The sequence below is a fragment of the Cinclus cinclus genome, chromosome 22 (genome assembly GCF_963662255.1).
Source record: "Cinclus cinclus chromosome 22, bCinCin1.1, whole genome shotgun sequence".
NCBI lineage: Eukaryota > Metazoa > Chordata > Aves > Passeriformes > Cinclidae > Cinclus > Cinclus cinclus.
Window position 1 is genome coordinate 352,694 of NC_085067.1, and position 259,874 is coordinate 612,567.

The window sequence follows — 259,874 nt, forward strand, 5'->3', positions numbered from 1 at the left end:
AATGAATGTTTGGGTCACAGGACAGCACACAGGGAGCCTTAAATCCCACAGGAAATAAAAATGAAAGAGGCAGTGAGTATTGGGAACTTCCCCAGTGGCACATGATGTATCACAGTTGTTCCGTGTTACAAACACCACTTGGAGCTCTTGCATGTCCAGTAAAGAGAAAAGCAAAATGAAAATGCTGTAGTGGGTTAGGAAATGCTGAACAAGCCAGCTCCATTCAGTATGAGTCTGTGACAGGTCAGAACTGGCAGAATGTTTCACTGTGTGAGTTACTAAAAGCGAAGGAATTGTGTGATGGGGACTGGCTGTGTGTGCTCAGAGCCCCACGGGCTCAGCCCAGCCCGAGTGTTGAACTCGTGGTGACACGAGTCACAGTGATCACTAACACACTCAAAACTGTTTTCACTACTCTGCTAAAATAAACACCTCACTTCTGCCAAAACATATTAAAGGTAAAATGAGTCACCACTAAGGCGAACTGAAGGAAAATTCCCTTGAAGGATGTGAAAACAAACGTAACTAAAAGCAATAGAATAAAGATTGAAATATAAACTGCAGATGACAAACTTTTTCTTAGTGATTTTCCAGAGGAAAAGCATATATCAAGTCTTTTCCACTGTGCACCTTGCCTTCCCCTTGGAGCACCACCCACTGCCCTCTCAGCCTGAGCCCTGAGAGCTGAGTTCAAACCCCAGCCCCGTGTCCTGCTGGGTGTGGTTATACCATAACCATATAAAATGTGTGTATGCTTCTAGAACAGTTATATATTTTTATTTTATTTTATTTGTATTTGCTACAGCTATGCAGATTGCATTCAGTGGTCAGTTCACGGGCTGCCTGTCTGCAGTCAGAGAGGGGCAGGGTGTGCACACAGACCCTCTGCTCCCAGGGTCACTGGCAGTGGTGGCACTGTCCCTTCTCATCCAGGCTCATTAATGCCATCCTGCCAGAGGAGCTTGGGGTGCTGAGTCACTCCTTTCTGGGTAAATATCAGGGTAAAAAGACATGACATTTTCTGGGCTGTTCTTCTGTATTAATAAGATCCCAACTACAGGGTGACCTTTTCACAAAGGATTTGTAAATGCCAAAAGCTGCATTAAAAATCTCTCTTTCTCAGGCAAACAGAAGCATCATAACTTAGCATTTATTTCTTAAATGGTGTTTTCCTCTCTTTCCACCTTTGATCATCTCTTTCCCCTGAGTGAATGTAGTGACAGCTGTACTTCCAATAGCAGCTGTGAAAGGGTATGAGAGAAAATCAGTGATTGAATCATTGCCTGCTCAGGGGATCATTCTGCTCAAGGGGCTGGATGAATGAAAACAAACAGGACAGGGATGATGCCCCAGCAGGGAGGGATCAGCCTCTGCAGGAGAGGGACCACAGAGCCTGGGCTTGGACATGGCCATGGGGGGCACTGGGTGCTGCTCCCAGTTTGTGTAACAAGGGCTTGCACTGTTTCTGACCACTGAGCCACACACAGAGAGCAGGGAAATCAGCACCAATCAACCACCCGAGGCTTTTATGTTACATTGCATTTGGGGTGTTTGATTTATCACATAAATGCTGCCTTTGCAACAGGCTTTACACCCTCTTTGGGTTTATTTCCAGCCATAGGAAAAGGCCATAGGAAAATAGTAACAGCCAAAAAAAAACCCAACAGAGCAAAAGGCTTGGAACTTTACCAATGGAAAGCTGAGGCTTCATCCAAGAGCAGAGCTCTGGTATTCACCACCACCCTGCACTGAGTCAAAGGCTCCCAGGGCACTGACCTTGCCTGACCTCTTTGGTCAGGCTTTGAGTGAGCTTTGAGTCACCCTGAAAATCACTTCATTGCCTGAATTACCACATTGTGTAAGGAAACTCTTGCACCTTTTTGTTTCACCTCCATGGTTACCTTTTTCCTTTGTCCTCTTTCTGCATCTCTCATGTTTTTCATCACCAGCTAACATAATTTAATTCCTTCTCCCTTTTGCAAGAGTCCAGAGCCTGCACTTGTCCCTGGCAAGGGCTCAGCTTTTCCTAAACTGCAGCTCAAAAAGGAAAAATTGAGGCTGGATCTGAGTCAAATGCAAGTTTCATACTTTAAAGTTTTATCACCTCAAAATATCATCCTGCTTTTAATTTCCTGAGTGATTCTTATGCCCAGCTCAGCGAATGCTAATACACTCTCCCTGATTCCCACTCAGGTTCCTCCCAGGTTTTCTCCTTTTCCCTCCCATTTCTGTGAGGAGTGTAAGATCCAAAGGAGCAACAAACTGTAGGTGAGTTCCTAAGATGTCACCTCAAATACTGATGGTTGATACAAGAACAGGAAATGTGTCCATGATTGGATAGGAATATATACCAGGTAGACATGAAAACAGCAAAAGCTTATCCCTAATGTACTCGTGAATGACCTGGAAGTCTGCACGTCAGTTCCTGAACTCCAGACCAGGTTCTTCAGTCAAGGCCAGGACAAACCTTCCCCTGAGGACTCCTTCTGTGGTGTTACCCTTAAAACTTTTCCATCACAGCCCAGGTTTCCCTCAGCAGCACACAGCATTGCTTTTTGCTCTGCTCACACTGACTAATGGCAGTAATTGGTCTCTGTCCTCTTCATAATGTCCCTCTAAGTATTTGTAAAGAGTTATCGTGGCTCCCTCCAGTCCTCTTTTCTCTTCACATAAAGATTCTCGATTCATTTTAATTCATCCTCCCTGACCCTCCCTCCCACTCCCACTTTAGATATCGAATAATGGAGCACAATTACTTTGCACATTCGGAGGAGAGAACGAAGGAGGGCACAGCAGAGTGCCCTGCAAAGACAATTGTGAATTCCCAAGTGACCAGCAGCTTCCAGTGTGGGTGAGCCATGCTCAGGCTCAGCAGCGTTCGGGAGTGGGAGCTCTGCAGTAGCTCCAGACTGTCTCAGGTCCCACCACAGCAGCACCTGAAGCCTCGCTGGGCATTGCTGGGCACTGCTGGTCATTGCTGGTCATTGCTGGGCACTGTTGGGCACTGCTGGGCACTGTTGGGCACTGCTGGTCATTGCTGGGCACTGCTGGGCACTATTGGGCACTGCTGGGCATTACTGGGCACTGCTGGGCACTGCTGGGCACTATTGGGCACTGCTGGTCATTGCTGGGCACTGCTGGGCACTGCTGGGCACTGTTGGGCACTGCTGGTCATTGCTGGGCACTGCTGGGCACTATTGGGCACTGCTGGTCATTGCTGGTCATTGCTGGGCACTGCTGGTCATTGCTGGGCACTGCTGGGCACTATTGGGCACTGCTGGGCACTGCTGGTCATTGCTGGGCACTGTTGGGCACTGCTGGGCACTGCTGGGCACTGTTGGGCCACACCAGGACATGCAGCACCAGGGGATGCAGAAACACAAGCAGACACCCAGAATCTCCTCCTGCATTCTGTAATATTGAGGCGAGGGTTAATTTGGATTAGCAAAATGAAAATGTCAAGCTTCATTTATATTCTTGCACCCAGAGTTAATTACCTTTCCCTTTTTTTAGTAACCATTCTTGTGTTCTGTTTCCTCACTTAAGGCTGATAATAAGCTGTCCATCTATGTAACCATTCTGCTGACACAAATCATGATGGATATGGAAAGAAATAAAATGCAAATCTAATGAGACATTGCTCAGAATGATACAAAAAAAAAATAGAACCACATTCTTTAATCATCAATGTGCAAAGCCAACCAGAATGAATTTGTTTCAAGAATGCCTCATTTCTATTTAAATGGAAAATACACTGAAATTTTTTAAGACCCACAGAAAACGATGGATTTCTGATATAAGGTTAAGTATTAGCCTTGTAATCCCAGCCAAAAAAAGCCCCATACCAACCAACAAACAAATTCAACTCCCTGATGCTGCAAAGAGGCCAATGGCTTCTCTTGTTTAGACTTCCAAGAGGGAAAAGCAGAACTCCTTAGACATAAGGTCACTGAAAACTTTAATCACTCCTTTGCTCTGCAGGACAAAGACTCATCAAATTGCCAGCATCACCATAAATACTCGTAGAAAAAGCCTAATTCTGACCTGATGCTGCTATAAATAAGAATATCATTGCATAAAGTCAATAAGAGGTCATGAGCATTTGGAAAGTTTCAGTCCTCTAACCTTCTTCCTCCTTCCTTCTCCCTCCCTGCTACCATATTTTCCCCCATTTTGTTTGATTGAAGCTGCATTTCTAATCACATCCAGTGCAGTGTAAGACACACTGCCTGCCTGCAGCACCCACTTCACCGCTGCGATGCAAGCGTTCAGAGCACATTCCAAATGCTGTGATCCTGCAGGAATCCTGCATCAGGAAGAGCTAATGAATTTAGAGCAATAAAGCCAACCTTTGAGAACAATGAGGGTTTTGGTTTACCTTCTAAACTGAGGTTTCAGATCATACTCAGACCTCATCCCTCTTCTTGGGGCATATAAAAGAAGAAAAATTAAAAACTCATTAAGAAAAGGAAACCAGATTCCCAGTCCTGTGTGCTCAGAAAACGAGGCTTTAAAAAGCATCAGATGTTGTGGAAACCCGCAGTGAGATTTGTGTAAGTGCTGTGGAGGAGGTGAGACTCTGGATGTCTGTTCCTTATGCTTGGTGCAAGGGGAAGGGGCGCCCCTGAAGTCCCCAGGCACTGGATAATTAAATGGTGAGACGTGTGACAGCCAGAAGGATAAATGGGTTCAAAAAGAGATTCAATTAATTCAGAGGAGAAACCTATCTGTGGCTATTAAGCCCCTTGTTCCCAACACAACTCATGGCTCAGGAAGTCTGTAATCTGCTAATTACTAGAAACTGAGAGCTTGATTTTTAGGCACAGACCTGTCCAGTTTCTGCTGGAGACAGGGTACTGGCTTGGTGATTTTAGATGCTCCAAAGCAACAGGTCTTTTATTTGAGTCTTTTAAAATGGTCTTACCAGAGCCTCCGTGGTGCCCTCGCCGTCCCTGCTCCCCCAGGCTCTGAGCTGTGCCCCTGTGCTGCCTCAGCCCTGCCCTGCAGAGCCCCAGCACATCCCAGAGTTATCTTGTGTTTCCATTCCACGTTCATCTGCCCTTTGGGTGTTTGAGGGGTGTTTTCCCCTTCGTGTTTCTTCAAGTATTTGGATGGTATTTTATTACTGCAATAAAGCAATTGCACTGGCACAATACAAACATTCAACATTTGCAGTGTGGGTTGAGATAAAAGCACCATCTTTAAGCCTCCACAGCAAAAATGCTCCTCAGCAACAAATGAAGGTGCCACAGCCCAAGTTTTGCTGCAGCAGAAATCACTGCTTCTCCTCCAGGACTTTGAACTTGAACACCTCCACCACCAATAGCACCAGCAGCACTAACAGCCAAGCCAAACATTTTTTTCCTCAAACCTACACCCAGTCCTTGTGATTTCAGATGTGATTTTGTTTCCTGATTTTATCTGCATGAGCAGTTTGAATGGTTTTATAATTTGCCTGTGCTTCCATTTTATCACATCTGCCTCCCATCTGCTATTTTTATGTTTTTTATGGTTTACATTCCCATTCTCCTCTCCTCATGCCAGCAGTTTGACTGTAAAGCTGATGTCACATCCTAGAAACTTATCACCTCTCTCAAAAAAAGTGTCTTGTGCAGAATGGCCTGAGAACCACCTGGAGAAGGATGGGTGGATCTGTCATTAATGATTTTCTTTAGCAAGAGCCCACACAACCTTTGTACTTAGTGCAGGCGCATGTTCTCACTGCACCTTGCAAAAGTCCCACTGAATTAACAGAGACTAAATGTAAAAAAAAGCCTTGGTGATACGGCGGTGTTTATCTGTTATATCCCACTGCACCGGGAACAAATCAAGAGCAGAGTGAGCACTCCAGGGCTCCAAGCACCTCCCCAGGGCTTGTCCCAAAAGACAGGGATGTGCAGGAGCAGAGAGCCAGTCCCCAGGGATGCTCCATGAGCTGTCCAGGGCTGCAGAAGGGAGGGGAAAGGAAATGAAAGCCACCCTGTGGACCTTCAGGCAGAGCAGTTCCCTGTCACACTCAAAAGATAAAAAGGTAATTTGGTCACTGTATGATGGCAGCCATCCTCCTCACGAGCGCTGAAGTGCATCTCCAGCCAGGGAGTGGCCACAAAACCTCTTTGAATCAAAGTTAATTCACTGCAGATCTCACAAGGTGACCCGGGCCATGCTGGGCAGGCAGCTCTGGTCTGCAGAGCCCACACAAGGAACGTGGAAGGGGCTGCAGGACTCGTGCACTGATGCCAGCTTGGCACCAGGTGGAAGAATCCATAATGTGCAAAAAAAAAAAAACAAAACGGATTTCCCTAATGCTGTCTCCAATACTCAATGCTCAACCTCCATAAAGAGCAGATGAGTCCCACACGTGTCGCAGGTTTGGGCCAGATGAAATTTTCATTTATTTGTGGCAACACAGACTTTTTCTCCTTCTTTCATAATTTTCCAAGCACAAGTATAATTGGCCCTGGCCTGCTACCAAGAGGTTTATTAGAGTGGCAAGGGATGAAACTAATGATTGTTAAGAAGATCTAATTCCAAGGATACTGAGTTGCTGATTATACATTTATGGCTGCTAACCAGCAGCTCTCGAATAAGGGCCTGTGGATTTGTTTACCTTACCAAGGCACTAAGATGCAGCCAGTCACTAAAATTCAGATGTGGAGGCAGAAATCAGTACAGAGCTGCTGAACACCCTCCTGTGCAGCTGGGAGAGACTAATTGCTGATGAACCTAGGAGTCAGATAAAAATGTGCATAATTTAAATCATATTAAACCATAAGCTGCTAAAACATCAATATTTAAACTCCATCCCACCATCCCCTGCAGTGTCACCAGGGATCTTACAGGAAGAGCAGACATTGCTGAACATAAAAGCAACAAAGACGAAAGAATCGCCTGAAATATTTCTTTCACCAAGTTCCTGACATGGATTTGAATAAAAGTGTCTTATGGAAAAATTTTGCCCCAGATGTTCTTCTTCTTCTTGGTGCCAAATGGGTTCCCAGCCCCTGAGCAGGTAAAGCAGAGGTCAGAGGAATGCATGGAGTGGATTTTAAGTGGGAGTAGCTCCACAGGAGCGTGTGCCATGGCATGCACTCGCTCACCTGGTGTTCTCCGTGCAGCCCTGGGTGGCACTGAGACTGCCCCAAGGCAGGTCTCAGTCACCATCCATGAGCCTGGGCAGAGCTTTCTGGTCTCACTACAGTCAGGGAAACCAGGTTAAACTGTTTGCTGGGATGTGCCTTTTCCCATGGGATTTTTACAGCTTCAGCTGCTTCAAGCAACCAAGTCAACACGAACACAACTGGGACTGAGTCACGAGTGAGTCAGAAGCTCCCAGGCCCTGTGATGCTCAGCGAGTGCATCCAGCTCAAACACTGCTTGAGAGAATTGAGGGTGGCTCCAGAGAATGAATTTTCAGCTGCCAATCCTAAATCATTTATCATTGTCTCACGCCGGGTGCTTCAAACACCAAGATGTCTGGATGATGCAAAAGAAATCTGTGCCAGGAGCCAGGTGTTGTTGCTGAGAAGTGTTTGGGGACAGCACGGGCAGCACTCTCACCTGTGATTCTGGGTGAAGAAGACATGCTTGCTTCAGAGGGGGTTTGTTTGCAGAGACAGAGGCCTGTGACTGGCAGGGGACTGAAATAAAGGACTGCTTAGAACTGCCAGCTCCAAAATCCAGCCATGGACACCACCCACTGCACAGCTTCCACAACAGCGTGCCAGACAGCTCTTCCCTGTCCTGCCCCGAGTCCCTCCAGACCCAGTAAGAGCTGCTGGAGCTGCAGGGGGAAGCTCACTGAGGACTGACCCTTCCACAGCAAGGTCCCATTCCCAGTCTCTTCACCATCCTGGCCACAGCACCCAAAAATCTGCACTGTGCTGCTAATTTGCACATTAACTAGATGACTTTTAAGGAGACCTTTGCACTGCCCAATCCTGAGCTCACCTGCTGAGGATAATGCATTTATCACCAAGAATCTACCTGGCTGTGCTGTACAAGGGGCGCACGTGGCAAGCCTCCATCATTTTCTCAGACACTCTGGGATACATACCATGAAATTTAACAAGGTGTGTCGTATACAGGGCTATAACATCGCAGCTGTGTGCGCTAATTAGATAACACTCATTATTGTTCGTTCAATTTGCATTTGCAGAGGCGGTGCCAGCCCTGGCTGCCGGCCCTGATTGATTGCCCCCACTTTGCATTCATTAGGAAAGCGGCCTCAGCACAGTGGTTTTACAGCGTGTTTGCCACCACTTACCTGGAAATGCCAGTCAAACGCCTTGGACGGTGTCTCTTGATTAACAGTATTTTGCAAATACAGTGCAGGCTGTTTGAGCCACCTGGCAGGTGCTGGGCAAGCGCCGCTCCCACTCCCTGCAGAGCCCTCACCTTCCTGCAGGCCAGGTGGCACAAACACCACTGGGACACAAGGGCTGGTGGCAGCTCACCACTACATCAGGGTCACCAGTGACCGTGTCCACTACTCCTCTCCTCCCCTCAGATGGGATAACGGAGATAAACGGGCCTGGCAGAGGGTTGGACTGTGCCAGGCGATGCCACACCTGTGGAACTGGGGCACGTGCAGGTGACAGCGACCTCTGCGATTCTCCCTTCGTGTTCCCTCACAGCTGCAGAGCAGGGTTTGCTCTGGTCCATCTCATCTCCACTCCAGGCATCCCCTCTGGGGAGCAGTGGAACCAGGGACTCACCTCCTGCCCGGGTTGCAGTAGCAGCAAACAACAGCCCAGATTTCCCCTTGCCCCAGCCCAGGGCCCTCAACACCCCCTGGTGCCAGGGCTCCCCACCCTCCTGTCCTCCCCAGCCCAGCCCTTGGTCCCCAGGCACTCAGGCTGCCCAAAGGAGGATGCTGGGCTTGCAGGGCACCTCCTGCCAGCACATCCTGTGGCACAGACAGCTGCTTCCCCACCAGGGCAAGGGCACTGAGTGGCAAGGTGATGCCATTCAGTGCTGGACTGATTTCTGGGGCTTTTTCCCTCACTCCCAGTGTTGCTAGGCTGCTGACACACAGCAGCTCCACAGCCAGCGTGTTCAGCACATGAACTGTCTCTTCAGCTCATTGCAGGGTGAAACACTGTCACTTTTCCCTTTTGCATATGCAGCATGCACTGGGGAGTTCAGGTCTGTGCACAACAGATTTATTCAACAGTAATCGTTCCATTTCTGCAAAGGAAATATGTTCCACAGCTCCTGCAGCTGACAGGCTCTGGCAGCAGTTGGAGACTGAGGCTCCAAAAGGAGGGAGAATATGTTTATGGGATGAACCACAGCTGTTTGTGGCATTGCCCTGCCCTGGCAATTATTTTAATAGAAAGAATTCCTGGAGGGTTATTTGGCTTCACATGGTGAACATGTCGTGTTCACAGTCACTAGTTCAGGTACCAGGCGAGAGAACCTCTGAAGAGAGCTCTGCTTCTGTAAAACATTCTTTTAAAAGGCAGCAGGTTGAATGCTGAAGCCTGCTCACACACCAGAAAATACTTGCTCCCATGGGTAGCACAAGAAATGACAGGAAACCTGGTGCATTTACATAATCTGCATTATCATAAAGCTGTTTATCATCATCGCTGAGCTGCCCAGCTCTCCCAGGCTGGAAGAAGAGGTGCTGCCCAGTGCAGCCAATGCTGTCTAACTCAGAGACACAGAAAAGCTGAGCAAGCCCTTCCTGCAGGAGAGGTGAATCCCCTGGCTCCTTACAGTTTTCCCTGAGGGAGAAGAGGCAGGATGTCCCCAACTTGTTCACGGTGCTGTGGCTTCCACGGGTGCTTCTCTGCCCCTGCGGAGCAGCTCCTGGAGGGAGAGTCTCTGGCCAGGCTGGCTGCAGGAGTGCAAAAGGGAGTACTTGGTCCAGTGCTGCATTTCCATGATAAACTGGAGTCCATTTAAAGTTCAGCAGCATTGTGTAAATGTGTTGCTGCTTTGCCTCAGAAATAATCAGTCAAGACAGTCTCAGGCACTGTTGCTCATTAAATAAAACACCCAGATTCCTCCCTGAAGGGGAGGGTTCCTCAGGGACTGGCAATATTTTAGTCTGCTTGCCATCTGAGGGCTTTAAAATACTTCAGAAGCATTAATTAAGGCTCAGGACATGCCTGTAAGATGGAAGTTCAGCACTGACTCAGCAGTGAGCAGCAGGGGCTCAGGCTGGGGGTGCTCCAGGACTGGGGAAGTTTGGATCCGGTACTGGGAATCTCAGAGCGTGACTGGAACCAGCACAAGGCAGAGCAGAGTTCCCAACGTGCAGCTCCTGCCCTGACCCAGCTGTGGGTGCCAGCTCAGCCCTGCTGCTCAGCCACAGCTGCCAGCCTGGCATTCCCAAGCCTGCACTGTTCTGATTAGCCCTGGCAAACATCCGTGTCCTCCACTGAAAGCGTCTCACACAGACACTGGGATTTGGTTCAGGTGGCTTAATGAGAAAATGAGTAAATCCCTTCCTGGATTTTATGTTCAAACCAGCTGTCCAAAATATGAGAAATCTGAATTCCTTATAGCTTTAGGATGTTAGACTCTGTTTTCTCTCTGAAAATGCCCACCTTTCAGTGCACAGGAGGGCTCTAGATGTTCATCCCACCAACAGGACTTTAGTCACACACTCATGAATGTATAAATGGAAGTTAAATGCTTTAATACTTCTGCTGTGGAAATAGATATCAGAGAGGAAAGCAGGAGTAAATAAAATCTGCCAAGTAATGCATCAGAAAGTTGTCCAGAAAAAAACCCAAGCAAACAAAACAAACCAACAAACAAGCAAAAAACCCTGAACAAATATCCTGTAACAAAGGGAAGGGTTTGTGTCACCAAACAGTGCTATTCACATACAGAAATGCCATTTCTTAACTGGAGACTTAGATGAGAAGAGAAGCTCAGTGATTTTTGTCAGTGTCTTTAGTATCTCTGCAGAGAATATTAGCACACAGCTACTGACAGAATGTCAATAATGGGGGAGGTAAACACTTCCAAAGCATTAATTCTCTCAGCATTGTGAGATCCAACACATGCATCATCACTGTACGTCAGCAAGGGATAATGTGAGCAGGCACCACAGTCTGAAATACAGCACTGCAATCTGCTTCTGAAAGAGATTTCCATGTGGGAACAGACAATGTTTCAGCAGTTTCACATAACAACACCACACAGCTCCTGGCTGCTGGAATCTGCCCGTGCCACAAACAGCTTTGCAAGGGCTGCATGTGGTGTGGATGGGCACAGCCCTATGGGAGAGCACTCAGTAGCCATGGGGAGGGAAAAGGCAAAGGCAAATGGAAAAATCAATGTCGCTGAACTGTCACAAACCATGCAAACTCAGCTGGGCAGGGCTGCAGCAGCTTTCCCTGACTTCAGGGCACGCTTGGGTTTGACCTGCAGTCTGGGTGCCCTGGTCATTTAGGCCTTATGGATACTTAATTCCCCACTTAATTGCTTCAGTGCCAGGTATCTTTCCCTTACTGCACTTCCTTCACCCCAGAAGGAGGTTAAAGAAGGCAAAATGATGTCCTGGACCATCCTCTGGCCACAGAGCATAGGATCCTCTTTGGGACTGTACAGTGATCTCTGACTCTAACCAGACCTGGGTCAGAGATTGAACAATACATGTCTCTATCTGCCTTCCATGTGTTCATCCAGGACACTGCTAGATCTGGACAAATGATTATGCACAATTATTTCTTAGATTATTTCTTAAGTCTTGACCATTTTCTCACTCCTTTTACATGGGGTTTTCACTCCTGTGACTTTGTTCTACCAGCTCTGTTTAGTACCAAAGTATTCACTGAAGCAGCAAATTATACATGATTACTGGAGATTATTCACTGAGAGTGAAGTGGTAAATGAATAATTAATTCTCATTATTAGCACTGTTGCCTGGAGGCCTCTGTGAAATCAGGACCCCATTCTTAAGCTACTGTACCATCAAAGAGGGACAGGCAGTTGTAGGTCCCAAAGGGCTCAGCCGGGAGAGGTGAGAGAGCTCAGGGGAAAGGGTAAAGAGAGGTGGGTTGGGCTGAGGCAGCATTTCAATGGGTTCTGCACTGAAGAAATACCCAGAGGTTCCCTCATTTCCTTTGTGTGCTGGGTGGGAAGGATGCTGCCCCCTCCCCTAGTGAGCTCCCTCATTCACAATGTCCTTTCACAACACCACTGGTTTTTCTGTGGCCATGTTATTTCTATGGCCTGTTCTGATCTTTGGCTTAGAGGCTTTTTGAGCCTCAGCTCCAACTTCTAAGATAGGGAGGTGAAACACAGGTGCTGAAGCTGCTAGGGAGAAGGCAGGAGGGAGCAAAAACCCCACGGGGGAAGAATTTCCTCCCTCCTGCCAGGGCTGCCGTTTGCAGAAGGTGATCACTGTGATGTATAACCATGGAACTCCCCCAGAGCACACACAAATAAAACAGGGAACAGGCTGTAAAATATGTTGGAGCTGGGAAATGAATGATCTCTGTCAACTATTTAAAAGCAATCCAGTAATGTGAACAATCAGAAGTGAAGAAAAATCAATATGCTTTTCATGGTGCTAAAATGGAAAATAAGTGGGATTTTACTCTGGCAAAACCCATGCAAACAAAACCCAGCAAATTAATTCTGCTTGTCAATGAGTTTGGTCATGTCTTCTGCAGCAGAACCAGCTCCAGAGTGCTCTCTGCAGCCCCACACTGTGCCGTAGCACAGTGATGCAGCAGAAATCCCCACTGGTGTCAGTGGTACATGACAGGGAATTCTGAACCATTGTGTGCTATTCCCAATACATTCGATTTGTTTAACAAATAATTCCTCTAGGAAGGCTCCAAGGAAAGCAAACAGAAAATAGAGCACAACAGATTTAGCCCAGTCCCTACTTCCACACACAAAATTCAGACAAAGCACCAAAGCAAAGCATCACAGTCCCTGTCAGACAATTGGAGACACAATTAGAGCATCATGAAGTGGCCATTTCTACACTTCAAATTGCAGCCAGCTTCTGACTCCAGGTAACAGGGGGGAAGTGGCCTTGAGGGTAGAGGAAGAAGCTCCTGCAGCAGCCCAGGGGGTGTGGGGGCCCTTCCCAGAGAGAGTTTGATAGGAATTGGAAGGGGAAGGTGTCCTGTGGGGAGGAATCCAAGGGGACATTGATCAGTGGGTAGTGCACAGAGACAGATCTATCAGTTTTCCTTTCCAAACTTTCCTCTCCTACCGGACACAAGGAAGAGAGCCAGAAGCAGCATGGAAATTAAAGACCATGGCAGTGGCTGTACGAGAACTGCCAGATGTGCAGCCACATCTGGGCCTTGGCCAGAGTTGTGTTTGGCATTATTGAAGTTCACAACTATTCATTAACCTTCCCTCTGTATCCCAGCAGCAAAAGTTGTGACTGACTGTGCCCGAGATGGGACTTGAGGTAGCACGGGAGAAACTCCTGGCAAGCTGACTCATTTCTAATCATGGAGACAAACATTCTGTAGAAGTTGTAAAGGAAACATTAGTAACACTATGAGCACAAACACGCCTTTTGCAACTGAGCTCGCAGCAGCAGCTGCTCCATCCCTGAGCAGCAGCTACTGTGGGACACGGACTGGAGCTCTCCTGCAGCACCTCCAGCCCCGCAAAGAAAGAAATGTTTTTCCCATTGTGTCAGGCCTGTAAGCTCTAAGCTCCTACAGCTACAGTCGGTTATTTTTGGCTCCCTCTGAGTGATGCTCCCCAGCTCGGGTCTGGGGCGCTGCCGCCGCTCTGCGGTCCCGGGTGGCACTGACACATCCCGAGGCTCCACATCCCTGCATCCCTGTATCCCCTGCATCCCTGTATCCCTGTATCCCTGTATCCCTGCATCCCTGCATCCCTGTATCCCTGCATCCCTGTATCCCTGCATCCCTGCATCCCTGCATCCCTGTATCCCTGTATCCCTGCATTCCCTGCATCCCTGTATCCCTGCATCCCTGCATCCCCTGTATCCCCTGCATCCCTGTATCCCTGCATCCCTGCATCCCTGTATCCCTGTATCCCTGTATCCCTGTATCCCTGCATCCCTGCATCCCTGCATCCCTGTATCCCTGTATCCCTGTATCCCTGTATCCCTGTATCCCTGTATCCCTGTATCCCTGCATTCCCTGCATCCCTGTATCCCTGTATCCCTGCATCCCTGCATCCCTGCATCCCTGTATCCCTGTATCCCTGCATTCCCTGCATCCCTGTATCCCTGTATCCCTGCATTCCCTGCATTCCCTGCATCCCTGTATTCCTGCATCCCTGCATCCCTATATCCCTGTATCCCTGCATCCCTGCATCCCTGTATCCCCTGCATCCCCGAGGCATCGCTCCTGCTGCCCACAGAGCTCAGATCAACCTGGAGAGCCCTTCGTCCTGCTGATGGTGAGCTGGGCTCGGGTCCTGCACGGTGAGGAGATGGCTCCTGGTGGCCTGGCCAGGACAGGAGCCCAGCTCGGCCACCAGTGGCTCCTCCTTGGGCAGGAGAAGGGGCAGGAGAAGGGGCAGGGGCAGGAGAAGGGGCAGGGGCCAGCACTGCTCAGCTCTCAGGGGTAACCCTCACCATCCTCAGCGTTTGGGCTCTGACGATTCACACCAGAGCCAGTTCATCTGCGGGGCTCAGACATTTTCAGTGTGTTCTGTGTAAATTAAGCAGGCAAGAGCAGAGCGGGTTCTCCCTGAGAAAGAGAGAGAGAGAGAGAGAGAGAGAGAGAGAGAGAGAGAGAGGGAGCACCTCTGCTCCCAGGTGTTCCGGCAGGTGTTACACACACGAGCCCCTCGGTAAAGGCGAGAGGATGATCACACTTCATTCCTGTATTTCCAGTGCCACCTTCTGTACAGAAGAGGAAGTCTCTGAGTTCAGCAGCTCCGAGGAGTGAAACTGAAAAATTCTTCCCCCACCCACGTGGAAAAAACTCAGTCGCTCTTGAAATTAAACACTGGAGGATTTACATTTTCAGTAGCTCAACAGCACTCTGAGTTGTGTGCTAGAGACACCCACAAGTGACAAAACCTTCTAATTTTACAAAGAAAGTACATCAGCCTCACTTCGTGTTTGTCATAAATTCGTGCAGTTGCTGGGATGGGATGTAATGGGTGAGAGAAATAAACATCCACTATTATAAAGAAAAAGTAAAGCCTAAGTCTGGCTATAAATATCAAAACCTCATGTCAAATAAATTCATAGGGCCATGATTAAAGTTTGTGATGAGCAATAGCTGTTTTTCTTCTCTGTGCCATCCTTTCCCAGAGATTTTCAGCCTGTGGGGCTGCAGTGTCCTGGCTGTGCCATGGAACACACACTGCATCCTTGAAGACCACACAGCATCCAACCACACAGACAGAGAACTGCAGGAAATATTTGCCCTGAATAACTTGGTTATATTGTATCAAGAGTTTGCAGGCATAGTGAAAAACAAAACAAAACAAAAACAAGTTGGATTTTCTCATTCCTAATTTCAGTTTCAAATATTAAGAACAAACCTGATTTTATCAGTTGATGCCTTGCACGGCTGAGCCGCACAGAGCCATTGCCAAAGCTGGAGCCAGAGCAGGAACTTCGCAGAGCTGCATCTCTGGAAGTTTTCAAGGCCAGACTGGACAAGGCTTTGGGCACCTGAGCCTAGTGGATGTCCCTGCCCTTACCAGGAGTGAGTAGGTGATCTTTAAACTTCCCTCCTAACCCAAAGCATTCTGTGATTTCATTCGTCCCTCTGCTTTCCTACAGTGCCTAGAAAATTACTTGATTAATTACATTCAGAAGGCTTTCCACTAAGCACTATTCAACATGATTATCTGGTGCCTCCAGACTTTCATTAGAGAGACAGACAAGGTTTTATCTTCCCTGATAGCTGCCCTGCCAGATCAGATAAGCTCTGAAGATGACTTGGAGCAGCCTTAGAACATCCAAGCGCTTTTAATCGGGGTCAGTGTCTTCACGTCTGCAGATGCTCCTGTGACTGAACGATCGAATTGCTCTGCTCTGTGATCGGGACGAGCAGCCCGTGGCACAGTGAGCATCCCACAGGAGACAGAGATGGGCAGTGAAATCATCCTCCCGTGGCTCCAGACCTCGGGCAGGGCCACTCTGGGCAGCACCACTGGCCCCAGCTCTGGCTCTGCTCACACCTGCAGTTTGCTGGCCAGATCAGTCAGGGACTCTGCTCTCAGGGCTGTGGAAAGCTGGAACCCAGTGAATGAAAGACTCCAAGCAAACTCCTCTGAAACCTGGATTTGGGTTCTTGTTTCCCCAATACTCACAGTTTGTTTAAACTGTAAAAGTGAATGGAGCAATTCTGGCTGAGCAGCCTGTTTTGAGTTTGTTTTCCAGTTGTCTGCAGTATTTGAGTCTCCCTCCCACCAAACTTTAGAGTCCAGATTTTGTGGGAAATTTTCCAAATTCTGGCTGGAATACTCAACCATTAATTCCCAACTTGCCCATCTGCCAGGTCAAGAAAAGAGTTCTTTGAATCCTTTAAAACACATGTCTAAACTGTTTGTTTATCTGTCAACATTGTCTCACACTATTTAATGTTAAAGCTTAGCTTTTTAAACCTCTCGAGGCTGACCCTGCTCTGACCATGAAGAGCTGTCAGAAACTTTGCACCCTGTTAAAACTGCCTGTGGTACCAGACAGGCTGTGTGCCCACTGGTCACACTCTGAGCTGCTCAGATCCTCCCACAACAGCCTTTCCCCTAACCCCCGTTAAAATATTAAATATATCCATATATACATATATAGGGATTTGAAAGGAGGCTGAGGAGCTGACGAGAGAAAATGCAATTTCTGTGTTAGCTTCCCCGGGCTGTCCAGAGGCAAGCTGGAGCCTGGTGTCCTGAGGGGAGCTCCCAGACAGAATTGTCACCTCTTTAGGTGCTCTGCCACACTGGCTGGCCGCCGACAGGGACCGGTCCACACGGAGCCTTACGGGACACCAGCTGCAGCTCAGACACAAGAGTTCTCTTGGGCAAATGGCTGAGGGTTTGCAGAAGAGTCTCCGGCTCTGCCTCCACTGCTCCAGTCCCAGAGATTTCCCCGTTTGCACATCCCTGTGCTCCGATATTCCTCTGCTCCCACTGCCCCAGGGTCTGACTCCAGGGCAGCTCTCCCAGGCTCCCACTGCCACGGCTCAGCCCCGTGCCATGGCCTCGCCTGCTTTTCAAAGCAAAGCTCCCAAAAGGCTCCTCTAAAGCTGTCACTACATGGCCACACACACAGAGTACGTTTATGGACACAAAATATGTTATTTATTGTGAATTTTGCAAAGACACATTTAAGCAACAAAATATACATTTGTGAACCTTTAGTTTTATACATAACAATCTGCTACCATAGCAATAAATTAAATATACATTATTTACAACAGACATAAGTCACCAGGAACTACAAAGCACTGCCTCTCTACATCAAAAATAAACTTTGTCAGATACATTTCTTCAAGATTTCTTTTCACTCTATAAACTCTCTTCACATTCTCTGCTATAAATCCAGCGTTTCCCCTCGCAGGACACAGGCAGTGCTACATTCAGTGAAGGCGATGACAGCATGCTGGGGCGGGGGGCAGAGGTGGAGCGGCAGGAGCAGCGAGAGCGCAGCCGGGACCTGCCGAGGTGCCCGAGCTTCGGGGACCGGCACCGAGCATCTCCCGCAGCAGAGATCCCAGCCCCGGGCACGGCCCCTTACCTGCCTTTCCTGAAGAGCCTCAAAACTCTGCAAAGAAACTGAGTTTGTGCTTAGGATCCCCTGCTTCTCTCAGGGAAAAAAAAAAAAAAAAAAAAAAAAAAAAAAAAAAGCACTTCTGTGTTGTGCTTCGGCTCCGGGGGGTTTCAAGAAGATGCAAGTACGTGCCAAGTGCTCTCCTGAATGGAAGCGCAGCCGGAGCAGCAGCCCTCTGCCAGCTGCACACCAGCCCCGATGCGGGGATGCTGGTGAGGGGATGCTGGTGGAGGGAAAAGGGTCCCAGCCGGCTCTGCACAAGGACCCGGAGCCAGCGGTACCAAATGTGGAGCTGCAGCTGAGCTGCCACTGCCTGCCCCAGGCCAGGAACTGCTCCCGGCCCAGGGGCTGCAGCAGGAGCAAGCAGGACCGAGAGCCAGCAGGGAAGGAAGGGCAGCAGCCCCCAGCAGCAGAGCCCTCGCACACGGTGGGGGCTTCCCCATCACCCCTTAAGGCGTTTCTGAGCCCCCTCTGCTCCCCCTGCAATGTCACTCCTGAGGAGGGCACAACTTGTGTGCATGGAAACAGTGGACTCAGAAAGGAAAACGCACTGCCCAATAATTCTAGTGTCAGTTAAGGATCCTTTCCTTTATATATATATATATATTTTATACATACATATATATATATATATATATCTCCCTTTTATATATGTATAGATGTATAAGTGTCACTTATAAGCACAAAACATTCTGCAAAATATATACAGAAACACCTTCACCCACCGCTGGAAGTGCAGAAGTGGCCAGGATGTAGCACGGGCATTTCTCAGCCCAGAGCTGCCCCGGGACAATCCAGGACACGCCGGGCGGGACCAGCTCAGGCAGCGAACCCCAGCTGCTGGAAAGGGTTTCAGCAGGTTTTGGGCCTTTGGCGAGGAGTGCTGCTGGACTGTCCCGTGGGAGCCACAAACCTCGTGCCAGACCCCGGCCCCATCCTGCTCCAGCAAAGGAGAGACAAGTCCAGAGCACTGAACTCTCCCTGAGGCTTCACACTGTTCTGCCTGTTAGCCCCACTTGAATAATTCCCAAATCAATCTAGGTCAAAAAGGAAAGCCACAGTTTCAAGTGAAAAAGAAAAAAAGCAACAAAACAACCAAAAATGGCAAACCAGCTGACAGTAGCCACTGCATCATCTGCTGAAAGATCTCACGGAGATCAACACCCACAGGAATGATGACATCTACAGGACCAAGTGACTGCTCAGAGGAAAAGCAAACCCAGAGCACACCCTGGGAGCAAGTCATTGCACCAGTCAGTGTTTCACTGTGCAGCCTCAGGAAACCAGACCAAAGCTTCTAAGAGGAGAATTGGGGCTGGGTTTAGAAAGTGCTACGGAAGCATCATCAGACAAGTGCTGAACAGCAATTTGTGTGATCCTGAGGCACCTACAGCTACAGGCTGGACTGAGCACACTGCATGCTCCTCTTCCAAAGGAAACTCAAGGCTTAAACTCTATTGAAATGCAACTGGCTGGGAGCAGGAGGGAGCGTCCCCATGGGAGTTATTGATATTTACTCGTCCTACACAGCACTTAGGGCCTGTGAAACTGTTCCTTGCCTTTCCACAACTGTTCTCCTTCTTTAACCTGGTTCCCCTCCCACCACAGCTACAGCCTTCCCACATGGATTAATCACAGCACGAGCAGAGCACCTATGTGAACCGGGTCATAAGGCTCTCAGGGAGCACCTCCCTGCAGGACCAGGGTGAGCACAGCAGCTTCTGCTTGGCTTGGCTCATCTCTGGCCTGGGGAGATGACAGGGAGGAGGGAAGGTGATGGTTGAATCCTATAAGCACTTGCCCCAGAGAGAGGGGAGCAGGAGCAGCCACAGCCATGGCCGCTGCTCCAGGGGCACAGTTCTGCACCCACCTCCTGGACAGGCTGTCAGGTACTCTGTGCCCCTGGGAGCGCCCACTGGGGGAAGGTGACTTTGGCACTCAAAGTCCTGTTTTCAGCAGGAATCACAAACTCAAAGAACTGTGTTCACTTGAGACAGAGAACCTGATTTCATGAGGGTTTCCAAAGGTCACAGGCTGTGGGGACAGGGGGAGAATATCTCTGCAGCATCGTGGCCTGTCTCCCAGAAAATGGGTAAGGGAAATCTATGAGCAATGTGAAATCTATGGACAGGCTTCAGGAAACTTCACGTGAAGTTCCATAAAGGAGTAAAAGGATTTCTTGGCATGTTGAGAGAGGTATTTTCTGGGAAAGCACATTATGGGAAAGTTACCTTGCAGAATCTATAATCCTTTCAGAATAACAAGAGCTTGCTCAAAAGCAGCAGGACAGACTCTGCAAGGGCTAGAGCAGCCTAATGCCTCGCAAATCACTGGAGTTTTATGCATTTGCTTGCCTGGTGATCCAAGCCACAGGGCAAAGCAGAGCCCACCAGGTAAATCCCCTCTGGTTCCAGTTCTAGTACTTAGAAAAGCTAAAGCTGTGACAGACCACAGCTTTAGCTTTGGGTCACTGTTCCCAGGCCTGTGCTCAGTGTCAGGCAGGGACAAAGCAGGAAGGAAGAACCTGCCAAGGAGGATGAGCTGGCTGTGGCCCCCAGCTCCACTCCCTGGGCCAAGTCACTCACCTGCCTCTTGTGCAAGAAACGGAGCAAGTTTGGAGTGAGGGGCTGCCTCTGTCCCAAGGGTTTTGGGGTGTAGGTAGGAGCTGGGGGATGCCTGGAGAGACACTGCAGACCCCACTCCAGTGAGAACTGCCCAGGACTCCTCCAGGGAGGTTTTGCCCCATTGCCCCCAGAGAAGAGAACAGCAAACAATTGCAAATTGCCCCAGGGCCACTAACACTAACTTTGGCCTGACCCCTCCCCCCTTCAAAAAACAAACATAAGCCCCTGTTTCCCACTGATAACTGCAAATGAAGCGTGGAGGGACCTAAACTGTGTGGAGGTCTCTCCTGCTTCCCCTCTGCCCAAAAGGAGCCACCAGGCAACCCGGGGACAGGGGAATGGACGGTGCCCACCAGCTGCAGCACGTGTGGGCAAGCACAGGGTGACCCAGCACAGCACCAGAAGGGGACACGGCCCTGGCACACGCGTGTGCAGCACAGCCAGGGACACGTCCCCTCCTGCACGCAGGGCGTGTGCTGGACAGGGGGCACCAGGTGAGAAGGTGGCAGCTCCCTGCCAGGACAGGACTGTAGCAAGGTGAGAGCTCTTTTCTGGTGTAGCAGGCAGCCAGCAGGTGAGGGCACCCCGCTGCCCATGGCCGGGGCATGCGTGGTCCCATGGGGTGTTGAAGAGTTTTCCCTTTGCTGAAACATTCTGTGCAAAGAAGAAAAGGATAAAAGTGTCAGGAGTGTGGAAGAAGACTATTCCCACCCCTGAGGGACTGGCTGTGAAGCACCTGTCCCAGGGAGGGAGCTGAAGCCACAGCAGTGCCCTGACCCAAAGTGCCAGGCCACCCATCACTCCCAGGCTGTGGGAGAAGGAAACTCAGTGATGGGGGGAAAATCCCAGCTTTTTGAGACCCACGCTTTCAGGAATGTAAATTTCTCTCATTTCAAGCTCTATGGGCTCTCCTGCTCAGCTTGGGTCTTCCTAACAACACCCTTAATTCCATGGAATAGAAGGAGCCCAGGTAAATCCCACTGAGTTCCCTTTACCTTTGCCCATGAAATCCACTGCATGAATCTTCCATTTCCTCTTGGATTTTTGGAATGGGTAAGGACCTGCACTGCCCTTCCACCCCAGAGCCTAGGGCCCAGAGCACAGCACAGCAAACGTGGAGATGGGCCCCAGTGTTTGACAAAGGTTAACTGGGAAAATTCAACCTGCAGGGCTGGGGCACCTGGCCCTGGGAGCAGGTGCAGGTACACGGTGCCCCAGAGAGGAACAGGTAAAGCTGCACAGCAGCACTTGTGGGTGCAGACCTGTCATCAAGCCCTGCCCTTTCCCTCACTCACCTACAGCAGCATTTAAGGTGCTCCAAGGCACAGCATGGATCCCATAAACAACAACAAGCAGCGTGAGCAGCCGTGGCTGGCTGAACACAGCTGGCCCCCAAAGAGCCTTTTTGCACAAAACAAAACATATCAACACTCACCCACAAGTTCATTTCATGACTTCCTCCTGCTAGTGGCTCTACGTGAAAGAACAGAACATGGCAGGGGTTGCAAACAAAGAAGTCACAAAATCCCTTCTCTTTTCTCCCTCAGGGGCCCCAGAGCACGCCCAGAACCCAGGCTGGCCATGCCAGGCAGGGAGGACACGAGTGCACAGCATCCCACCAGGGAGAGCCCTGGCACCTACCATGCTGGAGCTGCCATGGCTGAGCTTGTCAAAGCGAAACTTCAGGTTGGACCTTGGAGAGTTTCTGTTCTTTGGATCTGCTGGAGGGAGAGGACAAAGAAAGAACAAAAATAATAAACTGCAAACAAAAATATTTGCTGTAGTACTGGCTGCACTCACCCAGATAGGCACTTTAATAGGCTGTCAGGAGTCCTACCAATATTTAGTCTGCCTTGGCTGAATGTTTGGCAAAAGCTGTACGTTAAGTGTTTGTGATGGAACAAATTGAGGCTTAATTACATTTCACAGTCTTTCTCCTGGAAATGCCACTGAAAAGGCTACAAGGAATGACTGATCCATATAATGTATGGGTGGATTTTCATGTTCTTGGCAGGAAAAGTACAAAATAAACACTTCAAGCATTAAAAGGGGCTGGTTTAAGAGTTCAGAAAATCACTAATAAATAAGGAGGAGGACCTGTGGGTGCTGAGACACACAAAGCCTGCCTGCACTCCATGGCCCCATTTTGCCTGCAATACTCCCAGTTTCAGAGCTGTTTGGGTCTATTTGTGCTTCCTGGCTGTTTCAGAAACAGCTCCTCAGCTGACAGAGTGTCTCACGTGGATGCTGGTGCCTTGTGGCTCTCTGGGGCTCGAGGAATCAGAGCCATGGGGATTTGTGGGTGAGGGGTGACCACAGCCACCCCCTGTCCCACTGCACTGTCACCCCAGGGTGGGCCAGCAAAGAGCTGTTCCTGCCCCTTCTCCCCTTTTGAGCTGCACCCCATTGTGGAAATCATCTGACTGAAATGGATGGAGCTGGTGAGCAGGCTGGGAGGACAGGAATGGAGCCAGGACCACGGGAAGCTGCTTGTTGATTAAATAATTGTGAGTCATGGCTCAGCCTCTGGAGACAGAGTTTCCACGACTACTGCACATGCTTGTCAGGGGAGACAGAGGGAACAAAGCCACAGCAAGAGCCACCTCTGCGCTCTAATTGAGAAAGGAAACAAATTCCCCTTGGAAGCACAGAATAGAGCACACGGGGCCATCTCTCCAGAACAGCCTGTCAGGATGGGGCTGCCCTGCGCCCCGTGGGTGCCTGTCCTGCCAGGGCGAGCACGGCTGCTGCTCCTCCATCCAGAGCCACAGACCCCATCCCAGCCCACCACTACAGGAGCCCAGGGGCTCTGGGTGGCTCCAGGAGCGAGGGCAGAGCCTCCTGGCAGTCTGCCTGTCACCCACCTGTGGGGCTCCTGCTCATGATGACAGGGGTGGCTGTGGCGCCCACGCCGGGGCTGTCGCTGCCGGGTGAAGCGCTGTACACAAACACGTCCTGCTTGAAGGGCGAGGCCGTGGAGGGCTGGCTCCCCTGCTCACAGACACAGCACATGGCTTTTCCTGCAGGCGGCTCTTCCTTCCCCCATACCTGCCTATGCCCCACTGCAACCTGCCCTGGGGCAGTTCCAAGGCTCACTGGGGTGTCACAGAATCACGGCATGGTTTGGGCTCTTGCTTTGGAAGGGACTTTAAAGAGCATCTAATCAGACCCTCCCTGCCATGGGCAGTGACACTTTCCACTAGACCAGGTTGTTCCCAGCCCTGTCCAACCTGGCCTTGGACACCTCCGGGGATGAGGCAGCCACATCTCCCCAGTGTCCCACCAGGCACACCCACCCTCCTCCCCACACCCAGAGGTGGGGCGAAGCCTCTCCATGCCAGCAGGAAGGAGGCACCTGGGGGCTGGCAGGCACTTGTCCTGCAGAGCCCGAGGGAGCCGAGGGGTGTGAGGGCTGTGCTGTGGGGAGGCTCTGGCACCTACCACGCTGTCGTACTCCTCCAGGGTCTCGCTCTCCCCCGCCGTGCTGCTGAAGCTGCTGGTGCTGGAGGAGGAACGGGAGATGTTCGAGCGCCCGTTCTCTTTCAGCTTGATAAAAGGCCTGGAGAGAGGCGGAACGGAAGGAAGGGCGCGTGGCTGGCACCAGGGAAGCGTGTCCCTGGGGCTGTGATGGGGTACAGACCCTCCGGCCCCTCCCCAGAGGAATGAACCTCTTGGGGTGCTTTGGCACACGACCACTTCCAAAGGTGTGGGATAAGGCACTGGGTGGGTGCCCAGCAGGCGGGCCCAGGTGGAGCTGACTTCACCTTGGCAGGCGGGGGCAGGCACAGCCTTCTGTGCCCTGGGGATTTGGGCAGCCTCGGGCAAATGCTGCTCTTTGCTCTTTTTTGTAAAGACCAAAAAGGAGCTGTGCTCACCAGAATGTTTTCTCCCTTAATATCAAACTTATTTACAGTAAAATTTAGATGTGGTTTTCTTTGGCAAATTCCTTGATGTCTGTTGAGCTGTGGTGGAAGGAGGGTGGGCTCCTCCTGGCTCACCTGTCTTTGTTGGGGCATATTTCAGGGGAGCTGGGGTTGGATGAGGTTTCAGATTTCATCTCTTGGGAAGAATGTCCTAAATCTGGTGTCTTCTGGGCTCCAGAAACACTGTCACTGAGGGCACAAAGGGACAGGTTGCACAAGTTTTGCAAGAGATTTAAAAAGGATGGTCAAATTGAACTACCTAATACCAATTATAGATGGTGAGAGATTATAGAGGATGCTCTATAGCTACCACCCCAAACTCACCACCTTGTCCTGCTCTCCGCCTGGCTCTCCGAAGTCGTGTGCAGGCGAGGGAACAGCCCTGAGCGGCGCTTGATGGGGCTCCTGGACTGGTTCTTGGCAGCAGCAGCTGGGACAGGAGGCTGAAAGCAGAGAACAGTCCGAGTTTGAGAGCACAGCTCTCTCCTGGGAGTTCAGACACCAAACATCCTGTGAGAAACTGAGCTGCCTGCGCATCTGAAAACTGCACAATGCTAGAACTTCTTTTCTCTCTCCCTTTACATTGGGACCAAAACCCCAGGAAGCATATATTTGGTTCTTCCACAGAATGAGCTCAGCTTGAACAAAGCATCCAAATTCACAGCCTGCTCAAGTCTCCCTCTCACCCTTACCCTTGCTGCCCATGCAGGCGACTGCCAGGCTGCTGCAGCAGGGACCCGTCAGGCTGCGGAGGGGTGGGAAGACGAAGGAACAGAGGGACAGAGGGACATGAGGACATGTGGACACGCTCACCGAGAAGGTGGTCTTGGTCACCTCACCGCTGTTGTGTGCAATGCCCCCGCTGAGGCTGCCCGGGATGCCACCCCCGTGGTGCTTCTTCTGGCTGCCCACCATCGTCTCCATGGAGTGGCTGCGCACCCGGATGGCTCTCTGTGACACAGGGGACAGCAGGTCAGCACCACCCAGCACGGTGCTGTCCCCACAGCTCCTCCCCACCCTCAGGTCTTCCCCAGGCTCAAGGGAGAGCCTGAGGAGACAAACCTGTCTATGCCTCCCCGAGAGCAAGCACACCCCAACAACAGCACACTCGTGACAGAGCCCTGGCAGGGGCAGCTGGGCACGGGCTGCCCTAGGGGAGCCCCACAGACACCACGGCATCAGATTTTCCCCCCACTGCTCTGTGATATCAAGGACTGCAGCTATAGCACAAGCCTCAAGCCCTGCCTCCTGCCTGGCCAACCTCACAGACCCCTTGGTAGGAATGGGGACCACAGCCAAGCCATAAGCCATGTGTGTGCACACTTTGCACAATTCTCCCTGCACTCAGAGAGGACAGATCCTCTCCTGCCTTTCTTGCACGTCTCCTGCACCTCTCCAGCATGCCCCCAAAACATCCCCTGAGCTGGAGGCTTTATAGCCACATAAAAGTGCTTCTGTTTTTCAGCAAGCTACTGCTTGAGAATACATTTAGCCTGAACCACTGCTGTGACTTCTGGTTTGTTCTATCCAGCTCTGGAAGCACTGGAGGTGAGCTGTGCAGCACTGGCCCTATGGCAGCCATGGGTTCTCTCTGCTCACTCTGATCTTCACTTCTCCCCTTCCTTCACTCTTCACATCAGCCATCTCCACCATTCTCCCATCAGCTATTCCATCAGCCATGGCTGCTGCTCCTCCAGCCCCTGAATCCCAGCCCAGCCTAAAGAGTAAATAAGCCATGGCAGGCCAAGCTCCTGCAGGTGCCAGCACTGCACCTGCAGCACGCAGGCTGTTTGCTGTGGCCCTGGAGGTCACAGAGCCACAGGATCCACACCAGGGTAACAGGAATCTGCAGCCCTGAGCTCTTACCAAGCCTCCAGTGCTGAAGAGCACAGCCCCAACAGCCCCTCCTGCCCATCCAATAATGAACATCAAGCAAGAGTCCATCAGACTGAATTTATTTGGGTCAGCAGCAATTCATACACAATTTGACATTTTCTCAGGTAAAAATGACCAGTTGCTTTGCTGCGGAGCAGCAGCCACAGGCACTCACACCCTGCAGGCTCCTGCCCAGGGCTGTGGAACTCTGCGGGCTTCCCCAACACCCCAACCCTGAGGAGTGGCTCCTTCCCCCACAGAAGAGGCAAAGGCACCTCAGTCACTCAGAGCCCAGCAGAACTGAGCTCTGCTCACCTCTGAGAACTGAACAAGCGTCCCCCAGTCACTTGGACAAGGGGATGGGTCTGGGAGCTGGGTCGTAGGTACAGGGCAGCAGGCAAGAAGATACAGTGGGGAGCAGGGGAGCAGGTCTCAGCCCCTGCAGCCCTCCTTCACCTTCTCCTGCCCCCATCACTCGGCCAGCACGCGGTGCAGGATGTAAGCCAGCAGGCAGCCCAGCAGCACGGGCCCCAGGTGCCCAACATGAACCACGGGGCTCACCTCCCACCCCAGCACTCCCTGCAATGCCAAGAGAGCACGGTCTGTCCCCACACACACACAGTGTGCCAGAACATGCCCGGTTAACCTCAGCCTGAGACCCTGGCTGTGATGTATGACTGACTGCACAGCAGCTCCATTCCTACACTATCACTGGAACAGGACACACCTGAGCCTCTGCAGTGGGATCTGGGGAGCTGGGCACCCTTCCTCCCCAGCCCCATCCTCCAAGGACAATGAGACTGCGCCAGCTTATGCTGCTCCCACTGGGACCAGCTTGGGCGCTTGGCAGGCTGCTCAGGTAGTGGTGGCAGCAGCCCCCACCTCCTCCTGCCACCCTACCCTCGGGGGACACCTCTTGTCCCCCAACACGTGCTTTGCCAACCCCAGGTGCATTGCAACTCTGCTGTTGGCAAGGGCAGGGCTTTACCTTGAAAGACTCCAGGAAGCCTCCATGACCCCCATTCTCCAGCTTGTCCTCCTCAGGCCCCAGCCCCAGCATGGTCTGTGTGTGCCCGTGGAGCTCGTCGTGGAGGTTGTCCAGCAAGGCAGCCCGTGTCCTGTCCTGCAGGAGAGACCAAGGGCTCAGCCAGGGCTCCAGGGAGGAGCGGTGGCACCGATCCACTGGCACCAGCTCCTGCCTCCCCATGGTCACCATGTCCTCGTGCCTGTGAGCACTGACCCAGTGCAACAGGGAAAGCTGGCTTTGAGGAGGAATGGGAGAACTCCCCAAGCCCTGCTCCAGCAGGGACACGAGGGCAGCGTTACCTCCAGCTTGGCAAACTTGTCAGACTTGCAGCAGGCGTTCTCAGCATTGATGAGCTTGGTCAGCAGGAACTCCCGGAACTCGGGGCTCTGCAGGGAGAGGACCAAGGTGGAGAACACACATCACTCTAAGACTCTCTGTATGTCTTGTACCACAGCTGCACCAACCCAAAACTCAAGCTCACAGCACCGGCAGTCCCTCCAGATGTGGAAGCACTGGTGGAAAACCCCAGATGGGTTTGAGGCACCAACACAGGTGCCTCAGCACCAGAGCCACTGCTGCCACCTTGCTCAAGTAATGCCATGCAGTGGTGCACGGCCACTCACCCTACCATAAACACCAGGGGCCTCAGTGGAAACCAAAATTAATGCAGATCAGTTCTGGAAGTCCTGTTTTCCCCAAGCCATGGAAACATCTCAGATATGCACATCTGCTTTTTCTTTAACAGCTTGAAACATGCTTCCCTCTCAGCTCCTACCTTCTGGAACACTGGTGGGCTTGGCAGGGGTGGACCAAAGGAGGGAACGTCTTCCCGGGCTGTGACTGACACCTGAGGAGTCAAGAGACATGTTTGTCCCAGGGGTGCAGCAGGATAACAGGGTTTATGCCACCTACACCCAGGTGATATGTCAGACTGCTCCAGGGCACATTCAAACACTGAGGACCATCAAAACTCTTTAACAAATGAGCTGTTTTACAAACGTGTATTCTATGCACTGATGTCTGTATACACACACATCATGTAACAGCGCACACATATCACACCTCTGTGCACATGTGTGTATGTTCAGCACACAGGTACAAGTCCCCACCAGGCCTAACACTGCCTGCATCCCTGAGCACAATGTAAGTACCCTGGGCAACCTGTGCCAGAGCCTCACCACCCTCACAGAGAAGAATCTCCTCCTAATCTCTAATCTAACCCTACCTTTTGCCATTCCCCCTTTTCCTGTCACTCCATGCCCTCGTCAAAAGATGCTGAAGCAAAACTGGTAAGTGACATGGGGACTGCCCTCACCTTGTACACCGTGTTATCTGCCTCAGGGTTTTCCACCTGCACCACAATGTAGGCGTGCAGGAAGTTGGAGGCAATCATGTCTGGGACAAATGGTGTGTTCTCCTCTTGGAAGATAATTGCCACGATGTCATTGCCAATGTGCCTCTTCCTCTGGAGCTAAAGCAACAGGGAGAACATTGGGTCAGTAAAAGCAGGCAGTTGTGCTCCTGCAGGAGCAAGTGCCAGTGCTGGCCTGGGGAGCCAAGGAGCCACTTCCCACAGTGCCAGGGCATTGGGCAGGGCAGTGTCAGTGCATCCCCACCCAGACCCTTCTGTGCAAGCAGCCTCATCTCTCTTACTTGTTGTGTGTCTCCTTCAGTAAAAGGCAGCTTTGTAGAGACATGAAACATTATCTCCCTGTCCCTGAACACCGTGTACACAGACTCCACTCCCGTCTGCCCATGGCTGACATCCAGGCCTCCTCGAAAACTGGAGATCAAGGGAAAGGCGGAGAGAAACGAAGAGATATTAATTGAAAGCTTCACAGAGAGCAGCAGTGCTGTCAGGGGACAGGCTGAGGGAACAGCCCAGCTCATTTATCTTTATCTAGCAGCACGCAAATGGCAAAGAACAAGCCGTGCGTCATGTGTTGTAACCAGCCATTGCTGTCAGCAGCCTGAAATACAGGGTGCACATGGAGCAGGGCTGACCACAGCCATGGGCACCAGCCGTGGCCTCACCATCCCTCCCCAGCAGTGGGGGTCTCTGCCCACTCTGTGGCCGCTGCAGTGACCACCCCAGAGGCACCCGTGACTGAGCCGCGATACCGGGCACGGCACATTTCCACAGACTTCCTTCCACTCGTGGCTGAATATAGCCAGATTTTATCACAACCTCAAAGCTGCAGGAAAAGAAGTTTTTCTCTCTTGGCAGCTCAATTTTTTTTTTTAACTCCCCCAGCTTTGAAAAACAAGCCAAAGCTATATTTGCTTCTGCTCCGCACATCCCGCTCATAAGCAAGATGACTTCTGTTCTCACACGTAGATATTTTTACATATGACATGGTCTCTTGTTAATGTATTTGTAAAATCATCCTTTTCATCTAACTTACCCTTTGAAGTCTTGGAGAGTTATGGTGTCTCCCAGAAAACTTAGGAAGTTCTTGAAGGCAGTGCTCTCTTCATTATTACCGAACAGCTCCTCCTCTTGGGTCTACAAAACACAGGCTGCATCTGCTGACAGCCCCAGTTTCTCTGCCTGTCCAATCCCCTGCCACCTCCAGCTCCATCCATGGGCTCCCTGGTGTCTGACTAGCACCTTGCCCCACGATGTCCTGCACAGCCACAGGCTGTTCCCCACCTCTGCTCCCCAACTGGCCACCACACTCATCAGCAGCTACCAGCACCATCCCTGGGCTGTCACAGCCCACTCAGCAACCCAGGACAGCCCAGGGTAAAGCTGCTGAGAGCCTCTCCTGAGCACCAGCAAGGACCTTAGGATAATATCCGGGAAACACCAAACCAGAAGTGAATCCTCTGTTGAAAAATTCCTAATCATCTCACACTTGCTGTACTTCAAAACAATGAGACCCTAATTATGGTCTTGCATATGCACTCAATCAATCCCAAAATGCAGTATGTAACATATTTAGCCTGTCAGAGTAATTCTTGGTGAGTTCTGAGCCTGAGCTCTGCACTCCCATCCAGAGTCCCCCTGCTAATGACAGCATTTTCAGCAAGCCCACAGTCCTTCCAGACAAACATAGCTGTTTATCTGTCTAAACATATATCTGATTAAAATACCACGCCTGCTAAAATCCATTTTCACATCCGCTTTTCCCTACAGCAATTTGTGGGCTGATTTCCATACTAAGACTTTTCAATCATGTAATTTTTTAATGAGCAGGGAAAACATCCGAGCAATGGGAAGCACAGTCAGTGAGGACAGCCAGTGACACGAGGTGCTGCACATGGCAGAACTAACATCAGAGTTGAGTCTGTGCTTGTGAAACGTGGATCTCTGGTGCACAGGGACATGCTCCACAAAACAGCATGGGGACAACTCACCTGCCTGAACTTCTGATAGATCACACCAAACTTGAATGTGTTGTTGACCTCATGCTCATCATAAGACACTATCATTTGGGATGCCTGCAGAAAAGCAAAATGCCAGTTGTTTCACCTGGTGATTCAAAATGTGGTGGCCAAAAGATCCATGGTGAGGGGTGAGGAGAGCCCACCAGAGCTGCAGCAGGGCACAACAAGAGCTGGGCAGCACCAGGGGAGTGGAAGGGAGAAAGAAGTCCAATTCCCACATAATTAGGCTAAAAAGTTTTCAACAGTGGGCCTAGGCGTGGTTCTCAGTGTCCCTGTAGAACACACGAACAACTTGGGCAGGTTGTCTCACCTTGGGGTAGAGAACCGGGCTGAACTTCAGCCCAGAGGCATCGTCACAGAAGGCCTGTGGGCAAGGGGAAAGAGCAGTCAGTGCCAGGTCCTTGGTCAAAATTTCAGGCCATGAATGTCTCATAAAGAACCCAAATACAGCCTCCAATAGCCAGAGTCCCCCACTTCACATCCTCTCATTGGGATGCCCCATGGCCTGGCTGAGGATGCAGCAAGCCAAGTCCCAGGTCTCTCCATGTCAAATGAGAGCCACTTCTTCTCCTTGCCTGGGATCAGCAGGAAACCAACAGCAGGGCCAGCACACAGCACCACCCAAGTGCCCCTTGACCTGAGAGCCCAGTCACTGCTGCCCAACACACCCCAACACTGCCCAACACATCCCAGTGCTGCTCAACACATCCCAGTGCTGCCCAACACATCCCAACACTGCCTGATGTGCACTGGCACAGGCTTTGCCTCATGTTCCAGCCAAGCCAGGCAATTCACCTTTGCAATCTGGGGGATACTTGGGAGTTTGCTGAATCCTGCCAGTGGAATTCTTTCATGCAATGTCTTCACTTTGGACCTAGCAAAGAAACAACAATGAGCAGATGTCAGTGTCTACAGCAAAGCAACACCCACTGTTGGGAAACACTGTTGTGCTGGGTTTGTTGGGCCTGGTTAGTGAGCAAAGGCTCGATTTGTCTTCTCATCTCTGCAGCTCTTAAAATATTCATATTTTAAGAAATGGATGGAAATGACACAATGGTTCAGACATGCTGGGTCCTGTCAGCTTATGGAGGGATGTGTCTGGTGTTATCCCAGGGAGGATTAGACCCACAGAGGTTTACATTCAGTTCCAGCAGGTTTAGCAACAGATCAAAGTCTCACATTCATTATCAGGTTTAGGCAGTCGCAGCACAGAAACACAGGGATGCTGCCACTGCCTCCCATCCCAGCTGGACCCCTCCACACGCTGCCAGTCCAGCTCAAGCACTTGCTGTACGAACAGAAACAGGAATATTTTGTTAAACAAAGCTTTTTTTCCCCATACCTGAGTATAACCCTTAAATATTCTGTGCCATCTGTCTCCTCACACTTAACAGAAAGGATCAGATTTCCGAGGCTGCTGGCTGTACAGTAGAAATTCAAATGATCCTAAAAATAGAAAACAGCACGTTAGCAGCCAGGAAGCAACTCGTCCATGGCAAGGACACTGTCTGGACACTCACCTGCTACCCCAACACCCTCCCAGCACTCACACACTTGCACCCCCTGACCAGCACCAGGGCTGTGAGCAAGAGGACAGGGGCTGCCATACAGGACCCAGGGACAGAAGACTCAGAGGCAATGTCCCCACTGGTGTCACAGGAGACCTGTGGCTGTGGGGCCAGGGGGAAGGCCATGTGTGTGGCCATCGCTGCCGTGCTGGGAATCCACCAGTGCCTCGATTCCTTGCAAAGAGGGAAATCGTAAAACTTGCCCATTTTGCTCACAAACTGAGAGTTTTCTTAGTCAAAGGTGTGCAACTTTGAGCCCCTTGGGTGGAGGAACCCACCTTCCCCAGGAAATGCTTGCGGTAGGCTCTGGCCTCTCCCTTGCACTCCAGCTTGTAGCCATAGGTGCTGGGGCTGAGGTTTTCCTCCTCCTCCTCACAGATGCTGCTGTCAGATGAGGTGGGTGTGCCAAGGTTTTCTGGGTCTTCTATCCAGTATCCCCCAAACTGGGGTAGGATGATCAGTGGGTATGGGCTGCCCTTCTCTAGGATCTGCAGAGACATGAGGGGTCAGGCAGGACAGGGGGGTGGATGTGGGATCCAGGGCTCATTGCCCCGTGTTTTGCCCCTCTAGTGCAGCAGACCCCAGCCCTGGCACCAGCAGGGACATGTCCAGCCCCTTTCTGAAACCTCTTCTCTGTCACGGAAGAGGGCACATGCTACTGAGGAAAAGCCAAAATCCACAAAGACAGAGAGGAGGGAACATGCTTTATGCAGCTCCTCTCAGAAACAGAATCTCCACCAATTCCTCTGCCATCAGCAGTTTTGGAAAACCATTCACCAGAAGGTGTCCAGGGGGTTCAGGGCACCCACCTCATCGATGCTGGGGTATGGGATGTAGTCTTCCTGGAAAAAGGAACCAAAACACCATCTGTGACCATCTGTTCCCCAGCAGCTGTCCCTTAAAGCCCCAGCCCTGCCCACCCAACCCAGGGAGTGCCTCCAGCACCTGCTGGTCCCTCACAGGAAGGTGTCCATGCAGGCAAAGTCCTGCCTAGAGGGAGTTCCTCTACTGGTGTAGAAGTTCCTCTACTTCTCAGTGCAGCAGCAAGCCCCCACCCTTCTGCACAGCTGGAAGCTGAAATGCACTGCTCTGGACATAAGGCTGGATTAGGGATTTACAGGCACCATGCTCCCAGCTCTGCCATTCAACCAGTGCCTTCTTTTTAGATTACATTTAAATCTTTTCCAGCCCTTTGAGTGACTGTCTCTGGCAAAGAGACAAAATTAAACCTCTGAGATGAGGGGGGGGACACTTGAAGAGATCCCTTCAAGAAACAAAAATCAACCAACCTTGTGTTTTTGGCTTCCAGACTTCTGTTCTTCCAGTTTTGGTGCCTGTTTGGGACAAAATGAATGCATCAAATAATGTAGATGCTTTCAGCAACACAGGGGGTCGGTCCACCAACACGAGGGTATTTTGCTACATGGAGATGACTCCGATCCCAGCAGCTGGGAGCTGGGGTCTGTTCCTGGGACAGACCTCCCAGCACTGCTGTTGGGCCTCTGCCCTCAGGGGCTCTGCTGGGGCAAGCATCCCGTGTTACTGGCATGCACACTGCTGCTCACCTGCATTTTTTCCAGCATTTCGAAGAATTCTGCCGACTGCAAAGAAAAGAAGGAAATCTACTTTTCGATAAAAGCAGACACAAGGCAAGCCAGCAGGGACACAGGACCCCCGCCCCGAGCACTTGTCCTGCTCCCTGAATGTGGCACCAGGATCTCCCATCCAGCCCAGCTTGGAGCTCAGCACCATTGCTGCAGGTGCCCTTGCCAGAAGGCCTCAACCCCCCAAATGCTGACCTTTGTGCATGGTTTGATCAGGGGCCTTGAATAATTTCTTTTCTTAGTCACAGCAGCATTGGTGAAACTGCTGCCAGTGGTGCTGGGCTGCCCAGGGCAGGGTTAATCCCCGTGTGCCAGAGGAACTGAAGAGATTACTGAGCTGCTCCAATTAGAAACCCTTGCTTCTGCTGCCTGGCTCCAGAGCCAGGGCCCAGGGACAGGAGCTGCAGCCACCACACACACGGGGTGAGTGGTCCTGCACCTCTGGAGAGAGGGGCTCAGGGAGAAGGACCCAACCAGAGCAGGCACAGCCCACCATCACCTCTCTGGGACAGCTGCCAGGACCACGCTGCTGGGCTCTCCCTCAGCCACGGGAACTCCAGGTAACCCAGTTCCCACCCTGATCTACCTGTGCTGCCCAGCGGGACCAGTCCTGGTGGTGGCCTGTGCTCTGTGGAGCTGCTCTGAGGAGCAGCACCCCTTTAGTGCAGAAGCTGGACTTGCTGGACAGTCTTGATCCCTCTCCCAGCTCTTCCTGCTGCCAGGTACACACCAATAAATTTCCCAGCCAAACTAAGGCTGTAAATGTGGCACTCCCAGTGAACCCTAAGTGGTTTTTCTGGAGGCGTGGAGCACCCGCCCCCATCCCTTCTCTCAGCCCTCCTTCCACCCAGCCTGGCTTTGCTCCCAGCCCAGCTCCACTGCAGCGCTGCCAGCCCGAGGGGAGAGGGACAAGGGGGGTCAGCAGCTCCCATCCTCCATCCATCCCGGCTGTCAGAAACTGCCCGTGGAAGAGATGGGCGTGATTTGGGGCAAAAAAAAGGGGTCATGGTAACAAGGGGAAAGGCACAGGAGATGACTTCTAGTGAGCTCTTAGAATAGACTGAATTTCTTAAAAGGCAAAAAAAATAGAGGAAAAAACAAAGGAGGGGATGAAGAAATGAAAATCAAAGGAAAAGTATGAGAGAGATGTTTTTTCCTTCAGTATTTGTAGTGAGCAAAGGTCGGATTTACAGCACAAGCAGCCTGTGGCTGCCAGCACAGGTGGGGCAGCTGTGGCTTGGACACAGCCCTGCCTGTTTCCAGCTTTAGACCATGCCCGTCCTCACCTACAACCTCTGCAGGAGTCAAAAAGAAAAACCCCAGGCTCAGACAGCTCTGTGCCCACAGCTGGGTGCTCTTTAAAAAGTATTTTCCTTAGTTTGAGCCTGGTTTATCTCCAGGTACAAATGTTCTTGGATAGTCACTGGTCCTGCTCTACCAGTAGCCAGAGCTGACCCCATGGTGGCCCCAGACCCTCCTGCTACAGCGAGTCCCACAGAAAATGCCCCAGGTGCTGATCAAAGCATGCAGCAGTCTGTGTCCTTCAGAGAGCTGTGCACACGTAGACACAGATTTCCTGGGCCACAAAGGAAAGGACCAGAAAGAAAACCCTGCACCAGGTGGGAGTTGACACGAACGGAGGGCAGCGACCAGAGCTGTGCCAGCACCCCTCCCCAGCGCTCTCCATTCGCGTCGGAGCATTCACCAGCAAGCCCTGGAAGAAATCTATTGCCTTCCTGGCATCACCCCCACCTGCATCAGCCACACAGCCAGACGTCCTCAGGGGCACCCAGCAAGAGCGGCTGAGCACAGCCCGGCCATCCCTGCCCCGCCCCGCACCTCCCTTTGTTAATGTTTCCTCAAGGCAGAGGCACAGCAGGACAGCTGTCTTGTTATTTCAGAGGGTGGCTCGCCTGGGAGGCCAAGTGCCCGGAACAGGTTGGGCAGGAAGCAGGTGAGGGTTTGCGGGGCAGGTGCCCGCTGGGATGCACAGCTCAGGATGGGAAGGCTCAGACGGGATGCCCGGCCCCGTGGCGGGGACACGGTGCGTGCCTCACGCGGGCACGGAGCCGGCCAGCACGGGGCAGGGAAGGGGTCTGGAAGGAAAGCAGCACCGGGACTGAGCCCCGCCGCTCGCGGTTCTGTAACGGGAGCGCCAGCGGGGATGGACCGGCACCGGCGGAGAGGAGAGGGGACGGACGGGCTGAGCTCCGGACAACACCCGCTGCTCCTGCAGGAACAGCCGCAGCCCGTGCAGCCGCTGCCTTGGGAGTGCTGCTCCCACCAAGCCGCCTTTCCAAACCCAGCGCTCTCACCTTCATGGTCGGCGGGGCCGTGAGCGGCGGTGACAGCGGCCGCTCCGGGACGGGCGCATCCGTGCTGTTCAGCAGCTCCTGTTTCCTGGAAAACCAAACACGGGCATGTCAGCTCCCCCCGGCCCGAGGCAGCACACGAGGCAGGAGATAAGAGGAGATAAGGGTTATCTCCCTCGGTAAAGCCGCGGTGCGCAGCTGCCCGTACAGCAACATCTGGGATCTGAGAAAAAACCCAGCAGACAGTGTGAGGAAGGTGAGACAAGTGGTCAGAAGAGCCCGTGCCCAGGGCGGGCTGCTGGCGGTGCAGGGACAGCAGGGCTGGGTTTCTATGACAGCCCCATCCCCACCAGGGCAGGACCTGCAGCCCAGCAGCCTTCTGGCAGCAAAGGGGGCTCAGGGACACCCAAGGACACCCAGGAACACCTCAGCACGGGTTTGCAGCGACCCAGCTGAGGGATCCTTTGCCAAGACAGCACCTGGCACTGGATTTGGAAGTACCAAGAGCCATCATGAAGATGGAAGACCCCAGGAAAGCAGAAAGCAGCCCCTGCGCCACGAAGCTGTCGAGACAGGCCCCCCAAAAGTCCCCTAAGCTTTGGAAAAGTACGGCCTCAGCCCTCCCTGAAGAAAATTCCCATCGCTCTCTCCCGGCGGCTCCCGGGCAGGCAGCCACGCCATCACACAGCGGTACTGCCAGATGCTCCTCCGGGAGTCAGAAAATCTGAGATTTAATTTAGTTTCCTCTTGTCCCTGCCAGGTTAGTCCTGCAGAAACCGGGCCAAAATGTCCAACTGTTTATCTCTCGGTAACGAGGTTTGGTTCCCATGGCAGCGCGCCCCGGGATGGCTCCGCTCAGCTCACACAGCACCGATGCCCGCCGGGGCCTCTCCAGAACACACAGCTCCTGCCACGGGCTGCACCCCGAGCTCTGCCAACACCTGCCCCCGCCGCCGCCCCAGCACCGCGGGCCCTGCCCTCCCCTCCCGTCCTGCCAAGCCCCGGCGCTGGTGACAGCAGGTGACAATCACCAGCCGGTCTCAGGCACCTGCAGCCCTTCCTCAGCAGCGCCCTGCACCGTGGGGACGCTCAGGGGATGAAGTGGGAAGGCAGAAAGGAGGCAGCAGGGGTGCTGGGAAGGCAAAGTGGGACCAGCAGCATCGTCCTCCTCACAGCCAGGGGAGTCACGGCACCACCTGGGCTGTGCCAGCAACGTGGACTGGGGGGAAACACCCATGGCGTTGTGTCCAAACGTGAGTCCACGCCAAGAACTGATGTTTCACACTACATTAAACCAAAATAAATCTTATTTCTCTCTTTTTGATATCAGAGTGGGTTAAATTTACATTGTTACCCCTCATCTGAGCTCCTGGCATCTTCCAGTTTTTCAATGCAAGAAATTAATTGGAGCAATGTGGGGCAATAGTGGAATTCCTGTCCTGCCCACCCATATTGTTTATCAAGTTCCTTCCCTTTCTGTTCTCCACCGTGTCTCTACTGCTGAAAAATGCCAAGGATGACAGATTTTCCTTGTTTGCTCTTTGACTTTCTAGGACACTACAGCACAGCCTGATCTGGAGCAAAACACTCATCCTCTGCTCTCCTTGCTTTGAACCCTGAGCTCTGCCTGATTGCACTCAGCTGCACAGTGGCCTCAAAGGCATAAAACAGACACGACTTTGAAAAGATTAAAGTTACAGGGATGCGCACAAATAATTTGATTTTATTTGATTGGGAACTTGTAGTGGGTTGCCATAGCATCATATTCTAAGTATTATAAAATCACCCAACTTAACAACATGTTCCTCTGTCACATGCTGGCTGCTTCTTTGGGGCCAAACTGCTGGAACTGCTCCTGCAGTTCCGGGAGAGCAAAACAAGCCCATCCCCAACGCCTGCTCGGAAGAGGCCTCTGCTGTGAATCTGTTATGTTAAAGTCCAGCCACAGACGCCAACGATTCAGCCCGCCATCAGCCATCAGTTCAAGGGCTGGCCCGTTTCCCAAACCGATTGCCCCGATTGGGATGATAAATGAACCAGGAGGAAGATTGGTATGTCTTTGTGCACCGGGGCGCAGCCCTCAGGGATGCCCCCGAAGTGACCGCGGAGCCAGCGGGGGCTCACAGCAGCCCCGCAGTGACCCAGTCCCCAGCTGACACCGAGGCTGCCAGTGTCTGCAAAGCCTGAAGCACAGCAGAGGTGGCAGGTGCCCAGCACAGCCAGGACTCCCCAGGCACTCGCCTCTCCCTGGCACCACGGCAGACACGCAGCCCCAGCACTGACCACGTAGCCAAAGGTCCCAGCGCTGTGCTCTCACCCTAAGGGGGCACGTGGCAGGTACCGGGGGCTCCTCCTGCCCCTAATGCCCCTAATGCCCCTGGTGCACCCTGGCCACAGCCAAGCACCAGCACAGGATGGGCCCGAGCATCCTCCGGAGCTGGACACCAGCCTCCCCAGAAGGAAACGTGGGCATCACTTTCGTAATTTCATTTCTTTGTTTTTCTCATTAGGCAAATTAAGAGAGAAGGAAAAGAGAGAAATAGAATCCTGCATACTTAGTAAATCTAATTAAGGAAATACCTTAATGCGTTTATGGCAGGGCCGACTGCAGGGTTTCCGAACAGAGACTGAGATCACCCTGGCCATCCCAGCCTCCTCCTGGGACTTTTCCTCGGGAGGGACCTGTTGCCAGCATTCAGGGAGGCAAATCCCACCTGCCAAGGGCTCCTGTCACCTTCCAAAGGGGGAGAAAATGGGGATTTTTCCCCCATTTTTGGGGGAAAGTATGGGCACCGGTGAGCTCCCAACACAGCAAGGGCAGGTGAGATGTTTCTCATTAAAGCATCCCTGATCACAGTCCTAAAGCACCTTCAAATTAATAACCTGTATTTGGTAAACCCCATGGCCATACTGAAATTCTGATTTAAAAGTCCTGTTCAGCACAGAACCAAGGCTGCCTGGACCCTTGCAGTGCTCCCATCCAGACCCTGACTCTGAGTGCACACTTCTCTCATGTTCTCTGAAGCCAAAGCCTACTGAAAAACCCCTAATGCATCCCACCTCCTCATTTTGTCCATCTGATTTATTTCCCAGACAGGCTCTAAATCGGCACAGTGCATTTAGATAAATCACTGGTGGGCAGGGGAGGTATCAACATATTACCTGACATGGTGAAATGCTCCACAACTTGTGGCTGGTTCTACCTCTGTCAAGATGTGCAAATGAGATGGGAGCATCCCAGGTTACCCCTATGCCTGTGCTTAATTCCACAGATCAAACCTGGCCTAAGGAGGTACCAAACTCCTGCAGCAACAAGTTCAGCCTGTCAGATGCTTCATCCTTGAGAAGGTCAGCAATGGCTCTCCTATAAATTAACAGCCTCTATTTTTGGACTCATCATTTTTTATCCTTGATGGGCATCACCTTGCCAGCTGCTTCCTTTTTGGTTTGTTTAATATTCCATGCCCAGTCTCATAAGTTTTCAGAGGGGACTGTGCTTCCATATCACTTTCCATCCTCCCCCTGCCTGGGCTTAGCTCTGTCGACAGTGAGCAGTGGGAGTGGGGCACAGGCTGCTCGTCCTCCCTCTGGGGGTCCCCTCTCCACCCCCCACACAACTGGGACCGACCCCTGGCTCCTGGGACTCAAGCACCTGCTGACACCAGGCACAGCAGCAGTGGCCAGGAGCCCTTGCCAGCTGCTCACAAATTGCAAAAAAATAACTCAACCAAAACTGTGGATTTTTGCAACACAGACAAGGGCACCTTGCTGTGAGTTTACACCTGGAAATCTGCAGTGAGTGCCTGAATGAAGAACCTTGCCCTGACTTTGAGCAGCTCTCCACCCAATCCCAGGATGCCAGGCAGGCAAGATCTCGCTGCATCATCACTCATCCCAGGGAGGACATCAGCAGAGGACATGCACTGCTGCAGGCTCCCACTGATGTCAGGCAGTCGTGGGGCTCCAGAAACCCCCCAGACTTGGGGTCCAGCCCAGGCACTCAGTGCCGCAGAGCGGCTGGACCCTCGGGCAGAGCCCCTGCCATGGAACATCTTACCTAAAAACTGATTTACCTTGTTACATCCTGGCTCAGCCTAGCCCTATTCAGCAGGGCTGCCTTCTCACATCAAAACCTGAGAGTCAGCAAAAAAAAAAAAAAAAAAAAGTGCAGCATTTTCTCATCTACCTTTCTTGCAATAAATTCCGTATTTGCAAACTGTCAGCCTGCACCTACACATGCTCTCCCCTCGGAGCAGGACTGCAGCCCTCCTCAGAGAAAGGTGACATTTAACTACCAGTGGGCTTGGCTTTAATTGCCCCTCGGAACAGTGAATAAACATTGTTGAACAGTTCAGAGCGTCCCACATGAAGCAGGCAGGAAGGATCCCTGCTGCCTGCCCTGGCCATGGGGCTCCTGCTGCACCACCCAGCTGGGGAGGGGGCCAGTGAGGAGCTGACTCCTGCTTTGCCTGCACCTCTACAGACACTGGAATCCTTCCCACTGGCCAAGGGCTTCCCACTGGGCCAGGCCAGGACAGGACAGCAAAGCTCCATATGCAAGTAATGGTGAAAAGAAGTTTTAATCTTTTACAGAACATGCTGCCTACTCTCCCTTGCAGGAACAGAGAAAGTGGCAATTTCCTGCAGATCTGGGTAAATCAGCCAAGGCACTTGCAGACATTTTCAGACCAGAAGGCTCGTCTGATCCTATTCCTGCCAAACCCGAGCCAGGAGCCTCGGGCAGCCGTTTCTGAGCTGATTCAATAATTTGCAAATTGCAGAGAACAGCTCCCAGAAACCTGCGTCTCCAAACGCCATGGGACTGATGCCAAAGGGCAGAGGGAGGCTGTGAGTGGAGAAGTGCCCCACACCAGGGCACCCAGCCACCAGCTCTCCTCTGTGAGAGCACAGCCACCAGAGCAACACCTCACCTTGTGGGACAGTCAGGAAAATTCATTTAGAAAGAAATACAGTTCCAAATCTCAGGCTTCCAGAGCAAAACAGGAGCAAAGAGGAGCCCCCAGCAGCAACTGTCCCACTCACACTTCCCTGCTCCTCTCTTCCAGCTCAGGTGTGCAGGGGAGGCACAGGTGAGAAGGCTGCAGGAGGAGGGGCAGGTAAGCATCACCCAGCTCTGCCAGGGGAGTCTGGTGTGTTGTGCTGCACTTTGCTGGGTTGCTAACAAGGAAGGGACATGGGCCACCACAGACTCTGCAGCTGCCACTGATCCTGCCAGGCTTGCATATGGCTCATGGAAAGCAAAATTCAATTGCAAATGCAGAACAAAGACTGAATGTAGGAGGGGAAAAAAGCAAATAGGAGCAGGTGGAGGAACAGAGTCCCTTTTGACGATGCCGCTAGCAGTCCCTTCCTTTTCCTGCAGATTATGTCACTTTGATGGCCCTGGCAGCTTGCATAAGATGAAACAACCACGGTAAAGCACTGCTTGAATTCTTGCAATCACTCCCATGGAGGCTCCTCAGTCCACGGCAGACAGAAAAAAACCTCCTCAGGGTCTTGTTCTCCCCTTGAGATGTCTGTGTGATTCTTGTACTCAGTAAACCCCACAGCAAGAGGCGCACTGAGATGTTTTGTGCACAACATGATGCTGGGGGGAAAAAAAAAGGAAAACCAGATTCACACATAACGGGGCAGATTCCTGTGCAAGTTCAGAGCCAGGTTTTTTTCTAAGCACTCCAAGGTCATGCTAAGCTCATTCACTGAAATCTTGTACCTGGGGGAAAGACAACTCTTCGGAGAGGTGTGACTAGTAAAGCACTCCCTGCCCCTGAGGCAAATGCAGGATTGGTGAACGAGTTTCAGTGGGTACAATACCCAGAGGATCATTTGGGCCCCCAACAGCATCACTCTGCACTCGGACAGTCCCCGCACACGGGGGGCTCTCTACCACACACGAAAGGAGAAGAGACTTCAGCTCACAGCCTCTCCAACACTTGCTAGCTGGTAGCTGGAGCTCATGGTCCAAGGGCAGAGCTATGGTTAGAACTGGCCAGGGCTAAACAGGACAAAACCCAAGCAGCAACAGCAGGGCCAGGAACAGCCAAGCCTTCCAGGGAGCCCCAGTCCAGCCCCCACACCCTAAATTCCAGCCAGGGCTCAGCTCAGGTGAGCATCCATTACTGCTGCTCATCCAGGACCTGCAGGTTGTTTTTTTTCCAACTGTTCCGCTTTGATGATCTACCTAATACCCCAGCAAGGGAGAGGAAAATATCACAAACCAGTGACACAGGAACTCCCCAGGAATAGCAACGTTCAGTCTTTAGTGCATCACTGAAATCCTGCTCTCCATGGCACTAGCTGTCCAAGGCAAAGTCCCTACGCCAGCAGCACTGAAAAACGGGGTACGAACCCTGCAATCCACAACTGATGGCAGACAAAACCCTCCATCCTCAGTCACCTCACTCTGATTTTTCACACTTATAGATTAGGGAGTGGGAGAATATTTTACAATAATGATTCCAAATAATCAATTCTTCATTCGAGTTTGGTACAAAGTCACAAATTGAACCAAGAGAAAGGAAAGAAACAGAAAAGCCCTCAGCCTGCAGCAGTGCCCATATTGGTTCCACCCTGAAGCAGAGGTACACACACTGTGAGGTTCGGGTGCATATTTCTGACTATTTTTAACACCGAAGTTGCCAGAGCAGCAGAGTCCTGGAGGAGAAAACTCCCTGCCCGGGGCAGCCCGCATAGATCAGCGCGGGGTCAATCTCTGAGGCCAGCAGCGACTCCAGCGCGGAGCAGATGCCAGCTCGCACAGCCCTGCGAACAGGCCGTTTCCTACGGCACAAAGTTGGACACCAAGTACAGCCCGTGGTTTCGGCAATGAAAGACGAAACCATTTGTCAGCTGCTCCCGGCGCAGACAAAGCTGCGGAGCCGAGTTACAGCAGATCAGCGGGCACGGGAGCCCGAGGGGGCCCGGAGGATCGCGCCGCTCCTGCCGGGTGCGCAGCGGCAGTGCCGGGGCTCACCCGGCCCGGGAGCGCGGACCCCGCACAGGCGGCACCGGGCGCTCACGGTACCGCCGGTGCCCGGCTCCGGGCCCGCTGCCAGCGCAGCGCGAGCGGGTCGCGCTCGTGCCGGTACCGGCTGCCCGGTCCCCGGCACCGCTCCGGCACGCAGCGCGCACCGCCGGGGGCTCACGGTTATCCCCGGTGCCTGTTTTTCAGCTCCCGGTACCGCCGCCGGCACCCCCCACCCCCCCCCCCCGCCCGGTAATTCCATCCACCGCTCCCGCCGCCGGCCCCGCGTCCTCCCGCAGCCCCCGGGCTCTGCCCGGCCGACGGTACCGAGCGCTCCCCGGCTGCCCGCGGCGTCACCTTCTCTCGCTGCTCTGCCGGGAGCGGTGCAGGAGCCCGATCAGCACCACGGCCGCCCGCACCCCCGCCCGCCGGGACCGCGTCCTGCCGCCCGCCCGGGACATCCTCGCTGCCGCCGCCGCCGACCGAGCGCCGGCACCGGCGGGGGAGGCAGCGCGTCCACGGCCGCGACCGCCCCCGCCCCGCGCGCGCCCCGCGCCGCCGGTAACGAGCGCGGGGCCGGTAACGAACGGAGCCGGTAACGGAGCCCCGCGGGAGCGGCTGCGGAATGGCGGCAGCTCTGCCCCGCTCCGCTCCGCTCAGGCCGGGGGCCGTGGGTGTGTCCGCGGACCCCCGGACACCCCCGGGCCGGCTCCGCGGGCGGGCGGGGCTCTGAGCGCGTCACGGGCCCGGGGACCCGACCGTGCGCGGCGCAGCCTCCGGGACACCCGGTACCGAGGGAGGCTTTCCCGCAGCCACAGCCCGGGCTCCTGAAGGGGCGAAGAGCCGGCACAGCCCCTCCAATCCCCACACAGGGAGGACTCGCTGCGAGCCCCGCAGGACCCCTCAGCTGGTCCTGCCCTCCCTCCGCCGGGGCCGAGCATCCCTCCCCCCGAGCCCAGGCTGCAGCAGCGGGGCAGCACGGGGCCCCGAGCCCGGCCCTCACGCCGGGAGCTGACACACAGCTCCCTCAGGAAATGAATTCTTTTTTTATTAAGTAAACTGTAATTTATCTACTTCTCACCTCAGCACCTTTCCCTGGAAGTCTTTGTTGCCGTGGTGATAAAACACTCAGGTCCCTCTGCCCCCTTTATCTCACCTCTCTTCTGTGCCAGTTTAATTTTCACAGGAGCTAGACACAGGACAAGCTACAGCACTTTGAGCAACTTCCTAGTCTGAGGGACGAAAGCCCCATCCCTGCTGCCAGCAGGTGTGAGACCATACACGAGAACATCCACCCAGCTCAGGATACTGGCACCAGTGTACACAGTGTGAACGAGCACAGCATACTGGTTCTCCATATCCTTGCAGCCATTGGGAACAGTCAAAAACGATCCTCCTGTCTCTGGTCCAGCCCACCGCCCTGGGTGGGTTTAACCAGCCCGGCCTCAGAGCAGGGAGGGCAGAACCTGTCTGGCAGTGGCACACGGGTGCACGGCCCCTGGGACAGCTGCTCCGAGTGTCACAGCCAGGCCAGGGGTTTGGGTTTGTTCCTGCCACAAACAGCAATCTGTTGTGGGGCACACACAGGCTGCAGGCAACCACTTCCACCATCCATTCAAGCAGGACCCGAGCAACTCCTGGGGAAAGATGGTGAGAAAGGGCCCCTGCTCCCCACCCACAGAGCAAGAGCCCAGCACGGAGCAGGAGCTGCCTGGAAACCCCCAGCTGGGGCAGTCAATCATTAACAATGCATGGGGCTCCCCTGGCAAAGTCTGTAATAAATGTGTTTGCTCAGGAGAAACAGCTTGCAGAGGCCACAGACCACATCTGGCAGGGAACAGCCGCTCCTGCTGCCTCGTTCTGCCTGCCACACTCCTGCTTCACCCACCTCCCCTGCCTGTCACCCTCTTGTCTACCACCCTTAAGGAGATCGACATAACCTCAGTTCTGGCCTTCTCTATCTAAACGTTTCAGCAGAATTTCTAATCAGACGGATTCTTCAAATGCAACAACAACAAAATCCCTATCATCACCGTAATCTCTTTCTGTAAATCAGATAAAAACAGGCGTGATGTAATTTTTGTCAACACACCACATGAATTCACCCCAGATGAACCAGACAGCATTTCAGTGTCACCACAGCACCCATCCTGACCTACACTGTGCACATGGAGCACTCCAGAGAGTCAAGACCCAAACTTAAACCCAAGATCAATATTTTCGTTTTTCACCTCATCTCGAGGTGTCTGGGGAGATTGAGGCAACAGCAATTCCAGCAAACAAGTGTTGAGGTACCACTTCCTCCGAGGAGAAACTTCAACCCATTCTCCAAAAAAATCTGGAATGCATTTCTATCTCCTCAGAACAACATCAGATGATGCCAAACTCTGAATGGTGGTGAGAGAATTTAAGTGGGTGAGAGGAATGAATCTTGCTAAACCTGAGTGCTACCTGCATTGCCAAGCTTTTCAATAAAGTTTTTGGTGGATCAACAGATCTCTTCCTGCGGAAAATACCTGTCTGCTTTCCTACAAGCTGAAGCTATCGGTCTGATAGATGTCTCAGGCATAGAGAAGGAAAAAAAATTAGCTCTTATTTCTGTGCCAAATTACACCAATTCTCCAGCACCTCATTAGTTTCCAGTTAATGGAGGGGGAGGGGAATTAATTTTAAATCTTTTAGCTCTCACATTAAACAGGCAGATTCGAATTTCATTGAGTCTGCCTCTCTGGAGACATTTTCCACATCTCCTCTCCCCTTTTCCAGGCACGTCAAGTATTAATCTCCTCTTGGTTTATGCTGAAGTCGCTTTGCATTGATTTTTAAAGATGTTCAATTCTCTCCTATTTGGAAATAGACAAACACTTTGAGCAGAAACTCAGCCAGGTTCCCTCTCCACCCAGACATTGCCCAGCCCACAGTGGAAGTAATTGCATCTGGATTTACTGCAGCTGATTTGTAATTTATAGGCTGAGGGCAAGACAGATAATAGATGGTGAGGGGCTGAGGTGGGCTGGGGGTTCCTGGGAGGGCTGGGTGCTCACACAGGGAAAAGGAGCCAGGACCTCCTGCTGCACAGGACAGCACCTCTGGCTGTGACAGACCTGCTGAACCTGCCCTGTATTTCTTAGGTTCTGCCATCTGGTAGCTCTCCAGGATGGAGCAGGGCAGGATGGCAGGGATGTCCTGGAAGGCACACAAGGTGGCAGGGCTGGTGCTTCTGAAAGCTCCTGCCCTGCCTGCCTTCCCTGTGCCTCACCCCCTCCAGCTCCACCCCACCTCCCGTTCCTGCAGAGATGCCACCAAAGCATCACCTTCTGAATGCTGGAAATAGAGATGCCCTGTCAAGGCCAGCACCCCCAGAAGCTCTCCAGATGTCCCAAAGGACATCTCCAAAACAGAAAGCTGCAGTTCAAGAGGCTCCAAGTCTCCATCCTTTCTTTAAAACATCGTCCCTTCAGTCACTAAAGTACCTCCAGGATAAGCAGTTGCCCCTGTTCTATGAAGAAATATGAATCTCTTGAAAAATGCCCTGACAATTTTTCTGCAGAGAAAGCAGCTTGGCAGTGAATTAGGAAGCCTGAAGGGCTGGAGGGAGCACAGGACAGGTCAGGACAATTACACGCTGTGATTAACACATCACCTGGCTGCTGTCTGGACACCCTGCTGAGAAAGAAGAATCTGAAAACACCAGAATAGGACAAGATTGAGGCTTTATCCCTAGGAGTGCTGAATCTGGCATGAATAAATGACACTATTATTATTATTATTATTATTATTATTATTATGCCATTCATTCATGTAATAACTTTGGCTTTTGTACAGATGCTGCTATGAGATGAAATCCCCATAGGTGAGCAGCCCATCAACCTGCACAGGACCCAGCCCTGTGCTCACACCTGGGCTGCAGTCACAGTTGAGTCCAGCTCTGGAGACTCAGAGCCTCCTGAGACAGTGCAGGATCCCTTCCTGTCACCCTGTGTGCCTCCCTGGGCATGAGATATTTCTGGTTCCCTCACTGACGAGGAACAGTGCCAGAAATACATGAGCTATGCCAGGCATTTGCCAGAGCAGGGCTGGAGGCAAGGCCAGCCCATCCCACAGCACCGTGCCTGAGCTGCAAGGGGGAGCCCAGAGATCTGCCCTGGCCCTGCCCCACCACCCTGGGACCCTTGGCCACTGCCCCAGGCACTCACCCAGAGCCCCTCTGGGCACTGCCTTCCACCTGAGCACAGGCACCTGCACTGCCCAGGTGGGAGAGCTGAGATGGGGCAGCTGCGCCAGCACCGAGCACTGGGAGCCAGAGAGGAACAAAAGGAGACAATGCAACAAAACCCAAAAATGCAAAAATAGTAACTGTGTCCCTGCAAAGGAGCAGTCACATCCTGAATTCCCTGGCATGGCAGAAATGGATTTGGGAGCTTGCAAATGAGGGAGAAAGCGATTACAATTGCTGCTGCAGGAGGAGGATAAGAGGGCATCCACTTTTAGAGAAGTATCACAAGAAATAGAGCTTTAGATTACATTTCATCTAGCCCCAAGTAATCTGATTAGAAATTTATTTTATATCTTAAGTTAGAAAGACATGAAGGAAATCCCAACAAAGCAAAGAGCCAGCTCTTCCATGCAGGCAATGAGAGACAGAGCACAGTGAGCTTATCTCCCCAGAAATGGTGTGAGACGGGTGTGACATGCCAGCAGCCACCCCGACACCACGTCAGCTCTGAGACTGGATCGATGTGTGCCAAGGCGTGGGGCAGCCCCAGCTCCCACCCCACGCTGGCACGGCCCCCTGGCACAGCCGTGCCCCAGCCCTGTGGATCCCTGTGGATCCCTGTGCCCCGGCACTGCGGCTCCTCTACACAGGAGCAGGGTTGGAGTGCAAGAAAGGAGAAGTTTTCGTGCTGAGCTCAAGGAGGAGCACACAGGCTGCAGGCTTGCACTGTCCAGAGCCCATCCCTGCGATGAGTGCACTCAAGAATTGACCTTCTGTGGCCCAGCAGGGTGCATGAGTGTCCCTCCCCTCAGCACAGTTCCCCTCCCAAGCAATAAGGCAGGAAGAGTGGTCAAAGCCACAACAAAAGAACAAAAAGGAAAGAACTCTCACTGCAGAGAGCAACTGAGGTCGGGTGGGTCTCGTCACCCTCCCCTGGGCAGAGAGGATGCTGAGGAGCACAGCTGAGGAAGGTGCTGGGAGCAACTCCTCCCTGTGCACCCCAGGCTGTCCCTGCTCGAGGGCACAGTCTCCAGAGCACCCCAATGGAACTGTGTGTCACAGACACACTCAACCAGACCGGCTCCAAAGGGGGTTAGACCTGAGCTGTAGCCTGGCCAAGAACTTTAAGAGAGCAGTGACACCAAAGAGCAGTGACCCAAGAGCATCAGTGACAGAGCCTGGAACACTGACCATGCCATCAACACACTAACACATGGGTGGGTGGTTTTCCAAGGTTTATCAAGGAACAAAGCAAGCTGTGGGTACAAGGAGTCTCTTGTACACCTCTCCCATCCATTGCATGCCACTGGCTATGAGCCAAACACTATCCTGTAATTGAGACAGCCCAGGTGGGTCACCTCTGGGGTCTCCCTGCCCAGCAGCCTGGCTGTGTGGTGGCAGCTGGGGGCAGCATCAGCCACAGCACAGCTGATACAGAACGAGGAAGTCATGGCCATGACAGCAGCACAATTACATAGAAATTGTATTCCTGATAATTTGGGGTATTTCTCCCTGTGAACACAGGCCTCCTGAAGAGATGAGTTCCAAGATTTCAGCATCCAATTAAATTAGATCAAATCAGCAGAGGAAATTAGTCTTTGCGGCACGATCAGATCCTCTGAATTTTACTAGTAATTCAGTGAGCTAAATGTCACCATTCATCAGTAGCATCACTAATAAATCCAGATTTGGGATTCACAGCCACTAACATGCACCACTCACCCAGGGCTTCCAGCACCACCAGCACCCTGCTCAGCCCCTGCTCCTTCCTCCACTCCCCTACGAAGCAAAGGCCATCCCTGGTTGTGCCAATCAATCACCACTGGATTCCAGCTGGGAAGCTCGGGATGGGGCCCAAACTTTCACCTCAATGGAGCAATGCAAGGGTGTGGGAGGAGGAGGTGTGGGCAGGGAGGGCTCATGGAGCAGGTCCTAGTGCCACAGGGGTGGCAGCAGAAGAAGGAGCACCCAGGCCCCAGTGACTCTTCCAGAGACGACACCATCTCAATTACTGCCTCCCTCACACACCCTGTTTGATGGGAAAGCATTAAAAGACATATAATTTGTGGAGCTAAAACACAGGTATTATCTCTGACACATCCATACTACAGGGAACATTCTGAAGTCAATCACATTCAGGGATTTCTGCTGCTCTACAGATTTTTTCCTTGCCTCTTGCTTCAAATATGAAAAGATGGAAAATGCAGTTTTTAACAGCACTACCATCTTCCTCTTCAAATCACCTCACACTCTACAACCTCATCAGTGATTGGGAACAAGAGACCCAGCTCAGCTTGTCAGGGCTTTAGAAAGTGGACTCTGCATTCCAAACTGGAAAGTATTAACACTATATTGCTGTGGGAGAAAGGAGCTGTAACGGTCCCTAGTGTGACACCAGTAACATTTGAGAGGAACGAGACAGGACAGTGCCTGAAAGGACTGACCTTTGAGACTTCAGAGAGACCCAGAATATAGCTCTGACCTATTCAAGTACCTGCCAAGCCTCTACATGTCTCTTCTGGGTGGGAGCCTGAGATGAGCCATGTTTTCACAAAAGGCTTTGGAAGATGTCAGTTCCTTGGATATTGTGTGGGTCACTGAGAGCATCACAAGCCCCACTGGAAACGAAACAGCAGAGGTGGAGAGGGCCATTTCCAGGGCAGGTCTGTGGCCCTGCCAGCAGCAAGCCTTCCCATGGCATAGGAATGCCACTGGGTGCCAGTGCCTGCCCATCTCTGCGGGGCTGAGGCCAGGACCCCGCCAGCTCACAGGAAGAGCGACAGCCGGCGGGAGCAGTACAGTAATTAACGAAATTATCATCAGGAATAAACCACAGGCTTTGGCAGAATGCCTGCACCGCCATGCCAGCACTGCTCTGGGCTCCTGGGCCCGCCAGAGACGGGACCGCTCACGTCCCCAAATCACACCCACCCTGGTGGCACACGAGTGGGCACACGGCCCGAGGGGAGGCCAGTGGGCACCCGAGTGGGGCAAGAGCCCCTGCAAACCCTGCCTGGGTGACCTCAGTGACCGCTGCAGACAGGGAGGGAACCCGTGTGCAGATGGTGCCTCAATCACCGCAGCCATCATGGTCCCTCCACCCATCATGACAATATTTGCTCAGAGGTGCCTGTTCCCCAAGCAGCCACCCTCCGACTGCAAACAGCTCCAGCCTGACAGGCTGTAAATACAGCAGGAGGAAAAACCAGCACAGTTTATTAGTTCTGAGACAGAGCTAAAAATAGACCCACGTGGGGCTGCTCAGTCCTCTGGGCAGATGTAATTGTGGATAATCTAGCTTTAAATATGGGGAGGCTGTCTGACAGCAACAACAACATTTTAGCATATGGACGGGCGGCACTCATGGGAACGTCACCTCCAACGTCACCGGGGAGTGGTGCTTGCTCCACCAGATCCCAACCAGCTCTTCTGATCCATGGCTGGGCTTTCTGCAGAAATACACCCTCACATAAACCCAAATATCTACAGCAGGTCACTAAGATGAGAGCACAGAGTCAAATACCAAGGGGGAGCCTCAGTGGAGCTGTGCCAGTACCCATTTCCCCAGCCTGAAATTTTATGTAGCTAAGGCTTACCAGATCAAATGGCTGAAACACTCCAAGTCCTCAGAGCTGACAGCACCTTCCTCCTCCTGTGAAAGCTTCCTCTGTCCCAGGCAGGCTGAGAGACGTGATGGGAGGATGCTGTGGGTGCAGGGCTGGGTGCGGGCAGGCAGCCAGGGTGATAACTGCCCTTCCACGAAGAGGGAAGTGCTCCCGCCTGCCTGCCAGAGATAGCAGGGAGACGCTGGCACTGGCTGGATTTCGTAAATCTCCCACCAGTCCTCGGGCTGACGGGGGAGGACCGACCACGGCCCTGCCACCATCCTGGCAGGCAGCTCAAGAAGCTGATGGCAAGCAGGGACGGTGGCAGTCACCCCCTGTGGCACGAGCAAGGACCTGTCACCATCCCTGGGCACACACCTGCAGCTCCCTGGCACTGCAAGGGGGTCTATCCCAGCAGGAACCCAGCACAAGACCTGCTGCCAACACAAGCACTCATTTGCCTGGCATGCCATGCCCAGCCAGGACTCCGAGCTGCCACGGCCCTGCACTGTGCTGGGTGCACAGCTAACACCCATCCAGCACCGACCCATCAAGACACCCAGCCCGGCCTCATTCTGCCCCTCCAGCCCAGCACTGGTTTAGAACTGAGTCTAAAGTTTTCTGCAAGTCCAGGGCATTCCTTGCACCCTGGCCCTGCACAGTCCTTCCCCAGGCACGCTGACAGAAGGAGGTCACTGCCAGGCTCCAGAACTGGGATAGCCATCAGGGCTTGTTGCTGGTGAGGGTCATTGCTGGGGTTTACACTGGGCTGGCTCCACGCCCAGCAGCAATGGAGAGGAGCAGCTCCAAGGAACAGAGATAGGAAGCCTCCCTGTGTGCTACAGCTGGCTGCTTTGCAGGAGTTTTGACAGCATTTCCTTTGCATGTGCTTCTCTGGCTGAATATAATTGCAAAACGTACATTTACATGCAATTATCCATTTATGAAGTGCTAATAAGTCAAAGGAATTTACTTAGATGCAATCGGCTCACCAAACCTTGTCCTCACAGGACCCAAAGCACAAACCCCCAAGATCAGTGCAATAGTCAGTGCAGCCACCTCCAAGATGCTAAATCATTCCCACATCTTCCCATTAACTCAGCTCCAGCCCATCAAATATTAAAGAGCCTCAAGCCTGGACACAGCTCTTTTTACAAAGGTCAAGCAAACCTTTCATCTCTTCCCACCTTCATCCTCCTGCTCCCATCAGCAGAGGAGCATCACATGCTCTTTCATGTGAGCTCTGACTGCACACACACTGACTCCCAGTAATTGCTGTACATGGCTCCTCCGTTCCACAGAGACATGATTATTTTGGTGCTATTTTTGCTTTATAAGGCTAAAAGAAGAGGTGTGAGTGCCTGAAGGAGGGACTCTTTTACTGATTTTTTTTGTTTGACACTGTGGTTTCTCAGTACACCCCATCAATACCAAAGAGCAGATAATCAGAGCACAGAGGCTGAGGAGCTGTCGAAGACTGGTGAACCCCCATGGGAGATCTCTCTACCATCTGGTTCCACAGAAGAGGAGGAAGGGTCTCACGAGTCCCCATCCCACTTTTGCACCTCCAGCACCCCCAATACAAGGACTTTACCAGGCCAAGGAGGCTCGAGGGTCTCTGCCTGATTTCTTGGGGACCCCTGCACTTGCTTGGCTGCTGTGGAAAGCAAACAAACCTACCTGGCTGGCTCACCTGGCCAGAACTGCTGTTTGACATGCAAAAATCTTTACAGGCTGATGTCTCCTTCCAGGGTGACCTTCCCACTTGGGAAGCAGCTTAGCTGCCATCTGGCTCAGGTCTTCTCTTCCCAGCAGCACAGCCTGACCTCAAACACCCCATGTTTGACTAGGACTGCATGGAGCAGTGCCCCCAGCAGAACCAAGGGGACCCCAGGAACCTGAACTTCCAGCTCCCTACAGAGACTTCACGTAACACACGAAAACACCAACACCAAGCCAAAGCTGGGGAGCTGCTTCTGGACACGATTCCCCTTTTGCCAGCCCAGGGGATTCAGCTGCTCCAAGCACTTTCCTCTGAAGTGGGTAAGGAATAAAAAAATGTAACAGAAAAGTTGGGATCACAGTGGAATTGGTCCAAATCAAACCCAGGCTCTGCACATGCCAAATCCCATTTATTGCCCAGGTGTCTCAGTCCCCACCCCAGAGCTCCCCAGGACCAGCCCCCGTCCCAGCAGCTCTCAACAGCCCCAACACCCAAGCACAGCAGCACCAGTGCCTGCTCCCACCCTTGGGGACGTGCAGCCCCAAAAACAGTGAGCAGAGTATCTATCCCCAAGCCCTCTCCCAGCCTCTTCATCCCTCACAGACTCCCTTTGGTCAGGGGCATGTCTCAGCCCAGGAGCTTCCTCCAGCCACAGGACAGTGGGCTCCAGAGCCAGGGCTGGCCCGCGTCCAGGACAGTCACAGCCGAGTGGTGGGACAGGGCACACCAGCTCCTGGCTGGGTGCCATGCTCTCAGGTCCCTCTGCCCGGCAGGCACGGGCATGGCACAGCTCCCTGGGGCAGAGCCAGACCCAAATTCTCCAGAGCTGCCCAGGCGTTTCACAGAGGCTGAGCCGCGTTTGGCAGCAGCTGCCCAGGAACGCTCGAGCTCTGTGCAGCCTTCCCTGCCCACCTGCAGCCCTGGCACCTGTGCCAGCGCCGGTCACCAGAGGGGTCAGCTGAGCCCTGCCGATGCTGCCAGGGCTCCCACCCATCCCTGTCCCGGCACTCCCTCTCTGCAGCGCCTACTCGTGCTCCCCGGCCCCTCAGACACATCCCCGGTTACCATAGGAACCAATGAAACCCGAACCGGAGAAGAGAACGGAGAGACAGGCAGAGGGAACGCTGCTTTGATGCCCCGGTGCCACCTGCGTGGGTGAGTTTATCCCGGCTCTGTGTGGGCGAGTTTATCCCTCTGGAGGGCAGCAGGGCTTGCCCGGCATCGCTCAGCCCTCCCTGCCGCGCTCCGTCCCTCCCAGCACCGGCTCAGTGCTGATGTCTGCAGCAGCGCCAGGCTCCCCGAGGTGCTCCAGGGCATGCGGAAAGCAGCTCCGATTTTCGGTAATAACTTATGCAGCTCCTATTTTCGGTAATAACTTATACAGCGAAACAAAACTTCCCATGCCTGGTGCCTCTGTGGCACGGGTTAAACCAGGACACTCCGACAGAGGCTGCGGCAAGAACAAGAGGGCGCTAAAAACCCGAAAGTTTGGGTCTATAATTTTTTCATAATTTTTAAAGCTTTTACAAATATGAAAAGTGGCTCTGGCTGAGCCCCAATTACAGAACCACTTAATGAAGCAGCGTACCCACAGACCAGAAGCACCACGGGGTTATGGGGAAGCATTAGCTGCAAACAGCCGTGGATGTCCATGAAAAGCTCCAAGGAAAGTCCCTCCTCTGGCCAGGGCAGGAAAGGTAGAGACAGGGAGAGAAACGCGGCCTCAGACCTCACCCTCCCCAAGCAGGAGCATGGCAGCGTGCCCACAGCCTTGGCACAGCATCTCAAGCACGGCATGAGCCGCCTGGCACGGTGGAGAGAGGGGAACAGAGAGGTTCTGCTGCAGAACTGCTGCAACAGCCTTAGAAAAAAATCAGGGCACAGTACAGCACAGTACAAGGAGCAGCTCGGTCCTTCTCAGCTTCACGGGAAAGGGAAAGTCTACAGAGAATTCCCTCCATTCCCCAAAGTGGTAAACATTGATTTAAACTTCTCATTAGTTCAGCACAACCTGAGCAATGAGTGTAGCACCAGCGATTCTGCTGTGCCTTTTGCAAGGGGCTCGTTCAGGCAGCAGCTCCCCCAGGCTTTCCGGATACTTTCCCATTAATGAATAATTCGCACAATGATTACAGAGGGAAGCCGCACGAGCCATCACCCCATGCATTGCCTGCAGCCCAGGGGAGGCTTGGCTGGAGCATTTCTGTGTCAGCACCGGCTGTAGCTGACAGTGCTGGAGCTGCACGTCTGCTCTCCCTGGGGAACCCCCGGCCTGGGGAGCTCCTCCAGAATGCAGGACAGGGGAGGAGGATGCACTACAGTGGGAGGGAAGGATGTGCAGCCGGGAGGACAAAGTTGGCAACAGGAGGCAGGTCCCAGACAGCCACGGAGGCTGAGGGAGCAGAGACCATCGGTGCCTCCACTCCCAGACCTTCACCACCTTCTCCTCCCCATCAGCTGAGGACATATCCCAGCAGGGATGGTGACCTCACACAACTCACTCCATCACAGCACAGGACCTGGCTCAGCAACCACCTTGCCAGAGCTGCACAACCCACACCACCCACCAGTGTCCAGCAAGTCTATGGCAAATCCAAGATGGACCCACCAAGCAACACTGCCAGTCCACAGACCCTCCTGGACCCCAGTAGCATCTCCACCCATTCCAGAGCAGTGCCCAGAGCCCCTCAGCAGCACAGCAGAGGAGCTGGGTCACAGGTACCCTCTGTTCTGCTGACACTCACCACCTCTCCAGGTTGAAAAACACAAAACCTCCAGACTTGACTGGAAAAGCTCAGTGCCAGCCTGACCTGCTGATTACCACCCCGGTTACCCCCAAGGCAGAGCTGGTGCCCTGTGAGCTGCCCCTTGCACAGCTCAGCCCACTTATCCCACAGCGATCCCATCACCGTGTTCGCTGTAATCTGCCAGTGCCTGATTCACTCCAGGCTTTCAGGAGAACAGACTGTGGGACACGCACGAACACATCTCCTGGAGTGGGCGGACATGGCTGGACTCCACTGCACCAGCTGGAGCCCAGCTCCCAGGAAAGCATCCCCCACATACTGAGCCAGCTCCCAGCACCACACATCCCACGGGAAGAGAAAAGAGCCAGGTACTCACTTGATCTTCAGGCTGGCCAGCATTGTCTTGTCAATCCTGGGGAGAGAGCAGAGGAGTGTGTTACTGCAGGCACAGGGGCTCCAGATGTAGCTGGGAGGGGGTTGGGTTCTGGGGGCTGCTGCCAAACACGACCTCAGCACGTCCTTCAGAGGTGCCAGTGCTCTGGCTGGCATGATGATCACCACACAACGACTCCATCGGAACACAAAATCAGCTAAGATTTAACCCAAAATGTAGCCTGGCAGCAAGCAAGGAAAACATCCCCCTAGTTCTGTCCTGGTGCAGAACTGCTGCCTCCCAGTTTGGAGAGCCAGAGGAGAGCTGGGCAGCAGAGGAGGGCATTGCCCATGTCCCAGCTCTCTCCAAAGCACAGCTGCCACAAGCCACATATTTACAGATAACCGGCCTGTGACAGCCCTGATGTGCTGGGGAGATCCCACCAAACCCCACATATTGCAGCCTGGCCCCAGGCAGACAAAACACAGAGCAGCCCCATTGCTCCCAGCCCCAGCTGGCTCATGTGGGACCAGGAGCCTCAGTCACTTCACTCATTTCCCTGGCACTGGTAATGAGTGCTCATCTCCTCAGAATCATTGTGGTTATAGTCATATTAATATCAATTAATGCAAATCATAGTAATGTCTCAAAAGGCAAAACAATGTCTTTTGGCAGTCACTGAAAATGCTCTGTTATCTGCCACAAGGAATCAATTCCACATCTCAAAAAAAGGCCAAACAGCAAAATAACACCCCCAACACCCTCTTGGTTTGCACTGTGATCGCAGAGGACATGGCATGGCCACAGAAATACAGTTCCCCTGTACTTGCAGCTTTATCTTCTCCTCCTCCAGGCTGGGCTCCACTCAGGAGGGAAATGCAGCTGCAAGTGGCACAGGGGGCTGAGCCTGGCAGGCACTGAGGCACAGGTACCATCACCCTTTCCAGGGACCCTCGCTTGCAGCAACCTCACCCTCACAAAACCCTTTGGCCACAGGAGCTTTGTTCCAGGCATTTCCCCAAACATCAGTTTCCACGCTCTGCTCTGGAGAGCCAGCACACTGCTGCTCCTAAAAATAGATCTAGGGCACCTGCTAGTGTGACTTAATACCTGACAAACCTGCCCAGACCTTGCTGATCATTAAATCATGTTGTGCATCAGAGCATGCTGGGGAGAAGAGCTGCTTCCAAACTCAGTGGCAGAGGCAAAGCAGCTCAAGGACAGGGGGTGGCTGGGGCAGCTGCCATGGGACCTGTCTCGGCATGGGGGATGCACAAGTAGCTCCATCCAGAACCACGGGAAGAAAAAACAGTTGTTGTTATTTGGCCTCTTAGAGTGAGAATGGGAGAAAAAGAGACAAACAAACAAAGAACAACAAAAAAAATAACCACACAGGAAAGAAACTCCCATGTTTGGGAAACCGCAGTTGCAGTGTGACTGCAAGAGCCGTTTGTCTGCCCTGCCCTGCTCCAAAATGAAACTCCCCACACCCCACAGCCCTGGGGCTCCCCGGCCCGGGCAGCACCAGCTCCGGGGCAGCACTCACAATGGCTTTGCACACCATGAGCATCCCTACAGCCAACCTGTGGGCACGACATCTGCCCCCCAAACCAACACACTGCTCGGGGACCTCGCTGGCAGCAGATGCAGCTGGTGGAGAGGAAAAAAATAGCAATTTCCAGCCCAGCAGAGACTGGAAATAGCGAGTGCAGCCACAGCGGGAGGCAGCTGGGTGTGCCCAGGCACCTCGCACACAGCCCCACAGGAAGGGTGGGACCGTGAGAAGATGCAGGTGCAGGTACGGGGCTGTGGCAGGTCCCTTCTTTGCCAGTCAAAGCCCAGGGAAGGGCTCTCCCGGCAGCTGGCAGACCCCGTTTTCCTGGGTGACTCTCCGGCTCGTGGTTTTCTTTCCCCTGCAACTGCCAAAGCACAGCAAGAAAAAGCAGAGCAAAGCCCAGCTGGCTCTGGATGCTGACAAGGAGGGTCAGGGCTCTGCTCTGCCGCAGCGGAGCCTCCTGGGATGTCCCCAGAGCCACTGCTCACAACAGCCACTGTGGCCAGAGCTGTCCGGGAGATGCGATTTGGCCACCACAAAATGAGCCCACATATCACAAAACTTATTTTTACAGAAGTCTATCCAAGTGCTCCCTTCCTCTTTGTACGTAAAGAAAACCCAGTCCAGCCGAGGCGCTCTGCTCCATCCCAGGGGACCCTGCCGAAAGCCTCAGCTGCCCTCCCACAGCCCTCCCAGTTACTCAGCATTTCCCTCAGCCGCTCTCAAGCAGCTCCAAGTCCACGACACCACATTTCCCCAAATCCCCGGAGCTGCCACTGTCCAGTCCCAGACCCCGCAGCCACTGCAGCCTTTTGCCCCAAACACCGAGCGCCGTCACAGCCACAACAGACTTGGAACAGGCATGAAACACCTCGGAGAGGAGACCTGAAGAGAGGGCAGAGAAAGAGAACAGCGTGGTTTTCTTCAGCTGTTGCCCTACAGATCAACACCTCCCAGAGGGAAGGGACAGGAGCAGAGCTCCGCTGAGCTCGGGGTGCGGGCAGCAGCCGCGCTGCTCTGCTGAGGGCAGACAAGGAATGGATGACCCATGGAGCTGCCACTGGTGCTGGGAACCTGCCCTGGACCAGCAGGGAGCTTGCTGCACATCCCAAGGTACCCAGAGTGGCTGCAGGCATCGCTGTCTGTGTGCAGGAGGAGCAGGCAGCAGGGAAAGTAGCGAGGGAAAGGTGCAGGGGAAGAGCCTTGCTGCCCACAGGAGGCACCGGGAGCCCTCAGCGCGATCCCCTCATCACCCGCAGATCCCAGGAGGCTGGGATGAAGCTGTGCCAGGCTTCCTGCGGGCACAGGGCCACAGGAGCAGGTCCTTCCCGACGGCCACATGCTCGGGCTGGCACGGGAGGGACGGGAGGGCACCGTGCCACAGCGCCCGGGACCGCTGCTCTGCAGGGAGGGCGAAGGAAAGCGCCTCAAGCCTCGCACGGCTCCGGGCAGGAGCGAGGGAAGGGGAGGGAAGGGGAGGGGAAGGGAAGGGAAGGGAGGGGAGGGGAAGGGAAGGCACCCACCAGCCGTAGCCGCCGAAGGAGACGCTGCGCTTCCTCTGGAACATGCTGGTGGCTCGGTGGGCACGGGGACAGCGGGGACGGGACAGCTGCGGCCGAGCGGGGACGGCCGGAGCCGCTTTGTGCCGGGACCCCAGCGCGTCCCGGGCAGCCGCCCCCAGCGCAGCAGCGCATGCACGCGAGCGCGCACCAGCACCACGAAAAAAGTCATTTCCTTTTCTTCTCGTGGCCACAGGCTTTTCGCAACCTCACGCTGCAAATATCGTATTTCTCCTAATGGCTGGACCACCAGCAGTGCAGCATGGGCAGCGGGGCTGAGCCACGGACACCGTGCCACCCACGAACATCGTGTCCTGCGGCTGCCCCAGCCACTGCGGCCCGATGCCGAGGATCGCTGCTGGTCTGCCTCTTCCTCTGTCCCCAGAATGTTAGCGCTGCAGTCATAGCACCAGGCCGGCTCCCCGGTACGGGAACCTCCACCCACTCCTCCAGTGCCCCTCAGGGGACATCCCACTAAAGGCATGAAACCTCAGCGAGCAAAATCTCCACCACTTCATCTCTCACGGCAAACAGACCCCACCATCCCAGAGCCAGCAAAGCATCTCCCACTTGCTCCCATGCAGCTGCCTGTGGCACACAGGTTTTCTATCCTCTGGTTCCCCAGCAGCTCTGTAAGGCTGAACTGGCATCTGCACCTGACCACCCCCCAAATCCCCCCATCCCTTAACAGCCAGGCTTCAGAAATCCCATGGAAATGGAAATGCTGACATCTAGCTGGGTATGAGCTCCCATCCACCACAAATCCCAAGAAAACAGATGCTGCTCCCTGCACCACGCTTTGGGCATCGTAGGGCACAGCAGAGCTGTGGGGAGGTGAGCCCGGTTGCAGGGGTGGGCATGGTGCTCAGAGGCCGTACCTGGTGCCCAGGTGTCCTCACACCTTTCACCTCCCCAAACCAACCACCAGCACCCACTCAGAGCTGGGCTTCACCAGGGCATCACCCCCCAGTCCAGGTGAGGAGGAGGAGGAGTGGAAACGCCGAGCACCCCTCGGCAGTGGAGAGGCAGGGGGAGCTGGGCTGTGCTGGGGCTGAGCTGCTCAGCCACGCATCCTCCACCTTGCCCACGGGATCCAGGAGCCCATGTCCCACAGCCACTGCAGCTCACAGGCCAGAAAGAGCCTCTGGCTGCCAAGGTCCAACCAGATCACTCACCTCCTGCCCCCGTGGTCCAAGCCATTGCCTCGTGCAGACACACAGCATCCCCTTGCCCTGGCACTCCACACATTGCTGGCTATTGGGTCAGAGGCAGCTCTAGCCTAGCATTTTCATCCAAGCACCCAAAAGCTTTTAATTGAGAGACATTTGAATTCTATCTGATGTGTGAAATAAAGGGGTGGGGGGAGAGAGGATATGGGGAGCTGGAGAGAGAAATCACTCAACTTCAGGGAAAAAACCCAGACTGAAATTCAGCTATTTCAACTCCTACTTTTCTTCCCACAGCCTTAAAGGGATGAAGCGATGGAAAGTCTTTGAATTTTAGAGCTCTTAAGGACATTATTTTTAAAAAATGCTGTAGGCTTTGAAGCCATAATTCAGGTACTACAAAATATCTGAAGCAGTCATTTGCTTGGAGCATATTTGCTCCTGGCCTGCATGATCTGTGTCAAAGCTCTGCACCAACAGCAGTGTGACGTTATCCTCTCACTTCATCTTCCCCCAGGTCATGTCTTCCTTACACTCCTCCCATTCAATTTCTGCCCACCTCTACTGAGCTGCTCACAATTAACATGTCTGAAAAGAAAAGCTTTGGTTATAGCCAGGCATTGGAATGAGAGCCAGTGTGCTGCTCCAGCACGGCCCAACGAGCAGAGGTGTGGAACAGGGAATCACAGTGGCTGTGGGAAGCACTGACCTCAGCTGGAACCACACCAGGAACAACTTGGAGAGTCCCAGAGAAATGGCCAGCTTTAGATCTGTCCCCTTGCAGCACCATCTGCTGCGTCTTGTTCTGCTCTTCAACCCTGGGTGAACTTGCGGCTGCTGGAGGTGACACGGGAGCAGGAAAGGTGACAGGGACATGCTCAGCACGGCAGGACCTGGCTCCCCTTTGCCTGGAGGTCACCTCAGTCAGTAGTTCATAATCACTCGTGCAGCTCTGCTTCATGTCATGCTAAAGCACAGAGTAACCCCACACCTGCCCCAGGATTCCAGAGCACAAGAGGGCAGGACCCTGGGATGGCCATAGGGAAACATCTCCACTTGCTGCTGTCCAGGACAGTGTGGGGCAGCCCCTGCACAAGCCCACCTCACCCCACTGCAGCACCTGGGGATACCTGTGGCTGGCACTGGTAGAAGTGGAGCTTTTCCTGCTCCCCATCCCCACAAACTGCATTTGAACCAGGCAAAGGTTAAAGATACACCTAGGACCCAACCTCAGCTCCCCCGAGGCCACCAGCCTCCCTCAGTGCGAGTCCCACAGCACCTCCTGCCCAGCACCAGCTCACTCGCAGGGGCGTGCCTCCAGAAATAGCCTCTGCAATGGCATCTTCTCACTTCCCCTCTTCCCCCTGAGGCATTTCACACAGGCTTGAAAATGAAAAGGAAAAATCCTTCCCCCTTTCAGAGGAGCCACAGGCAAATCATGACCGAGCAGCCAAAATTAGGGAACAAAACCTGGGGGAGGACGACTCCTCAGTACCATCTGCACCAGTCTAAATTAACATCTCCAGGGGCCTTTGCCAGAACCAGGATCCCATTGCTCTGACCCAGCCTGGTAAGCAGCCCCTGCCTACTGGGAACAGTGCCACACTGCTGGTGACACCTCAGAGCAGGATTGTGCCCAGCAAGGGCAGCATAACGCTTCCCTTTCTTTCTGGGGTTGGAGACTGATTGCATCATTAGTGCTTTAATATTGTCTGCAGCTCTCCAAGGGCATTCAGCTTCCTATTATGATTCTAAAGAAGGTTGTGAGCACCCAGCAATATTAGATTTTGCCTGACAGGAAGAACATGCCATGCACATCATCAGCTTGACCTACAGAGCAAAGGAAAACAGTGTCCAAATTACCTCTGACTCATTTCATGGAATATTTTAAACACTATTTTCTCCCCTTTATGGTACTGCTGAAGTGAAAAGAGAACCTCAATGTCTTACATGCAGCTTCCCACAAACCCCAGCTTGCTCTCAGGGGTGGCTCTTCACTGCTTAACAGCTTCAGACCAGAAGGACTGAGGAGTCTCCGTCGGCCACCACGCTGGGGAGGGGACGCTGTGTGTCACCCGAGAGGAGAGCTGCAGACACAGGACAGGAAAGCCAGAGACCTTCCCGAGCCCAAGCTCAAGCTGCAAACCATGCTCCAGCTCCTCCTCCACATTCTCCAGGAACCACTGATGGCTCATGAACCCCTCCCTACATCCAAAGTGATCTGGTCGCTCCTGCTCATTTCTGTGGAAATGGCTAAAAAACAGATCCTGGAGGAAGGATGTGACCTGCAAAGCATCACTTCTCAAGCACTTGGCACAGAGGGGTACTTAAACCCAAGTATGGCAGCACCAGCTTTCCCAGCAGCCCAGGAAGTGCCCAGCACAGAGGAAAGAAACCCAGGGAACCAACAGGTGCTGGCTGACAACCTGGTCCCCATGCTGGCCAGGTGCCTGGGCCCCCCAAAGTCGTGCTGGTCTCTCTCACCAGCACATGAACCAGCTCTTTGCTCCAGAGGGACACAGATCATGTCTCATCACAGCCCTGTATGCAGAAATTCTCGTTGAATTCTTCTCAGCCCATTGTGAATTTAATGTACAGAATTGCTTGTTTTCTCAAGTCCACCCATTTTAGGGTCCTGCCTTGCTAACAAGGGCATGAAATTCCTCTCTCATGAAAACGCATGAAAGGGCTCTCTCTAGGAAAAGCCTGCTCAAGCACACAGATTTTCTGTGCCTGTTTTTTCTACCTCTTCCAACCACCCCCTTCCCATGCCAGAGGAGCCCGAGAGAGGATGCTCCAGGGAAGCGGCAGAGGCTCGCATCCTCATGCACTCTGCCTCCCCAGGATCCAGCTGGAAGGCTGCTCTGTGCATCCCCACAGTGCCCACCTGGGTGCCTTGCACAGGATGCTCCAGAGGCAGGGCAGGCACCACTGGCCCCACCGTGCTCCCCTCTGTGCCTGGTGGCATCCCTGCTGCAGCCAGAGGAGCAGCTGCGTGCCAGCAGCAGGTCCCTGGGCACTGTCACCATGGCTACCTGCACATGCACTGCACATCCCACACCACGGCACCAGGAGCAGGAGGGCTCACAGCACAGGCAGTGAAGGGGCTGGTGGAGGGGGTCGCTTTGGGGCAAACCTCCCACAGAAACCTGTTCCCAGTGGCAGGCTGGCACTGGCAGCTGCGCCAGGAACCAGAGAGTGTTTGGCCCAATTCACACAACAAACACGGAGCTGGGGGGGTGGCTGCAGCCAATGAAGAAATTGTGGAGAGACAGAAAAAGAACAGCTTAAACTGAAAACCAGGGCTGGGAAAACGTGGGGGCGGGATGAAAGCATGGGAATGAGAGAGACCTGAACATGCTTTGGCTGGGAATTAGGAGGTTTCTAATCTTCAGTACAATCAATCTCTGGAGCAGTTTCCTAATAACGGAAATAAAGGAAGCAAAAAAAACCTCCAACCCCCTATCTGAGACTCAGAACGTTTGTGAAGGTGTTACACAAGATGGTAAAGTCTAGTGGAAGGTGTTCCTGTCCATAGGAGGGGGTTTGGAACTGGATGACTTTTGCAGTCCCTTCAGCCCAAACCATTCTGTGATCCCATGGTTCTGTGATGCCCACAGCAGCAGAGTGCTGTCCCAGCAGCTGTCCTGGCACCTTTCCCTGGCAAAGGCTGCTCCTCAGACACCCCTGCCCTGCACCCTGGCCTCAGCAGCCAACGGGGGATCAGTGGCTGCCCAAGGCTGAGCTGCACTGGCACAAGGTCAGACTTCAGCAGCCAGGGCTCAGGTTTGAGGTCAAGCCCCTGCGTGGACACTCTGAACATTGCAAACAGGGCACATGGGGTGTGGATTTAAGCTTTTCCAAATCCTGCTATCTCTTGCCAACATCACCTGTATTTTCCGACCATTTTGGGTGGGTTTTGAAAGAGCCAGGCTGAAATCAAATCACAGTCAAGAAACAGTCTTTCTGGCATCCAGCTTGGAAGCAGATGTTAACTCCAAGCAGGGATTCATCTACCCCCACAAAACTGTAAAACTCTCTGGAGAATGAGCTGTTTTTAGCTCCTGGAAAAAATGTCTCTCCTCCTGTTGCTGCTGAAGTCCTGTTCCTGTTTCCACAGCAGCAGCAGCTACCAACCACCAGAGCATCTGCCCAGGTACACAGCAGGCAGCAGCAGCAGAGGGCCTCTTTGAGCAGCCCTCAGCACCTCGCTGCCATACAGATATGCTTAGGGATGAAGGGAAAGAAAGATGATAAAACAAACAAGCAAAGAAAAAGGCATTTTTGCTGCTATGGTTATTGTCCCTAGTGGGAGGAACCGGCAGCAGAGGGAGAATGCAGTATCTGTGAAACGTGGTAAGTGCAAGTGCGAGCCTGCTGCCTGCAATCACGCTGCGTGTTGGATCTGAATTTAAACTCTTTGGCATTATTCCAACCCCCAATAAATCGTGCTTTGTGGACAGATATTATGTCCCTTCTGCTACTAAAACAACAAGCAGTCTTAAACAAAACAGCAAAGCCTAGAGCGTGCAGAAAACGACAGAACCTGGCAGGATCCATCTCACACCCTGCATTTGCCAGGGATGCAAGCAACATTTCACACAGCCCTCCCCGGCTACGAGCAGCTCCACGCCAGGCACACCGGTGCTCTGCCCGTGGGGATGAGCAGGATGAAGGGAAATGCTCAGCCTGGTGAGCAGATATTGCGCCCCTTCCCTGTGAGGGACGGCGCTGGGGAGGATCACCCCAGCAGATTGGCGTGGGGCACGCAGAGAGGCTCAGATCTCTCTTTTCTGCAAACACCAGGGGCTCCCCCGCCAAGGAGGTGCCCGGGGGAGGCAGGACAAAGCCCCCCGCATGCCACCGGACCCCACCATCCAGACCCCGGGGACAGCAGGCAGAGCCCCGCAAGGACCGCAGGAAATCTCCTCCAGTGGTCAATATTCAGGAGCGGTGCCGGCAAACACTCCACCGTCCTCCCACACGGGGGTCCCGGTGCACCGTCCCCAGCCCTAAGGCTCCGCACAGCCCCGGTTCCCGGTCCCGGCCCCCAGGTAGGAGCAGGTACGTACCGCCGGGGATGGAGCCCGCAGCCCCGCGCCGTGCCCGCCGCTCGCCGCCTGCGGATCCCGCCTCGGTGGCGGAGCCGGCCCCGCGCGGGGCGGTGCGGGGCGGTGCGGGGACATCGGGGCGGTGCGGGGACATCGGGGCGGTGCGGGGCACTGCGCACTCCCCGCCCTGCCCGGACCTGGGATCCCGCAGGCTGCGGGGGCAGAGCCGATTCTCGCCGCCCTGTCCTGCCTACAGCCCTGACCTGTCTAGAGGGGCCATGGGGCAGGAACGCACCCTGGCCGTGGCTTTCTCCTCATTCCCATCCCACCGAGCAGGAGCTGGAGAAGGCGGCCCGGCCCGCAGCATCCCCCTGCCCCGGCATCCCCCTGCCCCGGCATCCCCCTGCCCCGGCACCCCTGCTCCCCCTGCCCGCAGCATCCCCCTGCCCGCAGCATCCCCCTGCCCCGGCATCCCTGCTCCCCCTGCCCGCAGCATCCCCCTGCCCGCAGCATCCCCCTGCCCGCAGCATCCCTGCTCCCCCTGCCCGCAGCATCCCCCTGCCCCGGCATCCCCCTGCCCCGGCATCCCCCTGCCCCGGCATCCCCCTGCCCCGGCACCCCTGCTCCCCCTGCCCGCAGCAGGGCCCGCGGCTGCTCTTGCCGAGCCAGAGTTTACACTTGGGCTGCTTTGGGAGACCAAGATTTCACCCCAATGAGAGAGATACAGACACCACTCATAACTGGTCGCTGGTGTCCCACAGACTCTCCAGACAGCTCCAGGTAACTTCCTGAGAGAAACTTCCAGGTAACTTTTCCCCTGGGAAGTCAAACGAATCCAGTGAAATTGAACCCCTCAAGAAATCAAATTAATCTAGTGAAATTAACCCCAACAGCACTGAATATTAATTATAAATGATGCTACACGCATTTTAGTTGCACATGCCAAATGAAGCGTGCACATCACAGGTGAGGCTAACACAACCTCTGAAAGTAATTCACAAAAATTAGTTAAAATTAATAAACAGCACAGCCATTCCAGTTTCTGGAAAGCCTCTCCAGTGGCAGGCAGAGGAATTCCCACTGCAGGAAGCAGTAAGTGTTTGTATGCCATGGCTCCTGCAGAGAGCAGCTGGCACCTCCCTCATGCCCCTAGGAATCTCCTCCAGGTGTGAACATCACCTCCTTCCATGCCCACCCTGCTTGCTCTGCATGAAGAGTACCCACAGCCCTTCCTTTCCAGGGAAATCCAAGTTTCTTGGGCACCTCCTTCCTCTGCAGCCACCCTCCCACTGTTGTTCTCATCCATGCAATTCCAGGCAGATAAACACTTCAGGGGTTTAAGGGCTCTTGGAGCAAAACTGCTGCTGAAAGGAGAGGGAAGAGCTTTCAGTGTCACAGCCACTAAGGGACTCTACATGTTCTAGAGCTCTTTGCTGGCCAGAGAACAGATGCTGCTGTCTGGAGGCCCACGAGGCTCTAATATTAATGGTGTTTTATCATCAAACACGGGATGGGAACCGACAGCAGTGCATGAGCATAAGCAGGGAGAGCCACAGCACATGCCTGGGATGTGGCTCCCAAGGGGAGAGTTTAAGCACCAAACAAAATCAGGGGATAAGAACAGATATTTTCCAATGATCACTGATGGCTGGGGGAAACACAGCTCCTGCCTCCCATCTGTTTATTAAGTAAATCCCAGGTGCTGCCACATAAAGCAGATCCTCAACCAAAAGCATGGGGGGATTACGAGAAAAGTCTGGGCAGGCAGGTGGTAATTTGTCCTTTCCACTGCTTTAAACAAAATAGTGCTTATGTGGTGTTTGCAGCCCCTGGTGCAACTGCTGTGCCTGGAACTTTATTTTAAAGCAAAGCCCAAGATGTTCCTGTACCACAGGGCTCCCAGACAGGCTGGGGCTCTGGAGGCCCATGTCAAAACCACGAGGGCTTGTGAAAGAGCAAGCCCAGGGTAGGCGCCAGTGCTCCCCACAGTGCCCAGCCCTGACCCCAGCCCCCCTTACCTGCTGGGGGAGCCCAGGTCTGCCCGGCTGACAATGCGGTGCTGCTGGGGCGAGTAGAGCCACTGGAAAGCTGTCAGCGTCCTCTCCTCGATGCGAAAGCGGCCTTCTCTCACATACCTAAAAATAACATCGAGAGACTGAAATATTCATCAGCACTGGATTGCGGGGAGGGAGCAGCAGGATGCAGGAGAGGCTGGCTCGGCAGTGCCAGAAAATCACCTTACAGCCCATCTGCCTGCATCCCTGCACCACCCCCATCCCTCACTGCCCACCATCCCACACACCCAGGGGGAAAAAGCCCTGTCTGGGACAGGGCATCCCTTGAGACAGAGCCCCAGGGAGGGATCCCTGCACCTCCACGAGTATCTGTGGGGGTGCTGCCAGCTGCAGCCCCTGCACTCAACCCAACCCAACCCCTGCACTCAACCCAACCCACACAGGACCCTCAGACCAGACCCACGGGCCCCTGTAACCACCATGTGCAGGAAAGCAAAGAACAAACATTTCCAAAGCAGCACGGGACATCCCCCTGTAAAACCCCAGGGGACAGAGGGGCAGCATCTCCTGCTCAGCACCCTTGTCTTGGAGTACAGCTTGTCCCCAGCACCCACCCAGACCAGCCCCATCCCCAGGTTATCACTGCTCCAAGGCCAAGCTAAGACCATTCTAGCATCACTCCAAATGCCAGGCCAGATGTAGAGGCTTGTCAAGTAATAGCCAAATGAATTTATGGTTATGAATTTGATTAGAAGAGTATAGGTGCCCTGTTAAGTGAGCAAAATTCTGGTAATTGCAGTTATTTCCATCTTTTGGAACAAAATCCTGCTGTCTGCTTCCATCCCAGAAGCCAGCTGCACTTCACACACACTCCTCTGAACATGAAATTTCATCAGCAATTAATTTATAAGGTAAAGCCCCTGTAGTACTGCTTGGAGACACACACACACAGAGCTGCAGCATCCATGAACCTCAGCCAGAGCTGCAGAGAGGTCATGTCCCTTCCTCTGTATATGGATGCTCCAGGAAGTTCTTTCTCAACAGTCACTGCAGGGATGTGCCCCCGCTGTCTGGATGGGGCCAAGGGGATGCTCCCCACTTGCTGCTGCTGGGTCCTGCGACCTGCCTGAGCCCACTCAGCCCAGCCCAGCACCCTGGGGTCCTGTGGAGCTGGGGGTAGTGACAGTGCAGGAACTGTCCACTGCAGCTAAAGGAAACCCGAAAGGCTCCCTGTGCATCCCCAGCACAGAGTGAGCTGACAATCTTCTGGTAAAAGCAGGCACGCACGGGGCAATGCCAACGTTCCCTGCAGCTCTGGGATGTGAGAGCCCTGCACAGAGCAGAGGCAGAGCAGCCAGGGTGTCCCCTGGGAACGGGAGGGTGAGGCAGTGGGGATGCAGGACAGCCAGGCCACGCAGCTGCTATATCAGTTTGTCCAAATGTGTGAGGGAAAACTGTGTCCTTGGCTGCGAGGAGAGGGGGAAAAGGGATGGAGAGAGGAAAGAAAAAGCTTCAGTGACTCCCACTCTTCCTACTTGCCCTGATTTGAGGGGCTCCCAGCCACAGGACCAGCCCGGGCCCCGGCCCAGCACTTCCATCAGCAGAGCCATCCGGCCACAGCCTGGCATCGCCGCAGCGCCCTGCTCAAAAGTCACAAGCTTCGGACGTCACAAACTGCACAATTCAACATAAAAGAACACAGACAGCGCTTGTTCTCAATGTCAGCCCGTCCCGGCTGCTCCGGGCACAGACAGTGCTCTGTTCCAAGCCCCGTGCCCGCACGCCAGAGATCGGAGGAGCCTCAGCACGCCACGCGAGTCCCGGGGACTCCCCCGGAATGAGAAAAACTCAGTGAGGAGACCTCGGCATCCCTGGCACGCCACCACTCCCACAGTTCCTCCTCAGCGGGCAGGACCCTTTCCCGAGAGCAAAAATTCCTCGGGATCCGACTCTTCTACCTCTGCCAGCGATCCCCCCGCCAGCACGGACCCGCCCCATCCCTGCACCCCCACGTGTCCCCCCCCGGCTGGAGCAGTCACCCCGCGGGGACCCCCCGCTCCAGCCGGGACACCCCCCGCGCCCCTCGGAGCATCCCGCAGCTTCCCAGATCCAGGGCGAGGTCCAGTATCCCCTCAACCCTACCTGGGGTCCCCCCAGCCCGGGTTCTCCTCCTCTCCCGGGCTGGGAACAGTCCCCACGCTAAAGCCCAGACCCACCCGCAAGCCGAGCCCCCGCCGCTCTCCAGCTCGGGTCCCCCTTGCCGGGAGAGCCGCGACCCCCGCACTCACCAGCGCACCAGCTCCCACCGCCGCTCCCCCGCCGCCTTGCCCGAGGCCATCCCGGGGGTCCCGCCCGGCGGGGCGGACCCGCAGACCCCGCTCGGAGCCGGCGGCGGCTCCTCCGCTCCGGCCCCGGGGCTGGGGCGGCTGCGCCGGTTCCTGCGCCGGTTCCTGCGCTCCCGCCCCCTCCGGTCCCGGGGGGACCCGGGGGGGGCCTGGCCCGGGCAGGTGCGGGGGGGGCCGCCCCGCTCTGCCCGGTTATGTAAAGCGTTACGCAATTCCCCCGGCGGGGCAGCCCCGAGGGACGCACGGCACCTCCGGGACCTCCCTGCGCACCCCGGAGTCCCGCAGCGATCCCGACCGGGGCTCCAGAGAAACGAGCGTTTCCCGGCCCTTTAAACGCTTAGTGCAAGTGCGCGCTCAGCATCCCAAAGTGCCTCGGAACAGCCACCGGGGAAAAGAAACCCCAGAACGGGGCCCTGACATCCTGGCCCTCCCCAAGCCCCCCACTCACCCAGTCCCTCACAAGTGCGCAGGGGTGAGCGGAGGCCACACCTGCACAGTCTGGGGGCTGGACCCCGCCCCTGGTTCTGTCACGGTCCTTGCTCGCTGTAAGAACACCCGCCCAACCCACCTGGCAGAACTGGCAGAACTGTTCTCCCATAAATTCAAAGTAAAACCTGCCTGAGCTGGAGTTCCCCTCCCAGAGCCCCTGGGCGCTGCAGGGGGCTCAGGAAGCAAACCACACTTGCAGTCAGGTGTTAGCTTTAGACCACACTGAAAGCTGTTTCCCAAAAGTGGTATTCTGGCCCTAAATCCTCACTTTTCTGATCTTTGAGAACTTAATTTCACTGCTCAGCAAACCCAGGTACTGTATGCAGAGGCCAGAAGCTTAATTTAAAGCAAGTAGCAATAATTACTCAAGTAAATTCTTATTATTGGTAATTCTGAAGTCCTGCCTCACATCTGAAGGGCATTGATGCTTCCACGCAGCTGAGGAGCAGAGGCTGCTCAGCCATGCTAGCTGGAGAAGCTGTGCCTTGCCTGGGCCACAGAAAGGGAATTCAGGTAAGGGTCTCCCAAATCTGGGCAGTGACCTGCCCTCCAGGGGGGCTGTCATCTCCTACAAGGTAAGGGCTGACGGCTGGAGAGAACAACCTTCCCAGAGAGAACATGTCCACGTGCCAGGTGGGCAGCTGGTGGATGGGATGGGGGATGGGATGGTGGACAGGGTGCCCCCATGGGAGCCCAGAAGTTGGCCCTCATATATGTGTTGGCTGAAACGGTGGCCAGGAAATCCCTGGTACGTGATATTTGATGGTCAGGCAGCACTGGGCTCAGTGAGGCCACGCTCTGCAGAGCCAAGAGCTGCAATGAACCCCACACTTGTAAATGGAGAGAGAGCTCAGGGGACAGCTGAGCTGGTCCTGCTGCTCCCACCCCTCCCACTGCCCCGAGCTGAGCCCTGGCTGGCCCCAGAGCACTGACACAGCCTCAGCTCCCCTGCAGCAGCTGCAGGAGGTCACCGGCAGAGAAGCAGTGATGTGATGAGAGAGAGGCCAAGGAGGGAGCAGGGGAGAGGCCAAAACTCTTCCCCCAGCTCCCGGAGCTGACCCACCCCTGCTTCAGCACAACTATATTTACAGACCTGTGAGATTTAAAAATAAAAGCAACTTTCATCGAAAAAAAGTTTTTAAAGCATGAGAAAAATTTAAAATTGGACTGTTCACATATCACACATGCACTAACGCAGAGGAACAAATTGTATTGCTTAGCTCAAGCAAATATCCTCACGAGTAGATATTTTCCAATCCCTGTGGAAATGTTAAGCTAATGTTAAATTTATTAAAACTCTACAGCTTTTAGCCTTTAGACTTTAAGGAGCTTCTTATTAGGTTCTTCAAAGCAATTAGAAAGCACACACGCACTACATTTCAATTAGGTTGAAAAATAATATCTGAGGCAAAGTTAAACTCATTTATAAATTAAATGCAAAAATCCCCCTAATAACTGACTCAGGGATGGTAGGGGGGAGAAAGCTCTGGTCTCAAAGCACTCCCATAGGCACCCTGGAGGGCACAGGATTCAGGTTAACTCCAGTGCACGTGGGATGCAGCTCCCATTGGGAATCAGCTGTTTGGTCCAGGAATCAGTCACCACTGAAGGGACCTGGGGCATACCTAGCACAGCCCCTTGGCCACATCCAGACCCGCAGGCAGAAGCTCCATCCCCCAGCTCCACACGGTGCCGGTGCCGGTGCCGGTGCCGGTGCCACTAGAGGTCAGTGCCGGCACGGAGCAGCAGCAGCGGCAGCGCCGGAGCCCAGCCCCGCTCGGAAGAGATGCTGCCCGCAGCTCCATCCGCGGTGCCCGCATCCCGCATCTCTCATCTCACGTCTGCGCATCCCGCACACTTCATCCCTACATCCCCACATTCCCCATCCTGCATCCCCACAGTCTCCACCAGCCTCGAACCAGGGGAAAAGCCACGTTGCTGCGGCAGAAGCCGGAGCTGAGGTGGGTGTCCCCGCGTCTGCTGTCCCGTGGGTCACCGTGAGCAGCGGCTGGCAGTGCTGTCACCGAGGCACATGGCTGAGACGTGTCCCAGCAGGGTATAACAGGCGAGGAGCTGACTGCCCCTGCCCAGCAGACTCTGGAGCTCAGGCACTCATCTGAGGTGGCAGCAGGGGCCCTCCGGTTCCTCCTGAACCGGTGTTCCTGCCGTTCTTGCCTCACTATATTGTAACCTCAAACTTGTTCGAGGAGGAGCTCCTGTCTCTCGGAGCAAGCAGGGAGTGGGGAGGAGTTGCAGCATAATTGCAGCGCAGGACATCACGATGGAAGCAAAGGGACTGACACATCATGTCCTGCTCAAGAAAGCTGCCAGTGAAACCAGTTAACTGTGGAACTGGTGATGGGAAACATGAGCAGCCTCTGTGCACCAGAGTGACCCCAAGTTGCCAGGCGGTCGCTGTGGGGGCAGCCGACATTCCCCGTGCCGTGCTGGGTGCAGGGGATGCTGTGCTCTGCTGCTGTCCCGCCCGGCAGGCTGCATCCCGGAGCGATGACCTCATTTACAGAGCAGCTCTCTGTCCCTGAGTGCCTGACCTTGACTGTTTGCAGGCTTGTCTTTTATCCAGTGGAAAATCAATGAAAATTGCACAGACCTTGTGAAACATGATGCACTCAGACATTCTCCCTCTCTCATGTCCCCACCTCCCGTCTGTAGGTCACTGCTACCCAAGTTAGCACACAAGTTAGGGGGAGACACAGGGAGACATTAAAAACATCCACACACCCCAGACATGGCACACTGCCCTGAGAGGGACAAGTGACACCTTGGCAAACACTGGCCTGAGGGTCACAAATGGGTGAGAGGGGCTCCACATGAGACAGTGCTGCTCTGAACAAGAAAGGTTGCACTCTCCCCCTTCACACAGGCATCTGTGACCTCTTAACAACTTGTTGTTTCAAGAACTCATTTTTCAGAGAACGCAAGTTGAGATGAGGACCACATAGGAGTTGGCATGACTGGGTGAGCATGGGGAGTCCCTGAAGCTCTCCGTTGTGCTGTCTGGGGCTGCAAGTAGGTCTGTCTGAATAAATTATTGCAAATGAGCCTCTTGTTTGTGCATGTACAGACCTTCAGACCACACTGCTCCTCTTTTCTCTTGATTTAATGATTTATTTCTTTGTGTGCACTAAATCTGTTGCCACAGATGAGCCATAACACCAAACTTAGCCTTTCTCTGCTACCAGAAAAAACAGGCCAAGCTGGACCCCACCGCTGTGCATCAGGTGAGGGTCCAGTCCTTGGCTGTCACTGTGCAGAGATGTCACAAACCTTCTGTATCATACCTGGAGCCTGTGCTTTGCTGCAGGCACAGGGCAGTCTATTGGCCACAGCACAGCCTTGCCGAATCTGTGGAGCACCAACACTCACTCAGAGCCTGGAAGCATTCAAGGGGAGGGAAGGATGTGGGATGGCAGAGTGATACCACAGACCACGCTCTGTGAGCTCCCCTACAGCTCCTCTGTGTGCTGCTTGTACACCGGGACGTGCAGGATTGCAGCAGGTTTAACGGGGAGACAGCAGCACAATTCAGCATCGGAGCAGGAGCACTGCACTCTGCAGGCACATTTGGGTTTCAGGGAACAGGAATCAGCAGACTGTCAGCTGACGGGAGGACGCTACCATTTCCCTGTGCAGCATGGAACAGGCCACCGCATCCCAGGCTCCCTGCCGGAACAGAGGCGCAAAGGATTGAGTCATCCTCGAACGTGGAGCCCCAGCTGGTCTGGGCACCACAAACAAAAGGCACGAAAAATCAGTAACCACTTGAGTAAACAAGTTTTTTCTCACCATCTCTCTGAGCACAGCTTTGCTGTTTGTCCGGTACCGGCCCCATTGGACCGGCATCCCCCCGAGTGGCGGTGACACCGCGGCCCCGCAGGAACAGCCCCGGCGCCTTCCCCACAGACAGGGCCCTCTCGGGACCCTCGGGGCAGCTCCGGCCTCGGGCTTCAGCACCGCGGACAGCGGCGGGGAGCGGCGGCCCGAGAGCCCCGGGGAGGGAGAGCGGGACCCGAGGGAGCCCGGGGAGCGGGACCCCGAGACCCCCCGAGGGGCGGGGGGGAGCGGGGCCCCGAGGGTCGCGGGGAGCCGAGCCCCGCTTCACCGAGGGTGTCTCGGGGTTGAGACACCCTCGACAGCCCCGATGGGGCTCCCCGGGCAGAGTCCCCGGGCCCGGGTCCGTCCCCGCGCCGCCGCCGCCCGCCCGGCGGAGCTCCCCAGTTCCGGTCACGTTGCCGCCTGTTTACGGGCGGCGGGGCCGGGCCGGGCGAGGCGGGGCCGCCGCAGGCAGCGCGGGCAGCGCGGGAGCCGCCGCGGCCCCGGCCCGGCCCCGGCCCCGGCTCCCCGGCCCCGAACCCCCGAACCCCCGAACCCCCGGCCCCGGCTCCCCGGCCCATGACGCCCAGCGGGCGCCCCTTGGGGCCCCGCCGCTCCCCCCAGGTAAGGCACCGGCCGCGGGGTGGGCGGGCCGGGCTGCGGGGCCGGGGAGCTGCGGGGCCGGGCGGGGTCCCGGGGCTGCGGGGACGGCCCCGCTGAAGTTGCCCGCAGCCCCGCTGTGCCGGTTCTGGAAGTTGCTTCTCCCGGTACGTTATCCCGCGGCAGATCCGCTGCCCGCCCCGCCGGCGCTCTGTCCCCGCGGCCCCCGAGCCCTGCCGGGCTCTGCCGGGCTCTGCCGGGCTCTGCCGGGGCCGGGCAGTGTCGCTGCCGAGCCCCAGCGTGCGGGTGACACCGCGGGTTCCCCGCCGGGGAGGAGGATCGGCCGGAGCGGCGGGGATGGCCCGGTTCCGCTCCCGGAGCGGAGCTGGATCCGTAGCGAATTCCCCCGGAGCCGGGAGGAGAAAGCACGGCCTTGCCTTCAGCATTCGCAGCCACCCTTGGGGATGTTCCTCAGGCGTTTGTGAATGCGAAGAGAATTGCGAGAAATGCAATAATTTATAATCACCATCTGTATTGATTTTATCTGTAAATAGATACTGACAGGTAGTGAGTAGCAAACAGCACTCAAAGTGTAATTCTGCCTCTGCTGAGATCGGGGAAGGTTTCCCACTGACTTTTCCAAGGCCAGGATTTCACCTCTGCTTTCTATTCCTGGCGTCACCACTGCCTCTGTGACCTTCTGCAAGTTTCTGAGCTTCCTGCTTGCCTGATTTCCCTACATTTAAAGATACACTATCTTAGTGGCATTGCTGCAGTTTATATTCTTTGAGCTGTAAAATACCAAGCACTATGGATTTCTAGAGTGTATCCGTGTTTATTCCTGTGTCTGTTTTGATGTGATGGAGAAGGGGTTGCTGGCAGCCACACCAGGACAAATTATTGACCCGTTCCTGCAAACCTCATGCCCTCAGACTCCCAGCTAATTTGCCATTTATGGGCAATAATAATCACACAGATAAGGGCCAGACCACGGTGTGACGGTGTGTGTACAGAGGTATGTGGATATGCAATACTTCGTCTCCCTTTAACATGCATCATTGGGATGGAGGGGTTTCCTTGGGTCAAAGTTTTGGGATTCTGATTTACATTGAACAGCAGCCTTAGGTAGAGTTTTGCCCTGGAAGCAAATTCTCAATCAACCTGTCTGTGCAAAGGAAATAAGCTCTTGGTAGACTTGCAACTGAACTGGTCATTGTAGCTGTTCCAAGAGGATGCTTCAGTCATTTTGGCTTGTGAAATAAGAATTTGATAAATTGGGATGAAATTGTAAATCTCACTGGGGTTTTCCACCAGCACTTTGAAAGAAGCAGCTGAGATCAGGACTCCCAATATGCTTGTGCCAAAGGTCATGATTGCATAGTGAAAGGACAAGGAGTGCAGAAAAAAAAGGGATTCAGAGGCAGGTGCACTGGAAGGCTGAGCAGAGACCATGCCCACAGTCACTCCATATGGAGAAATGGAGGGGGCTGAGCCCAGAGCCACCCCATCAGCTCTGTACTCAAAATCTTGGAGGATCAGCAAGGGAACCTTGTTCCTGGAAAGCTCTCGGAGGTGGAGCAAAGCCCCGTGGATGTGCAGTCTCCAAAACTTGAGAGAACTGTGTAGCCAGAGCTCTGCAGGAAGGAGGAGCCAGCTCAGGCTGGAGGCTCACCTTTGAACAGGGGCAAAGCTCAGCTGACTGCTGCCTCCTCTGCTGCTGTGTGTGCACATGTACAGCTCTCAGAAGCACAAGGGCACAGAGCATTCTTCAAGCTAAAGAGGAACAACTAGCACTTAGTCCTGGCTTTTAATATGAATGACATTGTTTTCTAGGGTCGTAACCTCATCCATAACTCATCAAAATCACAGAGCACACGGGCAGTGTGTCCCACCACCAGTTGCCTTGGCATCTTAGAACTAGTCTGGAAAGGAGAAGTAACAGCTACAGCAGCAAGGGAGGGATCAGAGTGGGAGGTTCATGGCTAAACAAAACAAGGTGCTCACTCCCTCATGTGGGACTTCAGATGTTCCTGCCACAAGCTGAGAGCTGTTTCTCAAGGAAAATTTTAAGGTTATGTTGGACAGGCAAAGCTGATTCAAACCCACTAAGGATTTCCCATTGCCGTTCTGGAGACAGACTTCTTTTTCCACACACAGGTAAATTATGAAAGCTCCTTGCTTCCATATCAGAGACAATAAACAATCTCAACTCCAGATTTTTTTCTTTTACTTTCTTTGCAGCTTGAAATCTATCAACTGTTTTTAAAGGAAAACATTTTCAATGGTTTAAAAAAAAACAAAAAGAAAAGAGCAATTTCCTACTTAAGGGGAGAAAGTTCAATGGAAAATCTGCAGCCATTTCTACTAAAGACATTTCAACTAGACAGAACAAAGTGCTTGAAAATAGCAGTATGTGTCCCCTGGGCTTTGGGCAACCTACTTTCTGATATTTCCTGAGATGAGGTGCCACAACTCCCATCAAGAAGCTCAGCCCACCATGGCCAGGGCTGGCAGGAGGATGTACCTGTGGTGTGGTTTGCATTCCTGGTCTCTGGTAGATGTCAGATAACTCCCATGACTCTTGCACTGGAACCAGGACATATGGGCCTCCAGGGAGGATGGCCTGGCCAGCCCCAGCCTCCTGGCACAGCTGGGTGTGACACCTTCTGTAAGGACAACTACAGGACAATGCACTTTGGATCGTTCATTTACCAGCAGGTTGGCTGTCCCCAACCAGCCTGCACCCCCCACCTCATCAAATACGGGAACGGGGAGACCTGACTGTAGAGTTGTCACAAATCTGCCTGTCACAAAGAGTCTTTGGCAGGAACAAAGCTTGGGGCACTGCCAAGACCACTTACTGTGGAATTGATCTTACATGCATCCTGGTTGCAGGAATTGCAAAATGCCCTATATGACCATGCCAGGGGTGCTGGGACAGTGAGCCACATTGCTTGTTCGGTTCTGCAGTTTCTGTAGAGACAAAACTGGATTCAGATGTGGGAAGCAGCCGCCCAGGGCCAGGATGATGCACTCCATCCCTCAGGCTTGTGGCACAGCATCTCCCCAAAGAATAATTTAGGTTGGGAAAACCTCTCAGGTCATTGAGTCCAGCCACTCACCCAGCACTGCCAGGTTACCTTGATTTGCTGCAGCTTCTCTCCTTCTGGGCTGTGTGTAAGGAGCAAGGACAGATTCCACACACCACAAAATGGTATTTCCTGGGATAAAGGGTTCTTTCAGGGATTATTTTTATCTCTCTGTGCAGCAGCACAGGTGGGCGGACTTTGCAGCTGCTTTGTCGAGGCCACTGGTGACGAGGGGATGGACCCCCAGCCCAGCTCGAGTGCCTGGCACAGCCTGCCAGCAGCTCTTGTCTGCCAGGCAAATTACCAGGGAAGATGTTCCTTCTCCTGGAAGACAACATGACTCTCCTAGCCACGCAGTGCTGATCGGGTTAGACAGAGCATATTGTATTTTTCATGTGTGGATTACTCACTGCAGTTGCTGCCATGTAATGTGGGGCTTGTCAAGAGAAAGCCAAAATCGTCTCTGGTGCAACTCCCACCTGGGGGGGACAGGGAGCAATCCTGTCCCAGATGCATCCTACCCAGTGATAAAGTATTTCCTAGGGCTAAATTCAGAACAGACATGCACGCTATGATGCCAGGCTTCATGCAGCAGGATTTTCTGCCTGTGCAGTCTCAGAGCAGGCAGGACAGGAGCTGGCTGGCTCCAGAGGTGCTGGAAGGTGAGAGGGCTGAGGCCATTCCCTGGGGACTGGCTGAGCAGGGCTGCTCTGCCCACAGCCACGATCCCGATGGAGGGGGTCAAGGAGAGGAAGCACCACAGGTCTGCCCCTCACAGGGGCTCCGGGCTGGGACTTGCAAGCCCAGCACTCTGCTGCACATTTGATCACCAGCCCTCTCCACTCCCTGCAGACCTGGACTGTGAATTTGGTTGCGATGGAGACCGTGTCCCTGGAGCACCAGATCCAGAGCGTGCAGCGGCACATCGCCTTCCTGAAGAAGGAGCAGATGGAGCTGCTCCATGACCTGCACCTGGAGATCCTCCGCTTGCAGAAGCACTGCTCAGGTGAGCGTTGGGGTGGCCACAGCGAGTGGGAGCCGACTGCTCATGGAGCACCTTGGGCAGGAAAGCTCCTGCTGGCAGCCCGGGGTGCTCACGCGGGACGCAGGGGGCGAGTGCCAGGCTGCAGGGTGAGGCTCAGGGCCCTGCCTGCCTGTGGCTGTGTGTGCACAGCTGCACCCCCCAACCCCTCTGCAGCAGTGTCACACTCCCCTCCAGCCATCCCTGCAGCCGTGACAGTCGCCCAGCCTTCTGCTACCACTGGAAACTCATTCCAACTTGTGCTGCTGCTCCCATCAATAATTCAGCCATAGCTAATTACTCCTTGTCTTACAGCCTCTCATTCTCCCAAGTTCCTGGGAAACAAAGAAATGTCTGCACTGATTAAATTGGCTCATTTCCCCCATCCTTTCTGAGCTTTTGCTGTTCTATTTCATTGTTTTAATGGTTTCATCTACGGCCTCTTCAGGCAGGCAAGACAGTCAGGTTCTCCTGCCTGAATCAAATGGGGGGTCTGTCCCCACAGGCTGAAATGAGCCCACTGCACAGGTGACCTCCCCTTCCCAGTGTGACCCAAGGACAGCTGTAAGCTCTGTCTGACCAGAGGACTCCTGTCCTTCTGGGTGAGCTGTGTGGTTCTGCCAGGAGAGATGGGGGCAATCCCTGATAGCATTAAGGAGACTTTGCTGACATTTGAGTGCCATTATCTGGGGGGCTGTTTTCAGGAGGACAGTGGAGTCTGTAAGTCATTCTTCCCCAAGTGTGGCCCTGTGGAGCCTTGCCTGATGCCCTGGCACTGTTTCTGACTTTTTCACTATCTCCTTGGTCTCTCTGAGGTATCCCTGTGGGAAAGGCTCTCCCTTCCCCAGAGGTGGTTTTCATCTGCCCCTCAGGGGTCATGGGGACAGTACTGAAGCAGATCAGCACCAGCCCCCTGTCTCCATAACAGAAACTGGGACCCCAGGCTGAGCATCATCTCTGCACTTGCTCAGCAGGATGATGTCTTTGGAAATAGGCAACTGCTTTGGTTTTCATTTGAAATATGCCTGAGACTCCAAACCTATTATTTTAGCTTCAGAAATATAGCACAATGGCCACCGATTCCCACCAGGGCAGTTGAGAGTGCTGAACACTTTCCAGAAACTGCATTATGTTCTCAGGTACTTCTGCCTTCTCACTACAGATTTGTTTTCCAAGACAGACAGGCAGAGTAGCCTGAGCCAAGCGTTCAGTTTCAGAAGGGTGGCAGTGATGAGGATTAGAGTCAACACAAAAGCAGATTAAAAGAGAAATGTAGGGCAAAGATTAACCATTTGAACTCATTTTCGGGGGGAAAAAATATCCCCAAACAGCTGAATGCTGCTGCAGCCACTCTCCTCCTCTGCTCAGGGCTGTTAGTGGTTGGGTGGGCTGTGATACTTAATTCAAAAGGGACTGCCTGTAAGAGTGCAGGGTAAAGTGAACTCCAGAAGGTCCCGGGCACCGTAGCCTGTGGCTAGACAGTGAGAAGGCAAAGAGCAGCAGAGAGGAGGCAGCACGGTGGGGCTGAGCAGGCAGGTAGGTGCTGCAGCTCCTGAGATTTGGAAGGGATTTGGAAGCTCCACGTTGCCCTGGAGTAGGGTAGCATCCTTCTGCAGGCATATCGTGCTGGGACGAAGCCATCTTTGCTTCCATCATGTGCAAAGGCAGCAGTGAGCCTTGAGCAGTAAATTATGAAATGCTTTGGGTGGTAGCTTACATTTTGGTCTATTTTCAATCCATTGCTCTGCTCTTTGTCCTGGTTTAAAGTACTGAAAATGGTTCTGCAACTCTTGGAGAAAGGAAAGGCATTGTCAGAGGAGCAGAGCCTCCTGTGGACAATGTCTTGGCCATGAGGCTGCTTGAAAACATATAAATTGCCAGAATTGCCTATTTTTAGTTCAGCCTGTGGCTGGTGCTCCAAGATGGCCACAGTCTCATGCGGGCTGGGCAGAGATAGCACTGCAGCCACAGTGATGTGCAGTGCCTCACAGGGAGCAGAGGAAGATTTGGGGAGCACTGAACGGGTGGGATGCTCCTCCTCAGTCCTGTTGGATTTCTCTTCCAGAGCTCACCCATGACCTGGAAATGAAAGAGCTGGAGGCCCGCCAGCAAGGTAAGAGCACAGCTTTGGGCACAAGCTAAGGGGGAGCAGGTGTGGGTGAAGAAGAGCCTATGGCCAGAGGGACCCATCAGGGCTGCAGGGAGGGGACAGGGACCTTGCCTGAGGGGCAGTGGGGCTGAGGGCATGACTGGCAGGGCAGCGTCCACAGCCTGCTGGCAGCCCAGTAAAAGCTGCTGATGCCCAGGAGCCCCATGACCGGCAGAGGCTGCTCTCCTTCCTCAGTCCCAGAGATGAAACTGAAACTCCTCCCTGGCGCTGCCTGGGCACGGTCCCTGGCACCAAGCCCCAGCCTGTCCCCTGTCCCCAGGGCAGCCGGTGCCAAGGTGGGCCCAGGCTGTTCTCACTGGGGCCAGCAGGGTCCTCGCCCTTGGCACCCTCACTCAGTGCTGTGGCTGGCTCCATGGGAATTCCAAACTCCCAGCCCCTCCCATGGAGCCAGGGGTCCCTTCTCTGCACCCCCGGGCTTTGCTGGCAGAGGGCCTGGTGCCCAACCCACCAGGTGCCATCGGGGTGTCACCACCAATGCACTGAGTCTCATCCATGGTGCCTGCCCATCCTTCAGCCTTTTAGAGCTACACAATCACTTTGCCACGTTTATGGGGCAGCACCTCATTTACGATGCCATCAAATGATTGCTCTTCTAATACCATTCATCTAATAATTACTGCCTGCAACTGCCTCCCTAAGACCTCATTATAAAGCTGCAGAGACACTGAGGAGCTGGGGCCGTAAGCGGCTGCCAATCACATCATAAGGAGCTGATTACTGCAGAGGACAGGAGCAGGCCTGGGCAGGCCAGGGAGCGCGGGGAGGTGCCAGCCTGCACGCTGCCAAGGGCCGGGTGCTGGAGCAGGCGGCCAGGGCTGGGGTCAGGAGTCCAGCCCGGCCCTCCTGCTGTCCACTGGGCTTGGCCCCAGAACCCCAAGCAGTGAACTCCCCAAGCAGCCTGGCCGTCCTACGCCAGGACAGCATTCCCCAGAATCTGCTCCCCCTCCCAGGATGGAGGCTCCTTCCTTCCCTGCTGAGTGCAGCCCAACTCCTCTGTAATCTTGGGTTAGCATCTCCATCCTGACTAACCAGGTTTTGCAGTTCCGGGGCATGAGACCAAAAGTCCCTCCAAAATTGGGTTGATTGTTTCCCTGAACCATTTCCTTTTCTCTCCCTGCCCATGTTCTCCCCCACACCCTCTGCACACAGAGTCACTTTTAGGGTGAAAAGCTACTTGCCTAGGGAAATTTTAAAACTGCAGCAAGGTAGAGGCAGCAGGTTCCATGGCAACAACATCCTCCACCGGAGCTGCCTTTCACTTTCAGCCCGCATTTGGGTGTTACACGCGGCACTGTGCCGAGGTTCTTGTGTCTGCTCACAGGGAGTTTTGGGTGCCAGCTCCGAGAAGTGCCCGGGCAGCCTCAGCGGCACCGCGGGCCCTGCCGGGCCACGGGGCGGTCAGAGCCACGCTGGGGACAGCGGGACCTGCCAGGAGCGGTGGGGCTGAACCCCCGCTCCCCCTCCGACCCCTCTGTGCCCTGCAGATGTCCTGGACCGCGAGCTGGAGGAGAAGTGCCGGGCGATGGAGGCCCAGCTGCAGGAGAAGGAGAAGGACAACCTGGAGCTGCGCAAGGAGCTGCAACACAAGGAGACGCTGGTGGCCGCGCTGCGCTCCAGCCTCCGCAGCAAGGAGCGCCGGTTCCTGGAGGAACTGAAGCGCCGGAGCCACCGCGTCACCATCCTGGACACCGAGCTGCAGAAGCAGACCGAGGCGGCCGCCTACCTGTCGCTGCAGCTGCACGCCACGGCCCAGCGGCTGCCGCCCCCCGAGCAGGCCCCGGCCGAGGGCCAGGCCCGGCCCCGCCGCCGAGGCCACAGAGCGCCCGCCCGGCGCCCGCCCGGGGCCGGCAGCCGGCCCGGGGACCCGGCGCAGGAGGAGCACGATGCCATGCCCGACCCGGCGCTCTTCCTCTACTCGCCGCGGCCGCAGCGCCCGGAGCCCCCCGGGCCGCCCCGGGGCCAGCGGCCACCCCGGCAGCCCCCGCAGGAGCCGGCGGCCAGGGCCAGGCCGGCCAAGGGCGAGCCCAGCAAGAGGCAGGGCTCCGGCGGCCACGGTGCCCCCCGGGCCCAGGAGTAGGCGGCGAGGGGACGGAGCGGCCGGAAAGGCCCGAGCCCGGCCGAGGTTCTGTTCTTTCCCCGTCCCCTTGGCGGAGGGGAAGGGGCAGCCGAAAGCGGAGCCCTGCGCGCACCTCGCACCCAGCGGCAGCCAGGAACGAGCCTTTGTCCGAAAGCTCTGAGCCGGGGTGATGCCGGCAGTGCTGCGGGACCGGGGAGCATCCGGCACGGGACTGTGAGGGGGACGCATCCCAGCGCCTGTCCGCAGCTTGCAAGGGATGAAAGAAGGGGAGGCATTTTGGAATGAGATGTTCTGCTGCTGCTGCTCTCAGAGTGGGTGCCGGGGTGCTGTCCCTGCCCCGGGTGCTGGCAGCACATGGCTTGGCACCTCGGGATGGCCTCCAGCCCTCGCCGTCATCGGCACCGGGCACTGAGAGAGCCCAGGACGCCCCCGGGAAGGTTCTCCAGAGCGCAGGCAGCTGAACAAGGTCGATCCTGTGGGTGACGGAGGGATCCCCTTGCACAAGGACAGTGCTGCTGTGTGGCCGGGCCCTGTCCCGCTCTCCCCTGTGCAGCGGTCTGTCTGTTTCCAATACGGATTTCCCCCCTCATCACGTTCCCAGCAGGACTCGGACAGGGCAGCTGGACAGAGACTGGCAGTCCTGGCAGTCCTGCTGGACACCCCCGGCTCCTCGGCCGCTGCAGCCGGGCTCCACGTGCTGCTGGAGCAGGGCTGCACTATGTGGGCCCTGCACGAGGTTCTCCTCGGCACCAGCATTTTGGTTCTCAGCCACATCCACAGCCAGGTCTGGGTTTGCTGCTGAGGGCTGAGCAGCCCCCAGGTCCTCCCCCATTGCCTCCTGTCCTTCCCAGCACAGCAGCCATACACAGCTGCTTTTGCCCCGCTGGGGAAGCCTTGCCCCATTTCCCAGCAAACTGTCAGCTTTACAATCCACTCCCTGGCTGTTGTGTAACACCATTAGGAGGGGAGGGCTTTGGGCAGGGCAAAGGTCTCTGCTCCAGTGCTGCCAGACCTGTGCTGCTCAGGGCAAGCCAAGGGGCAGGTTTCACCCTGGCTTGTGAGCTGCCAGCCTGGCTGGCCCAGCTGGGACTCGGGCCCTGCCTGCAGCCATCACCCTGCCAGGCTGGTGGGCAGCAGCCTCCTGCAAGACCCTCGCTGCCTCCAGGGCTGGCGTGGGCACGAGGGAGCTGCAGGGTGAGATCAGGCCCTATTTCCTTCCAATTCAGTTGGAAACTTCTTGAAAGACATCACCCTCATAGACTAAGAGGCTTGGCCTGCCCGCGCTCACCCTCAGTGTGCCCATGCAGTCAGAGCTGTCTATTTTTGTAGTTCAATATTTATATACTCTATTAAAATGCTTTATGAGATTCACAGCAGCAGTTGCCAGGCCAGCTCTTTGGTAAAAACGAACCCCAAAGCATATGAGCTGCACTAGCAGGGCAGAAAGTAGTGGCTTTTGTACATTTTCTTTGGCTGTTATGAGACTAGTCAGGCTTTGGAGGGCAAGAGCCCTCTTGCTCTCCCAGGGCACCCCTTAGGGTTGGGACTCCCCAGCTGCTCCCGTGGTCCCTAATACAGCCTGGGTTTGGGAAAGAGCCCAGCAAGGCCACGCTGGGCAGGGCCCCCCTCACAGTGCTCAGGCAGCAGCCTGGCTTGGAGCTGGGCTGAGGTGTGCAGCTCCTGGGGCACAAAAGCTCTAGTGGGAATTTTTGCGGCTCCTGGGGTATGTGGAGCTGCTGAGTCCTCAGAGCCCCCAGATGTCATCCCAGACTAGCACAGCCATGGGAGGCTGCAGGGGGCCCTGGCAAGGTGCTCACAGGTTGCTTCACATGCCCAGGTTGTGCCCAGGTTGCCCGCTCGGGTTGAGCGAGTGCAGGGCAGGGGGCTCTGAGCACCAGGAACAGCTGCATGAGGGAGAAAAACCCTGAGCTCCCTGGCAAGGCTGCAGAATGCTTCCTGCCTGTTTCCCCCTGCACAGTGATCCAGGCAGGCTGTGCCAGGCCCAGTTCCTGGGTGTGCTGGGCCCTGTGTCACCCACCCATGGGGAGGTTTGTCGGGTGTTGCACAAGCAGCCCCAGGGCTCCAGTGTCACAGTTCTGGGAGTGTCGTGCCCATGAGGTGCTGTTGGCCTCTGGAAATCGCTGTTTCTCTCAGGTTCTGAGAGGTTCTGTGCGGATTTGTCTCTCTTAGGGTGAAAGAGGCCTGTTCCTGTGTGCTTGGCTGTTGCTGCAGCAGTGGTGTGCACAGCTGTTTCCTGTCCTTCCTAGACAATCCTGATAGACACAGTATGTTGCATTTTTATTACAAACTCCTTCGTGAGATCTTGGTGTTTGTGACTGACCTGAGCATTGAAAAGTGGAGGGAGAAGTATGATCCTTCTCCTGTGTAAATACCTTCCTAGCAATCATCATCCGTAGTGCCTAGTATGTAAATGAAGCAACCCTGTCTGAGCTGCAGGGCCCTTTCCTCTCCAGCAGTAATTAGCAGCTTGCTCAAGGAGTTGATCTCATTGCCATTGCCCGTGCTGGTCCCTCCCCAGGCAGGTCTGGGGCCCCAGGGCCGGGCAGGCAGAGCCCCTGCGGCCAGGGGGGTTCCCAGAGGGATGGAGAGCCAGCACCCCAGCTCCCCCTTCATGCCAATGCAGTGTGCTTGGAAATGAGTTGTCAGGCTGAGCCCTGCACTTTTCCTTGGGCACATTTGCCTTGGAGCAGGAAGGATCAGCTCCTGCGTGCTGTACCTGCTTCAGTCACTGCTGCTTTTCTTGGGGTGGAGGGAAGTTCTAGAGATACTTATAGATATATACACACACATACATGCACTTGTTTTGAAGGGAAAACACTGTATGATTGTAATAGAAATAATGTTGAGATAAATTATTTTAATCTTTGTATTTATATAAAAATGATCAAAGAGATCAAAATGTTAAAAAAAATCAAAAAGACAGTATTCCTATTTTTTACTGAGAAGGCTGCTGTCGCCACTGGGATCCTGAGAGCCACTGGGGCCCAGGCAGGGCCTGCCCTCCCCTCCTGTAAGCTCACCCTTAGCCTGTAAGGTGCCACAGGGATCTGGAGGTGCATTTAATCTGTGCTCTGCACTCCTCAGGAGTCCAAAGGGCGCACACAGCTCCAACCTGCACCTGAAGGCACAGACTGAGGAGTGCAGCCACCAACACCAACGTGCTCAGGATGGAACGGGCACTGTTTGATGTTGACTTGTAAAGCTTAATGATTAGACTGGAAATGGAAGCATAGCAATAATGCTCGTTGTTAAACCATGACTTGTGTGTGTAAACCACCATGTGCTGAGAGCTGTCTGTCTACAGACTAACAGCCCAAGCTCCTCTCCTCTGCACCCCCTTTTGCTCTGTAGCTCTGCAGAGGCTTATGGATTTGATGTGTTTGGTTTGCTAATATATCTTTTCCTACTACTACTATTATTATTATTATTATTATTATTATTATTATTATTATTATTTTATTCCTAATGCTATCTGAGAAAGTGATGTCTCAAATGCACCTTGCAGCAGGTGTGAGGTGAGCAGTGGATGGGGGAAGATGCACTTGCCATGGCAGAGCCAGTCCTGGCAACGGGGTGCACACTCCCATGGACTTACTTTAACCCTGGGCAGAAGAGTCAGGAAGTTCTCCTTCTTGACCCTGTTAACTAAAAAGCCATATTTTGTGAATGTGTTTGCTGGGGCTAATCTAAGCACTCCCAGCTGTGTCTTTCCCATCCCCATTAGGCTCCCGACCTTCCCCCTGCTGCATGGCTCTGTGCTGAGACAGTCTGAAGTGGGGCCAGGCCCTGCTGGCTTCCCAGGAAGCTTTCTGTGAATGGCAAGCGAAGCCAGGTTCATGTCCCAGCTGATGGGTGCTCTGGAGGGACTGAGGGGGTGCTCTGTCCTGAGTGCCCAGGAGAGGTGGCAGTGACACAGTGAGAGAAGGGGCTGGAGCCAGCAGTGTGAAGGGATTGATCTGATCTTCCCATGTTCTCCCCAAGCTCTCCACACTAGGAAGGTAAATCAGCAGCACAACAAAGGACTTTGGTTTTTGGAGGTTAGGTGAACCTTTCAGAGTCCTCGTGTACAGCCTTGTGAACTGGCTCCTGCTGCCCCAATGAAGCCACGCCATCCTGCCTTTTTCCTAGAACACCAGCCCCCACGTCCCAGCAGCCCTGATGAGCCAGTCTGGCTGTAGTGACGCCTCGCTGCACGCCTGTTCTTGTCACCCTCTTGCACTGTCGGCTCCTGGCTGCCAAGTCCTACAGGGAATGCAACAGGACAGGAGAGAACTCCCTTATGCCTCTGGGCTGCTTCATGCAGGTATCTGAGGTCGTGGATAAGATCAGCAGTGCTGGGCTGGGTGAGCAGGAGGAGCTCAGGATCGATGAGCACAGCGGCTGCGGAGGAGCCACCAGACACCACGGCCTGTTAAAGCACAAGGATCACAGCACCGTGTCCCCTCACCATCGGAGCTGCCCTTTGCTCCCCAGGGCCCCATTTCTGCCTCCGTGTCCCCCCTGCCAGCTCTGGCCCTGCAGGGACACTGCTGTCCCAGCCCCATGAAGGATGGTGCCTCTGGGCAGGACACGGAGGGTGGCACTCGGTACTGCCACCACATCCATCCCTTCATGTCACCCTCCCTCTCCTCGCGCCTTTGGGCAGGAGCAGGGGAGCGAAGCTGCCGGTGTGTGAGAGGTGCACCCCGTCCACACCCAAATGGTGCCTGGTCCTCCCTGGCCAGGGTGTGGTTATGCCTCCGGGGCTCTTCCCGATAGATTTCAGTCATCTCGAAGCTTCCAAGAAAGCTCCCCTTTCCTGTTGCTGCAATTATGGCAGGAATTAGACTATCAGGCCCTGGGAATGCCCCAAATCTTTGCATGTCTGAAGCAGCAGACCCTTCCTGCCCAGCAGACCCTTCCCTACAGCCCTGCGCTGCAGCCCCCTGCTCTGCAGGGACGAGCAGTGTCTGTGTGTTCAAGGTCACCCCGGTGGGGTGGGGACATCACCTCAGCTGCCGGGAGCTGTGCTGGGACCCCTGGGAGGGCTCAGGCAGAGGGATGGGGAGGGCAGCACTTCTGGTCTCAGCTCCCCTGGGCCCAGAGCAGCTGTGGTTTCGTTGGAGCAAAAATATTGTCCTTGGCTGAGTTAGGGAAGCTCAGTGAGAACAATAAACGCCTGTGCCTCGTGCTGGGGAGCGCCGCCGCGGAGGGACAGATGCCAAAGGTTTGACACTGCTCTGCTTTATTTGAATGTTCATTTTACTACATGTCACCATTTCTTGCCAGGATGATATTCATGTTGACTTTGCTTTTTAACCAAGTGCTTTTCAAAATGTGTTAACAGACAGAGACTAGAGTATGGAGCTGTACTTTAGAAGTTGTTGTAATATGCCTTTTTCTTAATAAAGAGACTGAACTCTGCAGAGGGTGGTACTGTCCTACCCCAGAGTGCAGGACCTCCAGCCACAAACCAGAAGCATCTCTCTCCCAGGACTGGCTCCTACCTCGCTCCCCCAGTGCTCTTCCACAGCTCGGGGGAGTCCTCAGAGTGACAGCCCAGTTCTTACAGGGGTCTGCAGGAGGGATCATCATCAGGATCTGGAGTACCAGGACAAGGGGGGATGGCTCCTCGCTGCCAGAGGACAGGGTTAGATGGGATATTGGGAAGATTCTTCCCCGTGAAGGTGGGGAGGGCCTGGCACGGGGTGCCCAGAGAAGCTGTGGCTGCCCCATTCTTGGGAGTGTTCAAGGCCGGATTGGACAGTGACACAGAGAAACAGGAAATAAATTCTCCAATCAGTTTTTTTGGTGAGAAAGTTGGCATTAGTCAGTGGTGGGTATGTGGGGGATTGTTCTACCAAATCTGTATGGCAATCATCAAAACTTTTAACAATTTATACATTTTAGCAAACAAAGGAATTAGGGTTCATTAGCTATGAGTTACACAGTTCTCTTATTAATTAGAATTCTCTATTGGTTAATGATTCTCCACTTCCCATGGTGATTAGTCTTCCTCTTCATTTGGGTTGGTTGATTTCTAGCATCATGGTCTGTGGGTTGATGGCCACAGACCCCTCCCTCTGCCACAATTACGTTCTACCCATTTGGAACTGATTTCAGCACAAACACTGAGTCAGTTTTATTAGTTATTCCTTATCTTGGGAATCCTGCCAAATGTCCTTGTGGCCCAAAAATTCTGCACTCTTTGTGTCCGTTATTGGTGATAACATCCTTCCTCCCAAGCTATGTTAACCTCCTCCCCCGGGTCTTAGACCACTGAATCATGTCAAACCCTAAACTTTGTTTTTTTCTGACACATGGACATCACTTACAGCTTGCTTGCTAGCTGCTATGTGCTTCATTAATTAAATATCCCTTCTTATTGATTAGGCTTGAAAGTTACAAAGATCAAACATTAAAGAACATCCTTTCTTAAGAAAGTTTGGTTTGAATTTCTGTTTCCTTGGGGGGGGTTGATTTGTTTTGTTTAGTTTTTTTTTTTTTTTTTTTAACCCATCACCAGCCACTATTCCTTACAAATTAAGATTTTCCAAACATTTCCCTCCACGGCTACAGAGACTCGAGTATAAAGCAAATACAGTTGGGTGCCAGCTAGGCTCGGAGCAACCGGCACTACGGGCAGGTGTCGGTGCCCACGGCAGGGCAGTGGGACCGCGGGGTCCCTTCCGAGGGACACAAAACCCGCCACGCTCCCTTCTGCTCCAGGGACGCGCGGGGCAGCGCCGAGCCCGGAGCCTCCGGCCGCGCCCGGGGTCACCGCGTTGTCCCCGCCGCCGCACGGTGACCTTGCGGGTCCCGGGAAGGACGCAGGCGGCCGGAGCCCCTCCCCGGGGTTAGGGGAGGGGTTGGGGGGTTCTCCCTGCGCCGTCCCCCGGGGCCGTGCGGGGCCGTGCGGGGCCGGGCCCGGCGCGGCGGGCGGAGCGGGCGGCCGCGGGTGCGGCCCCTTTAAGGCGCTGCGGGTACGCGGGGGTTGGGCCGTGGCGGGCGCCGTAGCGGCGGCGGGGCCGCACCACGTGGGCGGGCGGGCGGACGGCGCTGTCCTTCGGCGGGCCCATGGTCATCCGAGCGGGCGACATGCCGCCGGCCGCCGTGCCGGCCGCGCAGGGCGCCGAGCAGCAGCACCCGGCACCCCGCGCCAGCCGGCCCGCCGAGACGCAGCAGCGCCCCGGTAAGCAACCGGGCCGGGCCTGCGGCGGGGAGCGCGGGCCGGGCTGCGGCGCCGGGGATGCCCGTCCCGAGGATGCCCGTTCCGGCGGTGCAAACCCCCACCGCTCCTTCTCCGGCTCTCGGAGCCCGCCGGAAAGGCCGCGGGGGTGTGGGGGAACGGAGCTGGGGCCGCGCTAGGGACCGGGGGCGGTTATGCCAACTCGGGCGGCTCGTCCCAGCCGGGGACAGCCCGGCAGAGCGGCCCGGGCGCGCCCCGCCGCGGGGCCGTGCTCCCTCGGCCCGGGGGCTCCGCTCCCGCGGGGAAGTCGTGCCGGGGCCCGGCGCCCCCGCCGTGCCGAGGGAAGGATCCTGGCAGCCCCGAGGCTGAGCTGCTTGACGAGGCCGGAGGCCGCGGCGGGGCCGGGCCGCGCGATTCCGGCTGTCCTCCCGTGCCGCAGCGGGGCCGAGCCGGGGCCCGGGCCCGGGGGAGCCGCAGGGTCAGGCGGCGCCCCGGGCCTGGGCGGGCCCGTCCCGGCGGAGCGGGAGCCCCGGGCCCGGTGAAGGTCACCTTCATGGGGCCGCTCCACCGCGCGGCCGCGGGGGGGCCCGAGCCGGGAGCGCCGTGCCCGGCCCCGTGGGCCGCGGGGCCGCTCCCCGAGCCCGTGGGCGGCTGCGGGCGCTCCCGGCGCTGGGCGCGGAGTTCGGCCCGGGCACCGCGTGGTGCTGCCCACGGACGGACGCGGGTGTCCCGGGGGCGGTGGGCAGCCGGGGGCTGGGTCCGCCTGGAACTTCGGGCTGCGGGCACGGCTGGCACGTTAGAAAATACTCAGAAGCAAGAGCTTTCTTGGAAAGGGTAGAGGCTTGTTCGACATCTCAGCTGGAAATTGCAGGTTTAACTAGTTATTTGCTGGCTGTTCTTGCTCTGTGTTGGAGCGTGAGCGGCTCAAGCCAGGGACAGTGTGCAGCTCCGCGTCCTCACTGTTCTCAGTGCCAGCTCCCGGGCTGGCACCGACCCTGAGATGCTTCCACCTGCCCTGAATTTGCTCAGCATGGGGTTTGTATCTTCAAGAACTTAGAAGCCTGAGCACCAATCTCAGCCTCTGCTCCTTTCTCTGGTCTCTCAAGTACAAGCAAAAGGCGTAGAAGCAGTGTGGCTTGTGGCTAGCCTTCGTCCTGAGACACACGTTGCTTCCATCCCCCGCTGATTTTATGGTATCAAGGTGAATTTCTGAAGTTTGTCACCTAAAGCAAAGTTCACTGGCATTTGGTAGTGGAGCAGGTTGGATGCAGTTCAAGAGTGGGAAGCTCAGTGGTGGTGGCCTCCCCCTCTCACCCCTGTGCTGGATTTTGAAGCAAGCATCACGCCTGCAGTGCCAGCAGCTGGGTTAAAAAGTTATGCAGAGTAATCCCTGCATCTCCAGCCACGATTGCTGTGGGAGGATGGAAGATGGAAAAATCTTTGGTGTGTTTTGGCACTGTGCACTTGCTCCCACGGGGTCTTGGGAGGAGCAGAGGAAGGTCTGTCAGGGAGCCGGGCACTGTTCATGGGAGCAGGGTCAGCCTGGCACTCCGGTGTTCTCAGCACTGTGTGTGCCTGCAGAGCAGCCCTGTGGGCAGGCACTGGCTGTGTCAGGGCAGCTCTCAGTGCCTGGAGCTGTGGGCTCCTTGCTGCAGAAACACATCCCTGAGCTGTGCCAGGCAGCGGGGCTCACGTGCTGGGCTCTGTGCCAGGTAAGAGGGCTGATGGCTGCTGCTCTCTTGTCCCAGCCTAGAAACTGTTGAGACTACTCTGTCCTTCTAGGTGCAGAAACACAAGAGCATGGACAGTTTGTGTTCCTGTAGTCATTTCTGATGGGTGCACTTTTGGGTTAAGTTATCTCTCCTGTCAGCTGATGTGAGATCAGAGACAGACATTGTGTGTAGCATTTCTTGGGTTGTTTTTATTCCGACTGTCTTTGCTGCCTTAGAACAAGTTTCTCACAAGTTTACAATGCTTCTAGCTACCATAAAATGCCTTTCACTCTTGCCTTCCCCTGATGTGTTTTCTCCTAGCTCAGTCCTTCTGTCCCCGAGCTCCCCAGCCACTCCTGCTTTCAGACACAGCTTATGTTAGAGCAGCAGAGAATGCAGGTATTAATGGAAAACTGCTGTGGAGACAAGTGTAGCTGTACATTAGCAACAAGGTCAGAAGGCTGCTTCTTAATCTGGGGATCTGCTATCAATGTGTGTTGTCCAACCTTGGAGATTCACTGGTGTTTTGGAAAGGACTGAATTGCTGGCAGTCGGGGCTTTTATTAATAAGCAGCTGTAACAAGCTGGGGGGGGGGGGGCAGTCAGAGGAAAGTTGTGCAAGAGAAATCTGATCACTGCTACAAGGTTAAGAGGAGGGAAGGAGTGTGATAACACAGCATCTGTATGGCGAGATGAGGGATGGGAACCCGAGGGGATTATGTTCGGGCGGTTCTGTCAGTGGGATAAGAGCTCAGCTCCCCTTGGAAGCTCTCTGCTCTGCCTGAGCAGCCTTGCTCCTGGGTTTCCCAGCTGAAGAGTGGAAGTAAGTAGGTCAGGAACACGCACCGAGATAAATCCACCTGCAGACTCAGAACTGCCTCGTGCACAGTAAAACCAGCACTATGTTGCAGAGTCCTGTGTTTACCTTCATTGTCTGTACATGACTAAACTTGGCAGCACACCCCTCTCCTGGCGCAGCTTCCCAGCACTTGCTTTACTTTCCTGCACTGTGCTCCATTGGTTGTGCTGGAAAGTTGTTATTTCTAGAAGCTTTACAGGACTGAAGTTCATGCATTTTTTTATTTGCATTTGAGAAGCAACGCCAGTCCTTGGGGCAGTGCTCGGACAGTGTGCCAAAGATGAAAACCAGTGTGTGGTTCCTCCTGTGGTGGCAGTGGCTGTCACTTTTGGCAGCAGGTCTGGTTTTTGCCGTAGTAGCAAGGCTGTCTCGGGATTAGCTTTTGGTTGGCACGTTTTTCTAAAAAAGCATTTCCTTAGCTTGTCTTTCACTTTAAGGAGAAAGCCTCTGCTACAAGCTGTTGAAGAGGCTGCAGCCTCCGAGAAGTTGTATGTAGTTGTGTCCAATGACATAAAACTGCAGGATCACGAATCTTGCCCAGAGCTCCAGCAGGTCGGATTTGCCTGAGACCAGCCCTGCTTCCCAGGCTCCCCACTAGCCAGCCTCCTGCCCTTGGGGTTGCATGAGGCTGGGAATGGTAATGTGGATACTGGCTGTTAGCAAGCTGTGCTGTGCGAGTACCTTGCGTGCTGTGTCTTTGCTGTCGGTGTCCCTGCAGGGTCTCCATAGCCTGGAGGCTCAGCTGCAGGTCAGGCACTGTGTGAGCTGGGGTGGGAGCACTCGCTGTCCCTGGCACAGGGCTTCCTATGGGACAGGCAGATTTCCCAGGCTGCTGCTTGCAGCCCACTCTTGCAGAGCTGTCCCCAGAGCTGTGTGTGGCTCGGAGTAGCCGTGGGCAGGAGGCTGTGGGTGAGTGGACACGGCTGGAGTTGAGGACACCACAGCTGTCAGATCTCCCCTGCAAACCCTACCCAGAGAACAGCAGGTTGTTCCCTGCTCTTGCCGTCCCAGTAGCTTTCTGAAAGTAAGGTATGCACAAGAGTAAGGCACAGAGACTTGGAGAACTGTCAGCTGTTTCTTGGTTTCTGACTGAAATACAATTCCTTCCTTCGACTCTCCTGAAATTTGAGAAACATGCTCTTTCTGACACCATAATGTTTTTGTTGGTGCTGATCTTTGCACTTTGCATTAGTCCTACTCTTCGTGCCTGATTTCTGTTTTGTTTGAATTGCATGTTGTTGTAGCAGGGTCACCCAGACAGCCAGTTTCAAGGCTAGGTTCCTGGAAAGTTTTGGTCAGATAGAAGGTTTACAAATGGGTCTAAATGTAGTTCCCAGATGTGGAGAGTGCAGGGTGGGTAACTTGGTGTGCCAGATGCAAAGCACAAGGCATTTTGGCACCTGTAAGTGCCTTAACCAGCAGCTGTGGGATCCTGTGGATGTGCTGGGGGTTGGTCCTGCCCAGAGCCTCACCATGCTCTGCTTTCTCTCTGAGCCAGTCCCAGTGGTGTGAAGCTGCTGAGAAATAAATGCAGAGCTTGTACCTCTGCCCACAGATGTCTTAGAAGCAATTTGAGTTAAATGATGGCAGTAGAGCAGCTCTAATGTTTCACTGTGGGCTCTTATTAAAAGAAGTCCTTGTTGTACCTAAAGTGGGAAGTTCCTGGGAAGCTGTGGTTTCCGCAGGGGAGGCAGAAGGAGGCACTTCCACAGGTCTCCCACCTCCCCTGACGGGCTGTCCTGCAGAAATGTTTTCATTAGGGCTGGAGCTAATGTGTATTCATTTAGTCAATTTATTTGGATTCATTAAACTGTATTTTTAATATAATAATTATTCAGCTAAAATTTAATTTGCATTTGCTGTACTGACACCAGGCTTCACAGGTTAGAGCTAAAACACTGATGCTGCTGTGAGCTTCCTTTGGCTGAGTCGAAGAAATGCAGCTCAGCTCCATGAGACCTGAGCAGGTACTTCCATGAGGTTCCTCCTCTTCCCAGAGGTCTCTTAGTAAGAAGGAAGAGGAAGCTATCAGTACATCTAAAGTCCTTCAAAAATCACAGATCACAAGAAAAACACAATGCTCTTGTGATCTGAAAGTTGGTGCTGGCTCATGGGACTGAGGGGTGGTCCCAGTCATGAGGCTCCAGAGGTGATGCCTGCAGAGTGCCACGATGGAGGGTAAGGAGCCCGTGGCTGTGGCCTGGCCTTGCTGGAGGCGAGCAGTGGCCAGCTTGGCCATAGCCTCCCTGGACCACCTGGTGCTTGGAGAAAGCTCCAGCTCCATAACCTCTGCTTCAGTTGCTGTGATTTTCTTTAAGTAGTGTGAAGAGAGGAGAAGTGTTAGAGGATAATGTGTGTGGTTTTGTGGCTTGTTTGTGTTTTATATGGCAGAGCAGCGTGAGAGGAGAGAAAATTCGTCTAGAAACTACTTACTGGTTCACTGCCTGAATGCTTTGTGCTCGCCTGCTTAGTATGGATGGCTGTGCTGGGCCCGGGCGTGCCATAGTAACTGCCCTCGCCTTGTAATTCAATGCATCTCACTTGCTCAGGTTTGGCACAGCACTCGTCCCAGGCTGCACTGGTGTGGCACTCGAGATTGGGCTATTTTTAACTGCCCCAGCCCTGCCAGCATCCCCCCGAGTGCCTGGGAGCCCGTGTGAGCCCGGCTGTGCTGCGGCACGGTGGGACAGCAGAGCTGCAGCTGCGGGAGCTGCTCTGGGTGTCCCGGCAGCTGGCACGGCGCCGAGGGCCTGCGGTGGGTGAAGATCCCCGGGCAGCACTTCGGGGAAACTGCTGCAAGCCCAGCATCCAGTTGTGGTGAGCACACGGGACGTGGGATCCTGTGGGAGGCAGCTGCTGGTCCTGCTGTGCCCTGCCACGCTGGGGCCCGGAAGGAATTCTCTTTGGAGAGAGCACTGACTGCGAGAGGGCAGCGGAGGGCACGGGCTGCCCGTGGGTGTGCGCCTTGTGGGGTCTGCAGCGGATGTGGGAAACGCAGCTGGCTGTTCCGATCGGTGCTGCATGAGCCAGACATGGGGAACGGCCTCTTTGCAAACTGCTGCAGGCAAGTCACCGATCTCCTCTTCCAGCCACGCAGCTCTTCCTCACCTGATGAGAGGTCGCCCCTCTTGCCAAAGTCTCCAAAGGCTCCCCCAAGCTGCGCTGTCTTCCCGGAGGTGCCAGAAGCTGCCTGGTGTGCTGGGCTGTATCCAGACATCATCCCCAGTGAGGCAGTGACTGGAAGCCCGCAGAAGGGCACTGAATACATCCAAGACCTATCGGAGACCAAGGACAAAGAAGGAACGGTGACAGTTTGTGATAAGAGCGGTTTGGGAGCTGGCGATGGCACGGCTGGCCTGCTCCGGCGGACAGAGGCATCCGGAGCAGTGCCCGTCCTTCCAGCCGACCTTGGGGACAGGCTGGCGGGGCTGGGGGATCATGCTCAGTCACTTGAGGCCTGCCAGAGCCCTGTGAAACTTGAGGACAGCGGCTTAGCCCACAGATCCTGCCGCCGGGAGGAGCACGTGGCAGCAGCTGACGGCAGTGCGGGCCCTGGAGCGCGTTCCGCTGGCCAGGGCCACGGCGAGGGGCGAGCGGCCATGTGCCTTGACACAGCCTCAGTGGCTCTGGACAGTGTGCTGGAGTGCAGAGCTCCTGCTCCATCCCCAGGGAGCCCTGCGACACCGTCCTCTGCTCTGCCGCCAAGTGCAGGGCAAACCCTGCCAGCTCCAAGTGCAGTTGTGCTGCCTGTTCCCCCTGGTGAGGTGTCACCTAAGGCTTGGGACACAAGTGCTGGTTTTGTGACAGAGCCTATTGCCTGCCCCAGCAGAAGGTCAAGCTGCGATCCTGATTCCCAGGCACAGGTTCTGCCCTCAAAGCAGCAGCAGCAGAAGAAAAGGAAGAAAAAGAAGTTCCCTCTCCCAGGTGCTCAGTCCCAGGGGCTCTGTCCTGCTGCATGGAGCCACCACACCATGTGCCCCCTACAGGGGTGGGTGGCTGCATGTGCCTGTGGAATGGGGCAGCAGAAAGGAGATGGGAGGGGAGCAGAGGTGATGTTTTAACTTCACAGGTGAAGGAGGAAGGTGGCAAGTTACTCCACCTGGGTGTGTGCCACAGAGGGACCCGTCTGTGCCTTGTCCGTGTCAGCAAAGCAAACTTAAGGGTGTTTTGCTTATCTTTTTCCCAGTTCATAAGGCAAATTCCTCTTTTGTTTGTGACTGCAAACATGGTCCTTGTAAAGGATGGGAGCAGATCTGCGTGGCACAGCCTGCAGCAGCTTGGGTGGGAGTGTGCAGCTGTGAGGGACCAGCACAGGGAGCCTTTGGCTTCCTTCAGCTGCATGCAGGTGGAGAACAGGCCTGAGCTGCACGGGGGGAGCAGCTCCATCAGCTGTGCTGAGGATAGGATGTTCCTTCTCTTTCTTCACCTGGTGCATTATTGCAGTGCACTGGGGACAGTGGACCCCAGCCAGCTGGCTGCTCAAAATGGCACGAGAGCTGATAACAGGAAATGCATTCAAAAAGTGGGTGCTGGAAAAGGTAGGGGGCTTAATTTTTAGTTTTGTCCTTCTAACAATTTATCCGGTTATTGAATGTCGGGAAGGAAACGCCTCACTGACAGAGCAGTCCCTGCAGACCAGGCTAGCTCCCAGCAACATAATATCACTGACTTTTGGATCCAGTAATCTTCAAAAAGGATTTGTGTCTGACTTTGGGTTAGAAGATTTGTTTGAACATAAATCAGTTATTAACTAACTCTTCCCAGGATCTGTGCTGTCTATTGCTGCGTGCAGGTTTTGGGTGCAGGTGTGTGCCCTCCCTCATGCCGAGGTTCACCAGGTGCCCCCCACCTGGGTGTAAGGAGGAAGGGTGATTAAAGAAGGCCCTGTCACCTTGGCGTGCGAACTCCTTGTCCAAGCGCAGAGGTGAAACCTAATCCTCTGTCTGATCCTCTGTGCCAGGTGTGAGCACAGACAGGTGAGTGTGGGTCAGCGCCCGGCCGTGCCCCGCTCTGCCGTGCCCTCCGTGGGCACAGGGACTGCTCTGCTGTGCTCAGGGCAGCAATGGGGACGTTAATGTCACAGCTCGGCCACCAGCCAGCACGGCCGGAGCTCGGCAGCCTCTGCCACACCTGTGGGTGCGAGCTGCAGGTCGAGTGCAGGAGCAGGTCCTTGCTGGCACAGCCACATCCCTTGGGGAGGGCAGAGGTCCCAGCCTTTGGTGGATACCACCGACGTGCATGCGGAGGGATCCCTGTGCCGTGGTGAGCAGGGTGGTGAGCAGGGGGAGCGGCCGGGTTTGCCCCCGGAGCGGGTGGAACTGCTTCCCTGTGACTCAGGACACCTTCCCTGAGCCATCTGGGGTGTGCAGTGCCTGACAGCCAGACACAGCTGGGGCTTGAACTGACAGCAGGGAACAGGAGAGACGTCCCTGCAGCTGTCTTTAAGGTGTTCTGTGCCTCCTACTCTCTCAAGTAGGCTGAAATCCTGGGAAATCCATGAGTGCCCCATGATGTGCCTCCCTCTGGCCGACACTGCTGATGTAGTGGGTGGGAGGAACTGGTGACCCACTTTAAGGCAGGTGGGTGCAGCTCTGCTTCCCTGGGGAGCACGAGGTGAGTAAGCATCCAGCAGGCAGCACAGCCTCCAGGCTGGCTCATGCTTCCTTGAAACATGCCCATTCTGTGCAGAACCCCTCTGGATAGCCTTGCCTGGCTCACATCCAAGGGTTAACCTGCTGCACAGCAGATCTTTCTCAGTCCAGACTTAACTTTGGTTTCTAAACTTAAGACTGTGCTGGCTGGAGCTGTATCCTCTAGCATAAGGAGATATGAAGGTGTAGCCTCTACTTGTCTCTTGTCACAAAGTGCAGAGCTGTGCTGGCCCTGCCTTCACTCGGGTAAGGAAAAGAGGGGATGGAAGGGTGGACATGTATTTCTGCTGACTAGGAACAGTATTTTGCTTTCTGAAATGCTAGGCAGTTTGTAGTTTCACCACTGAGCAGTGAAAAGCAGAAGTGTGGTCCTGGCTGGTGACTTTCCCTTGCTGTGTTCAGATTTTCCTGTCTCGCTTCGCTTTGCTGCTGGAGGTGTTTGCTGGGCTCCAGACTGGTGTGTGCATGGGTTGCAGTGCCAGCCTTTTCAGCCAAATTCTGCCTCCTTTCTGCCTGCCACAGCAGGAACAGAAGTTCAGGGATCCTGCCCTGCTTGGGTGGGCAGGGATTGGGCCAAGCCTGGCTCAAGCACCTGGCAGGTCATCCTGTCTGCAGTAGCGTAGCCCCAGGTGCAGCATTTCCATGGTGGCTTGTCTGCACTCCCTCCAGATCCCCACGTGTTCAGGCAGCCCAGGAGTATGGCTGTGCTGGCTGTAGGGTGTGACGAGGGGCTGTCCCCAGCCCTTTGGGCATGGTGTGGTTTTTCTGAAACCACATCTCTTGAGGCACTCTTGCACGGAGCTTTTCTTCCTCCTTTCTAGCATGACAGCAGCTTGCTGGAGCCAGAGCCAGGCCTCTCATCTGACTTGCCCATGGCTTCATCTGTCAAAGAAATGAGCAGTGAGTGCTGGGGACATATGCACGGTGACAGGGAACACGAGCAGCCGCTGCTGAGCTGCTGGAGGGAGTTGAGGCTGTGTGAGGTAGCTCTGCTACCTGCTGCCTTTTGGAATGAGTGTGCTCTCATCGTGGTTTTTGCCCTTTCAGCATGTCCTCAGTCAGCCCTGACAGTCATCTCTGAGGGCTTGCTGTTGGCAGTTGTCTGGGGCAGGGACATGACCCTCCAGAGATGCTTTTGCAGGGTTTGTTGCTGCAGCCTCATATTGTGCTCCAGAGGTGTGCAGGGGGTTATGGTGTTGTAATCCCTTTTGTGTTCGGGTGAAGGCTGGGCGACTTCTCTGGGCTGCAGGAGCAGTTGGGGCTGATGGGGAAGGCCTGGCTGTGACAGCTGTGGGTCCTCAAGCCACAGTGCCAGTCTGTGAGGGAAGGGAGACTGAGCTGCCATTTCCCCTGAGGTGGGGACAGGGAGAGACACCTACCAGATGGAGCTGGCTGCAGGCTTGAGGCATTAGCCTGGTTTGGAGCTGTCCTGGCCCTGTGCAGCCTTTCAGAAAGGCTCTTCCTGCTGCCTGGGAAAGTGTCCTGCCCTGCCTGCTCTATCAGTGCTACCTGCAGTGGGTGCTTGACAGCACCAGGCTGGAGCTGCTGCGTGTGACCTTGAGGGTCCAGCTGAGTATGCTGGGCCAGCCCTGCTGGGAGCACAGCCTGGGGGACACAAGTCCTGCTGTTCTGCAGCAGCCACTGCCCCGGGTGTGTCGGGTGGTGTGTGCCCTTGGGGCACTGGCCTGGCAGGCGGGGGCAAGGGACACTCTGCCATCTCCCAGAGTTGCCGTCAGCAGCTTCTGGCAGCCCCTTTGTCCTCTTTAGTGTGGTCCCCAGCCTGGTTCAGAGGATGTAGGCTCCTCTAGGAGACTGGCAGCTTCCTAGATCTTATCAGCTCTCTGACACCATCCACCTCACCTGGAAAAGAAACCATTTCTGAGCATGAGGTGGGTGCACAGAGCTCCCCGGCCCTGTGACACATCTATCTAAACGAGCACTTAAAATGTCGTCACCCTTTTCTTGAATAGAATTGCTTATGCAAAGCCTCGCCCTGGCACCATGGATGTCTGTGAAGTATTTTGGAAATGCAGAGGGTGGGCGGAGCTGTGTGTGCCTGTGGAGTCACCGGGCTCCCTGTGAGCACAGCGGTGCTGCTCACCTCCCTCTGTCTCTGCTCTTTAACGTGTTGGTGCAGAGGTTACAGCTGCCTCCAGGCCACAAAGCACCACACACCCTTTTTTTAATTAAGAGGCTTCTTAAGACAGCTCAGTATGGTGTACACTGACCCATCCTTCCTGCTCTCCTTCCCTCCCCTCTCTGCACATGCTTTGTGGAAGATGCAAACACCGAAGGCAAGCGAGAGCACCTTAATTATGCTGTGAGGAAAGGGAGGGAAGGGCCTGGCACACCTCTGTCTAGTAAACAGCAAGTGCAGAATAAAACCCTTCCTGCCTTTTAGTCCCTGACTGGCTGTGGCTTTCTAGTGTCCAGTCTCTGCAGCCTGTGTGAGAGGACCTTGTCTAAACCCCTCTCTTGTTGCCCAGAGCACCCGTCTGGCGTGGCACTGATGAATGGCAGCGGCCCACATGACAGCCTCAAGGGCGAGAAGGATGCCAAGCAGAATGGCCATGAGGACGCTGACCCAGGAGAAGATGGCAACGACCAGGAAGTCATTGTCATACAGGATACAGGATTTACTGTCAAGATCTGTGCACCAGGGATAGAGCCCTTTTCCCTGCAGGTACCGGCCCTTGCCAGCTGGGAAGGGAACAGAGGCGGTGGGGAGTATTTGAGCCAGATCCTTTCAGCCAGGCGGGGAAGGAGGCAGTGTCTCTAAGAGGGAAGGCCTCTGTTAGCCCCTACAGTCTGGACAGTACTTTAGGCTGCTCACAGCTCCCTGACCTGTCTTCTGACCAGGACTAAGTGGGGAAGGAGGCAGCAAAGGATGGAGGGTGAAGGAGACTGCCTGGCCAGTGCCTTGAGAGAGATGAAGGAAGAAGAGATGTGAGCAAGTAGCTGCCTAGCCCAGGCCCCCTGGGCATTGCAAGGACAGGGAAGGTGTTTCATTCTGGATCCCAGGTTTGGAGCAAGGGGAAGGAGAACTCACTGAGGTGTAGCTCTTTGTCCATCACAGAGGGGCTTGGGTGTGGAGCTGAGCACAGGGAAAATGACCTTCCCACTTGTGGGCTGTTTTAAAGAAGCGTGGTGAAAACATGATTCCTGGGCCTGAGTTAGAAAGGGAAAATCCCTTGCTTGCTCAGCAGTTATGACATGATGCTGCTTGAGGCCAGCCTGGGTTTGGTACAGTGACAGGTGCTAACGCAGCTCAGGGAACAATGCAGTCTCCATTTCCCTCTGCATGGGGAGCTCAGCCTCATGTCATGTGGACAGTGAAGTGCTGCCAGGTCAGGATGGACTCTGACAGGCCTGGTTCATAGTTCCATTTAGCTTGGTATTTCACCAAAAACTATTTGAATGAAGTATCTCTAATTCTGGGGAGAGGCATCTAGAATCTAAACCCAGTGGGAAGTTCTTATCTCCCCAAGACTGGCAGAGAGTACAGCAAAATCACATTCCCTGTGGAAATAGCTGTGTCTCAGACTGGCTTTTTGTCTCCTTCAAATCCCCCTGGCTGTAAGTTTTAATAGGCTAATAATAGCAGGCCGTGTTGTTTACAGCAGCTTATGTAAACTACCCTGAGTCCTCCAGGTTTTCCAGCAGTGTCAGTGGTGCTGGAGCAGAGCAGAGGTGGGGGAGCAGCCCCAGTGCTCAGGGTGGGTCTGGCCTCACCTGGGCTGTGTGGAGGTGTGGCACAGACACGCCACGCATCAGGAGCAGGAACTGGGCTGTTCTCCATGTGCAGCATTCAATGTCTCACCACTAATGTGATGTGAATGGATAAGGGTAGAACCCCCTGTTTCCCCTCACCACCTTCTATGCCTTGACTGGCCTTTGTCACCTCTGTCCAATGCCAAGTGCTTGGTGCAGTGCCTGGCTGTTACTGCTCTGGGTGCCAAGCCCCATGGGGTGGAACTAAGGTGGCTGACTCTGCAAGAGGTGACAGTGCCCTCCCAGCAGGAGCAGAAGGGACCTTCCTGGGAAGGGAGGTAGAGTCTACCTTTCCAAGCTTAGACAGAGGTCTGAGAAGTTTCTGATATTGCAGCTCAGGGGCAAAGTTTGGCAAGAGGGTAAACAATAATTGTCTGGGTTCTTACCTTCTTAAGGTTTCTCCTCAAGAGATGGTGCAAGAAATCCATCAAGTTTTGATGGACCGGGAGGATACCTGCCATCGGACCTGCTTCTCCCTGCAGCTGGATGGCAACGTCCTGGATAACTTTGCTGAGCTGAAGACAATTGAAGGGCTGCAGGAGGGCTCGCTGCTGAAAGTGGTGGAAGGCAAGTTCCTTCAGACTTGGGAGGAAACGAGTGAGGGTTTTCTTTGGGAGGGATTCTGGTCACCTGTCAGCTCTTTCCTGTGGTTCCATTTTGAGACCTGTGTGCTAAATGAGTAAGCGAGTGTGTAATTCCAGTTTGTTTCCTCACTCTTTGCTCATCAGAGCCGTACACGGTGCGAGAAGCCAGGATACACGTGCGCCACATTCGGGACCTTCTGAAGAGCCTCGACCCATCAGATGCTTTCAATGGTGTGGACTGTAACTCACTGTCCTTCTTGAGTGTCTTCACTGAAGGAGACCTGGGAGGTATGGGTCAAAAAGACTTCTTGGTGTGGTCAGTGGTTTCGTTGCCTGGCTCCTTGCTTAGTTAAACACACAGTAGCAATCAGCTGCCCTGTGTCATTTAGGAGTCCAGAGAATACTTGGAACACTTCTGCATCTCTCCTTGAACGATGACTGGAGGAGGGAATGCTGCACTTTCAGAACTGACTTTGTCTCTGTCCATTCTAGACAGTGGAAAACGGAAGAAGAAAGGTACCGAAATGGAACAAATTGACTGCACCCCTCCTGAACATATCCTGCCAGGTAGCAAAGAGAGGCCCCTGTGTGCCCTTCAGCCCCAGAACAGAGACTGGAAGGTAGAGTTCTCCTTGAAACAGCTGTTGGCACATTCCTCACAGCAAACTGGTGGTCAGGGATTGAAAGCTGAGCTGAAGTGGACTTTGGGATTTGCTCTGCTTGGTGCTTAGAGTGCTGGGAGAGCACTGCTTAGCCAAAAGAATAAAGTCCAGGAGCTGGTGTGCAAAACACTGGACATGGAGTCTGGACATCTGCAGAGTGTGGAAGGGCCAGGCTTGATGGGATGGGTGGCAGAGAAGGGAAAGCAGCATTCCTCTGTGAAGTCCTGGAGACAGGATCTGCAGGTCACTACAGATTGCCCTTAGCTTTCCCATGCCTTCCCACTCAGATTCTGGTTTAGAAGCTGCCATTTGAAAACAAGTACAGCAAGAAATCCATCCCCTGTGCAGCCCAAAGGCCCAGGGTGTCTGTTTTCACCCATGTCTCACGGTGTGAAAGGCAAGCTAGTGGACTGCAGAGGGCTCAGGAAGCTGTGCTCTGGAGACCAGGTGCGTTTGTAAGCTCTGTTTCTGGAATCGAGCAAGGGCAGCAGGTAAAAGAGCTCTGGCATGTACACTGAATGACTCTTAACCCAAAGACATTAATTCCTGCTGACGGGAGCTGCTTCTGTTGTGTTTGCTGTAGCCTTTGCAGTGCCTAAAGGTGTTGACGATGAGTGGCTGGAACCCTCCCCCAGGTAACAGGAAGATGCACGGGGACCTCATGTACTTGTACGTCATCACGGTGGAGGATCGGCACGTCAGCATCACTGCCTCCACACGGGGATTCTACTTGAACCAGTGAGTAACTGACATTCCTCCTGTCCTGCCCTGCAGCAGCCAACTGGAAAACAACCCACAAACAGTTGCAGCTTTTTTGTTTTGTTTTTCCCTTTGGCAGAAACAGCCTGTTTTAATTCGCTGCTCACATGGGTTTGTGGGAGTTGCTATACTGGATTGGGCTGTTGAGTTATGCCTGGTACCACTTCTCCACAACCACTTCTCCACAGTGGCTAAATGCCCGGTGCTTTAGGGAAAGTTTAAACATCCCTTAATGTCATCAGCTATTTAGAGCATTTTGAGTTGGGAGGAAATTCCTTCCCGACTATTGCAACTATCTCATTTTGCCCTAAAGCTAAAGCACACCCTGTCAGAACTCCCTGAGCTGGGTGCAGATTTGACTACAAATAATTTCTTTTTCTGTTTTTTTTAATGATAACTGTGAGAGACTGTTGTGTCTGTGCCTGTTGGAGTGGCTGTGCTGAGGGGGTTCTCTGTTAAGCAAAGGCACCTTTGTTGTGTTTGGGAAGTTCTGTGAAACCATTCCTTCCCAGCTATAAAAACAGAAGTGTCTTCTGATCCTGAGGATGGCTGAAGAAGGTCTAAATTAAAAAAACATCAAGGCAAGATACAGGGTTACTGGCTGTTTCATGCAGGGAGACTGGGTAAGGTTCTTGCTGCCCATCTGCCTCTCTGCCCCTTCGTTTCCCATTTTGCAGGCAAGGGCACAGGGTGCAGCTTTTGATGCTGTGCATGTATGAAGAGCTCTCAGTCATGTTCCATGTTCCTAGGTGTGGAAAGTCTCAGGTATGACAATGGCTTGTGACTGTTTCTTCATTGTCTCTTGCAGGTCTACTGCATACAACTTCAATCCCAAACCTGCAAACCCCAGTTTTCTCAGTCATTCCTTGGTGGAACTACTTAACCAGATCAGCCCTACCTTCAAAAAAAACTTCTCTGCTCTGCAGAAGAAACGGTAGCAGTGCTTCTTCTTCCTCTCTAGTTCCTTGAGCAGTCCAGTGTGAAGTTAGGGAGGCTCAGCTGTTTCTGGGGAGCTAGATGCCACTGGTGCAGCAGGGATTGCAGTGCCTGTTCTCTGAGCTTGTTGTAGTGGTGAGTCGTTGGGACATGAGTGGAAGCTGCAAGGACCACAGAGCACCTGACTGAACAACAGGGCAGCACCCTGAGGATCTCCCCAATCCACAAAGGAGATTGAAGCTTAAGTGTCAGTGAAAGTAACACAAGAGGGCTTTGTGTAGGCTTACAGTAGATAGAGGTTGGTTATTTTAAACATGTCTGTGCATGTTAATATTCTGTAATTTCCTCTAGCTCTTACAATAATAACATGACAATAAGGCATTGTTTGATTCTTCTGTCCTTGCTGCAGGGACCATTTGTTCTGCTCCAGGACAGTGGGTCCTGTGCAAAAGCCTGTCATTCTTCAGAGTCACTTAATGAACTGTTTCGGCTCAGCAGGGTGTGGATTGACGGGCACATTGTGTGACTTTTGGGAGCTCTGCTGCTGCTTCATTAAGGAGATGAAAGTGGCACTAGACAAGGGCTGAAATTAGCAGTGGCCTTCAGCTACCACTGTGACTATCTGGCCATTTAAACATTACTGTACTGTATTGCTTCTTGGGCCAGAAGTAGCAACAGATGAACCCCCAGCCCCTACTGAGAGCAGACAGATTACATGAGAGACCTTCAGCAGTGCTTGGGTTTCCACTGTGGGCTGCTGTGACCAGTGTGAAAGCACGGGGAAAATTCTCTCGGAGTAGAAAGGACTCTTCCTTTATAAATGTGTAATTGTTGTTTTTCCCAAACCAGGGTTCAGAGACACCCCTTTGAGAGGATAGCCACTCCTTTCCAAGTGTACAGCTGGACAGCTCCACAAGCAGAGCATGCCATGGACTGTGTCCGGGCAGAGGATGCCTACACTTCTAGGCTGGGCTATGAGGAGCACATACCTGGACAGGTACTGCTCTTGCTTTGCCTCATGACACCGGCAAGAGATCTGGTGCCAGCTGTGCTGAGAACAAGTTAACTTCCAAAAAGTAACCCCTGATATTTGTGGGAGGGTTTTGCTCATCAGGGAGAACTTGCAGGAGTCCTTGTTCTTCACAGGGCCCTTGACTACAGGGGCTGTGCTGCTCAGGCTGCAGCTCCATGAGCTCAGAAGTGACTGAGAGGAGCAGCTTCTGCTCGGATGTTTATAGATTCCATGTCCCTTCTCTGAAGAGTGCCACTGCACAGGAGGCAGACCACTCCCTTGTGCAGTCAGGCCTGGAATGGCTCTTGTGTCTCTGAGCAGACTGCTCCCAGTGCTTCAGCTGCAGCTTTCTAGCACAGAGTGGTGCAGGGCAGCAATGGCTGGCAGTGCCTGCAGTGTGACCACAGCACTGGCTAATGACACCTGCACCATGCTGTCCCTGCAGTGACACTGCCCTGCACTGGCGGGGCTTATGCAAGATCTGTCCCAAACTGCTGTTGAATAAAGTCCACTGTCAAGCTGTGTTCGTTCCTGCTGCTAAGTCACTTTCTCTGCACTCTACAGCAGCCTGAATTCTTGCCCCTTCCTCTCCCTTCTCTTCCAAAATGCCTTGTGAAGTAGGAATGCTCCTCAGCAGCCCCTTCCCACACAGTGCCTTCCATCCCATAAGGCTCTTCCCTCCCTCTTTCAGACCAGAGACTGGAACGAGGAGCTGCAGACCACACGGGAGCTGCCGCGCAAGAACCTGCCTGAGAGGCTGCTGAGAGAACGAGCCATTTTCAAGGTAACTTTGGGATATGCAGGCAGCTCCTCACACAGCCCCTTCTCTGCTGCCTGTGTTCTGGCTCCTGGGGCATATTGAAGTTACTAGCCAGGCTTACAGCTGTAGAAGCCAGTGGACCTGCCTGCCTGCTGGAAGACTATTGGGAGGAGAGGAGCAAAGGAAAAATTTGTAGGGAAAAATGAACAGGGTTCTGGAAGCATGGGGTCCCATCCTGACCCTGCTTTTTCTCCACGTGCCTCCAGGTTCACAGTGACTTCACTGCAGCAGCAACACGAGGTGCTATGGCTGTCATCGATGGCAACGTCATGGCCATCAACCCCAGCGAGGAGACCAAGATGCAGATGTTCATCTGGAACAACATTTTCTTCAGCTTGGGCTTTGACGTCCGTGACCACTACAAGGACTTTGGTGGTGACGTTGCTGCTTATGTAGCTCCTACCAATGATCTCAATGGTGTGCGGACCTACAATGCTGTGGATGTGGAAGGGCTGTACACGCTGGGGACTGTTGTGGTGGATTACAGAGGTTACAGGGTGACAGCTCAGTCTATTATTCCTGGCATCTTGGAGCGGGAGCAGGAACAGAGTGTCATCTATGGGTCAATAGACTTTGGCAAGACAGTTGTGTCACACCCCAAGTACCTGGAGCTGCTGGAGAAGACCAGCAGGCCGTTGAAGATCCAGAAGCACAAAGTTCTCAATGACAAGAATGAGGAGGTGGAGCTGTGCTCCTCAGTAGAGTGCAAAGGCATTATTGGCAATGATGGGCGTCACTACATCCTGGACCTGCTACGCACTTTCCCTCCAGATCTAAACTTCCTGCCTGTTGAAGGGGAGGAGATGCCAGAGGAATGTAAGAAAATGGGGTTCCCCAAGCAGCACAGACACAAGCTTTGCTGTCTCCGGCAAGAGCTTGTTGATGCCTTTGTAGAACACAGGTGAGCAGAGCTCCCCCCTTCCTCCGCCTGCAGCTGCTCATGGTTCAAGTCATGACCTTGCAGCACTGTCCTGGGAACATCCCAGCAGAGCTCCCAGAAGTGAGCAGCTAATTGCCCCATTGCTTGGCTGTGTAAATGCAGTTACAGAAACTTAATTAATAGGAGGTGAGAACAGTAGGGGTTTGGACAGGAAGCCAGTGAAAGAGATGGTTTGTGTTTTAGTCTCCAGATCTGTTACTGTTGATTCCTGTCCAAGTTCTTCTGTCCCTGCAGGTATCCTTTCCACTTGATGGCTAGGGAATGGGAAGGATTTATGCTTCTTTTTAAGACTTCCCCAACGTCCTGAACATTACTTTTGTTTCTAGAGGCTGGAAAAAATCCTGTGGGCATTCCTGTAGGCGTGTGTGTGGTGGGATGTTTGAGTCACTTGGTGCTGGTGAGGCAGGGGAGCTCAGGGAGTGAGACATGCTCCAGCCGTGTGGTGCTCTGGGATTCTGCTGTGCTGAATTTCCCTTTCCCTTTGCTGCAGGTATCTCTTATTCATGAAGCTGGCTGCGCTGCAGCTGATGCAGCAGAAAGCCAGCAAGCAGGAGAGCTCAGCTGTACTGGAAAATGGTGCCTCTGCAGAGAATGGCACTGCAGACAGCGAGAGGCCTGAGTCAGAGGATGGGAAAATAGAGGATGGCATGACCGGGCTGGATCAGGTGAAGGAGCTCGCCGAGACCATCGCGTCCGACGATGGAGCAGGTATTTCATCCTCAGCACCAGCTCCTGGTGGGCTGTCACTGGTGGGAGCAGTGCCAGGCTGGTGGTGGTTGGGGTGATGATGCTGGCTAAACAGGACAAGCACTGGCTGCCTGTCTGTGTTACCTGACCTCTTTGTTAGAACTGCTCACACCCTTATGAATGACTTGCTCACGGGGCCAGGGTGAGTGAGGTGTGTGAGCCCAGCAAGGCCACCAGCCCCTCAGCTCTTTCCTGGGAGAAAGAGCCTTGCCAGGTTGGCCTGTGGAGTACAGGGGTGTGCTGGGGCCAGGCAGGAGACCAGCAGTGCACAGGCACTTTTGGGAACCCCAGGCTTGGATTTCTGAGTGCCTGTGCTTGGAGGTGGGGATGTCCATGGGTTTTTGGGTCATCTTACATGCTCTTATTCAGACTTTGCAGCCATTCTCCTTTACAGTTGTTGTTTTTTTTAATGGATTTCTTCAGAATGCGCCATCATTGCTGTTTTTAGTAACAAAACTTAATTTAATAGCTAGGTCTGTCATTTCCTGAACTCCACATTCGTTTGTATTCTGTTTTTCTTCCTGCTCTAGTGGATCCCAAAAGCAGAGAAGTGATTCGGAATGCTTGCAAGGCTGTAGGCTCCATTAGTGACACCTCATTTGATATTCGGTTTAACCCAGATATTTTCTCACCAGGTAAGTGTACCCAGAGCTGGGAGCAGCCCTTCAGAGGGCGGCTGTGCCCAGCCAGCTGCAGACAAAAACGGTTCTGTAGCCAAGACTGTTGCTGGCTTTTGTTTGGCTGGGTATGGTGTAGGGCTGTCTGTGAAGCACAGAGATGCAGAAGAGCTGAAGCAGAAATGGATTGCAGAGCTGGAGCTGCCAAGTGCAGGCGGGGAGCATCTCCCACCGTGTGCTCAGGCCAGGGCTGCGGGCTGCTGCCAAGAACCCTCCTGTGGTTCTCCAGCATCCCAGCCCTGAGACCACGTGAAAAGAAGCAGAGGGAGGAAAAATACTAAACTTCATCCTTGTGAAGTAGTTTACACAAAAAATAACACTTGTAGTTGAATGACTGATGTTGGGACCTCAGTGATGGGCTGGGTTTGTTTTGGTAACATTTCAGTGAGCAGTCAGTGCCCTTTGACATGCACACATCAGGCACAGGCATCACACATGAATTTCCACTACTTGGAGCAGTATTTTTTATTGGGAAATGGAGAAGAGGCTCCCAGAGTGTTTCTGGAGGTGAATGCTGAGGCAGTGTGTAGGCACATTGCAGGGGAATGGCCAAACCATTGAGTTTGAGCAGCCCAGCCACTGCCTGAACACAGCAGCCAATGCCCTTCCCATCAAACATGTATAGTTTCAGATCAGTTTTTGAAGCATCTTTAATTCCAGGGAGACAATTACTCTTTTTACCTTCTCTTACTATGTACTTTGTGTAGAGGACTTGTTTCTGTGAGTTGCTGTTGTTGATGTTTTTTCTCTATTCTTATCCCAGGTGTTCACTTCCCTGAGTCGAGCAAAGAGGAGGTGCAGGATCAGAAGCAGCTGCTGAAGGATGCTGCTGCATTCCTGCTGTCGTGCCAGATCCCAGGCTTGGTAAGGAGCCCAGAGCCAGCAGTGATGCTGCCCTCAGAGCAAGCAGTGGCACTGGTGACCTCTGGGACATCAGCTTCACCTGAGCAGCTGCAGGCTCTGGCACTGGTGGGGGATCACAGGGAACAGCACGAGCATTGCGTGCAAGGCACTAGGGGTTTTCCATTTCCCATCTTGCATCATGGCACAATTTTCTCACCCCAGTCCAACAAAAAAGTTTTGGCACTGGTAATTAAAGCTATAGCTAAGAGTTTGGGACAATAGAGACCACATAGGCCATCCTCCCTAGCCCTGGGCATCCTTCACAGCTTATTGTTTTAGCTGACCCTGACTGTGACTCAATCAGTGACTAATAATTTGAAGTGAACTGGGCAATTGTTTTTACTAATAGCAGTCATTAAAAACTCCTTCTGTAAGTCTTAAGCATTTTGGATGTTACCCATGCACCTGGCCAGATAAGAAATCCCAGTTTCTCCCCCTGGGAGAATTGATGGCTAATGCAGCTGTCAGAGCAGGCACTGGAACTGACAGGGGAGAACTCACGAGCTCTGCTCCAAGAGGTCTAGGAGTTGTTGGTCTTGCGTAGGAGAGGGTTTTCCTCGTTGGAAAGTTTCTTCTGAACTCTAAATCCACTAATTCTGTAGTCAGCATAATCTTCAGAACCAGCTATTCAGTCTTTAAACAAAAAAGGAGGAGAGTGAGTCAGAAAAGGGCTTGGTGATTGTTGTTTACAAGGTAGTTGATACTCCAGTATATAAACCAAAAACACTGCACAGGCCTGTGCGAGAGCAGGTTGCAGAGCAGCTGCTGTAGCAGGTAGTCCTGTGCATATCAGAGAGTGGCTGGTGTTACTCCATGATGTGAATTAAACAACTGTTTATCAGCACTGCAACACAACTTCACATGCAAGTGCCATTTGTCCTTATCAGCTGTGTGTGCACAGCTCCACGTACTCTTTTAATTGAAATGGCAATTAGTTAGTGACTGTGAGGCCCTTAAAGAAGGGTCAGCCTGCTACTTGCACAAGTAGGAGTTGTTTTGCCTCTGCCTCTGAGACAGTGTAGTGCTGTTCCTCCCTGCTGAGACAGAGGAGTGAAACTGGCCCCAGTGGCAAGGACTTGGCCCAGACTGGGCTGGCTACTGCAGGTGTCCCCCCTGCCTGTGTGACTGTGGTGGTCCCTGGTGTTACAGCAGGTATCACCCACCAAGAGTCTTGGCTGGGTCAGTGTCTGCTTTCAGGGCAACCTTCAGCCCCAAGTAATGAGAAGTCTGCAGTGCCATCAGGGAACGCCTGTTCTGCCTCCTGGTGTGGGTTTTTGTTTTTTTAATAGGAGTTCTTTCCTTCATGTTTGTCCTTAGTAACAAAGTCTTGCACACCCTGCAGGTGAAGGACTGCCTGGATCACACAGTGCTCCCAATGGATGGGGCCACCTTGGCTGAGGCCATGCACCAGAGGGGCATCAACATGCGGTACCTGGGCAAGGTGATCAACTTCATCAGCAAGACCCCTGGCCGTGCACAGCTGGATCACATCTTTGTAAGCATCAGGCTTGGCATCAGACAGTTCAAACCACTCTGGCATTGTTTTTCCCAAGGAGAGTCCCACTTGGCCTGTTGTTCTCTCTGTGTAAAAATAAACAGCTTCAAAAATAGGGGAGGAGGACCTGTAAGTGGTGGCTGGGAGGGTTTTTTTTTTCCCCAAATCCTTAATGGCTTTCATAATATTAGGAACTGTGAGTATCTTTTGGGGTAGAGAATTGCTTCAGGGATTCCCAAAAGTAACACTGAGTAACACAGTTGGATTTTCAGCTGTGCATTTTTTAAACCTCTAAGACACATCTGGGCTTTGGATCAAACTCTGAAGTGTTGTGAGTGTGGCTGCCCAGGAGCAGGCAGGGGCTGGGCTTGTGGCAGCCCCTGAAGCACTGCTGGAGCTGCTCTGAACCACACCCAGGGCTTGTGGGCACCAGGCACGGAGGTCCAGGGGCTCCTCACTGGCTCCAGTAGGGCTGTCAAAGCCTTTGCAGTTCTGTGCAGCAAGAATGGCGTATTTTCCGCAGATCTTGCTAAAGGACCATTTCAAAAGCCCAGTGCATTTTTCCATTTTCTTGCCAATGGACTCATTCTGTTCTTTATTCTTTGGGTAGAAAATCGGAATCGGCGAATTGATCACTCGATCAGCCAAACACATCTTCAAGACGTACCTCCAGGTATGACCTGCAATCTGACCTCTTGTCTTGTGTGTCCTCCCTAATGACTTTTTTCCACAAACAGAGCTGAGAGCTCCTCTCATTAGGCAGTTGCTGGGGGTTGTGTGGCAACGAGAAGTACAAGCTCATTAGTACTGCAATAGGTACAGGCCTGTGTGTAAGAGAAAACAAGTTCCCACTTGAAGAAAGCTTTCTGAGAGAGCAGTCATTCATGCTTTTCTTCCCCAGATCCTCACTCATTATGTTGGAGGCTTTTAAAAGTGAAATCACAGCTTGTTTTCCTTGTAATACCTTTTCCTCTTAAACACTGTTGCTTTTGCCCTTCTAAGAAGCCTTTTTAATTGGCTCAACACTAGGTATCCTTGTACCTGTTCACACACAGCCTAACACTACACCTGGCTTGGTTCCAGTGCCAAAATCTTACTTGCACTCTCTCCTTTCTCTGTCCCGGGTAGCAGCCCAATATGTAACAACACATTTCTGTGTGTAGGCACACACTTTATCCTACGTGCACATATCTCTGTCTGTGCTAGTGCCACTTGTACACACTGCCTTCCTGTTCCTCTCGTGGAAGATTCCCCCTGTTTCTGGAGGACTGGGGGTGTGTGTGTGTGTGTGTGAGGCTCGGGGTTGGAGCAGGGCTGTAGGATGGCAGGTGTCTCCCCTGACTGACTCTGTGTCTCACTGTAGGGTGTGGAGCTGTCAGGTTTATCTGCTGCCATCAGCCACTTCCTCAATTGTTTCCTGAGCTCCTTCCCAAATCCCATTGCCCATCTTCCAGCTGATGAGCTGGTCTCCAAGAAGAAGAATAAGAAAAGGAAAAACAGGAACCTTGGAAATGCTGATAACACTGCGTGGGCCAGCATGACTCCTCAAGAGCTATGGAAGAATATTTGTTCAGAAGCAAAGAACTATTTTGATTTCAGTCTTGAATGGTAAGTGGAGCAGGTGACCCTGGCTTGTCCCTGGATTCACCAAAATTCTGTAGCTCTTGTTCTTTAACAGGACTTTCCTTTTCAATTTGTTTCCTGTTTAAATAAAGTTTGTATCCTTGAGGGACTTACTCAGATCTTTAATGGAAAGGAATTGGGCAGAGTAGGAAGGGGGAAGTGAAATTTTGAATCAGTTGAAACCTGTGACATAAAGACAGCCATGAAAAGCAGAGGAGGAAGGGAAACCTTTCCTAAGGGTACAGAGGGGATCAGAAGGTGAGAAGCAGAAGTAGTATAGTCAGAAGATAGTTGTCTATATCAACACTGATTTAGGCTGAAGGAGCTTCTGTTCCAAAAAAAAGGACAGCTGCTCCTGTACGTGAGCAGAGATGGGGAATAAGGAAGAGGCACATTGTGAACTGGAAGCACCAATAAAGGGACCCAAGAGAAAAGCCATGGCTAGCTGGATAAACCAGCTTTTGGTAGTTGGACAGTGATCATCCCCCTGTCTCAGGGACTGCTCGCTCCTCACCAAGAGCTGAACGTACTCAGCCCAAATGCTGCAGTGGGCTTTGAGAACACATGGAGGATTTCTGTAGAAGCACTGCTGTGCTCTAAGGCTTTCACACACCGTGGGCAAACTCTGCAGTGTTAGTCTTTGGTTTGAGTTAGCACCTGGCTGTTCAGGGACCTGTGCCTCAGGTACCCACAATGGAGCAATGTCCTTGAGCAGAAGCTCCCCTGAGAGCTGAAGCTTATGTGTGCTTTCTGCAGTGAGAATGCTGACCAAGCAGCTGAAGTGTATAATCTACAGAAAATCACTCTGCTCCGTGAAATCTCCCTCAAAACTGGAGTCCAGGTAAGATCCACATCCTCCCTTGCCATCATGTTCTCTGCTGAGAAACATGAAGAGTAAGTGCAGTGTGTTCTGCAGGCACAGCACGAGCCCCAGAAGGTCTTTGTGTTGTTCATGTTCATGGGAATACAGGTCCCAGCTCTGAGAAAGATAGATATTTCTAATCCACTTCCCTCTTAGGGTAATCATGCTGGCAGGTCCCTTGGAAGAACAGCTAACCCCAGTACAATTGCACTGCCTTCTTGCTGCTTTGTGGGCTGTGGGACAGCAACTGGACCAGCTCTCCTGTCACGGGTTCAGTGTTGTCACCGCAGTGCCATTTTGCCATGTAGAGGTAGTGGTGCACACCTACATCTGACCACCTTGGAGAGTTCAGTCCCAGGTCATGGTACAGGAGATGTTTTGACTGAATCCACATTTAGAATTTTGCCCCTTTTCTTGCCAAGTGCCTGTGAAAGTGGTAACTGTGCCCTCTACTCTTTTGGGTCCCTCCAGATCCTGCTGAAGGAGTACAACTTCGACAATAGGCACAAGCCCACTTTCACAGAAGAGGATATTCTGAATATCTTCCCTGTAGTGAAGCATGTAAACCCCAAAGCCTCTGATGCTTTCCACTTCTTCCAGAGCGGGCAAGCAAAAGTTCAGCAAGGTATGAACCCCATGTGCCTCTGCCTGTCAGGATGATCACTGGTAATGGGAGGAGCAGGGTGTGTGGGGCATGGCCACCAGGACACCCCTGACAACCCTGGTTTGGTGGAGAATGCTGGTCTCCAAGACCATCTGGAACATTCCTGCTATAAAGCCACCAGCAATGAGCAAGGATGGGTCAGGGCAGTGATATCCTTTCCCCAGGGCAGTGACCTGTGTCTGTGTATCCCACTGCTGGTCTCACTTCCTGTCTCCAGCAGTGTTGGGGGTTATTATATATAGATACATATGGATACACCTTCTTTACAGGTTTCTTGAAGGAGGGCTGCGAGCTCATCAATGAAGCCTTAAACCTGTTCAACAATGTGTATGGTGCTATGCATGTAGAAATCTGTGCCTGCCTGAGGCTGCTAGCTCGGCTCAACTACATCATGGGAGATTACTCAGAGGTGAGCAGGGGCTCTGGGGGATCTCCTCAGTGCTCTCATTCCTTCCCCATGCCTGCTCAGGCTCGCAGTGTGGTGTGACTTGCCCTGGGTTCTGTTCTGTTCAGGCCTTAAGCAATCAGCAGAAAGCAGTGCTAATGAGCGAGAGAGTCCTGGGCATTGAACACCCCAACACCATCCAGGAATATGTGAGTATGGGGAGCTGGGGGAGCAGCAGCACCTCGGGTCTGCCTGCACTCTGAGAGCTTTAGTTCATGTCTGCAGCTGGAACACAGTTGTGTTTTCCTCTCTTCTGCAGCTTGCTTTTCAGAATTCTCCATCATCTCTTATGATCCTGCCAAGTGAAAAGCTGAGTGTGTCCTGCATGCTCACTATTTGTCCTGCTTAACCTAGGTTTCTAGTGTTTATCTGCTGCATCTTTATTTAGATATATTAATTCTCCTGGCTTTGGCCCTGGGTTTATGTCAAAAACAAAGAGAGGAAAGAATCCCCCCAAAACACAGTCAGAATGACATACATATGCAAGTCAGGTTGGAAATACTCCACAAGGGGTGTCAAGAGAAACTGAAATAAAACACACAGCTTCCTCAGTGGGGCTGTGCATCAGCCAGCAGACTGGACTTTTCGAAGTGGTGAAGTCCTTCTTTAACCAGTGAGGAAGACATTTTATTCATGTGCAGCTGAGGAAGGGAGTGGAAAGGAGAGATTAGTTTCTTTTACTTTAATGCTGGGTCCCTTCTCTTGGCCTAGATGCACCTGGCTCTGTACTGCTTTGCGAACAGCCAACTCTCAACAGCACTGAACCTGCTGTACCGTGCACGCTACCTCATGCTGTTGGTATTTGGGGAGGATCACCCAGAAATGGCACTCTTGGATGTAAGTAATTTCTTTAAGAGTCTTCAAGTTCCTAATCTCTGAGAAACCTCTTGGCCTTTAAGATGCCCACATGATGGCTGTTAAAAACAAACATTCAAGCAGTGCTTTTCCTGCCTGGGTTGTTACTGCTTGGTGCCATCAGATGAAGGAAAAAAGGAATTTGACCCTTTAGCTGGGAGGGTCAGTCTCTGTGCTGAGCTCTGCACTGGGATAATGCAGATGGGGTTTGAGCACCTGTAATCCTTAGGAAAACTCCTTTGTTTATTATGTTCTTGTTGTGCTGCCATAAACTGGAGAGTTTGTTTCCTCCCTTGTGCCTGGATTGTTTGGGCCAAGCTCCCATGGGGGAACGTGGTCCCTGTCACGTGTTACTGCTGCAGGGACTGGGCCCTTCTGGCAGTGACACACCTGTGGGGTCCTGCTGTTCACAGAGCAAAACTGTAGTGTCGATGTGTCTTTCCCAATGTCCCAATGCCTGCTTGGCTTCCTTGGCTTCTCTGTCCAGAACAACATTGGCCTGGTGCTCCATGGGGTCATGGAGTATGACCTGTCCCTGCGGTTCCTGGAGAACGCGTTGGCCATCAGCTCCAAGTACCACGGCTCCAAGTCTCTGAAGGTTGCACTGAGGTGAGGCAGGGTGGGGTCCTGGGCTGGGTCACTGCTGTCACAGTGAGCACAGTCACTGAGCGCTCATATGGGAGTGTCTGGGCTTGGGAACTGGATTTTCAGTCTTGTCCCGGAGCCAAGGTCATGGTGCAGTATCCAACTGTTATTTCAAATTTTGGAGATCCGTTGTTTTTAAGGTTAATTGTGGGAGCTGCTGCTTGCTAAATAAATCTGTCAGGATGAACCTGGTCCCTGTGGACTCTCGGTAGAAAAATATGGAGAGTAAAGGTTGGAGAGCCTGTGAGGGAATTACACTGGCAGATAGGGACAGTATGTTAAATGGTCATGTTTAATTGTTCCAGCCCTCAGGGAGGGATCTTTGCAAATCATTTAATGTGCTTTTCTCCTTTGCCATAAAGTCCTGTATTTGAATAAAAACCCTGAGTGGCTTCTGTGTGTTCCCAAGGGAGCTGGGACTGGTGATACCTGTAGGATCTGCTCCCAGTGCCCACTGTTGCAGTGCTGGATGCCCTCTGTCCTGCAGTGCAGAACTGGCCCCGTCAGCAAGGCATGGTCCACTCCCACTTCTTGCTGCCACATTGCAGCCATCTGTTCTCCATCAGGCTGCAAATAAACCTGAGTAAGCACCTGGAAGAGCCTGCCTTGTTTTCCAGTGGCTGATGAATGTGCAGGCTCCAGAGTCTTTAGCTGTCCCTCAGTGGCACTGAGATGCCTGGAGAGACCCATCCCCACCCACAGAGAAACACTGCCAAACCCTGCAATTTCTTTTTCATTCCAGAAGCACCAAGGCTAACAGTCCAAGCCAAGCCAGCTCTCCCAGCTGGCAAGAGCCCAGGGAACTCAGGCTGGTTCTGCCTGAGGGCATAGGGATGCAGCCTTCCTCTGCAGTTAATAAATCCTACCCCAACGTATTGCCATGGATGTGCTTCTCCCTTCAGTTCACTGCTGTGGCCTTCATCTTTCCTGGATGCAGAACAAAACATGTCCTGCTCAGTCTTTACCTCTGTAGGTCACTTCTCAGCATTCCAACCAAAATCCAACCTAATGAGTGTAGTATTTGAATCCTCAGCTGGGCTGGGAAGAAGTAACTCTCAGGGTGCTGCATTCAGTCTCCTCTCACACTCGTGTTAAGACTTTCAGCCCAGACAGTGATGGCACATTTACACTGTCTGCAGCACAGAAATGTTTCTTCTTCAGAGAAGTGACTCCACCCTTTTCCTCCCCTCAGCCATCACTTGGTTGCCCGAGTGTACGAGAGCAAAGCCGAGTTCCGGTCAGCTCTGCAGCATGAGAAGGAAGGCTACACCATCTACAAGAATCAGGTGATGAGTGGTCCCACTGTGCACTTGTGAGCTGTCACCACAGGGCCAGAACTGAGCAGTTCCACTGCAAACCAGTGCCCAGCCTGGGCCTTGAGGAGGCCTTGCCTACAAACAGCTCTCAGCAGATGCTAGGAAGTCCTTGTAGGGCCAGGGCAAAATTGCTGCCCTGTGTAGTAACTGCCAACTGTTATGCCAGGAGTCTGCTCAGCTTCCTGCAAATGTGTCCATGCTCTACCCATGGCTGGACAAGCGCTTCTGTCATGGCACAGCCCCATGTTCTGGTGGGGTTTGGAAAAAAACTAGTCTCTTCTTCCCATGTTTTCTGCCCACTAGTCTTAAAATACCAGCTCCAAACTGGTTTGGTAGTGAGCTCTGAGCCTGGCTGCTGCTCAGTGAAACTCCTGCCCCAGCCCGGGGCTGTCTGAGCATGTCTTGCACGTGGTGACTCAGCTGAGCTGGCTGAGGGCACGGCCCAGTGTGGGGAATGCTGGAATACTGGTCCAGGTGGGGGGGATGCTAGGATGCAGCTCCTGGAAGAAGAGCCCAGTGCAGGGAATGCTGCTCACCCACCAAATACACTCCCACTTGATGAAAATGTGAAATGTTGATAAGAAGGCTCCCAGAGGAACTGTTTTATTGGTTTTTGAATGCCAAGGCAGGGAAAATCCATTGTACTGAGTTCCTGTAGGGAGGCTGAGCTGGCACCCAGGTGTGTTGCCTGGGTTGGGTCCTTCTCTCACTTGTGATGTTGAACCTTTTCCCCATTTCCCATCAGCTCGGTGAGCACCATGAAAAGACCAAAGAGAGCTCCGAGTACTTGAAATACCTGACGCAGCAAGCGGTCGCCCTGCAGCGCACAATGAACGAGATCTACAAGAATGGCTCCAACGCCAACATCATGCCACTGAAGGTAACCCAGAGCACTGGGCATCGAGCTGTGCCACCTGCAAGTTGTGTCCAGCTGTTCCTGAGGGACATGGACTGTCAGGAGGCAGCTGTTGTCCCTTCCCAGGCAGAAGCCCTTGCTAGGGCAGTGGTTCAGACACTGGTGTCATCCGTGTGGATGGAGCACAGCGTTGCAGGGTGCCTGGGGAAGCAGTGGGGTACAGGGACAGCTCCTGGGGTGAGAGCCTGGCACACCTGCACACAACCCTGCCCTGCTGCTGACTCAGTGCCAGGAAGCAGGTTGCTCAACCCAGAAGTACTTCAGTTTCCTCATCATCAAAAATGCTGTCATCTTCTACCAGGTGCTTTGTTCTCCTTCCAGGGATGTTGTGGTTGGGGAGGCTGGGCAGGGAGTGCAAAGGGGTTTTGTTACCTTACATGGAGCAGCAATGACTGGCCCTCCTGGACCAAGCCCAGCTGTTCCTGCCTGCCTGCACACCTGGCACAGTACCCAGCCTCAGCCATGGGTGTTCTCCCTGCCAGGCTATACCCCAGCAGACTGAGAGAGTTGCAGCTGCAGGGAGGAGAGAGTGGGACAATGCTCTGTGTGGGGGTGTTCTCCCTGTGGAGAACTGGCAACAACCCTGAGGGGTTCATAGCAGTGAAGGGAGCACAAGGACCTTGAATCAAATAAAAAAAAAAGTCCAGGGAATTGTGGCCAGTGAAGAGGCTCAAACCCATAAGAACAGCACTGAAGGGATTACCCTTGTTAAAATACTTGAAGGGGGGTAGAAAACCCAACGCATTTTGGAACTGGCACTGTGATGTATTTAACTGAAGTTCACCGGGAGGTTGCTGCAGTGGGAAGCTCTAGATGGTGCTTTCCAGCTAGTGGGTATACAGAGGTAGATAATGTAAATAATGCTGTTTTCTCAGCTTGGTAAAGGGATGTGCTTAGAAGTTCAGAGTCCTCTCTAGGTTCTTACTCCCAAAACTTCTTTTCCTTTGTGATGTAGTTCACAGCTCCCAGTATGGCCAGTGTCCTGGAGCAGCTGAACATTATCAATGGAATTCTCTTCATTCCACTAAGGTACAGTGATTGCTCTGGGTTATGCCTTTAGAAATCAAGTCTGTATTGTCTTAGTTCCCAAGAGAGCACAAACCAGCTCCCCAGGATTTGTCTTGTTTTAGCCAAGATCCCAGTTCAGGCCTTGATGCGCATCTTCAAGACCACTGTAAACAGCAGGACTCTTTTAAGAGTAATTTTTTATTATTATTATTATTATTATGAATTGTCTTTTATAGTTCTAGTTGAAAATTTGATTGGGATAATGGTGGAAATAGATGACCTGAGCCACGACTGTTATTCTAAGGCTGTAAATAATCATTGGTGGTACAAATGGGGCATGAGCAGCTGGAGGCTGCCTGGCCATCAGGAAGATGAACCCCCTGTTCTGCCCCAGCCTGACTGAGGGAGCAGATCCTGGTGCCTCTTTTTTCAAACCCAGCCAGCACACTGGGCCCTGTGCTCCGGCATGGCTGAGCTGTGGGGGAGGGAGGTGCAGGGAGTGTTCCCCCCATTGAACATGACCTTGTCCTGGGGCTTCACCATTCCCACGGCCAGTCTAATGTCTGCTCCCCTTCCTGCTTTCCCCTTCAGCCAAAAAGACTTGGAGAACCTTAAAGCCGAGGTGCAGCGACGCCAGCAGCTCCAGGAAAGCATGAAAAGCGGGGAACAGCTGGAAGCAGAGGACAAAGCTGTGGAGGAGAAAGAGGCTGAGCCAAGCATGCCTTCCACTGCCATCCCCTTAACACAGAGCTCTGCTTAACGTGTACCTCGCTTTAAAAAAAAAAAAAAAAAAAAAAAAAAAAGTTTAAACTACCCTTTTCTGAATCTGGCCCAGGGCCTTAGCTGCCCTTGGAGCAGCTCCTCCTTTTTGACAATGTTATTGCACTGGTACACAATTAATACACAATGCAAAGAACTAATCTGAGCAATGTACTCTGTCTGCCCGAGCTTGTGTCTGCCACGCGAGGGGAAGTGGCCGGAGGCAGCACAGACCCGTCCTGGCGCGCGGGGCCCTCCTGCCGTGTGTGTGTCCGTGTCGTGTGTGTGTGCAGCAGTTATTTCTACTTTGTACATATCAATTCCAAATGAACTGTCTGGAGGAATGTAACATTTCTCAGGTCATTTTTATGTTGACTAAGGACACTGCTTTGCTAAACCAGTAAAGAACCAGCCCCATCGCTGCTCCACGTTTCTTGTAAAATGTGGATTCCGAGCCAAAAGATTGATTTCCTTCCCCCCCCCCAGTCACTATTCAAGATTGTGTTAAGAACAGCCATATGTGAGTCGCTGAGATGACTGAAGTGTATAACACGTGGAAGTGGGGGATGTACAGCATTTTCTACATCAGGATATAGCCATGGAATTCCTTTAACCATTTTTTTCTATGTTTGGTTGGCAGTTTGCAAATTCAGTGGGGTTTTGTAACATTCACATTCTAATTTTCAAGGTAAAGATATAGATAGAGAGATATATATATAGATATATATATAGATATATATATATATGATAATCGCTGTTCCACCTGTGCTCTGCTTGCAGCTGAGTAACTTGGGATTCTGTATCCAAAGAGTGAGGGCTTGATCTTTTAAAAAAGCGCACAAACTTCCATTTCAGTAGAAACCCCGGTGCCTCGGAGAGGTGGGAATGCAGCAAAGGAGGGCTGAGCTAAGGGGAGTGAGAAGGGAAATCACAGCACTATTTAGGGCAGTGGAGACGGGAAGAAAATTCAGAAATGGAGACCTGGTGTCAGTTGCAACAGCAGCTGTTGACACAGAGCTGAGGGCCCTGAACCTGGCGGAATCACAACCAGAAAGTACCAGCTTTTGGGGAAGGGGTTTAAATAAAAACTGAAGTTCCCCCAGCACTGAAACCTCTGGCAAATACCTTCAACTCTGGCGTTTTTGCACACTGGTTTTGGGACTGGTGCTAGGAGCTGCCATTGCTGGCAATGGATGGTACTGAATGGCAAGTGCCACTAAAGAAATCCTCCTGTCCTGTCCCCTCCCCTCCCATGCACATCCTGGGGGTTGTCACTGTCCTCAAGCGGGTAGGATGTGGCTGCTGCAGGCCCTGGGATGCCGACAGAGTTGAATGTCCTGTTTTCCAAGCAGATCAAGCAGTAGAGCAGTGGGCTGGCCACAGCCCCAGCCTCTCCCTCCCTCACATTGTCTGTCCTGGATCGTGCCCCGTGCTAATCCGTGCTGCTTCTTTTACTGACCCTTGGAGCCCAGTGCTGTCCCTGTGCTCTGTACCCTCGAGTTTCCTGTCTGACCCTACAGGTATTTGTAACTCGGGGCTGTGCAGGGGGAATAGGAGGGAGCAGCCTCTGAGGTGTTGGAGGCAACAACGCAGAGTCTTCACTGCAAATGAACTTGCTCCTGTTAGAAAAATTATGAATTTCCTGGAAAGCAATCAATAAATTACTACAGTGCATCTTTCCTACAAGATTTTTCTTTTACTAGTGTCTTACAAGTCCATTAAAAGCTTTTTAAACTCTTGCAGGTATTTTTTTGTTTCTTTACTGTTTGGTGCAAAATGTTGGTACTGGCACTGGAATCATCAGTTCTGTTCCTTTGAGCAGGAGCAGGGGGAGACAACAGGACCAGCTGACCTGGAGGCTTTGAAACTGTAAATCAGTACCAGAGTCACAACCCCAGCCCAGCGGGGGCAGGACCCACAACCTCTACAAATGGGTCAGAACCCATTTGTGCTCAGGGAGAGAAGTTACTTTGCCTTCTCATCCCAGGGGAAACATGGGAGCAGGGACACAGCTTTGGGAATGTTGTACCCATGAGAAATTAAGCTGAAGGACGCAAGTCATGGCTACTGAGGCTCCACAGTTACGCAGCTCCAAGGGCAATGCAGGCTGGTAAATAACTACATTTGCCAACACCTGTCTGTACCTCACTACCTTTTTTAGGTTATTGGGGGGGGGGGGGGGGGGAGGGGGTCTCATTACTGTGTTCACAAGTTCTTAAACACAAGTGTAAAAACTGGTTCAGATGGGCCCTGGTACCCAGCTGGGCTGGATGCAGGCAGGTACTCAACCCATCCACTGAAAAATGTTTCAGTGTCCATCAGTGCTGTACTGGGACTGGGAACAGCTGGTCCAAACCAATCTCATACCTACAGAGCTGCTGTCAGCACAGCAATTGCTGCACAAGTAACAACTCACCCAGCTAAGGGGGGAAATTAAATTTAACTGCCCCTATTGTTCCTGGCAACTCACACCTGAACCTGCCTTGTGCTCCCTGTGAGAAACTCACTGCTTGTGGACAGACAAGGCTTTCCTTCCAACCCTCACCCCAAAAATCACCCCTGTGCCACGCTGTCACTCCATCTGGGATAGCCCATGCAGGCACTGGCTCTGGCAGAGCCCAGACTCAGGTTTTTTTTTTCCCAAATGCAAGTGAGTCTCCCCCAAACGTCCATTCTGTGTCTGCTCCCAGTGCAAAGTACCACCCTACCAGCTGCTTCCACAGACCTCAGCTGGCAGAAGTGCCCTTTCATTCCTTCCCCTCATCAAGCTCACAAGCACATCCATGCTCTTCCATTATGATTACGTGCCCATTCCAGTTCTGGCCACTGACCCATCTCTGAACAATACTTGAGGCAATTAGGGCCAAATCACAGGGAAAAATAAAACCAAAGCACACACAGATAGGCACAAGACCCTAATAGCAAAACAGATGTTGCCAGAACCACTCAGTACCTTCAGCTTTCCAGGTAGCCAGCTGCCCCGCGCTGCCTCAAAGCCGACAGCCACCACTCCAAGGAGGCACGGCCACGCTCAGCCACCGCCCTCACCACCACCATGGAGCAGGGAAAGGGGAAAGGCAGCTCCTGCCAGGGCTGCAGGGCAGAGACGGGGTCAAGGTAAAGGAAAATCCAACCAGGGCAGGCACAGGGACAGGGCTCTCCTGCCCACCTGAGCATTTCCTGCAGCACCTCACTGCACCTGCTCAACCAACAAAACCTCTCACTACTCCAGTTGCCATGAACCAACTCAAAACCACTTTCTGCAGCCTCAGGTTAGCACAAGTTAAATTAAAACCAGAGCAAGGGCAAAGCAGGTGGGAGCAAAATCTGAGGGTGAAACACCAATAGCTTTTTTCAAAATAGTTTTAATTTTTGCATCCAAGGAAACAAAACCACATCTAGTTTTATATGCATTTAATAGTTTACCAATTGGTACAATAAGATTTTTTTAATATGCAGAAAACATGAATAAATTTTGTTTTACACAGTCTGAGAGCAACAAATCTTACTGTAAAACACAGAGCAGTATTATATACATTCCTTTACCGATTTTGTTTTAATTGTGTCAATAGCTTCAGTTAACTCCTACAGCCTGGGAACTGTTCTCTCCAATTGCAACCTCTACCAGCGCTCAAACAAACATCTGACATTTGCCTTCACGTGGATGTCAGGATCGACTCTAAAGCGTGAGGACTTTGCTAACTTCTCTTCAGAATGAACTCGGGGAAGCCTGAGGGACAGGCAGGACAGGAAAGCAGCTACTTACATGACACAGTGGAAAGATAAAAAGGCCAGTTAATGCCAGTTGTGACTTGCAAATCCAACGCGACCCCCCCGCTCCCCCCCCCCCCCGTCCATCCCACCCCTCTATGCACGTGCTCTTGCTACAGGACTCTCGGTATTGATTTAATACACGGACGTTATATACAGCTGGACACAACAGCTCACTCCAAGGGTGCTTTTCCTTCACTCAACTCAGCATTTGCAATATTCAAATCATTAAAGGATTACCAAGCCACCACTGTCTACGAAAACAAAGTATTTTTTCCTTTTAAACAGCTCTCAGGGGAGTCAGGAGCTGTCCAAGAGTGATTTCTCAGGCAGTTCACATGGACAGGAAGAGGCAGAGGAGAGGCAGGGACCCCATGCCCACAGTCCCCACTCACTACCAACCAGGGGTTGTTTTCCTTTCCTCAGTGCCCCGGGCACACATTGGTCACACCACACACAAAAGCAGGATGGGTTTGTTTCCCTTTCTAAAGTGCAAGATGGTATAAAACACCAAGCTTCCAGCTTCTATCTAAACCACAAAAAAAAGTACTTTCTGGCCCGTGTGGCATGGCCCAGGCTAGGCTAAGCCCAGGGATCTGCAGTGGCTCTGGTAAGAGGCCAGAGCTGGGTCCTGACACGTGCTGCCAGGTTTAGTCAGGAAGTGCCAAAGCACCAGTGAACCTCTCAGCCCCTCCAAGGCATTTGATTCATTATTGACCCAGTAACCTCACTCTTGCAGTTCTGATCACAGCAAAGGCACAGCACAAGCTGACAGTAACAGTGGGGACAGTCCCACAGCATGTCCCAGAGTGTCCCCCTCACTCCCACGCCTGTGGTGTGGCTCCCTTCCAACCAGGGCTTCAGCTTTGATCCGGTCAGGACCATCCCTGAGATCATTCCCTGCTGCCCCAGAAGGCTCAGTCTGCACAGCAGCAGGGCTGAGGCTCACAGCAGTGGCACTGCTGCCATCACTGGGGCCAGGGATCCTAGTAAATGCTTCTTTGCTACAGGGAAAAAATGCAGTAGACAACTTCCACATCACAGGTACCTTTAATTTCTCATTCAGGTTTGAGTTATGTACATGAGGGTGGTTTACTTTAGACTTAAATAAAGTTTCTAGGTCCTACCAGGAATTAAACAGATGTCATTACTTTACAGTTGCAGATGCATGGAGGGATTTAAGATGCACTACTTTTGTATCTGGAAATTCTCCAATAGGACAAAAAGCAGCAAATGTTTCCAGTCCAAGCAGCTAACAAACAAAACAGACTTTATTCGTGCATGCTTATGCAGCAACACACACTGAGAATGACAGAAACCACTGGCTTTAAGAGATCAGCCTGGATCTTAAACTGGCTCTGAAAACCCCCACATCAGAATCCCACTTTCTCCACCGCTTCCCAGAGAATCCCACGCTCCAATCCAGCTCCTCCCACAGAACAACGGGTCCTTCAGGGCTGACTGTGGAAGTTTCCCCCTCACCAGTGCAGTGTGTTCACCCTCCAGCCCACCCTATGCTGGTCAGGGACTCTCAGCTTTAAAAAGGACATTTTAAAAGCCATGGATTAAACCAAAGGAATAAAATAAAGCACAAATCCACCTGTTAAAACATCAGCCTGGTACTTCATTGTATTGTCAATTTTAAAGTTGATTTTTAAAAATACCTGGTTAGTTTGATAAGTACTGTAATTCTTGGTTATCTACAATGGAATATGTCACCAAAATGCTGATTAAAATATTAATTCATAATATTTCATTAATTTCAGATCAAAATATGTAACCCTAGGGATATGCAAATTAAAAATTGTGTACACCAAACAACATAAATACTAATAACTGAGCGGGGCTGGTTTTGCTGATAGGATTTGGGTTTGGTTTTAACTTTTAGCATCATTCCCACAACTGGGTGTGGGCTTTGTTCACGGCATCTTTCTTTTAGAAGCCTGCATGGATCTGACCTGCCATTGTCAACTGATTCTCAAGATACTTAGTGCTTCCTTTAAAGTATTTCAATGCTGCAGCCCAAGGTTCTTCTCCACTTGCAAAGCCCAGGAAGTTTTTATTGGAGCCATATTGCCAAGGTGAGGATCACCTCATTGTCCAGGGAGGCACTAAGGAAACCAAGAAGCTTTTGTATACCCCAATTTCCTGCCAGTGAATGAGGGAAGTGTCTTTTGATCCTGCTGTGTAATAGGAATTTCACATCTCTAACAAACATGGAAAGCAAACAGCAAGTTGGACCACGGCAGTCATTTGGGAGAGGAAGCTCTACTGGAAACTGGATCACTAAACTCTAGTGGGATGGACAACTCCTCCTGGAAGTTCGTCTAGCATTAAAAAATCCAAACAAAAAACCATTTAAACTTAGTTCAACAGCACAGCTTAACCATTGAATGACCAAATAAAAAATAAATACATTTATCACATCAGCTGCGACTAAGATTTGTTGTCTTATTTCAGGTTTACAGTCAGTTCTATAAATATACCAACCCTTGTGTGATAGGAGGCCAAAACAAGTGTTTTCTGTTGATTTGGCAAATGTTTCATGACAAATATTCCAGAGTTTAATTAATTTCCATTAATTACATATAAGGTTCAGAAGATTCTGAATTGCAGCCTTATTATCTAGTATTCTTAGAGAAGATTTATTAAGCACACTTAAGTGATGTTACATAGATACACATTTCTGAAAGAGCCCTACAAAACTTTTCCCAAATGAGGTCACCAATTCAGGCACCAACAGACAGCAGAAAGAAAAACAGGTATAATTATCCGACATAACGACACTGTCAACTATTCAGTTAAGTGCCCTATTCCAAGCATCCCACTTCTGCCTTCTCAGGTCTGATGTGACCAATGCCAGCCCATGTTCTTAAACCTATGGTACTTCTAGACAACGTATGTAAATTTACAGTATACAATTTGGATTCACCATGCATGAATACTTTGTGTGTAACATTTAATAAGCTCAATCTACATCCAGAATAATTTACATGAAAGGACAATATTTATTTAAACAGAGCTCAATGGGTAACCATGGTATCTGAGTGCATCCAGAGGAAAAGGGGTCACTGTGAACTCCATCAGCGGCACTCCCACACTTTTACTGTTTGATCTACACTCCCAGTCACCACGTATGGGGCTGTCTTGTGGAAATCTGCCAGGAGACAAAAGCTCACATTACCAATGAACCCAGAACTTCAGCATTTCCTACCCTCACTGAATGGCACTGCTTTTTCAAAACAATGCTACCAGCTCAAAAGCTAAATTCCAAACCTCCTGGCTGTACTTCTGTAGCCAAATTCTCTCATGCTGTTACCAAGATCTGGTAACACAAACCAGAAATGACCTGGAATTCAAACTAACTCTTTTCTGACTGTTGTGCACACCCTTCTTTTCCTTTTGCTGGGCAAGCACTAACACTAGAGCCCTCCCCAGGTGCCTGTACGCTCTGGTGACAGGTTCCAGAACTCCCTGTCAGGTAACATCCTTATCCATGTGCAACACTGGCAGCAGAAGTGGAAAAATCCAGCACACTCCAGCTCTACAACACGGGAGGGGAGTTTAACTAGAGATCTGAGTTAATTTCTAGCTCCTTTCCTCTACACAGAGAGCACAAGGCACCACTAGAGCCCCAAAGGTGAATGCCAGCCTGGTGCTCAGCTGCAGCCAGCGGGGCAGCAGCAGCCCTGGCACGGGGAGCAATACATACCCAAAGAGGTAACAAAGTGTTCGTGCGCGTTGAGGGTTTTCATGCACCGCTTGTTCTTGAAGTCCCAGACACGGAGAGTCTTGTCATCAGCACAGCTCAAAATAAACTTTCCCCCAGAATGGAACAGGACACCACGTACCCAGTTATCATGGCCCACCTTGTGCACAAGGAGAGATCAGTGAGCAGGCTGAGAGCTGAGCATCCCACACCTCACGCTATGGCACACTGAGGGACCCTGCCTGGCCCCGCAAGGACAGCGCTGAGCTCCTGAAACCTCTCAGAACTCACAGCTTATCTCCAGTTTCTATTATTACAACCTATCAGCTCTCCCAACAGTGCAAGTTCCTGTACTTGAAGGCAAACAAACAGCAGTCCTCATGTGATCTGCACCAATTCTGCTCTCCACCCCCAGCACCAGCACCCAGTCCAGCTGGAATCTGGGCTGGGAACAGCAGGCTATGGCCCATGGGAAGTCCCACACATGGCAACAATGTGGTATTTCACAGAAGACAAAATTCAGATCATTACCAGCATTTCTGTAAACAAACCAAGCTACCCATCACAGAACCTACACCACTGTATTGCACTCACACTATGATTTTGGAGATTGTCATTATTTCTTAGCAACAACAAGATCTGAACTATAGAAGCCATTAAAACTGTATTTCCAGCATCTGCATTATTGTAACTCTGGCTTCTCTTGAAAAGATGGCATGCAAAGTAACACATTTCATTAAAACTGGTTGTACATACGCAGCTTTGACCACCAGGAAAAACACCAATGGACTTACAAGTGTCATAAGGCACATGCCAGTGCTAATGTCCCACATCTTAATGGTCTTGTCTCTGGATCCAGACAGCAGAAAAGGCCCAGGCTTGCCACTCTTCTTAGTCTACAGAAAATTATGGTTTAAGTTACGGCACATATAGGATAGAAGCAGGAAGAGGAGGAGTGAAGCAGATCCCTTCCCAGTGATATTGCTTAGTACCAAATCAGATCATACAACAGCTTACAGAGTAAACCCACACTGACAAAGCTGGGTCACAGGCACTGGTACTAATGATAGGAGAATTACACAGCGTGTTAAAAGAAATGGTTGTTTGTCCTGCTGATTCCACAAGCCAAGTAATGCTTTGAATACACACTTGCCTACTGCAAGACATTCTCTGTTAACAGCAGACACAGCTCAAGTGCCTTATCTCAGGACAAATGAGGACGCAGCTCACAGACACCTTTGTGCTCACATTCTTCATAAAATGCAATGAAGCAGGGTTAGGAATTTCTGAAAACTCCCAACTCTGAAGTGACTTCTGTGTGTCCCCACGCACGGCTCACCTGCCCCAGGTGTGCAGGGCAGGCGCTGCCGTGTGGGCTGTGCCCGATCCCAACAGCAGGGGGCAGGGGAGGCACCACGGCAGAGCCCGCACAGCCACAGGAAGGGACGCAAGGAATTTCCCTTTCATTACTTAAAATTAAGATTATAAGGAACTTTTCGCGATTCAAGTAAAATTTGACTGAAATAACTTGTAAAAGCCATCACTAGACAAGTCCCTGTGCTCTGCACGGTTACTTTTCCCCTAGGGTGTCCATGGCCTTTGGAGGCAGAGGCCAAAACAGCAATGCTGGGTAGGGGGTTTGACTAGAGACTGGAGTTAATTTCTAGTTCCTTTCTTCTATATTTCAACATCCTTAGAACAAAACTGCATGTGGTCGTTAGCAAGGCTTTCTTGAGGCTCACTAGAAGAGCTATCTGTGATCACACAAACTGGGATTCATTTAGTTCAGGAATGCTTTCTCCCATCAGTAGCTGTACAGTAAAACCCAGCAGTCGGTGCACACTGCATCCAAGGCAGCTTCATTCTGCATTCCTGACTGACTCCTTCCCCCTTCTACCTTACAATTGCTAAGCATCCTTATAATCTTCACATTCTGCCAGAGAAGCTGCTTTACACATTTCTTGGCTGCAATACAAGACAGTGGTTGCACTCTCAACCCTCCCTGAACAGAGCATTTTTCCCAAGTTCACTTTCACTAGTGCACAGATAGGTCCTAACCACCAAAGCCGGATCCTGGGAAGCCAAGGTGGGGCTTAGCTGCACACCAAGATACTCAGACAGAAGTACTCATACAGCTGCTGTACCTGCCAGGCCCTGTGAGCCCAAAGCTCAGGGGCTGTCAGTGCTACACAGAGCATGGCAAAGCTGTCCTTTGCGCACGCTTGCGTAACAGCCCGCGAATGTTACCTCTGATCCTGTAGCTTCTGATATGGTGGAGTAGGAGCTCTCGGGAGCCCAGGAAATGCACTCTACCACATGCTCGTGCTCTCGGAGCTCAGCTTTGCACTCCTTTGTCGCTACCACCCACACGCGCACCGTCTGGTCGTTGGAGCAGCTGGCAATCAAGGTGCCGTCCTGGTTGGGCCGCACCATGCGCACCCATTCTCTGTGCCCCGTGAAAGTCTTCACGCAGTAACTGTGCAAAAAACCACAGCATCGCTCAGCCACGGCACAAGAACCCACTGCACGTGCCTTGGACATCTGAGGACACCTAACCTGCTCTCGGTGTTAAAAACATTGTAGCACACGTTCATCCTGGCAGGTGATGGAGCATGCCATAAGAGTTTGTGGAAAGGAGCTGACATGAGAAAGCAGTGACAACTAAGAGCTAGCAAAAACTCATTAAGGCAAAAAGCAACAGTGACTACTTGCATTAAACAGGTATTTTAAGAACAAGAGAGATTTGCACATCATTTACGTATTAGAGAGACTGATAAATGAACAAAGCACAAAGACAAAAAGAAACCAGGAGACACCTTGATCTGTGTCAAGAAAGATTTAAACTTTCTAAAGGTGGTTAACCAGTGAATTCATTTTCCTAGTTGGTCATGAGCTAGAGATCTACCCTCACAGCTTCCAGAGAGACAAAACCAGTCAGCTTTAATTAGTCTGTATTAACATCTAAACCCCTCTGCCTAATGACTGAGGCAGAATCCTTCAGTGAATTACTCTAAATGGCACACCATCATTTCTCAATTCAAATAGTGCCTGCTGACATCCAGTTTCCTGTGTCCCATTTCTATACACAGTGGTTTCTCCTCGCTTTTGTTCTGGTGCTGGTTGCTCACAATTGCACTTACCCTGTCTGGACTTCCCACATTTTGATAGTTTTATCCCTTGAGGCAGAAACTATATGATCACCGTTGGGCATGATGGCTACCGAAGAAACGTTATGATCATGACCTAAAAACAAAATAAAACCTTTACTAAGTGGCACTGGCAGAGTCTTCACAGATTACACAAGACTTGCTTGGTCAAGTACCTACAGCAGCAGTGCATGTTTTATGGAATAATCTTTACCAGTAAACTTGAGGTTTTATAAATGTTAGACTCTAATAGCTGTGCTTGCTGTACTTTCTCATTTTCCCTTTCAAACCCAGTGCAAAGGGAACATTCCCACGTGATCAAACACATACAGCCAAACTCGGCACGGAGCAGCCATAGCTCCTCTGGCACTGATTCCTCCCCTCCTCTAGCCCTGCAGCAGGAAAACAGAGGGCTGAAGGAAGGAATCTTTCACTGATTTGAAGGCAGTTTTATTGTCTAGCAAGCATTTAATATTTAAAGCTAAAATCCCTCTGTCATTTTATTTCAGTACCACCTTGGGATGCTTCCCAAACTATCATGCATAGTAGATTGAAGATGCTATTTCATTCCATAAACACAGTATGTATCTCCCCTATTTACAGAGCACTCAAAGCATCAAACTATATCACCCCTTCTTCTTTTGAAAAATACTCTAGTCTACAACCACTTCCCACATCAACATTTTTCCTGGATTACAAAAAAAAAAAAAAAAAAAACAAAAAAAAGCACCCAACAAAAAACTTCACTTTAGAGACTGCTAAATCAATCCCTTTATACCTTACCATGCATAGTTCTGATGCACTCAAAGCCCTGGAAATCCCATAGCTTAATGGTCATATCAGCAGAACAGGAGGCCAGGAGTTTGCCAGTGTGGTCAAAGGAAATATCTTGCACAGAGTCTGTGTGCCCCTTCAGGGTTCGCTCAAAGTCTCCTGTCTCATAATCCCACACCTGACAAGGGAGCAGACAACCTGTTAGCAGCAGCCCATTACTCTCTGTATTCTCCAGCCTCACATTTGCACTCTGCTGCCCAGTCTGGCACCCTGTTCAATAATTAATCAAGCAAGAGACAGACAGCCCTAAAAAGCTTAACAGTAGAGAAAAAGAAATTTCTTTTTGTGTGGTTTTTTTACTTATAAATTAACTGAAACCATGCATTTTGAAAACTGTTTTTCAGCTATCTTTAAGCATTATAAACCCAGAAGGAGAACAAGTTTCACTGTACTGGTGTCACCTATTCCTGTCTGGAGCACACACATACCTTTATTGTGGCATCCTCTGAAGCAGAGACCATAACACTGAAAACAGGATGGAAAATGACTCGAGTGACAGGACTCCTGTGCCCACTCAATGCATACTTCTCTGGAGGACGAGGAATCCACTCCTTAGGGTCTCGTTTCTGACCAAGAGGTCCACCTGATGTAAATTCTTCCTTAGCTTCATTCAGTTTCGACTCTAATTCCATTACCTAAGTGTACGAATTTTGAAGAGACATTTCACTTCTAGTTTTATACAAGATCTAATTCACCTCCTTGCATTAGTAATCCAAATAACAACTCACAGTAAAGCAATGATTGTATGGACCAAAACTGATTATCAACATTCAGTAGCACTGGTCTTAAAAAAAAAAAAAAAAAAAAAAAAATCAAACCTAAATTAATAATTTATAGTTTATTCTTTAATAATTTATAGTTAATTCTTAATAATTTCATCATTAATCATTTATTCTTTTCAAAATCCCAAATATTTTCACATAAAAATAATTTCTACAAAATTCCCTTTACTCACACCCTATACAAGTACATCTGAATTACTATTGTGCCAAACTACCAAAGAAGGTCGTGCTAACAAAAAGGAATGCTGCTGCTGCAGGAATTCTGGGTCCTGTTGGAGCTAGCACACACATTAACCAACAACAGAAGCACTGGAGGGCTAATAAACCCTTGCTGTATTAACCTGCACAAGGGATAGGACTTCATTGTTAACACACTGATTTTAGAGGTTTTTTTGCTTTTAATACACTCTTGAGCCATTGAAGCATGACTAAAAAGAGTTTTGTACTCTGCACTTGCAGCACAATCCCCCACTGGAATGCACTGGAGCTAATGGCTCCTTCCCTCTAGGGCCATGGCCAAAGACAACAGGCAGCACTGATTTTTCCTCCATTCTAGCCCAGCCTGACCCTCTGCACACAGAGATTCCATCTCCCTACTCACAACTGCCTCAGGCACCTCCTGCCTCTCCAGCTTCAGGACTGCACGTGTGTGTTCAGTGCTGAATGCTTTCTGTGCTAACCTTTTATACCTGTACATCCAGCAGACCTCTACTTACCTTCTTTTGTAATCTTATAACAGATGTCCATTTTTTTTCCAGAAGTCCAGCATACTTTTTATCTAACTCTTCATTCTGAGAAGAAGCATTTAAAGAGGAAAAAAAGCAACACAGAAAAGCAAACATCAGAGACACAGAAGTAACTAAATGCTGCACTTTCTTTCCATTACAAAATTACAGCCCCATGCTACAATAATCCTAAATGAGATACAGATAACAGACATCAGAAAATAAACATGCCAAGGCTTACTCCATGGAAGATAAAAGCTTTGAGAACTGGCTACCTTGGTCAGAGACAGATGTTAATCTACTACTACAGGGGGCACTTGTAAAAGCTGGAGTTATCTGCCTGAATAATCCACACAAAAATTTAATCTGTCTCTACAGAGCTACACATCAATCCTTCCAATTTACTCAAATAATTTCAGCCTTTACCTTTTTTTTCCCCCCACACATTTTAGTATAGCCCACTCCAATTCATATTTTCTTGCATAAAAGTCGTGAAACTTTTAGCAACTGCATTTTCTTTTTCCCTAAGGACCATCTAACCTATTTAGATTGCTTTCCTAAGCTTTGGGAAGAGGAGACTAAATTAGGTCGATAGATAAGGCAGATAGGGGAATGATATTAGGATTTTCAATTATAAGTATGGTATTTCAATTTGTTATTTCTACTTATTTATTCAATACTAGTAGCAAATTGGAGAAACTAAGTCAAACGTCAAGCATTTTGGTAAAAGAACATTGCAAGATATGTAATAAAGAAAATCCAAGGATTTATCCAGAGGATTTATCCAGAATACAGAAGTTTACTACTCAATCCAGCTATAGCCATATGAAATGCACACTTCCTATGCTAATAGGTAGCAAAGTTAAAGATTATACCAAATCATCTGTGACAAAGGCAAATCAATAGAATGAAGTTGCAAGAAATGACTGGTCTGAGTCATCAGCATCTGTACAGTCTAAGCAAACAGAGCTGGTCACACAATCACAGAAGGGTTTGGGTTGGAAGGGACCTTGAATCTCCTTTTGTTCCACCCCCTGCCAGGGGAGAACACCTCCACTAGACCAGGCTGCTGCAAGCCCCATCCAACCTGGCCTTACTGGATGATGAACTTCTCTGAACTGTTTCAGTCTGCCCTCCTACTACACCACTACCCAAGAGGTGTGCAACAGACTCCGGCAATGACTTGACTCCTGACCCAACTCAAATCCCAAAAAAAATCTTCCAACATCGGCTCTGTACGATAAAGCAGAGGACAAAAGAATTCCAGTTTTGTCTTCCTGTTTCTCAAAAATTTCCAGTGAAGTCAGTATCCAAAGCTGCACAGTCTCAGACTATTTCAAATCTGGTTATAAAACCACTTGCTTAGAAATGGTCAACTCACCCAGTAATTATTTTTCTCTTTTCTGGGAAGGCAATAACCTGTGTGAGTTCATCACCTCCAGTTCTGAGGCTGCCTGAGCTAACAGGTAGTTAACAGCCACAGGTTCAGAACAGATGCAAATGCCATAAAACTGACAGACTTCTAAATTAAAAGAAAGATGAAGAATCTTGTTTGAACTCACCACATCTAATTCAGCTTCCTTTTTAAAAACGGAATATGCCTCCTCGTAGCCATTGGAACGGAGGTAATCTGCTATCGCTCGATTTCTACAAAACAACATTTTAAATACAATTTAAGGACTCAGAGAGAGATGTGTCACACAACACAGCGCATTCTTGTCAGATCCTTGCCTACATTTCAAAATAGAATAGCAAAATATTTCCCGAATTTATTCAAGATAAATGTAGAATTGCAGCTTATATTGCAATGTGATTACTGCAAACTGAAGAATTCACTCTTTATGCCATCAGTAACTTTGAAATTATATTTTCATCATTTCCCAATTCTAGTTTCAAATACCATCGGTTCTATCAAAAATAAAGAGTAGAGAGAGCCAAACCACAATACACAGTACTTAAAGGGCATGTGAACAGAGACACTCCAAAAACTACTTGGAAACAAATGCTAATAATTGAAGTCTAATGAAAATGAAACACAAACTTAAAAACAATGATCCCTTACAGTTCATCTCGTTGCCTTTGTGACAGCACCATCGTGGCTGAGATGTCAGGTTAACGTGATCGAGCAGTGGCTTCTCCTCAAGAGCTAAAGTCTTGGGAACCCAGGATCCACAATTCAGTCTGCCACAGTGGCTTAAATCACAAGTATTTCCCCAGATGTGAAATCCAATAGGAAATCCAGAGGCATTCAACACAGAAGATTCAATCCATCTACAAGGATAAGAAAGAGACATCATTTGATTCCTTGAAACAAGCATTCCTCAGGCAGCTCTCTTAGATTTATCCAAACAGCATCTTTAAAGACTCTAGCTCTACCCCAGCACGGGGCCCTTGCAGCTACAGTGCTACACAACTATAGCACATAAATGACTTTTCCCACTTTTCCCACAGTACCACCACCTGCGGGGGAGTTCCAAAGAACCTCTGACTAAGAGACAAAACTTTGTTTCCTTTTCAGTCATGTGTTAATGTAATTTACCCAGAGTTAATATTTCATCTCAGTCACAATTAGGGCATAGCAAATTTTTAAACAGCCGTCCAATGTTATCAGAGTGGCAGCATTACCACGGGAAGAGCTGCCACAGGCCCATTACTGCCTGTGGGCTCGGGCAGGAGCGCCGATGGCACCTCCGGCAATGGCAGCCACTTGGGGATAGGGCTGAAACCTGAAACACGCTGAGATAGCTCAGGTCAGTGGAGCTGTGCTTTCCAAAACACACTCCCCTTAGTATCCTCTGATTCAGAAACAGGAGCTGCAGCATTCTCAGTGCACAGCCTGCTTCAACTGGGCAGCTTTAACCTCTGCCACAGTGACATCACCAATCCCACGCAGGCAGCACTGCCTTTGCTTTCTGCACTGCAGGGACCTTGTGAGCACCACGACCACGGAGTGCTGAAATGGCACTTCTTGCACAGCTGGCAGGTTCTGCACACAACTCATCATTCACTCAGGCTGCTCAGCCAGTCTGACTGACCAACCAGCCTTCAGCACTGAGATAAACTGAGGTAACAGAGGCTCAGAGACAGCAGGTGGGTTTGTAAACTTCCTACCGACTGCTTGAGGACTGCATGCTCCCACTGCCCCACCGCTGCCCCTCGGCAGACACACAGCTACACTGACTTCAGAATCACAGCTCCATTACAATTTCACTAAGGACCCTCTTTTAAACAATAGCCTCCTATGAAAAAGTAAGGAAAATACTAAGCTCGTATCAATAATGGCTACTTATTAATCACATGGGATCAGAGGCTTCTTTCTAAACCTATCTAGGCCCTGCTGTCTGATTCAAAATGAGCTTAAGCTGAAAGTTGCTTGTTTCTACCCTGCTGGTGGATCTTCCACATTAAATGTTGCACACCGTAATGCTGCCCCACAAACCAGTTAGGACGGACACTCTGAACAGTCAATGCCTCATTTAATTATCCTAACCTCTTCCCCAACAGCTACTTCAGAAACAATTCAGCTGAAAACAAACAGCACGGGCTGCATCTTTTCAGAGAACAGAAGCAAGCATTTCACTCCCTCTTGTCCCATACCTAACTCATGCCAGGTAAAGAGACAGCCGTGTTTCAAGAGATGCGCGGTGCTCAGTACACAGCAGACACCACACGCAAATTAACGGCGACGCAGTTAATTAACATGACAGCGAAGGTCCTGCAGTGCCGAGAGGCGCCTGCAGAGGGTGCGGGCCGGGCCCCCGCGGAACCGCCCCGGGCCCCCGCGGAACCGCCCCGGGCCCCCGCGGAACCGCCCCGGGCCCCCGCGGAACCGCCCCGGGCCCCCGCGGAACCGCCCCGGGCCCCCGCGGAACCGCCCCGGGCCCCCGCGGAACCGCCCCGGGCCCCCGCGGAACCGCCCCGGGCCCCCGCGGAACCGCCCCGGGCCCCCGCGGAACCGCCCCGGGCCCCCGCGGAACCGCCCCGGGCCCCCGCGGAACCGCCCCGGGCCCCCGCGGAACCGCCCCGGGCCCCCGCGGAACCGCCCCGGGCCCCCGCGGAACCGCCCCGGGCCCCCGCGGAACCGCCCCGGGCCCCCGCGGAACGAGGGCAGCGCTGCTGGGACACACGGACTCCAAAACCTGCCTCCAGCACTGCCAGGGGAAACCTTGAAGGTGCGGTTTGCATTAGGAACCGTTCCTACGTAGCGAATGCCTAGCAAATCCAGCGTACTGACTCCAGTAAAAATCCCAATATCTCATCAATTTTGTTGTGGCATCTGGGAGAAGCAATTATAGCACTTGTCTAAAAATAACAGCAACTGCGTTTGTAAAACCATCTTTCACATGTCACCTATTTAGAAATGCATCTTCCCGGTCAAAAGTAACCCCAAACATCTCCATATCCCATATCCACTTCCTAACACCTGGGCTGATCCACAGTCTAACTCTGAATTGTTAGTGAGAAACAGATCCCAGGAGTAGATAAATTCCAACAGCTACAAGGCAAAGCAGCTACTCCTGCTATTAGCAAATTACAGCTGAGCCAAAGACACCAACCAACTGATCTACAGCATCTCACGCCTCCAGAAAGGGTCTGTCCCATGCACTCTGCTCAGCATTCCTGACTTTTAACTACAAAGCCACCTGAATAGAAGGCTAAGTATTTTTAGGACTGCCTCCCTCATAGACAAGAACAGAACAAACAAAACAAAAATAAAGCCCACTGCAAACAAACAAAAACCCAAAACAAACAAAACCCACATACACAAACAACTCACTCAAGCAAGTGTCCAAACCCAAAACGACCATTAATTACACACCTGTGCCACTATGTGCACTACCTTTTTTTCCAGCTGGAGCAGACTTTGTGACATACAGGCTTCAGCAAAGCAAGACTAACCAGTCCTCCTCCATGACCTACCAGTCACCACTGTGCTACCCTCAAACAGCTCAGCCATGAAAGGCAGCTGGGGCTCTGGGGAACCCTTGGGGAACAAAAACAACCGACAAAGAACACCACCTGCTCACTACACCTTGCCTGAAACTGGTCACTTTGTATCAGCATCCTAAGATAGTGTCAAGATTGAGTTAGATCTTTTGAAAGAAAAGGTGTCTTTGCATGAGAATTTTACTTTGTCCACTATTACATACAGGAAAAAGCATGCTGAATCTAGCCACCCATGGAGTAACAGCTACTAATTAAATCTGAACCAGGATGTGCCTTTTATTAATACCCACTTACACTCCTCCAAGTAGCAGTCTTTAACTTAAAACCTGATTCCCTATCAATAGTCTGCACATACAAAAGCACCAAGTGGCAAACCTCAGCATAAAGACAGTAACAGAGAGCTACAGGTGTTCTCAGCAGTATCAGGTGTCTTTGTAAGCCTTTCAAAACTGGGAGCTGGCAGAATGCCTGGCACTGGCACAGGCACGACACACACAATGGGCACCTCTCACTCCTCCTGGCAGTACAGGACCTGCACGGCTTTCTAGAACAACAAAACCATTCCTTACCTATACAAAACATACTCCTCAGCCACACTAACAGCAGCAGATCGTCAGCAGGCAACTGCACCTCATCCTAGCTGCCCACCTTTCCACTCAGCTACAGATCAGCTTTTAGACTTAGGACTGGCAGAAACGTCAGAGCAGTAAGGACAGCAGACCCACGTCAGTCCTTCATTCTGCAGGACTAGAGTGGTATACTAAAGCATAATCTTTAAAAAGAAATTAATTTTAAAAGAGTCAGACAAGAATCATCACAGGCCAGAATTTTTCCCTGCACAAGCTTCTAAAACACAGAGAATTATTGATGAAGAGCAACAAAATGAAAAGCAGAAGAACCCTCTCCTGTAAGGGAAGGTGAAAACGGCATAGTGCAGGCTCTTGTGACCTTCTCATTTGAAAATAAATAAATAAACGGGACCCTCTGTCTCTCCATGCCTGACCATCGCTCCCCTTCTTCCCAAACTGGGGCTCAGAGACTGCTGAGCTTCAGCACACTGAGGATACTCCCTGGCACTGCAGGGGCTGCGAGGCCCTGGCTGTGGCAGCCGCCCTGCCCTGCCCGTGCCAGCTGGGGAGCACACGTCCCCTGGGCAAGGAGCAGGGCACCCAGCCAGCCCCAGCCACGCTGGCACCGGGCACACCGACCTGGCACGGACAACAACACCCTCTGCCCCAGGGGGACTGAGAGGATTCAACAGACTGCTGCTGCTTCCTGGCTTCAAACACCGGGCTCTTCCACTGATGGCTATCAGTGTGGTTCAAGTGCTTCCTAGATTACTGCAAAACTTCACAATGACTTAGTGAGAGACCTGCAAATGAGTCATAAATGCACCAACAGCAAAATGAAACAAGTTCAGCTCCATTTGTTAGCTGAGACAGCTCTGCAGGAGGTATCCAAGCACAATAGCTACACGCTCAGTCACAGCAATGAGGTAAGGAAAAAATAATCACTTTCAGGAAAGAGATTCCCCTCAGCTCATTGTATGTCATGCCAATAAATTATATACCCTGGCTTGTAGGCATTTCTATGACAGTGTCTCCTGAAGCAAGTATGAACATATGAATATTTTCTATAAGTATTCTCCAAATAAAACTGAGAAAGAGATTATGGAAACAAATTAATTAATCAAATCAGTATTTTAGGCTCAACCTGACAAAAATACTTGTTCATTTACCAGAACCTGCATCAAGCAAGAGCAAAATTACTGGAATTAAAATTCCTAAAAGTGCCCATTCCGTATACACAAAAAGATCTAGTCTGTAAATTTCTTCAGAGTTCATTATGATTTTGTTTAACAGAGTATCCTGGATGCTAGACAGTACCAAAATTTGGATTATATACCTAAACCCTTCCAAATCCACATTCTCAGATGCGTATCCTGAGGTATCAAACTCCACGATTATAACAAACCTCAGCACCAGGTTCTTCACTGCCTTTGTTTGCTCCTACCAAGTGTGTCAAAAACACTTTTAAGGACCAACCACCACAAGCAAACCCCTGAAATGGCTCAGCTGACTAACAGTGCCCATTTCTGCTGTTCCTAGAAGTCACAGTGGGAGTCGCTCCCAGCTGAGCTGTGATCCATCTCACCTACAGCGAGCTCCCCTCTCCCAGGAGCCGTGCCAGTGCCTCTGTCCCTGGCAGTGCTCTGCTACCACAGCGAGGTGCAAGAAAACCAAAAACCAGCTTCAGCTTCATTCCTTGGTTCACGACACTGGCAGCAGCAGTAACTGTTCCATACACCAGCACCCCAGGCTCACACTGCAGCTGCTGTCCAGCAACTTTATCTGGTACTACATATCCCAAACCTATGCCCATGGCTCCTCCAGGAACTTAACTGGAAATCAATCCAACTTCTGCAGTTTTTGTGACCATTGCTTAGGTTCCATAAGCAGTCTTCCCCACAGAAACACAAGCTTTGTATACTAAACATAACTGTAGTTCATTATATTAAAAATCAGAAGACCTACATGGCATCAATTACAGAGCTGAAGTATCAGCAGATACAGAACAGACCAGCAGAGTGCAGCTCTGAAAGCTCAACAAAGCTTTAGCTCAGCACTGCTGGGCTCTAGGAATTGCACATTTTTGCCCTTTTTTGTTTTTTTTTTTTCAGAATTCTAATACTTTACTTAACTCAGCTACAAGACCATTTTTCTGTATGCATTATTACGACAACGTTTTTAATTGTATTCTACAAAAACATAAATGAAAGAAACAAACTCGGATGTTGCTTTCTCAGATGCCATACAAAGCATTTGGGTGTTAAAAAGGCACATGAGCCATCACTAGCATCAGGAGCACAAAACTGGGCTCACACTCTGAAATCAGTTAAGAGTTTTCCATTACTCACACTTAGGTTCAAATTTAAACCTTAATTTATAATATAAAATGTCAGTAACTCATATAAAACTTAAAACATTTTGGAGTGTCCAGCTACATGCTACCAACTTTCAAGTGGTTTCTCTAACACATTCTATCATTCTTAAAAGTTTTTTTTTACCTCAAAGAAAATTAGAGTTTACTTCTGAGCTGTTAACACACCCAAAATCCTACTTCAGTTAGCTCCCTCTCTTCAGATAATTTCACAATCCCAGAGAAAGGCCAGTCACTTACAAAAACCAAAGGCCACCAAAAAAAGTAACTGAATTGATATGATCAGAATTAAATTCTACAATTCTTTAAAGCTGAAAGGATTAATTTGTGCATTAATAAAGGAGAAACTCTTGTTGCGTTGTCTCTTGCTACATGGCTGGCACAGGAGGTCCTTGCAAGGTTCTTCAACAGTGTATCCTGTTTCATAACATTAACAAGGAGAACTTAAGGGAGTTACTTGGGAGTATTCCCAGGCAATTACAGCTACAGTCCTTATGGAAGAACTAGACCCCATGAATTGTTCTCTTACACCTCTGGATTATGTTGCTAAATTCTACCAAGCATATAAGAAAACTTACTTTTAATTTAAACTAATTTTTAACAGGCCTGATTTTGTTTTAAAACCCATGAGCAAAAAGCTGCTTTATCAAACTCAAGCCACATAACAGAACAACACTTTCCATAAATGTACTCAAAATCAGATTCCACACAAGTGAAGTAATATCCATGGTTCCTGGGCATAACTATTAGGACCTGAAAAGAGTTCCTAGATATGTCTCTATCTGTTGACCGGAAAGAAAAACAGTAACAAGTAAAATAACCCAGTTCCTCTCCTGCCTCCACCTTGCCCCCTGTTACTGCAGGAAAGCTCATCCACAGTAGAAATCATCCAGGCACAGCCATGCAGCTGCTCCTAGTGCAGCAAACAGACCTTATCCTAGAAAATGTTGGAATCCATCACCTGCTAAGCCAGCAGGGATGAGTGGGAGAGTATGAGAAAGCTACTCATTTATGAGCTGGGTTAATCTTTTTTCCACTTTTCAGCCTACATCAGTAAAGCTGGCTGAGGGATTACCACAAAGTGAGCTCCAACAGCTATGTGATTTGGGAAAAACAAAACAAGAAGCAAATCTGATCTGAATTACAACTCTGAGCCTTATTTTTTAATTCATATTTTTAGTAAGCCTGTTATTCTGCAATTAAGGGAAGTCTCAAAATGCCCGTAGGTCAACACTTTGCTTGATACATCAATGTAGTATCCATGGAGTACAGCATTCTGTGCAGTGCTTGCAACCATTCACCAAAACCACCTTCCGTTTCAGTTCAGTTACAGGTTTATCAAAGGAAATATATTTTTAACATGAAAAAAGTGAAAAATGTTATGCTTGCTTTCTTCCCCATTTCAACTACTTTTACAGCTTTTGCTAAAAACCTGATACAGTAGTTTAGTTCTGAAAATAATTCAACGCCAAACCCATGGGGAACCAGAAAGCAATCTGTAGTAGATCAGATATAGTGCCTATGTTCCAAAGACTTGGAATGCAGGTTGCAATTACATCTGAAAAATAAAGCTAAGGAATGTCATCAAGATGCTATAAAGAAGGAGCAAGCTGGCTGCTCCATGCAGCATGCTGCCTAAAGAAATGCCTGTGCATTTTGAAATCAACTCCTATGCCCGTCTGCTTTCCCATATTGTTTCAAGTTAAGGTTTTAACACATCACCCGCAGTCACTACCCACCTTTAGGACTGTAAAACAACAAAAAACATTTCTGGCCTCGTTATCTTCCGGCACCACCACTAAATGGCTTTGAGGAATCCAGACCATATTTGCTTAGAAAATATTTTTTTTAAACATGACTTAAAATTAATTCAATCTTGACATTTTTTCTCCATGTATCACTTCAGTTTTGCAATTCTGATAGAAGCATGATACAAGTGATTCTCAGGGGAAACATCTTGAGCACTGTCACATCATCTCATTTAAGAGCCTTTGAGCTTCCTCCAGGTCAGAGCTCCAGCCTGGGGTCTGTGTATAGGCTTTGGTGGAAAACAAGGGAAAACATCCCTCTTCTAACCCACCTGTTCAACTCTGTGTGAAAATGTAGGTAAATTTAGCTAGGAATACCAGGAAGAATGCAGGCTGCAGTAGCAAATAAAGCTTTAACATCTGTGCAGAGGTTTTTGACACAGCACTCCCCAGTGCTGCTCAGGCTGCAGCAGGACAGCAGGTAGGGGTAGTGTTACACACTCCATGTTACACACTGCTACTCAACACTTGCTCACTGCACAGAACATCAGCCTCAGCTGGATGACTCCAGCAGAGCACTGTCCAGTATCATTACTGCTAGGTCCAACAACACCTACACATTTTGGGATAGCAATTCTAGACCACCAAAAGAAGAGTACTGCACTAGATTTGAACTTTGTTGTTCTCAGTTCTTCTTCCCATACTTCTCTGGCTTGAAAAACAGATTTATAATTGTAAAGGAGGTCACAAGACTATATCCAAATTTAAATAATTCAATCATTGAACAGCCTGTTTATAGTAGAAATCTGATATTAACAAAAACAACCATGAATTAGATTTACATAGAAAAATATCCAGAAGGAAACTTAAAGGAACACATATACTAATACTTGAGAAACAGGGGAAGGTGTAAACCACAAAGAAATCCAAACAAGAACTTAGACAGAACTTCCACTCTTCAATCATGAGAACATTGTTGGTCCTTTAGCCATCTGCAAAGCTTGTTGAACAAAATGGCCTCGCTTGCCCAGAGGGGAGGGGGAAAAAAAAAGACAAAACAAAAAAGCTCATCATAATTGCCATCTCTAACATCTTACTGTATTACAGGGAACAGTGTTCAACCCTTCATGACACTAGTACAAAAAATAATGAAATCAGGGTTCTAGTAGAAGCTGTCTCATCTTTCTTATCATCCACCTTCACCTACTACAGTCGTGCCTCTAAAACAGCTGAAGGTGAGAAAACCAGAAACTTCTAGCATTACTGGTTTAACAGACACCATCTGTTTAAAATACATACAGACACTCATTAATGACATCATCCTCTTAATAGATTGCAAAGATATGAGCATTTAAACAAGCCAAATTGTTTATCCCATCTCTTTGTTCACCCCAAAACACAGGTGAATCTAGCACATGACAAGCTGTCAGTTTCATTTCTTTATGGAAGAAACTGTCATTTATCTGCAGCAAACAGTCTAGATGCTTCCAGATGATTTTCCTCTAGTCTTAAAGAGGGATAAACTTAACACCTTTGCTTCAGCATTAAGCAGCAAAACAAGGCAGAGGCAATCTCGGGGGGAGTTGGGAGGGGGAACACTTGTCTGTCTAATTAAACCGAAAGAACTTAAGGTTTGTGGAGCACAACGGGAACAATTATCACGGCTAAGAGAGGCAAGGTATAAATAATCTCAGTCATGAATGCCCCTGCGCTATCCCAGATGCAAACCAGTACAGCACAAGCCACAGAGCCTGTCACCTACCTCACAAGAGGTGTGACAGCTGAGTCACCAGCCAGCCCCAGAACAAAAGGTGCCTCCCAACAGCCTTGGACCAACTCCCTCAGCAGGGACCTACTTAACAACGGATCCAAGGAAATTACAGGACAGACACTGCTGCTGCACCACCTACAAACCTCAAGCAAGGATGGTCCCATCTCTGGACACACCTCCTCAAGGCTAAAGAAAGTAGTTACTAGTAAAATATATCAGGTAAGTCTTCCACAATCAACAGAATCACAACCGCGAAGATGTATTTATTACATTCACTTAATCACAATCCTTATCCAAAGTCCACAAACAACCGAGCCAAGCTGCAGAGCTCACTCAGAGGCAGTACTATTCAAAAGGAAATGGTGAAAATAATTCCAAATGTATTAACCAGCAGGTACTTTGAATTAATAATGTCAACTTTTTTACACAGCTATACATGCATCAGTGCTCTTGGTACTGGTCAGTGTGACAATGCTGTGCACAGCCTTAGTTTTGAAAGGACTGCATGGTGATAGTCCCAAGGAAATGGAGTTCAGCATACACTTACTTCATAAGTAACATTTTTCTTTGAAAGTTCCTGACAGTACATGCCAGAAGGAAGTGAAATGATAGGTGGCTTCCAAGACAGTGAATTAAAAGCAAGAGAGCCCAAGTCACACCCTTAAGGAGAGAGCAGCAGGGGAAAAAAAAAAAAGAAAACAGAATAAGCTTTTAAACATTATGAATGAGACAAACATTGCCTCATTCAGGTCCTGCTTCAGCTGAGAGGAAAAGGCCATTCTTTAAACAACTGAGATAAAATATAGGTTAGCAATACACATCTCTTGGGCTAACCCACAGAAGCTGGCATCTCCAGGGTAAAACTGGAATTCTGTTCTTCATCAGACAGGCAAAATCCTGGTTCTCACCAATGCTTTTAATATGTACTGTTCATCAGCAGATCTTAGAACATGGTAGGAATGAAGAAAGGTTTTGTTCTAAAATAACTAATACATGAAAACCAGACATTTAACCCAACCTAGGCCCAGGACCCCACCATTAAGCTGAGGTGACAGAGCTACATCTGCCACCACATCTCTGCACCCCAGTGATGACACAGTCCTGCCCACAGAGCACAGCCATTCATAGTCCTCTAGTATGGACAGCATCCAGAGCAAGAGTTCTGAGTAAACAGCTTATGTACCTGAAACCTGATTTTTAAAAGGCCAGGATTGTATCTTACTGTAAATGCCTACTTTAAAAAACTTAAAGTGTAGCAACATCACCCATGAATAAAACCCCCAAAAGCCACATTAGGAGCCCCCATTTCCCTTGTGTCAGGTAACAAAGTAGCTCCTGAGAAAGCCCCTGAATCCAGGCAAAGCTTCATCAGTGCAATACATTTTTAGTAATAAGGTTGTCCTGCCAGTGATATTAAGCACTTATAAACGGGAGAAAGAGGAGCCAGTTGTAACGTCACTGACAGATCTGCAAGTATGGACAGTGCACAACTTAACAACTTCTCTGCAACAAACCTCACAGGAGAGGCCCAGCACCATTCTATCAACACACATGGCTCTGATCCCTGGGAAAGATCTTCAGCTGCCATCACAAATTACATGTTAGAGGCTGGAAACTCCCCCATACAAAATCTGAAATCATTACCTATTAATAATAATTACAGATTTCTATTGTCCTCTCGATTTCCTGAATTTAGGCCTACATAGTTCTTATTTTCAGCCTGACAAGTATTTCAGTCCCCACTCCATGAAAACTTCAGCTGCTCTCCCAGTCCTTAGTTTAGAAAACATGCCTAAAGTTCACCCAAGTAGAAGAGAGCTGACCTAAACCAAACTATATCAATGTCACTATCCTTCCTGCTATGGTAATTTCAACCCCTCTAGTTCAGGAATACAGGACAGCTACAGAGGGTTGTAAAAAAAACTTACAAACATATGCAGTCTATACCTGAGCTACCCTGAGGCAGAGGGGTCCAGCTATTGTGTGCCCAGAATACTTCAAGAAGTATGAGTACATTATAATTAATGATGGACACTGGCTATGGAGTTCTTCATGGAAGACAAAGTTGGAGTGCTGGACAAGGCAGTCAGCAGATGTTGATTCTGGAGGTGTCCCATTCACAGCAAGTTGGACAGACAGCAAGCTGAGAGTAAAGACACAGCCTGAGCTCGCAGGCTGGGAGGAGCACAGGAGCCAGGACAGGCACAGGAATCAGCAGAACAGGCCAGACGTTGGTGCCTTTTGCTTCTGCAGAACCCAAATGAACAAGTTACTCCTGTAGAAAAAGTGATTACTGTCATTTCAAGGGCAAAAAACAACCAAAGCTGTTAAGATGGCAAGTGTTTTACTGGGCTCTTCATTTGCCTTAGCCTGGACATGCATTAGACTCAAGTATTTAGCTCATGCAGCCACTGAATCCTGGAACATCTGCTTCAAGTGAATGAACTAGAAATAATGCCAAAACCATGGTCCCTTAATTTAATTTGAGCACACTAAAAGGAAAACAGTCTCTTTCTTGTGTGTCCATCTCCTATCACAAACTGCACTCCAGAACTGAAACCCCCATGAAAAAGCAAAACCTCAGCCTACTGCAGAACCATCCGTGTTCAATGCTGTACTTGCTCCACTCAGCACTGAAATCGGATGGGAATGCCATGAGGCACATGTGGAACAGGAGAGCACTTCCACAAGCAGCCAGCCCTTCCTAGGTGTTTCCTCCAATCCCTATTGTATTCTCCAAATCCTTTGTTCAAACGGCTTTCCTACACAACTTTAAGCAGTAGTACCCAAGGGGGAAAGCAATGCTCTTCCAGAGCCACAGTGCTCAAAAAGGCTTCCAAAATCCTGAGATGTTATTTTACAAGAACTTGGCACATGACGAAGGGCAATGCAACCCAATCTGTACACTGACAGCAGTCACTCCACTGTGGTCACCAGAGAAACCAGGGATTGTCTCTTTCTGTGTGCCCACCCATAACCCGCGCTAACCAAGAAGTTCCATGAACAAATAACAGCATGAAGCCACAATACAGAGGCTTCTCTAGATTCCAGAAAATCTTATGTGCAAAACACACCCGCACAGAAATTGCAATTCTTATCTAGAGCATAAATAAAATCAATTCAACAAGTGCATATCTAAGTGGATAAATTGAAGTGGTTATCAGACAAAAAAAATCCGGCTTTGCAACAGCGACCGGTCACTTCTCACTGCCACACAAATCAAAATCCACCCTGCAGAAAAATCAGCCTCAGAACAGAATGTGAGATTTGTTTCATTTCCGAAGCTTCCTGCACCATTAGATTCCTCCCTAAAGAAGAGACTTCATTGTTACGGCAATTAGTATTCCTCCACCCCGGCAAAGGGAGGAAAAAAAAGCTCTGAAAGGGTAATCGAGCCATTTCGCAGCTTTGCCTCCTTACTCCACCCAGTCTCTTCCCTGCTCAATGGCTGCTCACAGCATCCACAAACATGGGAACAGCAACAGAAACACACAAAAACGAGATGCCCGAGAACAAGATGGATATTTCCCATGCATCTTACAGTTTAAAAATATTTTCTTTGTTTAGCTCCCCAACGTAATTTTCCTATTTAACAAAATTACTCTAAGGGGAAATAACATTCTGACAGCAGACCCTCCCTCTCCCGAAAACCAGCCAAATGCTGCACAATCATTTACAAAATGATCATCACTGAACGGAGGTTCTTTAACCACCACCTCCTAATGCCACGAACAATACTGTCATAGGAACATACACTTAAAAGAACCACCACAAAAATACATAATTTAGCCAGGTCAATACACCCAAACATTTAATTATATTAAAATGGTGTATATTAAAGATATTTAATATAGCTTAGATTAATCTTCCTCTACCCCTAGTAGGTAATTCATTATGAAAGGACCTGACCTGCACCAACCAAGCCCACTGCTGCAGCACTATCGGCGAGGGAATGGTTGGAGTGATACCATGGCAAAGAAAGGGAAGGTGTCACATTATTATTGGTATTAAAGGTCAAGCTTAACTGCATCCACCTTAAAGCAAAAAACATTAAAAAAAAAAATAAAAATTCTCACGCCCACAGAACTGAACAAGCCCCAAAACTTTTCAAGGGAGGCACCACTCCCACCCCCCAACTTCCATCAAAAGCCCTGCCTGTGTGTATAACCTCCTGCCGAAACAAAACCACGGGAGTAGCAATTAATACAGGATTTTAGCAATACTATAAGGTTTTCACGGGAAGCCTGTGCACCTGCAGCCATCCAGGCAGTGATATGACCCCCAGAAGGAGAGATTAGACCTCCCTCCCCCGTTTTACTGCAGCTGGTTCTGAAGGTCTGAGCCACCTCCTATCGCTGCTGCCCTGCTGAGCACTGCAGGAAAACTGGGGATGCGAAACAAATTCTGAAACAACACCTACTCCTTTCCCTGGATTATTAATTCTCGTCTTGTTTTCGGTGCCTCGGCCGCGCTGGCGATTTGGGCCATCGCCGACGCCCGGCCCTGCCCGGTGAGAGGGTGACAGAGGGAAACCCCCGGGAGGAACCGGGGAGGGATGCTCGGGGTCCCCTCCACGCACACACCGGGCCCATCGTCCCCAAAGGCTGTTTTCTCGGATTTACTCCGGCCCATCGCCTCCTCCCGGTATTTGCTAAGTCACGGACGGAGCGGCGCGGCCCCCGCGGAGGAGGGGGGGGGAACCGGGCCCGGCGGCGGCTCCGCGCCCGCCCCGCCGCTCCCGCCGGGCCCTGTTTTCCTGCAGAGTCACCGCGGGCGCGGGGCCGGGGGCCGCGGGGAGCGGGGGAGCCGCGCCCCGGAGCCCCCCCACCGACCCAGGCGGAGGACACCGGGCCGGCCCCCCCGCCGCCCCCCGCCCCGCCCGGTCCCTCCTCACCAACGGGCGCGGCCGCCATTTTGAGAGCGAGGATGGGGGGGGGGGGGGGGGGGGGGGGGGGGGGAGCGGGGCGAGGGCGGGGAGCGGGAGAGGAGGGGGAGAGCGGAGAGGAAAGCGGCGGCCGCTCGGGCTCCGGGCCGGGACAACCTGCGGGCCGGGGGGTCGGCGGGCCCCGGCTTTACCGAGCCCTTCCAGCGCCGCCGCCTCGCTGCGCTGCGCGGGGCCGGCGCCACCCGCCCGTCCCACTCACCGGCGCGGCGTCCCGGTGAGGGGTCGGGGTCCCGGTACGGGGTCGCAGTCCCGGTGCGGAGGTCCCGGTGCGCGGTCCCGGCGCTCGGGAACGCTCCGCTCGCTCCGCGCTGTCAGAGGCGCCGCGGCCGCCGGGAGGGAGGGCGGGAGCGGCGCGGCCGCCGCGGCGCTGCGCATGCGCGGCCGGGGGCGGGGACGGCCGCCCGCCGCCATCTTGGGCGGCCGAGGCGCGGGGTGCGTGTCCCGGCGTGCCGCGCGCGCCTCCCGGCGTGCCCTGCGCGGCCGCGGCGCCTGAGGGGGCGGCCAGGGGACACCGGGAGTACCGGGCGCTTACCGGGGACACACCGCGGGTACCGGGCACGGGCCACGGAGGTCGGGCAAGCAGCAGTGGTGCCGGGCACCGGAAAGACGAGGCACCGCGGGTACACCACATCGCCCCCGGCCTCCCGCAGGCACCGGGTGCTGTAGTGCATTCCGAGTGTCCCTTCCCAGGAATCCCTTCCCGGGACAGCTCTGTTTTAGTGAGTGACCTTGTCCCGCAGATCTCGTGTCACCAGAGTTGAGAGAATCGCTCCGATCCTTTGTGTCATCTCCGTGTCACGGGAGCTCTGCCGTCTCCGCTGTGCATATCCCGCAGGGTCAGTATAGAAACACTCGCACTTTACACTGGGAGCTGAATGTTCACATAATCTACAAACCCCATTCGGTAAAATCTCGAAATGTCCTTTATATAGTGTCTCAACATGGTAGTTCCTGATGGTAAACTGAGGCACAGACCACTGCTGCTTTAGCCCATGGGCTCACAGGAGGTGACACAGCAGAACCTTGGCACTGCCTGTCCCGGCTCCTGTGTGACCAACACAGCCAAGCAGCGATGTCCAGTAGAGTTCTCCCATCAGTTTGTTGTTCTGATCCCTGTGATCCCCGGTGGTCACGGTGTCAGGGACAGCAGGGCACAGCCCAGCATAGTAAGCACTGAAAGAAACTTCAAGGGACACTGAAAATTTCATAATCAAAAGTTATTCAGTCTGACCTGTTACTCCTGTGAGTAGCAATGAAGATTACTAATGTAACAGTTATGTAATGGATCTCTGTGTTTGTACCCGGAGCACCTGAGGGTACTGGTGTCAACCTTACTTGTGCTGGGCCTTGGGCCCTTGCTTGCTCTTGTTAGTTTTATACAGCAATAGACAAGACAGGGCTGTGAAAACCCTGTACACCACACAGGCACTTGTCAGGGTTATTTCATAGACAATATAAGAAACACAGGACTGAAATTTAGGGGAAAACTTTCAAATGATTGCCCAAATTGCCTTGGCTTTACAGCCATCTACTTGTAGAGCAGGTAAAACTGCTTTGACAGCCTCAAAATTCTAATATTTCAAGTATTTTGGGGCGCGTATTCAAGTGTTAATTAGCATCTACCCAAAAATTAGATCTGGTTTGCAGGAATTAATGAATTTTCCAGAGATTTTTAGGACACTGGTATTTTATTCTCCTTTTACAGCTGGTGTTCCTTGTAATATCAGTACTTGATACTAGAATGGAAAAGAAGTCCCAGCTACCAGCATGCCTGAACCATGAGGAGTCTCAGAGCCCATTTTTCTTGATCATTTCATTGATTCCCACCATGTACCTTGATAATAACACAGACCCTGCACTTCAGTGGAGACAGGCAGATCCAAATTACATAGTTCCTTCTGATCTGAGCTTTAGGTTTTTCCCTCAGAATATTCCTAAAGGTGGTGTTTGCAGCTTTCACTGCTCTGCTGCAGTGTGAGCTAGGTTTCTTCAGGGAAGTTTCTGCTGGCTGGGGTGGCACACACAACTATAGCTACTACAGCCAAGATTATGATTCCAAACATTCCATCAGCCCTTGCCACACACTTCCTGCTAAACACGGAAACTGGATTCATTGATAATTCATATGTTGCCTCTGAATGAAAGTTGTCATTAATATTCTACACATGTATATATTTGTAGCAAAGCACCTGCAGTGACTGTACCACTGCACCAGCTCCTGCACACATTTCACGTCCGTGAGGGTGCCTGACCTACAAAAGATGTGAGCTGTTCCAGCCACAGAGCTCTGGAACAGAAAGAGTCGTGTGAAAATGCCTCCACAGATTTGAATGGAAAGATCAGTGCAGTTTTAGGTCGGGACTGAATTCCAGTGACACAAATACTGTCATTACTAGGTGCCTAAGCACATACCAAAGGAAATTAACTTCTAGCTGTGTCTTGCAATTCAATTTAATGAGTCAATGGGCATGTCTACCTGTGTCATTAACCCTGTCACTGGGATAAATCACAAGAAATGAGCATTTTTTTCTTCTTTTTGTTCACTAGTGAATATTGACTTTTCTGTGGCTCAAGCAAGACTCTAGAATTGCGCATTTCCCACTTTATTGTTTTTATAGGTGCAAAAGTTTTAGAAATCCCAATCTTGGTACTCCTGTGGCCTTTCCTCTACATTATAAACATAAGGAAGAGGCTAATCTGTAAGTGTGTCCCACTCTACATGACATTCTCAATAGCATTAAAAAGAAGATAAATAAATCCTGTCTCTGAGGTTCCTGTGTGGAGAACCTTGGCCCTGTGCAAAGTCTTCCCTTGTTGCAGTAAAATTTTTCACTGAAGTGAGCCCCTTTTCTGATTTAGTGTGAAGGAAAAGAAAATTTAGTTTTCAGCAAGTATTCCTGTTTTACTGCGAAAAGTGGCCATGCCTGTTTTTATTCCATTTTGCATCTCACCTGGACTGCTGATCCTGTAGAGCTTATAAAGAGTTTATGCAGCTGCTGCTGCTGCTGTGTTTCTGTATCTCGATTCAATAGTCTTTGATAGTCCATGATGATACTGCTTTCACATGGTTCCTTCTTTAAACTCACGTGTTAGTTCTTTTCCTAGAACCAAAGGATGAAAGTCCAGGTACAAGTAGCATTTCAGTCCCTTATCAGTTCTGTCTCCACTGGTGTCCCCTGACAGGCGTTTATCCAAACCTGACTGCTCACCCTGGAGGTGCAGCCATGGCTTCCTTGCTACTCCCAGGTTATCTGCTGGTTCTTCTGTGTTTTTGTGAGGTTGTAATTGGTGTCTGCTTGGCCTCCCTCACATTCACCTTCTCTGTCCCCATGCAGTGAATGGGATGTTAAAAGTACTTTCTCTGTGAGACTGTGAAACTAAGTGTTGCCTATAACAACCTTGTTAAAGTTTTTAACATAGGAGTGTTAATTGCAGATATTTGTTGTCAAACAAGATGTTTTCTATTTCCAGAATTTTCAAATTTATGAGAATTATATTATTCAAGGATAAATATGCTTAAAAGCTTTTATTCATTATTTTAGTGGATTATTTCTTATATCTTCAAAATGTTTTTCTGGGTTACAGTGAAGGCCAGTAACATGCACATTCCAGTTAAAAGGATGGTAAAGTAGTGCAGAGATAATAAAGTATACACCTTTTAATCTGATTGGGCCATGCACTTTTGCCTGCAAAAGCTGCACATAGTTCTTATGCTAATGCTGCAGCTGAACACGCAGATTAGGTCATCATAGGCTCTTGTAGCTAACCAGGATAATTTGTGTATTAGTACCTGATTTGTGTAGAAAAGAGCTGCAAAGGTCCGTGCAGGTATTTGGGATCGGATATATCGCTCCTGGCTCTCCCAGATGTGCTGCACAGCTGCAGTTCAGTTTAATGGACTCTAGCACAAGCCTTGCTGTACCTCAGCATCCTTGTCCACTCAAACTTGCTCTTCAGATTCTGCTTTCACAGCACAGATCTGTTCAAGATATTGTAAAACTTCGGGGAAGTGTGGCCTCTGCTCTGTGGGTGCTGCAGCATTCCAGGCACAACTTTATGGGACAAATTATTCAGTCAATCCGTGAGTATCGGAGAAAGATGCTGCTCATTATGTGATTCCTGTATAGATGTGGGAAATGGGAAAGGTCACCCAGGGACTGCGGCTGGGGCTGTGCCGCTGCCTGCACTCACGTCATGTCGTGTCGTCGTGTCGTGTCGTGTCGTGTCGTGTCGTGTCGTGTCGTGTGGCGGTGACACACCTGTGTCCTGCTCCGCAGGGGCGGCGGGGCGGAGCCGAGCCGGCTCGAGGAGCTGCGTGTCCCGCGCCGTGATGGACTTTGCTGCTCAAGTAATGCAGATGCTGCACCGGAGACTTGCAACTACAGCTGAGGTATGCAGGGGGCCTGGTCAGTACCTACCAGGAAGATGACTTTTAATCTTGTATGGCTTCTAAACAACAATATAATCCCGAGCAGAAATACTTCCTCTTAGAGCAAAATGAATGCTCTTTTCCTAAAGTACAGTCTGTTAGCTGACAAAATGCACCTGGCTTTAATAAACTGATAGTATATCCCCCGTTAAATATAGCAATATTTTACAAAATATAGAGCTATTTTACATAGCTCATTTTACAACAGAGCTATTCAGAAATGTAAATGCCACACCGATGCTTTATTTTTATATATTTTAGAGTATTTGTTATTACCAGAAAATGAAAATTGTCTGCTAGATTAGAAACTTGTTTCTCAGCAACATCATGAATATTGCTGGTCTAACTAGAGGCTGGGAGGTTGAAATAGATGTGTGCTGAGAACCCCATCAACTTCTAAAAGGCTAGTCCAGGTTTCTTTCCAAGAGGACAGAATATTGCAGCTTCCCTACAAGGAGGAGGTAGGTGGCTCAAATACTGTGTGATTCACGGCTGTAAGAATGCACCACCAACAACTATGCATGGGTACTCACACACCCTGATCAAATTATATGTTTGACACATTCATAAACTGAACCTTTCTGCAAGCAGTTACACATGTTAGTGAAGCTAGAGTGTTAGTGATGCTGTGATTCACTGTGGTGCTGGCTGATGATGAAACACTGCAGGGCTGCTCCTCATGGCACATGGCACCAGGAAACAGGAACCTTAGCTTGCCCTTTTACCACTGGCTTCCTTTTGGAGAACAGCTGTAATGAATGTTACCTTAAGCGGTTCTGAAAGAGGACAACTTGGAGACATCACCTGTTGCAGTAGGTATTTTCTAGTAAATATACTGAAAATTGTAAACAGAAGACAAAACCTGAGATATGAAACCTTTGTCAGACAGCAAAGACACAGGCACAGTGTGGGACAGAGCACATTGTGGCTCTGGGGGGCTGCAGCTGCTGTGCAGAGGAGTGCAGCTTTGGGAACTCCAAAGGACAGAGGCAGTGAAAGGGTTTCTTCAGCTGTGTATCAGCAGGAACACTGCTGCAGTCAATCCCTTCTGGGTGCCACTGTAACTCCCAAGAGGGAGGGAAAGGGAAGGAAGAAGGAATATCTGTCCATTTTTGGAAAAGTTACAGATCCTTAACACTGATTCATTGTAATGTCCTGTGCTTTGTCCTGTCTGGAACTCCTCTTCTTTGGAGCAAATCATTTAATGTCTCTTGAATACTTGCTAAAACATTTCCAGTGCCAGTATTATTCATTCATGTTTATGAGGTCTGTTTATATTTGTATTTCAGTAAATGTCACCATAAAAGTAATATTATCAAGTATTGGAAAAAATCTTTTCCCAAACCAGTGGTGAAGCTCTTGGTAACTGTGTTGGAATTAATCATCCAACTGGTCTGCAATGTTTATAGATAGGGTATGTCTTCACAGTCTTCTGGCTGAAAAGCTCTCTCAGATACTTGGTGTACTTCTGTTATTTGTTCTGAGCATCATTTAGTGCCCTCAGTGATCTTATTATGTTTATACATATACTTAGAAAAAAAGATACACTTTAGGATGTGACATTTTTTGCCAGGTTAAAAAACGTACTTAACTAAAATTGCTTCAGAAAGGATCAATTGTCCCTGACTCTCCACTGGATTTTCTGTGTTCATTCCAAATACCAAATTCTAAACAAATTTCATTAAACTAATGTGTATTACCTAAAAAAAATTGATAAAAGATTGAGTTCTGTGGTTTTAAGAGCTCTCTATGTAAAAGGGAATAGAACTTTACCTCAAGGTAAAAAATCAGCATCCAACCGTGACATAAAAGAGTTTGCAGGCAAGACTTCCACTGGTGCCAGTTAGAGCTGCACTGTAAGAAGATGAGAGTTATGTAATAGAATGTTATAGTGAATAGTTTCATAGTTCAATAAATTTTCTATGACTGTGATAGAAATGGGGCAGAGTGGGCTCTGAAGATGACAGGACATGATCTTCACAGTGTTCACCCTACGTTTTACACTGGTACTCCCTTTTACTTAGCTAGGAGTGATCCACAACTCTAACCAGGAACAAGATGTCAGACTTGAATTATAAAAATTACAGTTGTGAAGTTCAGTTTGTTCTCATTTTAATTCATGGTGATATTCTTGGTTAGAAATGGTGTTAATAAATTATGACAATCTGTATTTGGAATTAAGAAGGATTTCTAATTGAGAATTATTTACTAATTCTTAAAAACATAGGAACTAACTCTTCTTTGTTTCATTTACAGTCTCCCAGTAGATTTCCATTTGGCCTGGAGAGTTTTCTCTGTCCCCATTTTCAGGCTTCATTGCGATATCTGTATTCACTGCTTTATCTCCTATGGCATCTTCTTCATTATTAAGCAGGGTCTGAGAGAGATTGGATTAAAACAGTTTTGTCATCTTAGGGCATAAGACAATACAAAGAATCTCGTAACATTTTTTACATACTGATAAAGCAGATTTTTTTATATGAGCTCTAACATATCTGATCCATACAGTCTTCTGATATGTTGTATTTGCAGAGCTACTCTGTGATTTTTCAAAAACCTACCAACCAAACAGTTTTCCTCTTTTAAGGACTCATGGGGGGGATGTAATGCAGCCAGGGATGCTGACCTGTCCTTAAAAACTGAGAACTGCATAAATAAGGAGCTTGAGTTTGCAAAGTTGTTTTCTCCCATAGCAATATTTCCTAGGATTCTTTTTTCCTCAGGACATAGAATTAATCAGCCTGATGGTACATAACACAGATGAAAGAAATACCCTTTGTTTTCTTTTAAGTTGCCAATGTAACCATAATTTTTAAAAAAACAACAAAAACAAAACCAAACCAGACAGTGTTGGGAAGGGCAACTGATTGACAATGTGCCAGAATAGTGGAGTTAGATAGGGCTGTTAGAAAGTAATTGAATTATGGTAAGACAGTAATAACTAATATGGGAGTCTGGACTGTAGATTTTTCAGCTGTAATATCTCAGCGGACAGCTCTGAAAGATTTCCCTTTGTGCCACCTGCATGTCTGTAGGAGCAGGCATGTCCAGTGCTGGTGAATGCCAGGGTAGGAGCTCAGTTCTGGAGCTCTTGGTTGTGCAGTTCCCGTAGATCACAGAGCTTCTGTTGCAGAAGCAGTAAGAAATTAGGCAAAGAGTTAGTGCTGTGAGTTGAAAAGGAAAAGTAAGTTATGAGGAATAAAAATGGACTCGTTTGGGGAAAACTCCATCTCCTACCTTGTCTGTCTGCTCAGAAGACTTTCACCTTTTATTTTCAGGTGAGCAGAGCTGGGTTCTCTTTGCCAGCAGAGCTTTCAGGAGCATTCTTTGAATGCAGAGAGATACCTGTAGGCAATTTCAGCAACACAGCTTTTATTTTCATTTTCTTGACATAAAAAGACCCAACACTGGTGATTGCGTTTTAATAACCAAGAAACCAAATAAGTTTCAAATGGCTAAGAGCAAATTCTCCAGGGAAAATGAACCAAAAGCATTTCCACCTTCAGCCTGAGAGATCAGCCTTCAGAGTAACCTGCCAGGTTCTGGGTTCACCATTAGGTACTTTGTACAAAACACCTTTTTTAATTCAGGGTGGTTTTCCCACAAGGGAATCTTTCCATGCTCCAAGTTAATTATGTTTCTCTCCTCTTCAGTTTCTTTACTACCTAGAATTTTAAGCTAATGTAGTCTATTTCAGGTTTTTAAAAGTGCTCAGTGCTATGATATCTATGTAGTCATAAAAAAAAAAGATTATTAAAATCTAAATACAGAGAAGTAGGGGACAGCTAGGGATCATTCTGTTTCTCACAGAACACAGTATCTTTGGGCTGGCTAAAGTCGTTGTTGTCAAGTAGTCCTGCTATGCATAATGTGTACATTTTAATGAGGTGAGTTAATCCCTATGTTCTAAGAACGGACTTTGATAGTATTATCTGTCATTCCTTATAAAACTGTATTAATTGGGATGCACACAGCTATTTTGGGGCTGCCAGACCAGTTAAGGAAAAAGTGTTTTACGGGACACAAACATTGTGTTGCTTTACAAGCACTCAGCTCCAGGTGGGGTCAATGTCAGCAGGGACTGCTGTAACAGAGAGAGAGCACATACTCTTCTAAAATGATGCCAGGTGCTGAGGTTTTGCAATAAACCCCTTGCCCCACAACTTCCATCAGCTTTGTCCCCAGCTGGAAGTCTTCAAAGCCTGTTAACAAACAGCAACACGTGTTCTACTGACACCTAAGATGGGGAAAACGAAACACCAGCAGTGCTAAATGTCACACTTGGAAATGGCAATGGTACCTGTTCAGCAGCCCATTACACACTGAGGATTTAAAAACAATGTGGGTCCTTGCTGGGGCATGCATCACCAGTCAGAAAATGGAAAGCCCTGAGCTCAGAGAGAAGGGAGCCCCCTGAACATGCTGGCAGGAGCCTGTGCCAGTGAGCTCTTACCTAATAACTTGGTAATTCAAGCTTAGCTACAGTGTCAGGGAGCACAAGGGAGCCTCTTGTAGCCCGACTGAAACTGAAAATCAACTAGAATGACTCAATTTTTTCTTTTTTAATATTAGCTATCCAGTGTTTATGTGAGCTCTGAGACATAAGGGGGAGCAAAGTGGAGATAAGCATGGCTGTAAAGCCAGAATGGAGAAGTGGGGTCAAATAAGCAAGCAGGAACCTTTCTAGTGTCACCCTTGAACAGTGAGGGCTCTGTAGTCCAGATGGAAGGTGCTGGAAACGCAGGGAGGTCAGCAGGTGCACCAAGAGCCAGGTGCATGGCATTGCCTTTTGTCCCCATGTCCCAGGGGAGCGTTGCAGTGAGCTGAGAGACAACTGCAGTGGTGACTGCAGAGGGGGGTGATGCTGCTCTGTGGGAAGAGGCTTCTGGAGGGCAGGGAAGTTCCTTCAGTGGCTGCTGGTGGTTGTGGTTGGGCATATGTGTTCCTGACTCACCCATAAATTTGTGTGAAGATTGTCAGTAATTTGATTGGTAGGGGCTCACCAGGTAAAGCACAGTGAAGGCTGCTCAGGGGTAGTCAGAAATGATGCTCATGCTGGTAAGGGCTCCCTAAAAAACAGTAAGAGTTTCCTGAAATCTTCTCTAGCATGGATGCAGGAAAATCAGTTGTCCAGATGGAAGAAGGTTAAAAATAATGTGAAGACAGCAACTTAATTAGTTCAACATTCATGTTTGCTTTAATATCTAAAATGCTTTCTTCCTCCTTCTATAAGCTTATGGAAACACCCCCACCCCCCAATTCACTTGGAACAGGTTCTTCAAGGTACAAATAAATCTTTGGTTTAAAGAAGGAAGTAACACCAATGAACACAGCCCAGCTCCAACCAGGGGTCACATTTCCATGCAAAGATTTGATTAGTGAAGTACATTCTTTTCAGATCATTTCTAATGGATGTAAGAGCTTGACATTAGCTAATTACTATATCCCCAGACCAGATTAAAACCACTGTGGAACCTCCTTATGGTACATTGGAAATGGAAAAGAAAATGTGAGGACATGTAGTAAGTCCTTTAAGATCTTGTAGTAAAATTAATTTTCATGGATTTTGGGTTGTTTCACTAAGTGACACCAACAGCACTCTACATTTGTGCTGATTTATTTTTATGCACTTCATTCTTAATTTTCAATTGTCTTGCTTCTTGTGGAGTAATTTACATATATGCAAAATGAATGTAAATAAATAGAATCAAGATTGTGGCCTTTCTCACTATGATTTTGCAAGTGCTAATAATAGAGCAGGGTGCAAGGAAAGTGGAGAATCTTGCCTTCAGGCATGAGTCTGATTTCACAGCATTTTTGTCCAGCTCCTTGTTTTGATGTTATTCTTCATTAATCAGTATTTTTTACTAATTAGAAAAATACTCAACAAACCACACCATTTGAAAAATTGTTGTGCAACTCAACAGATAATAGACATTTTAATCTGGAGTGCTGAGAATGATGGTGAGAAGCAAGACAGGATGCAGTGGGGGTAGGGAACTTGGAATAATTCAAAGAAATTGGAGAAAAGACAAGCAACTCATTTTATTCCCATTTATGAATTAAGACAGGATTCTGTGTTTATCCATGTGGCAGACAGAGGGAAGGAGAGGAGGGTCTCATGAGTTGCATGTTTGGCTGTGAGCACACCAGTTATGATGGGAGAGGTGAACGCAGCAAAAGAGAGAAGTTGCTGTTGATATTCACAATCACAGAATGTCTGAGCAGGGCAGTGATGGGCTCAGCAGAGTCTGTAGCCCCATATTAGCCAGGTGGCCAGTTCCCCATTCAGTCTGCCAAGTGAGTTGATCATGAGCTGGGAGCCAGACAGGGTGCCAGGTGGCCAGATCCATCACTCAGCATCCAATTAACAATGACACTGGTTTGGAGCCAAGCGAGAGGGCGGCTCTGCCGCGGGGACAGGGAGCATCACCACACCACCAGTCCAGTCCAGTCCAGTCCCTGTGCAGCTCCAGCTGCTTCCCAGTTCTCCAGAAAGCTTGGGCTTCTCGAGACTTTGCTTTGAGTAGTTTTGGTAGTTGGTTTGGGGGTGGTTTTTAAGCAGTAAAGCTGTCTTAAGTCTTTTGGATGTCTCAGTGTTCTTCTTTTCCAGCACTTTCTCCATGGCTCAGAGCAGAGCTGTGCTGTGCTGTAAGCAGTGAGTCTGTCCGCACGAGAGAGGAGCTGCCCAGGTCATTTAACTTCCACACTCCACTGGAGTACTGATCCAATTTAGGGAATGCTAGCCCATGTCTGGCACTGGGATTGTGGCACATGTGGAACATGCCTGATTATACTGGGCAAGAAGTAATGCTCCACTTAGTTCTCATCAAGAATTTTAGAAATAAGGACGGTTTTCAAATTTTGCTTTTCACACTGATTCAACATTCAGTAAAGGCAATTGCCTTGTAAAGGTTGTTTTCACCTCAGTGGGTAATGCAAGATGCTCTTCATTATTTACACATTATTTGATGGATCTGCTTTTTCTACTCTGGCATCTGTCACAAATTTTCCATAGCTTTAAATGGATAAAAGTTCATATATAAAGTTCAAAGTTTTTTGTCATTGTTTTGGGGATAATAATGAATTTTCTGAGAAAGCTTTGAAAGACAGGCAGGATTTGGGAGATGGAATGTCCCAGTGAGGTTGTTGTTCAAATGATCCTGTTTCATTGTCCACAACAGTAGCTCTCTGGAGGCAATGCATGTGGTCTCTTGTCAAGCCTTACTGGTCTGGCATAGGAGCAAAGCCAAAAATTTTTGAGGCCTTTTCCACTCCCTAGAAACCAGGTTGAGACATGTAAGTAGAGAAAATTTATCAGTTTTATTCATATGTTGTAAAAACATAGAGGTCTTCCATTTGTAGCGTCTTGCATAAGCACTAGGGTATTTAAAAAAATAAAGGAAAGGGGAGTATTTTAAAATCTATATCTTTAAGCTTCTCATAGGCTGAAAATAGCGTTCCACCTTTAGGCTGGCAGTTAGGGCAAGATAAACATTTCAGAATGAGGCAAATGGACTGGCTGAAAGTGAGATAATGGTTTATAGGAATGGACCTATTTATAGCCTGCAGGATGCAGAGGTTGAGCCCCATGACTCATGGTCAGCACGGGGAAGGGAAGGTGCTCTCTGGGGAGAGGAGAGGCCTGGCCAGCATCTCAGAGCTGCGCTGCAGCTACGCACTGACAAACCGACAGAGCCATGGCAGGGCCTTGTGTTCTACCTGGGCAGCTACAAATAATGACATCTAAAACTCACTGGCCAGCTATCAGATCATCACATCTCACTGATTTGCTATATATGAGTACAAGGACATGTATATGAGACAATTAGCTACATCAAGCAGTGTTTTTAAAGGAGAGGGTGGCATGTCCTTTGGCAGATGGAATACAACAGACCAGTACTCGTTTCAAGTTCTCAAATACTCTATGAAATCATGTAATACTTCTCTGTGTTAGATTTCTCAGCGATGAGACAGAATAGCAGTTTTGATCCATAACTCCTCAAAGCCAGCAAAACATCCCAGCATTTTTGTATGAAGGGGACAGCAACTGATGTACTTTGATCCTGAGTTAACTCAGAGTGGCCCTGTGACCTTGCGTTAGCCTCTCTCACCAGTTTCCATGGCAAAACCGAGCTAACAGTGCTCAATTATCCACTTTATCTACTAAATAGGGTTAAGACTGGGGACGTTACGACCATTTAATTACTCTTTGTAATGAGCTCTGAAGAGAAGTGACTAAGAGCCGGTGGTGGTGGAGGAAATCTCGCAGCTGCTGGATGAGCTGTGTGTGTAGGGTGCGAGGCGCGGGCAGCGGCAGATGCCGATGCTGCCGTCCCCGCGGGCTGTGCGGTGCCAGCACACGCAGCCAGGGCTCCGCGCTGCCGGTGCCGGTGCCGCTGCCGGTCCCAGCGCAGCCTGGGCTCCGGGCGGCTCCAGGAACGCCAGCGCCGAGCGCCGTGCGAGCGCCTTGCATCATCCGCCCTGCTCCCCCTGCGTCCGCCGCAGCCGCCGTGGTCACAGTGACGCTCGAGGAGCGTGGCTGGGCCATTTCTGCCCCTTGGATCCCTCGCCGGCCATCCCACGGAGCTGGGGTTTCTGCCGCGCTTACGTGTCTGTGTTTTACATCAGGCTCTCGTTGTGCAGCTGCCCCGCAGCCAGCGTTCCCCTCCGTGCCCTGCGCGCTCTGGGCTGCGGAGGGGGCGACCGGGCAACCTCGGCCGTCCGACCGCGGGCCGCCCTGCCCGGCATCGTCTGCCCCCGGCTCGCCGGCCGCGCACGGCAGGGAGGCAGAGCTTCCCAGGGGAACTGGAGGGAGAAAAGGAGCTTGGAGAGAGGAAAGGCTGTACGAGACCGAGTTTTCGGTTATCTGTGCGGGGACAGGTAGGTGCCCAGTAGCGGGCACGGCAATCCCCGACTGACCCTGCTCGCCGCCGCCCCCCGCCCACAGAGGAGCCCCACCGTGTGCGCCAGCAGCCCGAGCATGTCTGTCGTCTCTGGCCACTGCACGATGAACTGAGCAATTTTAGTCCCTGAAAATTATTTATTTTGAAAAACAACTTAAAACAAGAAACTTTTGATTGTTGGCTAAAAATTCTTCGTTGTCTTGTTTTGACTTTGAATGTGCAATATAAAGAAATGGTGACTCTGTGCCTCTTTCATATATTCTAACATGATTGCTTTTAGAATACCTTCATCATTTTGGTCCAGCAGAAGGGTGTTTTCATGTCACTTTCTAAGGGCAGGAACTAACGTAATCATATTGATGAAGGCAGTGCTCAGTCAGACAGAAAAGACAGAGAAATTAATGGTCAGCTCCAAATATTTCAAAACTGAAAGTTTCTAGGTAGGGCCTTCCCCAGATAATTTAATTAATTCTTCAATCTCTATTGACTTTTTTACCAGCATCATCAGGCTTTACAGTATTTACATGTATTGTTTTGTTTTTTGGTTTTTTTTAATCAGAACACTGGAGAACAACATGTGAAAGGACAAAACCCAAATGAGTTCAAAGATATTATCACTTTGTCATTAATGTAATATGGGACTTGTTTATCAATGACCTCACATCTCAGATGCCAGCTGAGAACCTGCTGAAAGACCAGATAATTGGAATAATTGTCTATTACTGAGCTGTCATCAGGTCAGCTGCCATCCCAGGGATTATGGAATCCTGTTCTTAAATGTGTGTGACACTACAGAGTTTTGTGGGGATTTTTACCACAAGAGGTTGAGAGTCTTCTGCAGGTTAAAACAACCTCTCTCTCCTGATCCTCTCTTCTCCAGTGATCCCAAATTGTGCTGTGGGCAGGCCCTTGTATAGACAATAGGGAGGATTTTACAGGACATACAAAGGGAAAAACTCTTTGCTTTGATTGCAGGTGGCTTTCACTACAGCACTAGTGTTCACTACAGCTAGTTTCAGTGTACACTAGATATTAAGCTCTGTGTATTTCTAATTTCAACTTTCCTTGCTTCAGTCCCTCTGTTGCCCCCCTTGACACCCACATACCCATTACCTGACAGACGTGCCTGGTGGTGTGCTCAGAAAGAGCTGATGAAAGATAGAGAGCCCCTGCCAGACACCATGAACAGTGTTGCCCCAAGGAAACAAAAATTGCCTGTCTGTTTTACACCCATATGCTGTGCAGATTAGGATATGGCTTCAGGTATTTGAATGCTTTAAGCCTGACTGTAAGTTTTTTTTTTTTACCCCCATAATAATGAAGTGGAACTAAATGCTCTGTTTTCCAATATGCCACAAGGCTGATTAAATAGGAGGCTGGTAAAAAGGATGTAGAGTCAACATCTAGCTTTGGGTATTCTTTTGTTTGTTATTTTTGAGCAGTAAATTGGAGCAGATTACAAAGCTCAGAATGAATATAAATAGTCTCCTGATTTAAAAAAAGAAAGAAAAAAGCAGAAGACTACTTAATTTAAACCTTGCCCTGAGGAGCTGGCAGCTCAAAGCCAACATGTGGACTTGTGTAGTGGCACTGTAAAGAGTAATTCCAAACCAAAGGGAAATTAAAGTCATCCAGTTGGGTTTGCTTCAGTGTTCTCCCAGCCCAACTGTCTGTAGAGCTGTTACCACCATATTTGCACTGGGAATTAGGATGCTATTATTTGTAACAGCAGTTATTTGTAACAGCTCTCCTCCACTGCAGAATGCTTTCTTGGCACCAAATGATTTTTGCAGCAATCCTGGAATGGCAGCAATCCTCATAATTTTAATATTTTTTTTCATCTGGGAAATACTAATCAATTTTGGGGTCCTGAATTTACTCATAGCATTAAGATTAGTTACTAAATATAGTAACAGTGATATAATTGTTATCTGTAAGACTTGCGTGGGCAGGAAGCTTCACTATGTGGCAGCTGGGTAGAACGAGGAAGGGAGGGCCAGGTAGGGCATTAGGGCAAGTGAGCAATGGAACATCAGTCTCCTCCTTCCCAGCTCCCATAGTGTGACCTCCAGACAAGCTCTTCCCATTCACCCTAGCACTTGGTTTTCCTGAAGAAATCTGGCAAATGATCTGGCAATGCATAATGGAAAGGCTGATGCATGCTGCAAGTGACAAACCCCGCAGCGTTTGGCATTCATTTCTGTAGCATTTGGAGATGTGGACTGGGTAATCCAATATGTCTTTTATGCCTTATCTGGTATTGTTTGCAGCAGGCCTGTTTAGTGAGCGTGTCACCTTTAGGCATTAGTGATAAACCACATCTGAAAATGGAACCCTAAAGGCTGCTGCTTGAGCACACAAGAGCACAGCTCATGCTCCCAGCCATCCTGGGCTCCATGGCCAGCACTACCCACGGAGCTGCACTGACCAAGGGGCTGTCCACAAACTGTCCTTGGTTTAAACCTACAAATATGAACTTATGGAAGAACACAATGAAGCAGTTTGGAAATATCCGTGGAAAATAATACACCTTTATTTATCCCAGTCTTCTTATTTACAGGTCTGTGCAGCCATAAATAACATATCAATGCATTTGCTTACTTCATATTGCACCTGCTAGTTAACAGGTACAAAATAGCACTGGCTCTGCCTAGTCCATTAGGAATTGAAGAGGGGTTTTCAACTCACTAATAAATAGAGATTTTATTATCTAGGGCTGAAAGAGAACTTAGCAAAAAAGGCCTTATGGATGGTGTTTTTATTGCTGTCCCTTAGTGAATATAATCCAAAAGGATTTCAGCACTATACTTTGCCATCTCTTCTAAGCAGAATATAAAATTATGTATAGATATATATACACTTAAATGTACTTTTGTAGCACTTTGGGGAAGATGGGGCTAACTCTGACCCAATTTTTCACTGAAGTGATTAGTGGTTCGATGTGCCTCAAACTGAAATCCATTAAAAGGTGCTGTGTGTTAAAGCTTCATCTCTGGTGATCAAGTTTCTTTGAGGAGTCTGCAGTTACCTACTCAAAAATAGACTCACTAACAGTTACCAAGTAATTTTTGAATATTTAGGTCACTTCTCATCTCTAGTTTTCATCTTTGGAGGCACAATCTGGTACAGGTAGTTACTGCTCTGAACTCTGCTGTTCCCACTTAAGTAAGGGGGAATTTCACCATTAACTTCAGCAACCAGGACTTCTAGATCTGTTCAAGTTTAAATGTATGAAAATTTCAGCATTGCTGTCATCACAGTTCCATGTTTGAGGATGGTGTATCACTTGCTTCTGTTCCAATTCATTCCTTTTGGTTAGTTAGGAGTTCTTTTGACTGAAAAAGCCATGTTCAATATGAGACCAAAAAGGTTGAGGGGTTTGGTATACTTCTTTCCCTTCCTTTTCTGTGATTTCAGCCACACCTGGATTTGGGGATTTGCCGAGCTTCAACAATCCCATTATAACCAGAGCAATGCAATTTGTCTGTAGACAAGCTCTTAATGTAATTTACAGTGATTATATCTGTATTAAAATTACAGTATTGGTTCAGAGCAATATCATTATTTGAAATAATTATTTTAAATAATTGTAAAACAAATCAGTCATCCTTATTTGTAAAATTGCTTCAAATTACTTTTCTGCAAATCCTTCTCTTTGAAGGAGGCCTGTTCTTGTTCTGTCAGTGAGTGTCAGGAGCAGACAGATGTGGCTCACAGCTGTGTCATGACAGAGGTGGCACCGACTGCTCGGAGCTGCTCTGAGGGGTTTCCCGGCTGCTGGGGCTTTCCTGTAGCACAAGGAGCATTGAGCCTAGAGTTGGATTATTTATCATCATTATTGTTTTTATTACTATTATTTTCTGGATTTTTCATTTTACACTCTTTGCCTTCTCCAAGGATGGATTCTCCATTATCTCTTATTTGTTCCCTGATGTTCTGCTCCTTCTGGCAGGTTGTGTTTACACCCTACAGTCACTTGGCCAGAGCATCTTTTCTAACTTTTTGGAGAAATGGCTCTTCTGGCTTTAACCCTACAGAGAAGAACATGAGATTATCTTAACTTTTGGTTCTTTGTTATTTGATACATGAAGATTTTAGGAGAAAAATAATAAAAGTTTCCCTTTCTCCTCTCCGAACTCAAGCAGGTGACATCGTAACACCTCCTGTTTTGAAAGTTTTGTGTCACTAGGACTTTGGACAGTTTAAACAGAGAGAACAGACTTGGGAATGAAGCTCCCGAGGTGTCTCCTGTGCTTGAGGCAGCTGACTCTGGAAGGTTTCTCCGGGCTGTCCATGTGAGGGAGACAGGGAGCCGGGCCACCACGCGCTCCTCATCCCTGAACCCGCGGCCAGGCTGGCCCTGCACGCTGCTTCTGCCCAGGCATCAGCGCATGGCTCAGGGCACGGATGAACTGCCAGGAGACGAGGGGAACTGAGAACCCACGAGCTGATATCAGCTTCGTAAATGAGTCACCAAAAGAGAGAAAAGAACCCTTATTAAACCAGGCACTTCTTACACTGTCAACTTGTGAGCAAATGCTTTCAGCATATAAGGAGACTATCCCTCTGCAGAGCACTCGGTTTCATCCTGATGATGTTTAAAGACATCATTTCATGTCTCCAAACATTTTCTAATGCCAAACAAATGCCGTTTGCGTTTGTGTGCTCAGAGTAACAGTGACATCCAGTGGCTGAGCGACCCAACCACGGGAACAGTCACTGCGGGTGGAGCGGCCGAAGGGCTCAGTCGCGGTGACAGATCACACGGACCAGAGTGCATATGTAACATGCCGTTCTCACGGCTTGTGTGACAGCCAAACCCATTCCACCTTCCCGCTTGTTCTCTTGGGAAGAGCTGCAGAGTACAAGGAGGTATTGTTGTGAGTTCTCTGTGGTGGTGGCTTTAGGCATAGATTGACTCCTGGTTTAAAAACTTCCTTTTATCTCTGTAAACAAGTCTCACTGAGTCTGTGGACACTTCAGGCATGAGCAAAGCTGATGGCTGTTCTGAGAGCTGCCTGGGCATTAGGGAACAAGCAGGGCTGCAGCAGCAGCACTTGTCTAAGATGAGGAATATTTTTTCATGTGCTCCTGAGTCCTCCAAAGCCTTTAGAAGAAAAAAAAAAAAATAACAAAACCAAAACCAGAAGAGGTGACTAGAACTGGTATTACAGTGTCATAAACAGGACTGGGGTTTCTCTGTGCCCTTAAAGCATCTGATCAGAGTATGTGAATGCAGATCAGAATGTTTGTTTATTACTGAGATGTTTGTTACTGGCCTGGGTCCCAAAGGCAGCCCCTGGAGCCATCATTGCACAGTCAGACCCATGGGCATGTCACAGGTGGATGATGATCCATTTCTCTTTGGGATGGCTGCTGCACCCCCCCTGATGGCAAACTGCAGCTATCTTCCTCTCTTACTGCTCAGCTTCCAGGGAGACATTTGTGTTTTGTTTGTGGTCTGACAGTTAACAGAGATCTTAATGACATACAATTCATAGAGCTTCAGGATGGTAATTACAACAGCAATGCCACGTTCCAGGAACAAACTCGGGTATTTCAGAGGAAGCTCACACAAAACCAGGAGCAGCTCCCAGAAGTCTTCTGACATTAAGCGTACAAATAGCTTGATAGAATAAATGGTTGCTTCCAGCATGAACTGAACTAATTTTAGACAGGAGTCCCTAATGTGCCTGTCAGTGCTTCCAAATGAATGATTAAAGATAAAAATAGATTTATCATGTTCTTGCTTGCATGGGGCCTCAGATCTGTGAGCAATACGGAGTCACCTGCTGCAAACACCCATGTGAGCCTGCCCTAATGTACTGTGGAAATGATTCCACAGTGTCCATTGAGCACAGCTAATTTCATTGTCACAACTGGAGACAGCCTGGTTGCAGTAACAAGAAGTCCTTGGTAAATTTGTTTTGATTTTGCTGTTCCTGATTAACATGAAAGTGTCAGTGCTATGAGGCCTGTTCTGCACTAAATCTCATTTTCTTCTAAGAGCCTACCAGTGAACTGCACACGCAATGAGAAATGTGCTTTGTAAGACTGACCTGAATGTAGATGTTGTCTTGTTTGTTGGTTTTCCTCTCAAAATTTTGGGTTTATTTATTTGTTTTTACTTACCATGTAATTGAATTTGCATAACAGTATCCATTTAGCGAACATTTTTCTTTTAAAATAGTTCTACTTGCCTCTGTCTTGTGGCCCAATTTCTAACAAATATACCAGAAATACATGTTAAAATATTCATAGTACAAGTAATACAGAAATATTGCCACAATATCACTGGATGCCTTAAACACATACACTTGTAAATACTGTCTGTGTCACAGGGGTGCAGTATGGCTGTGGCAGCTCCTTCCCGAGCACCCACAAGTTTGGTAAAGCATCCATTCCTAAAATACCTGATGAGAAGACACCTTCCTCACACCTGCTCAAAGGCCAAAGGATTTCACTCTTTTTTGTAGGCACATCATTTATCAAAAGAACTAACAGATCTTGTATTTAAGTGCTTAATTGGCAACTAAGGAGTAAAGCCAGAGAAAATGAGTTCATTATTTGTCATGGATACAGAGTACATTTGCTTTTACTATGTAGAGTAATACATTTATAGTAAGACTTTATTCTTCAAGGTTCACAGGTCAAGATTAATCAGTTGTGACCTTGGCACACAGCTCTTCTCTTCACGAAGTAAGAGCTGAGCAAGGGAATCTGAACCAAGGATCCATACATTTATATAGAGCTGAGTCTGATTGAATGGTTGAAATATAATTGAACAGCAAAAATAACATTCCTTTGCAGAGGGAGAATTAAAGACCTCTGAAAAAGAGAGGTGAAATAAAAGTAATTTTTCAGTGAAGTGACATTATGAATTGATCTCTAACATGACTGGTTTGATGGTTATAGTTCCTTCCCTACTATAATCCTTTCTCCAGAGCAGTCCTTCCTGCTTAAAATATTCAGAGAGAAAGATATAAACATCAACATTTTAAATGCCAGGTGCTTTAGTGACAGAGTGTTTCTTGTTTGCTGCCAAACAAAAACTCATGTTTGTTTCTGTTTGGCATCTTTATTCACAGGAACTTTTAATTTTTTTGTCTACTTCATGCATTCTGTAGTAGCAAACCAGACTATAGCTGGGTAATAGGCTGCTGCAGTCCCCCTGGCAGTTTCATCCACAAGCAATGCTGCCAACACAGCCAGGAGCAGATTCCCAGTATCTGAGCTCTGTTGGGGCAATGTGGGAGAGCGAAGTTCCTGCCTCAGCTCTGAGTTCACAGATCTGTGTGTGCATGACAAGGAACAGCTTTGGTTCATATTCTGACAGGGACTTTTCGGTGTTTTTTTATCTAAATAAACTCCATTTTCATGTTTCTTTTTTATACCCATCAGAGCATCATAGACCTCTGCCCCACTTCACTAAATGGTTTCTCTTGATAGGGGGAATTCCTCACACTCTGTTTTTGGGTGGTTTAAGATGATTTCGTGCTCCTTGTCAGGCTTAGCATATGAGATGGTCTTGACTTGTGTGTTTGTATGGTTTTTATTTCCTCCTCTGCAAGCAAAAAGCTTCTGTAGTTCTATGCATAATGCTGGCATGAAAGCCCATGTGCTGCTCAGGATCTGGCTGCACTGCTCTGTTCACACTGTGGTACTCGGGTCTCTTCACAATCCTTTCCAAACTGCCCACTCTACAGCTTAGCAGATCTTCACCTATTTTCACAGAGGTAGAAGGAGTATTTTTGCTTAGTGATGTAGTTTTCTCTGGCCTGCTCTAGCCTACACAATATTCACTAAGTTTACACATGTTTCCATAGAAAATGCACAACTGTCACCATCAAGAGGGATTATTTTGAGCTACAACTTTCCTCCTATTTCCTTCTGGTTTTATGAGCTTCCCTGCCAAGACTAATCAATATGTAAACCGCTGTATGTTTGTCACTGGTCTCATCTTTGTATATTAAAAGTTGTATTTCATAGCTTCCAGTCTCATAATTTCATCACAGCTTTCATGATATTTACCTTTTCCTTCACTCCTGCAGGCATGAGTTTTGTTACTTTAAATATTCTATTCATTTTTGTAGTTGTTGACAGAAACTTGCAAATCTGACCCTGCAGGCTTGAAGATTATTAGGGACATTGCAAAGCATAGAAGAAACTTAAAATGAGGCACTACTCTAAAGCTTGGCTTGAGAGAGTCCTCATCCTAATTCACAGCTTTGGAATTGCAGAACTCTATCTAAGCTCCTGTTCATCCTCTGTAATATTTGGAATTGATGTTCCAGCCAGAAGAAGGACTTGGGAGCCAGCCTGTTGGTGTTGTGGCTCTGGGGCAGCCCAGGAGCAGCACCTGCATGGCCAGGGACAGGGGCAGGCACTGTGGTGTGAGAGGAGTCAGGAACGTGCTCACAGCTCTTCAGCCTCCACTCCACACACGGCATGGGCTGTGTTCTTACACTGCTCAGTATGGTTTGAACCTGACCTAGGACTTCTGCCTTTTCATAAATCCACTGAATCATTTATGTTTGTATTAAGGTTTATAATCTTGTTTTTGAAAAAGGAGCTCTGACCTTTGGCCGATGCCATTTGCCAGACTTCCTCCAAGCGATGCCATCAGGAATTACAGGGATAATGAGGTAGAACAATTTATTAATCTGTCATCCCTGAGCAAATGGGCTACATTTGTTTTGGAGCCTTAATGTAGTGGTCATGGGTTAACCAGCTTGTAAAATCCCTTAGGCATTTCTTTCCAGGTAGGAATAAACTGTGATCTCACTGACTTACCATATAGTAGAGAAAATAATGGGTGAAATCTATAATTAGCATCAAAATGTCTTTGATTTTCACTGCAATTCATTGCACCCAGAGAGCTCTAGAGTGGCTTTAGCAGAACTCCAGCCAGCAGCACAACCTGCAGGAGCTCAATGGACGTATTTGCTCAGCGAAACACTTCATGGTTGATCTGCGTTCTCTTCCCCATGCAGGGCAGAGCTGACAGCCTTGCTGGTCCCTGGCCTTTCCCAGGAAGGCTGAGTTTCTCCAGGAGCTTCTCCCACACTGGTGTCCATTCAGCAGGACTGTTCTTCCCTGCTCTGCACCTCAGGAGGGTCTGAGACAGCAGCTCCTTTGCCAAGGCCCAGGCCCAGCCCGTGCCACAGCTGAGGCTGTGGTGATGTTGCTGGAGCTTGTGGGGTTTGGCCAGGCACAGCATGGGCTATTGTCCAAGTTTTGGGAATAATGAAGCTGCAGTTCCTCATTTAATCCCTCCTAAACAACTGAGCACACGTGGACTTTCATAGACATTAGTCAGCTGTATCATGGCAAATTATTTTAGTCCATAAAACAAATAATTGGAAACTCAAGTTAAAATTTGATTGATCACATTGTTTTCCTCTCCTGTTCTAATTTAGAATCATATCAGAAGTGACTGATGTAACAGATTTTCAGGTTCAGCCTGTAGGTACAAAATGTTGCATAACATTGTTTAGGGCTAGCAGATTGATCCTATAGGCAAGGGCTGAAATATCAGACTCCATTATGCATTTAAACATCCAATTCAAATAAATGTAGCTTACAGGAAGAGTTCTACCTATCATGTTTAGGCCAGAGAGAAGGTCTAAGTTGGGATATTGCTGATACCACTGCTGTACTACGATTAAAACATGGCTTTTGATTAGTAAACAGATGGATTTTGATCTGCATCATGAGCCTGAATGAATTTGTTGCCAGTTCTTGAAGCGATTTGTGTTCTTGGAATCAAACTACCAAACAGTAACAGATGTGAGTACATAGAGCTGTCAAGAGCTTAATGAAGTAAAACCGAGATCGCTACCCAGTTTCAGAGAAGGGTTAAGGGGATCCCTTTTTGAAAGCTAATTATTTAGGACAGCACACCTGTCATTAGGCAGCAGAAGATACCAAAAATTAACCATTATCTCACATGAGTTCTCACTCTGCCACATGTGGTTGAAATGATAGACAGAGTTGTAGCTCAAAATTAATTGAGCTTTCAAATTGGGAGAAAGCAGGCGAAAAAAATTATTAAGGGTTATTAAAACCAGTTGAAATCACTAGCACTATACACCTTCCAGTAGTATAAAACATTTCCTTTCAATTCTTAATAGGGTAAAGACAATTTGGTACACAGAACACGGACAGTTAAATCCAGCAGATGTGCACCAGACGAGACATCTGCTTTCAGCATGGTGTGGGAATCGAGAGCAGGGCCTGGCTGTGCAGGGAGGCAGTGCAGGAAAAGCCAGGTTTGGGATGCTCGGGGCTCTGAGGACAGGCAGGTCTCCGTGTGGGCAATCTGGAGGAGTGCCAGCCCTGGGCTCGCACCTGGCAGAGGCTGTGGCAGTGTTCAGAGAGGGCCCAGGTCTGCTTGGGGTGACACCGTGAGCACAGGTAGCTCTGTGCACAGCCCCTGGTGACAGTGACACCGTGAGCACAGGTAGCTCTGTGCACAGCCCCTTCCAGAAAGGGACATATCTGCACTGCTCCTCTGATCCTTCCAGTGTGAAGGATTTAGTTGATCACCAATATGTGCATCTGCAGGATTCAAATCTCCAAGTACTTTCCAAGGAGCAGTGTTTCCATCTTTGTGGAGGCTGGTGACCATGGCAGTGTCACCAGGAGGGCTCTGATGGTGGTGGTGGGCTCAGGGGGTGATTCTCTGCAGCTTGCTATATGCAAGTAGTTTCACTCATGCAGCTCGTGCTATTAAAATCACTCACCTGGTGCTGGCAAGTAGAGGGGCTCGAAAACCATGCATGGAAAGAAGAGGAGACACGATGGCTGGCACTGGAAGTACAGAAAAGAGGGAGAAGTCTTTGTTACTCTCCATTTTTGTGGTACAGAGGATGTACAGTGCTGACCGTGGAGCTCTTCTGCAGAAAAGCGGATTTATAATTCTTAGGAGATTGCTGCATTTTTACAGGAGATTTGGGTGAATATATAACTGCCTCCATAGGAGCCTTTCATCATTTAGCATCCTACTGGTGCCTGCTTTTCCTCTCCACAGGAATCCTGCCCTGGAATGATTGTAAATTACCAGGCAGAAATCTTTGATCGCTCACCAATTAACTCCCTTCATTTCAAGATGTAAACTCTGTACAAGAGCTCTCTGGTAACTTCAGTATGGAGAGAAACATGTAAATTCAACATACTGGGAAGTTGGTTACCTGCTACTTATTCCTGAACAGAAAATTTCTTCTGTGGTTCTCTTAGACTGTTCCTTTCACTGTAGGCACAAATCCAATGTGTGAGTACTGGTACTTTCTACATCTGCTCTTAAAAAACCTGGAATCTTCTAGTCAAACATAAATCTTTGAACTTCATAGGTTATTTCAATGAGAAGTAATACATTATTGTAAGCAGAGAGATCGAGATGGAGAAAGGATGCTCACTTCTTACCTTAAACTTCTTTTTTCTTGGGCCATAGTGGGAAGCAGTGAAATAACCAAGGTGTGCCGGAGCTTCGGGAGCGGGCACAGCCCCGGCTTTAGCCCTGCCCGCCCTCGGGGCCGCAGTCCCGGCCGCGCTCAGCTGGAGCCCCTGCTCTCAGGGATCACCTTCCTCCTGCATTTTAGATCCGCAGAGAGGAGGATTTGCTTTCCTTCTGAATGAAGGAGTTCTCAGTTGTAATTCTGCAGGATTCATATATTTTAAAGACTTTTGTATACTTTCCAAAGGGCAGATTCCACTTCTCGGGCTGAGTGTCAGCATGACTTCAGCCAGCACACGAGAGACTGAAGGCAGCTGCGAGTTGTCCCTTGAGGTGAGCGAGGGCAGCAGCTCGCCAAGTGATCCTGTTTGCAGAGTCAGGTTTGGTGTTTGCAAATTTTTGACCTTCTAGAAATTATTGTTGATTTTTAGCACAGTCTCAAGTTCTCATTTTCTAGTAAATTTAGGACTTTTATTTTTTTTAACTCTACACTATCCTACTCATTTCTTCCCAGCGGGAGGTGCCCCACATACTGAATCCAGCAGTGGCAGCCACAGAATTAAACCCTCAGTTCCCCTGTGAAAACATCATAAAGTTGCTCTTGAATTTTGCTCTACTTTTGTTAAACCCATGAAGTGATTTTTAGCTGTAGAAGAAGTTTTACTGACTCTTGCTCTCCCAAAGCAGGTATCTAAAAAAACCCCAGTGATTATTAGCTAGCTATGTTGCAGTAACTATTAAAAAATGGGGGGAGACATTAGTGACACCACTGAAACAGGCAGATCTTGTCATGGAGAACAGGCTTTCAAGGTAGAAAAAACCAAACAGCCTCTAATAAGTGGTGTCAGGGTAAACAGAGAAGGGTGTGGAGTTCCTTTCCCGAGGCCACAGCAGACCCAGGAATAAAGCTGGGTGTCACTCTGGAAGCAGGTTCTTCATTCCCCCTGGAGCTCTGCAGAAGCCCTAGAAGCTCTGAGGGGCACCTGGGTATGGGGGACTGCTGGAGTCCAGCAGCTGGGGAGAAGTATGGCTGGGATGCCCTCTTTCGCCATTTTTTAAAGAGTAAAAGAGTTTCATTAGTTCTTAATTTTTCTTTCACTCAATATTTTACAGTGAAAAGAAACCTTTGCCTCCTAAGATGTCTTAAAGTAAATGTATTGTAGGAGTTTGGGTGTTATGGGTGTGTCTTCATTCACAAGCAGCAGATAATTGCATTAAACTCTCTTTACCTGGAAAGACTTAAAATTATATTAAACCAAACAGTCACATCACTGTCCAAATGACATAGATCACTTACAAACTGCGATACTCCCTTCTGCCCTCAAACCAAAGGCCTTTTCAGAAGAGAGGTGTTACCACCCACCAACTGTCTCTCCAGCTGTCAAGATCCTGAGCCCATTCATTAACCACAGGCAGCTCTTCTAAATTATTAAATAATTAAACCTGATTGTACATTTTCTGGAGACCACTGAGCTGAACTGACAAATACCCCGGTGTCTGGGTTGTGGGCTCTACTCTGGAGGAAAAGGCTTTCTCCATCATTTTGGTCAGATTCCTTTAAGTGTCCCTGATGGGACCAGTGCTTGGCACAGGGCATAGGGCTGGCATGGCTCCAGATGTCTGTTGGCTATGTTATCCTGGGCTCCAAGAACCTGGTGAGGATTCTGTGCAGTGGGCAAAGCTGGGTACGTGGGTTTACACTAGCCTGTGTCCAAATGCAGTTTCAAAGTTCTATTGTGTTTAGAAGTGAGTCACAAGAAATTACAGTAAAAATAGGGTGAAAGTGGACTTTCTTCCTTTTGTTAGATTGGTTTTACTCACGGTCTGGTTACCATGTAACAGCCCACTGGATATCCAGGAGGCCACTGGGCAATCTAAAAAAAATGTAATCAAAAAGCAAAGAAGCAAGGGAAGAAGGAAAGCAACTTGCCTTGTGGTACAATTAAAGGTGGAGCCCAAGAATAGCATGTGATGAGGGAGCACAATAAAGCAGTTATTGGTTCAGTAGAGATTGCACTTGTCACATAACCACTGCTCTTCAAGCACCCCAGAGGCCTCTGCACACACAGATGACCTGCACGCCTTTGCACCCCACTGAGGGTCACTGTTTTACAGATGAGAAACAGGAGTTTGTTTAAATCAAAGATGGCTGGAATAATCCACACAAACATTCCATTTCAAAGCCACCATTCCTCCAGCCCTCCCTGCCAGGCTCACAGCAGGTCAGGGAAGATGCTGCTTGGGGTGGGCTTGGGCTGCTGTGCCAGGGCTCTTCCCATTGCTGCTGTGGTCAGTGGGCTCCTCATCTGGAGTCCCCCGACCACAATCTGGTGCTGGCTCAGCAGCTCTGGTGTCCCTGTCCCTGTGTGTGCATCCCCAAGGTGGTGGGGAAAGGGTCTGGCCCAGTTGGGGGCAAAATAACTGCGAGTTGCTGATGGAGCCCCGGGCTGCAGGGGCAGGAGCAGCCAGAGCAGGAGCCAGCTAAGCAGAAATATTGGCCTACATTTGTTTCTCCGCCTGGTGGAAGGCATGCGAGTTTCTATGGCAACTTGTGTTTTCTGTTCGTCAGGCCTACTGACTCACTTCTGGGGGAGCTGTGAAGAAAAAAGATTGGTTTCTCTCTGTGCCACGTGCCTCCTTTCCTGCAGCCCAGAGCTCCTGTCTGAGGGCTTCTGGTCAGGGTTTGTCACTGGTGTGACTTCGCAGCATCAATTTAGGGCCACAAGAAAAGACGGTCAAATGTGGCATCCTCATCCCCTTGAGAATACATTGGCAATGAGTTAAGTTTGTCTTCATTACAAGAGGACGACAGCCCAGCTGGAGCCCTGGGACAGTGAGGCTGGTGCTGGTGGCAGCACAGAGCTGTGCAGGAGGGCAGCGTGGTGGCTCCCAGCACGTGCCTGTGCCATGAGGTAGCCCAGAGCACACACCCTCGGTGAGCTTGTGAGTGCTGATGGGATAAAATTACCAGAGAGGCCCAAAGGAGATGTTGCTGAGGTTACTTCTTGTAGGGTGAACCAGAGCTGGCGAGGGCACAGCTCAGTGGGAGCAGTGGACACATATGCAGAGCATGGAGCCAGGCAGAGCAGAACAGGTTGGTTCCTGAACACCTCATCTCAGCTTTTCTAACTGAGAAACTTTCCTGGATAACCAAGCTTGATTTTCCAACAGAGCTCAGGATGCTGAGCAACCATTTTTTCCTTGAAATGGAGGGTAGGTTTGCCTCCACTTCTCTCAGGCTCCACAGAAATTCCCAGCTATTATACCCTAGAGAACGCTGCAAACACTCACACGACCAGCAATTCTTCTGAATCTTTTTATTTTGTATAATCACAGGCATATGGTACACCTTAGGGGAGATTATCCTTACACTGTTAGCTTTAAAATGCAGTTTTCTTCCAGCTTTCCAAGGTCACAGCAGCTATCCAGTTAAAGGCTAGAGCAGAAATAAAACGTGAATGCAGCATGACCTTGGTCAATCAGTTAATCTTTCTCTACCCTATTTACTCCAGCAAAATAAAAATCTATCCCCACACACGGCAGAGTGCTTTGAGATCCTGGGGTGGAAGGTACATCATAAGCTAGAGTATTAATTATTGAAGGCCTGATAGTGTGCGTGTCGTGGTGGAGAGAATGTAAATGAATGTACTGTTGGTGTCTGTTTGTTTGTGACCTACGTGGGTCCTGGAGGTGCAGCCCCCGGGCCTCTGGATGACTCTGAGGTGTGGGAGGGCTCCAGCTGCTACAGTACTGCTGCTCCAGGGAGTAAGAACAGTAGAAAAGGCTTTGTCACCGTTTGACACAGAGCTTCTTGTTAATTCCCCTGCCAGGGGATGTCAGGGTGCAGGCAGCTCTCCGCTGTCAGCTGCAGAATGGCACGTGGGTACCTGTGTGTAACAAGGAGGGCACAGCCTCCGGCCTCTTGTTCCCTGTTGCTATTGCAGCCTGGAGGTTTTGTGGGAAAACCTATTCTAAAATTGCTCATAAATGGGTTTTCTAGCTGTTACATTAAGCTGGATTATGCAGCATACAGCATTGATTTTTAGATTTGAGAGTGCTGAATAATTTATGTGCACGTTGCCTCCTAAACCAGACTGTGGCTGTGATGACCCTGGCCCTTCCCAGAGCAGACTCAGATGACTGTGGTAGGATACAGCCAGACTATCAACTCCTACTTTTTAGTATCTGCTTTAAAAAAGGCAGGTCATTTCTAACATCGTTTTGTTACTGAGGTTTCATTTTAAAGTGTCCAGGGGTGTTAACCCACTGCAAGCAGAAAGCATGACTTTTAGAGCTCCTGTTTTTGAAAACATGCTTTTGCTATCATTCCATTTTAACATGGCCATATATTACGATATCCAATTGTTTGATACAAGCACGAGTACACAGAAACAGCAAGAGGAAAATGGTCTTTTTATGATCCATGAAGCTGTTCATCAAAAATCTAAATAAAACCCTTTTTCAGCCCCTTTGTCAAATTGAATTGGCTTGTGCCATTCAAGCACTCCTGTTTTTCACATGTGTATTGTAGAATACATTTAAAAATAAATGTGGATGCTGGCACAGAATTTAGCTGGTATTTGCACTGTCCCTGTGCAGAGACTCTGAAGAGCTGAGTACACTCCTGTGTGGGTTTAAGCCATGTTCAGACATTGATGATAGGTTTGTAATTTTTCCAACTACTTAATTTTATTTTTAATATTCTGCATCTTTACTGACTGTAGCAAACAGAGCGGAACGTGTCCATTTCCCCCTTGCACTGGGTCAACTTTGGTTAAGTCATCAAAAGCAAGAAACATCTATTAAATGTTCTTTTGCTGAGTCCTCAATTTAAATGAATTTGCAGGGAGCAGCAAATATTTTCCCTCCTGTTTTCTGTAGCTTCTTGTGTCCCTCGGAGGTCACAGCCTCCCAGGAGAGCAGCCTGACAGCAGCCAAACACTGCTCCAGACAAATCCGAATGCGCCGGTTCTGCAGCCCTGAAAAATCTCCCCTAAACAGAATAGCTCCATCCATCAGATGGCTGAGCCTCGGGATCGGAACCGGGGCAGGTGCGGGATCGGAGCCGGGACTGGTGCGGGATCGGAGCCGGGGCAGGTGCGGGATCGGAGCCGGGACTGGTGCGGGATCGGAGCCGGGACTGGTGCGGGATCGGAGCCGGGACTGGTGCGGGATCGGAGCCGGGGCAGGTGCGGGATCGGAGCCGGGACTGGTGCGGGATCGGAGCCGGGACTGGTGCGGGATCGGAGCCGGGACTGGTGCGGGATCGGAGCCGGGGCTGGGGCGGGATCGCTGCGGGATGCGGCTGCGCGGGGCTCCCTCTGCCGGCGGCTCCCGGGAGTGCCGGGCGACCCCGGACTCGGTCCCGGAGCCGGAGAGCGGCTGCCCCGGGACACCGGCTTGGGAACGGGAGCCCAACGCTGTCCCGGGGGTCTCAGCGCTGTCCTGGGGTCTCAGCGCTGTCCCGGGGGTCTGAGCCCTGTCCTGGGGTCTCAGCGCTGTCCCGGGGATCTCAGCGCTGTCCCTGGGGTCTCAGCGCTGTCCCGGGGATCTCAGCGCTGTCCCTGGGGTCTCAGCGCTGTCCCGGGGGTCTCAGCGCACTCAGCGCTGTCGCAGCGCTTCATTTACTCAGAACAACACGGCCGGCTCAAAATCGCTCGGTAGCTGTCGTCTCCAGGGTGCATCACCTGGCACGGCTTTTAATGTAGTGAAAAGGTGACTCCAAGCCACGCAGAGGCCGTTCCAGTTCTCAGGGGAGAATTGTTTCACTGTGTATTCTGTGGGTTAAATTCTATCACTCCGAGCAGGTATTTCAGTCACAGATCATATTTGCAGCAGACTGTGGTGATGTGTTCGGTGTTTGTGGCTCTGTCAGCCATTTCTCCAGACCGGGGAGACCTCAGCACACACCCTATGGACTTTGGATGGACCTTTCCCTGCCCCTGTTCCTCAGCAGCTCAGCAGCACGTTCTGCGGCTGAGGGCAGCCCACGCCTGCTGCACAGAGTTTCAAACCACACAAGGTCGGGTTCTTACTTGCTGCGAGACCTGCACAGCTGGTACTGCCCCGTGTCTCCACGTGGTACCGGCCCCATCTGGAGCTCAAAGCTGACCCTACTCCTATTGCCCAAGTGAAGACCACGGGGTGCAGCAGCATGCCAGGAAAAGCCACCCCAGGCGTGAGCCCCGGGAGCCCAGCGAGGGTTTGGGTCTTCCCCCTGAGCTCATCTGCAGCAGCGTGTGCTGTTATAGTAGAAATATTATTAATTACCTGTTATTGGCATCATATAAACTGTGCTTATGTTGGGCTGAAGTTCCTGGGCAGGGAACTGAAGCTCCAGTGCGGGGATTACTGGGTAAAACCAGGAGGAACCTGGGGAGTGTCTGAGAGCCCGTGAGTGCGGTGTCAGTGCTGCCCCAGGGTGGATGTCAGGAGAGTTTTCAACCTTATCAGCTGATCTGTGTGAGACCTGTTCATCACACGTCCTTCTTAACCACTCTCCATGGTTAAATATTTACAATAAGAATTTATTCATCATTAAAACTCTAAATAAAAGGATTACAGAGAAAGTCAGAATGGTTCAGTAAGAAACAGCACTAATTATTTTCCCCCTTATGGGGTTTCTCTGCGTTCAGTGCTTGAATTTCAAAATGAAAATATTGAGATAAACTCCTGCTTTCATGTGAGCACGGTTGGGGGAATTTTTTTATTTGGTGTGAAGCCTGAAAAGGGAGAATTAACACTCATTTAATAATTTATGTTCAGTCATAATTTAGGTCCTGAGCAATGTATTTAACCAGGAGATAAAACTTTAGGCAGTCACATATTCCAGTGACTCCAGACAGATGATTCAGATGCCTGAACTGAAAAGTTGCTTATTCAGAGTGATGGAAGATCAGAATTCCTTGTGCTAGAAGCTGAGTTGTGGAGCCCAGCTGGGGCAGATGGATGCTGAGAGTTTTCAACCCAGGGTAGAAACACAGAGCTCAGTCCCTGCACAGCCACCAGTGCTGGGGGTGATGCCCTGGCTCACAGGGTTGTGTGACCTCAGAAAAGTCAGGAAATTAATGAGAGTAATTTCTGAGCTGGGGGAAAAATCACAGACATGAACACTGCCAGAAAGCTAAACTCACTGCCAGTCACGAGATGCAGAAACCCTGAGGATGGTTTAAGCACAGAGAAGCTGTTTGGTGCCCATCACAAAGGAAACAAGCAGAGGAGCAGGAAGGAGACTGTCAGATCTCCAGCACTACTGCAGTTGTTCTTCCACATCTGCATAGCTGAAGTGTGTGGTTTTTTTAATATCCATCACATACCTAGTTTAGGATATGTGTAGGGTATTAGGTGAGCCTTGTGCTATTGTAAGGCAGTGTCATCCTCAAATGGAAATTTTCAATCTCCTTTCAAATCTCGTCTGTTTTGTGGGGGGAGAAGGGTGGATATAAGAGAAGATGATGAGCCCCATAAACACTGCTGCTTTTTCCTGCACTGTCTATATATGAATATCATCATTTTATCTAAATAAATCTAAACCCATTCAAACTTTATATAATGCTGTCAATGACTCTCTAAACAAAGAAAGATATTTACAACAGCCCAGCTTTATGATTAAGGTATTATCCAAATTCACCACTTGGAATGTTTCGGAGTGATTTCCTTCAGGCTCAGCTACAGCCACAGCATAGTAGAGATCAATATCTGTGCCATCTGAGTATCATCCAATGCAATCTGAAGGACTGACTAAACAGGAAATAATACACAGATAAGAAAATAAAATGCCCTAGGCAATTCCTCAAAACAGGTAAAAAGGCTCGCCTTGGAAACTGAAAGAGGCCCCTGTCCCCCTAGTGCAGGACTGGGTGTGGCAGCTCCAGCAGTGCCACCTGCAGTGCCACCTGCTCAGGAGCCACAGGAGCCTTCTCTTCCTGGGAAGAGATTCCTGCCCATGGGCTGTTGTCAGGAGTAGCCCAGGTGAGGAGGACCAGTCTAACCCCAAGAGGAGTCCCCGAGGCTGGGCAGCCTGGCAGGAAGGACAGCTCTGACTGCAGAGCAAGCCACTCTGGCTCTTGGTGCCCTGAGCCCCTGAGGTCTGTGTGTGGCAGGGCCTGCTCTTCCCAAGAGCGGAGCATAATGGGGTAGAAAGTGGACCTCTTGGTACTTCTAACACATATGCAAAGTTTTAAACACTGTCCCTAAATTATTCACAAAGTCAACCCAGATAATCTAAGTGTTCTGGTTCATCCCTGTCCCCAGTAACAGTGTCAAATGATTCAGTGCAAACCCTTCCACAAAGCCCTCCAGAGGTAGTTGAATATACAGCTGATGGATTCTAGATGTGTACCCAAGCTGCTCAGTCAGCCTGGTCCAAAAACGTGCAATAAATAAATTTAATCAGGAAACATCGTTCAGATATGAATGTTTAATGACGCTGATTTCTACTGTGAGCTGCCAAAGCTAGGAGCCAGCTTAGCAGTCAAGAGCCCACAGAGCTCAAGGTTTCAAAACAAACAACTCTCCTTGGAGATTAGTGTTGCAAAAGATGTGAGCAGGCAGGAATGTTTTGCCTCCTGCTAAAGCATTAACCCAGCACAGGACTAAACTATTGTATGGCACCTGAAAACGTTTCTTTCAAAAGCTGTGTTCAATCAAGCACCCTCAGTCACAGCACTGCCTCTTGCATGCTCCATACCCTCCTCTAATGACTCATTTTTGTTGTCTTGTTTGGGGTTCTTTGTCTCACCCACTAAAACCCCAGAGTGTGCAGCCCTTGCAGGTCTCTGGGCTGGGCTGTAGCACTGCAGGCAGGGCCCAGAGTAGGAGGTGCAGTTTGTACAGCAGGTTTGATGGCAGAATAGCAATTCCTTCTTCAAACCACCTAGAGTCCATCTAGAAGAGCACTGTAACCCGAGTGGTTTGTAGGATCACAGAGAGCTGGTTGGAGATGGAACCTGCAGCCACTGCACTTTACACTTGCACATGCAGTTCTGGCCTGCAACACTGCAGCCCACAGCAGCAGCTTGGACTGCACTGTGCTTGTTCCAGCTGCGTGCTCCCCTCTGACAGAAGCCCAAGGCACCTTGCTGTCAGGATGTTCAGCTTTTTGAAGTGCCAGCTGACCAGTCTAAGCCCTGCAGAGTGACCGTGCAGCATGCACAGCACAGCCAGCCCCAGCTGTGAGTGTCCCACTGGGGCTCTCTGCTGCTCTCCAGCTGTGTTTGCAGGGTGCTGGGCCGTCCTCGGCTCCTCTGCTGGCACCGGACAACCCGGTTTTGGGAATCTGACAGTCATACACAACACATGCAAAATACCTGGGTACATCCATGCTACAAAGGGAGGAAGCTGGGAGATGTCAGATGCAGTCAGCCCTGGAGGAGCTCTTACTGAGCTCCCTGAGGCCACGTGCATTGCGTGACTGTCAGTAGTGCTGCTGCTGTGTCACACAGGCTGAGCTCAGCACACAGCCCGGGCTGCTCTGGGGAGCTGGGCTGGCTCATGGAAGGCATTCCTGGTGGGAAAACTCCTCCGTTCATTGCGGGAGTGGGAGGAGCTGCTGGGGCGGATTGCAGAGATGATGGGAAAGCAGCTGAAAAGTTCCACGAGAAATGAGCTTGTCTCTCCATGAGCTTCACCTGCCCAACGGTACCTCAGGTGAGTTCTTTTGCCCAGGCGTCATCGACATCTGTATTTTTTTCTACCTCTTCTCCTCATAGTTGTCTACATCTTCTGCTCATGTGTGATGACGCTACCCTCATTACTGCTGTGAGGAATTCTGATAACACAGGGATGAGTTCATGGCAAAGCCCAGGAGGAAATGACTCCTTGCATTTGCAGAGGAGGATCAGATGGACGTGCAGTGCATGAGGCCACTGGTCACAGGCTGAGCAAGGACCAGACCAGCGCGGGCGGTGTGAAACAGGAGCGCCTTTAGAGTCAGCCCCGAGCTCCGCAAACAGCACAGCCCACCTCACAAGGGTTTGGGCTTGCCCCCTTCAGTGGCCATTCTGCAGGGTAGTTTTCTATTTAGAATTTTTAAAATTCCTTAATATTTGTAAGTATAATGAAAATCCTCATATGAAAATCTGTGTTTCTAAAATCCCATTCCTTCCATGAGAAGCACTGGGGTTTCTAACCAGTTTATTTTCCCTTTACTTCAGTATCTTTTCCGAGCCAAAAACCAGAAGTCAGTCAGAGGTAGGTACTTAGAGTGGAAAATTTCCTTGTGGATAATTGAAGTTCAGTTTAGTTTTGCAAGCTACTGACAAAGGGGCCGTATAAAGGGAAGCGCTGCTCACGTTAACCGTAGGTTACTTGACAAGCCGCAGCGTGAGATGTTTCCCGGGAAGCAGGCACTGCGTGTGCTAACCCTTTCCAACGGGTTCCCTCTTTCCCGTGCTTTTATGCATAGAAAGGAACCGGCTTTTCCGTGCAGCCGCCCCGCTAGAGCCCTCAGCCACCCGCAGCCTGTGACCCGGGGCGGCTCAGGAAGGTTCTGCAGGGATGGGACTACAACGTGGGAGCCCGGCGGGGGCAGAGCTGTCCCGGGCGGGCGCTCGGCACGGTTCTGTCGGTGCGGGCCGGGGAAGCCCCGCCGGAGGCGGCGGCCCCGCACGTGCGCGGGGCGCGGCGGGCGCGGCCCCTTTAAGGCGCGCGGCGGCGCGGGGCGCCCATGTGGAGGGCAGCACGCGTGTTGTGCTGAGCGCCCATTGGCTCGCGCGCGCTGACAGCGCGCCCCGGGCCGCGAGCGCACTGCGGGGGGAGCGCCGCCCGCAAAACGCGGCGCCCGGATCGCGCCGCCGCCGGACCGGGCCGGACCGGCCGCCGCGTCTCGCGCCCGGGGTCGGCCCGGGCCGCGCCCGCCCCGCGCGACCGGCGGCGCTGCGGGGCCGTGCCCGCGCGTCCCCTGCCCCGGCCGCCCGCCGCGGCCCGGCGCGCCCCGTCCCGTCCGGGCGGCGCCCCACGCTCCGCTCCGCGTCTTGGCGCCGCCCGCCGCGTAGTAGCGGGGCCGCGCCAGCGCCCGCCTGTTGTGTTTCTGTTGCCACCCGCCATCTTGTCGCCAGCGCTGCGGCCGGCGGGGCGAGCCCGGGGCGGCGCGGGCGGGGCGGGCCCGCGCTCCGGGCGGCGGCGGCGGCGGCGGTGGCCGGGCCCGCGCCATGAGCATCGAGACGCTGCTGGAGGCGGCGCGGTTCCTGGAGTGGCAGGCGCAGCAGCAGCAGACCGCACGTGGTGAGTGACCGTCCGCCCGCGCCTCGCGGGGCCGCGCCTGACAGCCCCAGCCGGCCGGGGCGACACGGGCACTGCCACCGGGGAGGGCTGGGCGGGTGGTGGGCGGGGGGGGGGGGGCACCGGCGCGGGCTTTGCGCTGCCGGCGGCATCCGGCCCGGGGAAGCTCGAGACGGGCGGGGCAGTGTCAGGGTACGGGGCGAGGTAGGGGGGTGGGGGGGGCGGGTGGGAATCCGGGGACAGCGCGGCGGGGGCTCCGTGCGGGCGGGGCTGTCCCGGCCGGGCCCCGCTCCCACCAGGGGCGCCGCCGCCCCCGCCCCGCGCGCTGCGTGTCCCCGGCCGGCGGGAGGGCGGGGCCCAGAGAGTGACGCGCCAGGCCCCGCCCGCCACCACGTGCGCGCGGGCCCGCCCCTCGCGGCCCCTCCGGGGGCTGCGGGGCCCGCCCGGGGCGGCGGGAGGGGCCGGGGAACCCCGCGGAGCCGGCCCCCGCCCGCTGCCCCCGCACCGCCCGCGCCCCGCGCCGCTCTGCCGCTGCGGCGGCCCCGGCCCTCCGGGAGCGGCGATCCGTGCCCCCGGGGCCGCGCGGCAGCGCCGGTGGCCGCCGCCCTCGCGTGGCTGCAGGACGGCGGCTCCGGCCCCGCTCCCGCGGCGGCCCAGGCGCGGGGACTCGGGCGGGCGTGCGGGAGCGGCGCTTTGTGCCGCCGCCCATTGTGTCGGTGATGAGTCACGCAGCAGACGGGGGATGCGGTGATGAGGGGCCGCGCGAGGCCGGGAGGATTCCCGAGCCCGGAGCACGCCCCAGGCTTTGGAGATGGCGGGGGCCGCCCGGTCCGCGGTCCCTGCCGGCTGGGTGACAGCTCCGGTGCTGCTTCCCAAGCCGTGACAGTCCTCTTGCCACCGCCAGCCCTGTGCTGATTCCGGCTTTACAGGTGGCGGCTCTGCTCTGGGTACAGCAGTAAAACACCCGGGGCTCCACCTCTGCGGGCTCCTGGGCTTGTCTCCTGCTGCTGGGAGAGAACTTCCACTGCCCCGCGCCCTGGGAGAATCTTGTGAGCAGGACCCACAAGCTGTGGCTTGTGTGGGTCACAGGGGAGCAGGAGGGACCTGCCTTGTGCTGCTGGACAACTTCTGAGGCAGGAACTGCTGCTGAGCAGGGCGTATGGGCAGGGTGACACCGCAAAGAAAACACATCCTGCCGGTGTCTCAGCTCACAGGGATGTGTGAGGATGTCGGTGTTACACAAAGAACGCTGCAGGCCGGAGCTGCCGCTCCTGCCCCGAGCTCTGGGTGCTGCTGGGGGGCACAGTCACCTGCACAGACACCTGAGGGCTGGGCTGGCTGCGGGACCAGCAGCGTCAGTGCAAACGTGGCGGCTTCAGGGAAGTCTGAGCACCAGGAAGGCTGTGGCACGGGGGGGAGGAGCCCTGCAGTGACCTTTGTGTGGCAGGAAGATGTCAGGGGAGAGCACAAGCAGGAACAGCTGGGAAAGACTGGGGAGTAATGAGTAAGAATAGTAAGACTGCACTGGCTTCCTTGCCTTGTCTTCTTCCTCTCCTCCCCCTTGAAATCTTGTGTTCTGAAAAGTGTTATGGTCTACGTTATGCCCCCAGTTACACTGTGGAACTCCAGGCATCCTGTATGGCCTGAAAATCAGTCCGTTTTGGGAACAACATTAAAAAAAAAAAATATATATATATATATATATAGTGAACTCATCTAAGGGCTGCTGGATCTGCAGCTGACAGCCATGCCTGCTGCTGTAACCCTCTTGCTGTAAGCATGTGCCTCCCAGGCATGCAAGCACTCATTTACATGGGCACAAACCCACAGCCTGGGGTCCTTTTCTGTCTGGTATGTGCAAGCTCCAGAGACATTTGACTTGAATTAGAGGGTGCTGATTTCTTTGAATTTAGGTTAATCCAAGAATGCTTCATGATCTAAGAAAAACAAATTTCTTTATAGTTGCAAGTAACTGATACTTGTTTCCTTAGGGTTTTTCCCACAGATACTCATCTGTGACTGTCCAGCTGGTGTTTGTGGCTCTCTCGATGCTGCACAGTTCATTCTTTCCTGAGTGGTGCCAGCGCAGGCAGTGACCCTGCAGCAAGCAGGGGTGGTTAAAGCACTTCCCAACACACGGTGTGAGTTTATCTCTTTCCGGAGGCTTCCAGGTACAGGAGAGCTGCACTGCAGCTCTGAGGACAGCAGTGCCATAGTGCCATGGTTGTTCTGACAATTAGACTTTGCCATGGGATGGCAGGGATAACTGCCTTGGTGCAGCCAGTTCTGGTGATGGTGGTGACTCCCTGTTTTGATGGGCAGATACCCTTGGTTCTTCTCTGTTTTTCAAGTATGGAGATGGGGTTCTAAAGGGTGATCTGCACATTTCCATTAATTTCCTTGAGAAGAAAGGTGGCTAGAGTGAGCAGCCTGTGGAAACAACCCCTGGAACAGCCCTGGGATGAAGGTGCAGCAGTTAGCCCTTGTTCTCATCACAGGATCGAGGAATGTTACCTGGAGCAAACATGCTTACCTAACAGGCTGGCTGTTATCTGCCAGATCCAGTTTTGCCATGACTCACTGAACTCATTTCACCTGTCTGTGCTCCCTTGCTGGCCATGTAACACACGAGCAGTGTGTGTGCTGGCTGTGTAACACACACACTGTGTTGGCTGTGTAACACATGACTCAAAGCAGCCTGCAGAAGACTTGCCAGCAATGGATGAAGCAGGGTCTCAGAGTTTCTTCGGAGGGCACCTCTCTGGGCTTTTCAGTCTGTTTTAAGGATACACAATCTGTTTATAATACTGTTTATTAAGTTAGTTCATGCTTACTGTTCTTTTCCAATCTGTACATTTAAGGCATGGTTCGCTGTTCCTGCAGTGTGTGGCTCTGTCCCTGGGCCAGAAGCAGGGACAGCAGTGTCCTCATGTGCAGGTGGGTTGGGTCCTGCCTTGTCAGCAGTGCCGCTTTTTGCTCTGAACTGTGACACAGGAGCTGTTCAGCTGACAGAAGTACGTGCTTTTTATCAGAGTGCATTACTTTGTCTCCCCATCTCTTGAAAACGCCGATGCCTGATGGAAAAGTGCAGGCCCATCTTGTGTAGGACAGCTCACCCCCTTGGCTGCCCAGGTGACGCTCCTTGGGTGGTGGAGCAGAGTCAGCCCGTGCTGTTGGTGCCCACGGCCTGTCAGAGCCAGTGCTTTGCTGCACTTTATCCCAGCTGCCACAGGAAGGTACAGCAGGACTGTACATCCCTCCAGCCCGCCCAGCTATGGTGCTGCAGCTGTGACAGAGGCATGCTCAGCATCCTGGGGGCATGATGGGCCTGGGCTTTCTGTACACATGAGGCTCTCCATGTTGGTTTTGGGTTTTTTAGCAGTCTTGATCTGTTTTCTTTTTCTGTCTAGTGCTGCTAAATCCTCACCCTTTATTTCTTTCTTCTGTCCACAAAGAGTAAGTTGTAACTAAAATGCAGCTAGAGTTACTCTGGTGCTGATGCAGGGTTCCATTAAGCACTGGAATAGCTTATTAAAGCACAATGTAAATTATCTGTAGAGACTGGAGAAGCTGTTTTTAGAAATGTCTCCCAGGTATTTATTTAGGTATCCTTGATTCTTCTTTGGGGCTTGGGAGACGAACTACTTCAAGATTTCTTGAGGGTGTTTCTGTGCTGTGTTTCAGAAGCTGAAATGGTTTTGTTGAAAGTAAATGCTTCCTTGTAAGCTATGTGTCTCCATAAAGTACTAATAAAGTGCATGCTCCCTGGATTTTATCAGGCAAGAGGATCACCTCGTCATTTCTCTTAATTTATTTCAGGTTTGCATACCAAGGTCACTAGTTTCACTAATGGTCTGTACTAGATGGTGCTGAGGAGGAATAGTTCACATGAGGGCTGATATTCCTTTACCTTTAGAGACATCACATAAAGGTGTCATCGTCCTCTGGCTGAGAAAGTGGAGATCTGAGTATTGTAGTTGTTAGCAGTGAATGGTGACCAGTCTGCGAATGAGGTGTGAGCGTGTGACAGTAGAGGCAGTGCAGGAAGGTCACTCAGCAGGGTGGGGAAGGGGTTTCTGCACCTCTGAAACCAACCCCAGATAGGCTGGCTTAGCTCCTGCTCCTCTGGAGTGTGTTGTGAATATCTGAGTTCTAATTGTGAAGTATTTCAGGTTCCTTTGTGAACAGCGTGCTCCTAAAACACAGTTTAGTTGGTCTTAGAGGTGCTGGTAAGATCCAGTGTGTGTGAGGAGGAGAGGACATGGGACTGTATCAGGCTGCAGTCCAAGCACAGCCCTGAGAGCAGCAGGACTAGTGGCCCTGTGGAAGTGTCACCAGGGGCCTGGCATTCAGCTCCACACTGAGGGCATGGCCAGGGGCTCAGGAGGCTTTGGGAAGCAGTGCCATGTCTCAGACCTGCTGTGTTACTGGTGAAGAAACAGCAGTGCCAAGAGGCCGACACCAAACTGTAAAGTTTTAGTTGAAATGGGAGAGAAAAGTGGGGCTTGTGCTGTTGCTCGACCAAAATTCAGAGGGAGTGAGAAAATGGTCCTGGTTTCAAAGGGTTCTCAGTCCTGCAGGCTCATTCCTGGGCCTGGAAGTGCCCGTGGCTGTGTGCTGCAGCCTCTGGTGTCAGCATTTGCTGTGACTCAGAGCTTGCTTGACTGATGCTGAGCTTTGCTGGGCTCCAGTTCTGCTGACTATTCTTATCTTCCCCTTCCTGGTTCTCCCCTGTAGAGGCAGGGACCTGCAGAAACAGAAACCAAGCTCCAGGCTCCAGCCTGCCCTTGGTGACTGTGCCCCTCCAGGGCAGCCTTGGGAGTAGTAAATACCTGGAGGCTCCTCCGTACAGGGCTCTTTTCCTGGTAGGAGCCTGGAGTCACTCCTGCGGGTGACACTGCTGCAGATCCAGTGAGAGTGACACCCAGGGCTGGAGCAGTTCAAGGCATGCAGGATAAGCTCCCAGAAGCGTTGAATGATTCAGAAAAACACTTCAGACCATTCAGAAAATGACACCACAGAACTGCCTCACTGTTCCCGGAGTTAGAGATGTTCTCCATTGAGCACACACAAAGTTAGGATGCTTGGCTATGCAAAAGCACACGCCCTTGATAAAACCTTTTGTACTGATAGTGTCCCTAGTGCAAAGCAGGAGCATTCAAAGGGTGCTGCCATCCCTTGAGGCCTGCTCCTCCTGCATGGTTCCATACCCTGGCTGCTGCCCTGAGGGCACGAGTGGCTCTGCCCGCTGCTCCCTGCCTGGCAGCAGTGCTCTGACAGATGGGTGGCATTTCCAGGGCAGGCAAAAGCAACCAGATATATTTAAGCGCAGCAGATTATTAGGTAACAAAGAGCACCTGCTACTGTGTCCTGGACTTTGGAGACCCTAAAATAGCACCAGGTCACTGGTCAGGGGTGCTGACCCTGTCTGTGTGTCCTCCCAGGACAGGATTTGCTGTTCTGTCCCATGGCTGCTGGTGTTGCTGTCACTGGCTGAGTGGCACGATCAGGACCTGAGGTGCCTGCTCTCGCCATGTGAATGTGTTGGCAAGCAGAGTGGTTTGGGCAGGGTGGGATTCCAGGACCCCTCTTGCTTGGGCTGTGGTTCAGATCCCCTGGGGGTTCTCAGGACTGGTTCCCTCCCAGGGTTTGTTCTGTCCTCAGTCCCCTTCATAAGAGTTTGAAGAATGAATGGAAATTACACATAATTTTGAGGTGCACCTTTCTATTCAGCTATTCTCTTGTCCAAGGGGATGCCCTGAGCCTCCCTTGCTTTCTGTATATGGGCTTGCAGGAATTCCTGTGCTGAGTGTGCCACAAGGGAAGGAAGGCATGAGCCTTGCATGTGTCTGAGCACACAGCATGCTGATCACCCATCCTTGAACTGTGTCTGTGACCAAATGTGGGTGAGCTTCCTTCATATGGGAAAGTATAGAGCTTGGGAGTTTCTTCAGAGGCTTTCTTTGGTTTGTGTGCAGGGTGTGAGTGCAAAGCGAGCAGGAGGCAGATCTTCAGCGCTCAGAGGAAGGGTTTCTGTCCAAAGAGGTGGCTCAGGGCCCTCCAGTCCTTTGCTGGGGTTGGGAGCATGTCTCCTTTCTGCCTGTGGGTAAGTCAGACCCAAGAGGACAGTGGCTCTTCAGCGTTAGATTTTGGTTTAAAAAAAAACAAAACCTTTAAATAAACTCTTTAGCTCAAGGGAGCAACACCAAAGGCCTTGCTGGCAGGTTGTCAGCAGCCCGAGGGCTGCACCTGCTTCCAGAGACATTTACATAAATACTTGTGATCAGTAATGCCTGCTTTAACCTTGCTTCCCTGTTGTGTCCCTTCCCCATGAGCGTTGCTGGTTGCAGGAGTTCCACAGCAGCTCCTGCTCCCTCTGGGCTGCGCACATCTCCGCCGTCCTGGCTGGGTGCTCTGCTCCGCTGTGACCCGGACAGGTCCTGCTGTCCTCACCAGACCCCAGCACTGCCAGGGCTGCCCCTTTGCTGCTCCCTGCTCCCAGCCTGGGTGCAGTTAGAGGTCTGGTGGAAGCAGCGTGGGCTTTGGTCCGGTGCGTGCCCGGTCAGCCTGCGGCCGCTCGCTCTGTCCCCAGGCCGGACACTCCTGAGCACCGTGAGTCAGCAGCTCCTCGGGGCTGGGTTTCCTCATGCACCCTGTGCCAGGGCCGTTGCACTGGCTGCCAACCAGCAGCAAAGTGGAGCGAAAGATCTGCAGACAAAGGGTTTTTCTTTATTAGTTACTAACGTTATTCAGCTGAACCACTCCAAAATTGTCGGTAGCTAAGATTTGTGATTGCGTCAGGGGATTCCTGCTGGGGCTTTTGCCATCCTGTGCTGCTTCGCTTCTTTCTTTAAGGAACTGTTGATAATACCCTGAAAATTGTTGATAATACCCTGAAAATCTGTATTTTGAGAAAATACAGAGAAATGCAGCTTTGAGACTCAGCTGCTTCTTTAAGCAACCCCTCTCCTGTTCTGGAGTCAGTCAGGTCTTTTGCTCACTCACCCCTACTTGTGCTGCAGAAGTTGAATGAAAACTTTGGGGTTGAGTGTCGGGCAGCCCTGGGAGGAGTGCAGTATGGATGTGAAATCCCTCCTGATGACAGAACTGCCTGTGGTGCTTTTGTGAGTGCTGCAGGCTCCGAGGCTGGGGCTGCAGTGCAGAGCCTCAGTGCTAGAGCTCGATGCAGAGCCTGGTTTCTCCAGGTGTGGGTTCAGGACAGTGTTGACCTTGGCAGCTGCTGCTTTACCTGGCTCCCGAGGGAGGCTGGGGTGTGTTTGGGCTGTTGCTGCAGCTGAACTTCAGGAAATTGTGTTGGCTGAATCTGGGTCGGTGTTGCTGTACGGTCAAACGTACCAAAGGGCACTCAGAATCGGGAATGAGAGTTCCGTTCCCTTCCGTGCTCTCTGTAGTTTCTGCACTACGCCCCTGAAAACCAAAAGATGGGTTAGAAAGTATCCTCGGGGGTGGCAAGGGCTGGGCAGCTCTGTCCCTGGTGGGGCCCTTTTTCCTTTGTTATGTTCAGTACAGATTCTCTTGGAGATCACTGCGGAGTTGCACATAACATGGCAATTCCAGGTGGCAGCATACATGCTCTTCTCTTTAATTTCCTGAATACACATTCTGATTTCAGTGTTTCAGTCGAGCCCAAGCTTCTCCTGGGAGAGGCTCTGTTGGGATGTTTCTTAGAGCTTCCTCTGAATTACCTGACATTGGGGACTGTAAAAGACAGAACACCCAACTGTTCACATCCTTCCCCAATCCCTCCCTTGATAAAATAAGGTTTTATTTTCCAAATATTTGTATATTACTGTGAAGAGGTTGCTGCACCACTCTTTGTTGCAGCTCCTCAGAGGTTGTTAGGAGCGGGATCTGCTGAGCCTCACGGATGGTGGGTTTGGAGATATTTGATTAAGGCTGTTCAGTGTCTAGATGCCAGGGCCACTGGCGCCACAGGACTTGTATACATAAATTTCGTTTGTGCCATGTTCACGCAATTAAAGCCAGAGCCCTGGATTGCGTTTGATGAGGTTTATTTTGCTAGTTGGGCCACACAGATTTCATTTACTTTGTCTGGTGTTCTAAAAACATATCGGGACATGCACACATCAAAGCCAAGTTTAAGAGCTTGATTAAAATCCACAGCAGTAAAGAGGTGCCCTGATGTGTTTGTATCAGTGCAGCGTCCATTGAGCTGGGATTTACTCAGGATAGTATAAAACCCTGGGTATTGTAACTTAAGGGTATTTTAACCTGCCCCGTGGTGGTTGTAGGCTGTGCCCAGAGAAGCGCCAGTGCTCACCGTGGGTGTTTCTCTTTCAGAGGAGAATGAGAAGCATGAGAAGCTCTGCCTGGAGAGGGAGCAGGAGCAGAAGAAGGCAGGCAAGGCCAGCGTGCCGCGGGCCAACAGTGCCGTGTCCCCCGAGGAGCCCCGGAGCGAACTGCTGGTGCCCATCTCCCCCCCGGGCCCAGTGCCCCTGCCACCCCCGCCGCTGGCAGCTCCCATCTCAGTCATTCCCATCCCAGTTGTCACCAGTTCCCCCCAGCAAGCAGCCCAGGCCGCCCTTTCGCCGCCGCTGGTGCAGCGCCACCAGCCCCTCGTAAGCACTCCCAGCGTCCCCAAGGAGGCGTCCTCGGTGGCCCCGGTGATCCAGCGGCCGCCGGGCCCGCAGCCGCCGGACGGGAAAGCCTCGAGCCCGCCGTCGGGCAGCCCCAAGCAGCTGCAGCACTACACAGCACCGGTGCTGGCCATCTCCCAGCACCATGTGGTGCCTCAGCCCATCCAGCCCCTGCAGCACCCGGCAGCGCCCGCGCCGCTCGGCGCGCTGAAGCTGGCACCGGCGGACGACATGAAACCCATCGAGCTCAAGAAGAGAATTGGAGGGTGAGTGCGCTGTGTGTGTGTCCAGCAGGGACCAGGCAAAGCTGCATCTCTCTGGAGCGGCTCCTGCTGGTGCAGAGTGTTGTCAGATCAGAAATACCTAGACCTGTGGATGTTTAATGTCTCTGAATTGCTGTGAGCAGGGTTTTTTAGCTTGATGGGTTTTTATTTTCCTTCCTCACTCCACACTGTAAGATTCTGTATAAGGATTTTTTTCCAGGCTAGAACTGTGTTAGGAAGCAAGTCCCAGCCCTCTCTGTCTGATCTCAAGTGGTATCTCGTGTTATGTTTGGCAAAAGATCTCTGCTTGTACTGGTCAGGGAAATCAGAGTGCACTGCTGCTTGTGGGAGCTTTCTTGAAAACTGGAACGGGATCTGGGAGATGTTATTCTGAGGACAGATCACCTTAGTTGCTGTTCCAGTTTCTCATTGCTGTAAGTGCTAAGGGCCTCCTTCATGCTCAGAATCTTGCAGCTGGAAGGAGCTGAAGGCTATTTAGTGTGCCCTCACCCTCTGACAGGACTTGTGGCTCTGATGTTACTCCAGGTTAGTGTTTGTCTGGCTCATTCTTAAGGACTTTGGCTGGTGGAGACCCTGCCTTCTCTGTAGGTGGTTGTTTCCAAACCACAGTGTCCCAGCAGGGAGTCTGGTATTAGTGTTTGTGGACTGGGAGAACAAACCATTCCCTTCTTCACAGCAGTTCTACCTGTTTCCTTTGGCCCATCAGTTTTCCTGCAGCATAAGTGACCTGGATCTGTCCAGTCTTCCCTCCTGGCTGTGCTGTCTGGGCCTCTGAGTGTTCTCCTGGCTGCCACAGCAGGGGGATGTCTTTTAGCAGTGGTGTTGGTGTGTGAATCCCATGAGGGCTGGAGGAGATGTATAGTGTACAGAAAAAAGGTTCATCGTGTCCATTGGGATATATCCCAAAACGCATAGAAAGAAACAGTGAAAGGAATGCAGATACGAGTTTGTGAAGATAAAGGCTTCAGTAAAATGTCAGTGTAATTCCTCTAAGAAGATGGGGATCTTCAGAGCCTGTCCGCTGCAGGAAGGGTCTGTCAGTCTGTGCACTAACCAACAGACCCTGTCACTGATGTTGTGTGTGTTCAGGGAGCTGTGCAGGATATTTCTGCTGGCACGGGGGTACCAGGGCAAGCTGCACAAAATTGGCTGCCCGGGCTGTGGGCAGTGGGGTGGCTGCAAGTGCACCCACAAACTGCTGTGTGCTGTCAGGCTGAGCTTTGCCCCTGGGAGGTGGTGCCAGTGGAGGGCACAGCATCACCACTGTGTCTCCCCAGAATTGCTCCATAAGCACAGAAAAAAAGTCTTTTTCAGCCTGTATATGTTTCATGGGAAAATGCTGTCAAATACTTGTGACAGTTTATTAAATATGATCACCTCAATGTCCTTTATGTTTGGTCAAAGGCAAAACATTACTTTGCACAGTGCATGAAAGATATTTGAAATCTCCACATCTGTTCATGTACCTTATCACTGCTGTAGCTGAAAAACTGAGATAACATGTATTTGTTTGGCTTTTCCTAAAAATATTCCTCTGATTCAGAGAGTGGGTGGACTCAATCCCCAAAACCAGAAACTCACTCTGGTTTTTCCTTGAGCAGTGACTGGAGAATTCCTGTATTGCTTCACTCCATGTTTATCCTCAGCTGTGTTGTTTCACACACAGTGAAAACCCAAAGCAGTTGGAAGTGTCTGCCCAGTCCCATCCTCTTGAACGTGGAACTGCACAAGCCTTGTCCCACTGGAGTGTAGGCATAGATCAGAACCAGGTCAGAATCTGGGCTCTCTGGGTCTGTACAAATACTTAAAATTCATACTTTGTGTCTTTCCCTGTTGTTGGTAGTAGCCATGTCTGCATACACACACACACTATACCTGTTTGTATCTTCTGTGTATTATGTGCACAGTGCTTAGTTCATCTGATGCACATGTAAAGTATGGAGTTTATCTTGAAACAGTATAGACAGTAATATATATGTACCTAATGTTAAACTAGGGATATCTGAACACCTCTGCTGCTTTTGCATCTTGACATACAAACACTGCTGCAAGCACAGGTGTTAGGCAGGAGTTTTCAACCTGACACTGAGCTGATTTTTTTTCTGTTTGGGTTACAGGGTTGGGACCAGGGAAGTACATAATAAATTGGAGAAGAACAGGTGCGTAGAAAGCCAGGGGTTTGGGTTTTTCAATTGTAATTCCCCTGCTCTTTTTGGCCTATTATCTGTCAATATTTGTTCGGCTTTGGCGGGTTTTTGTTTGCTTGTTTCTTAAACAGATAACCTGAATTAAATTCTTAATGACTTTTACTGAATTTTGCAGTATTGCTTGCCTTTCTTATATAATTCTGCATTTCTTGCTTCCCAATATGTTCTGTTTAACTGTACCATTATATCCCAACAAACCTGATCCTGCAAAGCAGTAACAGTGCATAACAGTATGACTCTCTTTTGATTTAAAAGGGGTAAAATACCCCAAATCAGGGGTCATTATACAGTGTGAATACAGAATAAACATAATTTCTGACCCAAGACTCTTATAAGCCTGACTAGCTACATTGGAAGTATGGTGACAGTGAAAGCACCAGCACAGTGCGATGAGATATTTTATTTAAGGCTGCCCAGTGTTACTAACAAAGCTGGGGTAGAACCCAGGCACAGTCTCTGCTGGGGTGAGCTGGCTCAGCCATGAGCATGCTGTGCTGGGGGGCTGCTATGTACAGGTGGAGGTGCTTTGCTGGATTAAGGCCCCAGTTAAGCTCTCCCCTCTGGTGGGATTGGTTTCTGGTGTGTCTCCTGGCAGCTGACGCCCCACCTGTGTTTTCTTTAGACGTGCACATTTGAAAGAGTGCTTTGAGACTTTAAAGCGCAACATCCCCAACGTAGATGACAAGAAGACCTCAAACCTCAGCGTCCTCAGGAGTGCCTTGCGATACATCCAGGTACGTGTAGCGCCCGCGGGGCTGGGGCTGGGCAGAGACCAGAGCTGGCTTTGGAGTGCAGAAGAAATGGGAGAGAAACTCCCTTTCTAGAGCTTCCACGTTAGCCACAAATCATCCTTGGCAGCAGTGGTGATGGCCGGGAGCAGATAGCTCAGGTGATCTTAGAGATCCAGGCTGGGTGAACTTCAGCTGCTCCTTTGAGGCTCGGGCGAACTTTAATATTTATGGTTTGGGGAGGTTTTCTGTTTGCTTAACCAAAAGACGGATTTCTGTAAAGATATGGTGTGTCTCAAAATTTTTGATAAGATGGACGTGTGAGTGCAAGTCATTTGCGTGGAGGCAAGGAAAGCCTGGAATCTGAGGTTGCAGCATGAAGCTGTGGGTGGATGGGGCACCACCAGGAGTGAATCTGGAAAAAAGCACGGGTAAAAATCAGCTGTCTTTGTAGCTGGAGGGAAATAAGTGTTAGTGTTTGCTTGTTTGATGTTTGTGGAAATGGTTAATGATAGCACAAAAGAAATTGTTGTAGATGTCCCTGTGAATGTGAAGTCAGTTATATGTAATGCAATTAAAATTCATCTGAAAACCGGAAGAGTTGTTGCATTTGTAGTGCAAATAGAGAGCCAGTACACCTTGTACGTTTTGACTGGAATAAAGGGTGCTGAGGATTGATCACAATGGACTTTTCCACAGCAAAATGTAATCTTTTCTCACTTTCTTCCCATTTTCCTCAGTCACTCTCAAACACCATTTCAGTCTGGTGTTCAGAAGTGCTGGACATTGATTATTCACTTCAGCTTTGCTCTGGAGAGTCAGTAATGCCTCACCGTTAGATCAGCTCAGCCATTCTCTTAGTTTTCACCAACAACTTCCCTCAGAGAGACTTCGGTCAGGGCAAATTCTGACTGTACCCAGCCATTTTCTGTGTTGCTCCAAAAAGTGTTTTTTTGGGGGTGCGGTTGTATCAAAGTGTAATGGGCATTGGAGAAGATCTGAGCCTTTCTTTGGTTTTTGGCAGGCTGATGTTGTAGTTTGTGGGGGGAATCTCTCTGATAGCCAGCCTGGGGTGTGCAGTCCTGGGCCAGGACCAGCTGTCCCAGTCTGCCCGTGGCTGTCCCAGTCTGTCCGTCTGTCCGTAGCTGTCGGTGTGTCCGTCTGTCCGAGCAGGTCGGTCAGCCAGCCCGTGGCCGGGTGCCGGCCTGGCGTGGCAGGGAAGGTCACGGTGGCCCCGGGCCGCGCCAGCGTCCGGCTCCACGTGCGTGGGGAGCGCGTGGGGAGCGCGGGGCCGGGCTGGCCACGGGCAGCCGTGAGCTGGCCCCGAGCCAGGGCTGGCTCGCAGCCCCACGGGCTGTGACGGGCATGGCCGTGACGTTGTGTAACTTCCTCGTGGCCTGCTCCTCCTCATCCTCCCTGGCAGCTGCTGGGGACTATCCCGAGTATCCCGAGCACTGTTTTCCTTGGCAAAGCCAAAGCCGTGGGTCCGTGACTCGGTCACAGCATTTAGTTGTGCTAAAATCTTGAGCACTGTGTATTTGCCTGAGGAAAAACCCAGATTATGAGAAATCTGATTTGAAATGCCTGCATTCAGAAACAAAAATCGTCTTTTAAATTATTTTATTTTATATTTTTTTATTGCAGTTTGAATTTAGGCTTGATCTATTTCAACAAAACTAACATCTATCAGTGTGGGGATGGCTGCTGATCATGAGCCAGGCTCAGTGTTTCCCTTGGAAAGAGAACAGGGCAATTGTACAAAAGATGTTTAAAAGTAAAAGCTCTTACTATCAGTTACAGCAAAGTAATTTTCACTGAAGAGGAAAAAAAAGGCCCAAAAAACTCAAACCCAACTGAGCCTTGCAGGGAAGGAGCACAGTGCCAGGCAAAGCTCTGCACTGTGGCCGTTCTCCTGCAGGCTCTGTTGACAGTACATGGATTATTGCAGCCTCTCTTCCTACAAAATCCTTCCTTCCCCCCTTCCCAGCTGGAACTTCTTAGAAACAGGCTGTTTTGTTTCCTTGGCTGGATTTAAATAGTTGTATCTGCATCAAATCAGATAAGTTAAAAAGTTAAATTCCAAACTTCCCATAGAGCTGTCATTTTAATTTATCCGCGGACCTGGGCTTGTGCTGTGCAACAGTAAATTAGAATTTGCAATTAAGCACACTGTTGCACGAAGGAAATGGGGCCCAACGCAGCTGGAAGTTAATAATCCCTTTAGCTGGTGATTCAGCTTGAGGCAGTGTGGGCTGTTGTGCTGTGGCTCTCGGCTGAGGAGGGTGTCCCAGTGGGTCCAGACCCAGCACACACCTCCAGCCCAGTCCATTTGTTACACCTGGGGCCACCTTGGCTCTTGTTCTTCGCTTCCCTGCCCGCAGAACCTGAGTGAATATGCTGGAGACCTCGGGGAAGTTTGTAAGATCCATGGAGCAATGTGGAAAAACCCAGAGTGAGAATAAAATGGTGTTTGCTGTGAGAGAGCGGAACCCTGTCCCTGGCTTGCTGCAGAGCAGTGTCCCCAGGCAGGGGACAGACCTGTCCCCCTGCAGCCCCTCTGGTTCTGCAGAGCAGTGTCCCCAGGCAGGGGACAGACCTGTCCTCCTGCAGCCCCTCTGGCTCTGCCCGTGCCAGGAAGGGGCAGTGGGGAGCATGGCCCAGCCCAGCCCATATCAGACATGGCTTGCTGCCCGTGCAGCTGGGCTGGCCTTGGTTCTCTCTGAAGGATTCCTTCCCCCTAGGAAATGGAATCCTCTTCTTTGCAAGCTAACTGAAGCCCTTGAGCAATACGGCTGCTCTGTGTTCTCAAACTGTGCCTGTCACTGTGGCACCTGAACACCTTCCAGTTTTGGGGGTTTTTCTATTGTACATCTAGTGTCAGATGACATCCAGGTGATTTGCTTACCAGGTGACACTGGGACAGCTGGCACACAGCCAAGCCCAACCTGTCAGTCTTGGGTTGTGCTGCAGGTCTTTCTTGTTGGCCAGTATCCCAGGTACAATTGAAATGCTGACTAAATAGCAATGTGCTTTCAAAATCTGAGATGCAGCTGAGCTTCCCAGGGCATGCAAAAGGCAAAGACCAGAAGTGTTTGGAAGGTGTGGAAGCAAGGCAGGAGTGTGGTCCCAGCCCCTGCACGTGCTGCTCAGCTATAGCAGAGGCACTGGGGCTGCTGTGGTGGCAGATGATTTGTGGCCCTACAGAGCAGTTTTGGCTCTGTTAGTAAAGCAGACTTTGCTTACTAATTCACAGAAGTCCTCTGGCAGCCCTGCTGGTGTTAGAGACAAAATGTAGCTGTACTGAACTGAGGATTATAGTATGGCCAGTTTGTCATTGTTCCCTTGGGAAGGGGCAGGAAGGGTGAAATTTCCTTGTGACTTACCTGTGCTCACCAGTGCTGCCAATCATTTATGGTGTTTAAGTTGTTTTTCCTCACCTCATATCCCTTGGCTTCTCAAACTGCCTGAAGTAAGTCATGCACCTAAGAATTATATTGTTATTCATGCCAACAATAATCAACAAATTTGACTCCTTTCCAGGGTAGAATGAGTCCAAAGTACTATCGGAGGATGCCTAAGTAGTGCACGTAAAAATCCTTTGTGAAGCCCTTTTTCAACTCATCTTGTGGAGATGTGAACAGACCAGATACTGCTTTTACATTGGTTAAATTTTCCTTTTAGTATTCACAGCATCTCTTTGTCTTTTAGTTGTGTTATTTGTTAGTCACTTCATTGGTGCCCAAGCACAGTCATTCATCCCTGTCTGTGTGCAGAGGACCAGAACAAGACCAGTGGATTTTTGGGTCCCATAGCAGTGCTTGGTTAGGGATTTGGGTGTTGATGGGTGCAGAGGGCCCTGCAGCCAAGCCAGATCCTGGTGCAGTGAGGTGCTTGATTGCAAGACACAAACCCACAGTCTGACAATTGTTGTGGTTAAAGACCAGAACTCATTTACATTCAGGCACTGTTGTGACTGGATTATTGATCAAAATGCATAAACCAAACCATGCTGCTGAATCCTGTTCAGTTCCCCACCCTGACAGGGATGGCTGTAACTGTTATTTTTTATTCTGTGCCAGCTATGAGGTGAATATGCTCATCTTCTGTAAAACTTGTCTAGTAAGAGTCAGGTCCATCAGTGCCTGCTGTGCCTCCCTCATGTGAGCAGCATTCAGATGCCAAGCTGTGCTGCTTCATGTTGTTTACCTGACCTGATCCACTGATTCTATCTTGTCTAATTAGCCTGAATCTTAGTGCCAGTAATGAAAGCTTCCAGCATCCATAGGCTATGGTCATGCAACGTGGTGTCATCTGCAGATTTCAAAAAGTGATGAGAAATAAGACCTTCAAAGAAACCCCAGTGTTTAATTCCCCACTGTTTCTCCAGCTGCAGCAGGACCTGTTTGCAAGGCAGCTCATCCAGGGAGCCATCAGGGCATTTTTATTTGCAGGATTGGCCACAGAGCATGTCTCATAATAGTGATTAAAAATGTCCAGCATTTGTTGAGTGATTGGAGGCTGTTTCTTAACCATTGCCAAGAGGGATGGTGATTTTTCTTTTTTTAAGTATCTCACTTATTACTTGTATGTCAGTTTGGAAAGGGTGAATGGAATTGTAAATCTGTCAGTGTGTTTGTAAGTATATAAATAAATGTCAGAGAATCCACACCTGTTCCCCTGCTGCCATTTAAGTAGCAGTTTGAAGAAGCACTCAGGATTGTAAAAACCAAACCAGGCTGTAAGTGGATTGCAGCACAGGGTTTGGGAATGCTGCTGTGTTTGGGGGCTGTTGCTTGTTCTGGTTTCCACCTGCTGTCAGAGCTGGCATGGGAGGGGAGACAGTGCACGGGCCCTAACGAGAGTACTGATAATTACAGCTTGCGTGGGCTCTATTTTGTGTGTGACACTGCAGAAGCTGCCTGCCTTTAAAACACAGCAAAGCCCCAAACAAAAAACAAAACCAAATGCCTGGGCCCAGCTGGGTGAGCAGCAAGTGGCCATGTGGGTGCCAGGGCACGGTGGCACCGTGGCTGCTGTGCCAGCAGCAGTGCAGACCCAGCCCCTCCAGCACAGACAGAGGTTTGCAGCCAGGCACAGCTCTGCCCGGTGGCCTCACACAGGTGCTGCAGTCAGTTTGTGTTTAAGAGCTGCGTTTTGTGTCCTGCCACTGCCACCACGGCCCTGACAGTGAGGGAGGTGGATGGAAATCCTCTGCTGACCCAGATCTGCTCTGTGGGCCGTGGGTGGAGCTGCTGGGGTGTGAGTAACTGGCACTGACCTCCTGAGATGGATGGGGAAACAGGAAGGACAGGTGGTGTGGGAGGATGGCACCATTCTCTTGAGTCACCAGGACCTGGGACCTGCTGCTGTGCTGTGGGGGAGTGCTTCTGTCAGAGCCCTGGGCTCTTGGGACTGCCACCACCTGCCAGGACTGTGTTTTGGGAGGTGTCCTCTCCCAGAAGCAGCCCTCACTTCCTTGGACAGGGTCCCTTCAGGTGTGCAGCTTACCTGTGCCTTGTGCCTGTCAGCTGAGCCAAAGTGTGGGAATGGGAGCAAAGGGAGGGCTGCACCCATCCAAAACTCTGCCTTGGCTCCTGCAGCAGCTGCTCAGAGATACCTGCAAGGAAAGTACGGAAGCACTGCAGCAGGTGGATGTAGGGATAATGTGTCTGTTCAGAAATCTCCTCCTCATCCCTGGCAGACAGCTCTGCCTGTGACTCCAAGGCATGAACTTGCCTCTTGCGCTCTGGAGCTGCTGTCTGTGCATCACCACAAAGACTTGGGAAGAGCTTTGGGGTCCTGCATTGTATTGTTAATAATAATCCCTTCATGAGATGCAGCATGCTTCATTTGTGTTTGCAGAAAATGATGACACTTAATCTCAAAAGCGTATTTCCCACAATTTTTTTATTCCATTTTTTTAAACATTTAAGTGCTGCAGAAGTAAATTTGAAATTAAAAATTCTCAAGTTTTACTTTCCCAAGTTATTTTAATTTGTTTGGGATAATTTTCTAAGTAATAAACACACTGCAGTATTTCAGGGTTTTTGGGGCATCTTGAATCCACTGAAATCAATGGAAATGTCTCATTTGTTTCCTGAACAGAGACTAGTTAAAAAATAAAAATACAAAAAGCAAAAGACATGACTGAATTTGATACCAAGTGATTGCAAGTCATACCTCAGTTATTTTAAAATTGAATTTCTTGTGTCCTGGGAGTCATATCAAGGAATTAAACCAGATCTGTTTACCTGGTGGCAGCCAGCATGGGGCCTGGGGATGGCTCTGCTTTTCCCTGCTTTATTGAACTGTCGGTTCCAGCTGGTTGTTACCTTTTTTGTTTTGTTTTTGGGGTTTGGTTTTTGTTGTTGTTGTTGTTATTATTTTTGTTTGTTCGTTGTTTTTTTTTCTGAATTTGTTTTTTTGTCTTCCTGATTTGGATCATTCCTCCCCTCTGCCCCAGTGACTGTTTGTACTTTGTCCAGAGTGTGGTGCTTCAGAGGCTGACTCTGACAGGTTGGTGCAAGCAGCCACGTTCCAGCCCTGGTTTTGATCACAGATTATGGCCTGATGTCTTTTTTATCAGGAGCCTGAAGTGCAGTTATCAGTGTGAAATGATAAATGTAAATACCAGTGCATGCTCTCATTTTCTGTGATTGCTCTGCTCCAGGCAGATTTCCTATTCTGGGAGGTATTCCTGTCTAGAAGTTCATCCCTAGCCTTGCAGCCAGGGTGAGCAGTGGTGGGTGGTGCCCGCCCTGCTGGGACCTGCTGAAAATTGGGTGCAGGCTGTGCAGGGAGGACATGCTCCTTCCCTCACGTCCCTGTGTTCATGCCCGAGGGTGAGGTCACCTCCTGGGACACAGCAGCACTCCTTGGCTGCCATCCCCGTGGGACAGCTGGGTCAGAGGCTGCTGGCAAACACCCGTGGCCTGGCTCTTGGTGCAGGGGTCACGCTCACTGGCAGCAAGGGACACCCAGTTCACCTTGCGGGCTTTGGTTTTGGTCCTGGCGTGAAGGTCGAGTTTGAGATCATGGGAGGCTGAAGTCCTTGTTCTGTGCCTCCCCCCCCCCCCCCCAGTTTGCACACAGGCTGTCCCCTGTCCCAGTGTCCCGGTCGTGGTGAGACCCAGACCCCGGCCCGTTGGCCGGTGCTGAGCACGGGCCGTCCGTGTCTGAGGGCTGCGTGCCGAGCTGTTGTGATTTCAGCCTGTGCTTGGGGGTGCGAGGCTGCCGTGGCCGGGGCCGCTGTCGCTGCGGCCCTGGGTGCTGGCAGCGCCCGGGGCTGGCCGCAGCCCGCCGTGCCCTGCCTGCGCTGTGGATTTTGCCGTGGTGGTACCGGCCCAGCGCGTCCGGCATCGCTGCGGGATCGCATCTCCGGAGCCGGCAGAATGCGGCAGTTGCCGTGGAAACCGTGGCTTTGGTTCCCACGGCAACCAGCCGGGGTTCACACGCGGCTGCTTCTGGCAGACAGAGGGGCTGGAGCATCCTCGGGCCGGCAGGGGCTGGGAGTGCAGGGCAGGGCCGGCTCCGGCGGGGCTGTCCCCTTGGCGGCTGCAGGCAGAGCCTGGGGACGCGGGCCTGGTGCTGGCAGGGCCGGCTCCTCACCTTCCCGGCTCGGCAGGCTCTGCTCCATCACAGCAGGGCGGGCTTGAGTGTGGTGTGGCTGCTGAGCTGTGAACAAACTGCTTCCGCCAGCTGAGCAGTGTAGAACCTTAGCACCATTCCAGGTAGGAATGCCCAGAATTGATAGAAGTGATGGAAAATCCCCAAATCCTACAGGTGAGTGTGGTGTCTTGGCCGGTCTTGGGGCTTTTTGGGTTCCATTTGGGGCTCTGTGGGGTCAGTTTGTTCCCCAGCACTCCTCTGGTCCTGGTTGGAGCATTTTTGGAGTCAGGCTGGTGGATTCTTGCTCCTGCTCTGAATCTCCTGCACCATGGCAGTCCCGGCAAGAAAAATTCTTATTAGGATGTAGGGGTTTTTCTATTACATTGGAATCAAAGCTCTGTGCAGCAGTGGAGAGCCTGCCCAGCCGGTCTGGTCAGTGCTGCAGGTCAGTGGCAGCTCAGGACCCCCCAGCTCAGCATGTCCCACTCCGTGGCAGCAGCTCTGAACCCCAGAGCAGAGAGTTAAACAATCGGACTTGAAATTGCAAATCACTCTCCTGATTGCTCATTGATGAGGTATTTTCAATCAGCAAATGCCATGTAAGAGAAGAAAAGAGCTGAAATACATGCTTTGGAAAAGCTCATAATTGAAAGTGTGCTTTTAAACTGCTAATAAAATGTTTATGAGGGGAGCTGTGTAATAAGGCCTTTTAAACCTCACTAATGCCAGCCACAGGGCCAGCAGTGTTCCTGAGGCAGGCACAGGGAAGGTGTTGGGGGCATTATTTCCAGTCTTGACATGAGAGTGAGCAATTGAATTACAGACAGCTATAAAATGGAAAATTCTTTGCAGTGACAAATGAGTGTTGCTACACAAGGAGAGCAGGAGTTGGGGTATGGTGTGCTAGTTTTGCACATCTACAGTGGTTTGTTTACCAAATAATGACAGGGAGATGCACACAAAGACCAAATAGTGGCTCCAAAACCACCAGGGTAGAGGGCACAAAGTGGGGAAGAGTTACCACTGGAATTGTGTCAGGCCCTTGCTGTCAATGCAGTTGTCTGGTCTCGCTTCAATAACCCAGGTGGATAAAGGCTGCCAAGGGGCTGACAGGTACAGGAAGACATTCAGATACTCTAGGGGAGTAAAAGCAGACCCACATGTGGATTTTAATTTGGTTGCTGGTGTTTAAATGAAAGATGAAGGATCTCACCACTGCCCTTGTGACTGCTTCCAGCTGCCCATGGAGCAGTCCCTGCTGTGCCCAGTGCAGGGGTGCCTGGCAGGGGAGGGTCAGGCCCTTGCTCTGCTGCAAAGGGCTCACTCAGCTTCAGCTCAGCACAGCTGAGACTGTTCAGGGTGGAACATCATTTGCTTTCACCAGAGACAGCAGTTGATTAGCAAAACTTCCCAAGCATCAAAAGCCATAGATGTATTCACAAGCCTATGAAGAAATCCATGATTTTTTTCTGGGGTAGTTCAGCTTCCCCCTTGGCAGGGCCAGGGTCTACTCTTCTAAGTGATGCTCATGTGAATTTTTTTTAAGTGTGAAAAATAAGTGCATTCTAAAGTCATAGCTTCTGTAGGTTCCTCACACTGCAGTGTAACAGTTGCCAGGGCAACCAGGGTTCCCAGTTGCTTAACAGGAAAAAAGGAAATGCTACAGTGATGGAGACACAGACGTAAGAAGGAGGAGCTGTGCTGGAGCCTGGTGCTTGTACAGAGCAGTCTGGGATAGCCTGGGCTCAGTGATAGTGCTGACAGAAACTCCCGCTTTAGAAAAGCATCTAAAGCTTCCTGGGGATCAGTGGGTGCCTGAAGGTTTTTGTGTGCAGGGGCAGGTCAGTGACCACAGTCCCAATGACTCAGGGTTGGCTGTCACTGTGGATTTTCTGTTGACTGACGGGAAATCCTGGCACATGATGTGGGCAGGATGATTTGCAGAAAATAATCTGTCAGGAGGTGGATGCCAGAGAGCTGCGTGCCCCGGGGTGCCAGTGCCAGGTCAGAGGACATGTGGGGAGACATCGGCTGCTCCGGCCCTGTGACAGGAGCAAGGGCAGGAGGGTCCCTGCTCCCTGTCCCTCCATGAGTGCTCCTTTCTGCACTGGGGCCAGGGCTGTTCCTGCTCCCAGTGCAGGGCACGTTCCCAGTCCTTGCAGGGCCTGTGAGGGGAATGCACCCAGGTGTACCTGCAGGGAGTGGGGCAGTGCTCAGAGGAGAGGGAAGAGGGCTCCAGTTAATCCCACCCAGTTCACTAAACCACAGCAGCTCAGCCTGGAGATCTTTACCAAGTGAGCTGCAATGAATTGCATCCCAGAATAGGTTTTGAAAGATTACCAGTGCCTTCAGCCCATCTGCTGCTCCAGCCTCCCCAGCAGCTCCCCTTGGAGAGTGCCCAGCCCTGGAGGAGGTGCAGACCCAGCCAGGGGCTGCCGGGAGCTGGCACCCAGTCCAGGGCTGGGACTGCTGGCACCGGGGGAGGCAGAGCCGGTAGCACTGGGCTTGGACCGGTGCCACGTCCCAAAGCCTCTGGAGTGTGTGCAGAGTGACATAGTGAACTCCCTGGATCTCTTGGCTGGGAGACTCCTCCTGGAACTTGCTAAGGGTTTGCCTGCCTTCCCAGTAATTAAAAGTTTGTAACTAATTATCAGCTGCCCTGCTCATACTTGGTAGTAGTACTTTCCCCCAGTGCTGGGAGTCTCCTCTCCCAGCAGGGAATGAAGCCAAATCTGTTTGAATATGCGTGTGCTGTGGCCGCTGCAGGGATTTCGAGCCTGCTCCTCCTGGAGAGCTGTTCCTGTTCTGTCCTCTCGTGCCCTGCGTGGAGAGCAGCTCTGGGGAGATGCTGCAGAGGGGCTAGGCTCATGGTTGCCCAGCAGTTTAACCTCAGCCTTTCTTCTGCTTGCCTCTTTCCTGATGACATAGTGAGGGAAGGACATTCAGACAAATCACATGCAAGTTTTCTTGCATGTTTAAACCTGATCCAGGAGCACCTTTCCTCGTCACCCTCGCCTTCCCCTCCATGGCTCCGTGTCTCACCCACACCCCTGTGCAAGGGGATCAGAGTACCTGAGTCTCCTGGGTCAGGCAAAATGCTTTGGCTGCACTCGATAGGAAAGAGACTTTAAAACTAGCCTGTGGATTTGGGCCTCAGCCATATGGGAATCTCTGGGCTGCAGGTCAGGGCTGGTGCAGAGCCAGGATTCCAGGAGTCCCTATCCTCCCTTCTGGCTGGCCCCATGGCTACCTCCCTGCAGTGGGCTGCAGGTCTGCTGGGCTTGCCCGAGGCAGAGCTGTGGGGTTGTGGTGTTGTACTATCTGCTGCCTGGTTTGAAAAGCTTGAAAAGCAACAGGAGAGAAGGAACTGCCCCTTTTGCCTGAAAACCCTCTGTTTTGAGGAGCTTTTAGCTGATCTGGAGGGAGAGGAACTGTCTCCATTGACATACCTGCCGTGGTTGTGCCCTGCTAACACACATAGTTTGGTGCTTTTAAAAATACTTCCTTTGTTGCTACTGCCGGGACAAAGGTAGGGCAGGAGCTGCCCTAATCTCTGTCGCCTTAGGCTGCATTAAAGGCTGGCTGAGCAGGCTTTAAGGTCCTTCCCAGCAAACCTGAGCTACAACACTGGCAGAACTAGTGAGGTCAAGCTCTGATCGTATTCATCCTGGAGAACCTGAGACAGAAATAAAGAGATCTGTTGAGAAGACCGTGAGCCTGGTTCTCTGCCAGGTGTGGGGTTTGCTTTTGAGCTCAGTGCCTGCCAGCAGTGAGGGAACAGGAGCACCCGTGTGGACTCCATGTAGCTGGTATTTTCAGAAGCGTGTGTGGGATTTAAATTCTCAGTGCTGAAACTTAGCTTCAGAAAATGGAGAGTCTGTATGTGGTTTTGCAGTAAGATTTCACCTAATTCTGTCTCTTTTATGCATATATAGTAAGTGTGGCCCTGGGCTGGGGGACCAAGTCTATGACTCTGCAGTGTTACATTGGCTAAAAAACTGACAGAACAGGCCTTGGAAGCGTTGATCCCCCTCAGCTGTGTGGTTTGTATTTCCCAGCAGTAGTGCTGGGCAGTGTAGGGCATTTCTCTGTATTGGGCTGACTGATGCAGCAGCTTCCCTGACCTTACCAATGGATGTGGTGATTCCCAGTGCCAAGGGGCATCATCAGGAGAGGACAGGATACACCTTCCTTCCTGCTTGACCTCAGGGTTTCCCCATGGTGTAGGGGTTCTACCATCCACCATCTCCACCAGGCCAGGAGCTCTTGGTGTGGTGTGTGTTGCACAGAAGCTCATCAGTGCTTGAGCTTTTTGTTTCCTTTTAAGCATTTCAGTTTGGAGGGCTTATCAGTTTTCCCTCAGAAAGCAGAGAGCCTTCAACTAGAGCAATACTTTCTGTGCCAGCTCTTGTCCTTCCCCTTCCTACCAGATTTGGCCGGTGTAAATACAGTTGACCACATTTTACACCAGCAGAACTGGCAATATAAAATAATGAGCTGTAGACATGGGAGTGACCAGATTAGTATAGATTATTCTTGTGTTTTTTGTCATTGTATCTCTTTATCTTTTCTCCCACTTTAGACTTTAAAAAGGAAGGAAAAAGAATATGAGCACGAGATGGAGCGGCTGGCGAGAGAGAAGATCGCTACCCAGCAGCGGCTGGCAGATCTGAAGAACGAGTTGAGCCAGTGGATGGATGTCTTGGAGATTGACAGAATTATTCGACAGACAGTTCAGCCAGAGGATGACCAGGCATCTACCTCGACAGCATCAGGTACCCATAACTGTTCTCTTTTTTTCATAATCCTCAGGAAGGTCATTGACACAGTTACATTGGGGTGGTGGGAATCTTCATTTAGTAGTGTCAGGGTTTCTCTGCATTCAGAATAAAGTAAAAGGTTTTGGGGTGTTTGTAATGATGTCATTGATGCTCACATGAAGTAAAATGAAACTTGTTCGTCAGTGTCAGGTAGATACAAAGTGCAGGTTTGCACATCCAGCTTCATTGTGGAGATAAATCCCTGCTTTCCAAACTTAGCTTTGTTCTTGCACAGATCTGCAGCCCTGCTTGTTAGAAGTGGGCATCCTGGTGTATCTGTGTGGATGTGGGAGGGTGTTCAGCACATATAGAAGAAGGATTTGGTACAGGGAGGATCACCAGAGCATTTGAACCACTTAATGAGCCTTCACATTGCATGAGGAGGATTCACAGTGAAGATGGCATGACACTAATGGATATCTGATTCCAGTTCAGTTCCAGTGAGATGGGAGACTGCATGCCTCTCTCCACACCAGGGCTCTGCAGCAGGAAGAGCAGGCAGTCTATGGATGTAGAGTTTTCCAGAGACACTGAGGCTGTAGCAGTGCATAACCATTCACAGCAGTTCCTTCAAGTCTGCATCTGCTCTTGACATGCCAGGCAGATATGGCTGGTTCTGGGAAGGGAAAACCCGAGTTTGTTGAGGCTCATCACCTCTGATCACGTAGGCTAATGGAAGTTGGGAGTGGCAGTGCTCTGTCCTTAGAAGTGCCAGCTGTTCCCTCTGCAGTGGCCTCTGCCGAAAGCGCCCACATCCAGCTGCTGCTACCCAGAGCTCGTGAAGGGGACGTGTCTTCCCTGGTGTTCCTGCTGCTTCTCTGTCTTCTGAGATTTTTATTCTTTGCTGCATGGCTGGCACTAGAACAGGCAGTGCAGGATGTCAGGCTTGTCTTCCTCATCTCAGGACTAGTATGTTCCTGTTTTGCTCCCTTATTTCCTGGACTGGACAAGTCTGTTTTCCAGAACCAGACAAGAGACTTGCTGCCATGTTTCTCCATGGCTATTTCTTTCCTGCTCTAGGAGCAGAAGGAGTGGTGACAATGAGTGGAAAAACTGGCCAGGAAAGCAAACCCTATTCCTCTTCCCAGAAGGAGCCCACTTCAGCCCAGACAGCTCAGCCTGCTGCTTTCTGTCAGCCTCTGCTCAGTGCCACCTCAGTCTGTTGAGAGCACCATGCTCTAGCTGGGTCTTTGAGCTGCCACACCTGCCTGGCTCTGGTCCTTGGCCCACAGGCAGTGAGAAGAGGGCTGTGCCATTGTGCCACCAGCCTGTAGCTCAGGGATGCTTCCTGCACATCTCTCCTTCCTTTTAGGGAGGCTCTTTGGTCCAGTTCGTGCTCTGCTTGTTTTTTTTATGGGAGTTTCTCCCTTTCATGTTTTCCAGAGGGTGAAGACAACATGGATGAAGATATGGAAGATGACAGGCCAGTGAACTCATTACCAAAACTCACCCAGCGCCAGCACCCAGAGCTGCTGAAAGCCGTCCCCCCCAGTGCTGCTCCCCCCCTGCCCACGGTCCTGCCCCCGCACGTGTCCATCCAGCAGAAGCCCCACGCCCAGCCCTCCCTCCAGACGCAAGCACTGGTGCCGCCGCAGGCGATCGTCCCTGCACAGACTCACATCGTGGCGGCCTCCACCGTGCAATCGACTGTTATCGCCCACACGGCCACCACCCACGCCTCGGTCATCCAGACTGTCAACCACGTCATTCAGGGTCCACAGACCAAGCACATCGCTCACATTGCACCTTCCACATCCAGCCCCGTGCAACTCACCACTGCTGCTCAGCCCATCGGCCACATCACTGTGCACCCGGCCACCATCAACCACATGGCCCACCTGGGCCCGCAGCTGCCCATCTACCCCCAGCCCGTGGCCGTGAGCCAGCCCGTGGTGAGCCACATCGCTCACACCATCTCGCACCAGCAAGTGAACGGCACCGCGGGCCTGGGCCAGCCCGTGATGGCCAAGCCGGCCGTGGGAGCCCAGGTGGTTCATCACCCGCAGCTGGTGGGGCAGACGGTGCTGAACCCCGTGACTATGGTGACCATGCCCTCATTCCCCGTGAGCACGCTCAAGCTGGCCTAGAGGCAACGTCCAGCGGCCAGGTCTTTGTTGGGAACCTTTCCTAAGGAAACTCCATACATTCCAACTGCACCCGGCTCGGCTCGGCTCGGCTCGGCGCAGGGAGCGCAGCAGTGCCCGGGGCAGAGCGGCTGTCCCGGGCTGTCCCGGGCTGTCCCGGCTGCCCCAGCCCCACCTGTCCCCTGCCGGGGCCGCTCCACCCGGAGCTGCTCATCCCAGAAACTTCAGAGACAGTTCTTCGTGGTGATTTTTTTTCCTTTTACGTGTAATGAGTGAACTATGGATATGATGTTCTTAAGACTTTAATTTCGCCCTCTTATGTGTTGCTTCTTTGTAGAATAAAAATTGCTGATCTCTTTATTGAGACATTGCATAGAATGGGAAAAAAAATCATAGAAGTCTATATTTATATATATGTGTGTATGTGTGTGTATATATATGTATATACATATATATATAAATATAACATTTGAAGGCCTTTTGTAAGGTTGATTATTTTGCAGGATTATGAGACAAAATTCATTTTTGGAGGAAGAAGACAGTGTCCTCTCTAAACAAGAAACTATAAGATAGATGGTTTGGTGGACCAGAGTACAGTGACAAAAAAAAAAAAAAACAACAACAAACCACGAGTCAAACCATGTTAAAGGTATTATTGCATTTCAAAAACCATCTAAAATCACTGTGAATTGTTATGGCATTTTAAGGAAATTCTCTGTCCTGTCTAATAAAAGGAAAAAGAATACACAACCAGACTTGATTTGTTGCCATTTTATAAATGACTTGATTTTTATAGCTATGTAAAAAAAAAATTACTGGTTTTTATTATTTTAATGATTGACAATGCTTTGTTTGGATGTTTTTGGGGGAATCTGTATTTTGTCTGGCTTGGTTTGCTGATGCAATAATTGGTTTTGCAGATCTCTGTGCATGGCATGGCCTCGGTGAGGGTCCCCCCTGCCGGTCCAGGCCCCCCAGGTTTCTCGGGTTTGTTGTCTGGCAGAGGCACACACTTTGAGCTGGCAGCTTGCAGGGCGTTTCTGTGGCCTGGTGAATGGAACCTGGGACAAGAAGACCAAGAGAAATGAGGTAGATTTGCTGCATGGTTTAATGTTTGCTAGTTTGTTCTGCCCTGACCACGCTTTGGTGTGGGAGCCAGTGGGTTTGGAGAGGGATAAATGGGATGGTTCCCTTCCAGAGCACAGGCAATTCTAACAGCTTTGTTCCCTTTGACAGGGAAGCAATCTCTCCTCATGCAGGATAAGGGTTTGCTGCAGGAGTTCAGTGTGAGAGCTCATGTCTGACAGTGAGACATGCACCAAAGAACCCTCAACCCTCAGGACCCTCTTGTTCCCCCTTCCTGGTGGTTGGGGCAGACCTGTCTGAGGTCAGTGGCAAATCCCAGAGAACCAGGAGAGGAGGAATGCAGTCTGGCTCTGCTGGTACCTGCCAGCCTGCCCAGGAGGCTGCTTAGGACGTGTTGGCTGCTTGCTGAATGTTCTGGTCCTTGCACTGTGTGTGTAGCTACTGCTGTGAATGATCTTGGTTCTGTCTTCCTCTCTTTTTAGAACAAGTATTCCACAGTCCTTACTGCAGGCAAAATGCTGCTGTAGCCAGCAGCCATTCTCCTAGGGCAGGATGGCAGGATGGTCCCACATCTGCCCAGGAGCTTTGGCAGAGGAGGAGGGGGTGGCTGAGCACCTCCCCTCGTGCCTGGCTGCCTCCAGGGTGGGGCTGAGGTCTCCAGGAAAACAGCATCCATACTCTGCCCAGCACACCTGGTGACTCTCGCACCTTCAGCCTGTTGAGGACTGGTGTGAACAGTGTCAGGGTGCAAATTGAGAACATCTGCCTGTTCCATACTGTCCCCAGTTAAAACTGGTCTGGAGGCAGGAAATATGACTGTAGAGGTCAGTGGTGGTTGTGCCTTCTGAGCAGGTGTCACTGGGAATTGTGTGTAGTCTGTTTATAAAGCCCCAGTTACCACTTGTTTTATTTTTCTTTTATGCATCCTTGAGTTCAGGAAGCTCTTGGCTGTGCTGCCAGCACAGGTCCTGCAGAATGGACAAACCTTGAAGGATTTCTTTTCCTAGAACCCCATTTAAGCAGACTGTTCTCATTCCAGTGCACTATTAACACTGGGGGATTCCCAGAATTGCCAGGACTTGGTTGTCTTCGTTTTCCTTTGTCCCTGCAGCTGCTTTCCCAAGGAGGCTGTGGTGTGCCAGTATTTGAGAGATTGGTTGGGTATTGGTTCAGTTTCGCCTCATCTGAAACTCCTCAGTGCTGAGTATGTGCAAGAGGTCACCTCCCTTCTCAGGAGGGACTGTGGCTTTGCCTCCTGCAGCAGCTTCGGGAGGGGGAGGACGTGTGTTTCTGCCTTTTTTTTACTGTTCCAACTCACAGAATAACAAATTCTTCTCATTGAAGAAGGAGCCAGGTAGAGAATGGGCTCAGTGCAGGAGCATTTGGCCAAGCCCCAGGGTGATGAGCTTTCTGCTGGGTTGTTGAATGGCCTGTGCTCTATGGACAGGGGTGCTGCTGACCTCATCTTCTACTCCTTTATGGTTTAGAACAAAGAGCTCTAGAAACCATAGAGAGTTTAGAGCCCTGCCTTTCCCAGTCCTGTGTCTTGGCCAGTTTTTCTTTCCCCTTGGAGTTGTGCCATGCTGTCTGTCTGTCTGATCCCCTTCATGGGTGTTGGCCTCCCCATTAGGAATGTCCCCCTTGGCCAGCCCAGGAGCTGCTCCAGGTGTGTGTACCCCTGGGCTCATCTGCCATTTTCAGGCCTACCAGAAACATTTCTTTTGGGATTTTCCTTTTTGTTTTTTTAAAGTCGGTGAACGTCTCTCTATTCTGTGAGAAGAAGAGCAGCCACAGCCCTTCCTTTTCCACCTCTGTTATTCCTGCTCAGAAACTTTGGATTACACTGATGCTCTTAGAAATCCCATTCAGTACTGTATGACAAGGGGCACTTTAGGAATGTCTGTCCTCCTTTGATATATGTTTTCCCTATGGAGAAAGCTATATATAAATATATATGTACACTTGGGGATTCATAAGATCTAATTTGTTCCCCAAAGAATTAATAAATACGAAGTTTACAAGAAATCTCTTCTGTTGTTGAATAATACTAGTTATTGGTAACCCTGCCACAGAAACAATAGAAAATGGGATTTCTATGTAGTAGTTTGAGAGGATTTTCTGTCCTGTCACTCCTAGCTCTGAGCCTGTTGGTCAGTGGAGATGGTTCTGCCAAGGGCAGGTGTCCTTGCAGCCCCTGTGCTGCTGCCCACAGCCAAACTGTGCTCAGGAGCTGGGCCTGTGCTTAGAGCTCAGCCAGCAGGGCGGGGGTGTTTGCAGCTGGGCAGATGTGGGGGCGCAGAACCCCGGGATGGCTGCGATGCCGTGGGGGAACCGCGCTGGGCTGAGCCTGCAAAGCCACTTCCAGCTCACCTGCCAGGGAGGTGCAGGCAGAAGGCAAAGAACCCAGACTGCTACTTTAAAATGGTCCTGAAAAGAGCTCTTAATGCTGCCACTTTAGATACAGGAATGTGTTCCTGACCTCACCAGTGAAAATTAGCCAGATCTGTATAGTTAATCTTGGGAAGGGAAGTGGTCTGGTTTCCCATGTTCTCTGCAGTTGCTTGCATGGGATCCGAGAGGCAGCAGGTCGAGTGTCCCTGGGGGCACAGTGGGGGGCAGCTGGTGACCCACGTTTCACATGGGGAAATAAGGGCTGGAGCCAAACTGCTGCTGTCGGGGTTTTTCTGCACGTGTGTGTTTGTGTGTGTGTGTTTGTGTGTGTGTATGTGTCCATCTGTCTGTCCGTGCTGAGGTTGAGTGTTGAAGGCCAGAAGGGCTCCAGTGTCACCACTGGGCCCCTGGCCATTGGCACAGCTGGGTTTTGGTTTCTCGAGCATAGCTGGACAGAGGGGCCAGCCCTTTGCAGAGGCCTCTGCTCTCCATGCCCACAGCATGTCCGGAGTGTTCATCATCCCAGTGAGCCAGCTGCTGCCCCTGCTGTTGGGCTCCTTGTCTTTTTTTTCTTTGTTTTATTTCAAAGTGGCCTTCTGTAACAAAAGAAACAAAAAAAAAATGCCTTTGGGTGTTTTAGGTGGAGGTGAGGTGTCGCTGCTGTGTCGGTGTCGGTGTGGTTGTCCGTGCGCACGCCTGGTAGATTCCTGTAGACATGCAATGCAAGGCTTCTTGTGTCTGGTTTTTGTATGTAGCCTGTGTCTCTTTGGACTGGTTTGCATCCTGAGGGTGTTTTTTGCATTTAAAGAAAAAACAGAACTGTTCCAGGTTGGGTGGGTACCAGGGGCTCTGGAGACCTCCCATGTGCCAGGAGGGAGGTTGTGTCCTTTGCCCCATGTGATGACATGGTCAGTGCTTGTTTGGCCCCTTTGCTTTCTGTGATGGGTGTCCAGTGTCCCCATGGGGTGAGCAGCCTGGCCTGATGAACCAGTTAACCTCTGCTGATCTGAGCAGGAGTTTGGCTCAGCCTGGCTCGGTGTTCAGGCACTTGCTTAATTAGCTTGGTTAGATACGTGGCTGCTGCAGTGGCTGCTGCAGAGGGCCTGTGGGGCTGGTGTGGAGGTGGGCAGCTCTGAGCACTCGCAGGTGAGGCGCCTCTGAGACTTGGCATGTGTTTTTCTGAACAGTTTTCATTGCAGTCTTATTTTGATTCTAAAAGCTAAGGGGGTGAGGAGAGGAAAACCCTCATGCTTATGGCCTGTCCATCCCTTGTTATCGTTTGGAACAGATTAAAATGGATCATAACACTATCTTTAGGTTATTTCCTCCCTGAGTGAAACATCAGTTGTTAGAAGTGGATGTTTAGTGTTAAGGAAAATAGGCTGTGGATAGAATCAGTCATGGCTTCTTTCTGTCCCCATTATACAGAACTTGATAATCCAGACTTGAACTATTAAAATTCCAGCCCCAGACCAAGCTCTGGGTGGGTGCAGTCTTGGCAGAGGTTGTGTTCGGCTGCTGCCAGGCTGGCTCAGTGCTTGCCTGGGGCTGCTGAGCAGTGAAGGGAGGCCCCGCTCTGTCCCTGCACTGTCGGCGTGGGGCCAGGGCTGTTCTGCTCTGGGATTCTGCTCTGGAGGGAAGGGGCTGTGCGATGTGCGGTGCTCCTCACCAGGACGGCGGGGCTGGTTCTGCCCCTCGGTCGGCCCGGTCCCTGGGCTGTGAGCAGGAATGGGAGCGGGAGGGAGCGCTGCTCACCGCGGCTCCGCAGGGAAGTGCCCCGGACTCCTGTTGTGGGATTTCCCTGCCTGGCAGGCTCGTCCTCCCCGAGGTTCTGTCGCTGTGGCCGGCGCTGGCCCGTGCTGGCCACCGGGAGCGAATGCCTTATGGATACGCCTTAACAACCTGAGCCAAAAGAGCGGTGGGGCTTGACAGAGCGAGAAATCGGGGACTGATGCGACCACCCGATGATTTATTGGCTTCTGGTCAGGCCCCGGCCTGGGCATCGCTGGGTGAGGAGCCGTGGTGGGAGCGGGGACCCCCTGCTCTGTCACCGCAGGCGATCTCCCTCCCTCCTGCCTAAAGCGTTGATTTATTTATTTAGTCTCGCCGTGCTCCCCGCGTTAGGAATGTGTCACTGGAGCTGCTGCCTGAGCCCAGTCGCTGCCGTCGCTGGCCCGGAGCCCCCGACCCTCCCCTGCACCTCACAGGAGCCCCCGAGTCGCGCTCACCTGGGCAGGTGCAGTCTGTGTTTACAGTGAGGACGTGTCACTGTGTTACCAATTTACTGAAATACTGAATATTGACGAACTAGACTGTAAAGATTTTTATGTGTTTGGATACATCTGCTATGTGAAAAAGCAACTAATTTTGTACATATTGTATTTTTACTATTCAGCTGTACAATACTGGCTCTTCATGCTCCAGAATTTAGGTATCCAACATGAATGATATCCATGTAATAAGCACTTGCCTGAAATAAATATAAAACTGAAATAAACATGCACTGAAATCAGAAAGAGATTTCTGCATTTGCTTCCCTATGTTTCGCATGCAGATCCCTCACTTTGTGATTTCCCAGTTTGAAGAGCAGTGCCTCCCTCCCTCCGGAGCCGCTCCAGGTGCGTGCCACGGATCCACGGGGCTGGAGCTCAGCCAGCCCGGGCACAGAGCTGCCCGAGGGCCGTGTGTGTGTCTGCATCCAGCAGCGCTGTGCAGGGGGAAAGCAAAGCCTTTGCAGCTTCAGGAATGTGTAAGAACTTGGGGAAGCGTCCTGTGCCCTTCTCCTGCTGAGGAGCCCATCCCAGCACTGCTGCAGGGCACAGGGGTCCCAGCAGAGCAGCTTCGTTCCCTGGACCCTCCTGCTGAGACTCTCCCAGCCCTCCTCAGGGAGTCCTTGTGCCGTGGGCTGGGGCTGTACAGGGTGACCAGCCCAGCCAGCCCTGCCTCATATGGGGCTGCTCTCTGTCCTGCAGGTGCTGCAGTCCCAGGTTCTGCTCCCTTGGATGTGAAGGACGTGGACGATCATCCAGCACTGGGCAAGTCAAACCCCACGGTGGTGTTGGGGGCAGCAGGTCAGGGTGGGGCTGAATTCAATGCAGGCCTAAAATTTCAGGATGAAACTTTACTTTTTAGCACTTGCCATAAGCCTATTTCTGTTTCTGGGCTGGGCTGGCTCAGGCTCAGCCAGTGGGTACATGAAAGCTGCCCTTAAAATCATTTAAGGAACCTCAGGAGTCTACTTAATGGTGCCCTATTTATTGCCTTTAGCACTACAGCTTATGCAGCTCATCAGAGAAACATTAATTACATCTCACCCTGTCCTCCCAGACAGCCTCATCCCTGTTCTGTTGCTGGAATCACCTTGGGGGGAGAGAAATCGCTCCCAAAGAGCTCCACAGGATGCCTTGACAATAAGTATTTATTCATAAGTTACATTTAAACATAAATAATTGAGCAATAAAGAGAATAGTCTGCTCCCAACAAAAATAAATAATACACAACATTGATAAAATCCAATCAGACAGAATGTTCTAACAAATACAGCAAAGTTCACAGATTGGGTTTGTGTGAAACAGCTGTACAGAACATTCCCAACATACCAAAGGAAAATAGTGCAGTATTATCTGTACATCCATCACTCCCCAGGCTCTGGGAGTTGGAGGTTTTTCTCACTCTTTTCATTGTTTTAAAAAATACTTTTTCAGTTTTCAGGTGAACTGACAGACACACCTGGAGCACTTCTGGGACTGCAGAGCAGCCGTGGGGGCTGTGGAGGTTGGGCACTGCTGGGACTGGGGATGAGCTCGGACCTGTCCAGGGCTGGGAACAGGGCTGGGCCAGGGGCTGCAGGACATTCTGTGCCAGGAGCATGGCTCCTAAGTATCCCTGGAATCTGCAGCTGACTCTGTGGGCAAGAACCTCCTCCCTTCCTCTGGCTGACCCAGAGATACACTTCCACTTAGCAGCACACACAGCTGGGGAAAGCAAGTAGAGCACAGGTGAGAGTTGTCCCCCTTGCAGTGCAGAGGAGGCCAGCAGCCCCAGCAGAGCCCAACAATCCTGGTGGGAGCCCGGTTCCCCACCAGCCCCTGCCACTCCCCACACATGGGGCACAGACAGTCCTGGGGCACATGGAGGGCTCCACACCTGAGCAGGGGCTGCAGCAGCAACTCAAGAGCCCCCCAGCAATTCCAGCTCCTTCCCCTGGCAGGGACTGGTCCTGCTCAGAGACCAGCACCTGGTTTGTGTCTGCAGGACCCCATGGACATTCTCCCCTGCAAGCTCTGCAGGGCAGGGAGGGATCTGGAGGGGGCTGGGCACTGCCATCTGCTCTCCATGGGATGTGAATCCATGGCTCTGCACAGCACAGGAGCAGAGGAGCTGCCAGCCTGAGCAGGGTCCTGTCCCTGGGCTGAACCTGCTCACCTGAGCAACACAGATCAGGGCCTGGCAGCTGGGAGTGGGCACAGGGTCAGTTTGCAAAGCAAAACAAAGGCAGGTCTGTGTGGGCTATGAAGACTGAGCAGTGTGAGCCAGTCAGCCAAGGCCAAACTGTTGTTTTAGCTCAAGAGCTCCTCACTGCTCCCATGAACTGTGGCATTTAGGTTAAGGCCATTCTCCCAGCCAGGAAACTTATCAGCTTTAATCACTGCTAAATACAAACCCAAATGTTTTAGCTACATGATCTTAGACACATTCTCTTCCATGTTCAAGGCAAAGACAGTCCAGGACCGTGCTCCTCCAAGGACCCAATCCAGTGCTTGCAGCAGTGGGCCCAGCCTTGCCTCCACAGCAGCTTCTGGTAGAGAAGCAAAGTGCATCCAGGCTTTACAGGTGCAGTAAGTCAAAACAGAAATGCTGCAGTTTGTCAAATCCCCCCTTTCAACATCACAAAGATGTAGACAGATGTCTTCTAGAGAGGGAAACAGAGAATGCAAAAAGATTTTGTCTAGAAATACAAAGTGAGTGTAACAAGGACTATTAAACACCAACCTCATCTGGTGAAGGGAAAGTTTGGGTTTTAAAAGTCTGTTACCATCTCCTCACTATTTATTACATTACATGGAAGATGCAATTAAAACACCATTTGGAATTACAGTGCAAGGAATGCTCCATCCAGTGGCTCCCAGCGAGGCCCCAGGACAGCCTGTCCATGGTCACTTGTTCTCAATCAGTGTCTGCACTTTGTAGACAAGGTCTCTGGCTATCCTCAGGATCTCTGCAGCATCGTGGTGCTCAGCCATTTCTAAGAGACACAGACAAACATCTGAACTGTCAGCATCACTGTCCTGCCCTGCCACTGATATTCCTGTAGCAGTAGCATTAATTAATTACTGTAACAAGCAGCAATCCCAGAGCGTTCCAGGGGGTTGGTTTTGGAGAATTAAAGACAGAAGTGGATGAATCCCTTGTGCTGCAGGACCTGGCACTGAGACTCAGAGCTTAAAATGAGCAGGGGCTTGTCACAACAAGAACTGTACCAGACACTCTCAGGAAGGGACAAGGAGCAAAGTCTCATTACTTTTTATCAAAATGGCTCTTACCATTAAAAAACTTGATGATATCAGTGAAGTCCATGTTGTTATCACGGATAATCTCTCGATAAACTTCCACAAGTGCTAAGGCAATGAAAAGGACAAAATGTTCTGAAGAGATGTGCTTTGCTGCCCAAATAACTTCCCACACTGTAAATACATCCTCGTACAACAATTCTGAATGGGAATAAACATTACAAGAGCATCTGATTATTCAACTGACCACGTCCCTCCTCTCTCACCACTGTCTACAGCCCTCACTCAGCCATGACCAGACCCTGATGACTCCTCCCTTTCCTCTCCCTCTCTCCTCCAGCCACCTCCTGTCACTTGTGCAGGTAAGGCTTCAAGAACTGGCTTCAAGAACAACTAGCACAGCCTGGAGGTGGGGTGGTGCAGAGCCAAGCCCAGGAAGGTCCCTGAACCACAGTGACCATGTGAGAGCAGCACAGGAGGCTGCTGCAGGCCTGAACATGTGTCCAGGTGTTATCTCAGCTTTGCAGTGGGCCTGTCAGCACCAACTCTGCTGGAGTGTGCTTCTGCAAGGATCCTGGGATCCAGGGGTGCTCCCACTCAATACAGGGCATCTCACTCAAAGTACAGCAGCTCCTGAGCTCCTGCTGAGCTGCTCCTTGTTATCACAGGCAGGAGGCATCAGAGCTTACTGGGATCACCTTCTTGAACAAATAGCCATCTGTACTGGGCAGGAATTTGGCTTCAGTGACACTATCAGGAATTTGCAACTCCCCTTTCTAAGCCTGGACTCATTTCAGTGCTGTTTCATCTCAGAGCTGCATTACTTTTCCTGGCTACAAACTCTGCAGTGATCCCAGCCACCACTCACCATCGTGACAGACACTCACACCAAAACACAGAGCTGTTACAGTTCTACACAACTCTAAACACAAGGCACAGAACATTATTACCTCTTTTAAAGTCAAGCAGGAACCAGCGATAGCAGAAGTAAAAATGAGTGTAATCTCCATTCTGGTGCATCAATTCAAAAAGTTCTGAGTCCAGAATCTAGAATGGAAAATATCAGCTGTGAGGATGTGATCTGAAAGCAGCCAAGGGCAGAGGTGCTGGACTCCCACTCTGCTCCTCCTCCTGTGCTCAGAGCAGCTGCTCAGCACAGGAACAGCCCTTTGCTGTGTGTGCCAGTGCTGTGACCTGGGTGCCCTGACCCAGTGCTGAGCTCAGGAGTCACAGTCCATCTTCACCACGACTTTAAAGGGCCAAGGAACAAGGGGTAGATCCTGCTGGTTTTCAACAAGTGGCAAATGTCCATCTCCACCCTCACTTCTGCTTTCTGGCTGTAACTCCATAAATCACTCCCAAACTCCTGCCCAGCTCTAAAGTCTAAACCCCACTCCTTGGAGCTCTGACTCTTCCCTGTGGCATCAGACAAGTCCCGAGCCTCTCCCATAGCCTTGTCTTCTTTCAGATGCCCTTAAACCAGCCTCACCTGGATGAGGGACCGCATGTTGGCAAAGTGTGTGTCCATAGCACCTCCATTGGGGAAATTCTGGCTCATCCTCTTCATCAGGTGGCTGAAGCAGCTGTAGGCCAGCTGATCTGCAGGGACAGGGCAGACACTCAGTGCTGGCAATTCTGGGACTTGAACCAAAATAATGGAACTGCAGGGCTTGGGAAAAACAGGATCTTTCCCTTTGCTGTTCTCTGAATCCCAGGATTTAGATCACACAGAGGTTGGTTCCTGACTCTGGACCATTTTTGCCAGTTATGTTTCAAATAATCCAGCCTGCAGTTGACTTTTCAGAGTTAGCAACTGCCAGAACACAGTACTTTTACTGAATTTGGTAAAATTTAATCTGGAAGTCAGTGAGGGTCAGGGCAGCCCCAGAACACTAATGTTAGTCATTTCAACAGCCATATGTAGAGAAAGCACAAATCAGGAGCTGCAGGTTGGATTTTGCTGGTGACCCAGCCCTGGTAAATGCAGACAATTCCTGAAACAGCATTTCTAAGGAAAGACCTCACTAAGGATACCAGCATATCCCAAAGGAAAACCCTTCCTACCATTGTCAAGAATAACCATCAAAGGAGCCAGGAGGTCACACATGCCTTGGACATAACCAACTTCTAGGTGCTCCCAAACATAACTGTGGAAAGAAGAAATCCTTGTATTAAAGGCTGATTCCATATGTGAGATCAAATCCTAAGCAGCTGCTGAACGTGTGAGTCTCAGAACCTTCTGACACTTTCCAGAGTATTTCACAGCCCTTTACTGTTTGCTGCCTGGAAAAAATGACCCTCTGAGCATGGAGATATCATCCTGATCAGGAGAAACCCAAACCTCAGAGTACACTCAGAGAACAGTTCTCTAAAATAGGGTCTGTCATTTGAGAAATCTCAAATCTGCATTCCAAACTTGGACCCATGCTCCAACCTGCCATCCTGCCTGTTCCTCCCTCTGGCAAGTTGTTTCATATTAATTACTGAGAATTCTTATTGACTGTTATTTGCATATTATTATAGTTTATAGATTAGCTTATGGATTGTTACAGAAATGTGAAAGCAGTTTGGCTTACAAGCTCATTACCTGCACATGACATTTCGGAGCTTCTCCAGGTTCTCAGCAGTAAAATACCAGTAATTCCTGTCACATCTCTGGACATCTTTATCAATTCTGTGCAAATTTAAGGCAACAGTGTCCAATAACTCTATCTAGAACAGAGAAGTTTTAGTCAGATCTGCCAAGTTTACAGCATTCCCAGAACTCTGTGCAGATTTGGTCTGAGAATCACCAAACCAGAAACAGTACAACTGCACTCTGAGCAGATGAGGGCATCAAAATACTCAATTACTGTCAAAAAGCCAGGTAAAACACATTCATTTTCACTGGGAAATGTGCCAAACCTGTCCTGTTTCCAAATGGCTATTTCCAGCTAAATAACTTCAGCAGAGAGAAGCAAAAATTATGCTGCTGTGTGACAGCAAGAGCAACAGAGGTGCTGCCATCTCAAATCTAGATTTAGGTTGTGGTTCAGTTTTACTAGATGGAGGTTTTAGTTTGATTTAAGTAACAATAGAATCTTACAAGCAGTATGTTGTCCACACCCTGCTAGAAACGTACCACACTGATTGCCTTGCCCTCCTACTTTAAAAAAAAATAAAAAATAACCTCAATTTTTTCTTGCTGGATTAAAATCCAGATGCAATTATTTGGCTGCAAAACTGCTCAGTTATCATCCCACCAGCTGTAGTTCTAGTTTGGGACTCTCTCTCATTAAATCCTGTCTGAATAAGTAGCAGGGTTTGTTAAGAAAGCAATGCTGTGCAGAGAGAGGATGGCAGTTCAGGTGTGACCTACTGTGTAGGACGCAGCGCAGACAGAGGTGACATCCACCAAATAATCCACCTGGGAACACAGCTGCTCCTCTGAGACAGAGTCCTGGGCCTGCAGCACCCCTGCCTTGGCTCTCTGCACACAGGGTGTACCCAGCTCAGTCCTTCCCACCTCAGTGCTGCCTTCTTCCTCAGCCCCCTCCTCGAAGGAGCCGCTCTGGCCATCGTCAATGCTGGACAGGATGCCCGAGGTCACCGAGTAGTTCCTGGAGGATGGCAGCCCTGAGTCAGGTGAGTCAAACTCCACAGCTGCAGGGGCTGCTGCTGCTGTCAGCGTGGGGTCCTCCTGCCCCTTGGGGTCCTGCTCCACTGAGTCTGTTTCATCCACAGATATAAACACCTGCGACATGCAAAAACAAACACTTCAGTAGCAGTGATCATTTGCTCTGTGCTGGATCTGCCTGAAGGATCTACAAGGAAGAGATCTGCAGAGTTGTTCCTCTGCTGAGAGAGAATCTGCTTTTGTAGGTGAACATGAGAGCCCCTTAGGCATGTCCTGCTTAAGAACAGCTGTAGGCTACCCAAAATTCAGACCCGCTCTTCACTCTAACATGGAGACACCACAGCTCCAACATCTGCCCAGGATTCAAGAGCTGTGCTAACCTCCAACTCTGCCTCCAGGGGCTGCACCTCTGCAAATGCTGAGCACTGCCCACTCCAGATGCTGAGTGGGAAGGGAGTACCTACATCATTGCTGATGGTGGAGTCCCTGTGGATGAGCCTCTGGACGTGGCTGTCAATGCTGCTGCCCGATGAAAACTTGGCCAGCGTGGCTGAGTGTGACTCCTTCTCTCGCTGCTTCACAATGACCTCGCAGGCCTTCCACTCAGCCATCACCTTCTGGTACCTCAGAGCAATGTCTGCATCCACCTGCAGGCACAGACATCCTGAGACACTGCCCTGCTGGCCAGAAGGCACTGACACTGGGAGGGAACAGGAGGGAGAGGTCTCAAGCAGGTGCCCAAAGGACACCGAGGCTCTCTTGCTGCAGCAGCACATGCCTGTGACTGGAGAAGAGTAGTCAGGTGTGGGGTATTAAATGCAGGGAATTAATAACACTGTAGGCACCAGAAAGGATCCACATAAGCAGGTGTTTGCATTATCAACAGCACTGTGCCAGCTGTGGTGTGACCCAGGATGGAACAAGAGATGTCATGTGAAATCTCACACAGAAATCAGATGTAATCTAGGGAGTAAGTGCTGCCTCTACCTACATTATCCCTAATTCCATCACACCTCCTTCCAGCCCCTCTGTTCCAGCTCTACCGTAGCCCTTGTGAAGAACTCCAGGTCACAGGTTTACAGACAGCAGCCTGTACAGAGGCAGATCCTGGGAGAAACTCTGGAATCTCAGCTCCCACAGCCCCATCCTGTGGCTGCACTGTGCATGGCCAAATCCATCTGCACTGGGCACCACAGGAATAAAGGTCTTTGTCACTGGTGGCTTTCTCTTTTGAAATACAGCCACAGAAACCCCCTTGAACTGTTAAGGGACATATAGCAATTTTCCTACTCTGTCAGTTGTCATGAGCTGAAGAGAAACCACAATTGTGAGCTGGCTCCAGGGTCCATGCTCAGCTGGCTGAGCTGCTACCTGAGCATTCATGCTCAGAGCTGCAGGCTGTTTGTCACTTGAGGTAGCTGGCGAGTCATAATCATAAAATACAACAGTTATGGAGGGCTGGAGGACAGCCACATCTGGGAGTGGAAAAACACCATCAGAAGACAAAATGATAAATCACCTGCAGTGACTTCAGTTAAGGACACAATGAGTTTCCTGTACATGCAGGTGTTATGACTGGTTTCATGTCCCTCATTTAACAGACTCTTATATTCACTGTAAGCTTTAGTCTCCAAAAACCCATTCCTTTGAGGAGTCAGTTATTACTCTAATTTACTACTGGTGCTGAGTAGCTCATTACAATTCCAGGTAAGTTCAGAGAACCCCTGGGTTAGTAGGGTACAAACTCAGGGAGAAAAATCTTCTGTAGGAGCCTGTGTTCTGCAGATCAGATCCTTCCTATCTTGTAACATCTCTGTATGAATTTACTGTAATTCCTATAAACACACTCCAGTGTTTATCTCTTCTTGCCAAATCCCCTATGTTCTAGCTGTACAAATGCATGTGCCCTTTGGACACGGGGCTAGCATCCATGAGAGATGGCTTCACATCTCCCACTCTAAAAACTAAGCATCTGGGTCCTTTTGTTCATTTCCAGACATACGTTTTATTTCTACACATGGATCATAAATCTGATAGTTCATAGACCTGTGGAGATCAGAGAGAACAAAATGCAATCTATACAAGAAACCTCCAATATCCTGCCTTTCTTGAAAATCTGAGATTAAAAAAAGAATGGAGCAGTGCTCAGCAGAACACTCCTGATGTACACACTACAGCCAGAAAATCTATAATAAACATCTACTAAGATGACTGGATTCAGGGGGAAGAATCTGGACTGTGACCCAGTTTGAACAGTGAAGGGCTCTGTTTCTCTATCTGTGTTCAGAACTGGCTTTTGAAGATTACTGGGAGGAAAACAACTCAAACTGCCACAGCAATGTTTAGTATAAAGTGCCCTGTTTGCAAGGCACTGATTTGTCCGCAAGGCTGGAGGTCAGGCTGCCCTTCTGCTCTGCAGGTGCTCACAAGGACATAAATTACTCCTTGGCATGTAAAGTAATTGGGAGTTAGCAAATGCCAAATGTTTTGATATATAAACCACTCCTTATCAATTTAATCCAGAACAGAATCAGCTACTGCATGAGTGCTATCTCCCTGGTAATAACACTAACTGAAAAGCAAATTAATGTGTCATTTATATTCCAGGCCAAACCTCATTACTGTTCCATCCAGTTCAGCCAATCTTTGGGTGATGTCACAGAAAAGCAATGTTTTACCACCACTCAGTAACTCCAGAGAGTCCACCTGGGCTGTTCCCAGCTCCAGCAGAAGTCCATGCATGCAGGTGCAGCACCGTGGAGAAAAGGGAGTTATTTCAAGAAGCAGTCTGAAGTTAATTCAGCTAACACACCATATTAGAAAGGGGTGAGTAAAATTCCCATCCAAATGTCAGTGTCTCCCCATTTTATAAGTGACCAATTAGTGGACACAGGGTGTGCTCAGGACACGTGCATGCCACAGGCAGAGCTGAATGCAGGTTCCCTGATTTCAAGAAAGAAAGAACTTCCATTTAGCGACATTCTGACATTAAAACATGGTATCAAAACCCCTCTGCTAGTATGTGGTATTCATGTTTTCTGTAGTGCTTTTCCCTTGGGAATATTACCCAGTAATAAAGACCAACAGCTGCTATTCAGAAAACAAAACCTGCTCTGCCAATGTAACTCAGATTCCATGGAAGCTATGGCTTACCTGGTCCATCTCCTTCTTGGCCATGCCAAATTTGTAGTGACCTAACAAGAATGGCCACACTTCTTTCCGAATCTCATGCTGGACCCCACCATAGTAAACTCTTCTTAGTAATTCCAGCTCCTTGTAGTTCTGCAGTGGCCAGGAGAAAGAGGTGTTGAAGACATTACATCTGTATTTAACTCAGGTACACTCAGAGACACTTCACACTAAGTACAGAGGCACTGAAATAAATGCAGGACTCTAAATAAATTCTGCAGCTTGATTCAAGCCTTTAGGGCCTTAGCTGAAATCCAGTCTAATATAGGCTGTCATGCCTTCCACGAAAATAATCTAAATTTTAATAGAACAGTTGCTTTGATACTAGTTTCTATCACTGCCATCATCGAAGGAGAAGCAAAGAAGAGACTGTAAGAACTGAGTCTCTCTCACTAGCTGAGAAGTGAGTGACCCTGTGGTCCAACACCTTTGGTATTTGTTGGAGCCCACTGCAGGTGACTCCCTGCCCAGCACAGCAAGTGTGGAGCCTGTGCCCGGACATTCGGGGACGTGGCACTGACCTTCTTGTCCTTCTGGTACTTGCTCCAGACCTCCTTGGTGAGGCCGGCGGCGGCGCTGGCGGGGCGCTCATGGGGCACGACGCCATGGTTGACCAGAGCCGAGAGGTGCGTGCGCACCGTGGACAGGTGCCGGCAGTGTGCCAGCCCTGGGGGACAGAGAGGGACAGCTCAGCCACAGCCCTGCCCGGGGCCTGACCCAGGGCCCTGCCCTCAGCCTGCCCCACGGCCCTGCCCTCAGCCTGACCCACAGCTCTGCCCTCAGCCTGCCCCACGGCCCTGCCCTCAGCCTGACCCACGGCTCTGCCCTCAGCCTGCCCCACGGCCCTGCCCTCAGCCTGACCCACGGCCCTGCCCTCAGCCTGACCCACAGCTCTGCCCTCAGCCTGCCCCACGGCCCTGCCCTCAGCCTGACCCACAGCTCTGCCCTCAGCCTGCCCCACGGCCCTGCCCTCAGCCTGACCCACGGCCCTGCCCTCAGCCTGACCCACGGCTCTGCCCTCAGCCTGACCCACGGCCCTGCCCTCAGCCTGACCCAGGGCCCTGCCCTCAGCCTGCCCCACGGCCCTGCCCTCAGCCTGACCCACAGCCCTGCCCGGGGCCTGACCCACAGCTCTGCCCTCAGCCTGACCCACGGCCCTGCCCTCAGCCTGACCCACAGCTCTGCCCTCAGCCTGACCCACAGCCCTGCCCGGGGCCTGACCCACAGCTCTGCCCTCAGCCTGACCCACGGCTCTGCCCTCAGCCTGACCCACAGCCCTGCCCGGGGCCTGACCCACAGCCCTGCCCGGGGCCTGACCCAGGGCCCTGCCCTCAGCCTGACCCACGGCTCTGCCCTCAGCCTGACCCACAGCCCTGCCCTCAGCCTGACCCACAGCTCTGCCCTCAGCCTGACCCACGGCCCTGCCCTCAGCCTGACCCACGGCTCTGCCCTCAGCCTGACCCACAGCTCTGCCCTGGGGCCTGACCCACGGCCCTGCCCGGGGCCTGACCCACAGCTCTGCCCTCAGCCTGACCCACGGCCCTGCCCTCAGCCTGACCCACGGCCCTGCCCGGGGCCTGACCCACAGCTCTGCCCTCAGCCTGACCCACAGCTCTGCCCTCAGCCTGACCCACAGCTCTGCCCGGGGCCTGACCCACAGCTCTGCCCTCAGCCTGACCCACGGCCCTGCCCGGGGCCTGACCCACAGCTCTGCCCGGGGCCTGACCCACAGCTCTGCCCTCAGCCTGACCCACGGCCCTGCCCTCAGCCTGACCCACGGCTCTGCCCTCAGCCTGACCCACAGCTCTGCCCTGGGGCCTGACCCACGGCCCTGCCCGGGGCCTGACCCACAGCTCTGCCCTCAGCCTGACCCACGGCCCTGCCCTCAGCCTGACCCACAGCTCTGCCCGGGGCCTGACCCACAGCTCTGCCCTCAGCCTGACCCACGGCCCTGCCCTCAGCCTGACCCACAGCCCCTGGACTGCCCTGCCCGCACTCAGCCCGTCCTGGCAACGAGCGACCGCAGCAGGTCCGGACGGGTCACACGCAGACCGGCAATAGCCACGCTCTGTCTTCATCACCCCTCCCACTGCCAGCTGCAAAACTCACCAACACTGACACGCTGAGTTACTGCCACCCAGCTGCCCCGACTTTAGGGTCAGACTGCTTTCTGAGCCAAACATCCCATGCTGTTTACATAAGCGTATGGATATCCACGTGGGCCAGATATAAGAAGCTCCACTTACATCCATAAAAGGCTCTGGAAATGATCTGCCTCTTCATGCTTTCACACAACATCTTTAGTGGAGTTCTGTGGAGAGGCATCAACAGGACAAGAGCAGGTGGTGAGGACAGAGAGCATCAGTAGTTTCATGCTGATCCCTGTGTCCTACACACAGCATTTTTTTCTCTGCACCAAGATTTATTTTGTTAAAGGACACAATAATAATGAACTCCACTTATTAAAGCACTTCCCCCACCACCATTTTGGCCCCAGGCAGATTTCCCCATGGCACACACAGCCACAATTGCTGTAGGTGCACTGTAGAGGTCTGTGTGAAATTGAACTGTTGCCCTTCATTCAATTGTTAATGACTTGGAAAGATAATGTTCCGAGAGCTGAAATATTTTACACTAGACAAAAGAACTAGATGCAATTTTTCTATCAAAATGTGACTTGAACATAGTTTAATAAACAAAATTTCTTGCTAACTTCATCTTTTTATGTTAGAAACCACTTGAAAATTGTTACTTGAAAATCTTAACTCGTTGTCTTGAGTGCTGCAACCACTCAAACCTTGCTGCTTTTACCTGTGGCATGCACACAGACCCCAGGTAAGCTCTCTCACAGCTTGCTCACCGGTCATGGATGCAGTTGCAGCAGCTGGGAATGTCGTAGGGAGAGCTGCCCATGGAACAGGAGATACAGGAGGAGCCCTGGCTGCAGTGCTCCAGCTGCCACGACAGCAGGTTTGCCCCGAAGCCTTGCATCTCTATCATCTCACTGGTGTCTGTGGAAAAAGCAAACAAGACAGAAGGACATCAGTCTTTTCCCTTCTCTCCCCCTCCTCCTCCTGTGCATCCTGATGGTTCATGCTTCACTTCTCAACAGGCTCTGAACCTCAGCTCCAGAAACAGGAGAGCAACATCCTCAGAACCACTGCTCTGGGCCTGCAGCATGCTGTGCAGGGTCCCTTCGAGGAAACCAAACCCCTTCACCCCTTGCCCCTCTCTTGCCCATGGACATCCCAGTTCATGTTTCAAGAGAATAGAGAAAAGGGTGCTGCAGTAACAACTCAACTGGTTCTTGTGTAATACTATGGAAATGTTATTTATGGCCAGAAGATATCATCTAGCCCAACCTTCTATTTAATTCAGGCCTCAGAATTCCATTTTGCAGTTCCTGTAATCAGCCATGGAGCTGCTGGTCCAGCCACAGTGAAAGCTGGAGCACGAAAGAAATTATGGCAAACTGAGTCAGTTACTTTCAGAAGATGCTTCTTTCCCCCTCAGATCCTAAAATACTGCACAGGACAGTTCCAGTCCTTCTAATGTCCACACTATATTTATAAAAGGATACTCTCTACAGGAGTATGTGATCCAACTGTACAATGCAGCTTCCTGGGTTAACCCTGCTCCACCAAATCTATTTGCCTTTTTAACCAGCTTCAGAAATGCAAATCAAAAAAATCAGCAGCTCCCTTCAGAAAGATTGGCTTCAGCTCCTCAGCCTTCCCAGCTGGCATTTGAACTTGCAAAGTTTTTGATTTGTAATAAATAACTGGCCTTTCAGCTCACCCATGATTAAAATTAAGGGAAATATAATAATGTATGTTATAAAGAATGCCACTAAATTAACAGTTACAAGCAAAATCCAATCCCCTGGGCCGTGCTTTTACAACAGATATCTGTTGGGGCGGGGGGGGGGGGGCAATTCCAAACCATCTCATGCATTTTAAATCAAGGTAGCACAAAGCATTTTAGGAGTGCCTATTAGAAAGTGGGCAGAGGTGAGGGAGGAATGGAGTAAACCCATTTGTTAACAGAAAAAGCACAGGCTCATGCGGAAGCAGTCATGTGTGTTTCATTTCACAAAACAAAGTGTGATGCAAAAATGCTCTTCACCTTAATTCTTCAGGAAGGAGCTGAACGACCCAGTCTTTATTGCAGCTTCTTATTGGGTTCAAATAAAAACCACTGAATAAACATTTTTAGATCATTTTAGTTCTTGCCTCTCCTCTGTAGACAGGAAAATTGGGTTTTTCAGTTTTAGGTTTTTATTCTGTTTTTTAGAGAAACAAGGAAAGAACCCCACAGAACCTAAAGATTCAGATGAAAGGTACCTGAATTAGTGAAGAATTAGAGTGAACAGCATCTTTTATTTAACTGTAGTGGTGTTATCTGTAACTTCAGCTACATGCAGAAGTCGAGCATGTTGCAAAATGTCAAAGCAGATGGCTGGCAAACCTGCTACAACAGTGTTGTCATTATGGGATGGGGCTGCTGAAGAGACAGCAGCCCAGCCAGGCTACTCCCAGACACATCCCTACCTCTACCATCCCCTTCAAGATTAAATAATCAAAAGCAGACTCCTGACAGCCATTCTTGTGGGATAATTTACATGTTCTATCAACTGACTAAAGACTAAATTGTGTTCCTTATGCTTAATGTGTATGTGGTAGTTAAATGTTCTTCCCATTTTTGCCCATATCCAGGCACAATCGGTTAGGACACACTGAAACTTCCTAAACAGTGTCATTTTTCAAGGGAAACACTGTTTGCGGAACTTCTTTCTGTCCCTGCCTTCCAAGAACTCTTTATTAACTTGGGCTGGGCTTTATCAGTTTCCAAGGGCTGCTCCCTTGGGATAAGTGTGTGGGCAGCCCAGAAGAATTGAGGCTCTCTTTGAACACCTGTTCATACCCTGCCTAACCCAGCACTCTGCCACTGTACAGAGATGCAGGGCAATTATTGTCTCTTGCATCCAGTCCCACCAGTCCAGAGTATAAGAGAAAGCAAGGACTTCTCAGCATTCAGAGCTGAACTACTGGATGCCAAATGCACACACACCTTGAGAATACCAACTTAAATAATATGAAGAGATAGATGACAAATTAGTGGAGGGTGGTTGAGTTCACAGCTGATCCTCTGAATCCCCCCCCAGGCTATGGATTCAAGTGGAATGGAAGCACCAACCCCAGACAGGCACTGCATCTCCACATAGCCTTCTGTGCACACTCTGCTACCTCATCTGTGAGATCACAAAGCTGTTACACTCCCTCTTCTCTCCTGAGAACCTGCTCTAGTATCCAGCCTTTGTGAAGGTGGGGCAGGAAGCCCCAGAGGAGAGGAGGTTTGCTGCTCAGCAGCACACACATGGAGGGAGAGGGAAGATGCTGTTCCCACTCCCCACAGGCTGTGAGCCATTCCCAGCCTCTCTGCACAGTCACCTCCATCTCCAGATCTCATGGTGTGAGTGAAGTCTTTCCCTGTAATAATGCCAACACTGTTGTATGCATCAGTGGAAGGAGCTGCAAGAGAGCTCTGGGACACAGGGGGAGGAGGATAAAAACCTTTCATCCTATTAGGAGCTGTGAGGTTCCGAGAGCAGATCATTGATAGCATTGCGTGTAGCTTATCTTCCTCCTCCTCATCATCGTCAACAGAGGTAGAGCGGCTGGCAGCTAAGTGGTGGTAGTTAATAGTTACTGCTCAAAGAAAATAGTGAAAGAGGAGCATAAGAAGAAAGAACTCAATGCTGTGGGAAAGCTCAAAAGGACATGGTCAGCAAAGACAAAGGACCTGAATCCTGCCCTCTGCTGGAGGGGACAAGCTCTTGTAAATGGGTGTGAAAACCGAGTTTCTTACAGAAACAAAGCATGCTCCACCAAACTCAGGCCAGCCTGAGTGTGCACAGGCTGAGAGACACACATGGCACACCATGGCAAGGGAGGAAGATCCCAGTGCCAGCCTGCAGCAGCTGAGTATGCTTCTGAGCAAAGCTCCACAGGAATTCTAGGTTCCAGCTAGCTTCTGTCCTTCACTGTGCCCTTAGCAATGCCGTGGCCCTTTCTCTGAAACCTGTGCCAGATGCATCTGGACTGCAAACCCTCGCTCCCAGCTGTGTGTGGCTCTGCAGACAGGCAGAGTTCCCGCCTGGCACAGCACCTGCAGCCCCTGCACCAGGCCAAGGCACCAGGTGCTTTGCTGGTGTGTGCATGGACTTACCTGTGCCAGCCCAGGAGCCCTGACACAGCCCAGCAGGCACTGTGGCCCAGGCCCAGGGTAGGAGGCTGCAGAGGAGACTCCTGCTGCTTTCTCAGCTGCACTAAGTCCCAGTATGAGCAGTAACTCTGAATCCCCTGTAAACTTTAGGCTCTGATCTTCCCAGGAAATTCTTGCTTCTTTGACAAGGGGAATAAAACTGAACATGCTGCTTGAGAACTAGCTCAAATGCCCTCTTGCATGTTACGGAATTTGTATTCATTGATGACATGAGGTGGTTTGGTGCTTGGGAATTCATTTAGTCCCCTTGGAAGGGCCTTTATTTATCCATTGTTAAGTTTGTGCTTCCAAGCCAGAAAAACTTAGCCCAGGGAGTTCTTGGGGTACTTTTAAGAGTTTATGGCTGGATTTTTTTCCCTAATAACAACATTATGAGCAAGCATTGTGGCCACTAAAAATATCCTCATTTCAGGAGCAAAACTGCTCTTGGCTCGTCAAGCAGTCTATTTTGTTTCAGTCTCAGTTTGCAAGCCCAGGGGAGTATTTTGAAAACTTCCTCTGTAAAACACAGAGTAAATATAAAATTCCCCAGCTCAGCTCCATTTCCACTTAAGATAACAAGTCTCACTGCATTAGGGAAACCTAAGATGTACCTGTTGATCCCAATTATCTCTCACTGAAATTTATTAGAGTTTTGGTTTTTTTACCCCCTTACAAAAATGTGGCAGGTACTTCCCAGGACATCACTTCAAGATTTTCTCAGATGCCTGATTTGGTTTTTAATTTGTGCTTTTTTTTTTTTTTCCAAACAAAGCAGAACTGGGGCACTTACTGTTATCGTGCTTGTGTCCAGGATAAATAATTCTGAAGACATAGTCTGTGGATGTGTCCTCAGCTGGCATCTCCTCCAGGTCCACTGATTTGTTGCTGTTCCGTTTTCGAAGCTTTGGAAACACCTTGCCCTAGAGAAAATAAGAATTCCATACATTCATCTAGGAGTGACTAACAGAGTACAACAAACTAAGTACTGCATCTTAAATCTCCAAACTTTCAATGCTGGGAGGAGGTGTGGGAGAAAAAAGTGGAGTCATATACAGCTGGTGGTTTAGGAGTACTTAATACTACTTTTCTGTGTGCTCTAAACCAGCCTTTTCTTGTAATCTATGGGAGCTGGGCACCCCAGCAGCAGCTGGCAGCAGCTCTGCCCAGCCCATCTGAGTCTCACTTCTATTGTGTGGGATTCCATCTTGATGCAACAGCCGATTCCAGCTCCCTGCTCAATGGGGTAATGAAATTATGAACAATTTTTACAGAACACGTGTGTAAGAAGCAAACTGGACAAAACTGAGTTATTTTGCATCCTACTTTACCATAAAGCAGCTGGAAGTCAGTGCCCAGACCCTGTGGAGCAGAGATATCAACACCAGCCTCACCCAAGAGCTCACCAGAAGAAGCAGTACCTTGCCTTGCTGGGACCACAGTGGGGGCTCCAGCTGGCCACGGGGCAGGAGCCCATTTTCCAGGCAGGACAGGAAGGCGAGGAGGTGCCCTCCTTGGGGGAAGTGCAGTGGAGGCCTCTGGGTCCCATCCTGACTCACCAGCACTAATGTCCATCTGCTTTCTGCTGCAAGGAGGACAAGGGGAGTCCACACTGTTACATCAGAGCCTCACTTTTCTGCTCTTACCTTCTAAGTAAATTTTATTTGGGATCATCTCTAAATAGGCAAATAAACCTTTGGAAGGCACAGTGTGATGTAAAGACAACATCAGCCCTTTAGTCCTAAAGAAACTCAAGATACAGCAAACTATGAAAGCCTCATACAGTTGTTATCCTCTATCACCTGGGACTGGAGATTTTAACATTCATTCCCACACGGCCAGAACTAGTCAGAGATGTTCCCAACACTGAGGGAGGAAAACCAACCACTCAAATGGCTCTCCTGTTTGTCTGTGTTTAAGGAATAGATGCTTAAGGGTTATGCTTACGTTGCTGATGGCAGTGGATGCAGACAATCTGGCTCAGTGGCACAATCAATGCGTAGTCCCAGTAAACACTGAAAGGGAGGAGAGTGCAGGAAACATTGTTTTTTCCATATTCAGGAATGCTTGCAATTCCAAGCACCTGATAGAAAGACCCTGCTAAATTAATAACTGCTTATGAAATTTGGTCAATTAAAGCAAATTATTAGTCAAGTAAATGGCAACGGAAAGCTAGTTTCTCCACACTGGATATTCTGGTAGCAGGTTTGTACTCTGCTTCCCTCCTCCCCTCTTTCCTGGTGCCCCCCAGCAGGTTACACTGTGTGTGCAACAAAGTGCTTCCCATCTTTCCTGAATGCAATGAGTACCTTTTCTCCAGTTCTGAATCTCCAAGGGTTCCATTCATCAGCTGGTTTGGAGTCCATTTTAATGTCAAACTATCTGCTGATTGATGAAGTGAGAGATACCCAGGAATTGCCTCCAAGTCATCCTTCTGTTCACAGAAACAACAAACAGACAAACCAGGTGACTCAAGTGCACAAAACAGCTGCATAAAATACATGCTGCAGTCTTTCTATGCCATGCAAGTTCCAAAGCTGCAGTATCTGGGAAGTGCTGAGGGAAACCCTAACAGCAAAAGTACTGGTATACGATAGTGCTACTGGAAAGAGGGGAAAAACTACAATACAGTGAGCTGGTTTATGAAATACAGTCCAGGATGTTTGTTCCTGCTCGTGGACAGTGGTCAGGCATTTGCCTTGTGTCAAATCTACCCCAGCACAGGAGAGCCAAGCAGAAGGCAGCTCTGTGCTGAGAACAGACTGCAGCGAGCCCTTGCCATGCCCGAGCTCTACCCCCAGCCACATCCGTGCCCCCTCCAGCCCCAGCCCCGAGCTGCACACACTCACAGGCTGCACCAGCACGTTGTTCTTGCCGTAGAGGAGGTGCGTGCGGGAGTTCTGGTGCAGGGACTCCACGTACTCCCGCGCCGAAGCAGCAAAGCGATCTTCAGACGCGCTGCCGCTCGAGTGGCGCTTCCGGATCTGCACACACACAGGGCAGGTCAGGCAGGGCAGGGCAGGCAGGGCAGGGCAGGGCACAGCACTGCACAGCACAGCACTGCACAGCACAGCACTGCACAGTACAGCACTGCACAGCACAGCACTGCACAGTACAGCACTGCACAGCACTGCACAGCACTGCACAGCACAGCACAGCACTGCACAGCACAGCACTGCACAGCACTGCACAGCACAGCACTGCACAGCACAGTACAGCACTGCACAGTACAGCACTGCACAGCACAGCACTGCACAGTACAGCACTGCACAGCACTGCACAGCACAGCACTGCACAGCACAGCACTGCACAGCACAGCACTGCACAGCACAGCACTGCACAGTACAGCACTGCACAGCACAGCACAGCACTGCACAGTACAGCACAGCACAGCACTGCACAGTACAGCACTGCACAGCACAGCACAGCACTGCACAGTACAGCACAGCACAGCACTGCACAGTACAGCACTGCACAGCACAGCACTGCACAGCACAGCACTGCACAGCACTGCACAGCACAGCACAGTACAGCACTGCACAGCACAGCACTGCACAGCACTGCACAGCACAGCACTGCACAGCACAGCACTGCACAGTACAGCACTGCACAGCACTGCACAGCACAGCACTGCACAGCACAGCACTGCACAGTACAGCACTGCACAGCACAGCACTGCACAGTACAGCACTGCACAGCACAGCACTGCACAGCACAGCACTGCACAGCACAGCACTGCACAGCACTGCACAGCACAGCACTGCACAGCACAGCACTGCACAGTACAGCACTGCACAGCACAGCACTGCACAGTACAGCACTGCACAGCACAGCACTGCACAGCACTGCACAGCACAGCACTGCACAGCACTGCACAGCACTGCACAGTACAGCACTGCACAGCACAGCACTGCACAGCACAGCACTGCACAGCACTGCACAGTACAGCACTGCACAGCACAGCACTGCACAGCACAGCACTGCACAGCACTGCACTGCACAGCACTGCACAGTACAGCACTGCACAGCACAGCACTGCACAGCACTGCACAGCACTGCACAGCACAGCACTGCACAGCACTGCACAGTACAGCACTGCACAGCACAGCACTGCACAGTACAGCACTGCACAGCACTGCACAGCACAGCACTGCACAGCACTGCACAGTACAGCACTGCACAGCACAGCACTGCACAGTACAGCACTGCACAGCACAGCACTGCACAGCACAGCACTGCACAGCACTGCACAGCACTGCAAAGCACTGCACAGCACAATACTGCGCAGTACAGCACAGCACTGCACAGTACAGCACTGCACAACACTGCACCCCAGCCTCTAGAGACTGCAGCTGTTGTGCAGCCAGAGGGCTTTGCACAGAAATCACCTGCACTCTTAACTGGGAAATTCTTGTGAACTACCTGGTCAGATCACAACTGACAAAAGCCACGGAATTTAGTGTTGGATCTCAAACTTTTCTGCGTAGGGATAAGGAGGACATTGTGGCCCAAATGGTTTTCTAATCTGTGATAAAGCTCGAAGAAAGGCTGTTCCAGATTCAGGTGTCTCCCCCACGGGACTGTTCCCATGACCAGCCTGTGGCTGACTCACAACCAGGTACCCAGTAAATACCTACTCCCAGGGCTGGGCGCTTGCAGGGCGAGTCCTGGCGGCCATGGGCGCCGTGGATGCGGTGCCGCTGCACCAGCTCGTCGGCCGAAGGGTCTGTCCAGTAGTGGTCAGCTGTCTTGAGCTTGGTGTACTCCAGGGCACACGGCCCAACTAGGAAAAGAGACCGAGGGAGAGACCTGAGCCTGTTCAGAGACACACCCAGAGCTATCCTGCTGGCAGAGCACTGAAGGTGAAATTTCCTTCTCAAGCCAAGTATACATAATATATATAATAATAACAATAATGGTCACTGATCCTATGGGATCAGCCCAAATATAGACAACATTGTAATAATGTATCACTCCTATTACCCAGGGCTGTATGAGAGTATTCCTGCAGGACACAGTACCCTGCCACAGCAGCATTAGCAGTTACAAACTGCTAGCAAGCATTCTGTAAAAATCCATTCCCATTCTGCTTTCTGATCCAACCAATAATTACTAGTAAAACCAGATGATCAGTTTCAGAGTTGTGTAAGCAACAAAACACCTTCACTGTTGCCCTATTATAAACAGTTAACTACATACAAGAAAAAACTTCACCTCTTGTAACACTGTTGTAATCTAAAACACTTTAAGAAATTATTTATTTTCTTCAGCCTAAGAAGTCACTTTGCAAGAACTCACCTAGCAGAGAAGCCAGTATTGGGCCACAAACAGGATCTGCCAGTAAAGCTTCCTTTTCATAGTATTTACTAGGAATAAAAGATCAGAGCCCAGTTAAACACATTAGCTGGTATGAACCATTTGAAAGCTTGGGTTTAGCTGCAGGTCTAAAACAATGGGCCTCTCAATGTGCTCATTTCAGTTGAGCTTGGAGAGGCAGGAACTTGCCTTGTGCTCAGTGTGTTTACCCAATATATTTGATTTGGGGCTTTGGGCAGAATTGCAATATGGGAACAAACAATAGTTCTCTGCAAGCAATTCTGTCCATTTTCCACAGAGACAAAACAATCCACACATTCTTAAACATCTCTTCCATCTGTGAGGAATCATTTTGAAACACTGTGAAGAACAATGAACTACTACATTGCTCTTGGAATGACCCCAAAGTCTTGCCACTGCAGCAGGCAAAGCTGCTTTACAAAACCACATAGCTGAAAAACCCAAACACCCACAGCTCTTGAATGCCACTGTCCTCTGTGGTCTGTTCACTAGATGGGGCTCACACTCTAAAGCACCTGCTCCTCCTCCAGGACAGAACAGCTGAAGGATGTGAACTTGGAGCATTTGAGCAGCAATAACACAAAAACGCATGGTAACAAGCCTTGTGAAAAGGTTTGTTTTATTCACCAAGTCAGGTTCTGAAAATCACACACCTGCAATGAAGGACCTGATCCTAACTCATCTGAATAGGTGGGGAAGGCAGTGAGGTGAACATCTACAACACACAGTCATGGAACAACTGGGAGCAAACTCCCCTGATGTGTCTCCTGTGGATTATGTGGGAAAGAAATTAAAACCCCTTGTACCCAGGTACCTGCAGACTTTGAGGCAGTGGACTAAAATGCTTTCATTAACTATGTCTCTGGGACATGGCCAACCCTCCCTCTGTCTCTTCTGCACACAGCTCATAAAATCCAAGCTGGCATTACATATCCCAGAGCAACAGTTTGCTTAAACAGCACAAAGACCTTTCTTCCATTCTCTTGCTTCTAGTGGCAAGATACATCATGAAAATAAAGCTGATGACAAGGAAAACAGTAACACAAACTTGGAAAATACTGTGAAAATAATCTGCTTTGCCCTTAGCTCTCATCCTTGTAGAGACCCATTGGCTTTGCGTGAACAAGAATGTGTTGCCAGTGCAGAACAACAAGAGCATTCCTGACAACAAACTGCTTTTCTGGGACCACAACAAACTTTAGGGTCCCTTCCTTTCTCTTTTTATGGAAGATTGCCCTCAGTGTGCCCCATTAAGTCTTCTGTATCATGGATTATGAGAGGGCAGGAAGGGTGGGAGTTAAGAGCCATTACTTGGCAAACCACAGCTGATACTGGGCAGCAGGAAGCAGGAACAGAACAGAGAGGACTCATCTTTCCCTCTTAAGGAGAATGTGAAGAATACATCCACAAAGCATTGATGCTCTTCTCTGGTTTTGCAAGGGAAGACTCACTTTACACAAAGTCTGTTTTTTCTAAAAAGGAAATATGACTCAAAGAACCTGTTTTCACAACCCTAAGGTTTTATGCCACTAGCTCCTCCTGTTCTAATTCTCCTTTCTTTCATCTACAGAAGGCATTTTCCTCCCTGACATCCTAAAGTTCCAAAGGATTATTTTTAACTCATGACCTATTAGAAGATATTTCTATTCCACTAAGGTCTAGGTCCCATTAGAATATAGGCACCTAATACACTTGAAGTTAGGTTTGTAGCTGATTTCTGGAAAGCTGGATGCCTGTTAATGTTTTTTTGTAAGCCTGAAACACTGTCAGTGATGAAAAACTAAAGTAATTTTTTTCTAAATGCTTATGTAACTGGTTTTCTTCTTACCAGAAGCCTGCGTCACAGGGGTTTGCTGAAGACTTTTGATTAAATCCCTTGCTGCAGACACCTAAATGCACCAGTCCACAAAATCCCCATGCTTGTGCTGCTTTCCTTACCTGCAGTTATCAACAATGTACTGCACAATCTTGTCCAGCACCTTCTCAATCAAGGCTGTCCGAACCCAGATGTGCTTGATGGCCTGAGGTGTCAGGACAGGTGTTTTGCTTGTGGCTGATCCCTGCCTTTTGAGGGGTTCCTGCCCATTTGGCTGATTTTTCCTGCAAAAAGTGATAAAATAGAAGTAGTCAGAATTTGCATTGTTTGATGACAGCTCCATCATGCAGTGAAACCCATCCTCCTGCATCAGGTAACATCATGCAGTGCAGCTGCAGGAGAAAGGTGGCTACAAAGCACAGGGGCACATGCCTTGGCTCTCCACACACTGCCCTGGGCTGAAGGGAACAGGAACCCCCTGAATGTCTTTTCCAGAAAACTTCCCTCTTAAAATAGCAGGTGGTCCCATTTAGCCTTAATGAGGAAAGAAACCCTGACATCTTCAGGTTCTTTGCCGGCACTTGGGTTCCCTTTCAGGAAACTGTTCAGTTACATGGAGCTAATATATTTGTTTGGGGTGAGATCTGTGATTCCTGCTGCACTGACAGGGTCCCAGGTCCTACAGGAGGCCATGGCAGCACCCCTGCAAGCAAGGAGGACACCACGGACATCAGAACCATTTGGGTATGATTAGTTGTTTCCTAAACAGGGGTTTTCTTTGGCCACAGCCTCGGGAACAGTCAGACTGTTAGAGCCCTTCTGTCTCATTTCATACATCCAGCAGAGTGAGTCCATCCCCTGCAGTATTTCCCAATACTATCTTTGCTGTGTGTATCTTCTACTGCACTTCAATTTTGTGCCTGTTAATAGCTGAAAAACACACAAAATTTGTCCAAGAGAAGCCACAAATTTTAAGTTCATTTGCTCCTCTCTGTTAGAGGCACAGCCAAAGTTCTCTGGTGGCTAGAGGAGTGTTTGTGTGGGCTCTTAACCAAGAGAGAGGTTGGTGAATTTTCAGTAGAAAACATCCTTTGTCCCAACATTTAAAAAACTAAAATTAATAAAATCCCTGTCTGTATCAGTAGGCACAATTAAAAACGTATCAAAAATAGGTACACATCTGTCAAAAACTAGATAACAATGTCTGATAATTACAAGTCTAATAAAGATCAATGTCAGAAAATTACACAGAAATACAAGTTATTTGTAAGCTAATTTAGATAACTGTCAGTAATTGAAGACAAGCTCTCTCAGCAAAGCCCTTCTTACAGCAAATTGATCAGAGGTTAAAAGTTCCTACAATGTGCAAAGAGCTCTTAGGGCTCAGCAATGCCTACAAACAGAATTAAAAATGCTCTTGTCCTGAGCTTATAGGACAAGACACTCATGCACTGTGATTCCATCTACAGAACCACATGGAAAATTTTATCTTTGCTACTGACCACCTGCAAGAAGTCTAAGACTTTCAGTAACCTCAAGTCCTTGACTCCAGGATTCTGTTGTGCTTAAGTCCAGTATGCACTGAACAGTTTTGTTATAATACCCCTCTTCCCATCACTCTTCATTTCCACTAATTTAACTGTTTCTCCTATGATACCTACAAATTTGTTCTTGGTTTGGCAGGAGCATGCCAAAACAACTTTTCAGTATGTCTGTTCTTGAGTTCCTCCTTCCACCCCCTCCCTTCCCACCAACAGTCCAAGCTGGTCCACCCATACCCTGACTGTGAGCCCTCTCTGAAATCACCAGTCATTAGTCACTTCTGTTGCTGTGTGTGGGCTGAATGTGCTCCTCTGCTGTACTGAGAAGCAAAATGAAACACCAAAGCCCCAGCTGCCCATCTCTGTCCTTTTGCTCACTGCCAGCTTGATCAAACACCAACACAAGAGCCACAAACAAGACAAAGCTGCGTCACCCATAGCTGAGACAGGTCCCTGTGTGCTCACGGGCAGTCTGTGTCCCCCGTGCACACACACCCTGCATCCAACAGAGCTCAGCCTCACCTGCTCTCCACCTGCTGCTGCAGCTCCTGCACCTTCCTGCACACGTCTCCAGCTATGGCACAGGTCTTGCCCACCTTGGTGAAGAGTGCAGCCACCTTGTCGGTGCGCAGGAAGCCGGCAGCCCTGCGCTTCAGCATGTGCAGGAGACACGCCTCCACCACACCTGTGGGAAGGGACAGAGTCATGGGCCTGCTGCTGCTGCCTCCTCCTGCCACTGCTCCTCCTGCCAGCACCACTGCTCTCTGCCACTGGGCACTGTGGGTCAAGAGCAGAGCTGGGGACACACAGACAGACAGACAGAACTCAGAATCACAAGGCGTGAGCGTGTGTCTAACCTGCAACTACAAACACCTTGTAAAGCACAGACAATGGCAGTGTATAAATGAACTGGAGATAATGGAAGTGTATAAATGAACTGGAATCTCTCAGAGTATTTTCACCCCACTTTACAGGTGCCACACAGAACCACACTAACATGCCCTGGTGGCTACCAGTAAAACACTGCACTATGCCAGCCTTGCAAGACTGCAGCAGAAATCTATCCAGATCTCATGTAACATGCTGCAGGGAAAGGAAATGAGAAATTTAAAAAAAAAAAAAAAAATTAGCCTTCCTTGTCTACCAGCTTCTGAAGTGAGACTGCAGATGACTCACAGAGTCATACAAAGGGATGAAGAAGAACAGACCAGTTCATTCACAGGCAAGGGAAAAGACCCAGCTCTATGTGCCAGGTGTGTGCCCAAGGCAGGGCAGCCTTCACAGGGCTCTGAGTGCAGCACTGAGCAGGGCTCTCCTGTGCTGGGTGGCAACAGGCAACCTATGGGACATCACAGCTCCTCCTGCCACGTTAAAGGCTGCTCACAGCAACAAATGGCACTCCATCTGCTCTGACTCTTGGCACTCTTCTGGAGAGAATGCAGCGTTTTGTTGCACTTGACACCCAACACTCTCAGGTGCTGAGCATTTCCTGAAAACTCCTCTCTTTACTGCACTTGAAGGCTCCTGGAAGCCTGCCTCTGAAGAAGACCTGTCCTCACTGTTCGGGCCCTGAAATCCAGCCTGAGTCCCAGGCCAGCCTGGGGGCACACAGAAACACCTCCTGCCTGCTGAACCCCGAGGAGCCCCAGCCCAGGAACAGCCAGAGCCAGCCTGAGCTGCCTGGGGGCAGTGGGACAGTGCCTGTGGGGCAGTGCCCATGGCCTCAGCTCTGGCTGGCACAGCCCTGTTTGCCAGGACAGGAGCCTGACACAGACAGAGCAGCAGGTGTGGTGCTGCTGCCATGCTGGTGGCACTTCCAGCTGCCTCAGGAGCCAGCCACCCCTCAGGCTCTGTCCTCTTCAGTGTATCTTCAGAGTTTTCTTGTGGGTCGGTGCCTGTCAGACAGCACAGAAAATCCAAAATTCTCAGTTTCCAGGGTTCCAACAAGGCACAACAACCTGTGCAGGACACTGGTTCCCTAGGAGGAGGAGCAGGATAGGCAGGCACATCCCTGAGTGACCCCTCTGATGCATCACAAACTCCCCTGCCATCCAAGGACAGCTATGGGGGGCAGAGGCAGAGCCTGTGGTCCAGCAGGAGCAGGAGCCCAGTGCTGAGGACATCTCTGAAGCCAGGCTGCTTCCACTGCTGGGAATGGAGCATCTGTGCAGGGAGTGCCACAGAGGCTGGCATGGGGACAGGGAGGGGTGACAGCACTGGGAAGTTCCTCACAGCACGGCCCAGCTCTTGTCTAGCAACCATCACAACAGCTCTTAACTCAGGAACTGCTTTGCTCTGTCTTTCAATTAGAAATTAAGAAAAAAAAAAAGAATAAAGAAAAGCAGGTTTCCAGATGCCTGGAGCAATGCAGCAATTTGATTCCAAATCTTAAATGAAGCAACCCGCCTTTAAAAATAACTGCAAAGAAGTGCATTGCTGTTGCTTAGGAAACAGGCTCTCTTCCCACCTTCACTGCTTTTTTTCATTTCTTTAAAACAATAAAATATTAATGAAACAAAATTAGTGAAAAGCACAGCAGGCACAGCTTTAATTATTAATAAATGCTGCAGCTGCCACTGAGGGCAATTTCCCCAGTGACTGTCCCTAGAGCCCCAATATTTAATTATTCCATTGTGACATTTCTCATCACAAGAAATTGGGTAAGATCAGTCCCCAGCTGCCTGTAACACATGTAGGGGTCATTTGCAAGGGATTTGCTGCAGGATGTAGCAAATTTGTTTGCAAGGGATTTGCTGCCTCACAGTGTATTTTCCACAGGACAAGAGATTCATTCATGTCCAGTTCTGTGTGTTAGGCACCCTTGGATTGGGGGCAGGTTACAGCCCAGCCTGTGTCACCCTCAGGTCACTTCATTCTTCTGCACTTCACCCCCAGACTGAGACTAACAGCACTGGCTGTCAGCTCTGTTCTGTCCAGGCTCCCTTCCACAAGAATGATTCCGGAACAGCTGGAATACATTCACATCTGACTTGATCTGAATGTGCTTGTACGGAATGCGCTGAATACGCCGTGGCTTTTATCCAGCTAAACTACACAACACCCAAGCAGGGCAGCACATCTTGCAACGAAGATGGCATCCCACTCCAACCCGGGGACCTTGTGGATGCCACCCAGGTGGGACAGGAGAGCAGGAAGGGACCCCTCCCACCACACAGCACGGCAGGGAGGGAGCAGCTCCCTGGCAGAGCCCCCAGGGCTTTCCTTTGGCTCTGTGTCCCAGGCAGGCACTGGGCTCACTGCACCTTGCCAGCATCGCCCACAGCCAAGCTCAGCCAGGAAGGAAACCTAACACATCCTGAACAAACTGGCACAGGAGTCACCTCAAGCTGCAGAACCTTTAAAAAGACAGCAGAGCACCTTGGCGTGGTGCTTTTTGAGAAACCAAAACCAGGTGATCCCCAGGAGTCACAAACTGCACAGCTCAGACTGCTGCCTGAAGAGTCAACACTAACTATTTCAGGGGTTATAGAACAAGAACCTTTGGGACAGGGACATGGGGTTATTGACCCATTTCTTGGAAAATCAACCATTTTTCCCGTTTTGGAATCTGACACTCTAAGAAGACCTAAAAATAGATTATTTAGTTGTTTCTGGAGAAACTGGTAACATCAGAAAAGCATCCCTGTGTGGTTTTGTGCACACACAGGTAGTTTACACACATGTGCACATGCTTTTGGCTGCAGGTATGTGTGCACACAGATAAGTAACGACCTGCACAGCCCAGTGTGATCCCAAGCCTGATGACTGTCACTGAACCTACAACAAACACATACAAAAACTGACCAGAAAAAAAGGAAGCAACTCATCACACACAGAGTGGAAGAGCAGCTCTGCACTGGCAATAAATCAGCACAGCTCAGGTAACTCCCTTGTATGGTTCAGTTAACAGCACCCATCTAAAAATTCATTAACTCCAGACAGTTTTGAGGAACATATTCTCTGCAGTATTCAGTGCTGAATTTAATTAAGTGCAGATATGTTATTGATTTACAGTTCAAATAATCACAGTGCCCACCAAGCTTCAGAAAATGTCACTTCTTTATGACTTCACCACTGCTACTTCTTCCAGGGCCAGGTGAACAAGTTTGGTTTTGTCCTTTCTTGCCTCTATGAAAATTCTGACATGACTTAATGGACTGTGAAATGAGAGCTCTGGGGCTGGAAGGGTGGTGAGCAGAGAAAAGAAGGCCTGTGGAAGGGTAATTTATGTGGTGTACTTAGCAGATAAGATTTTCCTTAGACAGGAAGAAATACTGCAGCTAAATACCTTGTTTTCATGGAAACTGTGCACAGGGAATTGAATCCATGAGGCTGAAGAAATTAAAAACAAGTGAAAAGAGGAGGATGATCAAGAAGCCATCAGATGCTGTTGCTTTATCCTGCAGATCACAGATCTGCCCAGTTTTGAAACCAGTTTTCTTGCCAAGCTCCAGCCTGCCATGTCACTGGTACCTGAGTGCCAGCTGGCAGCAAAGGGTTGCACAGGACACACCCAAAGCTGCTCCTCTGCCCTTGTTCACCTGCACTCAACCTGCTTGTGTTGGGTGGTGCCACAGAACACCCTATGTGCTGTAATTCCCTAGAAAATAATTTTTTAAAAACTATCTAAATGGACAATTCCTGTTCTAAAGTGGCTGGGAAACTTCAGGGCTGAAATTTGGTGACTGCTCCTCTTTAAAATCATTAAGCCTCAAGGATCTCAGCAACCTTTAGAAAACATAAGTGTTTTCATTAAACACTGTTAAGGGTAAATCAGAATTACTGAAGTTTCTCTAAATATTAAAAATGATCCAATTTGATGGCCCAGGATCAAAGCAAAATGTTTAGCAGAGTTCTCTAAAAAGCAGATAAGATTTTATTTGACTTCTCAAGCTAAAAACACATGCAGTTCAAAAACTCTTTCATTTCACATCAGAGCTAATATTCACTCTGTTTTTTTCCTCCCCACTACAGCACACCACTCATTAATTTAAGCATCATCTTTGGAGCAAAATCAAAAACTTTCTAAATGTGCATGAAAAAATATTTACCTTCCCCCAGTTATGATCATCTCTGGTACACTCTCTGGGCTAATGTGTTTATCAAGTGAAATAGAATCTCTGTAAACTATTTTTTAAGCATTATTCATCACTGAAAGTGTTTGTTTCCCAAATAGGAGCAGTAATACAGGGAGACTTGTGGTTTGTTTGTGAGAGATCTGCATTTCCATAGCAGACTATCTTAACTTTTTTAAAATATCAATGCCACAGGTAGAAAGCCAAAAGAATTAAGATGATAAACTGTCAGGTTGGGAAGTGGCTATTTACACCTGTTTCTACAAAAGCTACATTTCTGTAAGCTAAGGAGAAAAGACAGAAAACTGAGTTCTTTGTTTTTTGTCAAATCTGAATATGGTGCTATTTAGAAGCCCCAAGGCAATCAGTTAAAAACCCCAAAGCATGAGACATCTCTTCCTAATGGGGCTGATTTTCAGAAGAATTGGAATGCTCTCACTCCAGCTGAAAATTATGGGAGCCAAACTGTGTTTTCTTTCAAACACAATTAACCCTGTGCAAAGTGGGATAAGAAGTCATCCAAAGCCCAATGAGGGAAATAGCCTCACAAGGCACCCACTGCTGTGGTTAACCCTGGGGTCATTAGCAGTGAGACTAAGCCAGCACTGCCTGGCACTCCTGCAGCTCAGACAGCAATCCACCCCAAAGGACCCTGCATATCAGGTCTCCAGGAGTCACCAGCCATATTCATGTCCCAAGGATTCCTGGTTTTCCACTGCCAGCGTGGATGGAGACTCATCCACGACCTCAGCTGAAGCTCTTTGATTGTGCTCCTACAGATGTGTAAGGGCCTGAAATTTCAGACCTGATCAGATGTCTACTGGCTCCAGAAAATCCTACCACACGAGAGAAAATCCAGCCACACGAGAGAAAATCCAGCCACACGAGAGAAAATCCAGCCACACGAGAGAAAATCCAGCCACACGAGAGAAAATCCAGCCACACGAGAGAAAATCCAGCCACACGAGAGAAAATCCAGCCACACGAGAGAAAATCCAGCCACACGAGAGAAAATCCAGCCACACGAGTGAAAATCCAGCCACACGAGTGAAAATCCAGCCACACAAGTGAAAATCCAGCCACACAAGTGAAAATCCAGCCACACAAGTGCACTCCTCCAGCCTCCCACCTCCAGAATGAATGAAGTACTCATCTGCCTTAGGAAGCTGGGCAGTGACTGTTGAAATGTTCCATAGAAATCCCAATCTAAGTGTTTAGCACAATCATTAATGACAATCATGCCATACACTGCATTGGCTCTAAACTGTGAAGAGCACCCAAGAGCCACTCTGATTCTTAGAACACACCAGTCCTTCTGCTGTGAACAGATACTCAGTGACACAGAGCTAGTTCAAATAACAGTTCACTCTTTTTTTTGAAGAACGAAGTATCTTACACTGATGATTATCCAAGTCTAGATGCCCCAGGGCTCTGTGAAAGGAAGCTGCAAGGGACGGATACACACATCAGATCTCGAGTGTGGAATTACAGCCTGAAGCACAGACATCTCAGAAGCACTTGTGTGTGATAGCTCTCCTTGCTCTGTTTCTGAGAACAATAAATGCTCATGAAGTCCTGATGTACACAGACACTGCAGGAGCCTGAGAGCAGAAGCACCAGCATAAGACACAAATGCCAGCTCAGGAGAGCTTCACAAAAGCAGCCATGGAGTCAGGTTCTGACCTGCCACAGCCTGGCACAAGTCAGGACTGTATTTGAGTGTCTCTGAGCAAATGAAACACAGGGAAGCTGAAAGAGCTGCTGTATAACTTAGAGGAGCACACAGACAAACTGCTCTGAGAAGAAGTATGGCAACACCCCCCGGCACCTGGCACATCGTGCTTCTAGACCTGGAATTCACCCACACAGAAGGATGGACCCTGCAGAGCTGGCCAAGGGCACTCAGCACTGCATGGCTGCTGCATGGATCTGTCTGTGCATGGGCATCCTCAGCCACCAAAGGCTCACAGGCTGCTCAGCTTTCCGAGGACTGGGCTGGCAGCAGGGCAAGCCAGCACCTGGCGGTGCTCAGGGAAGTGTCCCTTCTCTCTGGGTCCATACATGTCCACTGAGAGGCCTCAGGTCACCTCTCTGATGTATTATTCACACAGAGAAAGCACCAAGGACTGCTTACTAATGGGAATTCATTATCTCCCAAGCTCCCCCGGGCGGGCACCACCACATCCTTCTTTTGTTTGGAGGGCAGCACACTTGACTGAATGCAGTAAGAGATCCCATACAAACACGTTCAGTTAAAACCCAGATCCAGCTCTGCAGTCAATCCCTGTCACCTTTCCCAGAGCACGACTGGACAGATCGTGACATGGGTTTGTTCTTCTTGTTTTAGGATCCATGTTATTTAAACACAGCATTACCCAGGGGGAAAAAAAAAAGTAAGAGTAAGAGAAGAAAAGCAATACGCATTATGGGGATGGAAAAACAAAAAGTTGAGGTTAATGCAGCTAAATCAACAGGACAGGCTCATCCCCTTGGGCTGAGCCAGCCAAGCTTCCTCAGCAAAGATCCTCAACAAATCTATCAGGATAGAGCAGTAATGTAACACTCAGAAACAGAAAATTTTCTCCTTGGGTTCCAAAGGGGAAAAGCATTTCTGGTCTGTAAGTCTGGTCCAGACACAGTTTTAGAACAGGTCTGGAAGGCAAAGATTATTCAACGACACTGAAGAAAAGGAAAAACAAATACTTCCAACTGCCTCTGAAGTGACAGGGTGTAACCAACACTGGTGGCAAATTAAATATTAGTAATTAAAGATGGGAAGAAATAGCACATGTCAAGTATCCAAAGTATACCAAAAAAGCTACAAAGCATCAAGAAAACAAAAAGAAGATGGCAATTTTTCTTTTGTTTTCTTTGATAGAAGAGCCTCAAGTCTTACAGGATTTGAGTTCAGATTCAGAAGCAGGAAAGGACCTGGTGATGCCCCTGCCATAAACCCACCCAGGGCTGCACAGCTCAGGTGCATCCCCCAGCTCCCTCCTGTCCCTCACACCCCAAGGGGCACGTGCAGTGCCATCCTCAAGGTTTACAAGAACCCTCAAGCACAACATCAAATACCATTCTGCAGCTCAAATCAGAACTGGCCTTTTCACTTCAGCCACAAAGGGATTCTGCACATTTTAACTGACAGGTTTAATTACTGGTAGCAGGTTTATTATTCAGGCCAAAAAAAAAAGCTTTCCAGCATAGTTCATTCCTTCCCTATTTTGAACTGAAATCTCAATGAAAAGCCATATTCTGCATGTTTAACAGTGCCCAAGTTACTATTTTTACTCATGTTTACTACTAACCTTTCCCCAAAACACAGCAAATATATCCCCTCTACCAAGCTGGCATGCTGCATTTACACCTAAATAACACATCTTCTGATTGTAACACACACCAACTCTCCATAGCCCATCTGAATTCCACAGCAATTAGTTTATAGCATGGGGAATTCAGGATTATTTCATTTAATACACTTAAAATGTTATTCAAAGAGAACAAACTACTGAGACTCATTTCAAAATAGATACTGAAAATGATACTGAACATTTGGGCAACCATGTCTGAGGCATTCACAAATAAACCCCGTTTGCAGCACAAAGCTGACTTAAACATGTTTTTTAATTGCTTCAAGCAGCACATTACTGTCAGACTAATGATGGGAATCCACAAGGAGAAGGCTTAGCAAAGTGCAGGCAGCTTTTGAGAAACACTGTAGGTGTAATGGGCTGAACTGGAAACCCTGTAGGTACACGTCAGGTAACTGCAGACACAGAGGTGTGCTCCTCAGAACAGGAGAAGGGGCAGGGGAAGGGGCAGGTTCCTGGGAGAGCAGCTCCAGGCACTGGGCAGGAGGGTGTGGGAGCAGAGCCCTGGCCCTGCTGCAGATTGCTCAGAGCCCCACGTCACTGCTGTTCCCAAGGAAACCTGTCACACAGCCCAGGCTGCCACAGCCACGAGCACTGGCCACGGAGGATGCTCCACACACTTGCAGTGCTGCACTGTCCCCAACTGGAACTCACTCCACAGCAACTCACAGCCCAAAGGAATTCAGTTTTGTCCCACAATGGCACACATCCGGCACGGGCCAAATGGAGCTGCTGTGGCTCTGAAGCACAGAGCCACATCTCCCAGAAATCAGAGGGGATGATGGAGCCCCTGGGATGTAACTTAGGTTGGAACAAATACAGAATCTTCTGCACTCACTGCTTTTCCACAAGGATAAAAAAATGGGCACTGCTTTCCTTCTCCCACAGCAGCCAGGCAGAGACCACAGACTGAACAGAGTCCTCGTGGTTACAAACCTTCCTGCTGGATGAGCACAGCTCACCTGCACAGAGGCACCATTCCTCCAGGCCAGCAAGGGCAGCACATCCAGCAAAGCTGGAGCATTTCCTCCAGGACAAGGGGCACATGGCATTTAATTGGCACCTTCAGCCACCTAGGACTTGGGGCAGCTACAAACTGTTCAGCTGCTGACCCTGAAATCAGCCATCATGTATTTAAGAGACTCTTGCTAAACTCAGCCTAGCAGCAGAGTAAAATGATTCACAAGAATTCTATATTTGTAACGAAGATTCACCAAAAATGACTCATATACCGAACCAATCTAATTTTAAATAGAAGGGAAAAACCTCTTGAAGAGTCACATGAAACCAGAGTGGGCGAGAGGAGAGAACTGCACACACAGGAGAGCAGCAGCCAGGAGCTGTTAGTGAAATCTGCTGGAAGGGATTTCTCCATTCAATCAGCTGAAGTAAAAACAGAACGTTCAGCTTCACCTTCCTCTGGTTTAGAGTTAATCAAGGCCTCCATTCAAAGCAGCAGCAGGCTGGAGTCCTGCCTCAGGAAAGGTAGGATTGCTGGGCAATAATGAGGCAGCTCAGTGCAGAGTTATTAGTTCTTCAGATTACGAAGAATTCAGAACACAAAACCAGCTGGAATCACAGTAGGAGGACGAGACAAGTATGAAGACTTTAAAGTATTCCTAGTTTTGGCCAAGCAGAGTCTAGCAGAAATAGCTGCCACCCCACTCCCCATTACAGCAACAATGCAGCACAGCTTCCAGGACAGGATTCCAGGAACAGAGACCAGGCAGACCACACTGGGAGTTCCCTGGAACACACAGCCAGCCTGCAGCAAGGCCACCTGTCCTCTTGGCTGGGCACTCAGACAATGACATTTTAGTGAGAGTTACTTTACAATGTGCAATGTAAACACACATGTAGCAAACTCAGAGGTGAAATGGGCCTGAACACTGTGATTTCTAGTATCTAAAACCCTGCATTTACCTCTGACAGCAGAGAAAAGAAATGTCTAGAGGAAAAGTAAGGTTAGGTAGTGTTAGCTCATCCACATGACATTTACCACATAAGGCGATGATGTGACTGCTGTCTTCATGTACAAATTTCCGGGTGACAGCTTCTTCCATGATCTGCTTTACCTAAAATGAACAGAGAGAAATGATTGTGTGACCCCAACAAAATCACCACAGCACCTGGGAGTTTCAGTTTCAACCACTGCTTGCCCCTTCCCCCTCACCAACAGACTAACAACTCATGATATTTTTCAGGGAAGAATGGAATTAAGGAGGGGAACCACAAACAAACCTGGGGGGCTTGTCATGGCATGAGGAAACCTCTAGCAGAACAAGGGCAGGTCTGTTTGGGGTGTGCCCCTGTAAAAGGCAGATTTCAGTGTGCCTACAGTACCCTCCAGAGAACTTCTCCAGCACCAGTTCCAAAGAGCCGTGAAAGAGTTTTTATATGATTCATCCTTGGCCTCCACACAGTCTCTTCTGCTCATGAAACCAAAGTGTGTTGCTACACCCCACTTCCACTTGTGGAATCCTGCTCCATTTCAAGGACAAAGCACCCCGGAGTGACACAGGCACACATTCCCAGAGAGGTTCAGGGCCACCTTCCCCCTACCTGGGAAGCATGCCACATGCCACAGCAATTACAAATCATGCCTTGGAAGCACCAGACAGTATACAGAATTATTACAGGACCTACAGAGAAGGTACTGCCTTCAGTTTTCACTTCAAGACACAATTTAACAATTGCAGCAAATAAAACTACACTTATCACACTTTTTAATGATTTAAAACAAAGATCCTTTCCAGTCTCAGGGCTCAAGATGTGTCAAGCTCCAGAGGGAAATCATTGCAAATTACTGACTTCCAAAAATTAAGGAGGAAACAGACAATTCTTACAATGAAGCTCTTGGCAAGAGGCTGTAGTCACTCTCCATTCATCTGCCAGTGATTCCTCCCCAATGTCCCCAGTGGCTTCCTCAGCCTGACACCACAGGAGATCTCACTGGTTTCCAACTCACCACCAACTCATTTATCAGACACTCATTTCCTCCTGTCCATGAAGAGCTTGCTCTCTTCCATATACAAACCAACCATCATTTTTTACTTCTCTCATTTGTAAGCTACAGTTACAGGGTTATGACACTCTGACTAAACGAAAGCCAATTCACTTTCAATATGTGAAAGTAAGTGCTACCATGGCAGAAGACTTAACCAGACACTCTTCTTCCAACATTAGAGGTACCTGCATACCATTTCATGGCACTGACAGGTCCCAAGGTTTTGAGCTTTCCCACTCAGCACTGGACCAGGAGAAGCTGCAGGTGCAGTGCTCCATTGACAGCTGTGGAGGTGCCTTCTCCAGTTTGGAGGGCTTCCTCCTCCAGCAAGACCATCTGCCAGACCAATTCTGCATGCTGTAATTAAACATCCCTCCCCCCAGTAATCATCCTGGGGCTTCTGTGCCTACTCCTACACCCCCAGCCTGGCTGGCAGCAGGCTGCAGCTCTGGTACTTGCTGCACGAGCCTTTCAACACATGCCATTTGCATCACTCCAAATTCTGGATCAAGTGGATCCTCCAGAATTTGTGCTCCTTATCAAACAGGAGCCCTCTGAGTTGCAAAGGAAACACTGGAGGGGAAAAAGCAAACATGTAAGAGGCTTTGAAAGCAGAACGTGTTTTATAGCTGAGGACTTCAAAACAAGTCCTTTGCACTTTATAAAACCTAGCTGCTCACACCTGAGGCCTGACAACATGAACTTTGAGCCAGGTAATTCGTTTCTTTCCTGTGGCATTTCTGACATGGCTGTTTGAACTGCCAGTGAAGCAGCTGAAGGGGGAGGAATAAGAGGGTATCAAGGAAGAAGCAGAGGTGTGAGGAGGTCTCGTGAACAGGCACTCACACCTGGATTATCCCGTGTACCCAGCAATCCCTTTGGCACAGTCTAACTCACTGAAGGAAAGGGCTGATGTGCCACTGGCATGAAGACAAAGTCTGCCCTAAGTGTGGAGTCACCACACCGACATGGAGTCACAGCAGCCTGTGCACATATAACTCAAGGTCACACACATGACTTCAGGGCTACAGACCATGAAATCAGTCAATCCAGGAGTGCAGACCACGGCATCAGTCCCAGCATCCCAGAGAACAGTAACTGGAATTCAAATCCAGCTGAACAGGGAGGAAGAGTAGCCATTAAGTGCTCAGCAGCCAATTCATTGCTACCACACATTTCCCAGGCACACCCCAATCAGCTCCATATGTTATTTAGACCCCAGTCAATGAAAATTTTAAGTGTATAAAAACTGAGAAAGGGTTCCAGATTCAATAATCAACCCTACTTTTCTAGAGCAGCACCATCCACTGTCTCTCAGGAGACTTCAGAGCTAAGGACACAGAGCAGGCACTCTGTGTGCTCCCCACTGTCACCAGATGCCAAGCAAGCTCCATGCATTTTCTGGAGAGTAACTGAATGTTATTAGAAAATATTTTTAAGACACAGACAGGATATGAGAAGACTCAAAAGCTGGAATGCAGTGTTCTTCAATCCCACGTCATCCCTTACTGCCACGTAATTCATGGATGCTCCAAGCAAGGAGCTAAAGCAAGTGTTTCTGATCAAATGAAACACAAGCTTTTTTTTTTTTTTTTCCCTCTCTCGTGTTTCCTTTATTCCCTTGCAATATTGCACAGCTCTTCATAGGGAATTTTGCTGCTTTGTCTCTGTTTTTGGGAGGAACTTGACAACGGAGCTTTTTGAGCACAAGCCTCCACACACACCCACTAGCAGCTACCAGCAGACCTGATCAAACTGCAAATTAATCTCATTAACAGAAACATCACCACCACCTGCCCCCACAGCCACCCATCTACCCCCACAAGAAAGGAATCAGCCTACCCTTGTGCAAGGGATGGAGGGCTGCTCCCAGAACTCCTGTTCTAATGGAGCACTGCCCTGACCTTCTCCCACATCCTACAAGGGCCAAAACTTTCAGAAGTAAACACCAAACACACATCATAATACATGGATTATTTATTAAGTTTCACTCAAGAAATACACAAGAGAAATGCCTTCATGTTTATTTTTTTTAAATTTTATTATAAAGAAACTGTAAAAATGGTAAAGAAGAATGTTCATAACATACCAAAATAACTGGGAATACAGTCAAAGTCTACAGCATTTTTTCCTCAAAGGATAAAACCTAATGTCCAGCATTCATGTCTTCTTTAGCTTGTGCAGCTACTGCTCACCTCCTTTACTGACAGCTCCTGCTTCACTAACTCCTTACTCCTGATGAAAGACTGGTAGTGTAATAAAAGCTGTTCAATAACTATTGCACTTCTGCTCAGAAGTCCTTAGATTTCAGCTGCAAGTTGAGCAACTGAGTTTCTGAAGTGCTCTGAAATCATTCAGGGTAGAACTGCTAAGGTTATTGTTATCATGTTTGTTTCACAGCTAGAAAGTACTGTTTAAATCCAGAAATGGCAAAACCCTCCATTTCAGGAGGCAAAAGGAAATGGCCAGAGAAAAAAACCTCTTTTATGAGTCTGCTTGTCACAAACAGATTTTCCTGCAGAGAGAGATAAATGCTTGAAATGTGAACTTCCAAGCGGCCTCAGCATGAATCCCAGCAGTTACATTTTGTAAACACATTACATATGTCTTCCTTTCTGTGAGAGCCAACAAAATACATTCCCTACCAATGGGAACTAAAAGTCCATCTGAGGAAAAGCAAACAGCATTAAATTTCCCAAAGGAAAAATACAAAAGTTTTAACTGACAGGCTGAGGCAAAATAAACTAAATACTTGGCACCAAGTGACTTTGGAGATGACTGTTCAATACTTTGCAAAGACAATTGCATTTTAATAGGCTCGGTGGAACTGCCCACAGAAAGGATCTGCTGCCTATGAACTCCTTTGGCTATTGAGGTTATGGGAAAATAATTCCACAGGAAAGAGTCTGGGTTTAAAGGACAAGGGAAGGGGACCAGGGCTCTGAGAACAGACATGGACATGGAGTCAGGTTTTCACAGCAAGTCCCCACCACACAGCAAGCAGGCAGAAGTGACTGTGTGAAGTCATACATGATAAAAAACGAGGCTGAAAATTCTATTGGAAAAAGTTAATTACAGTCATTAAGGGCAGCATCATCTGGTGGGTGGTTACTAGTGGCTTGGGTTCAATTCCTGCCTCTGTCAATTGATTATTGAAGACAAAATCTCCACCTCAGTGTCTCCAACTGCCTCCTGAACCATTTTCTTACTGTGAGCACAGACAGGTGCCCTTCCACCTGTGAGGGCACAGGGGAGGGGGGTTACCTCAACTGCTTATCATCAACAAAAGCTCTCCTGGCTACTTTAGGCTGGAAAGCGCCAGCCAATCCCTAAAAAGCCAAACCACTGTAAGCGCTCTAAAAAAGCACTGGTGATGATTTGGAGAAGGAAGAAACAAATCAGAGACAAAACAAAAATGCAGATGACACAGAAGGTACAAATAACACTTTCAAGCATTATTCAAGTAATTTAAAAACCAGAGTCCAATTAAGAACATTTTAGAGACTTTAAAAACAAATTAGCCTCAGATTTTTTAATTACCCACCACTACTTCTCCTCAGCTTGAGCTGGCTTGGATCATGAAAATCCATTTCACTTTCCATCTCATGCATTAGCACAAGATTGCAACGTTCACACTCTGAAAACATTAATCAGATTTTTTTATATATTCAAGCGTTACTCAGGAGAACGAGCGCACCCACTTCCACATAAAACCTTACACTTTGAGCCAGAGCCCCAAGGTTCTAGTTCAAGCAGAGATTTCTAATGGAAGTGGCAGGTTCACGGCAGCATTCAGCAGGTACCACCTGCCCAGAGCCAGCTGCTGGCTGGGTCATCCCAGGACACAGTCCTGCCACCCCACATACAGACTGTCCTTGCTGTGTCTGTCCCTGCTCTGCCCCTTCCACACTCCCCACGCTGACCGCAGCACCTGATGTGTTCTGATCCCAGCATTAATGACTACCAGGACTTGAAAGTTGAGCTCAGGAACCTTGGAATAGCAACAATTTTTCATCTGAACTTCGGCGGCTCCTGCTGCTTCCCCAGCAGTGAAATGGGATGGGGAAGGAGCAGGAAGGCAGGTACCTGTTCAAAGTACTCGTTACCACTGTGATGGAGAAGCATTACATCTTCACTTCACTGCTGTGTAACAACCGGCAGCTACACGCAGCTCACCGCAGCCATTGCCACAAAACCACAAAATCTCATACTTGGGTGCACGGGGAGAGGTGGCTGCAAGGAGCCCCACGGGGAAGGCGATCCAGAGGAGCCCGAGGCCCAGTGCTTGTGCACACCACAGGCACCTTCTCCCACCTCAGCAGGAGCCTTGCTCTGCGGGAGGAGCAGCTCCAGCGCGATGCCATCGCAGCGAACGCTCCGCTCCGTCCGTCCTGCCGAGCACCTCCCGCAGGTACGGAGCGCCTGCCGAGCACCTCCCTGCAGCCAAGGAGCACCTCCCGCAGGTACGGAGCACCTGCCGAGCACCTCCCTGCAGCCAAGGAGCACCTCCCGCAGGTACGGAGCACCTGCCGAGCACCTCCCTGCAGCCAAGGAGCACCGTGCGAGCGCGAACTGCCACCAGCCCAAAGGCGAGCGTGACCGAACACCTCCGCTCAGGTGCGGGGCTGGGCTCTTTATGCACACACGACTCTGATTGCCCCAGCCCGGGAATGTCACACAGGTGTGTGCAGGAACAAACACCCAAATTAACCCTTCCCAGGGCACAGGTGCCATGGTTCTGGCACTGGGGAGCCAGCTAAGCTCATCCACAGACACCTTAGGAATACCGTTCTTATCCTCGATTTCCCCCCCCCCCCCCCTTCTCCTCTAAAGCTCGCAGTTAAAGTCATTAAAAACGAATATTACGGGGAGCACAAGCCCCAGGAAACGGAGCGAGAGCCGATGTCAGCTCCAGCCGCAGCAGCAGCCCCGGGAGCGGCATCCCTGCTCCAGGTGCGCCCGGGAGAAACAGAGCGTGGGGCTGAAGGAGAGCAGCATGGCCCCGCCGGGGCACACCGCGTCCTGCGGCGGCCGAACCCCGCTCCCCGCCCGGCCCGAACCCCGAATCCCGCCCGGCCTCAGGGCGTTCCCCACGCGGCGCTCGGTCCGACCCGCGGCACGGACCCCGGAGCGCGGGGCTCTGGCCGCCGCACAGCCGCAGGCCCCGGCCCGCCTCCGCCCTCACCTCCTTCTTCACGTTCCACAGCAGCCTGTCCTTCACGGCGTCCGCCGAGCAGCTCATGTTGGCGGGCCCGGGGCGCTCACAGACCCCGACCCGGGCCCGCCGCCATCTTCACCGCGGCGTGACGTCAGCGGGCGGGGCGGGGACACCGTCCGGCCACGGGGGGGCGCCATGCGAGGGCAAAGGAGCGCGGGGGGAGAGGGACGGGGAGGGAGAGAGGGACAGGGGGACAGAGGGACGGGGGGACAGAGAGGGACAGAGAGGGACGGGGGGACAGAGGGGGACAGGGAGGGACGGGGAGGGAGAGAGGGACAGGGGGACAGAGAGGGACAGGGGGACAGAGAGGGACGGGGGGACAGAG

At 50.6% G+C, this 259,874-nt stretch overlaps 6 protein-coding genes and 1 long non-coding RNA gene across 18 annotated transcripts; 4 read left to right on the forward strand and 3 right to left on the reverse strand.

Annotated features, from left to right (window-relative positions):
- Positions 1 to 17,202: 17,202 nt before the first annotated feature.
- RAP1GAP2 (RAP1 GTPase activating protein 2) lies at positions 17,203 to 69,354 on the reverse strand. Of its 8 annotated transcripts, XM_062507041.1 has the most exons (26): positions 69,305 to 69,354; positions 67,020 to 67,136; positions 55,674 to 55,709; positions 36,025 to 36,109; positions 33,671 to 33,706; positions 33,395 to 33,439; positions 32,915 to 32,947; positions 32,384 to 32,593; positions 31,880 to 31,983; positions 31,333 to 31,411; positions 30,848 to 30,901; positions 30,508 to 30,591; positions 29,553 to 29,653; positions 28,801 to 28,930; positions 28,463 to 28,618; positions 27,923 to 27,994; positions 27,447 to 27,533; positions 27,109 to 27,243; positions 25,059 to 25,196; positions 24,570 to 24,688; positions 24,321 to 24,434; positions 23,767 to 23,881; positions 23,187 to 23,316; positions 21,964 to 22,040; positions 21,758 to 21,795; positions 17,203 to 20,976 (listed from the first exon to the last, which is right to left on the reverse strand). In XM_062507041.1, the coding sequence occupies exons 1-25, from the start codon at positions 69,352 to 69,354 to the stop codon at positions 21,787 to 21,789; spliced, it is 2,316 nt and encodes a 771-aa protein (XP_062363025.1). In that variant the 3' UTR covers positions 17,203 to 20,976; positions 21,758 to 21,786. The 8 variants fall into 8 exon arrangements, with proteins under 8 accessions (XP_062363025.1, XP_062363031.1, XP_062363027.1 ...); XM_062507047.1 differs by lacking the exons at positions 67,020 to 67,136; positions 69,305 to 69,354 and adding an exon at positions 50,819 to 51,006 and having other exon boundaries at positions 21,964 to 22,043; positions 23,187 to 23,313; positions 23,764 to 23,881; positions 55,674 to 55,695; XM_062507043.1 differs by lacking the exons at positions 67,020 to 67,136; positions 69,305 to 69,354 and having other exon boundaries at positions 21,964 to 22,043; positions 23,187 to 23,313; positions 23,764 to 23,824; positions 55,674 to 56,369.
- LOC134052664 (uncharacterized) lies at positions 36,255 to 37,345 on the forward strand. Its single transcript, XR_009933876.1, has 2 exons — positions 36,255 to 36,627; positions 36,782 to 37,345. It is a non-coding gene; the product is annotated as an uncharacterized LOC134052664 (long non-coding RNA).
- Positions 69,355 to 74,263: 4,909 nt separating the features above from the next.
- CCDC92B (coiled-coil domain containing 92B) lies at positions 74,264 to 84,008 on the forward strand. The gene is made up of 4 exons (XM_062507165.1): positions 74,264 to 74,308; positions 78,226 to 78,379; positions 80,460 to 80,507; positions 82,049 to 84,008. Exons 1-4 carry the CDS (start codon positions 74,264 to 74,266, stop codon positions 82,639 to 82,641), a joined length of 840 nt encoding a protein of 279 aa, XP_062363149.1. The 3' UTR covers positions 82,642 to 84,008.
- Positions 84,009 to 86,155: 2,147 nt separating this feature from the next.
- On the forward strand, positions 86,156 to 122,197 carry CLUH (clustered mitochondria homolog). Of its 2 annotated transcripts, none has more exons than XM_062507323.1 (26): positions 86,156 to 89,833; positions 100,539 to 100,735; positions 102,219 to 102,390; positions 102,552 to 102,695; positions 102,900 to 103,027; positions 103,653 to 103,807; positions 104,637 to 104,762; positions 105,614 to 105,761; positions 106,468 to 106,560; positions 106,803 to 107,497; positions 108,027 to 108,244; positions 108,814 to 108,918; positions 109,724 to 109,824; positions 111,206 to 111,358; positions 111,969 to 112,031; positions 112,722 to 112,966; positions 113,738 to 113,822; positions 114,315 to 114,468; positions 114,777 to 114,916; positions 115,021 to 115,101; positions 115,664 to 115,789; positions 116,295 to 116,416; positions 117,645 to 117,738; positions 118,514 to 118,648; positions 119,640 to 119,713; positions 120,284 to 122,197. In XM_062507323.1, the coding sequence occupies exons 1-26, from the start codon at positions 89,719 to 89,721 to the stop codon at positions 120,450 to 120,452; spliced, it is 4,038 nt and encodes a 1,345-aa protein (XP_062363307.1). In that variant the 5' UTR covers positions 86,156 to 89,718; the 3' UTR covers positions 120,453 to 122,197. The 2 variants fall into 2 exon arrangements, with proteins under 2 accessions (XP_062363307.1, XP_062363306.1); XM_062507322.1 differs by lacking the exon at positions 86,156 to 89,833 and adding an exon at positions 94,128 to 96,325.
- Positions 122,198 to 125,253: 3,056 nt separating this feature from the next.
- Positions 125,254 to 150,096, reverse strand: PAFAH1B1 (platelet activating factor acetylhydrolase 1b regulatory subunit 1). 2 transcript variants are annotated; one of them, XM_062506815.1, is made up of 11 exons: positions 149,969 to 150,096; positions 135,481 to 135,689; positions 134,981 to 135,065; positions 133,410 to 133,484; positions 132,340 to 132,546; positions 131,861 to 132,029; positions 131,072 to 131,174; positions 130,179 to 130,407; positions 128,726 to 128,827; positions 127,935 to 128,091; positions 125,254 to 127,379 (listed from the first exon to the last, which is right to left on the reverse strand). In XM_062506815.1, the coding sequence occupies exons 2-11, from the start codon at positions 135,510 to 135,512 to the stop codon at positions 127,306 to 127,308; spliced, it is 1,233 nt and encodes a 410-aa protein (XP_062362799.1). In that variant the 5' UTR covers positions 135,513 to 135,689; positions 149,969 to 150,096; the 3' UTR covers positions 125,254 to 127,305. The 2 variants fall into 2 exon arrangements, with proteins under 2 accessions (XP_062362799.1, XP_062362798.1); XM_062506814.1 differs by lacking the exon at positions 149,969 to 150,096 and adding an exon at positions 146,772 to 147,054.
- Positions 150,097 to 185,636: 35,540 nt separating this feature from the next.
- On the forward strand, positions 185,637 to 212,866 carry MNT (MAX network transcriptional repressor). Its single transcript, XM_062506997.1, has 6 exons — positions 185,637 to 185,782; positions 194,102 to 194,663; positions 196,799 to 196,840; positions 197,511 to 197,622; positions 209,807 to 209,999; positions 211,428 to 212,866. The coding sequence occupies exons 1-6, from the start codon at positions 185,710 to 185,712 to the stop codon at positions 212,129 to 212,131; spliced, it is 1,686 nt and encodes a 561-aa protein (XP_062362981.1). The 5' UTR covers positions 185,637 to 185,709; the 3' UTR covers positions 212,132 to 212,866.
- Positions 212,867 to 219,005: 6,139 nt separating this feature from the next.
- SGSM2 (small G protein signaling modulator 2) lies at positions 219,006 to 259,634 on the reverse strand. Of its 3 annotated transcripts, none has more exons than XM_062507049.1 (24): positions 259,517 to 259,634; positions 253,324 to 253,399; positions 243,401 to 243,563; positions 241,460 to 241,621; positions 239,483 to 239,550; positions 238,822 to 238,967; positions 237,034 to 237,168; positions 236,494 to 236,618; positions 236,132 to 236,199; positions 235,606 to 235,766; positions 234,978 to 235,107; positions 230,781 to 230,931; positions 230,167 to 230,231; positions 228,442 to 228,587; positions 227,885 to 228,013; positions 225,196 to 225,378; positions 224,570 to 224,848; positions 224,474 to 224,533; positions 223,703 to 223,827; positions 223,180 to 223,262; positions 222,605 to 222,714; positions 222,066 to 222,162; positions 221,149 to 221,316; positions 219,006 to 220,850 (listed from the first exon to the last, which is right to left on the reverse strand). In XM_062507049.1, exons 1-24 carry the CDS (start codon positions 259,571 to 259,573, stop codon positions 220,762 to 220,764), a joined length of 2,976 nt encoding a protein of 991 aa, XP_062363033.1. In that variant the 5' UTR covers positions 259,574 to 259,634; the 3' UTR covers positions 219,006 to 220,761. The 3 variants fall into 3 exon arrangements, with proteins under 3 accessions (XP_062363033.1, XP_062363032.1, XP_062363034.1); XM_062507048.1 differs by adding an exon at positions 233,494 to 233,628 and having other exon boundaries at positions 224,474 to 224,848; XM_062507050.1 differs by lacking the exons at positions 253,324 to 253,399; positions 259,517 to 259,634 and having other exon boundaries at positions 224,474 to 224,848; positions 235,606 to 235,769; positions 243,401 to 244,362.
- Positions 259,635 to 259,874: the final 240 nt, after the last annotated feature.

What these genes read in the sequence shown, in the direction of transcription:
- RAP1GAP2 (XM_062507041.1), bottom strand. Translation starts at nt 69,354, where the DNA reads ATGGCCTCGGGCAAGGCGGCGGGGGAGCGGCGGTGGGAGCTGGTGCGC. An exon ending in TATTTAAGGGTTATACTCAG is followed by an intron (nt 31,412 to 31,879) that starts GTATGGGGAAAA and finishes TTTCTTTGCTAG; the next exon opens with GTCCAAAGTGAAGACATTGC. An exon ending in TCTATCAGAAGTTCAGGCAG is followed by an intron (nt 29,654 to 30,507) that starts GTGAGTTGTCCC and finishes TGTGTTTTGTAG; the next exon opens with ACCCAAGAGGAGGAGCTGTT.
- PAFAH1B1 (XM_062506815.1), bottom strand. Translation starts at nt 135,512, where the DNA reads ATGGTGCTGTCACAAAGGCAACGAGATGAACT. An exon ending in AGGAAGCTGAATTAGATGTG is followed by an intron (nt 133,485 to 134,980) that starts GTGAGTTCAAAC and finishes GCTTCTTCTCAG; the next exon opens with AATGAAGAGTTAGATAAAAA. An exon ending in ACACTTTGTTACCTCTTTGG is followed by an intron (nt 127,380 to 127,934) that starts GTATGTATTGCT and finishes GTCTCCTGGCAG; the next exon opens with ATTTCCACAAGACAGCCCCA.
- MNT (XM_062506997.1), top strand. Translation starts at nt 185,710, where the DNA reads ATGAGCATCGAGACGCTGCTGGAGGCGGCGCGGTTCCTGGAGTGGCAG. An exon ending in GCAGCAGCAGACCGCACGTG is followed by an intron (nt 185,783 to 194,101) that starts GTGAGTGACCGT and finishes TTTCTCTTTCAG; the next exon opens with AGGAGAATGAGAAGCATGAG. An exon ending in AATAAATTGGAGAAGAACAG is followed by an intron (nt 196,841 to 197,510) that starts GTGCGTAGAAAG and finishes TGTTTTCTTTAG; the next exon opens with ACGTGCACATTTGAAAGAGT.
- SGSM2 (XM_062507048.1), bottom strand. Translation starts at nt 259,573, where the DNA reads ATGAGCTGCTCGGCGGACGCCGTGAAGGACAGGCTGCTGTGGAACGTG. An exon ending in TTCCAGAGCCTTTTATGGAT is followed by an intron (nt 228,588 to 230,166) that starts GTAAGTGGAGCT and finishes TCTGTCCCCCAG; the next exon opens with GGCTGGCACACTGCCGGCAC. An exon ending in CTCCGAAATGTCATGTGCAG is followed by an intron (nt 223,263 to 223,702) that starts GTAATGAGCTTG and finishes TTCTTTCCACAG; the next exon opens with TTATGTTTGGGAGCACCTAG.
- CLUH (XM_062507322.1), top strand. Translation starts at nt 95,434, where the DNA reads ATGGGGAACGGCCTCTTTGCAAACTGCTGCAGGCAAGTCACCGATCTC. An exon ending in CGCGTCCGACGATGGAGCAG is followed by an intron (nt 108,245 to 108,813) that starts GTATTTCATCCT and finishes TTCCTGCTCTAG; the next exon opens with TGGATCCCAAAAGCAGAGAA. An exon ending in CACAGCTGGATCACATCTTT is followed by an intron (nt 111,359 to 111,968) that starts GTAAGCATCAGG and finishes TTCTTTGGGTAG; the next exon opens with AAAATCGGAATCGGCGAATT.
- CCDC92B (XM_062507165.1), top strand. Translation starts at nt 74,264, where the DNA reads ATGACGCCCAGCGGGCGCCCCTTGGGGCCCCGCCGCTCCCCCCAG. An exon ending in GGCCCCGCCGCTCCCCCCAG is followed by an intron (nt 74,309 to 78,225) that starts GTAAGGCACCGG and finishes CACTCCCTGCAG; the next exon opens with ACCTGGACTGTGAATTTGGT. An exon ending in GCTGGAGGCCCGCCAGCAAG is followed by an intron (nt 80,508 to 82,048) that starts GTAAGAGCACAG and finishes TGTGCCCTGCAG; the next exon opens with ATGTCCTGGACCGCGAGCTG.